The following is a 207,011-nucleotide window of genomic DNA, read 5'->3' as shown; positions in this document are numbered from 1 at the left end:
TTGAACCCCTAACTCCTTCCACTTCAACAATGGTTTGTGTAACTCTACCCTCAAGTCTCCTAAATTTTGAAGTTTAAAATTGAATAAATTAAAAAGGTAGAACAATTGATGCTCAATATCCATGCTACCCTTTGGTAAAATGTGCATACTCTTTATTCCAAGCTAATATTCCTTTACTTGTGAACAATCCATCATAGGGAACCCATGTTATCTAAGTAATTGGAATATGTGATATAGTAGGATGAAAAAGAAACTTGCTCTCTCATATGAAGAACTTAGGATTTATTTTACAAAATAAAAATTCAGATAGCATGCTCCACAATGATAGGCAATTTCCTACCAAAGCCATATCTAGTGATAGAACTTTAAACTTCCAAATTTATGCTATTTACTCTTGAATTGAGTTTTGTTAAATCTTGTTGACCCTTGTTGAGAAAGTTATCATGTCCCTAAGATCAAGATCACGTACATGCCACATATATAAGCTATTCCTACACTGGGAATAAGCCAAAACATGCCTTCATCCACCAAAAATACTCTACTCCTACACTAGGAGTAGACAAAAAAAATTGTGTCTTAGAATAAATACTCCATATTCTACAATATTATGATCTCTCTTAAATATTTTGTCTAAGAGACATGGGCTATGCAAAAATATGAAAAAAAAATGTGGACACATGAAGGTCCAAAAATAAAAAATGATGAGCACATGAAGGCTCATATATAAAAAAAGAGAGAAGAACAAAAAGAGATAGCCATATTCTCAAAATAAAAGTTAGAGAGAAAGATCATTCATTTCAAAGGAGTAAGGTATAGGTTTATCATTTGATTTATCCACGCGCATGCACTTCTTGATCTAAGGGTGTGACATCTTTTCTCCTTGGATCTGAGCTTTGACTTAGCAAAATATGGAGAGTAAGTATGCCTTCATATCTTTCCCTACCCAAAGATCCATATAAGCTTTTTAAAAGTAGGAAAGAAGGAAGGCAACACTATGATATGCCTTGGTAAGGAACTAAACATAACTTTGAGTGATCCGAGAGAATCATTTGAGGAGCTAAGCTATGTTTACATTTTCAAAATCAAATGAAAAAACCCAAGTTTCTGAACTGATTGATGCAAAAGGGAATTTGAATCCAAGCATTTCCATTATTCAATCACCCAAGATAATGTTCATAGGTTCAGGTGAAGCCTGGAATAACTTGTATGCAGGTTTCATATCAAGGAGATGACCCATCTTAGTCTTTAAAGCTTTTCTCAAGGACGAGCAAAGAGCTAAGTATGGGGGAGCTTATTGGCGGTCCTTAACTCATATTTCTAACCGCCAACTCTCATATAAAATCTGCATAAACAAACACCAAACTTAGTAATAGGGCGTATAACTAACGAATTCCACGAGTTTTGGTAATTCACCATTCTTTGCAAGACTTATACATAAATATGGTGGAATTATAAAAAAAAGGCGCATTCTGAAAAGCATAAATGCAGAATCCACGCAAAGGAACAAGGAGAAGGTCTAAGTATCCTACCAATCTGGACCAACCACTGACATAGGAGAGGTCCTGGCTGACTCAAGAGCCCGCCACGCGAAGACAGTGGCGAGGGGAGCCCATAGGGGGCCAGCCGCACCCATGGTGCGCCCCACCTTCTCAGCCCTCCTTCGTATTCCATACATGGGAAGGTCGGTTCAATGGGTTTTCCATGTATATCTCTCCTACACCGACCTATTTGGACTATAAAAGAAGAGGAGAACATCCCCCATCATCATCAACATCAAGGAAGAAGAGCTACCAGATATTGAGCAACACTCCAAAGGGCTTAGGCCCTATCTAGCTATGTAGAAGTAGATGGGAGAGATGTGAGATGCAAAGTAGAGAGCGACTGTAGCTGCAGGAGTCTTCTACTCGGTCTACTATGTACACCAAAGGGTAGAAGGAGTGCTGGGTATGTCGGCTCCCTACAATTTATACCTCTGTTGATGCAAAAAACACACACTGGCCTGGGAGATCTGCTTAGCTCCAGTGCAGGTCCAAAGGTTGATGAGATGCGGGCGTGCCAGTCAGTTTGATCCTGCAACTTACAAGATATGTAAATAGTAGATCAAATAGCCGATCGGCAGACAAGCCGATGGAGTAGTTCCAGCCGATGCCTATACCAGCCGATAGCGATAGGGTTCTGAGCTATCGGCTTTATATCCAATGTAGAGTCTGACACTTGACTTAAATAATGATATAAAGGCAATTGGCTGATGATAATATAGTATAACAATAATATAATCCAGTATAAACCAATCGGCTTGCAATGATATGATAGAATAAACACTGATCCGAAGGTTAAAGCATACATCGGCTGGAGGTCCGATATCATAAAATCCGCAAGATTAGATAAACAGTGAAACCTTTGTTGCGATCGGCTAAGTCCAACTTATATGTATATGCAATCCTTATAAGCCGATGCAATGTCCAGATAACTTATCGGCTAGCACCCCGATAAAACATTAGCATGAACCTATCGGCTTAACAAGATTTATATTATCAACAACAATCTAGTAGGTCGAACCTAACCGATGCAGCACGAGATTGTATATGATAATCTAATACTCGATGAGCCGATAGATCTGTCTAATGTGATGGATATAACAAATCTTATAACAGCATTGTGATTGTAAAGATATATCAGCTAAGGCAGAAGATCGGACCTAACCGAGACAGTCCCAACTAAACCGATGCGTCTCTAAACACAATGCAACTAGAGATAGAATTGAGATATCAGGTAGGCAAATATATCAACCAAACCAGAGCGATCCAAGAGATCGAAGCGATGCAGCCTTGAACAACACCAACGTAGCGGATAGATTCACCAGGGCCGGCGGAACGTAGGACTTACCCCTTCGCCGGAGATCGAACTGAACTGATGTAGCCTCGCGTCAGGTGCCAAGTTCTGTCAGATGATAAGTAAAAACCTCGGTAAAGAGGGTGGCGATGCGCTGAGAGTACTTGTATTGATCGATAGATTGATAGATTACAATGACCCCGGGTGTACATATTTATACCCATAGGGAGATACTAGTCCTTGTCGGACAAGAAAGAAACTAAAGATAAAAGGAAAAGATAAAGTCCTTATAGGACACTAAATACACTTTCCTAAAGATAAAAGGAAACTAACAAACTATTCCTAATTAATAGATAACTTGACATGCCGCATTCTCTTTGAACATGGTCTCTTCTGGATAAGCTTCCTTTAGTAGATCAATTTCCTTAACCGAATATAGCAAGAATCCGACAACTGACAACTTGATAACTCTCATCGGCTAATCTCAGGACTTCGAAGCTGATGCTGACTCTAAGCCGATGATTACTCCAGGCTTACCAAATTTCACTGTTAACAACCTCTACGAGCACTTGTACTTTGATGGGTTCTCCTGTTAAGTAAGTGTTCATGGTTCTTATGGTATTATGTCTTTTGATTAGCAAAGCTATGTTTTTGTTTGTTTGCGTGTTCATCATTCGTTCTTGTAACGGATGTTCTAGCATAGGATTACGATCGTGTCTGACTCCACGATCAACGTTAGAATAGTAATCACTAGCATAGATATGGTGTCTAGGCTAGAGTTACCTTCGTTTTCTTCACTTCCCTACGGTAGGGGGGTAGGCGGCAGGTAGTGACAGCCCTGTCCATCCCTAGCACTCCCCCATGTACAGGTTGGAAGTAGAGCTATAAGCCAGACATCTACCTGGTGGACCAGGTGCAGGCCGGTGCCCGAAGTAAGTAAGCAGAAGTAGAGTTTATCTGTCCTTAGACCTCTAAAACCATAGAAATCCATCTTTACCCTAGCCTTTTCTACCCTTGTGTTATCCTTGCACGGATTATCTAGAATAATACCTCCATTACCTGTGGAAAATATGATACCCTGAATGCTTCCGGTTGAAGTGCTACGACAGTAATTTCGTACGCTTGTGGATTATTTATGTTTGCGTTAATAAATACCAACACTACGTCAAAATCTTGTTGGGCGGTCGACTGGTTCTCGGGAACATCAACAAGCGAAGGTTCAACCCCATTACTAACTAAGTCAAGCCTGTTGATTATTTAGCGTCGAACTCGGTGCTAAAGTGGGCATACTTTACCAAGCATGGAGAATTTAAAAAATTTACTTGGAGCTCCTTTCATCCTTATGGCAAGCCATTGATTATGCAATTGAAGATCTATCGGGCAATTTAACTATTCGGATTTCCAGCTAACTGATTCAATAACCGGTTGAACCGGTCGGATCACTAGTCAGGTTGGTATGCTACAAGTCAACTTGCTCCGAAATGCTCAAGATGGAGTTGCTCAATGGATACAAGGCGCTCGGGGACTAGCTATGGAGGGTATAACCCCCGGTATCCACAGCAAGGCACATGGGCCGGCCCACCAGGAATGGCCCAATCCAGTACCTGAAGACCCATGGCGCACGGCAGCGCTCGGAGGTGCTCGGCGTGCACCGCAAGTCTACCAGAAGGCAATTAGCAAATAGATAGGGATCTGATCTCATAAGCTAGATATTGAATCCATTGATTGACGCTTATCATTGTAAACCGACTAGATTAGATCTTAACCAATTTGTAAACCCTATCTCCCAGCTATCTAAGGAGGCGCTCGGCGTGCACTGCAAGTTTATCAGAAGTCAATTAGCAGATAGATAGGGATCCGATCTGATAAGCTAGATATTGAATCCCTTGATTGATGCTTATCATTGTAAACCAACTAGATTAGATCTTATCCGATTTGTAAACCCTATCTCCCGGCTATATAAGGAGGATGGGGTACCCCCTCAAAACCCGATAACTACACCTCATCTCATATCAATATACAATCCACCAGAACATAGGGCGTAAGGCATTAAGTTGCCTTGAAGGCCCGAATCTGTCTAAAGCTTCATGTCCCTCCTCTTCGAGTTCATCACCTAGTTCTGATCACGCGTGTCCCTCCATGTAGTTAATCTACCATCATGGTTATCCCCCTCAATGTACTGCCGACCATATTTAGTCAACACTAGTCATGGTGGAATGAACTATAGGAGCCTTATAGATTACTCTAACCTGCCCTTAACAACTAAGGTGGAATTAAAACTCCACGGTCTCGTAACACAGTAACACATGAGCCAAATTCAAATAAGCCGACTGTAACCTAATTTAAGGTGACTAAATAAAAGGGCTACCATGCCAAAAAAATTATAGTTCTTGGACGTGCAAAGCTGACGAGCCTGTCAACGTCGATTCTTTGTCCTAATCTGCTGTAGTATGTTGTTGCTCTCCAGGGTAGATCTGTGTAGATTTCTCAATATCGTCATCGGTGACATCGTCAGTCTCATTACCCTCTTTGCTCTTACCCCACAGCATGGTGTAAAGACTTCCGACCAACAAAATTCCACCCAAGATGCTGCCAATAAAGGAAGAGCGGAAAAGGAAACTTTTGTTTATTTCAACGTGTTCTTAGAATATTGCACCATTGATCAGTATATATATGATTTAATTTACCTGCCGAGGTGAACAATCTCTCCAAGAAAGAAGGATGAGCAAAATATTGTGAACACGAAGCAGAGTGGCGTCCAGGAGGCGAAGAACATGGGGCCTCTCATCTCTAGGCACCACGTTTGCAGGTAGTAGGACACTCCCGTCACCATAACACCCTAAAGCAAACCACCAATCGTCTAATAGTCAGATGCGTGTGCAGAAGACCATGTCAACAGTGAATACATTGGATCACTGAAAATTTTATGTGCAGAACTTACCGAGTATAGGATGGCGAGCAAGCTGATGTCAAATCTTAGCTTCCATCTGGAGAAGTCGCGCTCTGCGACCACCGCGACGACAAACGACTGCACCGTGCTGAACAGGCACTGAGTCACAGTCACAACCATTTTATCTTGATATTCCTTTTGCACCGCTGCCTGCACAGTCAACAGACAAGGAGTAGAGACCCCGATTCGTCAGTAATTGCAGCTATGGATTGATGCAGACAAGCATGCAAGAACAGCTCTTTTTTTGTAAATAACTAAACATGCATGCGAACCTGAAAAATGATCCACAAAGACCAGCACATGTTGGCAACCACCATAAGGAATGTCCATTTGATCCACACACCCCTCGGAACTACTGTTTTCGAGCCTGCGTCAGAGGCGAAGGCACGGTGATGGTTGATAGGGCTTATGGACGGGCCAGCGAAGAAGGCGATGGTAAAGACTCCAGCCAAGCAGAGTGCCACGCTAGTGACCTTGGCTATGCCTGAAGAGCTCCTCAGCTTCACATACTCCGTCCTGGCAAGCAACATTTCAATCCTGGTATTATTATTATGGGTTAATTGGATCCATGCCATTTACCCATTTGAAAATATGCCATTACAATTTATGAAATTGGAACCATACCATTATGATTTTATAAGATTTGATATGTGCCACTCCATACCTCTTCGAAGCAATATCAAAATTTTACCAAAATACCCCCTTCTTCTTCCTTCTTCCTCCCCCTCCATCTCTGTCCATCGTCATGCTCGTGAAGAGCGTCATGTCCTTGGCCTTCACGACCGCCTGCTACGTGTACTCGGCCATCGTCTTGCCAGCGGCCACCGCGGTGTCCTGGCCTTCTCCTTCACCATCTTGGCGTACTCCGTCAGTACTACTCCAAACATTCAGTACTGTTCCTGGCCTGCTCCTATTGCTATTTGATGCTGATTTTCTCCAGCCACCACGAAGTTCCGCTGGTGCTGAGTGTGATTTCCTTCCCCCACACCGTCGCCTGCTTCACGTACTTGCTGGCCGTCTGGCCAGTGCTGAGCGTGACGTTCTTGGTCTTCTCCGCCGTCGTCCCGTGCCACCATGGAGCCCGCCGGTGCGTATGCAGCAGTCCCCATGGCGCCATGCGCCGCGCCAGGACTCTTCCCCCGGGCAACGCCGGTGGCATTTGACTTGTCCGATGAGGGGAAGGAAGAAGGGGGTATTTTGGTCAAGAAAATTTTGATATTGCTTTAAAAGGGTATGCAGTGGCAGATATCATATTCCTATAAAATCATAATGGCATGGTTAAAATTTCACGAATTGTAATGACATATTTTCAAACGGGCAAATTTGTAATGGCATGGATCCAATTAACCCTATTATATACTACTCCATCCATTCAAATTATAAGGTGGTCTGGTTTTTCAAGATATGTTGCTTTTATTATGTGTTTGATATAGTGTTTATCTAAATATGTATATCAAAATTTATGTGTTTAGAAAAGTCAAAATATCTTATAATTAATATTTTCACAACTAATTTGAATCTATTTATGGTACATTCTCAAGTTAGGCTTTAGTGATGTCTTATATAAGAGGTGGTGGACTATGATATCGATGATGATAAACCTCAAAAGCGCCGCCAAGAAGAAGGTGATGGCTGGGAGTGAGCTGTCTACTGCAGATGCCACCGTTGCAGAGGTGAACTTGAGGCTTATATGGTATAGATTTACCCCAAGCGTAATCCTGAAAAGAAATTTCCGCAGGTAAATCAGGGACTAATTAAACTCTTGACATGGCATGAGTATACAATCGATTCTTATTTTTCGTTTTGTACCAATAAATTAGAGTTTGTAAAGATAAGCGCATACCCGATTAAAGCACAGAAGAAGAGCTTTATGAGCACCCCAAGTGTCATGACGGGTCGTGCATTTTTCCTACAAATATAATCAAACGGATCTGTATTTCTCAGCTAATCAAACAATATAGCAAACTAAGCACCATCCCACCCTAGTAAAAGTGTGGTCAAAGGGCTCCCACCTTGGTCAAACCCGTCTGCTAACTCACCCCATATCCACCTATTTAATGTCCTCGTCTCGTACGAACCGTACAATAATAGGACGACCACCATGCAGTAACGCCGCAACTTACGAGTAGTAACAGCAATAAAATATAGTTAAACTATAGTCACGACATATCTAGTTTTGTAGAGCTCTTTTTTTAAAAGCATTATGGTGTAAATAGTTCAAAAATATAATATGTGGTGTGAGAGATATCATTGTTGATGTGAATTCTAAATATATCACTTGCACTTAGCTTTGCTAGTTCAAGGTGGATGGTAGTTCTTGGACCTGTGTTCGGTAGTTGCCACATGTTATTGCAGTAATACTACACGCTATGTTACTGCATAAAATATAGTTGTTATGGTACACTTGTAGTAACGTCACGATGGAATGGTGGAATGGTAGTAATGCACAACAAAAAGTAATAACAATATTGGTTTAGATTGGGTTTGGATGGGGCTAAAATTTTTCAATCCCTGTCACATCGGATGTTTGGACACTATTTAGAAGTATTAAACATAGACTAATGATAAAGCCTATTCCATAACCCTGGACTAATTTGCGAGATGAATCTATTGAGCCTAATTAATCCATGATTAGTGTATGTGATGCTACAGAAAACATTCTCTAATTATGTATTAATTAGGCTTAAAAAATTTGTCTCGCATATTAGCTCTCATTTATGCAATTATTTTTGTAAATAGTCTATGTTTAATATTTTAAATTAGTGTCCAAATATCCGATGTGACAGGGACTAAAGTTTAGTCCCTGAATCCAAACACCCTTTTAGTATTACTACTTATGGAGAGATAAATTTCAAAAGACCAATCTTTGAGAAGCAATATCTCTTAGATGATATACTACTTGTTTAAATTGTTTGCACCATCAAACTAGAAAAGGTGCTTACCAAAAGTAGATCTATCATGACTATATTTTAATTATATTTTAGCGTGCATTGTTACGACACGTAAGACACAATGTTACTGCACATTGACTGTCGCGTTACTGCACCGTTCCTATGAGATAAAAGCTGAGAAGAGATGGGTGGCAGGGGATGTCAGCACGATGGAATTGTAGTAAAGTCACGATGGAATTGCAGTAAAACCAACCTAATACTAGATGTGACGTATCCTAGTACTACGAATCTAGACATACATTTGTCCAGATTTGTCCAGATTCGTTCCAAAGATAAGGACATGCATGTGACGTCGGCTTCGTCAGAGCAAGAAATAAACATATGGCCCTGTTTAGATCCTACCCTAAAATTTTATACCCTGTCACATCGAGCGTTTAAACATCTGCATGAAGTATTAAATATGGGCTAAAAAATAACTAATTGCACATATTGCGACTACTTTGCGAGACGAATCTTTTAAACCTAATTGCTATTTGACAATGTGATGCTACAGTAAACATGTGCTAATGACGGATTAATTAGGCTTACTAAATTCGTCTCGCAGTTTACTGACAGATGTTGTAATTAGTTTATTAGTGCCGAAATACCCCATGTAACACCTTATATAATACCTGATATAGCATGCAAAAACTTTACACTCCTCGATCGAAACACCCCAAGATAGCAGGACATATTGATAGATTAAAAATGCAGTAGACAACTAGACATGCACTCTATATGCAGGTTGACCAGGGAGGTGCTCCTGTGCTGCAGTGCCACAGCCAGACTTCAATTCGGTGTCAGGTTGTGTGATGTGGCAGGTGTACTAGGAGGGACTCAAGTGTACCAACCAAACCATCAAAGGCAGCACCTATATAGAAGCGAAACGGGATAGGTACATCTTACAACGATTAGGAACATAATAGACCATACTCATCATGATGCAATGCATACACGTGTCACACAAATGAGTAAGGTGTATATTAGCCTTGGTTCATATTATCCAGCTCCTATATATAGAGAGAGATGGGTTGTTACATACCTTTGTAGAAGAGCTGTAAGCAACAAGATGAGGGAGCCAACTGCCTGGCGATAGAAGATGAAGATGTAGGTGTTCATCCCGTGGTTGAAAGCAGCCTTGGATATCACAAACATACCAGTGTAGATCAGTTGGACGACGATGGCGATAAAATAAGGCTTTATACTTGCTTTCACCATCTCGATCCAGCAATAGCAAGGCGTGCGTGGTGTTTGTACGAGGGTGTTGTCTTCAGTGTGCGAGAGCGTCCGTTTAGTTTTCTCCATCAACATATCACTACTTCTATATATTTATATAAAAAAGAAGAGGCAGGCACCAGGCAGTTTGCCGTCCTTGGACCTTGGCCGGCTTGACCTTGACACGGAAGCAAGGCATGTGAGCTCAATCATGTGCTCACGAGATGTAAACAGCAGCGGAGTGACGGCACGCCAAGTGTAAACGCAAGTGCACACCAAAATCCACACGATCTGCTTTTTTTAAGTCTCCACAGATAGGAGACCCACTTCGACAGTGTTTATTCCACGCTAAAAATAAAAGTTCGACGAAATTGGAAATAATATAACGGTAAAGTTGAAAGTTTATGTGCGTAGGAAAATTTAATGTGACGAAAAAGTTAAAAGTTTGAAGAAAAAAGTTGGAAACTAAGGGTGTGTTTAATTCACGCTAAAATTAAAAGTTCGATTAAAATTAAAACGATATGACGAAAAAGTTAAAAATTTGTGTATAGGAAAGTTTAGATGTGATGAAAAAATTAGAAGTTTTAAAGAAAAAAAATGTTTGGAACTGAACCTGACCTAAACAAGCCCTTCGAGTCTACATCGGCGGCGTCCAGCTCGAGAGGACCGTGCCGTGCCGACCGTGCCGCGCAGATGCCTGTCCAGGGACCCACTTTGACCATACCATGCCGGACACGAGAACGCACGCACCAAAACACGTCATTCTTCAAAAGGCACCAAGCAAAAGCAGTCATACATGCACGAACAAAAGAAATACTCGGTGAGAGCATCCACAATGTGAGACACTTCGAGTGTTCTCAATAGAGAAACTTGGCTCGCACTGGAGAGTACCCCTGTATGGACTCCTCAAAATCTGAAGCAACCCGGTGAGGGTCTACATCCCACAGTGGGTGTCCTGGACCAAGGTAGCCCAGTACAAAAATTCCACCCATACCCCTCATCAGTCCACTAGCCCAGCAACCTCTTCCTCTCCTCTTTCTCGCATTTTCTCGTCTCCTCCGCCCACCGTCTCCTCCTCTTCCGATCTCCCCCTCTCTCTCTCGGTCGAACGAGGCGCGGTGGCGAACGGCGAGCGCCGCGCGAGGTGGCTGACGGCGACGGGCGCACGGGGTGGCCGACGGCGACGGTCGCGCGGGGTGGCTGACGGCGATGGGCGCGCGAAGTGGCCGACGACGTCAATTGCCAAATCCCCTTCCCTCCGCAGCGGGGTCGTCGTCGTCACGTCGAGGGTCGTCGCCGTCGAGGGCCGTCGCCATCGAGGGTCGCCGTCGGAGTGGCGATGGGGTGGCCCAGATCCGGCCTGGGCTTGCCGGATCTGGCCTCGGGCAGCGACGGCGGCGGCTTGCCGGCGAGGTCAGCGCCCGGTCGCCCTCCTCCCGCTCCCCTCTCTCCCTCCAGCCATCGCCGTCGCCGACCCCAGACTCTACCGCCCCGTGCCGCCTCACGGGTCGCCTCGCCGACGACTCCGCCGCCCCCGGCACCCCCGCCCAGCGCCGCCTCGCGGATCGCCTCGCCGACGACTGGCTCGCCCTCCTCCTCTTCAAGGCCGCCGAGCTCCTCCCCACCGTCGCGATGGCGGCCGGTGGAGCGGATCGACGAGCAGGCGGCGCTGTGGGAGAGAGGCGAGTGTAGGAGGGGGATTTGGAGGAGCGGCGAGGAGACGGGAGTCTGCAGTGGGTCTCCTCCCAGGGGCGAGGGTCGTGTCTCTGCGAAAAGCGGTCTCTCTTTGCAAAGAGCCGCGTTCCTCTGCTTGGCGCCGTATTACGACTCACGCTGAAAAGGGGATGGGAGGCAAACGGCCGTTTGCGACGGCACGGGTCGAGGGAACCATTGTGGATGGCCTGAACCCTTCAAAAAATACTCTATGCACGCTTCAAAACACGTCATTCTTCAAAAGGGACCAAGCAAAAGCAGTCATACATGCACGAACAAAAGAAATACTCGACGAGCAAAAAGGGCGCAGCAGCCAGAAAAGGATCATCCATTCGAGCATGCGTCACCTTCAGAGATCAAACCATTCGCCGGCTGCTTAATCATGCAGCAAAACCACTCAATTACTCACTCCATTTGCCACACATTTTTTCTCCTCCTCTTCCTACAAGTGCGATCTTTCCTACTAGTGCGATCTGCTTGGATGGCGTAGTATCTACAGAATTTTATGATAGAATCTATGTGATTTTAAAAAATATTATTTTAGTAGATCATATTATCAGTAGAAGTTAGGGGTTTATCCCATCTCACTTTTTTTAAGTTCTTTTCTGTTTATTTCATTTTTTGGCTGTGTGCCTATGGGCAGAGGCCGGAGTAACACATTTCCATTATAAAAAAAACTAGTGTGATCTGCGTCTCACGCCATGTTCGTTCCATCGATCGATTTGGGTCTCAATTATTCAATCCTTTTGCCGCAGCAAAAGTAAGAATAATTCAGACACAGAAAATTCGAATTAATTAAGACTACCATCTGAAAAAAAAAGAAAGAATGTTACTAAACCAGTTCGTTGGATCCAACGATCAGTCGATACCTTTGTCTAGCTTTTATCGGACAATTCGATCGATCCAGAGACTTTTCCTATCTAGTAATATACGTAACTACTCCCTCCGTCCCAAAATAAGTACAGTTTTACACTATTTATCTCCAATGTTTAACCATTCATTTTATTTGAAAAAATGTTATGATTACTGTTTTTATAGTTATTACATGATAAAATATGAACAGCTTCGGCAAGATTTCTCTTCTCAACTCGGATTCGAACCAGTCGGTAGGAGATGCTATCTCTGCCCCGTTCGGTCTCTCGGACTCGGCAGAGATCTACTCCAAGACTCTCTCGTCTGAGTTGGCTTCAAACCACTCGGACGGGGATTCGTCGACTTCTTCTTCGCAACCAGATCAAGACGGAGCAGTCTACCATCAATCTTGATGCGGCTACCGGATGATCTCGCTGCCGTTTTCACTTCAAGGGCGCCTTCTCCCCGTAGGTCCAGATCTAACCCGGTTTTGACCTCGGTCCGATCTGGCTCCAGGGAAGTCGGCGTAATTCTCCAACAACTCGGATCCGTTTCCACGGAAGAATTAGAAGATTACCTCAGCTCTCCCAGCGTCGACTCCTGTCATCCGACTGAGATTATCGACTACGGTGACTTCGACTACGACTACGACTTCAACAACTTTGACGACTTCGACGATCTTGATGAAGACTTCGACGACAACTATGAGGACGACTACACTCCACTCTTTTTGAGCGTTTTCATGGCTGACAACGAGACCGAGGAACAGCACCTCGCTCACGAAGCTAATGAATAGTGGACACGACAAGATGCCGAACGACTCAGATTGGAGCAGGAATGACAAAACACAGGAGCAAGCAAGACTGCTGCGTGAGCAGCAGGAGCATGACCGACTGACTCGGGAAGTTGAGGAGCAAAGACAACGTGCCTTAGCATCTGGGCGCCGAGCACGGGAATTGATTGGCCAGCAAGACATTGATGGCACACAAGTTTTCCGCACCCCGCAACAGAATGCGGTCGCTGCGATTACACTTTTGGATACCCTTCTAACAGCGGCACCGCCGGACAACGTCGCCAACATACTTAATCAGACGAAGACAATGATCGTTGCAATGGTTCCAGTCAGCTCGGGGAGCATCCGCACGCCTATAGACAGTCGGGTTCCACCTCTCCGATCTCAAGATTATCATCAGCCAAGTCTCAGCATAGCAGGCTCGAGATCACATCACGAGGGCAGGGATCATCGGGAGCGTTCTGTTCACTCACCCGCCAACAGGCATCGCATCGAGAGCGCCGTGCTGAGCAGCCTCATTCACCCCGCCGCCGGCAACCTGTCGACCTACGTGATACCCTCAATCGCCGCCGTGCAGAAAGAGACTCGATCTGTATATATCCTATGCGAACCTCAAGGACCACGTAAGTCTTGTCGTCTATAAAGATCTCCCAAACCTGTGAGCCAAGGCCCTGGAGATATGCAACCTGCGGATTTTCCAATATGGGTAGTTCGACCCATCGAAAAACAGCGGTTTGCCAACACCATGCTCCATGTCGCCTCCATGGACTTGGAACGGTTGAAAATAAAAAAATTAAAATTTAAAATTAAATAAAATAATTAAGTAGAGTAAAATAATGAAGAAGAAAATAGAAATAAAAATTAATAACTAATGCTATGAAATATATATAAAAATAAAATATATGAATCACTTAAATAAAAAAGAATTAATTAAAGATAGAAGAAAACATAAGGGGAAAATAATAAAATGGAAAAAGTCTACATAATAGAGAAAAGTAAGCAAAAGAACATCACATAGATACTACTTAAATGACCTAAAATATACCATATAACCTCACCAACATACTATGTGAATAATGAAAGACACGTTATGGAAAATTCTGCTTATACTACATTAACATCTCAAAATACATCCTAGACCATCTTATAGATAGTGTGAATAAACAAAAATATATCATGAACATCACATAAATAAACAAACAATGGAAAAAAAAGGTCTTACAAGAGGGAACTCACCTCAATATCAATCGAAAAGTGTCTATGACCTGTTTTTCACCCATATTCAATCTGAAATTCCCTTGACTCTTATCTGGAAAAGCAAATGCACACTCAAGTTGAAAGTGTTTCTTTGGTTACTTTTATTGGACAGATTAAACACTAAAGAGTTGCTGCAACAAAAACATTTCAATACCCAAGGTGGAGCTTCTTGTGTTACATGCAACAACTCAATCACAGAAGACTCTCTTCATCTCTTCTTTGCTTGCCCCTTTGCCTAGCAATGTTGGCATATCCTCGGTATAAATTGGGATCTAAACCTGAATTTCATGACCATTATCATTGCAACGTATAGGAACTTCCCTCATCCCTTTTTTATGGAAGTTTTGGCAATATGTTGCTGGCATCTCTGGAGTAGACGAAATGACTTAGATCTTCAACAGTATTCAAGCAAACTTTGGCAAATGGAAGGCTGATTTCAAGGATGAGTTTACTCTGCATATGCATAGAGTAAAGGAGACAGAAAAACCTTTAATAATGGATTAACAGCATATCTTAATTAGCTTGCCTTTTAGGCCGTCTTTTTCTTCTTTCTTTCTTTCCCTCCTGTTCCCTCCTGTTGTACCCCCTTGTATATTGGTGCTTTTAATAAAATGTGCAGTAGGAGCTTCTCCTACTGTTTTAACCCTCAAACAATGGAAAAAAAGGAAAGAATAAGAGGAAAATAAAAAGAAAACAAAAGAATAAGAAAAAAAATAAATTTTAAAAAAAGAGAGACACGGAAGGAGCGCGTATGTTCATGTATGTGCCGGCCAGGAAATCACATGTGAGACGAAACGAGGCAGAAGTCACCGATAAAACATGCGTTGAGAGCTGGGACTAATATAAAACTATAAAACTGCTCGACACGCTGCCCGCCCACTGCATGTGGTCTCATGTGTATCTACTAGACATTGGCATTTTTTATTCAGTTATTTAATTATGTGCATGATATATTATTTTGAACTTAAGTATTCACGTATATCGACAAATATTAACCCTGGCAGAAGGGGCAGGCGAGTTTTGCTATAGTCCTATAGTGTCCGGATGGTCATTTTGCGAAAAAAAGCTGTAACAACCTAAAAATTTAATTAGTAGTTAAACGTGTCATATGTTGTGTTTCTGATAAAATTATAGGAATTTCAAAAACTTTCTTGAAAAAAAAATTTCTTCAGATGATTCTTATGTTTAAAATGGCTAGAAATTTAAACCTTTTGCTAGACTTTTGTTTGGGATGATGTCAAACTTTAGCTACCATTATAGGGAAAGCATTTTTTTTCCAGAAAACAAAATAACCCTATAACCTTGGTGGCGAAATCTAAGTTGCTGGGTTAAGGAAGTCTCATTCAATTTTTCAGAGTGCTTTGACGCTAATAAAATTCATCAACACAACTAAAGACCTACTCACCAATATTTTTCCTTGCACGAATGGAACGAGAATATAAGAGACTAAGCCAACTCAATACCAAATAATTCACGAAGATCCACCTTTCTTTTTCTCCCTTTTAGCTTTTAAGCCAAGTTGAAACCTTTTTTATTTAACTATAATGAATGACCAATCGGTAATTTTGTAACTCATATTTCGCTTATTTGATAATCTACCCGATCACGCATAGCTTTTGGCTAGTAGATTGAGTAACTAGTGATTGTATGCTTGTGTACCTGGTTGTAGTGTAGTCCAATTTATTGGCTTAAATGATTTTCTTTGTTTGGCTAATTGGTACATGTTAAATGAACATAGATACTCTATAACAAATCTAAGCAACATAAAATTCCATGAAGGTCCTCATGTCAATTAGACAACCTAAGATGACTACTGTAAAGGTTTCATCATTTTATCACCCTTTTTACTACCTCAAATATACCAGTCAAGTATTGTCACAGTGATTAATTAGAAACCTAATCAGGAAAATGAAGCAACTCCTAAATGTGCTTAAAAATTGATCAGAAGAATATAGGTTTTATAATTTATTCAAATACTAGATTATTTATCATGAGTTAATATAATTTTTCTAAAATTTTTACACTTAGTTTTGACCTCATTGAAATTCAATTTAGTTCTCAGCATACCCCTTTTCACCTTTTTGCCAGAATTAAAATATTTCGAATTTTTGAGTGAAACTTTGAAAAATGGAAACTAGGTAACTCAAGCTATACACATACCAGATCACCCTTTTTTGGAATTCTTGTAGCTAGGTCAAACTAGTTAACCAAGGAGAGAGAGAAAATTCTTGAAAATTCACTAATTTCATTGTGTACCTATGTTTCTAACCTTGCTTTATCTGTCCTACGGGCCCAGTTCGACTTGGCCCCACATGTCACTGACCTGGGCCCGCTCCATATCTCCTAGACCACCTCTTGGGCGTGCAACCACACCTCAGGAACTTAAGACAGCAAGAAAAACCCTTCATCTTCCTACTCCTCCCTTTCCATTGCCAGCCACTTTACGTTCTTCCTTAGGTTGACCTCCCTCCCCACTTTCTCCCCCAAAATCTTCTTCAAACATCCAAAACCAAACCCTGCATGTCACACCTTTGGATCCCTGGGGCTCTAGGTTTTCCATCCATCCAAATATCTTGCACATGCATGGCCATTTGAGGGAGATCGGGAAGGAGGAACAGCAAGGAACTGCAGGCTACGAGGTTGCAGCAGTTGGATGACACGTTTCTTTTCTGTGTTGGTAAGTTCTTTCCACATCCATGGCTCCCTACTTGAGTTCCTATAATGCTGACAATCCCTTCTTTCTCCCCCTCCCTATGGGTCACCGATTCAAATCTTGAGAGCAAAGAGCAGCTACAATTCATATATCTCCACACCGGCAACAATAACCCATGTTTCCTTTGAGTTCCTCTGTTTTGGTGAGTTCTCATGTCTCTACCTCCTGTAGATTTATGTTCTTAGCTTTAGGATCAAGTACTCACGGTGCTTTTGTCCTGCAAGTAGCGCAAGGTGAGTTTTGTATTGTTCTTCCTTGTACTACTTGATCGTGCTCTTTCTATATTGATAGTTTGATACCCTTCTCCGGTAAACCCGTGTACCAGGCATTGCAACCTCACCAAATGTAGGATATAAATGAGCTCACACCTATCCTTCTCCAGCCATCAGTGGATCATGGTGATTTGCATTAGTGATCCGAGTCGTTGTTGAGTTTGTCGTCCCTAAGAAAATTAGGGCCAGCCTGCTGCACCTCATCCTTTGGTGAGATTTTTCAGCACCTCAGCAATTTGTTTTCTCTCACACAAAAGGACCTCACAAAGCTTGCTTTGCCACTGAACTCCGCCACCAATAGCTAGTAGTTGCAAAATTCTAGGAACACTGTTCTTGGTGCTTTAGGTAGATTGTTAATTAGCAAGAAGCATGGGGATATTCAGAGGAGGATGGAACTAAAGTCACTTGGTAATATCTGAGAAAGAGATAACTGGAGTTACAATGTAATTACACTAAATTCATGTGCCAATAATTACTGAACTAAATCAATTATCCCACCACATAGCTTATGCACCTATATCATTTCTTTCAATTGTAAGCTATGAAATCAAATTTCTGCTAAGGGGCAGCCAGTAGCAGTTCCATTTGTCACATTAAGTCAACGCGCATAGTTACTTCATTTTTCCAAGTCTAAAATGGGTGATTCAAATTGTATTAGAACCAGTGAATTTGGCTCCTTGGTGTGATATAAGTTTTATTCATGTAAGGTTGCTAAAATATCAGTATATGGTTGGGTCTGTTTGTTTTATTTTCAAAAGTTGCCATTTTAGTGTATATGGCTGTTTAGTTGTGTATCTCCTAAGCTAGGGCAGCAAATGTAGTTTTTATGTCAACTTGTATGCTGCCCACTGTATTTATCTATCAATTTATAGAGCATGTTGCATATGCATGTTTATTTGAATCTTATTTGCATATTTGTCTTTTATCGGTAGCTTCAGAAGTTTCGGAGTACGTGGAGCAAGAACCTGAGATTGAGTGTGATTATCTGCAGCAACAAGGCGAGCACCTAAGCATCTAGCACCCATGTTTTACTTAAATTCCTTTGGTTGCGAATCTATTTTATATATATATGTGTGTGTGTGTGTGTGTATGCATTTGCTTAGTTAATAGTTTTGGGTGACATGGTATATAATTAATTGGTGCATTTACCTTAGTTATATATAGCTGCCATATACCTATTACTCTCCTGGTTGGGAATAGTTGGGATGTTTTATTCATTATGCTTAGTTTTGCTTAGTGGGGATACAACTATATGGCTAGACAATTTTGTTAATTATGGGATATGGACAACTTGGTTAATGGGCTAAAACTGGAGCACTTACATTAAATAATTGTTGATGAAATATGATTGACTTGGACGGGTGGTAGGGCGATGATGGGAGGTATGTTTCCCCTGATGCAGTAGCTCCGTCTGGGTCGTTAAGGACTGAACATTTTGACGTCTATTCAAGCACCCTACATACTTACCACATGCCGTATCATGGGACCGGCTTGTTTGATTACTAGACCTACTGTGATCATTTACGCCCATCGGAGAAACGTGAGGATTTGGGATCCGCGGAGTGCCTGGTTGGCCGAGGTATGGCAGGGTGTATCTCCCGCGTGGTGAGCCCGCCTTAGTCACATCACACGTACGTGACTGAGTCGTCGGGGGCCCCGGTGTGGTTTATATGGTTGGGGTGGGGCTAGGAAAGGACATGTGATGAGCTTGAATCACTTGTAGGTCGCATCTGTGTGGTGGGCGGCATTTGATCCTTGTTCATCTCGTGTGGATACAGTTGTACACATCTGATCAGAGTATAATCTATTCGAATAGTCGTGTCCACGGTTATGGACAATGCTTGATGTGTGCCTCAGTTATGTTAGCATCAAACTTGGGTTATTTTGGTGGATTTATGTTTGATTGTGATGTTGGCAGGTTGTGCCATGATGATATAGACTTTGGTAGTTCCATGGTGGATGCTGTGAGCGCTGTTTGGGCTCATTTACTTGTACCTTTCAGATTAATTTGCTTGCTGTCCAGAATTTTATAATGTTGCTAATCAATTTATTGTGTTATCTCTTCCACTTATATCTGCTCAATAAAATTGGCTTTATGCAAATATATATATATATATATATATATATTGGGTAAGACTCGCGAGTACAATTTTGTACTTAACCCGGCTTCGCTGCTTTCAGGTGAGGACTCCGACGTAGAATTGTGCTTCCTGTGTGGTCACTGTTCTGCCGGCGGCGGCGAGGGCAGTGAATGATCTTCTGCTATCTTCAGCTTGGCTCTTGCCTGGTTGGTTTGCCCTTGTGGGGTTGTGGCACCATCGTCTTTTGTTTTGTACTTTTGGCTTTTGTTTGAATCTTCCGCTACTACTTGTGTGCTGTTAGATGGGACGACCCTATTCTGTACCAGATAATTGCTATACTTGACCCCTCTTTATGCACTTGTGATGATCTTCCAATTGCTTGCAATGAAAGTGTGAGGCTAGTCACATTCCTGGGGACTAGCTGAGCACGAGTAACGCGTTTTAATCGCTTGAGATAATTGGGGATAGCGCTTTGGATCGAGGCACTCGGCTATGCCTTGTTTTCTGGTCGCCGCCTTCGTGTGGTTGACGGGCATATGACGGAGTAGCCTGGCAAGCTATCTTATGGTTATCTCTTGTGATCATTACTCGGCATTCCGGTTATTATAGCAGAAGGTGTCAACCGTGATCATGGACACATTGAGGACGAGTGGCTATTTATGCGTGTATGGATCCTACTCCTCCAATAGTATGTGGTGGCCGCGTTGGACACTGGATAGTATAATACTCGGGGTGTCCACAAAAGCCCTGCACTTCACACGTAATTCGGCCACAGTCCCCCACGAACAGTACCCCTGAGGTGTTATTTTGCGTTTCGGCCCTTCGTAATGACGTATATTTCATGGGAAGAAGAGAAAAATCACGAATTAGGTTCACGCTGTAAAACAAGAAAATCGATGGGCTTTTTCGTTAGTACTCCCTCTGCCCCTAATATAAGGGATTTTGATATTTCGCTTGCACTATTTGACCATTCATCTTATTCAAAAAAATTGGAATTATTATTTATTTTATTTGTGACTTACTTTATTATCCAAAGTACTTTAAGCATAACTTTTCGTTTTTTATATTTGCACAAATTTTTTTGAATAAGACGAGTGGTCAAACAGTGCAAGCAAAATATCAAAATTCCTTATATTGGAGGACGGAGGTAGTATAAGTAGAAGCATACTTCATGCGTTATCGTGGGTATCACCAATGAATTTTAGTGCATTATATGGTATGCTGATGTAGACAAATAAATGCAGGTTAGTGAATGACGTAACTTGCTGATGTGATACCCCCTCGTTTGATCCCTTGAGGGGATATCCCTCATTGTTTACATGTCACTCAAATGGTTATGAAAAAATTGAAAAAATTTGAGAATATGTATTAACATGTAATATATCACTCCACAAACATGCAAGTTCAAATCCAACTTCTACAACTCAACAAGAAAAACAATTTGACTATGAATATACATTAACTAGCTGCGGATTAATTTGTTTTTCCGTTACGAGAATTTGAACTCGCATGTTTGCAGAGTGTTATATCGCATGTTAATATATCTTCTTATTTTTTTAAATTTTTTCATAACCATTTAAGCGACATGCAAACAACGAAGGGACATCTCCTCGAGAGATCAAAATAGTTTCCATAACTTTATGATACCATAATTACATGTGCTAGTGAGTTGCTGTTTTGGATGACTTGCATGTCGAACTAAACTTCTAGTGTGGTTTGAGATTATAAGAGAAATAGATCGATATATTAATAGATATAGACAGATAATGCTTAAAATGACTTTTATTTACATATAAGCTTTCTTAATGTAAGACACAAGTACACCATGATTATAAGTGCTCAAACATTTATATATAGTCCAGCCTATTCTTTAGTCATGCCCCGCCGCGTGAATTATTGTGTATAGTAGGATAGTACGGAAGTGGATTTTGATCCCTCGAGGGGATGTGCTCTCGTTATTTGCATGTCACTTAAATTGTTATGAAAAAAATTAAAAAAAAAGATGTATTTATATGTGATATATCATTCCGTAAACATGTAAGTTCAAATTCAACTTCTATATCTCGGAACGAAAAAAACAAATTTGACTATGAATATACATTAACTAATTGTGGTTTAATTTGTTTTTTTGTTACGAGATATAGAAGTTGAATTTAAATTTACATGTTCTTCTCAAATTTTTCTAAATTTTATTATAAATATTTAGGTGACATGTAAATAACGAGGGCATATGATCTCGTCGAGTGATTAAATTAGTTTTCCGGATAGTAGTTTTGCTTTTTCATCCGTAATTAATACCTCATCTTCTCTCTTTTTTTAGATAATACCTCATCTTCTCTTATGATGTGTAGTTCAGCTAAGTGGCAGGGGCGCGCCTTTCCACTCGCTGAGGCACTCCAGCAGTGGATGGATGTGCTTGTGCTGGTTCATGGCGATCACCACCTTGTCCACCTCCTCCCCGGGAGACCGCGTCTTCTCGCCGGTCAGGTACTCGGCGCCGAGCTCCTTGCGCACGAACCTGTACAGCGGGTACGAGCGGCAGTCGGAGATCCTGTTCGGGGCCGTGCCGCTCTCCACAGCGGCGCGTGCGGCCTCCACCTCGTCGGGGAGCACCGCGCGGAGCTGCTGCTCGAACTCAGCCACCTTGGCCAGGAGGATGTCACCGTTATTGGCCAGCGCATGCTCCATGAGCACCGCGCGGAGCTTCTGCATGAGTGGCAAGCTGGATCTGCATGGGTCTTCTGCGTACGTGAACACCGCCACGCGGTCGATAGCAGCGCCGAGCAGCGCTAGCAGATGGTCGTCGTCGTCCATGGCCAGGGTCAGGGATTTCTTGGCGACATTCGTCACGCACTTGTTAACAGCGGCCTGGATGCTCTCCTCGAGTTGGCGCAGGTCGACGGCCTGGCACAGTGCGATGAGGAAAGTAGAGGACATGAGCTTCAGGATGGTGACGGCCTCTGCGGTCATCCTGGAGGAGATGAGGCCGAGAGAGTTGACGCTCTGGTTGTGCTGCTCCGCGGTCTGCACATGGTTGGTCACCGGGTTGGCGAGGAACTGGAGCTCAGAGCAGTAGGACGCCATGGCGACCTCGGCGCCATTGAAACCGTAGTCCAAGCTCGGGTTGCGCCCGCCGGACAGGTTGGAGGGAAGGCCGTTGCTGTAGAAGCTACTGACGAGCTCGGAGAACTGCGAGAACATGAGCCTGCCGATGGCAGCGATGGCGAGACGAGTGTTGTCCATGGACACCCCGACGGGAGTGCCCTGGAAGTTGCCGCCGTGGAGCGCCTTGCGGCGGGCGACGTCGATGACCGGGTTGTCGTTGACGGAGTTGATCTCCCGCTCGATGGACTTGGTGGCGAAGCGGATGACCTCGACCTGCGGGCCGAGCCACTGCGGCGCCGTGCGGATGGCGTACCTGTCCTGCTTCAGCTTCGTCAGCCGGTCAAGCTCGCCCTGGCCCTGCTCCTTGTCCTTGGCAAGCTTCTTCATGTAGGAGCTGCCTTCCAGTATGTGCTCCATGATGGCCGCAGCTTCGATCTGTCCAGGGTGGTGCTTCAGCGCGTGGATGAGGTGGTCGGTGTACTCCGGATTGCCGGCCATTACCTCGCAGTACACCGCCGAGAGGACCTCGGCAAGGACGGCGAGGACGTTGGCCTCGAAGAGCACGATCGCCGCGAGGCCGGAGCCCACGGCCGTGCCGTTGACGATGGCGAGCCCTTCCTTGGGCTGCAACGCGAAGAACCCGTGCTCGATGCCGGCCATCCTGAATGCCTCGGCGGCGTCCACCTTGGTGCCGTCCGGGGCCACCGCCGCGGAGTTGTGGCGGCCGGTGATTAGGCCGGCGATGTAGGACAGCGGGACCAGGTCGCCGGACGCGGTGATGGTGCCCCGGAGCGGCAGGCACGGCGTAACGTTGGCGTTGAGCAGCTTGGCGATGGCCTCGAGGATCTCGAAGCGGATGCCCGAGTAGCCCTGGGTGAGGGTGTTGATGCGCACGAGCATGGCTGCGCGCGTGACCTCCGTCGGCAGCGTGTAGCCGTCGCTGCGGCTGGCTCCAAAGACGCCGGCGTTGAGGTATCTTTAATGAAGTATTTGATTTTCATTCAGACCCACCCACCCAATGAACGAATTAATTACTAGCATTATATATAGCATGTGACAGTGAGCAATTAGTAGTATAAAATAAAATACTCAAGTATACTAGTAGTGTACAGCTAATTAAAGTCGTACCGGATCAGCTCTTTCTGGAGCGCGGCGAATTCCTTGGTGCGGCGGTGGGCGGCACCCCCGAAGCCGGTGGTGACGCCGTACGTGTCGGTGCCATTCATGGTGCTTTCGAAAACCCACTCGCGGCTAGCCTCCAGGCGGGGTCGTGCGGATTCGTCCAGCACCACCTGCACCCGGGCGGCCTCGCCGGCGACGGCTGCCACCTTGGCGACGCTGAGCATGGCGCCGTCGATCTTCACCAGCGGCGCGCGGTACTCAACCACCATCCTCTTCACCTCCTCGAGGTGGCTCCCCGCAACACCCTCTGCCGCCTTGCCCCAGTACAAGGGGTCGCTGCCGCGCGGCCCTGAGCCGTTGACACCGGTCTCACACTCCATTGCTCGCAGCGGCACGTACAGGTCGCCGAGTACGTACGTATACAGCTAACAGAGGGTCTTTGCGCGCGGTGGATCTTGTTGGAATCAGGACTCAGTGGGGGGTGCTTAAATAAGGGCTTTGCTAACTGTCTCTCTTTTTAATTACCCATTTTTTAGAGTGATCACGCTAGGTCATTTTTTTCTACCGATTGATGTGTGCCCATGTGTGCTACTTTCTACCGGGCTAGCTAGTTTTGGGCTTTTGGCCCAATTGAAATTTAAGATTTTTTATTTTCGAATTTGTTTTAATTTTGTTTTGAAATTTATATCTGCATAAAGTTTCTATATAAAAAGTTTACGTGTCAAAAGTTTATATATAAAAATTTTGTATGTATAAAGTTTAAATTTGAGTTTAAAGTTTGTGGGTACAGATGTTAGTAATTTGAATATAATTTTATTTGAATGCCAAGCTTAAAAATTTGGGTAAAAATCTATTGAATTGAAGATGTTGCTATAAAATAAAAAATTTATGTGCACCCTAGTTAGACGGTAATTATGTGGTAATGCTTTAATTACGGAACGGCACATTATTTTTTTTTCCGACACCAAAACGTATGAATTAATGCAGTAGATCGTATGCTAATAATTATACCCTAAGTACATGCGAATTAAGTGACGACATGCATGGCTGCATATATGCTATGCTGGTTCTTCCAGAATCCAGTCACAAGTTACGTGCATGCAGACAAAGTAATTTTTATAGTTTGAGCATGTTCGTGGCCCGCGAACATTCGCATATCAGCCTTCCCCTCAATATATATGGTGCCTATGGTATAATTCCAAGCGGGCTGGGGAGACAACCATGCATGCATATGGCATATCCTCTAGTAGGGTCCGAGAAGGCCACGACCTCTTCGATGTGGCAAAGGCATCTTCAACAGCAATTGATGTGGAGGCCAATTGAGGTGATTCCATGCATATGGTGAGCTGATTTGTCGTTTTGTTTTGCTTGTTAATGATTTGAGTGATCTAATAAGTAGATCAAAAGACTTGGGATTATTTTTCCTGTGATCTTGTAGGGACAACGGGAGCGTGCAGCTCCTTTCTGGGAGTGTTTTACTGCTAGATATATCTCAAGGAATTTGTTTTTTTATTCTGATATGTTGCAACCATAGTTGAGAGGGTTTCTGTTTGCAATCATACATTTTGATGAATAAGTTGAAAGTGTGATCCGTGAAAAAAAACTGCTTTCTTTACTATTTCAATTTGATTTTCAAATATTGTCATTGTAATTAATTGATTTTTTCTTTTTGGGAAAACGGTAAAAACGCAAAGCGCTCATATATACTGCTGCATACTCATCCCTATAAATACACGCACGAACACTCTACCCTATAAACATCTCCGAGAGAATGAAACATGATATCTTGAGATTGACGCGCCTTGATATTTATGGTTACATGGGCTTCTAGTAAACTAAAAGAATAATTAGTTATGAATGCAAGCACGTGCCATCTTAAAATTATTTTGGAAAATAAGGTGTAAGTATTTTCCGTTCAATTAAGCACTTGTTTTTATTACAGAAAAATTGGCATGGTCTATGGAAAGTGGATGTTTAGCATGGCCATAATCAACAACACCGAATAATACATTATAAATATATATGTTTTATTTGGCAGCTGTGCGGCACGGTAGTAAACACAACACAACTTTATCATAATTAATTATCTAGGATTTTTGCACTTACATTTAGTTATTGGACAACAGATTACGAACAAATTAAAATATAATCACCTATTAAACAAAGGAATCATAGCAAAGTATTTACGTACCTCCAATTTAATTTTGAAACGGCGTAGAGACAAAATCAACCATATATTTGATGAATAGCCTGGTCAACAATAATTGTAGGTTGCAGCTCTGGTGGATGGAGAAAACCCACCAGGAATTAGTCAGGATAGAAGGATACAGATCCCTTTTTTTTGAATTAATCAACCGGGGGATTCCCCACCTGAATTATATTGAAAAGAGGAAGAGGGTTTACATCATGAAGTATTACAGAATTAGCTAGAGTGAATAGAGGAAGAAAGAAGACTTTTCCATTTAGTCACAACCGACGACCTATCTTCTCTACGAAGACGCTCAGCCCACAAAGTAGCGTCCTCAATACATTTAGCCACTAACCTCGTCCGGGAGGTAGGGAGACCCCGAAAAATGGCATCATGCCTATGGTTCCAAAGCCCCCAAAAACAAAATAAGAAAAAAACTTGGAAGTGCTTGACAGGCAAATGGCAGGGAGCAGTGAGGTCAGCGAGATCTTGAACACTCGAAACAACAGATATACGCAAAGTGTTGAGTTGTGATCCAAATTCATTTGCACTTAATAAAGGCCAGCTTCTGCCGTAGCGGATCGTCATCTCTTTTAGGGTTCCACCATATATATACCTCTTGTAAGCCGTCGTGCGGCGATGTAACCTCACCCCAGATATAGTGAAGATATTTTGCTGGCTGGCGCCCGTGGTTTTTTCTCTCCTGTTTTGGGAGGGTTTTTCCACGTTAAATCTCGTGTCTTCTGTTATTGATCTATTATTCTTTATCGTTTGTTCGCTTATCGTTTCCTAACACAAAGCTCTCCAGAATTCCTGAGCGAATTGGCATTGAAGAAAGAGATGTGTCACCGTTTCGTCAGCACAATTGCAGACAATGCACCCAGCTGTTGGAACAATGTTCTTCTTGTGCAAATTAGCCTTGGTAGGAAGCCGATCTTTAGCTAGTAGCCAAGCGAAGAATTGAACTCTTGGAGGAGCTCGATTGTCCCAGATGAAGCTCTAGTTCTTGCACAGTGGCAGGCCCAATTGAGAAGAAGAATAGATGTTCTTCGTGCGAAGGATCCCAGGAGCATCACGCGGTGTACGTAAATCAGTAGAGTTACCGAGGCAGAAGTTTTGTAGCATCTCTCGCAATTGTGATAATTGAGTTTCAGCAGAGGAGGATAGCCTGGGAGCGAACTGATCTTCTATTGGCTTCGAGAGGAACACCGCAACCGCTGCTTCCCCATTGAGAGCATGAGAGAATAGGGGAGCAAATCGATCTTTGAAAGAGCTCGAATCACACCAATAGTCATGTCAGAACGAAGTGTGCATGCCATCCCCAACTTGAACGCGCGTCAGGCGCTGAAGAATCGGTAGGAGAGTGGATAAGGAGTCCCAGTGAGGACCCAGTTGATTGTCACAGAAGAGGACGGAGCCGGAGTGTTCTTGCCAAATCCATCGTCCACAAGAGGAGTCTATCGAGTGAAGATGATGAAGTCTTTTCACAAGCAAAGCACAGTTTTGATCATGCATGTTTTTAATCCCTAGACCTCCCACTGTTATAAAACCGGCTCCGAAATCACATCGGAAACCAAACGCGGAAGAAACACCATAGGAGATCCAAACATGATGACGACATCGAGGCACGATATTTGATAATGGAGTTCAGCCGAAGCTACATCTCCGGGGCACTGATTACGGGCGCTCCTCCCCGATCCAGCATATTACAACGTATCAGAGTTACAATGACTCACGGCCGGTTGCCGCCGGCAGCCGCTCCCTCTCGCTATGCTAAGTCGCCATGTGGTTACAACAGGCACGCCTCTCTATTTATGAGAGAACCTAGGATAGAGTCCGACTCATACTCTAGTCCTACACCTAGTACAACTCCAAGTCCTAAACTGTAACCGACTGCGTACACATATTCGACACAAACTCTAATAAACTCCACCTTGGCGAATATGCCACGCCAACCCGAATTTTTTACTTGCTCGAACCTCCGTGCACCAAGACTTGAGTTGATCCTTTTTCGCTGCTCACATCGAGCTACCCCGACAAGCCTCCACCAGGCTCACTGTTAAACAAGAGACTCCGCTATCCCTGTAATTTCTTTCTCCTGACTCCACCTGCAACAGTACTCCACCTTCTCTCATATCACCACAGTCGTCTTGCCAAGCGAAATTGGATTCCTTCCTAGCTGTCACGTCATAGGCTTCCCAAAGACTATGTTCACCTTCATCTTCCGTCTTAAATTTGACTTGATTTAATCCATGGCCAGATAACAAATGTCATCACCAAAATAGATAAATCAAACTCACCAGACATGAAGAGAACCCTTTCTTCCTTGTCGTCTTAAGAACCAAGCTAATAAATCCAACATCCACGCTTTCCCGCATCCGTAGACTGAATTCCGGATAGATTAAGAAAATCACCGTTGCTTTGAATCATCTGAAGAAATTACCACCACAGCGCTTGCTCTTCCTCTTCAGTGACGCAGATTCCATATATCCCCATCATGCAAACCCCACAGATCCTGGATATACCCTGTACTGCCAAACAGACCGTTGACACCCTCAACGATTTTCCCCCGCTGTTTCATGGGAAACCATCTTGCCCATCCACGACTGCCACTGCCGTGTCCACGAGTTAACACAATAGCTTGCAATTCTACATGCACGATCCTTCTCGCATATAACTTATCTCACCAGACTACTGCACAAGTATGTGCTAACATGTTTGTCCTTCGATACATGTACCAGGCCAACACCATCACCATGTATGGACACATGCATTAGCCATCAAACATCACGTGCGCATAGTCTAGTCTTCATCAAGTTCCAATGCACTAATCACCTTGCATGCTTGCTTGGTCCCACGTGTAAGCTGCCTTGACTCAACCACCACAGCGGCCGCGGCTTACCTGTTCCATTGCTGTGTTCCTATCCGTGTTCCGTACCACGTGGAGGCTATCGGTTTGTTGATTGTTTCTATGTGGCCCCACCATAAACGGAGATTATTCTCTCCATCCGTCACCTGATGACGCAGTTAGCGATTACTCCTAATTAGCGTGGCCCTCCAAGAAAACAAAGGCGCCAAATAAAAATTAAGTCGGCAAACATCAGTCAGTTTTTTAGAAATAGATTAAGGTTTACATATGGCACAGTATTATCGAATCACAATCATTTTCTTCGTAACAGCAATGGCCTCTCCATCTAATCTTTCAGGGTCAGCCAAGGTCACAGATTCACCGCATGAGCAAGTGACAACCATGTTGACGGAACCAGCTGCCTCTGCTGCAACGTCTATACTGCATCACTCAGGGGCAAGCTTCGATCTTCACTTCTTTACCATAGCAAACAATAGTTGCCAGCAGCTAGGGAGTTCCACATTTGGTACTGGCCATTGAATTACACTAATGGGTTGTTTGGTTGCCTGATCCAAATCCCCTGCTCGTTCGGAACAGCACAAGTTCACAGGAGCCAGTGCCGTGTCCATTCTTTGTGAGCGACTAGGAGCAGCGGTCGCCGGCGAAGCACAACAGACGACGAGCAGCAAGCGCCAGCGAAGCGACGGCCAGATCCGACTCGTGCAGAGTGAAAAGTACTACTAGTAGTACTCGTTTTTTTTAAGTCAGTAGTGACGGCGTCATATTCTGCAGTGGGCTAACCGAACACACCACCAAAACCCAAACAAACCGATGGCCTCCACGTGGTACGGAACACGGATGGGGACACAACAACGGAACAGTGAAGCCGCGGCCACAGGCCATAGGCAAAACTAGTCCACCGCGGAACAGGAGATCGGTCAAACAGAATCAGATCGATCGATCCCCTTCTGCTTCCTTCTGCTCATGCTCCTACCGCAGCAAGAGACCGCCGCTTACAGCATCGCTCTCCACGCCTGCTGCGACCGTCTCTGTCTCGGATCTGCACAAGCACCAGGAGCCCGCACGCCTCACCAGCTTCCTCAACGCCGCCACCGAAGACGCCGCCTCGGTTTCCGACATCGCTGCCCGTCCTGAAGCGCTTCGTCGCCTCCTGAGCCCCGCCGGTGAGGGCGCCGCCGCCGCCGCCGTGGGCTTCCCGCCGGTGAGGATGCCAACGCCCACGGAAGCCTTCTCCCCGACACAGGAGTGTCGCCGCCGCCCCTTCGCCGATACCTGCCGCCTCCTCGCCGGAGCCGGCCCGCGTCGAACTCACCAGCACCTGCACGACGACTACACCAAGCCGTGCTTCTACCGCTCGTAGTTCGTCGCCCAAAACCCCCGCCGCCCAAGAAATCGGGTCCGATCTCTTCATTGCTTTGGTTGGTTTGATTCGATCGCAATCTCTACAATCCCGTGGATTCCTTTTGCTGATTTACAGGGACAAGTTAAGCCCGATTCTATTTCCAAATCGAATTCTCCTCCGGTCCCCTTTCATGTCCGACGTGGTATCCTTCTCGATCTCTTCTTGTCGTGTGTATTGAAGCCGAACCTATGCTCGACTCCTTTTCTACCACGGCCTCTCCGAGTCGAGTCCTGCATGAAACTGCTACTACCAGCACTGCTTCTATCTCCGCCGCTGGCTCGGCCTCGACGCAAAACCGCGCACACCGCCACGACCCTGACCTCCAAGCTTCACATACCCCTAGCAACGTCCTGGTTCCAGAGCAATCCATTGCATGTACGCTGCTAAGTAGCAATCCTCCATGCAGTACTTGTCGTTAACACCTCCAAAACAGCCTGTTGGATCCACCCGCTCCGACTTCTGATTGAACGCCATCAATCTAGTCGTGAGCCGAAGCCGACAAGTCGCATGTCGTCTTCCCAGCCACCGAATGACCCGAGCGCTACGTCTAGCCATCTCCCTGTCGAACGCAGCTCATTGAAAGGCTCAGGCCACCCCGCCCAGAGTGTTCGATCCACCGACCGAGAACGCCGATCGCCTCCAGCTTCAATCAACCCGAGCATGGGGCCCCACGTCTCCTTGTTGAGAGTAGCTCACCGGAAAGTCCGGGCCACCCGCCCGAAGTGTTCGACCCACCGATTGGATCGCCAATCGCTTCCGCCGCCATCAACCCGAGCACCACGTCTAGTCATCTCCCTGTTGAAAGCAGCCATCGAACGGTTCAGACCGCCGCCTGAAGTGTTCGATCCACCGATCAAATTCCGTTGATCACCGCCGTGCTCCACCTTGCGTCCATGTCCGTCCCTGGACACCCTGTGTAGTCGTCGCGGCGTGGAGCACCTCCCTCGTACCTCTACCATGGATCTCCCGCAGGCTCTGATACCACTTGTTAGAAAACCGGCCCCGAAATCACATTGGAAACCAAATGCGGAAGAAACGCCATAGGAGATCCAAACATGATGACGACACCGAGGCACGATATTTGATAACGGAGTTCAGCCGAAGCCTACATCTCCGGGGCACTGATTACGGGCGCTTCTCCCCAATCCAGCATATTACAACGTATTAGAGTTACAACGACTCACGGCCGGTTGCCGCCGGCAGCCGCTCCCTCTCGCTATGCTAAGTCGCCATGCGGTTACAACAGGCACGCCTCTCTATTTATGAGAGAACCTAGGATAGAGTCCGACTTATACTCTAGGCCTACACCTAGTACAACTCTACTAAGTCCTAAACTGTAACCGAGTGCGTACTCATATTCGACACAAAATTTAACACCCACTTCTCTGGCAGTGCACCTTATCGCAAGCGACAAGGCAGCGATACAGATCCCATTAGGCATACACGGTGTGGTGGTGCCATGGCCAATTGTGTTGATTTTCTCTGCCCACGTTAATGTTAGAGCTGAAGTTTAGATTGGCAATTTTCTAGATAAGAAGCACCCAAGAATACACTGCAAACACGTTTTTGTCGCAGCAGCTTGCGACCAGAGTATACATGCATGCACTACGATTCATCTTATTTAATTCAGACTAGCGTGGGACGCGCGCTGCACCGGTGGAGACAGAATGGAGTGTTAGTGATTACGTTTGGCAGTTTTAGCTTGATATAATTAGCAAAAGAAATTCGATCAGTTTATCTGACATAAGTGGCAGGTTTCTGTTTTTTGGTTGCAAGAAATATAATGTTGTCATGAAATCTTAAGGCAGGAATTGGAATTGGTTGGCATAGTATGTAGTGTTTTTTTAAAAAAATCATATTAATCCTTTCAAAAGTTTTTTAAGCTAATATTTAATAAATCATGCGCTAATGTGTGCGGAACCCCTCCTCCCAAACACACCCTTAAAAGTTAAATTTCGGAGTACATCACGGCTAGAGAAGGTACAGAAAGGACTGCATAAATAGAAGGTATTGTCATCGTTCATCTGATAATTATACTTGCATAAATGTACACACTCCATTGACAGAGAGAAAGTAGTGGATAAAATAGTTCATCTGATAATTAATAGATGTATATGTACAAAGTTAAGAACTACAATGAGATATTCTTGTCTTCCAAAAGTACACTTGAACTCTTGAGTTGTAAATGATCTCTATCCTGACCTATTAGACTGAAATATAAACCACGAAGGAAGTCTATAGCTAGAGTTACACAAAACAATGTGAATATGATATGGTATTGTGTTATTAAATAAGCCATGAATTTAGCTATCATCATAATCACTATATGGCAAAATATAAGAAAAACAGTCGCAGCGAACAATTAAGATATATGTACATTGAGCACATTTCTAAAAAAACAGTGACACTGGATATTTCCCATCCATCATCTCTGCCGACCATGTCAAAAGAATAAACGATCAACATGCGCCGCCTCTAAATTTTATCAGCAACATTAGAAGTAGCCATGTACGTTTAATCCTTGTGAACTAAAAACATCTTACACACAATGTTTTCTAAAAATATAAGAAAGCAAAGTAAAAATAACATAGATTTAAGAACATATTTAGTATAATTTTCTAAATCTAGACTGCACATGAGATATTAGAGAGTTAAGTTGGACAATATTAATCACATAATATTAATGCTTTCCTTGAAAACTCAAATCAGAAAGCTCTGAATCACAAGGACAATATATTCATGAATCACAGGGAACAGCGGCAGACAAATGCGATTGCACTTGAGGGGAAGGATTGGTACGAACCTAACAGTAATAGAGGTGATGATTACACATTGACAAGAGAAGATGGTGGGAGACTGCGGGGAGAGGGAGCACCGTCATCTGCAGGAAGCAATCAGAAGGTCAGTTCGGCCACCTCGTTCTCAAGCTGTACAATAAAATGGAATCAGCAAATGGCATATACTTTGTTAACATATTATCTACGGAAATAAGGGTTTTTTTTTTGCAAAAATACCATCCGCACAAGCTCCTAGCGGAGGTGACGCGTCGACTCCTGCCGCTATCTATGCCAGCGCCAAACGCAGGAGGCGCTATTTTCAGCTGGTTTGAAGGATTCTAATTTGCATCAAAAGATTTAATTATTCAACTGCGAGTATAAAGAAAACTAATTCTCAAGAAAGAACCCATATTCAAGGAACCTTACCATGCAATTTACCTTCAATTTAACATCAGTTGACTGCAAAAATTGACAATATATATTAGATGAGCAACCGATCAACACAATGATTAGCAGCGAGCCTGTTTAGATCCCATCCTAGAATTTTACACCCTGTCACATCGAACGTTTAAACACCTGCATAAAGTATTAAATATAGGCTTAAAAAACTAACTGCACAGATTGCGACTACTTTGCGAGACAAATTTTTTAAGCCTAATTACTCCATGATTTGACAATGTGGTGCTATAGTAAACATGTGCTAATGACGGGTTAATTAGGCTTAATAAATTCGTCTTATGGTTTACTGGCGGATTTTGTAATTAGTTTTCTTATTAGTGCCCCAACTCCCCGTGCGATACCCTATATAATATCCGATGTGACACGTCAAAACTTTACACCCCTAGATCTAAGCACCCCCTATGATGGCAAAACTCTGCATTGCTTGTGGAGGCTCTGATGATGTATACAGGGGGAGCCCCAAATCGCGCCAATATGATCTGGCACCTGAATAGCGACTCAAGCAGCTCTGGTCTACTTGTGATCTCATGATCATCAACATCGATCTGCTCTCGGTCTCCCGTTACTGATCGAGATAAGATCGGTAGAAGGGCTTTGAAATATATCGGACGTTGTCGGAGGGTAAACTCCTCAAGCGGGGGACTGTGGGGGCCCCTCTTTTGGTTCGGACCGGGGACACGGGTGAAGGTTTGAGAGATGAAGGGAAGGTGATGCAGAGGGGGTCGGGCCCCTCGGGAGCAATGGGGACACAAACGGTCTATACAAGTTTGGGCCACTATGGAAGCGTAATACCCTACTCCTGTGTGTGGTTGGATCTGGTGAGGAAATAAAAGCGCTTTCCGCCCTCCGTCCCCCTTTTCCCCCACGCATGGACATCTTTTTATATGTTAAGGGGTTACCAATAATATTCTTTATAGGTAATTAATGTGTATCTTGTCCTCTCGACGTGTGAAGCCATGCGCGCCTTACCGTGACATGGGCCCCATCCCATCATGCCGAATGACGTGGGCGTCCGCCCATGTCATTCCTCCTTAAATGTCGATGATTTCTGGCCGTCCGGCTCCACCACAGGGTAGGGATCTCTCGAACGGACTGGCGTGGAGAAAATGTTGGTCCGAGTCCAAGGGAGAGGCAAAAAAACCCCTCATTAATGGCGACGGGACGGGGCAGACGCAAGCCATGTCCCCTGCTAGCAGCAGGCACGTGCGCATAGTGCCCTGTCCTATGCCTATCCGTCGTCACATCGGTCATTCCCGCTGCAAGCGACCTGTTAGTGTGCATGCTCGCCACATTAAATGTGGCGTGCCGCAGCAGACAGGACCTCATTAAACGCGGTAGTTGGGCGCTGGGAATGCAAGCCCATGGCACACACGTGAATCAGAGCGAGGAGGGGCTCAGGACGGGCCGACCCTTGGCTCGGGAGGCAGCCACCGCTCCAACCCCGGGCCCGACCCCCCTCGGGGGCGCCACGTGGGTTTGGGGCGGCCTTCTCCCTCTGTACGGGGTACCCCCGGGCCCATATCACCGACGGACGTAGATTAGGTTTGCTTTAAAAGTGGCCCACAATTTTACATAGATTAGATTTTCTTTAAAAGTGTCCCACAATTTGATTTTGTCATCTACGGTGGTGATAATACAATCTAGCAAATCAACGACCAGATTTTTTTTGATTAATGGGAGAACTCGTATAAACTGCCCGATTAGTATAGGTACTTTTCCTTTTCCAGAAAGGGTACCCTCGTAATTTATATATCCTATATAGTTAGAACCAAAAGGTTGACATGCATAGGGCCACATACTTACTTAATGTAGTTATATTATAATAAATCTAAATATCCATTAGAACCATACATGTCACCTAGATAAATTATAGACACATTAGATTTTTCTCATGTTTGGTATATAACAATTTATGTGTCATATACAATCAAAATTTTAAATCACCAACTATCAAGCTTAAAATATTATCTTTTTATATATTATAATTTCTTTTCTTAAAGCTTTTTTTACGTATTTCTAAATTTTTCCGCTGCAACGCGCGGGGTAATCGCTACACCCCTGGTTTGACTTTTTACTTAATCAAACTTTGTTAAATTTGACTAGGTTTATAGATAATTTAGCAATAATCAAATCAGTTTTATTAAATTTAATATGGATATATATTGATAATGTGTTTGTTTTACGTTAAAAATACTAAAGTTTGCAAGGAAAAAAAGTAAAACGACTTGTAATAAGGAGTAGTAGTATTTATTCATCTTCTTCCCCGCACCGCACCTCGGCTCTACCTACCTCTCCCGATTCCCCAATCTGCGGTGTGGTGTGGTGCGGTGCGAGCCGGACGCAGGCGTCGCCTCGCCTCGTCGCGCGCGCGGCTGTAGAGAGAGAAGCCTCGTAGACACCCTAGCCTCCTCCACCGGCCTTGCCCTCCTCGCGCGCACGGCCTCCTCCACCGGCCTTGGCCTCCTCGCGCGGACGGCGGGCGGGGCGTGCAGGTTTGGGGGAGTAGCGACGGTGACGCGCCCGACCTCCGTCCACCTGCCTCCATATCGGTTCGGTTCGATTCACCACCTAACTGTTGTGTTGCTTTGATTTTGAAAAGATGGATGTGCTATGTGGTATGCCCTAGACTATTTTTAAAAAGAAGTACTTATTATGTGGCAGAATGAGGATTCTGTATTTCTGAAAATGGACCAAATCAGCCTCTAACTGGTTCTCTTGAACAAATGCCATATATATGCCGATCGATGCTTGTTATACATGGACATGTCAGTATTAATTTACCTCAATTGTTTAACTATAATTAGGTCTTGTGTTTTGATGTTGGGTCCGAGTATGCCTTTTGATAGTCCCAACTCAAAGTGTACAATTCTGTTTCATGGACTCTAACTCAATACTCGTTTTTAAGGCAGTGGGTAAGCTAAGAAAGTCAGTTGCCTTTTTTTTCCCTTGTCATTGTGCAGGGCTGCAGCATGTATGAGGAAGACAACATTCAGGGAGAATTGTTACTCGTTCAGGCAGAACTTGATGACATCCAAGGTCACCGCTAATCATGCATATTCTGCAATATGTGCTATCCCTTTGATTCATAAACGTTCCTCGGATGAGATCAAGTGATTAACCCTTCTGTGTAATACATAAATGGGAGGCAGGGGTTTCTAGCTCACCATATCTAAGTGCAGTTGAATTAAATTATAGCAAGTACAACAATTTTCGGGGGTTAGATTGGCATCTCCTGCTCCGTTTTTCTCATTGATGAATATTTTATCACTGTCTATATTACATCACAAATACTAATTGTTATAAATCCATAGGTACTTTCATACAAATAATACAAAACCACATCCCTCTTTAGTCTTTAATTTTTGCCGGGATTCATAATATTTTTGCCGGGACTATTTAGTCTTTAATTTACATGAAGTCTAATTATCACCTTACACTATGATGAAACAAATCAACTATGCCTATATAAATATGCTGCTAATGTCATTATGTATCTTCACTTGCATTAATTTACATGAAGTCTAATTATCACCTTACACTATGATGAAACAAAGCAACTATGCCTATATAAATAGGCTGCTAATGTCATTATGTATCTTCACTTGCATTATGATCAGCAGTGGCCACCTTTTCCTTTGTGGTGCTAGTGCTCTGTTATTTCCTCATATTACAAATTATCCTTTTGTTTTGCTCACTTAAATTCATGTTTCTCAGGGCAAATTAGTGCACTGATTGATCGTCAAGAGGAGCTGTATGAGCGTGAATCACAGCTGAAAGCTATGCTCGAAGTATCTAAAGCATCCAACAACACAATTAATAATACCCCTTCAGTTGGTCCAAAAGATTGGTCTGGGAGCTTCTTATGGGACTCTCGGGCTGATGATGTTCGTTTTAATGTATTTGGGATTTCTTCATACCGGCAGAATCAAAGAGAGGTAAGGTTAGTAGAAGTTATCTATATTTTTATGTTGGACACTGCTTAAACAACTAAGAAGAGTAGAAGTTATCCTTTTTTTATGTTGGACACTGCTTACAACTACGAAATAAAATACAAAGTGAGATTCATATAATCATTTCATTTAGCGAAGAAACCATATATTTGGTGTGCTTCAGACATACATGGGCTGCTATATGTATTCTATTATTTATCATTAACTTGTGTGTTGCTCAAAAAGAAATAATCTTTTAGAATTATGTTACTATCCCCACATTCTTTCCCTTTTGTTCTCTTGGTACTGTTGAGCCTAGCCCTAGATGTACATACCACAACTTGCTATACTGCTTACAGTTTCTTTATTTTGCATCCTTTTAAGCATATTGCAACCTTCCAGATAATCAATGCCATCATGAGTGGAAGAGATGTACTGGTCATAATGGCTGCTGGTGGAGGGAAGAGCCTCTGCTATCAACTACCTGCTGTACTTCATGATGGAATTACATTGGTTGTTAGTCCTTTGCTTTCCCTTATCCAGGACCAGGTATTTAAGCTTTCAAGATCGTAGTTTTCACTGCATTTTCCAAGTCATCAAGTAGACAAAAGGACACCCATGGACATCACGTATGAGAGAGATAGGATAATATCTGTGTTGTCAAAGTTTTATCTGTCTGGCCTCTAGTGATCCCCCGCGTGTTATACTCACTGTCTCTGCCTATAATCTCTTCTAGAAGAAAAGAAGAGGAAAACAGCCAGAGCTCTGCCTATTCAATCAAGAAGAATATAAAGAAGCATATACATTTGCAGTCACAATTTGAAAACTAAAGCAATAACTAAGTCAAAACAACTAGAACTAATTCATTCCTCGCTATTTCCATTGGCTAATGACTATAATCTCCATTTTGAGGTTCATATCCAGTTCTCTGGTGCCCTCGTTCCCTAAAGTAGCCCACATGTCCATGTTGTCATCACCCCTCATGGGCTCATCGCAACATGCATAGCCTGCATCATCCTCGTGGCCTAGTACATTCTACATTGCTTCCAGCTGGCTGTCGTCATCAACACAGACTCCAGATCCAGCTATTCAAGCGCTATTAGACTTGTTCCCCTATCTCTATGCTGTGATTTTCTGCTTTCTTCTGTTCTCTTCTTCTCACTTCTACTCTCTACTATGTTTCTCTCTGGTTCTCTTCTAACTCTTTGCTCTCTGCTCAGCCTTTCTTTAAGTCTCTTGTCTTCTCCAGGCAATGCCTGTACACCTGCCTAGTCTGCTTGCTGACATGGTGTTGTCTAGGCCACCATGACTACCATGAGAATTTATTTTATCTTGTATATGATCATTACCATTATTTGATTTGTTCAATTCTAGGTCATGGGACTAGCAGCTTTAGGTATACAAGCATACATGCTGGCTTCAACTACCAATAAGGAAGTCGAGAAGTTCGTCTACAAGGCGCTTGATAAAGGTGAAGGAGAACTGAAGATATTGTATGTGACACCTGAAAAGATATCCAAAAGTAAAAGGTTCATGTCTAAGCTTGAGAAATGCCACCATGCAGGGCGTCTTTCTCTCATTGCAATAGATGTGAGTTTTTTACCACACAATAAAGCATGTTTACTCTGATTAAGGTTGGATGATGTGCTTGTACATGCTTTTGCTTACTCTGTCTCTCTTAAGAATATTGTTTTGCTTTGAGTGTGTTTTACTATTTAAATACTAACCCATCCCTCTTGGACTAGAAAAAATGATTTGCAAAAAAAACGAAGAAGACTTGTTGCCATTGTCTACTACTCGTGCTAATCACTTGTACAAAATGAGCAGTTATGATGAATTGGTTTATTCACTGTTCACATTTTATAAGTTATTCATATTGGTTTTTAGTTTTTATTATGTTTCTCATCATATAATGATCTTATCAAGTGTGAGCATAGCTAGTTGACATATGTTTTAAGCAGTTAAGCACATGTGTATCTAGAGTCTGCGATTACCAATTTATCATTGTAATTAAGTGTTATCATGCAGGAGGCACACTGCTGTAGTCAATGGGGCCATGATTTTCGCCCAGACTACAAGAATCTTGGCATTTTAAAGGTCCAGTTTCCCAGTGTTCCTATGATAGCTTTAACTGTGAGTTGCGAAAATAATATCCATTTTTTACTATAATTAAATTTTAACTGTAATGTGAAATAAGGCCTGCTTCTTTTTTTGCAGGCAACTGCGACAAGTAAAGTGCAAATTGATTTGATAGAGATGCTTCATATCCCTAGATGTGTCAAGTTTGTCAGCACAATTAACAGGCCCAACCTTTTCTATAAAGTATGCCTTTTCTCAATTTCAAATCGAGGAAAATCCATCCATACCACAGATTTTGCCAAATTCAGAGAATACCACAAAATTTGGGAAGTGCCAATTAATACCACAACTTTTGCCAACACTTCCTATCTGTACACTGAGCTAGAGAAATGTCACTTTGCCCTTCTTCCTCACCTAACCTTCAATTTTCTATCCTTTGCCTGAGTTTGAGTTGCTGCTGCCAGCTTGAGCAGCCACTGTTAGGAGCGAGTAGATTCACCCCAGTAGTCAGTAGACTTTTTCTTAAATATAAGAAAGTGCAATGCAGAAGAATGAAGATGTGAAGAGAACATTTCACTAGTCTTGTATAGTTGTATTTGCCTTTAACATTCTTTTGCTATTCAGGTATTTGAGAAATCACCAGTTGGAAAGGTCGTCATTGATGAGATTGCAAACTTTATAAGTGAATCGTACCCGAATAATGAATCTGGGATTGTTTACTGCTTTTCTAGGAAGGAATGTGAACAGGTTAGTATAGTCACTGATGAATGCTTCAAGTTTCTTTTATTTGCTGACATGTGATTTGGTTGGATAATCCACTATCTGTAACTTTTGAATTTCTATTCAATTCTGGTTTGTGTTTTACAGTCTTTCACATGCTACACTATCTGTCAGTTCATATATATTCGATTTGCTAGATGCTAAATTTAACATAGGGTAGCTGCGGTAAAGATTGGAGCAATAAGAGATTGGTAATGGGTCAAGGCCCATGGGTTCTTTCACAACCATACCTGCCCTCATATTTTTAGGTCAAAAATGTATAAAATTTCAGCCCACCCCATTTTAGACCAGGCCCTCAAATTTTGTAGGCTAAATAGTTGGGCCCATTACCACCCCTAGACACTGGTGCATGATAACATTGCATTTTGTTTTTGATAAAATTATATGCTATTGTTGTTTTATGAAACGCCCATCTAAAGATGCAGCAAGGTTACAGTTTTGAACAAATAGTTGCTGTTTCGTGAAATTTACTCTTTATATAGTTAAAAATGGGCAGTGGTTGAAAGCCATGTCTTGGACTTCTCTACTTTACTGACTGCACATTGTCAACTTTAGTTCTCTCAATGCAAACATAAAGCTAACATGAACTACATTCTGAAAATAAGAATTGACAAGTAACATCTTCCATTTATGGGAATAAATGTTTGCAAAGTATGATTTCATTGGTTGCATCTTCCATTTACTAAATATTATGGCTTACCATTTTCAGTTACCATCTGAATTTATAATTGTTAGAGATTCTTTTGATATGCACTATGCCTAACACATGATTGCTGCATCTATATCTATACTATATCCTAATGCTGTGTTTCATGGTTAGTCTTCAAGGACTTTCTTGTATTCTAAAATGGCCATCCGCTGACCAACAGTATCTCTCACACTGCTTCATCAACTATTTTATAATTCTGTGCTTTTACTGACAAACAGGTCGCAAAAGAATTGTCTGAAAGGGGTATTTTAGCAGATTATTATCATGCAGATATGGATGTTATTTCTCGTGAGAAAGTTCATATGCGGTATGCTCAGAATTTTTTTTATCCTTGTTTGTTACTTTGAGATGAACTTTATTTGGTCTTGTACATTTATAAGCAACATATGTAGTACATACTGATCAACAAGGTTGAATTGTCTCTCTCTGAACATGCTCACTTTTGAATAATCACATGCATATAACTGCAAAGTATGGAATTTATATGTAATAGGAGAGTTCCTCTTCAACTTCATACAGGTTTCTCTCTGAACGAATAAATTAAACATTTTTAAACTGTATAAATTCTTCATTTGCTATGTATGTTTGTGCGTGAAAGCTTTAGCTACCAATATTATTCTTATAATGTTTAATAATTCTAATATTAAAATCACAGTAACCAGAATGAACCGGTGGTTTAACAGAGCAAAAAGAAAGCGGAACGTAGCTCAGCTCGGTTCAAGATGCTAAATAGTTCAGGTAAAAGAAAAACAGCATAAATGGAATGTTGTATATGACCCGTGCAACCGTGCTAGTTGGAGCAAACTTGCTGTCTTTTGTGGACAGGCTAACTCTCCTACCACCTCTTTTCCTTGGCTATACTTGCACCAGAGGAATTAAAAAGAATGAATGTGCAGTTTCTCAAAATGTCTACTTTTAATTACTATTGTCCAACTGCTCAACCCCTTATTGGATTACAGCTGCCTGATCTATGAGTAGCATGTTTCTGATTTAGTTGAAAATACAAATCTGTGTTGTTAATCACCTTTAAATGTTTTTGGACCTTGTAAGTATGATGCAATGATGCATTCAACAGTAGTTTTGTACATTGAAATTTCTATGACTGTAATTCTGTATCGCCATTGTAATTTGATGTTGAGCTCTTATGGTTGCCGACAATTTTGTGAACCGTTTCTTTCAACAGCTGGAGCAAAAGCAAATTGCAGGTCATTGTTGGAACAGTATGCATCCACCCCCCCCCCCCCCCTCGTCTATGCCCCCCTCTCCTCTCTCTCTCTCTCTCTCTATCTCTATCTCTAACATTCAAGTTTTGTATTAATTTATGTAGGTGGCATTTGGAATGGGAATCAACAAGCCAGATGGTGCGTTAAGTTTTGGTCTTTCATCATAATGATGACATATGATGTGTTCAAGATGTAGATGTGCACTTATCTAATCTAATTATATGGTACCAGCAGGATTAAACAGATGGGGATTAGCCCGTCATTGATCGCAGGTCATGGGAAACAGTCGAAACCCTGTAGATGTTATTACAGGTAGTAAAAATATTAGGAAACTTAAATGTTTGGTAAAACATGAAGAACTGTGTTTCAAGGCGGCCAAAATTTCCAACTATTTAGTAAATTGCCCCATAAGTCTCTAAATTTGCAAGGTGCAAGTTGGTCCATTATCTTAGAAGCTGGAAACGTTCTAACTTGTATGAATGATTCAAATAGATTCAGAGCTGGTGCTTAACCAGCGTCAGGAAGATAACCTGGCGTGTCAGCTACTGGAGAAGGGATGTAGATTTAGACTGGGAGAGAACATAGGGGAGAGAGATTAGACTAATTGATTTTCATTGCTTAATAATAATAGACACAATTCCTTCCTTATATAGATGGAATTTAACTTGACCCCTAAGTAAGGACTCGATCTAATCTTATCTCTAACTAGACCTCAATCTAACTTATCCCTATCCGAAGTACACGTGGTCGGCCTGTCGACCCGATGATCATGACACTAGAGACACCTCACCACAGTTTTTAGGGAAACCCTCCCTATAATTCATTTGAAATATATTCTTTGTCGCATATCAGAGTGATGAGACAGGCTGCTGTTCTTTCTGACTATGAGGTTACAGGGAAGATATGAGAAAGAGTAGTTGGGGAGAGAATGGGAGAAAGAAGAAATGTCATATTTGTTTCCACGCGCCACTTCACATAAGTGTCTAAGGCCACATGGATGCCTTGTCAAACCAACTTTTGATCTATTTGAACCAATATGTGTTCATGGACTAGTTTTCAGTTTATTTGCATATTTGAATCCACTTGCAAACTTTTCGAAGTACTGTATGATATCATCTTTCACTCGTTCTTTCTCTTATATCCTCTCACAAATCTGACTTACTGGAACTAGTTAGATTTGTGCTATGGCATAGTTCATAATTATTTGGACAATCCATATACTATATGTTCCCATGCTCCTTCGTTGTCCTAGAATATTTCAGCATAGGCTTCTCAAATAAATTGCATGTCTTTTGTATACTGTGACTACAATTAGTTTTTGAATTACCGATAAGTAGCAGTTACAGACTGGTGATATCGAACAAATTGGACTATTATGTTTGCAATTACATATCTAAGAAATAAATTAAATCTCATTTTGTTTCTGTAGTCAGGTTTGTGATTCACCACAGCCTTAGTAAATCTATGGAAACATACTACCAGGTACATCTAATTATTTAACCAACTTTCTTCTTTTCTCTGACTGCGTGGTCCATTTTAAATAGATCTTATTGATTTTAGGAAAGTGGAAGGGCAGGGAGAGATGGACTACCTTCAGAATGTATTCTGTATTATCGACCTGGTGATGTTCCACGCCAAGTAAGACTAAAGATGTCTTCCTTTTTCTCTTGGTGTGGCTTCTTGCTTCCTCTTATCGATATGCTGTTTTTTCAATGAGCAGAGTTCAATGGTCTTCTATGAAAACTGTGGCCTGCAAAATCTTTATGACATAGTACGATATTGTCAGGTAAATTCCCAGTGCTCCGCCAAAATGAATAATATTTGATTTTCTTAATTCTTTATACCCTCAACATAGATTTTGTTAGTCTCAGTTCCGCCCCTTTTCTACTCATAACTGTACAACAAAGTCATTTATGTATAATCTCACACTGCTGTTTAAGTGATCAATCCAACTGAACTTCCTGCCTGGAATTTTGTACAACACTCCAAAAATAACTTCCACTGAAAATGTACAGGAGCATAGGGATCAATATACCTTTCCACAGAAAATGGACATCATAACTTGCTGTCGGATCTCTCTCTCTAGGAATAAAACATGCAATAGGTCCTGAGATAACATAGGACAAAAGTTGTTCATACAACGAAAAGTAATATTGTAAAGTTTTATTGCAATATACTTATACTAGAGTCCTACTCGGAACTGTGTGAACAGACTTAGGCCTATATAACAAGTAATAAAGATTAGGAAATAGTTTGAAGCTCATTAACTTACATGACCTGAGCATGCTATATTTGCCATAATTAGCTTTTTTCTGAACATCCAACATGGTTATCTGTAGTTTATTCACATTTATTTCTGATCGTAAGCTCGCCTGTTTATAGTCTAAGAGGAGCTGTCGTCGTGGTGCTTTCTTCCGGCATTTTGGAGAGGCTGCACAAGATTGCAATGGTGTTCTCTCATTACTTTCTGAGTACATGACTAAACTTCTGGATTTATCATACTTAAACAGTTTCTTCTTGTAGGAATGTGTGACAACTGCACTTCTAGTCTTGAGCTCAAGGAGATAGACGCTACCCGTATGATGATTTTACATCAGCTTGAAAATTTTACTGTTGCACTGAATTACATACTTGATACTTGCATGTTCTTTAGTTTATATTTTTACAAAATGGTATTTTTGGGAGACATATTTCTTGGAAAGATTTTGTGTATGTATATTTATACTTCGATTGTTTCTATGACTTATTGTACAGACCATACTAAAATTATCGTTTCGCTTCTACATGATATCCAACTTAATGACCAAAGAGCTACATTGTTGCAGCTGGTTGATAAGTTCAAGGCAAAGTGGAAAGATTTAGGTGAACTTCCTCCAACCAAACACCCTTTTTTGTGTGATTCAAGTTGATGATTCATTTAATTTATACCATTTGCCTGCATAAATATTGAATGACCCAGAAAACAGTTCTGATATTACTACTGATCATGGATAAGCAGGTTGTTCAAATGAGTCCATTGATCTTAAGAAAGAAGGCATTGAACAGTTGGTAGTTCAACTTATACTCGATCGGGTTTTGGTATGTGTGACTGCAAATACTGCCATGCGAATTCACAAGTTTATTAATGGTGATTAATGTCCATTATGAATCTCACATTCAGGTTTATAATTCACCTAGTACTGCTACTATTGAAACATTTATTTGGAGTACTTCACTTGTAACATTAAATGTATGTTTATATAACTACTGCAAGTTCTATAAGAACTACTTCAACCATGGACAAGGGCTGAGCACCACACACTCCAGACCCAGCCCAAAATCCAAGACCATGGTGTAATACCAGATCTGGTTTAGTTGTATATTTATTGGTTTGTTTTATTTTTATTTTTTTCTGTATCTTATAATGGTTTTATATTCCCCCCATTTGTAAATGTAGCTGTGTAAGACAGCAGAATAAGAACCAGGTTCCAGTGGTTGCTATACTCCTGGCTACTAGCTGGGATTTCATAAACTTGCATAAACCAACTGGTTTTGGGAAACCCTGTAGATTTGAAATGAGCATTTTGCTTTGATAATGGCAATGTGGAAAATAGTGCTACCTTTTTTCTGGTTAACTACACGACACATTCTCTATAATTACCATGCTGCATTGTCTTGTGGTCAAAATAATTATATTTTGCCACTAATGTTTTGAGAAAAAAAATCAATAAACGTTTTGAAGCAAAGGTGTTTGTGCTTGTATTGTGGCCATCCCCAATCTTTGTTTTCCAAAAATGAAGCTTTTGCTTTTATAATCTTATATATCAATAAAAAGCAGTAGCAAGATCATAACATTATGAAACTATTTTAACAAAAAGTCTAATAATATGGTCTTCACATTTTCATAGCTTTAGCTGCTTTCTTTGTTTGCCTCAAAGACCTTGATTTGATTTGCAATGATTACTGAAGAACTGTTTATCCCTCTTAGAAAGAAGAATTTCAGCATACAGCATATGCAACCAATGCATATGTTGCCTTGGGACCACTGTGGAAGCCAGCACTACAAGGTAAATGTTTCTTTCTCGTGAACTTTCCATCTTATTTTACGAGCGATGGATGAACATCTTATGTGTAAAGTTCAACGCTTGAACACACCACTATCTTTGTTATTGCTAGATGGATTGTGACCGTACACTAATTAAAATTCTGGCCCTTGACCTGCCTTAAACTTTGAGGTTTTTCTTGATGTGGTCATGTGTTCATGTTTGGATAATTTAGGAAATTGTGGAACGTATGTGAATATGTTTTTTTCGTATATATGCAGGGAACAGACCGGTCAAGCTTAGCGTTGCCTTTCACTCTCAGGATAAAGGTAGTGGATCCAAACGGACTAAGCGCAACCAGATGAGTAATTTGGAAGCTAAGCTTGATGACCTGCGGAGAGAGCTCTCTTCCAGTAATGGAGGCGTATTCCCACATGCTGTTCTTTCTGCCCAGCAAATTTCCCTCCTGAACCGCCAAAAACCAACCACTGTTGCTGAGGTGAGGTTTGGTTCAAATATTCTCTTATCCTACTTAGTGCTATCCTAAGTGTATATATGGACCGTCTCTAATTAATATGTACATTTTATCTGTGGCCTGCAGCTTGAAAAGCTTATAGGAAAGGTTAAGACAGGTAAGTACGGGAGCGCGATCATTGAGCTCATGCTGTTACATGTCGATTCAGAAGTAGCCGGAGGAAAGGCCTGTGCATCGAAGAGGCAAAAGAAAGATAAGAAGGATGTTATTTGTGTTGAGAGTAGCGAGGAGGAGGATGTTTAAGCATTATCATAGTTTTTCTTTTGAAGGCTAACGAGGCAAATTTATTGTTGAACCTTGAGTGAATCTTGAGTTGTGTTGGGATTTAAATGAGTTCTGAAATATATGTAGTTGAGGAATTACAGTGTCAAGCTAAGGCAAATATGGAATATCTAGGGAATGTTTTGGTTTATTGTCATTTTCAACTTTATCAGACTTGGTATTTTTTAGAAAAAGCAATAAACCATCGTCCGCTAATTAGCTATCATATCACAATTTGATAATTACATAAGTTAACTTATAAAAAACTATACCAAAATTTGACAATCCTTCAAATCGAACACATTCTAACATTGGCCGTTTTTAGTTCCATGCCCAAAATTTTTTTAATGTATATGGACACACATTTAAAGTATTAAAAGTAATCTAATAACAAAACAAATTATATAATCCTACTGTAAACTGCGAGGTGAATTTATTAAGTCTAATTAATTAATCATTAGTAAATGTTTACTGTAGCACCATATTGTCAAATCATGGCGTAATTAGGCTCAAAATATTTGTCTCGTAATTTACATGCAAACTGTGCAATTGGTTTTTTTTTCCGTCCATATTTAATGCTCCATGCATATGTCCAAACATTTGATATGACATTTTTAGCCAAAAATTTTTAGAATCTAAACACACCCGTTACTAAAATTTTGTAGCATTATCATATTTTGGTAAGGTTGACTTTTTTTTTCTTTCAAACCCTATTTGGGAGAGCTTGAAACTAGTACAACTCTCAGAATCTCTGGCTCAGAATTCTTCCCGAAATAGGGCCTGACTGATGTTATAGACCGGAGAGGTCAGAAAGGCAGCATGTTGGAAATCAAAGATGATACAATATCCCAACACGTTGGAATGAAACTTGGGAAATAAAAATGGAAATTCAACAAAACTTGAAGGCAATTTGGCATGGTAATGAGTGGTGGCGGCAGTAGAGAAGTGCTATTGCCAATTAGTAGTACTCCAGTAGCAATGAGGAGAAACTAATTAACTAATAATAATGGCAGCAAAAATCATCCATTCTCCAGTCCATTGTGAGGAGAAAATTAGTGAGAGAAGACGATTGTTGATTCACATTCACCATCCACCGGTGCGGAGCTGAGAGAGAAGAGGAGAGAGGGAGCAGGAGCAGGAGCAGGAGCTGCTCAGTGGGAGCGGGCGGCGTAGCGCTCGACATTTTGGTCGTTGAGGTTGATGCCGACCATGGCGTCCCCGAGGCCAGCGCTGACGTCGGCGAGGATCTCCGGATCGCTGTAGTGGGTGACGGCCTGCACGATGGCGCGGGCGCGGCGCGCGGGGTCGCCGCTCTTGAAGATGCCCGAGCCGACGAAGACGCCGTCGCAGCCGAGCTGCATCATGAGGGCGGCGTCGGCGGGGGTGGCGACGCCGCCGGCCGCGAACTGCACGACGGGGAGGCGGCCCAGCTGCTTGGTCTGCATGACCAGGTCGTAGGGCGCGACGATGCGCTTGGCGTAGGAGAAGACCTCGTCGTCGTCCATGTTGCGGAGCGCGCGGATTTCGCCCATCACGGAGCGCACGTGGCGGACGGCCTCGACGACGTTGCCCGTGCCGGCCTCGCCCTTGGTGCGGATCATGGCGGCGCCCTCGCGGATGCGGCGGAGGGCCTCGCCGAGGTCGCGGCAGCCGCAGACGAAGGGGACGCGGAAGTTGTGCTTGTTGATGTGGTGGGCGTCGTCGGCGGGGGTGAGCACCTCGCTCTCGTCCACGTAGTCCACGCCGATGGCCTCCAGGATCTGGGCCTCCACGAAGTGGCCTATGCGGGCCTTGGCCATGACCGGGATGGTGACGGCGCGCTTGATGTCGCGGATGAGCGCCGGGTCGGACATGCGCGCGACGCCGCCCTGGGCGCGGATGTCGGCGGGGACGCGCTCCAGCGCCATGACCGCGCAGGCGCCGGCCTCCTCGGCGAGGCGTGCCTGCTCGGGGGTGACCACGTCCATGATGACGCCGCCGCGCAGCATCTGGGCAAGGCCCACCTTGACGGAGAAGGTGGCGGCGGGGGGCTTGCAGGAGACCTTGCCGCCGCCGTAGAGGGCCACGACGCCGTCGTCAGAGGACGCCATCCTGTGGATCTTGCCCTGGACTGAGGTGGAGTGGAATAGTAGTGGATTGGTGGGATTTTTTGGCGATTTGGGATGGAATGTGATACTGATATGGTTGCGGTGGCCGTGCTCCTGGCCCCAAATGAAAACGTTAAGGTTTATCTTTCCCACGGACTTTCCCCATATTTCACTCAAATTTACTGTTTAAATTTTCAAAAACCGTCCCGAAATCTACTTTTATCCTGTATTGAAACCTCAAATTTATCTGGTTTTTGGTTGAAAGTTTCTTATCGAGTTAAAAATTTTCTAGTTTGAGCTGAATTTTTTTTCCGCACAAGTAGAAAGGGGGTGTATTTTTTTTTCCGCACATGTAGAAAGGGGGTGTTTAGATCTAAAGGTGTAAAGTAGAGTGTCGCATGGGGTGTTCGTGCACTAATAAAAAAATTAATTACAGTATCCGTCAAGTCGAATTTATTAAGCCTAATTAATCCATCATTAGCACATGTTTACTGTAACACCACATTATCAATTAATGGAGCAATTAGCCTTAAAAGATTCATCTCGCAAAGTAGTCGCAATATGTGCAATTAGTTATTTTTTTTAGCCTATATTTAATACTTCATGCAAGTGTTTAAACATTTGATGCGACAAGCTATAAAATTTTGGGTGGAACCTTAAGTTTCTATTTTGAATCATTTGTTTTTTACAATTCTTAGTTGAAAGTTTTCATATTTTTCGAATAAAATTTTTACCAGAGTTTAAAGTTACTAGGATTTTAAAAACAAGGGGTGTATGCACGGTATACTACCATAATCCGACTTCTTATCGTATCAGATATGGGAACACGGCTGCAGGTAGCAAAAACCCCAAATAGAGACATCTGCGTGATCACGGCCCTGACTCCTGCCTGGCGCACCTGCGCACGATAGCAAACCGCCCACACAGCACGTTTATTTCTGGTAAAACTTAACGAAAGCCTCAACTTTGTAAAGGTTAGTGGCACAGTTTAGGGGTAAAACCCAAATTATTGACCAATTTAAGCTAAGCACGACTTGTCTGCAAATTTTATGGCCGGAGGATTATTGGGCACGAATTCTATAGGTAAAATTTTGCATCAAAACAGGACTTCTCCCAGTCCCAAGATCATTATAATACTCTATTTTAATATAGGCTTTGCTGACAGAGTAGATTGTACACAAGCCAGATGGTATTCTTTATCTTCTTGTTTTTTCAGGGCGAGCCCTGCTCGGCTCCGTTCTTTTCTCCAACAAAAGTTGGATGAAATTAGATATTCATAGTACGCTTTTCAAAGTGCTAAACGGTACGTTTCGTACGAAAACTTTCTATATGAAAATTACTCTAAAATATCATATAAATATATTTTTCAAGTTTATAATAATTAAAACTCGATTAATCATATATTAATACCACATCGTTTTGCGTAAAACACGTATTCTTTATCTTCATCTTCATCTATATGAGTTTCAAAGGGTTCCCAGGTGTAACTTTATTTCCTACCTACTCTTTTGAGTCTGAAATCCAAATAAGTCACATACTCCCTCAATAAGTCAGGGCCGTTTCATACTACAAGTCATTTAACCTTTTACTTAGTCAAATTTCGTTAAATTTGATCACGTTTATAGAAAAATATACTAATATTTTTTAATATAAATAAATATATTTAATTTTAAATTTTAAAAACTAATTTGGTATTGTAGATGTTGCTAATTTTTTCTATAAACTTAGTAAAACCTATATTTACCTAAGAAAAAAGCCAAACGACTTATAATATGAAACGGAGGGAGTAGTATATAGCGAAATGAGTCACATAGTATATAGCGAGATAATCATGTGCATTGTCTCACTTATGATATATAGCAGGCAGGGAGCAAAGCAGTTAATATCATCCTAAATCTGATTTTTTTTTTCAGCTCGATTGAGCTGAAGCCTAATCCATGACCCCTCGTCATCAGCTAGCATTAGACCCCTACATATATAGTAAGACCGAAGGGGATCTTAATTATGAATCATGCATGTAATGTTGCACGTTGGAGCATGCATGTATATGCTCCATCATGAGATACTGAGATTGAGACGAATGGAAGGTCAGTCCCATTGGATAGTCCTGTGGAAGGTCCAGTCGGAGGGGTTGACGGTGGATTGGCCGCTGGAGGAGACGAGATCATAGGGTGAGTCCTCCCCAAACTCTGTCGGCATCGCCTTCCAGTGCAGGCATGGATCCCACTCTGCCTCCTTGAGGATCCTCAGGATCTCTTCCACAACAATCTTGCTCCCTTCTTCAGACAGATGAAGCCCATCCCTGCACCCACCCACATTCACAAACAAACCACCAATTGATCCAAATAGATATGATACTGATCAGGAAATGGATGAATTATCAATCAGCAGCACTCACGTGAAGCAGGCCGTCGCCCAGTCGTCCCGTTTCTGCATAGCATTCCAAAGATCAACCACCTTCAGGTCCATCTCTTTGCATAGAGATACACAGGCTTCGGAGTATAGGCGGCAAGTTTCGTTTGTCCGCACTATCTCACTCAGGACAGTGCTGCATGGATTATATGCACAACATTTGAATCATACTAGTACTTTCCATTCAAATATCAACCAACAGATCCTAGCCAAGAAATTAAGATTATCCCTAATTTGCACCTGGTTGATTTTCGGAGCGTCTCCTCGTTAAGTGGTGGGCAGCTGAGGAAGATGACACGGGTCTTCTCAGACAAGCTCTGAACATAAAGGCAACAGTCAAGCAAGTTCACAAACGGTACAAGCAATTTGCATTCTGTACCTTCAGGTGGTCTGCGATCTTTCTCATGTTGTCTATGTACTCCTCTAGTGGCACATGAGGTCCAAGGCCGGATGAATGGGCAGCAACCGAATCATTGCCACCAAAGTAAACTATTACCAAAGAAGGTTGCACGGGCGAATCCTAAGACAAAAACGGAGTTTACAAAGTAAGTAAAACAGTCAGCTAAATTTGAACCTGCAAATCGTAATGAATAACATCATAGTAAATAAAATGTATTAATTCTGGACAATGATTCTCAAGACTATCTAGAAATTTGATGCTGAAAGTACTCCAGAAAATTGTTCTCTGGCACATTTGAAGAGTAACATAAATCATACAACAACTGAGCCACTAAATGATAGCCAACCTGCCTATTCCAAGCACGGAAACATAGAGCCAGATTTGTTCTTGTTAGATGAACAATGAACAAAAGAAGGGGATATCACTAAGATAAGAATCATCAGATTAGAAGGGAGGACCTAAGCAAGCATGTTAGTCAGGAAGTACAACCACAGTCAGTACCAACTACCCCCAACCAAGTTAAATCATCCACTCCACTTGATCTGGTCCTAGGGACAAGAGAAAAATGCCCATACGTACCTTGGGAAAAATTTTGTCAATGACTTGAAGGGCGCGCCTTGAGTTCCAACCAATATACCCTCTGAGAAGGATATCAGCCTGAATGAGTTGAGCATTAGTGAAATGTATAGTATAGTATAGTAGGAGACCGATTAATACACACATTATGCTGAAAATGGCACAAGCAAAACAGAGGGTATTTGTGGGTGGGTCGACCTGGGAACAGGACACTGATTCAAGCCAAAATGAACATGATAGATGCAACTACTCATAGATGCTCGGAAAATCCTGGCCTACAATAAGTCAACAGACAAGGAAGCATTTTTATCTTGAAAGACGTATGAGTTGTTTAAGACCGCCAATGGCCATAGAAAGGAAGTTTCGCTGAGCCCTATGTTTTGAGGCACTTGTAACCCTAGGTTTAGCAGTTTGTTTAAAGAACATCTCCCTCCCACTCCCAAGCAAGGGCAGACTGAAATCAGTTGCCCCGGAGTATATACCTTTAGATATAGCATACTTCCTCGTTCCTATCAAACTAACTCGAAGCCTTACAAGAAAACAAGACAAAGCATCTCTTGTATTAAAAAAAAAAGACTAGATTTACATTGGCCTAGGCATGAGGAATCAAGATGCGAGAAGAAAACGAATCTCCTATGGCAGATGGGTAGGAATTGAACAATCTAATATGAAAAATTTGGAGGACCAAAATAGTTAGTTGATGTGGTAGGGAGGGATGGGAGAGCAGAGAGAGACCTTGCGAGCGTAGATGTCTGCAAGGGCAGCGCCCCATCCGCCATTGCTGAAGCTGAACTGGACGATGGAGGAACCGAAGAGCACGAAGAGCGGCCGGCCTGGTGCCGGCGCAAAACCAAGCATCCTTCTTCCTATTCGAGATTGGATTGGAGAGTGGAGAGGGTGGTTCTTGATTTGTTCGATGGGAGCAGACAGAGAGCAGCAGCAGGTGGACCTCAACTGCACGCACGGCTGGATTAATGGAGAACAAGAGCTGTGCACAACAAAAAGAAAAAAAAAAGTGGCTTGTGCGATCTGTTTATTTAACCGGAGCTGGAGTAGTATACTCCGCGATCAATTGAATCGACCACGGTCTGCAGTGTACCATGGCTAAAGAATTTAAGGAGCAGAAAATGGCAGATACAACAGTACTGGTAGTAGTAGTGGTATTCCTACAACTACAATAGCAGCACACAGACCTCGGCACGGCAGGATGCTGAAATTTCTAGGTGGATTGGAGTTATTGCAGCGACATTAATAGTTGGATCCGGATCCTTTGCAATCTGAGCACTGTTTCTACAGTTTCACTCTCACTCTAGGAAAACAAATGTTTTAAATAGCGGGCTAAAACATTTAGCGATTAGCTTCTCAAACAGCTATAGCGGGCTAAATGGAGCTATAGCGGCTAAATTGTACATGAGAGCAAATAGCTAGAACCCTTCCCAAACAGCTATAGCGGGAGATAGCGGCAGCTATAGCGGGAGATTTAAAACCCTGAGTAAAACGTATTAGGCTTAACCCGCTGCATACCTTATATTCCCTCCGTCCCATAATATAAGGGATTTTGAGTTTTCGCTTGTATTGTTTGACCACTCGTCTTATTCAAAAAAAAATTTAGAATTATTATTTATTTTTTTGTGATTTACTTTATTATCCAAAGTACTTTAAGCACAACTTTTCGTTTTTTATATTTGCACAAATTTTTTTAATAAGACGAGTGGTCAAACAATCTAAACAAAAACTTAAAATCCCTTATATTATGGGACGGAGGGAGGACGGATTTGCTAAATATCATTCAACGGAAATTTAGACATTAAATTTTACAGATTTTAGATCGTTAGGTCCGTGCCAAAATTCGTGCACTATATTCTTCAACTCCAACGAGCTTATCCTTTTCTCCTACCCTAACGTCTATAATGCCCTAACTCCAATGAAGGACATATGGATTAGGATTTAGGGTTAAGGTTGGGTAGCAGGGGAGGTTGGGGAAGAGGGAAAAGAGGGGTCTCCCAAGGACATAGAGGGATGATTATGGGCGACGGAGGACCAACAATGGACGGTGGACATGGACGACCGATGAGGCATTGGCGGTGGTGTTAGAGCCACAAGGTCGGCAGTGGACAGCGCGTCGGTGTTGTTGGCGGGGGCTAATGATATGAGTGGTTAGGAGGTGACAACCTGTGATGACGGTTCTAGTGGTGAGTTGGAGATGGGGAAGACGACGGGGAGTGGGAACCACACAATCACTAGCTTAAGGAGGAGGTGAGGGGGGAGGAGGCCGGTTGGAGGGGCCTCTGGCGCTATTCATGCCTTTGGATAGCTGGTAAAGTGGTGAGGCAGCCGGGCTAAGAAATGGAGGGTTCTACAAAGTGGATCAATGCTGGTGCGAACTGTTGTTCAGATGGCGACGGGTTGATCTGGCATGAGGGAGGCACAACGCCGACACGAGATAGCGGCGGTGCAGCTGCGTCCTTCCAACAAGAGGTAGGTAGGGCACGTTGGAGGTGGCAATGAGATAGGGAGGTACTGATTTTGTGTTGCTTGTCGGGCCATCAACGCCGTCCTTAGGAATCCATATCTGCTAATGCTCACCTCCTTCCCTGTCGACACCATTTGGATCTGACTGTGGAGGTTCGGGCACTCTGTTGCCAACCACCTTCCACCAATGCAGCCCTAGCCACCGATGTCACCGTTGTGCTCATGAAGATTGCTGCTACCAGCTAAAGATAAGATCGGATTGCCTGCATATTTGGTGTTGAGGCCATCAACACCACCAACATCTTGGAGGTCCCATGGGGGTGCGGCATCCATGATGGTTATGTCCTCATCGGATTGGCTTCAATGGATAGGGTGGCAATATCTAGATGAATGATTGTTTACAGCTCACTTACTCTCCGATATTATCATCTAAATTGGTTTGGCGTCAGTCGTCAATGAAGGTATGTGAGAAATTTGGCCAGCACAATGATCAACCATGGATTTATTTCCTTTTCAGCAAGAGTAAGCCGTTAGGAAGAAACAATTTTTGTGAAGATTCTCACAAATCATTGATGGAAATTGTCTTTTTTCAAGTAGTTTTGTTGTCCTTAATCAAGCTGTGTTTTGTAATTCGCGATCATTCGTCATGTAATCTCACAGCAATAATTGTTATAGCTACTTCACGGAATGGATTTTATTATTAAAAAATATAATACATGGGAATTGAAGTAAAGGATGGAATGAATTTTATTACAGCTTCTGTGATAGTTTTGATGGAGATTAGAAGTCATGGAACCATGATCCATGAGTGCATGACTATGACCCATCATCATTCAGTTGGATGTAGGCATGCTGCCTCATCTACTCGAGTTTGGCTAAGGACCACCAGTCAGCCTCCGTTTCTTCAACCACGCCAGTCGACCATCACGGCATCACTACTACGAGGCCATTGCCATTCAATTCCAAACATATGAGTAGTTGCAGCTGCAGATTTGCAGGCTTGAGTTCTCAAAAAAGAAGAAGAAGAAGAAGATTTGCAGGCTTGCAGCGTGGCAATCACATTTAGGGTGTATTTAGTTCTCACCAAAATTAGAAGTTTGGTTAAAATTGAAACAATGTGACGAAAATGTTGAAAGTTTATGTGTATACGACAGTTTTGATGCGATGGAAAAGTTGGAAGTTTGAAGAAAAAGTTTGGACCTTACTACTACATCCATCCGAATAAATGCCCCCATGCAGAGCAAGCAGGTGGCAGTTGTTCTCTAGTGTTTGTATAGTGCTAGAGCAAGTTTAATTTATCTTTAAGTAATTATTATATTAGAGTATGTGAAAGTAGAGGATAAATATATTGGAACTAGATAAAGTAGAGAACAGTTGCATTGCGATTTGATAAAAGAGATAGTATTTTTTTTGTTGGTATGTATAGGATGTGTGAAAAATAACTTAGCAGAAATTCATGTATCTCAAAGAGATAGTATGAAAATTCATGCATTTCATGAATTTGGGACGGAGGTTGTATGAAATATTTTGTAAAATTCATGTATTTCAAAGGAGGTTGGATGAAATAACTTCGAAGAAATGTACAATTACAAGAGACCAAGGAATAAAGCTATGATGTACAACTTTATAGAAAATTTCCTTGGTAGTATAGTTCATCTCATAGAAATTTTTTATAGAAAACGTTATATTACAATGGCTTTACTCCTAAGGCCTTAAAAAAATTTGTGTACATAATTTATGAACAGTGCTATATGTACTTTAAAAAGTTCATACAAATAAAGTTTTCAACCATTTAATTTAATTAGTAGGGATTTATATAAAATAAAGACCGAATGACAGGTGCTACATCAACCTTTGTAGAAACATTTATAGGAAAAGGTTTTGTGTATAACTTTTCCCAACATGTAAAATCATTCTAAAAGTTTTTCCTTCAACCTAATGAGGCCTAATCATTTTGTAGGTGAAGCCCAAGCCCAACGTGCGACGGGCCTGTTTGGGAGGCCTACGATCCAATCTCGGAGCATTCCCAGGCGACCGAGCCGGCGGCGACGGCGGCGGCGGCGGCGTCGGTGTCGTCTTGCCCCCAGACGCCCAACACCTCGACTGCTCCAGGGCGCGTCGTCCTCAACGACGGCGCCTTTGCACTTCTTCTCCACCTTCCTCCTCCAGGTCCGTCTTGTTTCTGCCTTTACTGGTCATCCTCTCAGATCAAGATTCGTCCTTAGCTAAGTATTGAAATTTCGCCTTAATTTGGTGTGCGATTATTTCCGCCTAAGATTAGATTAGATTGTGACATGACTTGTGCCTTCCACTCCTGTCATCCTCTTAGATTAGATTGATTTAGTATTTTCGTTCATAATTCGGGATAGTTTCCTCGATCTGTAAATATTTTAATTGATTTGTCTGCAATGTTGTGAAAATCTTGCTGAATGCATGGAATCTTCATGCAAAATACTAAGATATTGATGTGGCAACTTGCCATCCCTAGACCAACTAGTCGACTAGCCGGCCACCTTTGTGAACAATGGTTGGTAATACGATTTAACTGTCTTCTATTATTGGGGACAAATAAAATACCTTTCTTCTCTAGCTATGGGTTTTCCTGAACTTGAGTATCTAGTAGTCTACGCATCTTACACCACCAACACCGCTCTAGAGTGTTTCATGATATACAGCAATAAGCTCTACGGTTTCCGCTTTTGTATCACTTGACAGATGCTGCTTGGTAATGTTGGGGAAATCTGAAAGTAGGCTGCTGTGATTTGCATGAGACTGTCCTGATTTGCAGAAGCCCGGAATTGACAAGTAACTTTAGCACTGCTTTAGTGAGGTACAGAATTCATACCTCCCAGAATGGAGGTTGTTGATTCAGAAAATGGTAGTCAAAATGCAGTAGAGTGTCAAGCTCAAATACTTGCACATTACTGCCTTTCTGGTACGAGGTTTGATAAGATCGTCCAGAAAATGTTGTTTCTCTGCATCCATAAACGCCAGCCAGGTCACTTCTGGAGGCTCATACTGGCCGTTGCCGACGTTTTATATAAAGAAGGTGTCTCATTTTAAGGAGTAAAAGGTACCAAACCTTACCGTGCCCAGTTAATCAAAGAAAACTGAGTGAAAACCAAACCTAAAACAACACATCAATAACTAACCTAACCTAAGCTACCACGATGGAGCCCAACATGAGGCATCAGCACCGAGCTTGCCATAGAGACGACACAGTAGCTCACACGTGTTATCGTTGCCAAGCTTGCCACCCAAGCGACGCAACAGCTCCGACTTCACTGCGATGTTACCCGAACGCCAAAATGAACAAACCGATTCGACACCCACGAAGGACATCAGCCCAAGCTACCAAGGAGCCACTTCTACACACACAGCTAGCACCAACAACCCTATATAGAGATTGCAGTGCGCCATTGTTCTACTCGGCAATAACCAAAAATGATGGTCACCTGCCGCAGAGCAAGACACAAAACCAACGACGAAGGCCTCGTCAAACTCTCTAGGCCTATAGAGCTTCGGAGCCGTTGCAGGAGTCCACCAATGGTCACCGTTGCACGCGGAAGGTTCTTGGTGCTAGGAGGGCTCAACGCCATAATAACGCCTCCAAGAAGCGGAATGGCACCTAATGGTGTCGTCGTCGTCAAGATGGCCCATGGCCTAGCAAGGCTTTCGCCAACGATTCCCAATCAAAGCCCCAAACAACCATCATACACAATGAAACGACCGTCACCGGACCACCGCGCCAACCCTTCAACGTCCAAGCCCAATCCACCACCCCGCAGCTCAACCTGGCTCGCACCGCCATCCCCACGACCAAAACTGAAGCACTTGGGCCATAGAAGGGGATGAGCCCTGTGGAGAAGAGGATGCTTGGCCGGCAATAGAGAACAAACTCTCCACCTTCTAACCGCTTCCTTGCTTGCTGCCATAAGCCGCTGAGGTCACCACGGGCGGCCGACCACCACCGCTTTCGACCCGTGTCGCCGTTCGCGGCCGCCCGGCTGACCATGCATGACCCTCGTCGGCCTTCTCGCGTAGGTCACTGCTGGCCTCCTTGCACCGTGGGCCACAGCCTCACGCCGCGTCAGTTGTGCCTCGCCAGCAATGGCCATGCATCGCTCCAGCTAGATCCATGTGCCGCCGGCCGCTGCCTTGCACACCACCATCCGCCACCTCACACGCCGTCAGTTGCGTGGCCTCCAACACCTGCCGACGAGCCGTTGTTGTCGCCGGCTCTGACCAGATCTGGCAGGAGACACCAGATCCGGCCACGCGCCACCGGTCGCTAGAGCCCGCTCCCAAAGTGCCACCGGCTCTCCCTCTTTGCCTCCCGGTGCTGCGGCGGCTGTCCCCGAGGCCATGGGATCAGGCCTCAGACCTCCGGGGGGAGAGGGAAGGCCCCGCTGCCGCTGTCCTTGCAGTTGCATGGTTTTCTGGCGGCTTGCTCAGGCGGCAGTGAGGTGGAGAAGGGAGGAGGTGGTGGGTGGCAGCAGGGGAGGGAGACATCGCCCATGTCGCCCAATCCTAGAGCGACGCAGGGGCGCAAATGGATGGTCTCTCCTCTGTGCTCTTCTTCCCAGGTTAAATGTTCTTTTCCTGCTTTGTGCAGTATGAAAATCGGAACAGTTTTCCTCAAAAAGAAAAGGAGAAAATTTGAACATATTTTGGTATGACATCATATTACAGTATTTTTCTGTTGCAAGTGTTCATGTACCAGCTTGTTTCAGCGTGATTTTTCTTGTCAATTGCTAAACAATTATTTCTTGGATACTGACAGCATATCTCAATAATTCAGTTGCTGGGGAGTACCACATGCATCAGATGCCGTGTTGGCACATTGTAAGGTATATTCAATGCCTGTTCCTAACATTTACCAATTCATTAGTGACTACTTTGGTATTATGGCTAGTACGTGATTACTATTTGTGTTGGACATAATACTACAAGTTAGAAGATAATAGATATCCATCACTTGTTTCTTGGAAGGTTTTTCTAAGAAAATCTAGAAACTAGGGCTGCTTAATATAGGGGTCGTGTGGAGGCTCAAGCTGGGTCAAGCCTGGCCCGAGAGGCATGGCGAGGCTGGCCTGGTATTTTTTGGATTGAGCTGTCGGTGAACAGGTTTACAGTAACTTAAAGTACTAAGCTGGATCTAGTACTAAATAGACTATACAGGGGTGGGTCCAGCCAGAGAAGATAGGGAGTACTGGATAGGTGTTAGAAAGGAGGAGATAGCGGCGACATATTTCTAAAATTTGGTGACTGAGATACTTTAAGGCGGATTCATCTTTCTCTAATTCTCAACAAACATTCAATTCATGAGGCATGCCAACATATACATTTTCATTAATTGAAAAAGGGGGAACAAGTTGGTCATGGCAAGAGCTAATTACAACCTGAATGCCCTGTATGCACTATCTTTGGTAAACAAGCCCAAAAAAATCAAAAAGGAGAAAAAAATGTGTGGCAAGAGTCAAGTAGTAGCACATGGTAGAAATCACCGTTGATTCTTTCCGTACATCGGACCAAAGCCAATTACCCTTCTTGTAATAGGCTCCTCTCCGTGGGGGCAGTTTTGAATCCCATGTTGTTAACACTGCGGAAGATCTTTGGGTGGTGGAATCAGAGTCTCACTAGGTCTCTTTCCATTATCCACCACAAAGGCCATCTTGAGTCCCCATGATGTGTGCACCTCGAAATGACAATGCATAAACCAAACACCTGCAATATAACAGCTCAATCAATGTGTCTGGAAACAGAAGGGGTTATTTATCTTAAAAAAACATAGGTTTTAAAATCAATACCTGGGTTGTCTGACCTAAATCTGATTGCCGTCCAACCACCAGTAGGAACTCCAATGGTGTTCCTCTCGATGGGGTCGATGAGGTTGAATGTAGAAGGGGAGGTCCTGGGGTTGTAGTTCCCGACCCCTTTCCCAACCACAAAAAAATTAAAGCCATGTAAATGGATTGGGTGGCTTTCTGGTGATATGATTCCCGTATCCTGGAGTACAACCTGCACTGAAGCATTGTATGGCAGCCTGTAAACCCTGGTTCCATTCATGGTTTGAAGGTTTTTGGGACCACTTCCTGTATAGTTGAACTTGTGCAGTGGGGTTGCTGGGAAGTCTTCTGTGAACACTCCTGGAATGTTGTAATAGTGGGCTTGAAGAATTGGGGTTGATGGCATGATGAACGTCACGTTGTTGATTGTGCCCACCACCCTTGTCCCATTGATGCAGCTTGGACATGGATTGACACCTACGCCAACGGTAAGGAGAAGGGAGTTGTCTACTGTCTGTGGCACATTGGCTGGGTACTCCTTGGAATTGAGACTACGGAGTGAATCAGTAAATTTTGATACGATATGGGTGGCATTTTGTGGTGGTGGCTTGACGAGAGTGAGGGATGCCATGCTTGACGAGACTGTGTTGGCGTAGTGCAAAGTAGCGGTGCCTGTTTTGTTGTCAACCTGCACGGGCGCATCCATGAAGGGGGAGACTGAGAGAAGGTAACGGCCAGCGCCTTGGTTAGCTCTAACAAGGACGTTGGTGGTCTGGCCTGGAGTGATGAGCAGGGTATCGGTCTTAAATGGCTTGGTATAGACTGCATCAACCTCAACCACAGTTAATTCGTGCCCAGCAACCTTGAAAAACAGGTCATCATTCAGTGCAGCGTTGATGATCCGGAGCATGTATGTTTTGCCATTTTCGACGCTGAGCTTGAACCCATCTGTGCATTGTATTGCAAGCATACATCAGGAAATCGTTAGGTCTTTGGCTCAGTTGTAGGACTAGCACATAGTTAGCCATAACATGCACTGTCTGTCTCGTGTTCATGTAGAGTAAGAGTATTACCTTGTGAAGAAGCACACTCAGACAGCGGACCAGGATGACCATTGATGGTGTGTGAATCAGAAATATTGGGTCCCACTCCTAGCTGCATGGCCTGGTTAATTACAGTTTCTGTGTCCTCTTTCCACCATTCTCCTGCATGCAGCACATGATAAATTAAGTGCTGGATGCATCAAGATGTAGAGAAGCAGCTATATATATGTGTGTGTATATATATACCTAACACGATAACAGCCTCCTTGTGAGGTGCAGGGAAGGGGTAGGGCACGCCAAGCTTTGGAAGGATGACGATAGCACCATGGACGGTAGCCCTTAGCCAATTGATGTGAGCATGCCAGAGGAGTGTGCCTCGTTGCCCTGTTATAGTGAAATTATAGAGAAAGCTGCTTCCTGGCTGTATTGGGCACTGTGTTATGTAAGCTGGCCCATCGTACCACCCTGTCCGGATCTGCCTTACCCCGTGCCTGATTAGTATGACATGCTTGTTTATCAAGTTATACACCAAGTGTATTTTTGTTGCATAAATGGGAACAATAACTAGCACATTTCTGTTTTCTGTTCAACAGAGAGGATCTAATGCAAGCTATACATACTTTTTACCTTTTATCTAACACAGCATGATATTCTCCTTTTCTTTTTGGGTACTTACAGAGAGCAAAGGAGCCTTGAGGTGGTGATTCAAATTGTGGTGCAAATTACACGTGGAGTTGAAGCATATGCATGGAGTTGCCATGGGCTAGCTAGCTAAGCTGCTTACCAGTGGATGGTAACATTGTGAGCTACATGATTGACGACCTTGACTAGGACATTATCGCCTTCTCTTGCATACAGGGTTGGCCCCGGGAACTTGCCATTGACAGTGAGGATAGGCTTGGTTGAGCAAAGCCGTGTCATGTTCCGCATGACCACCTGCACAAGACACAGAAAAGACAGACAAAACCGTGGTAATAAACCATCTTGCCATTTCTGCTGCAACCTGTATATGTATGTGACAATTGCGATGCATGCTTGCAGTTATCATGCGGCAAAGTTTGATGACGATATATCCTCACATTGAACTTGTAATGCCGGGTGATGGCGTGGGCGCTGAGAGCCTGAAGCAGGAAGCAGGCGGCCAAGAGGAGCAGGGTGAGCCGGCGTGACTCCGGCAGGACGGCCATGTTTGCTGCGTGACCAGCGGCAGGGGAAGGAGAACTAAGAGCTGGTGAGAGTGCAGTGCAGTGCATGGAAATACGGAGGTAACGAATGCTTATAATGGCGCACTGGCTAGATAGGAGGGAATGGGCGGTGTTGGGTTTTTAGCTGCCATGTCGTTTTAAAATTTTGTTGGGGAAGCCTTGCTTAACAAGGCTAGGAACCTTCTGATTCATTTACTTTCACGACCATTCGCCTAAATTTTACCAGCCCAATCCCAGCTGCTGCTGCTTCTGTACATGCCTGATAGTGCATTCCTTCAGTACCACATAAAGCTACCTACCCGATTACTCCACTATGCTGCCGCACCCAGTTTCTGGCTGTTCATACTTGGTGAAACCTTCACTTAATTAGCTATACATACACTCTTGTTTGATGCATACTCGTACAAATTAATATTCTTGCTGCGTTCATATATATATATGTCCGTCCTTTTCTATAGGTTGGCTGGCACTGGCAGGCTGATTCTAATAGAATTTGCAGAAATATATATGCACTTACAACCGACATCCATCTGGGGTTTGGTTCCGAGTGCTTGTCCTCGATCACTTAACAAAACAACCACTTGCCCAAGCGATCACTTAACAAAACAGCTACTTGCCCATGCAGTTGCCTTATATCAGTTTATCTATCAATAATCCGGCATGTTCCTCCCATCAGACTGAAGAGTACTCCATGTTCCGTCTACTAGTCATGTAGACATTCTCCATCGTGTCCCTGTCTGTCAGTCATATGTACAATTGCAGCAACCACACCTATAAAACGCTTGGCCTACACAATAGGAACTATAATGATTACAAGTTCCTAGTACAACTGTACAAGGGTCCACAAAATAGCATCTAAATTACATTTTCCCTTAAAGATAGTATCCTAGTCAAATATTTACATATAACGAATATGACAAATGAGCTAACCGATCCTAAATGGTTAGTGGCAATTGCAAAATCTTATACCAGTGCATGTCTATGCGTTGGCTTGCTCATAGCCCACAGTATAAATATGCGTCGGTTTATCATAAATATTTGGCTTTTATGACAACATTCGCTGAAACATTTAAAATTGCTTGCTCATAGCCCACAGTATAAATATCCGTCGTTTTATCATAAATATTTGGATTTTATGACAACATTCGCTCAAACATTTAAAATTTCAACCTAATAATTTCTCAAATGCTTAGTTTTGAAATATAAGAAACAGTGGTAGCTCAACATTCAGCTGAATATTAGATTTTATAAACTTATTCTACTACTATAAAATTGATGCTCAAAAACTTAAAAAGTTTGGTCGAATCTTATCCCAAATGCTAGATATTTATGACTTGAGAGAGTAAAAATAAAGACTCGATGGTATTTTCAGTTGCATGTTTTATTTACCCTTTTATTTAACACAAATCCTCAATAGGATCTACATAGTGTGATCTATCTAATTAACAGTCAGATCATTCTAATTAATATAGTAAACATAGATCTAGCTATTTCTTAGAGTGCTCACCTGTACAGTTTTGTTATTAGATGTTGGCGTTTGGAAGAGCTTGTGCACACGATTAATAGTGGGGACTTAATTGGAATGGGACTTTAGATAATATAATTAATTTTGACCTTTGCTTAAGAAAAAAGTTGTAACTAATTATTATAGAAGTTGCATGGCAAACGATTGCGAATTATAAAATTACAACTTAAGTAAAAATAAAAAACTACTTAGAGTACCATCTTAAAATAAAGATTATTTCCATATAGAGTGGTGAGAATATGCATAACCATTGTTTTTTCCCAATACCTTGCAAGTTATATTGTCTTCCGCAAATCGAAAACGGAATCACTGAAATCAACTGTAGATCATTTTGTCCATTGAATTTCTCACACATCATCACCGGTGACTAACGTCAAACCAAAATAGAAGATAACATCGAAGGGTAATTGAGCAGTGAATCAATCATTCGCCAAGATCTTACCACCGTCATAGCCATTGAAGCTAATCCAACACAAAGGACACCCACCAGCAATAGAACCTCCAATGCGACGCCTCTAAAATGGTCATGCCATCTATGATATCATCATTGCTATTCCGTACAATTTGAACTAGGTTTTTACCCAGAGTCTTTCACCCAAAGAGTCTACCCCTAAACACGATGAGAGGAAGGGAGCGTCAGTGACATCGCCTCAAGGAATGTGTGGTGCTCACAGGCATCACCGGTGTGGGTGCTCCCAGCATTTAGGGCCTCAGTTGTATATCCACGACGATCTAAACTTTGACCTCCTCAGCGTTATTAATCATCTCATCCTTTTCAGTTTTTCTCCTCGCAGAAATGGGCAATACTTTAGTTAATTCAATCTCTTGGACGATGTAATGAGTTGGGTACTTGGGTGTCTGGAGGGAGTTCAATCACGATGGTGTAAGTGGTGCGTGCGCTTCAGCCACCTGAATATTGATGGGACCTTTTTCATTTTTCTTGAACCATTTAGAGTAACAATTGGACCATATCACCATAAGCATTAGTTAGATGCGCTGATCAAAGTCCGTCAGATTCATCATGCATTGGATTAGATTAGATTAGATGGTATATTGCCATTGCAACCTTTCCCTTTGCATGTAGTTGAGGGGTGCCTGTCTAAGGTAGCTAAGGAGGAGAATAAGATCGATGTTGATGCAGCCAGCTTCGCACAAGCATATATTTGCAAGACAATTCGGATTGATTCAAAGCCAAGCTAGCTAAGCTAACCCATGTCCACCTGGCTTGGCTAAAATGGCTTCTACAATATGCACCAAGAAATTAAGCCAACACCACCCATCTCTATCTCCATTTGCCTTTTATTACACATTCGCTAATCAGTGTTCAATGTGTTTTCTTAATAATAGATATTAAACCTGTCCTTAATTTGCTTCAACAAAATCTATAACCACTATAATGTAGAGGCCGAAATGACATCCAATATACTCCTTAGAAAATGTACTACTTCAGATGGCGGCGGTCCGCGCTAACACATGGACATCACATTGTGTGCTTCTTCAGCATTGGCATGTGGGTTTGCACGCAACTAATTCGTATCATGCACACTTCGGAGAGACCCCATCAGGATGCACGCATGCCGATTTATCCTAGGTTTGACAGGCTAGTTAGGACATCATCCAATATTGCAGGGACTAGTGATGACAAAGAATAGTGGGTTGGAAAGGTAAAATATAATATAGGATAAAAGAAAAGGTAAAACTAGAATGATTCTTGATATATTCATTTTGGCTCAATTGAATTACCCATGATCTTTATAAAGGGGTTGATCTTGTGTAAACAAAACCTTTTCATATTATATTAGGTTTAGAGATGTATTAGAACTCGAGAAAATCCTAGACCTTAAGAAAAGGAATATGAAAAAGAACAAATTATACATAGACAGTTGGACTCATAGTCTGTTGATAAGACTATCGACATATAGGTCAATATTTGATCAGACCGACTATCCTAACACCTCCAATCAGCTTTTTGCGTGAAGGCTCTTATCCCTATCTAAATTTAGCCTAAATTGGGTCCAATACCAAATTTAACTGTCAACATCTTACATTGTTTTCATAGTGCATAACATAGATAGATGACCTTGTTAGGTAAACTATAGTGGCAGTACCGCTTGGTACGACTTGTTTGGGACATGTGTAGGCGACATTGTTCATGCATACATACATACATGTGTAAAGGATTTTGCATACTTATAAAAGATTTCTTTTTTGGCTTCAATTTTTTTAGAACGGCTCCAAATAGGGCCCGCTAGGTCTAATTGTTTGGTAGCAACTAAGACTCAAACACACAATAGAGGAACGAATCTGAATAAGTTGCAGGCGCTATTGTGACTTGCAACTTAGGCAGTAGCAGTTCTCATCAAGGGATGCAAATCGGATTGTCCAGACAAACGAGTTGCATTGTTCTTTGTTCCATAGCAAAAACACTGTAGCATGGAACATTGATCATACTGTTACTGTAGCGCTAGATATGAACCGTTAATCATGGAAATGGATGGCTGAAATTATATGCAGTCCTTAAGTTGCAATTACAATTGTAAGTTTGTACCTGCAAACGATCTCAATCCTAGAAGAACATACAGTTTTGTGGATGTATCGCCCGTTCCGTCGTGGCGCCTAGCGGGAAAACTCTCTTAAAAACCCTAATTGTGAAATCTGTTTCCTTGCTTGTTGTCTACTGTCCGTGCCATCTCAGATCTCAAATCCCCAATCTATCGTCAAGTTCAATCCCGAATCCAAATCCTTCCCAAGTCAAATCCCTCCGCAAAAGTCTATTTTGCCTCCCTCGGGTTCGATGGGCCGAATCCCTCTCGGCCCATCTCCCCCTCCCTCCCCGGCTCTCTCTCTCTCTCTCCCTCTCCCCCGCTCTGCCCGCGCGCTGCGCACGCGTGCGTGTGAGCCGCGCCGAGCCGAGCGCCCCCGCCCTCGTTGCCACCTCCCGCCGACGCCGCCCAAATCGCCGCGCCGCCCGTTGCTTCCCGCGCGCGCGCGCGCCGTGGTGGCCGACCGCCTGGTCGTCGCCGCCGTCAGCCTCTGCCGCGCCTGCCCCGCGTCTGCCGCCGAGTCGCCGCTCCACTCCAAAATCAGTCCGCCCTCATCGCCGTTGTCATCGACTCGGCCCCGCCACTCCCCGCGCGTGCCTCCAAGGGACGGAGGCAGAGCCCTCCGCCCCCTCTGCCGCGTCGCCTTCTCTCCCTCTTCCTTTTCCCGAAGTGGCAAGGAGGCAAGCCCCCTTTCCCCTCCTCCTTTTCCCCTTTTCTCTCCCCGCCGGCGTCATCCTCCCCCCACCTCTGCACCGCTTGACCGCTCGCGCCACCCGCCTCATCTCCTTGACCGCCCCAAGGTCGGTTTCCAAACCGACATGGCCATCCTATAAACCCAGGCGCCCTCCCTTCCTTTTCCCCTCCCAAATCTTCCCCGTTTTCGCCCGCGCCATTGCCGTCCCTCTCGCCGACCGCCGCCATCGCGTGTGCTGGAGGAGCCGGCACGAGCAAGGACGTGGAAGGGGACTCCGGGCGCGCCCTCTTCTTCCTCTTCCCTGGCCCGAGGCCGGAGAGATCACTCCCGTGCCGTCGGCCTCTCGTCACAGCGCCCCACCTCGTCGCGGTAGTGTCGCCCTCCGTTCTCCCTCCTCGTTCCATATCCCTCCCTTAGTTTTCGGTAGTAGCATGCATAGCCTCCCCGTAGCTAGCCGCCGCCGCCCCGACTGCTGCCGTCGCTCGCCGTGTGCTCGCCGCCGTCGCCGCCCGAGCTCAGAAGCACCTCTCGTCGCCGGCCTCCCTCGATGCGATTCCTCCTAATCCGACGCTAGCAACGGATTCCCGTAGCCACGTAGATGCTCTCACCGCCGGGAATCGGCCCCTCGTGACCTCGTCGCCGTTTCCCCCTTTTCTCTCCGCCGGTATCCGCCGCCGCAATCCGCTGCCGTCGAGCATCCCCCGGCGAATCCGAGCCGTTGGCTCGTCTCCCCTCGTCCTATGCAACATCCCGGTGTGCTTGCCTTCGCCTGTATCGCCATGGTTCACTCCGCCGCTCGCCGCTGTCATCCGCCGTCCGTTCCGGCCGGCGTCGTCGTCTACCTCCCGCCGGTCCGCGTGGCTGCCACGTAGGCGCCACGTCGGCGCCACCTCGGCCGCGACCGGATCGGCTGACCCGGCCAGCCGCTCCCTCCGTTTCCCTCCCCATGCGCGCGGTCCACCGCGAGTCGTGAGGCTGCGCGTGGGCCCGCCGCACCGCGTCCTCCGCGAACCACGCGCATGCGCCGCGCCTCCCTCCCCAAACCCTAGCACGCCCCGCGTGCACCTCGCTCACGGTGAGCCGAGTCGCTGACAAGTGGGTCCCACCCAGGACCACGCGGGATGGACCCGGCCCACCGGCTCTCTCTCTCCTCCTCCGCCCGCGCGCGCCTTGGGCCGCCCTCTTGGGCCGGCCGGACCATTAAGCTCGGCCGAGCCGCCCCTTTCTCTCGGGCCGCGCCCTAGCCGCCCGAGGGAAGTCTAATTTCCCTCCCTCCTTCTTTTCTTTTCTTTCCTTTTTTAAAAAGGGTTTAAATAAATCCTTTTTCCTTTAGACCAAAAATCCAATAATCTTAGAAATTCAATATCTTCCCAACCGTAAGTCCGTTTGACTCCGTTCAACTTCCAAAATTCCTCAAATCTCGAGATCTATCTAAAGGCACGTTTAAAGGTCAATAATAGGGCTTTATTTTCGCCGTTTGTTGAGTTGTCCTGTTTCGCGTGTAGTTTCGAAGCCCGAAGACCCGCAGTGCGAGGATTTCGAGGATCAAGCTCAAGATCTCGAGCAAGGCAAGCCACCTTTGAACATCTTGAGCCTATATTTGAACTTAGTTATGTTGCTTGAAAAATATTATGCATTGATAGGGTTGCACTTAATCTGCTTGTCCCGTCTGCAAGGCAGTTTGGCGGACCTACCTTGTTAATTGTTATATCATGTTCCCTTGTAACCATCTAGTTGCGCTTCGGTAATCGTGCACTCTGTACGAGCATCGACGGTCGCCTTCAAACTTAAAATCTGAGAAACATCTTGGATAAAACTTGGGTTTTCCAAAAGATTTGGAAAATCCGACACCTGGGTCGGTGCTTGCGAACTAAATGAATTTCCAAAATCGCGGACCGGGGAACGTACCGGGTGTACGGTTTCCCGCTCTTGCACTTAAGGACCGTTTCCTTGGAATTTCATCCGAACATAAGACAAGTACGACCATATGGGTGGAATGGGACACCCCTAGCTGAGTAACTAGCTAAACGGGGGAGCCATGATGCCAAGAGACATGTGGATTCAACGGGGTGGTGTCGGGGAGAACCCCCGGGTTTCCTGGCACAGTATGGTCTGGGACCTAATCTGGTGTTGGTCTGGGACCCCTCTCGTTGGCATATGGTGAACCTGTGTCGGCTTTCGAAATGCCTTGTCATGAAAGCCTTAAGGTCTCTAGTCATGGCCGTTCTGCACGGGCTGGATGATCCGGGTTAGTAATGTCGTGTGGGTAAAGTGTACCCCCTCTGCAGAGGTTATTAAACTATTCGAACAGCCGTGCCCATGGTCATGGGCGGATGGGCGGTGATTCCTAGCGTAGTTTTGTTTGACTACTGCCTTGTGAAATTTGTTGTTGAGGAATGGGTTTGATGTTTGGAAAATCTACGGCTGATGGGATCAGCCAGGCCCGGGTGGCCGTTTGAAAGCTGTTGGCCGGGTGCCAATCTTGTTCAATTCAAAAGACTGATACATTGCACATACTCCGACCGGACGAGACGCACTGTCTCATCCATGTCGTTTGAGAAGCACTCACTTAGTTGTTTCAGAAAAGAGTTCAAATAAAATCAATTGCAAAAACAACAGCCTTTCCTTGAAGCCTGCATTAAACACTTATTTCCCGTACTCACCCTTGCTCTATATAAATAATCCCCCCCTCTCAGTTGCTGAAGAAGATGAAGCAGATCCCGCTGACGAGTTTTTCCAGGAGCAAGCCGGCTACGATGAGTTTTAGGGTTTCGGCTTAGTTCCCAAGTCGCGCCTGTGATGTGTGGTCCAAGTCTTGGCTTCCGCTTCCCTTTTGTAATGCAGTTGTGAGCTCGGGATCTGTCCGCAGCCCAACATGACTGTACTCCTACTCTATAATAAAGAGACCTCTGTTGCTGTGATATTCTGTCTTCCTGTGATACCAGCACTGTTTCCTGGGACTGGTATCGATTAACAGGTTAATTTGGAGCGTCACGGGCTAGTTCCTCTCGGGACTAGTTCGGGGCGTGACAGTGGATGGTCCATGAAACACCAACTGCTAGCTAAGGTGATGCAACATAAATTTTCCACACTTCCAAAGGGAGTGTTTTAGAGGAGAGGATTGGAGAAGAAACTTAAAACGAGCTGAACCATTAGTGTACGATTAATTGAGTATTAATTATTTCAAACTTGAAAATGGATTAATATGATTTTTTAAAGCAACTTTCATATACATGGAAAGGGGAACAAGGAGAAAAAAAGGAGAAGAGGAGAAAGCGGCAGCGACAAGAAGGAGGCGGGGTAGAAGAGGAGTCTACCGACGACCAGATTTGGGAGCACCGTTGTTGGAGTCGCCGCAGATCCAAGCCGATTTGCACTATAGCCGAGTTTGTCGTGTGAGGTCTCCGCCGCTCCATTCACCTAGGGCTTGCTCGCTACCACCGAGGTCTTCGCGTCTATTGTGAGGCGCCTTGTCCAGGTTGTTAGCCGCACACTTTCACTTTGTCTTCGGGGTCGCTGACCTGAGGTGCCGGCTGGTGGTGGAGGGAGAGTGGTGCTTGAGGCGTCAGCCGACGGTGGAGGGAGGGAGAGTGGCGCCGGCCGGTGGTGAGGGCTAGCAGCGAGGGAGAGGGGAATGGAGTGAATGAGATGGGAAGGGGTAACTTTATTTTTGTTACTGTTTTTGAGGTGTTTGGTGTAAATATTGTAGTTCCCTACAAATTATCAAAACATAAGGACTAAAATAGAAAATGATAAGAGCTGACATGCAAAATCGAAGTCACAGCTTGAGCTACTTTGCATTGTGGGAGAGGGGGTGTGGTCTCAGTCTATGTGGCACATTCTCTCATCTAGAGACATGGTGTGTCCCGCATTGTGAATGGCCTTAGTATCATTGTTGTTGGTAGGTGCTGATAAAAGTATGAGCAACAAGAATTGTGCAGTAGCATTTCTCCTTGTCAGATGATCGGAGCCATCCATACTGACATACTCCAATTGTCGGTTCATCACCGTCACTTTGTGCAACCCACTGTTTGTTTAACAATGGCTTGTTAACATTGTTGAGTCATGGGGAAAAATGTGAGAAGCATATATCAGGTATCATGTGAGAGGCATTTAGGGCGTGTTTGGTTGCTGCCCTCGTCTGAGCGCTATCACTCAGGTAGGTCGATCTAGCCGCAGGTGACCGGAATCGAACGCCTGAGATCGACGCCTGAGTCAGGCGTGATTCCCAGGGTAGCATCCAAACACGCCCTTAATTTCGTGCACAAGTGTGTGTATACAAGCGGGAGATACCTAGAATATAATGTGACATTACCTAGTTTATGAATCTAGATATGAGCATGTCAGAATCACAGTAACACTAGCAATATTTTAGGTTGGGACGGAGGTAATTAATACTAGTACTTTTCTTTTCCTTGTAGATGCTTTGCTTTCAGATTTTGTTCAATTGATAATTGGAGGCACCATTGCCTGGCTATGGGCAATTACCAATTTACTGGTAATGCAAGCATATGTACACTACGATACGAGTACGACGAGTGGCTAAATGATGAAGCTCAACGGTACGTACGGTAGACAGCAACGCACATTAATTAGGTTAATGTACTACTACATCCATTCTAAAAATATAGCTAGCTAGTATATGATGTGTCATATTTTATATTAGATAGCTATATTTTAGGATAGAGAAAGTACTAGCTAGTATATTCATCCAAAATCCTACCTACAGTATTTATTGGGTTATTCTCTGTCCAGTGTATAAGTAGAAGTGATTAGTATATATGGTATGGATGGATAGGGTGATGAAGGAGAGGAATCGAAGTTGGGCATGCGTGCGTGGAGATCCATGATGCAGTGCACCCCCGTAGTTTGTTAGTAATAATTAATTATGATGGCAAGTGCATGGCATGGAAGGGGCCGGTCCATTGATAATTCGACATGATCCAGCTAATAATCTGCATGCTACACCCACACATATGACATGATATGATGCATCAATTTCACCTACTAGTGCTAAAACCACACACAGCTCGATCGATAGATGAGATCAAAGGGGTAAGATGGGTTGTACTAACTAGTAGTAATATACGTAAGTGAGCGAGCGAGCGAGCGAGTATACGTTGGAAATCAAAAGTTGTAAAAGTAAAAGCAAAGCTAACACTGCAATCCAAAACAAAGAAGAAAGAAAAAAAATGGTGGTACAGTTATAGGAATGCGGAGCTAAGCTAGCTAAACAAGCATGGGGTCCAGTGAAGTCCAAGGAGGCAGAGGGTGGGGAAAGAAGAGAAGGATTCAGAGAAGGGAAAAAAGCAAAAGAGAAAGGGAAAAAGGGAAAAGAAGAAGCAGCAGCAGCTCAAGACTCAACTCAAGTAGAAGAAGAAGAATAGGGAGAGAGAGAGACCATCGATCGATCTGTCTCTTTTGCCTGCTCTGCTCCTCTTGTTTTCTTTTGCCTTGTTTGCCTCCTCTGCAACGAACGCAGACCTAGCAGCATGCATATTCAGTCAAGAGTTTAATTGCAACAAGAAGAAGAAGAAGAAGAAGAAGAAGAAGAAATCTACTACTAGTCCAGTTGCAGTTGCAGAGGCATATTGTGGTTGGATAATGGAGGATGAGACGGTGTCGGTGTGCGGGCTCCACCCGGGCGTGGCGGTGACGGGGTTCTGCCCGGCCTGCCTCCGCGACCGCCTCGCCGGCCTCCATCCGCCATCCGACCTCCGCCGCTGCAAGTCCTTCTCCTACTACGCCCGCTCCTCATCCTACATGGAGCCGCACCCGCAGCAGGATGCTCTAGTCCTCCCCGATGCTGCTGATGCTCCAACCAACACCAAGCCCGCCTTGGGCTCCCTGGGCAAGCGCTGGCAGGAATGGCGTCGCAAGTCCAAGCTCAAGCACCACCACCCGCCCCCCGCCACCGCCACCGACCCCGCGCTGCTGGCCCGCCGCTCCTGCGACGCTTTCTCCACCCGCACCATGCTGGACGAGCCCCGCGCGTCCTACCATCCCACGCTCTTCGTTCCACGCTCCGACGACCAGATCCCCGTGGAGGAGGAGGAGCGAGCTTACGTGCCCGGCGGCTCCGCCCAGACAAGGGACTACTACCTCGACTCCTCCAGCTCCAGCAGGAGGCGCCGGAGCGTCGACCGCAAGTCCTCCTCCGACGCCGGCGACCAAATCCCCAGGATGGTGGCCGCGGCTGCCAATGCCAGGGTTTCACCGGCCACAGAGCTGTACCACCAGCCCCACACGTTCCACTATCACCAGCCAAGCTTCGAGCCGCCGCCATTATTGGCCCGGGAACGACAAGAGGCAAAGAGCAAGCCTAAGAACAAGGGGATCAAGGGGTGGAGCATCTGGGGCCTCCTGCACAAGAAGAGCAGCACCACCAACAGTGTGGGTGCCACTGCCAGTGCGTTCGCCGGCGAGGCACGGGCGGCGCCACCGGAGCTCCGGGCAAGGGGTTACGACGGCCAGATGCTCCGGTGCAACAGCAGCGTCAGCGCAAGAAGCTCATTCAGTGGAATTGGAAGCTCATTTAATGGCGGCAGGTTGGGGATGAGGAGGGCAGATGAAGTTTTGCTTGAGAGGAATTTCAGCGCCAGGTACTCTTCGTCTTCCTCCTGCAGGTATCAGTTTCACAAGGATGATTACTCCAACTCCATTGCCAACAATTCTGGAGCTGGAGCTGGAAGCAGGCCTCCTCGTTCCTCCACCTTGCCGAGGACCTCACTTGGACTCTACTACTACTGAACTCAATTTTATTATTATTACCCTTAGCCGCCCTAAATCTCATCAATCAAAAATTATTAGTGTGCATAGCATAGCAGCTTATATATACTTGTTGCAGTTTTACAACTCAACTGGTGATTGCCTCCACCACGTACGGGTGCATTATACCTTACTTAATTTACACTAGTACACCCTTTTGTTTATTAATCTCCTCCAACCACGACATATGCATGTTTCTTCTTTCATCCATTCAGTCCCAGACTCAAGCCTGTCTCATAATCTCATATGCTTCAAATCAGCCATGTGTTGGATTGAAAAGAAAAACGCTTTTCCCTTCATCAGTTTGTAAGGCTCCTTTTCTTTCATATACTGATATACAACTATGCAATGAAGCTCATGGTTTAGTGCCATTTTTCATGATTTGTGCAGTGAAGACTGAAGAGGCAACAGAAGAAACATAATTCATGGCTTCCAGGAAATATAAATACTCTCTATATTTCACAGTATAAAAGCTATTGCTCACGCTTTTCAAATTATTTTATGGTTTTCCGGAAAATTTGCTTGATCCCTCAGACCTCAGTTCAGTGCAAGTGAACGGTGTTCATTCACCGCAAAGCAAAATAAGCAGTGAATGCCAGTAAACCAACATTTTACGATGTAGACAACAGAGAACCAACCAGGCCATATTCCAATCGGAAAAGAAAAAAAAAAGTCTCAACCGAGCTCAATTCTGCAGCTCATCTTTCATCATTCCACAAATTGAGAGGTTCTCCACAAAAAAAAAGGCACTACACCAATTCTGTCAGGGGTCATGCAAAGGCCCGCTAAGATTTATTACTCAACAGCGTTCTCACAATTGAGCATTCAAGTTTCTTCCTTGTTCCCCAATTCTCAGGGAGGATGTTAACCGTTGCTTCTTGTGTAAGAGAAGATTAAGAAAAAAAAATGTACGCATCCTCTTTTTCCACGATGGCAAAAACCATGTGTTATAATCTTCAACTACCAGGTTTCCTCACAAACAGCTTCTGGACCTGTTCAAGTAAAAACAAGGGGGAAAACAATGATATTAATAATGCGTACATCCCTGCACTTTTATCCAACAATATAGATTCAGATATCAGCTTTACCTGCTCCAGTGTCAAGAACATTATCACATTCCATGATCCCAGTCTAGCAAAGTTTGGGAGGAAGCCTTTGTAAAATGCCAGAGGTCCCTGCAGACAAAAACCCTCTATTAGCTACATGCTCAAAATGCATACAACAGTTGGCTGAAACGTAAACTGCGTTTTCCAGCTGCTAAGTCATTACAATTATAAGATTTGCACAGCACAGTTCAAAATGTGTGTTTGCACTTTGCAACACTGAAAGCTATACTGTGCACAAAGATGTCATTTACTCGAGCTGAATTGTGACAGGGTACATAAGACGATCATTCTCCTTGCTCAGCCAGTAACATAACAGTAACGGAGAAATATTTCCTGGACAATCACTCTCCTTGCTCTTCTACTCCTCCCCCCCTGTACCCCTTCTTCCTGTATCTTCCCCCATTCTCTCCTCTGATCCCCCCATAAATCCATATTTACTGTATCCCAACAACAAAATACTTGTGCTATCTGTAATATGGCAGAGAAGGTTTGCAATGGAACAGGGTGCATCTCTAGATTAAGCCTCACATGCAAAATTGTCAAGATCAATGGTAAAGGTGCTAGGAAGGAAATAAAAGACGATTCCAGCAATTCCTGCCGCTGGTTGGCTGCCCATGAAGATGGGCACTTACACAAGAAGTCCATGTCGCTACCAAGATGCACTTTAACATGATTGAACGAGATAACTTGTGCTGACCTGCCTTATAGAAATTCGGCCTAAGAACGTCCTGGTAGAAAAACTAGCTAAAACCACTAGGTAGCTGTCACTGTCATAGTGATAACCATAAAGAAGTCAGATTCCAACAAACAAGCTGGATCTGTAACCAGCGAATCATCTAAGTGTTCGTGTTCATTGCATTCTATTCTATGCGCTCAGCCAATATGAAATCAGGGTATGTTCATTGCATTCTATTCTATGCTTTCAGCCAATATGAAATCAGGGTAGCATATTCTATTGTATGAGACCTGGTAAACATCTACAAATATGTAAGAATGATAACACAAGATCTATTTACTAGTAACTCAAACAGGGTAAGGGAGTAGAGCATACATCATTCTTCAGCGTCTTCACGAAACAATCAATAGTACTTGTGTAGGCCGAGTCACCCATCATTCTTGACTTGACCTGTGAGAATGTGTTTCTTATCAGTCCAGGTACTAATATAGTAATATTCAGTTACCAAGAAATATACAGTAGTATACAATACATCCTTGATAATAACCACAAGAAATTAGGAATCTCCATTGCCGTACAAAGAATGCAACAGAATCTCCATACATGTGTAACAAGAGTCATATATGTCAACAAACAAGGGAACAGGCATGTGAGGAGCTCAGACACGCTATGTGTTAACAATGAAAGGCATAAATCGCGGAAGCATGCAATTCCCAAAGCCCGGACTATGAAAATAGCTAATGAGGCAATACTGTGGATTACACATCCTAAATATGTGAGGTGTACACTATACTAAATTTTCCTAGTTGGGACTTGGAATAGTGTGCCACACTGTTATATTCCACGATTTACAATAGAAACTTTGTTAGCAATATTCCTGATGATAGGGGCATTGACAGGGTACCAAAGAAGACTAATATCACCAATGTTTCATCAGGAGCAGATATACATAAGAAACTATTAAAGGAAAAGTATGTTTACAGTTAGTTGTGTAATAGAAAATTGCTAAAAATTCACAAACTGCAGTAGGGAGGCGACGAGGCGTACACAAGAAAATGGTTACTGAGCATAAAGGTCATCTCACCACATCCACTGGAGAACCAACACAGACAGCGAAGAAGCCCGCGCCCAGACCCGATAAGAGGTGAGTGACCACATCATCTTTGAACCCAGGAAGCTTCAAAATAGTCTGCAAGGCGAGGATAACAGTGTCATCTTTCCTGTGACGCGTGCGAACTGTGAAATTGATGGTACAGTCACTGCGAGAAACAAGGACGGAACCTGCTTGACTTGATCATAGCTGGCCAACTCGGCAGCATTGATGATGGCATTGCGCGCAACATTGGGTCCAATGCCAGTCCACAAAGCAGCAAACCCTTCCTGAGGATAATATAATAAAGATGTGAAGCAAGCAATGATGTGTTGGTATGGAACAGGCAAGCGCATGCGAAGAAAGAAGCAGAAGGTCAACCTGCCTAACAATCTTGGCATAGGCATCCATGGCCCCAGCATATCGGCGCGGGGCGCCGGGCGCCAGCTTGCCCTCCGCCTGAAGCCTAACCTTGACAAGGTCAGTGGGGTTGGCGATACTGATCGCAATGGCACCTGAGATGAGAAGAAGCAGCATATAACGGAGTGAGTACTAGTTGGGAATGGGAAGCAAAGCAGAGTTGGTAGAGTACCAGTGGTGAAGCCGGCAGCGATCTTCTTGGTGAGAGGCACATCCCCGACATGGTCTTTGCCAACGTAGAAGGATTTCACCTGCGTTGCGATTGCGAAGCGTGGGGTTGAATAATAGCGACAGGATGAAAAGGAAATGAGGGGAAGGAGGGGGGAGTACGGTACGGACGGGCTCGTAGAGGCCGATGCGGAGGCCGCCGTAGATGCACTGGCGGTGGAGTCCCGGGACGATGCCCTTCCAGAGAGCGGCGGCGCCTTCCTCGCGCGCGATGGTGGCGGCGGTGCCGAGGAGGCCGCGGTACTTGGGGACGGCATCGGCGGCCACGTTCTTCTGCAGCTGAAGCCTCACCTTGGCCGTATCCAGGGGGATCGTGCACACCTGCGGATCGGAACCAAATCATCGATCCGTCAGCTGGTTCCTTCTCGATCTACCTATAATAATGCTCTCTCTAGGAGGAGGAGAGGAGAAATCGGAGAAATCGAAGGGGATTGATTGGATACCTCAGCGAAGCATGCAGCGATGGCGCTTGCGGTGAAGCGGCCGGCGAAGGAGATGTCGGGCTTCGACCCGTGCTCCGGCATACCGGCGGCGGCGTTTGCGTTTGCGCCTGCGCTTGCGCTTGCTAGTGGGAAACCACGATTCGCGGACCCAACTCAACAACTCCCTACACCTTTATTTATTGTTTTTTTTGCTTTCGGTCGGTGTTTTGATTTTTCTGCACATACAAAAATGAGCAGGTTAATTATCTTCTTCTGCTAGTTTGGACATCTTTTTTTGCTTTGTTCCATGACTCGGATGCACATCACTAGACTAGTGGTAATGCAAATGACTCGGATTCGACTCATATACCTTCCCTCTACTAGTGTATATATAACATGTTAGCCTGATTTTCATTTCGTAAGGGATACGATGCTCTAGTCTTGATGTACAATAGGAATATCAATTAGGAATACGATGCGATACCTAACTACTATTAATACCAAATGCCTAACTAGTAGCAACTAGTAAGTAGTACCAAATGGGTATGCCTAACTAGAACCAAATGATGGGTGCTCGCATCTTTTATTAGAGTAAATTTCGCTATATTTTAATAAAATTTAAGACAGATTATTGTAAAACTAAAAATATATTAGCCATAAATTTATCACAAAATTACATGTTTAATACCATTAATCACAAAGCCTAAATAATTATAACCCCATAATATGTAATCAGTGATAACTTTATTATTAAATCTATAATTTTGTGATACTTAAGTTTTAAACCTCTTTTCTTAATAAACTTAGTGTTAAATCTTGAATCTATAATTTTCCAATGATAATTTGATAAAAGTATTTCTTTTGTCAAATTTACTATTTCCCCCCTTAGTTTTGGTGCCGAGCCTCCGCTACGCTTGGGCCGTTGGGCCTATACATGGAGACGGGCCCATATGCCTGGATGAGGCCCAACACACAAGGCCTGACCAGGCCTGGCCGTCATCTTCTTCTTCTCCGATCTCCTCCTCCTCCTGCGTGGCTGCGTCTCGCCTGGGACAAGAAGAAGAAGAAGAAGAATCGGAGGAAGAAGGGGGCAAGCTAGGATGCTGCGGAAGGGAGAGGCGCCGGGGCACCAAACCCCACCCCACCTGCACAAGGACGACGGCGACGACGACGACGACGCACCGTCCGGCTTCGTCAAGCTCATCAGCGCCGAGGGCTTCGAGTTCGTCGTCGACAAGAAGGCCGCCATGGTCTCCAACACGCTCCGCAACATGCTCACCTCCCCCGGTTCGTCTCCTTCCCCATCTATCGATCCGATTCGCTTTGCTTTCTCAAACCCTAGATTGCCTTGAATTATCCACCAAATCCAAATCCAACACAGGCGGCTTCTCCGAGACGCGCGAGGGCGAGGTTAGGTTCCCCGAGATCAGCACCCCCATCCTCGAGAAGATCTGCCAGTACTTCTACTGGTCGCTCCACTACTCCAGGTAAATCTCTCCACCTTTTCCACATGACATCCTCATTCAGTCCTCACACCACCCCTAATCCCATACTAGTCCTAACTTTTATGCAGTTGGATCTAGTTTGGATTAATCCTACCCTTCCAATGTCTATGGGCAGTACTATGCCAACAAAACCTTGTTTATGCTTGATACTCATTAATATCCATGGTTAGAGGCAGACAAGTCAACACAATAAATGATCGGATTGGTTACCATTCATGCAGCGAACAATTATACACATTCACCTATTGAATTTGATTTACTGTATACACGAGATTTATTGGACTGAATTTCGAGGATGTTGAAAGATTAAGTCTGCATTTCATCCACTTTTATTTCTCCAGTTTCAAGTATAAGTTTATTGATTCAATATATTTGATATTGTTTGAATTTCACCTAATCTATGTTCCACTACATTTAATTTATGATACTAATTTTTTTTCAACATCTATAGGTTCAAATGTTGATAAATTTCATGCTATTCTTTCCCTTAACTAATGTTTATACTTGATATAAGGGAATAAAAGTAAATGATCAAATTATATCCTTTTGAAAAGTATGATCCCCCGGAATTCTATGATGGGATGCTAATTTAGCATCTAATTACTTCCTTGTAGGTATGCTGTCAAAAGTTTTTATTGCCCCTCAGTGCTAAGTGATGACAACCTCCTATGCGGCTAATAGTCATATTAGCCATTGGATTATGTAGGATAAATGTTGTAAAATAACTTGGGAGCACCTTCAAAAAAAATCCATCCAGTTATCTTGTTTTTCAACTGCTCTAATCCTGCCTTCCTCTAAGACCCATCGGACTATGCATTAAGATATCCTGCTTTGAAAAGGGAAGCATAAACCTTTAGCATCAGCAGCTGCATCAATACTTTAGTCCCTTCAAAATTTATAATGATACATCTCATTTCAAAATCTAGAACTAAGCCTTGGTAGAGATAGTTGCCTGTGATATTTTGGACCAGGAACCTTCAACTACTATAAGATATATAAGCATATTGCACTCTCACGTTTGGTTGTTTGGAATTTATGAAACATGCAAATGTTACTTCAGAATACAATAAATAACTTACATACAGTACATTATTTTTAGCCTGTGTGCAGTGTATAAGGTTATCAAACATTTTAAAATTGTGGAAGGCATTATACACCTTTCAAATAATGGTGCACCAAAAGGTTGTTGTCTTCTTTAGGTAGTTTTATGGTTTCATGGTAGGGATTTAGCTTTGGTGTATCTCTCAATCCTGCACTACCCAATTAGTCAACTGGTTTTGTGATCGACTTTGTGGTTCATGTATTTTGTGGAGGCCTTTGTGATCCAAAACTATTAAAACTTGGGGCAGTTTCCTTAACTCATATATGCTTCTGAAATAACTCAAATAGCACATATGCATATCAAGTAGAATGCGATCTTGAGTGTTTTCTAGCTTATACTCTCCAGTCCAGATTTTAGATTTATGTTTTGGCATTGCCAAATTTTGGTGGAGATGGAGGTGTCTTGTAGGTTTCGATCTGAGTGTTTGGTATGCTACCAAAATGAGTCTTACATTTTTTTTTGTAGGGTAGAACAGAGAACCTAACCAGTCGTTTATTACTCTGATTCTGTCATATTTCTCTATCGATAGTCTAGATGTGTCTTGTATATTTTACTCAGGGTAACAAATGTTGTTTTAATATTTTACTTCATTCAAATTTAAGGCGCTCATGTTTAACGTCAACTGAAGTGACTCGGTTGTTGTTTTGTTTGGTTGGTTGATAGTGGGAAGGAGACATCTGAGTTTCAAATTGAACCGGAGATAACTCTGGAGCTGATGATGGCTGCAAACTATCTGGACACCTGATGAGATGAGGTGGAAGTGTTTTAGCAGGTTTTTTTTTGTTGTTGATAAGGAAGCAATCCCTTGGTTTGCATCCCCATTTGAGTGATGTAAACATTAGAGGATTGTAACTGTTGTGTTGTGTTGTAATATGATTATGTGGGTGCTTATGGAGGTATCCCTGAGACTTTGGATGGCAAAGGCCTTTTGTGTGCACAAATGGGTTTGTTACATTACAGGAATGGACATTCAAGTTGGGGGCCGGCTTGGTATGTTTTTTTTTTTCTATGGTTGGGCGAGATGGTGGAGGCGGCAGCGTGCAGTGGCAGAGGAGATTAGAGTAATACGGAGAGAGCGTGGGGACTAATACAGACTGTTGAAATGTGAGGGGCAGATTTTTATTTATATTCCTAGCAAGCAAAGCTGATAATAAAGCGATTAGTTGATATGAGAAAGAGATAGTATAGCGTAGCAGCAACTATAATATACTATATAATAATAATAATAATAATAATAATAATAATAATAATAATAATAATAATAATAATAATAATGGGTAAAACATGGATCGAGATTTGGATGGACCTACAGTATATATCACCTATGGGCCATGTGCGAGCATCAGTGTTCAGATCGCACAGAGTACACTTGATAGACTTTTAAAAAGAAAATATACAGACACGGGGGCACTGGCTGGCAGGGGGGAGTATTGTCTTGTGTTCATTTGATTGTATATTGTACTAGTGCTACTACTACGTGGAGAGCAGAGCACTAGCAGAGTGTGAGAAAGATAAACAAGGAAGGCAGATGTGGACGGAGGGGGGAGGGAGGGAGAGGGGCAAGTGTGATTGATGCACAAACAAACAGCTCAAGTTGAGGCCAGGTGGACGTGCAGCCACGCAAGACAAGACAAGCAAAGCAAAGCACGAGAGGAGAGGAGAGGAGAGGAGAGGAGCGAGGGCGAGGAGGACACGACGCACCGCACGGATCATTCATTCATTCTCTCCTCCTCCGTTCCTGACTCCACCACTCACATTCATTCCCTTCTCCTCTCCTCCCTCCCTCCCCCGCCCCTCTGCTCCCCTCGCCGGCGAGCCCAATGGCGGCGTCCGCCCTCGACTCCGCCTGGGAGGTACGCTACCCCCCAACCCAACCCAACCCTTTCTTCTACTTTTCGATTTGCTCTTCTCATCATAGATTAGATTATATACGATATGATACATGGATAGATAGATCTCTCATCTCCTCCTGTCAACAATGCGCGCAGGGCCTCACCGGCAGCTTCACCGAGTTCCAGCTCGCCACCGTCGTCACCTTCCTCCTCCACGAGACCGTCTTCTTCCTCTCCGGCCTCCCCTCCCTCCTCTTCGAGCGCTTCGGCCTCTTCGCCAAGTACAAGATCCAGGTCCCCTTCCCCTCTTTCTCCCATCCATTCTTTCCTATCTCGTCTCCTACTACACCCCACCCCAACATAGCATCTCCAGTACCTACGGTTTTTTTTTTCTTTTTGCACAATTATTATTATGGAGGACCTACCAACCAGATCAAACCCACTGGAATTGTCTCTTTTTTTTTTTTACAAAATCACCCCCAACCAACATGGAAAGGTGGATCACGGAACCAAAAATAATTTATGATTTCTTTTCCAGTTGTATGAGTGTCTTAATTCCACTTCAGGGAGCCTTCTGGTTTCTGCTATGCCAACGCCACGCTGATCAATATGCCTCGCAACAAGTCAAACTCACTGTGCGCAGAAAACGAAATTAAGTATCACCTTTGTGTGTGTGTGTGTGTGTGTGTGTGTGTGTGTGTCTTAGCATCTCCAAAAAAAAAGTCAAAAGGCCCCTTGAACGCTTCAGTGACTATGGGATGGGATGGTTTTAACTGTTGCTTAATTTCACTCTAGTTCCAAACTACCAAAAACCTCGTATGTGAAATGCTTCGGCAATAAATGTTTTGAGGATTAAGCTCTACAGCTTTGTCAGGATAAACAGATGACTTTGTTTGCACTGATCAGAGTGGAATACTACTTTTCTGAAATATTTTTTTTAATAAACGAACATAGTGAAATATTTGAAATGCAGTATTGAATCTATCTGGCAAAACTAGATCTTTGTTGTGTTCCTTATGCGTATTCCCCCAAAAAAAGATCTATGTTGTGTAGGCTAGGTACCATATTATTACTTGAACTATCACCCATCATTTATAGGAAACTCTTCTTGCACTTTTAAGTACCATATAAATGCCCTACCTATTAGGCTACTACATATCTTGAAAATTCTCATTCACAGGGAAAGTAATTACCGAGAACATTGTCGATAAATATCCTTGCTCGAAGATATATGATGTTGACTTGTATACTCTGCACCTTAGTTTTATATTTTCTCTGAACAAGAAGTCAAAAATTGTGAAAACAAGTTGCTTCCGGATACCACCAAGTCATCAAGAAATACTCAACCTCCGTGTGCATGTTTCAAGGCAGATCTGTTTGCTGTCGCTAAATGCTTCTAGGTTGTACTTTGTTTCACCACAAATCAGTTTTAAAGTAAAGCATGCTTGTGATTGCTCTTGTTCCCAGTTTACCGTGCTCGACTTACAAGTCATATCAGTACGATTTGAGCTGTTGGTGCCATGCCACTTTGTTGATCCCAAAATCAAATTAAGAACAATATGAGAAGTCTCTCCTGTCCATTTATGGTTCTCCTGATGAAACTAACATGCATTGCCTTTTTTTTAATTAAAAAAAAAGAGAGTATGCTCTTGTTCTGTCCCTACTTTCTATTTCACTCATTGCTCCCCTCTGTGCCTTTTCTTTTTGGGGGCCTTCTGTGACAACAGTTAAACTGTTGAACACTGTGAAACTCAGCAGAGATTTATACTTGCTTGCTGCCATATCTGGTCTCATAAAAAAAATTGTGTGGATCTTTGCAGAAGAAGAGCAATACCCCTTCTTACCAGAATAGATGTGTGCTGCGTCTCATTCTGTACCATGTCTGTGTGAACTTGCCTGTAATGGTTTTATCCTACCCTGCCTTCAAATTCATGGGCCTGAGGAGCTCTCTTCCTCTGCCACACTGGTATTCAAGTTTCAATCTTTAAACCAGGGTAGCACTTCATTTATTGCAATGTTTAACATTCCACCTATGTTGATGCAGGACGGTTATTGTTTCTCAAGTTCTTTTTTACTTTGTACTCGAGGATTTTATATTTTATTGGGGACATAGGGCACTGCACACCAAATGGCTATACAAGCATGTTCACAGCGTTCACCATGAGTACGTAATGCTACATCTTGGCCTCATACTTTTACATTTTGTTATTGTTCCAGTTCTTTTAAATAACAATTTCCTGGGCAGATATGCTACACCCTTTGGCTTGACTTCAGAATATGCCCACCCTGCTGAAATTTTGTTCCTTGGGTTCGCCACAATTGTTGGTCCGGCCCTCACTGGTCCGCACTTGTTCACTCTATGGCTGTGGATGGTGTTGAGGGTATTGGAGACAGTTGAAGCTCACAGTGGATACCATTTCCCATGGAGCCCATCAAATTTCTTGCCACTGTATGGAGGGTAAGTAATCTAGATATTGTAAGTGTGATATAAAATGGTATGGGGACTCTATTGGTGTCCTGAATGCCGTCTTTTCCTATGACCAGCTCCGACTTTCATGACTATCATCACCGTGTGCTCTACACCAAATCAGGAAACTACGCCTCTACTTTTGTTTACATGGACTGGTGAGAAATCATTGACTTTGCTATGTGTAATCATGCATGTTTACCTGACTCTTTACATGAGGAGCCTTCCTGTTTGTGATAGGCTGTTTGGTACGGACAAGGATTACCGCAATGCCAAGGCTATCGAGGAGAAAGACGGGAAGCATTTGTAAATTGTGGGGGCTACTCTCTTTCTCTTTGTCCAAATCATCGAAACAAGGGTTTGACATCTCGCAGTGGTGATAGCATTGTGTTCATGGGAGGAAATAGGTGTCCTAGCCACAGGTATCTATCTCCTGAGATGATCCTACAGTTTAGATTTTCTCTCCCCAAATTCACTATACTATCATCATGAGACCTTTGTGTTTCTGGAGGCCACCATGATGTAATTTGTCATAAGCTTAATTTGATGCGTGCTATTTTGTGGTTTGCTTGGACGGGGGTACATGCCATGACAGAATTGAACTATTCGAATCAGAAAGTTGTCAGATTAGTGAGTTAACGTTGAGATGAGGTTTACTGGTTAAAGTGCTGCGTGTTACTTTGGTGCTTTTGTTGGTTTTATCATCTTTTTCTCGTTCTTATCGATCTCGAAGTCGAAGTTTGTTTGTTTGTTTGTTTGTTTGTTTATATTTTATAACTGCTGGCTTTATGTATACTGCGTAGCCTGATGAAGGGTTAATTAATAGCAGTCAAGTTTACGTGTCAATTGGACACAGTGTTAGCATTACCCTGGCGCGTCGATCAGACCAAGGAATTGGGCGCTGTGACCGGCTTACGGCCATGCCATGCCTCTATCCGAACCGAACAACTCCCGCCTCGGCCAGGAATGGGTGTGTTTGGTTGGGCTGTGACTTTTAAAAAAGCAGCTGTCGACTGTGATTTTTTTGAAAAGTAGCTTTGAAAAGGTAGCTGTGAGGATTTTTTTGAAAATTAGCTTTGAAAAAGTAGTTGTGAGAAAGACAAAAGCTCGTTTGGTTACACAGGTGGTTTTTGAAAAGTTTCTCTCCTGACGAGTAGTCCCCACATGTCATGTACATAGCATCTTCTCCATCTTCTTCTCCATCCTCCCCCTGACGAGCATGCTGGCGGCTGACGACGACGACCTCGCACGCGCGACCGGCTAGCTCGGCTAGAGGAGGAGCGGCGGCGGCGGCTCGGCGAGGAGGTAGAGGCACACGCGGGCGGCGGCGGCGGAGGCAGTCGCGGGCGGCAAGGCTGAGGCCACCGCGCACGCGTGCTCGCCATTGCTGGAGCTCCACCATGGCCACCTCCCATGCCCGCCGATGACGACCGAACAACGACGACTTTGCACGTGTGGGCAGCTCGGCTGGAGAAGCGGCGGGGGCGGGGGACGGTGTCCGTGCAGCACGTGGCGAAGGCGTCGTCAGACAAGCTCATGCGGAAGTTCACCGACCCGGACGCGCACGCCAAGCAGATCACGCTGCCGCGCCGTAGCCTCGCGCTGGGGCGGAAGCAGTCGTCCAGCAGGGTGGCATTGGGGCTCTCCGCGAGGGATTTGGAGCTGGGAGCGGAGCTCGTGGTGCCCAAGCGGAGGCGGAGCATCGGCGGGTCCACCTAGTGGAAGGCCGGGCTGCTGCTGCCGATGACCACAGCCTCTGCCCGCAAGGGAGATCCGCCGCGAGCACCTCCCATGCCCGCCAACGACGACCGAACGACGACGACTTTGCACGCGCGGGTAGCTTGGCTGGAGAAGCGGCGGCGGCGGCGGCGGGGCGAGGAGGAGAGGCGGCGGCGGCGAGGAGGGGCGGCGGCGACGGCAACGGGGAGGAGGAGAGCCGGCGGTGGCGTGGTCTGTTTGGTGACGGCGAAGTGAGGAGGATGAGGAGCGACGCGATTGGAGAAAAAGAACGAACCGTTTTTTGGTAATGGCAGAGCTGGGTAATTTTTTTTCCCAAAAGCAGGTGAAAGCGGGGGGGGGGGAGGGGTAGAGGTGCTTTTGATTTGTAGTAGACCAAAAACTGGCTTTGGGCAAAAGTAGCTGTAGCATTTGGGCCCTTTGGTTAGCTTTTGCAAAAGTAAAAGCTGATTGAAAAGCCCAACCAAACACACCCTCAATTGCTCCGAGCCAAGCCCGGCCGCCGCCACCCTTCACGCTCACTCTGAGCCTTGCCACCACTAGGAATAAGTAGGGGTGCAAACGGGCTAGCCCGAACCCAGCTTGCGCCTCCCTCCATATTAAAATATACTTCTTTCGTCGTATAATATAGTAACTTAGTACCAGATGGAGTATTTTTAAAGCACAATAAATCTGTCCAGATTCATTGTACTATGAAATGCCCCCTTTAGTTTTAGGTTGCTTTATTAAGTAGTTACTTCTACTTACTAGCAGGGTATAAAAAATATGCGGCTATCACGGTTATCACGTATAGTAACCTTCTCCATTTTTTTCATGTTAATCGCAAGGTTGTCATGGTAACCGTACGGTTACTACGTTAACAGTTGAAACCGTGGGATGAAGGTAATCTCACCCAAAACGGTTTGAGAACCCTGCATACTAGTAGTGGAGTAGTGCAGTGGTGGTGCAAGATGAGATGTCCACCCGTCTGCCCGATGCGTGAGATGCTGTATGTGGAGGCAGGCAGCTGCTTTGATCCAGAGCAAAGCACATGAGAACAATCTTAATTTTAGTGTGCAGCAGCTTTCAGTCAGAGTACTGAGAACATGAGACAAGAGCACAAGAATCTTTGCCTGCCTGCCTGTGCCTGCCCAGCCAGCACTAATACCCAACCAACAGTGACCCCTCCTTCCCTGTGCTGTGCACATTGCACAGAGAAAATTAAAGATCCTACTACTATCTCACAGATCATTGATCATATACTGTAGTATCTATCAGGAGGGCCAGTTAACAGTTGCGCTGCCACTGCCAGCCAACCCTTTCATCTCATCTATCTATATATTCGAAATGCATGCATGTGTATCTACAGTTGCAGCTAGCCTTTGGCCCTCCCTGGACAAATTAACCTTTTGTTTTTGTGAATTTAACCTGTCCTTTTCGTTTTCTTGATCAGTGCTGCCATGCTGCCTGCAAGCATGGAGCAAAACAGATTTACAGTGCAATACTGTGATGAGTCGCTATTATACAGTCAGATCAGATCGATGACAGACTATGCCAATTTATGAAATACCAACTTATATTATCTGTGACAATGAAAGCAAATAATGTGCACTGCCATTAAGTACAACCGAAGAAATCCAACAATGTGAATCAACCGATCACTAGAGATTATCTAGCTATGCTCAGTAAATTAAAGAAATAAGATATCGGAACGCGGATGTGGAAAAGCGGTGAGAAAACAAGACAAAATGAATCAGGCTAAGCAAGCAACAAGACAAACGCATCTCACAAGCATCAACTTTTTATGGCTCTAGCGACTACTCGCTAGTAGTCGACTAAATAGTGGAGTTAACTATAATCAGGTGGAGGCCAGAGTGTAGGACAGTGAGAAGAAAACATACCAGCTGCTAGCTAGATGTCATGCTAATTAACACACTACCAAATCGATCTACAATTCTGATTCCGTGTGGTTCTGATCTTGTCCATCTCAAGAACGCCACTTCTTGCTTTAATTTAACTATTTAGGTGCCTTGTTCAAATGAAGAACTCATGTCGCGATGTGTAATCGATTTGGCGTCCCTTCCTGCAGCCAACAATATATAGTGCTGCTACCTGCTAGCTAGCATCTGGGGCATGACTTGCTAGATATCTAGACGGATTAAATGTGTAAATGTTCAGATTGATAGATAGGAGTAGTAGTGTAGATTGAGAGGTCAACTGCAACATGAAAAATAATTAGCTAAATTAATCCACGCAGCTAGCTAGCTACTCCCTCCATCCCATTTTAAGTGCAACTATAAGTTTCCGTGCCCAACTTTAATCGCTCGTCTTATTTAATTTTTTTTATAATTAGTATTTTTATTGCTATGAGATGATAAAACATGAATAATACTTTATATGTGACTTATGTTTTTAAATTTTTTTAAAAATTTTTTAAATAAGACGGATAGTCAAAAAGTCGTGCATGGAAAATCATGTCTGCACTTAAAATAGAACGGAGGGAGTAGCTTGAACCATCACTCAAATTAATTAAAGGCAGATTTACCCCTCGAGTAATTAAACTCCAACAAGACTCATAGAAACATTCATACAAAAACATTTATATGTATTACATGAACTTAGGGTTTATTAAGTACTAACTTTCTCTGATTCATATTATAAAATGTTTTAAGTTTTAAATAGTTTCATGTATGGACCCATGTATGTGTTTTATATTTGTCTAAATTCATATGGATATTAGTAAATCTAAACGATGGATGAAAAGGCCAAAACATCCCGTTGTCGTTTGGGTATTTAACTGAGAAAAAAATTTCACGAATAATTTTGAACTTCACTCACCGAATAGCTGACGTGCACCTAAATCCATTGGTATTGTATAGAGAACTCTTTTAAGTCCTCGAGAGATGTCCCTTCAATATTTGTTCAAAAATACCATCCAAAAAAGTTATTAATTTTTCTTAAAAAAATGACAACGTTCATACAATATACATATATACCACTCTGAAAAATTTAACTCTAAACTCAACTTACATTGAGAAACACACACAAAAAAGACGACAAATCTAACGTATAAACAGTACCGACACTGTGTGTAGATTGAATTTGAACTTTGGTGGAAACAGATGTCACACTATACTCTACAATTGTCAAATTTTATCAAAATTTTTCATAACCATTTATATTAGAGAAAACGATACACACAAAACATTCTCTCAAGTGATTAAAATCCTCTTTTTGGCGACATGTACCTCTCATTAGCTCATCGATGATGCTGTATAATCGGGTGGGAGCACCTCGGATGCCTTTGCCTATTGAACTGTCAACAACATCTAGCTATCAGTGTTTATTCTCTTTCAGTGGACTCTTCTTCGAACTGAATTATTACCTGAAAAGATTTTAGAAGAAAAACTATTACCGGCATTTCAATGAAAACATGTACATATATGCATATGCAAGAGAATCAATTTAGAATTCCAGATTCGATGGAGACACACTACCACCTCGATAGATTAGGATGACTAGCTAGCTAGCTAGGATTGCCTTGAATGAATTGCAGAGACACATCAATGACCAGTTAGTTAAGATCGACCAACAAATATATAATTTAAAAACATGATTTTGCCGGACAACGCATTCTCCAATTATATATATGCTCCTGGATTTTACATTTTGTCCAATAAAAAAACATCTTAATTACACCACTGGTGTGAGAGAAAATTAATTTGCTTCCCTCTATACATATATAATAGCAAATTAAATAATGAATTAAGCTACATATTTTTTCCTCTGAAATTAATAAACCCAAGAAGGAAACGAATGAATAAATTAAAGAGGAGCTAGCAGGCCACATGTGCACAGTGCAGTAACCAATATATACCTAAAGAACAAAACCTGATCGAGGAGAAGACATGTCATCCAATCATACACTGTACGCGCACACACACATGAGACATATATACACCGATCTGATCTGATCCAATCCTTGCTTAATTCTTCTCCGGCTGGCCGGCCTCTCCTATAGCTTAGCTTAGCTTGCGAGACTTCGTTCCACTAGTCTTCTCCTAATTTCTTCCTCCTGCAAATATGCGTAGTCTTCTGTCATCGTCGACCGTCAAGTGTGTCTCTCGCTGCACACGGAGATGCATGCACCTCTTGATTGATTGCTCGGTCGACTGATTGCTTCTTACACACCGCAACTCGCTCTAATTAGTTGGTTTAGCCTGTTTGGATTTGTAGTATTAGAATCGTCACATCCAATATGTACTAGATTTATTTATTTTGAGACGAGCTAGAGCCGCTTGATTATTGTCGATCGGTACTAGCTAGTGCTACTTAGTAAGCCGGCTAGTGGAGTACTCAATCTCTGCTACTACTCGGCTAGCAGCTGGCTGCTGCTGCAGCAGTAGAACATCAAGAGAGGAGGTTAATTAGCTAGTACGTAGTACCTTGGCTGCTTTAATGAACTCGATCGATCCACAGCTAGCTAGCATAGCAGAGCAGCAGTAATGGAGGAGCAAAGAGGCGAGGAGGAGTGGGTGATGTGGGGATCGGCAGGGAGAAGACGAATCATCAGGCAATCGGCGTCGTGGGAGGAGCAGGCGTTCGCGCGCGATGCGGCGGCCAACGCCAACCTCGGCGGCTGCGTGTGGCCGCCGCGCTTCTACACGTGCAGCTTCTGCCAGCGCGAGTTCCGGTCGGCGCAGGCGCTCGGCGGCCACATGAACGTGCACCGCCGCGACCGGGCTCGTCTCCGACAGAGGCAGACCTCCTCCTCCTCCTCCCCCAGCCACCAAGAAGAAGAAGCTGAAGCACCCCAAGATCAGCAAGCTGGCCCTTACTACACCTCTTTCTCTAAACCTAGCACCACCTCCACCGATAATACTACTTGCAGTAACGACATACTACTGCTAGCAAGAGATCAAGAAACCATCAAGAAGAGGGTACCGAGACAGCAAGTACAAGTAGTTGCAGATCAGGACGAGGACGAACCGGCCGGGAGAAGGTACAAGAGGAGGAGGCTTGGTTTGGTGGATCAGCTGCCGTCGTCATGTGAAGGAGGAGATCATCATCATCAGGTACTGATCATCACACCAACAACAGCCGCCGCAAGCCCTAGCTCTATAATTGCTTCTGCTTCTGCCCTTGTGGTTGGGGATCAGCAGCATCAACAAGCAGGATCAGTACTAGATCTAGAGCTTAGGCTTGGGACTAGTACTCCTCCTAAAGCTGTTGTGCACGCTTAATTAATCTGCATGAAATTGATTGACAAGTACCCCAGTGTGGATCACTCTAGTCTCTCCGTATATATATATAGGTCTTGTTAGCTGGCTTCTTCATTTAATTTCTTAGTTTTTCTTCCCCTTGTGACTTCTCTTGGATCAATTCGTTTCTTAATTAGTTTGCAAGGCCCAGCATGCTTACATCTCTCTCTCTCTCCCTCCTTCCAAATGCGTGCAGTGCATATAAATATATGTATGCCAGTGTTGTAGAAGAATTAAGCTTGATATTAGTGTATTGATTACATTCTCTTCTGAAGAATTGTATCCAGTCGATTCGATCATATCGGTATTAGGATTTTGTATTGTATTGTATGTGTTTGTATACAACTTCTATGGTCAAATTTGATCGATCTCTTTTTACCATGCATTTTAATTTCTTCCTAGTATTATTTATATTGTTCCCGTTCCCTCCATATATACTTAAAAGCTGATCTGCAGTTCTGAACCTTAGCTCAATGTGTCGATTACTATCAGTTCAGGCTAGACTAGAAATTTTACATGATTAATTAGGAGTATCAATTACCTAGATTCAAGCAATATGATTGATCATATCCAGCCCTATTCCTACACCGTGAAAGTTGAAATTCTAAATTAGATCCTTAAAATAATTATATATATATATATATATATATATATATATATATATATATATATATATATATATATATATATATATATATAAAGGTTATAGGACAATCTGTTATGTCCAACTGTGTGCATCTTTATTAATCTTACATATTAGTATAGCTTAACAAAGACTAGCTAGAAGCTGATCGACAGTACGTATAGCTAGCTAGCTAGCTAGTGAGGACGACGAACTGACGAAGTGATCATATCTGTTCTTTGTCTTTTGCGTGCACTTCCGATCCTAATTAAAAGCGCGCATCCATGCATCGTTCAAAGTTGGGGCACTGCATATTGCCGATGACATTCTGATTCCTCTTGTATATAGAGTATATTATACGGATTAAGATTTTTTTTTTGAAAAGAAGGCAAAAGTTTTGCCTCGTGTATATACTGATAGAGCAGGGGCAAAAGATAGGTACATGGCTTCTAAATAGGTAGGAACCCACAAAAAGAGAGTCTTAGGTAATTTTTCCCGAAACAGTGAACCCCCTAAGGTAGACAACCCCCGCTTTTGCCTATGCAGCTGCCACTCTTTTATTTTGGCGAAGATTATGACATGTGGGGTGGCGACATGTTGAAAGATACTGACATTGCACTCGCACCAAATTTCCCAAGCGATGAAGGTCAGAAGAGGCTTGAGCATCTTCACCGGGTTATGAGGTGTATGCAGGAGGTGGTATACCACTCCTCCACTGAGGCATAGTCATCCCAAGATTGTTAGTTCAAATTCAAGTCTGTCCACCACTGAATCACTACCCAGATTCGGCAGGAGAGTCTATAACGTGCAAAGAGGTGCAATGCCATTTCCTGTGTGGTGTAGTAGAGGGGCATATTTGCTGATTTGTCCAACTTTTTTTAGCCTGTCTGCTGTCTAGACTCTGCTTTGTATGACCAGCCATGTGAAGAACTTGCACTTCGGCGATGCCCATCATTTCCATATTGTCTCATTGAAAGTTGACCTTGCCGCCCCCAGGAATAGGAGCTGGTAAGCTGATTTTGCCTTGTATTCCCTGTTTGTGGTGAGTTTCCAGACGATGTTGTCGCGTTGTTGCCCTAGCTAGCAGGAGAGCATTGCATATCAAGGTCCAAAGCTCGACGTATCAGCGAAGATGCTCTCTCGTCGTGATATGGTACAATTGGATGTCTCTCTGACCCACTTGTTGGAGAGGAGGGCCTCACAGACAGATCTATTCTTGCTTATGGAGGCTGTGTAGATTGCCGGCGCAATCAATGCGAGTGCTCTAGAAGCCTGTTGTCTTCCCATCGCCTATGGTTATGGTGGTCGCTACGCTACCGCGAACAGCTCTCTGTCCAAGTGATCACCTGACACTAGGGTGCCAGCCCAAGGTCTTATTCGAACCACAGATATCAATCTGAGGGCTCCTAGCCCTCCTAGCTCATTCGGCTTGCATACTTTTTTCCAATTAACTTTGCATTTTTCTCCCAAGATATCATCCCCTCCTGCCCACAGAAATTAATTTGCGTCTTGTTTTGTCTATAGCGTTCAGGATCCCCTTCAAAAGCTTCAGGACCGTCATGTGGTAGATGGGTTATGCAAAGAGGACTGACTTTATAAGAGCCGTTCTTCCAGCCACCATCATCATCTTTCCTTGCCATACCACATTAAGATTATACATATGTACATATTTTCATACGAAAAATATACACATTTTAGTTAGAAATTCTGTAATCAACAAATGATTTTCTTGTGTGTGTGTGTCTTTGCTTGCCTGCATGGCTGCAGAGAGAGAGAGAGAGAGAGAGAACTGAGGAGAGGGGGCAACTGTAAGGTAGGAACAACAACAAACTGGCCTTGCATGCTGGCATTGCTCTTAATTTGGGCATTTGGCTCTAGCTACAGAGGATGATCGATGAATTCCAAAAGTTCAGAGGATGCATGCGTTTGCATATGGTGTTTCTCTCGATTTGCATAGTAATATACGGCCAGCAGTACGTACTAGCTAGGATAGATGTGTACTACTTATATATATATGATATATATATGTCCCATTAGTAATCCACACATGGTTTGCATTTGCTGGATCGATGGGTGCTGTCCTCCATTGGAATAATTCAAATCAAGACGCCCTGCTAGGGCCTCCTGCTGCCTCAATGCATGGATTATTCGATCTCCCATGAACTGGCACTGCATGCATGCCCTACAGCTAGCTAGCTAGCTCCAAGACTCCTGACTGCTGCTAATTTATTGGCCTGCACATTGCTACTCCGGCCGTATTTAGTTGTTTTAGCAAAAAATAAAAACTTTTGACGTATACGGACACGCATTTGAAGTATTAAATGTAGACTAATAACAAAATAAATTACATATTTCGCCTATAAACTGCGAGACGAATATATTAAGCCTAGTTAATTCATCATTAGCAAATGTTTACTGTAGCACCACCTTGTTCATGGCGTAATTAGGCTCAAAAGATTCGTCTCGCAATTTACATGTAAACTGTGCAATTGGTTTTTTATCCACATTTAAGGCTCCATGCATGTGTCCAAACATTTGATGTGACGGAAAAGTTGGAGGTTTGAAGAAAACTAAACACAGCCTCCCTCCATACTATTATAAGTGTAGCCATAAGTTTTCGTGTCCAACGTTAACGTTTGACCGTCTATCTTATTTGAAAAATTTATAAAAAAATTTGAGAAGCTAAGTCACACATAAAGTACTATTCATATTTTATCATCTAATAAAAATAAAAATACTAATCATAAAAATATTTCAAATATGACATATGGTCAAAGTTGGGCACTAAAATCCATAATTACGCTTATTATGGGACGGAGAGAGTACTACATAACACCACATAGAGACTGGCATCATAGGTACCGGCTCACTTAAAACCAGTACCTATGAGACATTTTCTATCCCCCTTCCCTCCCAAGTGGCGCCTCAAATAAAACTGCCACCTATAACACCTTATTATTACCGGTTAATTTATTAAAACATGGCACCTATATGTGAGTCATCAGTACCAATTCTCTAAAAACCGATGCTAGAAGCTAAGTCATCTGTACTGGTTTTCTTAAAAAAACCGACACCTATGGATAAGTCGAGTCAACTGGATGAGCGCGTAGAGGATGCCATTGATGAAAATATCTACGAACCTCTCTTTTACTATTCGATTGGCTCCTCTCCAACTCATGTTCTCCCTCCCCCTCTCTTGCCACCTCTGCTTCCTGTGGACTTGCCGCTCAAGCCGCCTCTGCTTCCGCCTCCTCTTTGCTGCTCTCCCCTACTCAAACGACAAGGATTAATTGGAATCGAAGACATCAACCCTTTTTGGCCAACACAGCCATCTATCCCCTCTCCATCGGATCCCGCCAATGCCACCAACGAGCTTTCTCCACCAGATCTGCACCAATGCCACCAACGTGCTTCTCCACCGAATCCCCGTTGTGCCCTTCCACATCCGCCAATGACTCTTCTTCTCTCTGTTTGGCGGATCTAGTTGCGGCTCGAGCCTATGAGGCCCACACTGGCGTGGGGAAAGGTGCGGTCGGCGATTAGCTTCGATCAGTCGCCTCGCCTCCTCCTTGGGAGCTCACTACCTTCCAGATCCTGCCACCACAAGGTTGGCATCAGCTAGATCCGGCCACCACCGTCTCAGTGGTGGCAAGATCCATCTAGGGTAGGGTGGGGTAGGGGGAGGGGGCCACAATGGCAGCAAATCGACGCATTGGCGAGAAAAGGCGATCGACGACGCACTTTACCACGGCAAGTGGCGGTGGATGTGTTCGTTGTTGTCCTTCCATATTTGTGTTCTTGGATGCTAACATGTGCATGTTTGATTCTATAATTTTGTTCTTTGATGTTCTTAGAAACCTTTCAATTCAAGATTATGTGAAAGCTATCCTTTGATCTTCTTCACTTGCACAAATCTTGAAACAAATCTAGCGGTTCAAAATTATGTGAAAGTTACATACAAGTTATATTGTACTTACATGCAAGTTACAGTGTAATTACGCATGCAATTAAGTTATAGTGTAATTACACTATGATTATATTATAATTACATATGTTAAATTTTTAGGAGAAAATTTATCAACAAATATTTTGTAGATAATGAAATAAAATTATATCGTGGCCTTTGTTCAAAAGAGTTACAGCCAATTATTATAATCTAGCACTATGTAAGAAAATTGCAAATGAAATTGTGCATGGGCACGCGATAAAAGTAAAGGAGCTGCAAGCTTCCATGGATTGATGGATATGGGCCCTTGGCCGGCTTTTGTGGATCGTCGGATCGCATCCATCGGGAGGTGGAGCAGTAGCCACGTATATACACATACATACGCGCCACAAAATATATACAACGACGATAGTTATTAATCGGATGGATTATTTCCTGAGCGTGTTTAGTGTGTGTGGTTCATGAGGCACCTCCAATCTCATCCACACCAACGACGTGCGTACGGACAGCTTAATTGGTTCATCCATCCGATCCATCCCAATCGGCCGCATCTAGCTGGCAAGCTAGCAGCCAATCACTACCAGACTTTGCATTCAGCCTATAGGAGCAAAACCGTCAGGAAAATTGGTTTTACCGTCAGAAAAAATATTCCTGTAGGTGCCCCGTCAGAAATTGCCGACAGAAAAATTACCATGGAAAAATTCAATTGTTCTGTCGGTTTCCCGACAGAATAATAATTTCTGACGGCCTTTTCCTGTGGGTGGAACACAGAAAAAAACTGAGACGCCGGGTTTGAGAGAACATAGTTCTGACGAGTGCACCGTTAGAAAAATTGGCTTTCCAAGGCAAAAAAAAAAAAGAAGAGAGAATGCTATGCACATGCACTTCAGATTAATACACAAGTAAATTGATTTGGATATTGCACTCATGATTAGATCCATACATAATTATTTACATCAATCAAATATTCATAGTACAATTGTGCATAGATACATCAACTTCAGTGAGATATACATATCAAAGTTTCAACTTTGTGTCAATCTTGTTTACAAACACTAAGAAAATAGCCACCCAGTGGTAAAGGAAGTGCAAGTCTCCATCTATGTTACAATTTATAAAGATACACTTATAAAGATTCATATTTTATCTTTCAAGATAAAATTATCCACCAAACATTGTACGAAAATTCTGATTGATCAACACCTTTCAATCAGCTGCAAGCAAAAAGGCAACAGGTGTTGAATGATGTGCAACAAAAATAATAACTTGCAAGATATGCACTAAGATGTGGCACTTAATCTGTACCTAAGACTTCGTTGAAATTTGGCGTTCTTCTGTAGTTTTGGAATGGACTCTGCAAGATGGACAAATTGAATATGCAAATCAGCTATACAAAGAATCAGTTTAGGTCATGCACATTGGTTAGTTATATTTAGCAACACATTCAGGCAGATCACTTTACTGTAACTGATGAAGCTTTGTCTCATGACATTTAAATATAAAACAGGGAAGTTTTTTTGAGTAGCAAGGGACTCTAATGTGGGATAGGTCTTCACAAAATGGCTTGAGAGAGGAAAATTAGATGGTCCTGATATAAGTTGAAACAAGAAACAAATTATTTAGATGTAAAATGGACATTATACACTAGACTAATCCAAGAAAATTAAGTTTCTATTATGGACTAAGTTACATAATGTAGACTAATATGGGAATCAACTTTTCTTGCTTAATATCCGGGAATCAGGGCTGTCTCAGGGCTCTGAAAAAAAAGAGTAAGGTGAATAAAATATCATTCTACTTATACTTTTAATTGATTAACTAATTCAAAAAAGGGCACCTAAAGTCATCAGAACATCTCTGTATTTCGTAATTGGCACCTAAAGGTAATTGGCAACAATATTAGTAGACAGATGGTTTGCTACCCGAAGCAAAATAATATATTGCAAGTCAATTACCGGTCTTGAAGTCTAATTGTCTAGACTATCCAGATCAAGACAAATATCCAGATCAACTATACGGTGATCATTTACTCCAAATCAAGACAAATATCCAGATCTACTCTTGGTAATCACGTACTACAAATCCTTGCAAAATAATCCGGAGAGCAAACCAACCAGCTGTTGGACGAGGAGGCTTGCTGGGGACAGACTGCCGTAGATCCGCTCGCCTCGAGGCTAGACCTGGCGCCGCCGGAGACGGGAGCCACCGGATCTGGAACACCCAGCCTCGGGATGGCTGGATCCGTGACCATCGAGAATGGGGCATATGGATCTGAAGACCCTGAACTTGGGTTGGCTGGCACCGCCGGGGAAGAGATGGCTCATCGATGGCACAAGGCGGCGGCGTGGTCTCCATTCGTCAAAGCACCGGCGCCGGCGCTGGATCTACTCGCGAGTGGCGATGAGGACTGCAGAAGGAGGAGAGGGGTGGTGGCGGCGGCTTGAGGGATTGGGACGCGAGGGATGAAAAACTAGGTTTTCTTGTGTGGGCTGCTGGACTTCTATACGATGGATTTAGGCCCACCTATCAGTGGTAATTTTCTATGAGTCCTAGCACAACCGACAGAACTATAGCGATGTTCTGTGGGTTGGCTGCAAAACGCACAGAAAATATCACGGCCCACAGGATAGCTCTAAAGTCTGGTAGTGAATATAGTATAGCTACTTGGGCTTACAGAATTTGCGTCTAAGGGTGTGTTTAGTTCCAAAGTTTTTTTCCAAACTTCCAACTTTCCATCACATCAAACCTTTCATATACACACAACTTTTCAGTCACATCGTCTCCAATTTCAACCAAATTCTAAACTTTTGTTGGAAGTAAACACAGCATTGGTGATCAATTTAACTAGTACTCGTAATAAATCAATGAAGGGAATATGCAGGCACGGTCTGGAAGAGTCGGGCACACACTCGATCGCTTGGACACTAGCAAAGCTGCAATCGTTCGCCTTGCATTGCCAGTAGCTATAAATCTCGCTCCATCAGCAAGCCAGCTCTCATCAACCGGGTGTCCCTGATCGAGCTGAGCTGAGCTGAGCTAGCTTAATTGCACAATTTAATTTCTTCTTGCACCTAGCTCATTCGTCGATCACTCACTCAGTTAGTACCTAGCTAGCAAGCAAGATCGGTAACGCAGCTAGCTAGTTAGTACAACTGCAAGAAGCTAATTAAAATACTATCTTGTGCATACATACATACATACATACCCACCAGCTGATCGATGGCAGCGACATCGACGACGATGGCTTCTGCTTTCTCCTCCACTGTCGGAGCCCCGGTACGTACGCTAGCTCGTCTCCTGCTGTTAGCTAGCTAGCCTCTAATAATATTCCTACACGACAAGGTTAATTTCCTACGTATGCACAGTAGTATCTGTCAAAATCGGCCGATATAAATTAGTACTCGTAGGAGACTGGCAAATGAAAACGAGGCTGGCAAATGGATGAGAGATACCTGTTGCTGCTATATAATTCTGTAGGAGTCTGAATATTTTGCAATTAAGCAAGTTATATAACTCTCCCGCCAATTTTACCATTTATTTTGTCGCGCCAACTTTACAATTTAAAAATTTGTATTTGTTGAGAAAATAACAATTTTGTTAAATTCATATAATAAAGTTTTAGGTATTGTCAGAAAGATAGAAAAGCATATCATGATTTGAAGCAAGCAACAAGAAATTTAAAGATAGAAAGGAAAAACTAGAGGAGACCCGTTAACGTTGCAATGAGAGATCTGTAGTAAGAAACAGAGGAGTGTCCTGTTGAAAGTTTAAAAGCATGCAGAAGCTGACATGTTGTGGCTTGGCAGGGAAGCGGGTTGGTGGTGAAGAATTGGCTGAGGACGGCGGGGTACAGCCACCATGGAGGCAGGTCCAGGTGCAGGTGCAGGAAGATCATGGCGATGGCGGGCGGCAGCAGCAAGGAGGTTGACGAGGAGAAGCAGACAGAGCAGGATCGGTGGAAGGGACTCGCGTACGACATCTCCGACGACCAGCAGGACAGCACCAGGGGGAAGGGCCTCGTCGACTCCCTGTTCCAGGCTCCCATGGGTGATGGCACCCACGAGGCACGAGTACCTCAGCCAGGGTCTCAGAACGTACGTAATTAAGCACATTCAATAATGCTTGAAATATAATGCTGCGTTGCATGCACATTTTGATTAATTAATTAATTAATTGCTGCAGGTACAACCTGGACAACACCATATGGACACATCTCCAAGAACTTGATGAAGCTGCCCAACATCCTGGGCATCTGGGGAGGCAAGGGCCAGGGCAAGTCGTTCCAGTGTGAGCTCGTCTTCGCCAAGATGGGGATCAAGTGAGAGTAGGAAGTACAACTGCATTGCATGCTGCGTGTGTTGTAATAGTAGTACAACTGCATGCATGCAGCCCCATCATGATGAGCGCCGGAGAGCCCGCGAAGCTGATCCGGCAGCGGTACCGCGAGGCGGCGGACATGATCAACAAGGGGAAGATGTGCGTGCTGTTCATCAACGACCTGGACGCGGGGCGGCACGACGCAGTACACGGTGAACAACCAGATGGTGAACGCGACGCTGATGAACATCGCGGACAACCCCACCAACGTGCAGCTCCCAGGGATGTACAACCCCCGTGTCCCCATCATCGTCACCGGCAACGACTTCTCCACGCTGTACGCGCCGCTCATCCGCGACGGGCGCATGGACAAGTTCTACTGGGCTCCCACCCGCGAGGACCGCATTGGCGTGTGCAGGGGCATCTTCCGCAGCGACAAGGTCCCCGACGAGGACATCATCAAGATGGTGGACGCGTTCCCATCGACTTCTTCGGGGCGCTGCGGGCGCGGGTGTACGGCGACGAGGTGCGGCGGTGGGTGGCGGAGATCGGGGTGGAGAACATCGGCAGGAGGCTGGTGAACTCCGCCGGATCGAGTTGGAGCAGCCCAAGATGACGATCGACAAGCTGATGGAGTACGGGCCGGCACATGCTGGTGAGGGAGCAGGAGAACGTCAAGAGGGTGCGGCTCGCCGATAAGTACCTCAGCGAGGCGGCGCTCGGAGACGCCAACCACGACTCCGGCGAGTTCTATGGCAAGGCCGCGCAGCAGTCGCCCGTCCCCGTGCCGGCGGGATGCACCGACCAACGCGCCGCCAACTACGACCCTACCGCCAGGAGCGACGACGGCAGCTGCGTCTACAACTGAACTCAATCCATCACCAATTCACCACCAGCTTCTTAATTTTGCACTTGTATGTATATATATATATATATATATATATATATATATATATATATATATATATATATGGACACCTATTTCCTACTACCGGAGTAGTTACTCCCTCCTCTTAATGAGTCAGGTTATGATCCAATAACCGGTCCTTAGCTTGGTTATTTTATTTAAATAATTAACTAAATTGTTTATTTGTTGAAATTATTTATTATTCGTTAGTTGCATGCAAACGAACTTAGTTAGTTGACATTAACATGCTAGCAAAAGAAACATGCAAGCGATATACTAATTTTAGTTAGTTGATGTTAGTTGATGGTGATATCTTCTGCTCGTTTTTAATTAGCTAGTTTAAGTAGTATGTATTCAAAAAGGTTTGTATCCCACGAAAATACCGAACGGCACCTAAACTCTGAATTAGTGAGCTGGATAAGGTGGAAGTAGTTACTCCCGGTAGTAGCATATAATTTTCATATATATATATATATATATATATATATATATATATATATATATATATATATATATATATATATATATATATATATGAACACCATCGATATGCTTCCTTGTACTTCGCACCCTATATAGCCTGTACCCTTAACAAAGAGGAACGTTTAATTTGTCACTACTGCACCCAAATTAACTAGTATTATTTAAATTAATCGTATGAGAATTTTTAAAGTATAGTACATACTAAAATTTTACGCTACAAATTTTAATACCTCGAAGTATGTGATATATGGTGAAATTACACTTGTCATATACTAATACATTATTAGTATTTGCACATAATCCAATCGTTTGTCACATAGTTCATTAATTATCCACCAGTGTACTAGCAGTACTGTGTGCATATGCAACGATACGTACGATCTCTGGATACTGTGGATGTGCCATCATATCGCTGATTGATATATACACATGCTGACTATATATGGGGATATCCCCCAGTTCTTTACATGTCATTCAAATGATTATAAAAAAATTGAAAAAAATTGAGAAGGTCTATTAACATGTGATATAACACTCCACAAATATACAAGTTCAAGTTCAAGTTCAACTTCTACAAATTGTAACGAAAAATACAAATTAAACCACAGCTAGTTAATGTATATTCAGAGTCAAATTTGTTTTTTTCGTTGCGAGATGTCGAAGTTGAATTTTTATTTGCATGTTTATAGAGTAATATATCACATGTTAATATATCTTCTCAATTTTTTTCATAACCACTTGAGTGACATGCAAACAACGAGGGAATATTTCCTCGAGGGATCCAAATCCACTTCCCTATATATGGATGTATTCTCAACTTGCGGGTTGCATTTGTTACTACAGATGCATGCTATATCAAAGTTCCTGTGCTATTCATCATGTTGCACGATAACAATTAGCGTATCACTGTAATGATGCACAAGTTGGGGAATGTTATCCAATTCCAATATGTGCGCTAGTACTTGCCTAGTGAGATGACTGTTATTTTCCAATGTACTGGAGACTCGACCTTACAAGTGTCGTTACCAATCACTTGCCTCCATCTCAAACGTCTTAGTAGGGACAAGCTAGCTAGGAGAAATTTCACATGACTTGCATAAAAGATTACTACTGACATGACATGAGCAAACAATTAATTTTCAAAAGTTACGAAAAGCAATATAGAGGCTTAGGAGGAACGAAAGCTATGAACCACAAATAAATTCATCTTAAGGCACTGCTGCAGATTTAGCTGCCTCCGATTGATGCTTCACCAAAAAACAATATCAGCAGCAGTGCAAAATTAGAATTTTTGTATTTTTGTGGTAACGGAACCCATCAAAGGGGAAAAAACGTACAATGCTTATGTTGTATGTTAAGAGAAGTTTGTGTGGTGCCAAATGACAGTCCTAGCCTGATGGTTATCGAGAAAGCAGAATATGTGCAGGTAGCAGAGCAAAATATTTGTGGTAGTCCAACTAGAATACAATTTGCATGCCATGCCTCATCCAAGAAGCCGGGCAACGAGAGGCAGCAAAAGGCTTTTCTGTGGTGATGCAAAATGAAGAGGTTATGTAGTAGCTGAGCTGATGAAGCAACTGGTCGCTAGCTGCCGGCCGGGAGACGAATGTGAGGCAAGGAAAGAAAAGAAAAAACAGAGAGAAAGAGTTGATCAGAAATGGGTGAATTCTGTGGTGAGGAAAGGTCAAGGAACTGAAGCCAAGAGATCCTTCCAACCTACACTAATACAATATACTCCTAACTCGCTCACAGACTCCGATCCAGGTCCAAGTCATGCTATGCTGTGGATCGGCCGGCCGAGATTGCGCCACGTGTGCAGAACCCAATCTTCAGCGTGTGGCCTGTGGAGGATCTGGAAGCTGATCCACAGGGAGGAGTGTGTGCCTCTCACAGCCTCCAACTTCCATGGCGACGTCCAATTCTATTGTATTATTTAAGGCCTACCGCAGCTCGGCCTCTACACTTTGAGCAGCAGCGGCCGGCCATCATCAGTGATCCTCTACAATCATCGACTTTCAGCAAATTAAGATGGCTGCTGCCTTCTCCTCCACCGTTGGAGCTCCGGTACACATACATACGCAGCTAGCTAGCTAGCTTGATAAGTACATGTTTTTGCTGCAAATTAAATGAGGAGGATATGTAATAGTACTTACTTGCGAGATTAATGGATGTGCAGGCGTCCACTCCGACCAACTTCCTGGGGAAGAAGCTGAAGAAGCAGGTGACATCGGCGGTGAACTACCATGGCAAGAGCTCCAACATCAACAGGTTCAAGGTGATGGCCAAGGAGCTGGACGAGGGCAAGCAGACCGACCAGGACAGGTGGAAGGGTCTCGCCTACGACATCTCCGATGACCAGCAGGACATCACCAGGGGGAAGGGTTTCGTCGACTCCCTTTTCCAGGCTCCCACGGGTGATGGCACCCACGAGGCCGTCCTCAGCTCCTACGAGTACCTCAGCCAGGGTCTCAGAACGTACGTACTAAATCTAATTTGTACACCACACCAATCGATTTTATTCATCATATTCATATATATGCTGAATTGAATCGAATTGACTGACTGGATATATGCATACATACCTCCAGGTACGACTTCGACAACACCATGGGAGGCTTCTACATCGCCCCTGCTTTCATGGACAAGCTCGTCGTCCACATCTCCAAGAACTTCATGACCCTCCCCAACATCAAGGTCCCACTCATCCTGGGTATCTGGGGAGGCAAGGGTCAGGGAAAATCCTTCCAGTGTGAGCTCGTCTTCGCCAAGATGGGGATCAAGTTAGTATGAACTTTCGAATTAATTAGTAGTATGTATGTACTTGCTTGCTGCTAATTGACTTACAACGTACGTACGTACTTACAGCCCCATCATGATGAGCGCCGGAGAGCTGGAGAGCGGCAACGCCGGAGAGCCGGCGAAGCTGATCAGGCAGCGGTACCGTGAGGCGGCAGACATCATCAAGAAGGGGAAGATGTGCTGCCTCTTCATCAACGATCTGGACGCGGGTGCAGGTCGCATGGGAGGCACCACCCAGTACACGGTGAACAACCAGATGGTGAACGCCACCCTGATGAACATCGCCGACAACCCAACCAACGTGCAGCTCCCCGGGATGTACAACAAGGAGGACAACCCCCGTGTCCCCATCATCGTCACCGGCAACGACTTCTCCACGCTGTACGCGCCGCTCATCCGTGACGGGCGTATGGAGAAGTTCTACTGGGCTCCCACCCGCGACGACCGTGTCGGCGTCTGCAAGGGTATCTTCCGCACCGACAACGTCCCCGACGAGGACATCGTCAAGATCGTCGACAGCTTCCCAGGCCAATCCATCGGTACATCCATCTGCAACCAAAAATGCTATCAATGACCAAATTAATTAAAATTAAAGGAAACTGAAACTGAATGATCGAATTGCTGCATGCAGATTTCTTCGGCGCTCTTCGTGCCCGTGTTTACGACGACGAGGTGCGCAAGTGGGTGTCGGACACGGGTGTGGAGAACATTGGCAAGAGGCTGGTGAACTCGAGGGAGGGCCCACCGGAGTTCGAGCAGCCCAAGATGACGATCGAAAAGCTCATGGAGTACGGATACATGCTTGTGAAGGAGCAGGAGAACGTCAAGCGTGTGCAGCTGGCTGAGCAGTACTTGAGCGAGGCTGCTCTTGGTGACGCTAACTCCGACGCCATGAAGACTGGTTCCTTCTACGGTTAGATCCAACACCCTCCCACTACTTTACACCATCATCATATATGATATATCTCTCTCCATCACTATATATATATATATATATATATATATATATATATATTATGAAAGAAACAAAAATAGCTTCCTCTAAATTAATTATGACCAGCTAACCAGCTAAAACGCACAAATTAAGATTTGTTATACATGTTATTCTATCTATAGCGCAGGGGCGGAGCCACGTGTCGAGCAGCTTAATTAGGCTTGAGCTCCACACGTGGCAAGAAAATTATAAGGGCCGGAAAAGCATAAATTTCTTGTTACAATTTGTTATACTAAATGATTGAGCCCTATGCATGACAAAATTCTACCTCCGCCCCTGTCTATAGGTTCTGCGCCATCCAGCTGAATAAAAGATCTCTAGCTATTCGCATCCCATCGATGCATCGTAGGCGGCCTGCATAGGAGGAGGAGGTGATTTAACCCCTTAACTCTTCACTATTCCATTTTGTAATTCCTGTATATTCAGTCCTTCAGCATACATGCATGTATGAAGACATATCCGGTGAAAACAATCTATGTGTTAGGAACCAATGAAAATCATACAAAAAAGTTTTGTAAATTCATGAAAATACTACTAGAGATATATAGCGCAGATATGAAATATATTCTTACCAAATTTCAAGTTCAAACTCAACTTTATTTGTGAGAATTTTTGTTTCTCTTAAATGAAGTTAAGTTTGGACTTAAATTTGGTAACAATGTATTTCATATCTACACCTCTCTCTAGTAATTTTTTCATGAATTTATAAAATTTTTAGATATAATTTTCACTAGTTTCCAACACTAAGCTCGTTTTCAAAGGATATTTCCCTTATATATATATATATATATATATATATATATATATATATATATATATATATATATATATATATATATATATATATATTATATTCTACTATATCTTGTCTGCATTTTCTCAAACATATAATACTATACTCCTATGTTATGTACTATATAGATCGATAGGTTGCTGATTAAAGTTAGTACTTGGATAATTTGGATCAGGGCAAGGAGCACAGCAAGCAGGTAACCTGCCTGTGCCGGAAGGTTGCACCGACCCTGTTGCCAAGAACTTCGACCCAACGGCAAGGAGCGACGACGGCAGCTGCCTTTACACCTTTTAAGCAGGCCGGCTTGACGCTTGCTATTAATTATTTCTCCTTTTTATGTTTTCTCTTTGTTCTGTGTATCAGATCACGCCCAAGCCATAGCTGGGCATGACAAGTTTTTGTTAATAATAATATAATATAAAGATATGGGCTATACTATACATGAGTATATTTCATTTGGGTATCATTTGTCAATTTCTGTGTCCATCCAGTGTTTTCTTAGAACAATACTGTAAGACGGTTTACTGTCAGCCAAAATGCTAAATTAAGCAATGGGAACAATACGGTTTGCACTCCTAATTTATTCGGCAAGTCTTTTGCTGCTTTTCGTTTCAAAAAAAAAAAACTTGGGAGAGTGGAATGCTAATTCACATGTGACATTCATGGAACAAAATTGAGAGAGAGAGAGAGAGAGAGTACCGATGAATGTAATCAAACAGGTAGGAAGAAGGCAGGGGTGCGAGGGTTGATGAGTGATGACGCACCTTCCTTGTGAAGCACTGTGACGAACACACAAGGGGAATAGCAAGCATTAGCAGCACCAGCATGAAAGAAAGAAAGGGGAATCGGTGGAAGAGGTGACGCTGAGGAGGAGGAGGAGGAGGAGGAGGAGGTGGCTCAGCGCCATCGCCTAATCGCCATCGCAATCGCGGTTGAAGATGGGATCGCCCTTTGAGGCATTTGGACGAACACAGATCAAGCATGCATCACCATCGGTGAAGCAAGCAGCAGCACGAAAGAAAGAGATCGGTGGACGCTGGCTGAGGGTGGGTGGCGAGCGGAAGCAGCAGCAGCAGCAGGGCCATCGCCATCGGAGTTGAGGAGGATCGGATGGAGTCGGCGGCGAATCGCAGCGATGGATGGATATCATCATATCGTGAGGTGAGGGGAGGAGAGGAGGGGACTCCGTAGTGGAGTGGTATCCGATAGATTCTGGGCCAGGTCCATTAAGCCCACTATCCCAGCTCCACGTTTCTGGGCCGGCCAACGTAAATGCACATAGGCCCCTGGCCTATATTTAAGTGGCCCATATTTCTGTGATCGTGGCCCATACATCCACATGTTTCAATCACGTGAGAGTATGTACACTTAGACTCCCTTAAATATATATGTCCAATATAATTCGTATCCCTCGGTTACAGTATCAGATATCCTAAACCCTCAACTATTAAAACAGGTGTAAAATAACTCGCTTGGTAGTTTTGAGTTGATTTTCGCTGACGTGGCATGTTAGCCTAGTCCAATCGTTGAGCCAACATGTGCAGACCCACATAACATCCCCCTCCCTCTCTGGCTCTCTCCCCTTTCCTTCTTCCTCCTCTCTCTTTCTCCCTTATCTCTCTCTTTCCCATTACATTCCCCCTCTCCAAGATATTTAACTATTTGTCACTCTTATAAGTGGCAATTAAGGATTTGCCACTAGATCCACATGTCATAAATATACGAGGGCCACACGTCATAGATTGTAAGTGACAAATCCTTAATCGCCACATCTTAAAAGTGGCAATAAGTAAAATACCCCCCTTCTCCATAGTAGCAGCATCGGCTGGTGGCTAGCTCCCAGCAAAGCGAAGCGGAACCGGGTGCAGCGACCCACGACTTGGACGGTCGAGACGTCGCCGCTAATCACTTTAACTCCTACCACGGTAGCCTCGACAAAGCCGTCGGCCTCTACTTTGCGACCGTCATGAAGGAGCCTGTTGGCCCATCCATCTCGACCCACTGACAGTGGTCTGCGGCTTGGAGTAATATAACCGCGTCCTCCTTCACGATGCCACTCTCTACCCGTGTATATGCGGACTAGGTGAGGGCCATCACGTCCCAACCCCCTCGAGCTCCTCCGCCGCCATCACCTTGCTATCGCCCCTCCACCTTCTCCTCAACCTTTCTGTAAGCCTCCGTGAGGTCAAGCCGCCATCCTCCTTGGCTCTGTTGTGCTAGCTGCCAACAACTGCCCCCGGTTTCCGCTTCGCCCCAATGGGAACTTGCCGCCAGCCACCATCGTTGTGGAGAGCAGGAACAGAAGGGGAGAGAGGGGGGATGAGGAAGGGAAGGAGAAATAGTATGATATGTGGGTCCCTACTTACTTCCTCAATGGTTGGCCTAGGTCAACCGGCTACGTCAGTGAAAACCATCCTCAAAATTATTGAGGGGGTTATTTTGCACCAGTTTTAATAATTGAGTGCTTAAGATATATGGTATTATGATTGAGAGATACAAATTAGATTGGACGGTGTAAATTTGAGAGAGACAAAGTAGACTTGTTCCTCAATCATGAGGAGCCGGCCTGGGCTGTCTCTCTAATCAACATACGGCTACTACTATAAGGGGATGTGTTTAGTTCCACACTAAAATTAAATGTTTGAAGAGATTGAAACGATGTAATAGAAAAATTAGAAGTTTGTGTACGTAAGAAAGTTCGATGTAACGAAAAAGTTAAAAATTTAAAGAAAAAGGTTGGAATTCAGGGTCTAAGAGAAGCTTTGCACTTCACTGTACAGACTGAACTTGTCTCTGCTACTGTCAGATTATTCAATGGCGTTGTACGTACCCTATGAATACTACTCTACAAATTAATGCCGCGCGTTCTTCAATTAATCTCCAATAATCCGCACGATGATGAAAAAATAATTTAGCGTAACTAACTGAGCAAGTCAGTTCTCCTACTTCCTTTTCAATATACTTGAAAAAATACTCGTGCGTTACAATGGATGAGTGCTATTTTAATCTTATCATTGTTATACGGTTTAGCTAGGATGAAATTTACTGTAGGAATTCACTTGGATTTTTATTTTAGAAAATCTTGAGCTGCAATTAGGAGCCCGACTTTCATCTCAAGTTAGCACGCAAGTTTTTTTAAAGAGATTTCTTATACGACTCCTTTTGTATTTTTAAAAACAAACAAACATAAAATCCAACTCAAATACGGATATGTATTTCTAAAAACGAACGTACTTAAAAACCAATCAAACATAGATGACATATTAAAATACCGACAAAAATATTTTCAATTTTTATAATAGTATAGATATAGATATAGATAACGTCATTAAATTCTAACATGATGTTTAATCATTCATCCTATTAAAAATATATAAATATTATTTATTTTGTTATAACATATTTTATTATTAAGAAAAATAATAATTTATACTTTAATATATTTATATTAATTTTTTAAATAAGATAGATAATCAAATTAACATATTAAAAAACAACGGTGTCATATAAAACCAAGATAGTATATATACTACTATATCGATATATACCACTAGTTGGTGTATGTTTAGAGAGACTACTGATGATGCCTTACAATTAGCTAAAGGTACTTTCTTAAGTAAATTAATAAATAGAGTATCTAATTAAGTGTCATCGTGTCATTACAGTGGTCATGTGCATGGGGTACAACTGGCCGGCCGTGTGATGGATGCATCCATGGATGGATATAGTACCCAGTACTCTGTACGTGTGTGTCTATATATATATATATATATATATATATATATATATATATATATATATATATATATATATATATATATATATATATATATATATGTATGTATATATATGTATACCGTTGTTGACTTTTTAAAATATATTTGACTATTTATCTTATTAAAAAAATTATATGATTATCATTTATATTTTATTATGGCGTGGTTATTATTTATATTTTATTGTGACGTGGTTTATCATCAAATGATATTTAAGCATAACTTAATTTTTTTATATTGACACAAGAATTTTGAATAAGATGAATGTTTAAATATTTGTGAAAAAATTAACGTTTTTATATATTAGGAAACGGAGATAGTACTAGCTATGTATATGTATGTTTGTACTGTATGTGTCTGGGGCGTTAGTACATACGCATATACGTATGAGTACGAATGATCGAATTGAATGCACACAGTGTTGCCATGGACCACTCCAACATAACTCCTCCTCATGCATGCAAGTATATACTACTACTAATATATTTATACATGTAACAGTACGTAGTATATATATGTTGCATCTTTCGTTAGGTAGAAATTTAATTAAATTCATGCATTCACATCCAAATTGATTAAGGCACCCATCCGTGCATGCACAGCACACATCTACAAATCAACCGGCCGCGACCGACTGAATATTATATGGGCGCTATAGCCGCCCAGCCACAAATGTGTAGATGCATGCATGTTGGCTCATACATCCATCGATCATGCGTTTGCTCCCTTTGCAATCTTTCACAGTATGGATGGACAGATATAACTGTATGTCCTAATGTAGAACATGACAATATATACTCTATTTAACAGAGAAAAGAGTCCACAGTACTGTTCATCGCCCGTAATATATATTTTCAACCCTCATATATATATATATATATATATATATATATATATATATATATATATATATATAGGAGCGTATCCTATGCACACAGGCCCTCACGTGTACACACCGTGTACACCAACTAAAAATTATCACAAAAAATTTAGTCTTAAAGTCACTTTTTTTAAGTTCGATTAATTACATAGAAAAATATAACAACATTCGTAACATCAAATCAATTCTATTAAGATCCACTATCGAATATATTTATTTGGCTTTTAGAATATTATAATGTTTTTCCTATAAGTTAAACTTAGTTAAACCTAAAAAGAAGTTAAGTTGAGGATAAAACTAAAGCACCTCACCTTATATTGTGAAATAGAGGGGGGTTATATTGGCGGATCAGAATTAAAAAAAACACACTGTTTGGCTTGGGAGAAAAATCTAGCATGACGGAAAAATTAATATCTCTACTATAATTACTATTAAAAAAATTGAAGATGTTTTTGTCGGTATTTTGGTACGTCATCCGTGTATGAGTCAATTTTTAAGTGCATTCACTTTTGAAAATACATATCCGCATTTGAGTGGGGTCTTAAGTTCGTTCGCTTTTGGAAATACATGAGTCATATAAGAAATCTCTTTAAAAAAACTCGCATGCTAACTTAAAATGATCGGACTCTTTTTTGCAGCTCATGATTTTTGAGAAAAATATATATCCAAGCGAATTCTCAAAGTGAATTTTGTATAACAATAATAAGATTAAAATAGCATTCACCCGGGAAACTATTTTTATCCCTCGAGGGGATGTCCGCTCGTTGTTTGCATGTCAATCAAATGGTTATGAAAAAAATGTGAAGATGTATTAACATGTGATATATCACTCCAAAAACATGTAAGTTCAAATTCAACTTCCACATCTCGCAACGAAAAAAAATTGCTGCGAGATGTGAAAGTTGAATTTGAACTTGCATGTTTGTGGAGTGATATATCACATGTTAATACATCTTCACATTTTTTTAAAAAAAATTCATAACTATTTGATTGACATGTAAACAACGAGGGAACATCTCTTGAGGGATTAAAATCCACTCTCCCTTCAACCATTGCAGTGCGCGGGTATTTTTTTCTAGTATTAATTGTTAAAAACAAAAAAAAAACTCCGCTAGATAATTATTAGGTACGAGTTTGGGCATATAACATTTGCATGCATGAACAGGTGAGGCGTGCATGTGCATGTGCACGTCGATCTGGATTGGATCTAGCTAGCTAGCTCTTGCGGCCGGTTTTAATTTTAAGGCAACGTATGCACGCACGGACGCATGCATGCCTTGTATAATTCCTCACGCACGCACGTACGTACGCTCGCTCACGGCTCACTCCATCTTGTGTGCGTCGATCGTCTCCATATATATCGATATATCATCATCGATCATGCCGCCCGCCTTTGCCTTCGCCTTGCTTGCTGCGTCTCCTTCACAACCATTATATTGCATGGTGGCTATATACATTCTAGCTTGTTGATCATTAATTAATTAGATATAGCTAGGTAGGTATATAATCCATGGGAGGGAGGGAGCATCTCGATCGCATATGCAGCTGCTAGCTAGGTAGAATTAATTCATGAAGAAGAGACGGTGAACGGCGGGCGGTAGATCGATCAAGCATGGATGATGACGACGATACTAGTTTCAATAATTCTCTTGATCTCTACTGCGATGAGGACCCTTTCGACTCTACGCCCCCCCCGCCGCCGCCACCGCCGGAGCAGCAGCAACAAGCTGGGACGACGACGCCAGATGATATTGATGATGAGGTGATGGAGTACTACAAGGCGAAGCAGAGGTGTTACGCTCTTCAGATCAGAGATTACTGCTGCTACCTGCAACGCCATCATCTTCTTCTTCAGCAGCAGCAGCATGGTGTGGCGGCCGCCAGGCTCAAAGCCGTACGTTACATCATCTATGTATGTACAGATTCTCGACTTGTATCGACCGATCATTCTCTCTATTAATTAACTAGCTATATATTCTTCCATGATCTGTACATTCTGATAGATAGTGATATCTCGACACTAAGAGATAGATTATTGATGTGCAAAATAAATAATTATTGTTGTTAGCTCTTGTGTTGTGTAAATTTTTAATTTGTAATCGAAAGATTGATATATGATGATGAATGATCAGGCAATGGGAAGGCTGGGACTGGAGGCCGCGACGGCGTTCAACGCAGCCAACTATCTGGATCGCTTCCTCTCCATCAATTGCCATTTGGTTGGTAAATCTATCGATCAAATCGGAGTACTCAGTTAGTAGTAGTGGTACGTCTCCTCTAGCTAGTAACTGAGTATGCATTGCCAATTAATATTGGCAGAAGTGGGAGGAGTGGATGGTGGAAGTGGTGAGCGTGGCGTGCCTGTCCCTCGCCTGCAAGCTCGACGAAGTCACCATCCCCTCGCTCCACGACCTTCAGGTACTATACGTATATTTTCATTTCATTTAATTTTCGGTGCATTCATATTCATACCATATCTATGCATTCATATCATATATTCATACATATCGATCGATACGAAGTGAACTGAAGGATGGATGCATGTGTTGTGTGGTGGACAGATGGAGGAGGCGATGGGGCACTCGTTCCGGGCGTCCACCATCCGGGACATGGAGCTCACGCTGCTCAAGGCTCTCCGCTGGCGCCTCGCCTGCGTCACCCCTTTCTCCTTCCTCCCCGTTACTACTACTACAACTACTAGGGCCCTCCTCCTCCGCTCCCTCTTTGATCCCTCCTTTCTCCGCTTTGATGCCTCGCTGCTTGCTGCCTCTGCTCTTACTTTATCCTCTACTACACCACAACACCCCAATCATCTCCTCCTCAACCGCCTCATTCATCCTTTCTCCCAAACGGTACGTACCTTAATTAATTTCTTACCCTATATATACTTCAACAATATTCTACCCATTTGTTACTATTATTTTTGCGTTCGTGATTCATCATTCACTGCCCAAGTCGCCATCTGCAAATGCTGGACTACTCTGTTTACATATTCACATCCGACCGTAATGCTCTGTTACAATATTGTGAACAGGACACTAGCTACTCTGTTTATTTGCATATTCTCTTTTTATGATGCAAATCTAGGGTAAGGTTGCTTTATATGTTGCATGGGACAATGATTCTAAACAAACTCTCCAATATGTATACAACAAAGTTTTTCTTCTCTCTCTCTATTCTCTACTACTTTAAACACTCAGTTGTTCTCCTCCCTCCCTATAGCATGTGGCGCCTGTAAAAAACCGAACCGGTCCACCCATCCCCCTCCCATACCACGCACAGCGCCGATAAAAAACCAAACCAACACACCCCTTCCACCCTATTACTCTAGATCATGTTACAATATACGGGCATAGTACTAGTGTCTAGGAAAAGAAATTTTACGACCCTTGAAAAAGTACCTTGAGGTATCTAAATTTTAAACTAAAACTTTTGGTAACTCGAGATATTTAATATCTGGAGGTACCAAATTAATTTTATACTAGAAAATATGATATCTTTCTGTACATTTTCAATGATGGTAAAATTACCCGTCTGGAAAACATATAGAGTTAACTGATGGTGTTAATTAAACTAACTGCAGGACCATGAGGTGAAGGAATGCTTCAACATGATGAAAGCACTTCACTTGGATATGTCCAAAAATCCTGGCAGGTCTAGTGACCATCCGTGCTGGAGTCCGATTTCAGTAGTAATTCCCTTCCACACTGACGGTACAGTTAACAGATCAGCAATAAGCCGATGTCTATTTGGCAGCGGCAGATTAAAGCCAGATCAATTTGACGATGATACATACTAATACAGAGGAAGATAAGGATAGTGGAGTATGCACATGTATTCAGGAGACGAAATGAACTCACAAGTCACAATGAAAGTGAACTAGCCACTGAAAGCATTAACTTGGGATAAGGAGATTAACATTATTCGTTTACTGTAGCTAATCAGACAAATTGATGTACGTATTTTGTGTATTTTATATTCGTTCTGTAATATCGGTCCTCGCTAAAAAGCACGCCCATGTATTTGTGTTGTGCGTGCTGCTCAATTATTTCAAGTTTAAACAGTCTGTGTGCAGCATATTTCAAATATAAAATTGTAATACTGTTGAGCATAATGTATATCAACAAGAAGAAGCGATATATGTGACTGGTCTGGTTAAAATGTATCTTCAGGCTTTGGTGTGAATATGTAGAGAAAAATCATATCAGTGACTCAGTGATCGAGCTAGACGACTAGGACTCCTTTTCTGATTTGGAAAGCAACTGAACAGAGCATACATGCATGCTTTGCTTTCTGATGAATTACATATGCATATGAAAGATCATAGACCCCAGCGGCATTCACAGGATAGAGATCGTGAAAAAAAAGCAGAGAACAAAAGCAAAAGAGAAGGAGATTGCAACTGGGGCTACGGCTACGACTTGTCAAATTCTTTTCCTTATCCAAATGACGATCGAGGACGAGGAGATATATAAATACTCTAGTAGCATGCGGTTGATGATGCATTTGCGCAGCACAAGTACAAAGCGAGAAACCTCAGCGCAAAGCAAGGAATAGATCCTGACGTAGTACCTGCTGAGAGATGGATCGCAATCCCCAAAGGAAAAAGAAGAAAGTGAAATTAAAGTTGGTACTTAGTAGTAATTTGCAGCCTTTGGAGTTTGCTGCGCTGCTCTGCTCGCACTGATTTGGTTGCCAGGCATCCGATTAGCTGATTGCACTGCACATAGGTGAAAAACTGAAAATTAATGTGCAATAAGATGTGAAGAGCAGGTCAGGTCAGTAAGCTAATTAACTGAAGCCAAGTGTGAAGTTGAGTTACAGCAGCCTAGCACAGTCATCAGGTAGCCTATAGTGGTGCCTAAATTGCTGATTGAGCATGTAGACATTGCTAGTGGTAGTACGAACAAGTCGACAGAATTATGGCAGCAACGTGTTGTGGCTTATGGAACACATGAAACTGAAATAGATAGTAGTATGTTTATTCGCTTCAGATGGATGTCCCAGGTGTTAGTTACAGGAAAGGAAGTAAGCTAACAAGTCAGTTAGCTTCAGTAGCTAGGGAGGCTAGCTCCCTCTGCATAATTTTTATAGTCAGTGTTGACAGGTTATATATATGTTGGCTGCGCTGGTTGGCTGGCCTCCCCCCAAAGACTAGTGATCATCAGTTGCATCAAGCGACTAAGCTAGCTATATATTGGCAGTTAATTGAGTTGATGGCCACTCCTCTGCTGCTCGTCGTCAATGCCATCCTCATCATGGCAATCACAGCTTGTACGTACATGGCAGTTAAACAAGCAGAAATGCATGATCCGTTTGAATTGGTAGCTAATTAATTATGAGGGATGAAGTTGCAGGTGGAGGAGGAGGAGGGAATGGCGGCATCCAGCTGATCATGGTGAACAACTGCGGCGAGTCGGTGTGGCCGGGGCTGCTGGGCACCGCGGGGCACCCGACGCCGCAGTCGGGTGGCTTCCACCTGGGCGCCGGCGAGGAGGCGGCGTTGGAGGTGCCGGCGGGGTGGTCGGGGCGCGTGTGGCCGCGGCGGGGCTGCAGCTTCGACTCCCGCGGGCGCGGCAGCTGCGCGACGGGCGACTGCGGCGGCGTGCTGCGGTGCAACGGCGCGGCGGGGGCGACTCCCGCGACGGTGGTGGAGATGACGCTGGGGACGTCGGCGTCGGCGATGCACTTCTACGACGTGAGCCTGGTGGACGGGTTCAACGCGCCGGTGTCGATGGCGGCGGTGGGGGGAGGCGTGGGGTGCGGGACGGCGGCGTGCGGGGCGGACGTGAACGTGTGCTGCCCGTCGGCGCTGGAGGTGCGGGACAGGGAAGGGAGGGTGGCGGGTTGCCGGAGCGCCTGCAGGGCCATGGGCGGCGACCGCTACTGCTGCACGGGGGACTACGCCTCGCCGTCGGCGTGCCGCCCCACCATCTTCTCCCACCTTTTCAAGGCCATCTGCCCTCGTGCGTACAGCTACGCCTACGACGACGCCACCAGCCTCAACCGTTGTCACGCCAAGCGCTACCTCATCACCTTCTGCCCACCCCAACCATCCTAACTACTCATTCACTAATGTACTCGTATTCTGGATGTATCTTCTTCTTCCATCAATTAATCATACTACCTATGCCTATCTATATATCAATGCAAATCCTACCTACTCCATCTTTATTACTCTCAACTGCCCGGCCGGTATACCAGCAGATATATACTCCAAGCTAGTACCAGGTAGCTACTATAGTACAGTACGTAGTATCACAGCAAAAAAAGGATGGCACTAAAAGTGCCCGAAATTCTAGAACCAACACCGACAATTTAACAGATGTGGTTATAGTACAATCGTGATTTAATTACACTGTAAGTTGCATGTAACAACTTGTATGTGACTTTCAAAAATTACATAACATGCTATTTCGGTGAAACGAAGGTTGTGGGAACAAATCCTCTCACATGTGCGCGCGCCGTGACGTTTTTCCTTCTTCATGACTTGCACGAATCTTGAAAGAAATCTAATGGTTCAAAATTATATGAAAGTTACGTATAAGTTACATTGTAGGTACATACAAGTTACAGTGTCATTTTTTTTGAGAAAAATTTGTCGACAAATATATAGCAAAATTGTAAGTATATATATGTACCGGTTCTTTAGTAAAACTGGTACCTATGGCATTGCTGCTTAAGTGCCGGTTTTTTAGAAAAATCAGCACATATAATATGTATATATTTTCCCTATGACATCTTCTTAGGTTTGAATTACCCTCCTCAATTCAAAAAAACAGACATTATTCACCCTCAACTTTTCATACCGGACGAATTACCCCCTAGTTGATTTCGGAGCGGTTTGATCCTACATGGCGTCCATGTGGCAATCCAATCAATATAAGAAAAATAAAAAATTGTGGGACCCACTTGTCAGTTCCACCTCTTCTCTCAGTCACCATATGTGGGCCCTACCCTTTTATATTTTTTATGCTGATTGGACTATCACGTGTGCGTCACGTACAACAAAAACCGCTCCTGAGTCCGTCGGTGGGTAATTCATCCGGTATGAAAAGTTGAAGGTGAAGAATATCTGGTTTTTAATTGAGGGGGTAATTTATACTGTCGCAATAGTTTCAAGGGGGTAAATTGGAATTGTTCCTAAAATTAAAACGCTTGTGTGCTATAGTTGTGATAAACTTATTGTGATTGTATAACATCACCGGACTGACGAATCGCAGTTACAGCATGCATGATACTCCCTCCATTCCAAAATATAAGGCACAACCACCCTTAACCCAAAGATCAATAAATAATTATTATCATCTTGTAGTTTTTTTAGAATCATCCTAATAAATATAATACATGCATCCAATAAGATTAGATAACATGAGAGTGGAGGATTTAAAAAAGTAATAATTTAATAGAGAAGATGCCATAGTTAATTGCATGCTTGTATGCATGTCTTAGATTATGGAATATCTAATAAAAGTGGTTGTGCCTTATATTATGGAACGGAGGGAGTAAAATGAAGGAAAGCCAGCGGCTAGCTAGCTTAGGTAGTAGTTTGTCGATTGTAATTAACCCAAGTAGTAGAGCGACGGGGTGAGAAGAGCCAGCAGGCGCCTCCTCTGTGCATGCAGCAGCGATTGGACACCTGAATCGATCAATGAATTGAATGAATCAACTCAATACTTGCTTATGAGAAATTATACAGATATATGTTTGTCCAAAACAAGCTAGCTGATCGATCAGTAGATGATGTATTGAACAATGCAAGCTAGGTAAAAATTAATAAGACTATATAAGGACCACGAGCGGCGAGTAGGATTTGGAGGCGGGCTAGGACATGCCTGCCATGGACGTAGTGGATGAGCATGAAGAAGTTGCGGTTCACCATCTACATATATACGTGCGTGTGTGTCTGCATTTTTTAGGAAACCCAAGAATATTTTAAGGTCCACGAGTAACTGCATTTTCTGGATATCTCATGGAATATGACATCTCTGCACTAAGGGCATAGTGGTTCAACACTGGCCCAATAGATTGATGCATGACAAAGTTGGGAGGGGTATGTTGCTCTAGATCATGACATGCACGGATATATGACATTAGATGTGCAAGATGACCCTCATGCAGCTGGGTACCCCGTGGTGAAGTTAAGCATCCTACAACATCAACTACGTCTATTGCTTGAGAACCTAAAAGCTGTGAACTTATACCAGAACTTAAGCCATATGTCATCATATGCTCCCGAGATTCCAACTGAGCAGTTCCTATACCATTGTTATCCAATTGGTTCATGTTAAGGAACTCATTCGTTGTTTTTTGATAGAACTGATTGCTCTCTTTAGCATCGTCCGGAACATACGGAGGAAGGTCAAAATCTTCCTCTCCAAGTAGTAGTTGTGTGAAAGTTGGTCCCTCTCTAGTATGAGTAGGAACTTGTGTTTGCATTGCCAAGTTGTTGGTATCTCTATTTGTGTTAGCATGTGCAATCACCTTCTGATTACTTGAATTATAACCCTGAAAGAAGGAATACGATTAATACATGAATATTATTGACTAGTTAAATGTTTGTGTTTGCTACGGATAAAATGAAAAAAATATTAAAATATTTTTCTAAAATAAATAAATCATATTTACCATGAAATATGTTACCCACATTTTCCCTATAGGAGAGAAAATGTGACCCACATTCTCCTATAGGAAAAATGTGACCCACATTTCCCCTATAGGAAAATGTGGCTACCCACATTAATTTTATATGTGGCTATCCATTTAGATATAGTTGTTGTGTAATATTAAGAAGTTAAAGGGGTAATATTTAAAGATTGCTATTGGAGTAGGTGGGGCGACAGATTCAATGCCACCACCATTGGATTGTTTTTAGAGAGTATAGATAAAATTCTACCAATAATATGTACATCAACCAAACTACTAGAGAAGGAACCACGAACAATATGCATGCTAGTGGTTCTTCATTAAGAAAAAGAAAATGTTAGGACATCCGATCCATGTGTTACCTCTCTATGATATTCTTGCTAAGTGTCCAATACTGAATAAAAGGTACAAACATTCCTTTGAAAAATTTTCTTAAGTTCATTTTTAAAGATAATATAAATGATTTATATCTCCAGCTTTTGTCATAAGGCACAAATCCAATAGGTTTGTTGAATAAAAGGGGAAAAATAGACATAAGGTGATGAGACAAATCTCCCAACTTCCTATTATTTTCTAGTGTTAATAGAGACACATAGATTCTTACATTCTAGGATGTTTGTACGTCAGCATAATAATAGAAATTTGTTTCAAAGAACTCTAGCATATAACCTAATTGGATTTAAACCTATAATCCTTAGGGCATCCTAGTGATGGTTCAAACTAGCAGATGAGGTGGGTCTCATCGTATATATGGCCTTAGTTGAGTATGCATACTAGATGCTCCCTTCATCCAAAAGTCTAAGGCATATTTATTTTGTCACCAAGACCAAGGACGAATTAACTCATCCACCATATAACAAAACCAAGGTACTATATGCATGCATACAAGCAATGAGTATTAAGATGACTTATTGAGTTTCAGTCAACAATTTAATTTAGCACATCGAGACTACAAATATTCTCATCTCATTTGGAAAAAACTAGAAAATAAAATATGCCTTGAACTAAGTCGTGCTTAGAACCATACTCTCTAGCCTACTTTTTAATTGCATATAAGGGTTTCATCGGGGTTTCAGCCGATGAGTTATCTACAAGGATTATAATGATATACAAGGGTTTCATCGGGGTTTCTCTCTAGCCTACGTTGCATCGGCTTATAAGGATTATATACAAGTTAGATTTAGCCGATCGGAACAAAAGTTTCACTATTTATCTAATCGTTTGGATTTAATGACATCGGACCTACAGCGATGTATGCTTTAACCTTCGGATCAACGCTTATTCTATCATATCATTATTAGCCGATTGGTTTCTAGTAAAATATATTATTGTTATATTATATTATCATTAGCTGATTGTCTTTATATTATTATTTACTCAAGTATCAGTCTCTACATTGGACATATATAGCTGATTGCTCAAAACTCTATCAACATTAGCTGGTACCGACATCGGTTAGCATTGCTACATCGGCTTGTCAGTTGATCGGCTCTTTGACTTTTAATTTATATATCTTGTAAGTTGCAAGATCAAATTAATTAACACTCCATTAAGAAGCTTTAAATATTATTTTCCTCTATAAATTACTTAAACTAAATATGTTCTTCTAAATTACTTATCTGAACTTTGATCCGATTACACCGTTGTATTTATTACAATTATATATTAACAAGAAGATCTCACATGATTATATATATTAACTAATTAACCGTTAAAATTAGGTGATTAATGCGTGAGAGTGAAATGTTTCGATACGGTGTTGGAAAAAAAAGTTTAGATGCATATTTTGCTGTGCTTTCCATATCTTTCAAATTGTAGCAAATTATTTTGACTGCCAAATTAAGGAGCAGGACGGTACATGTGTCTACACAGACAGGGCATGCATATCAGGATGGGCAGATCGAAACAACAGTGGCCCATCTCTCAGAGAGCAGCCCAGCTAAGTCAGGCAAACAAAGCAAAAAAAGCGTAGTTACATATAGAAAAGAAAAGAAACAAGATGGAGTTGGGCCGGGCCCAGTACATAATTGAAGGCCCAGCCCAGAAGCAGCTAAAGAAAAGGAAGGGGAAAAGAAAAAAAAATAGTGGCGCAGGGAGAGGTAGAGCTAGTCGTGGAAGGTGGAGGAGATGAGCAAGGAGACGCAGCGGCGCATGATGTACAGACGCGCGCGCTGCTCCCTCACCCTCCCCGATACCGACCGCCTCAGCCCTCCTCTTCTCCGGCCTCTTCCTCCCGCCACCTCCTCCTCCTCGATCTCCTCCTTCACCACCTGCATCGACGACGACCTCGTCTTGATCTGCACCAGCTGCTTATTAGTATTAGGCTGCATCATCTTCCACCCCTCGCCATCCATCATCTCCGATCGATAACTACTCTCAACTTCTTCCATCGATCCCTCTTCTCTTCGGAGGATAAAGCAAAAGCTAGCTAGCGGCGAATGAATCGAGTAGCTAGCTTTTTGCTTAAACCATGGCCAGTTTGGGTATTTATAGTGAGATACCCAAGCCAGCAGCTTAATTAATTCGTTACCCCATGCATGGCCATGATGAGGATCGCGATAGGAGTAATTAACCAGTTTAATTTGCTTGCCACGCGTACGTGTGTGTCTCCAAAATAGGGGTCAGCATGGTGCCGGGTCCCTTAATTTTGTTGCATTCATTTGCTCAACATATTAGTACTTGCACCGTTTCATATTATATATAAGACTCTAGTATTAGGCAACATATCCTATGCACATAGGCCCTCACGTGTACACACGTGCACACCAACTAAAAAATATCACCAAAAAATCTAGAAAAAATCATATACATACTTTCAATTGTACTACACCTAGGGTTAAAATCTTAACGTCAAATTCATTATATTTTAGCCGTAACAAAAAAAACAAAAAATCTGACAGTTTTAAGGTTGCAATTTTGTCAGAATTTTATCTTTTTTGTTATTCTCTATGTAGAATGAATTTGAAATTGCGACTTTGCACGTAGATGTAATACTATTGAAAGTACATGTATGAATTTTCCTAGAATTTTTTGTGATAATTTTTAGTTGGTGTACACGGTGTGTACACGCGAGGGCCTGTGTGCATAGGATACGCTCCCCTAGTATTATCCACATTCATATATATGTTAATAAATCTATACATATATGTGTGCCTAGATTCATTAACATCTATATAAATATGTGTAATGCTAGAAAATCTTATAACCTAAACGGAGGTAGTATTAAACTAGCACAAACTATGTCCTAAAATATAAGAAGTTTTAGACTTATGTATAGGTATTAAAAAAATATATGAGATTAAATGAAGGATGGTTGTGATTGATTATGAAAAGAAAGTAGGTAAGAATTTGAATGGTGTAAGGTTGTGATTAATTGAGAAGATAATGTAGGTGAAAAAGTTATTATGATATTTTGAGACGGATGGAGTAGTAATTAGCCGAGCATCTTGCTACCCAGTGTAGTACTACAATGCAGTTAAGTGCTATAGAGAATCTACTTAATTGATACAGTAGTGTTAGATCCACGGATGCATATGCTTGATTGCTTGCTTCGATTGATCGACCTCTCTCTCTCTCTATATAGCCAGATAATTAACTGATGATGACTTTCTTTATACTCCAACGTACGAATCATCGATCATGCTGCTTGTCCAAAGTGATCTTATTAGATCCCTCTCGTGTTGGATCGAACATCATAATAACGTTGTATTCTTAAAAAATAATAGCTAGAAACTTTGGTAATCATGCTATCATAATTAATATATCTCTCGCTTGTAAAACAAATAACTGCTACCTCCGTTTTAAAATGTAGCAATTTTTAGCTATAAATCTAAACACACAGATATAACAATTTTTAGCTATAAATCTGAACACCTAAAAATTGCTATATTTTGGGACGAATATAGTATTAACTAATATCTGCAAGCTTTAAGTTTTGTATCGTAGTACTTCTTGGTTGGGTACTTGGGTGCCATTGATCCTGAAGTGACCTGCAGCTCCTTAAAGTTCGACTACATAACAAACTTCAAGATAATTTACTGCGAGAATATACAATTAATGATCTGTAGCACGTTATTATGCTACATAAAATTAAATTAGTTTAGAATCTTGTATAGCCTATATATGCATAGCACGGGTTTAGAGTCTTGATCAACAAAGTCAGCTTCATTAACTATAGAAATTCTTGCATCTTTTGGATATGTTAAAGATTGTTACTTGCAAAATGGATCTAATCCACGACTGATTTTAAAGATGGAGTGATAAGGATTTCTACACCGGTCGTAACAGAATTAAGATCTCTCTTTTTTTTCATATGGAGAAAAAAGGAATTGTATTCGGTTCTAGCCCAGAAAAATTAAAGCCAAATTAAGCAAAGGCAACCAGCCAAGGATGCTCATCTTCTGATCCCTATAAAAAGAAAAGCAATCGAATTAATTATTCTATATTTTTGGTGCTGTGTAAGAGATGCATGCCTTGTTGTGGGATAAGGTGTCCAACGCCTGTACTGAGCTGCTAGATATGCATGCTGCATTGCCCAGGAGATGCTCGGAAGTGGAACATCCCTCTGCTTTGCGTTATTGCGGGTGGAACTTGGGCAATTTGGCTAATTAGAAACGATTATTGGGTTTCAACAATAAGCAGTGCTTGTGCCGGATGTGCTACTGTTGCCTTGTACAACTATTTCTTTCTTGCAATAATAGTGAAAAATTTTAGCGCCAACGAAGCTAGCTTAATTTGGGCGAATTTGGAAGCTGTAAGAGTCTCGCTGCTTGCAAGAATCCGCGAGTCGCGAGGGGAAGGAGATGGATGAATCACAAGCCGATGGCGAGGAAGTCCAGTGTCCTGGCTGAGTAGGGGTAGGGCTTTGTGTCTTTCTGATTCCCTATTCTTCAAGGTAATCCACGGTAATTAACTACCTTGTCCTCTAAAAATTAATTATTTTATCATAATTTTATAATCGTGATTTAAACTAATCCAGCTATCAAAAAGTCAGAAGCATCAAATGGTACACCCTAGGAGCTAGCTGACATGAACCTAGGGAGTAGGAGCAGTACCATGGATCCAAAAGGTTCATTGAACTGGAATCATATATATGCATGCATCTCACTGCATTCGTTTTGTCATTTTGGTTATTCATGTACTAGTATGGAAAGAAATTTAAATGAGTGGAGGTTGATGAGACACCAAATACTCTAGCTATGTTTATATTTGTGTACGATTTTTGAATCCTTTGAAATACTTATATCTAGAAACAGATAGAGTAAAATTTGAATTATTATTATATCTAAGTCTTGATGAAATTATGATATTACGAAAACTATATCTTTAAAACAAATTTAGATACTCATATGATTCTTGTGAATATAACCTGAATATACTCCTATTCAAAAAGATAGAACGTTCAAAAAAAAATTAAAATTTGACTTGGAACATGTCATGTTCTTCATCAAAACCAAAACCAAAACCAAACCAAACGTAACAAGCCAATATCAACTCAACTCATTTGTCCAATTAAATAGTTAGTTTGAATTACTTGAATATAGACACGATTTTAAATTTAGACAATGGAAATGTTTTATATATTGTAGACACCATTAACATTGCATAGTTTTGTATGATTTAAATTAGAGTAAATTTCACAAAACTACAGGTATTTTGACCAAATTATCACAAAACTACAGATTTAAGGAGTTGTATCACAAAACTACACATTTAGCACCAAATTTATCACAAAACTGCAGATTTTATGTTAAGTATCACAAAAATGCATATTTAATATTGAACTTATCACAAAACTATAACTTTTGGAGTTTAAATCCCTAGCACCATTGTGATGGTGGAGCTATAAACATTATTACTTTGTGATTAAATTAGTTCTAAACCTGTAGTTTTATGATAATTTAGTTACTAAACGTGTAGTTTTGTGACACTTCATCTTAAATGTGTAGTTTTGTGATAAATTTGGTGTTAAATGTGTAGTTTTGTGATACAACTCCTTAAATCTGTAGTTTTGTGATAGTTTGGTCATAGTATCTGTAGTTTTGTGAAATTTACTCTTTAAATTATATTGCTCCACTACGGTACTGGTAATTAATTAGAATTGTTTCTACAGTTTATCCATGTGAAGAAAAAAATTAAAACAGACAATATCTTATACCTTAGTCCAACATATTTTATGGTATAATTTCTTAGTATAAGTGCCATATCTAATGTTGTCTTTATAGTAAAGGGTATATTTTATAGAGCTCCTACTCTAGGGTGGAGTGGAGGTGAGGAGTAGCAGAAATGCCACTCCACTTTCTTAGTGTAATTTTTAGGAGCGGAGCGACAACTCTTATATATTATTCGGAATCTCAAAAGTGTTTGGTACATGTCTAATTTTATGGGATTATTTTGCCTCCCAATCGAGACGTATAAGCAGATAGGGGATCTAAAAAATTAATTAACAGCTAGTAATAGACAGGTGAAAATTTGCTTAACAGTGATAGAGACATGTTGATAATCAAAAAAAAAGTAGGCAGATATGTATACATAATTAATATGTTTATGTTTAATTACAAACTCTGCATGATGTTAATCAGCTAGCATGCAGATTTTTTCAATGACACAGAGCCGAAAGTTTCGCACCGCATGTTGTATTGTGCTAATTAACACATGATTAAGGAATTTGATGACTCATTTGACTATACATTGCATTGTTTAGTCTCTCCACATGCATGCATGTTATCATGCATTAGCATGTGGGTTTTGTTGGGGGTGATGTGACGACCATGTGACTATCTGTTAATAGTATAAGGACAAATGCAGAAAAAGGCGCTTAGATACTGCAAACTAAAGCATATATAGCAAAAATCAGGGTTCTGACACCATGAATGTTTACGAGGAAAAAAAACTTGCTTAAACTACTTCTGCTGATAGAACATTGATGATACGAAGTTGAACGTTTATTTGATCATGTTAGGTACACACTGCTGGAGAATCGCTTTTTAGTTCTGGTTAGGAACCCTCTATAGTCCCGGTTTCCCAACCAGGACTACAAATCCGGGACTAAAAATATCTATTTTTAGTCCCGGTTGAAATAACCGAGACTAAAAATAGATCTTTAGTCCCGGTTCGTAATACCAACCAGGACTAAAGATATAGTATCTTTAGTCCCGGTTGGTATTACCAACCGGTACAAAAGTTATTTTTTTTCTTTTTTTCTTTTCTAGCGCCAAATATCACATATTTGTGTTCACACGTCACTCATCACATATTGTTCACACATCTCAACATCCCAAATCATCCACAGCAATAACCTAATATTCTCAAACATCCCAAAATCATCCACACATCTCAACATCCCAAATCATCCACAGCAACAACCCAATATCTCAAACATCCCAAATCATCCACAACAACAAATCACAGATCATTCACACATCATTCTCAAATCACGGATCAAATCAACAAACAATTATTCAAATTATTCACACAACGAAAAGGAAAAAAGAAAAAAAATCCATGGAGCTGTCGCTGCGCGGCCTTCCACGCTGGGCCGCCGTCATTCCGGCACGGGCTGGCCGCCGTCGCTCCGGCACGGGCCCGGCCGCCGCTGCTCCAGCACGGGCCCGGCCGCCGCCGCCCCTCCCTGGCACGGCCTAGCCGCGGCCGCCGCCGCCCCTCCTTGGCACGGGCTCGGCCGCGGCCGCCCCTGCTCGGCACAGCCCGGCCGCGGCCGCCGCCGCCGCCCCCACCCAGCATGGGCCCGGCTGCCGCCGCCCCTCCCCGGCACGGGCCCAGCCGCCACCTCGGCTGCTTCTCCCGCAAATCTGAGGAAGAGAAGAGAGGAAAACTTCATCAGATGTGGAAGAGGAAGGGGAGAGGAAGAGATGAGAATGAAATAGGAAGGTGAGGAAGAGATAAGGGAGAGATAAAGAGTGGAGGGGAGGGAGAGATAAGGGTGAGGACCGAGGACTCTGCGCGTGGAGAGAATGATGGAAGAGAGATACGTGGGAAACTGATTTGTAGTCCCAGTTGGTATAAACAACCGGGACTAAAAATCTGATCTTTAGTCCCGGTTGTTTATACCAACCGGGATTAAAAATATTAGGAGACCTGCCACGTCGTGCCAATGAAAAAACCGGGACAAAAGATGATCTTTAATCCCGGTTGGTAACACTAACCGGGACTAAAGATCATTGCACTTTTAAATCGGGACTAAAAATGCTTTTTAGTCCCGGTTTTTTAAGCAACCGGGACTATTGTTGTTTTTGGCAACCGACGAAAGATGGTTTCTCTAGTAGTGACAGTACGTTCTGGCAGAGAAGTGATTTTATTTGATCATGCAAGGGAGGTGACAAAAGTGATCAACCGTTTTCTTGTCCACTTCCCAACACCAAAACTCTTGCATCATATGCATAACCACCATTACACATACAGAATATTACTCCCTCCGTCCCTAAATATTTGACGCCGTTGACTTTTTTAAACATGTTAGATTGTTCGTCTTATTCAAAAACTTTTGTAAAATATATAAAGCTATATGTATATATAAAAGTATATTTAACAATGAATCAAATGATAGGAAAAGAATTAATAATTACTTAATTTTTTAATAAGACGAACGGTCATACATGTTTAAAAAAAGTTAACGGCGTCAAATATTTAAGGATGGAAGGAGTATTAACATATTTTATATTTTAAAATTCCGAAACCCTACTCATGTAGACTCGGTGAAAACAATTGAATACTTTATGTTTATAAAAATGCAAAGATATTATCAATAGTTCAGCATGGCGCTGCTCAGCGGTTCTCTGAATTATCAAAATTTCGTAACATCAATAAATCTGTCTTACCAAAATTGGGGGTTATTGACTTTGATGCATAAATAAATTAACCTAGCCTACCAAATTTTGGCATTTCCCATATTTGATAAGGTTGAGAAGTGTAAGTTGTGTTTAGTTTGTTACTTTTGTTAAGTTTTTGGGAGAGAGAGATTCTAAAATTACCAAACTTTGGTAGTGGAAACAAGTTTTGGTAATTGGTAATGTTAGATTGTTACGTTCCCAAACGTCGGTAAAGTTAAAACTTGGTTGGGTTAATTTTAGCAATAAAATGAACAACCTTTTGATATGAACAATACGGTATTAATGTTAACAAACTTGAGGTACTTTTGATGGTAGTGACAGACCAAATAATAACAAGGAAAAAACCTTAACACTTAGAAACTCGACCAAAAAGATAGTTATCAAGCACATTGTAAATTCGAATATCTTTTTGGAATAAGTCCACTTTGACTCCCACCTTCAATCTAATTCATATCCCTAAATCGTAATACCGGATATCTTAAACTCTCAACTATTGAAACAGTATAACGTGACTCTTTATGCAGTTTTAGAAGGCTGTTTTGTTGACGGCGCTTTGATTCAGTCTAACTAGCTAACTCATCATGTGGACCCACATATCAGTGTCACATTTTTCTTCTTCCTTCCCCTTTCTTCTCTCATTCTTTCTCCCCTCTCCTTTCTGCTACGACAACAGCGGCGGTGTGAAGAGGTCAATCGGCCTAGATAACAGAGTGGGCAGCAAAGAAGCTGGTGCTCAGACGACAGCCATGGTTGACCATCCTCGCCTCCTCACTTGTAGATCTCGGCAAGGGAAACAAGGCGGTGATGAGTGCAGCAAGCCGTGCGATGTCGTGCCTATGGCATCACCGTGGTAGTAGAAAGTAAGAAAGAAGTGGGGAGAAAGAATGAGAGAAAAAGGGGAAGGATGAAGAAAATGTGACACTGACACGTGGGTCCCACCTGATGAGTCAGCCAGTTAGACTGGGTCAAAAGCGCCACATCAGCGAAACAGCCCTCTAAAACCACTTAGGGAGCCAAATTATATCGGTTTCAATAGCTGGGGGCTTAAGATATATGATGTTGCGGTTTAGGGATATAAAATAGATTGGAACTATATATAAGGGAGTTAAAGTGGACTTATTCTTATCTTTTATCATGCATCAGTTTTCCAAAGGTTGGGCCATAAGCTCTTGGCCCAGCCCAGTTCCAAAGAAAAGTAATGCAGAAAAAGTTTGATTGACTCCCTCAAGTATACGTTGAATCTCATTCATATCCCTCAACCGCAAAACCGGGTGTATCAAACCCTCTCCAACTATTAAAACTGTTTAAAATGACTCCTTTGGCAGTTTTTAAGGCGGTTTAAGCTGACGTGGCAGCGCAGTCATCATAAAAAAAATACTCCATCCGTTCCAGAATATAAGAAGTTTTAGAGTTGGGCGCGGTTATTAAGAAAATAGGTTGAAGTGAGTGGTGGAGGGTTGTGATTGGATGAGTAGTGGAGGTATGTGGGAAAAGTGAATGGTGGAGGATTGTGATTGATTAAGGGCTAAAAGTTATTATATTTTAGGGAGGAAGGAGTAAATAATAGGGTGTGGGGCCCATCTGTCATCCCCTATATCTCCATTTCTTTCTCTGCCATCTCCGTAGCTCCCGTATCGATCTTTTTCAGTATTTACGTTGGCCACCAGCATCAGGAAGATGCCTCGGGGTCCATGTGCACCTGCTGCTAGCTGCTTGCATGTCCCATCGCCGCCGGCCGCTCGAGTTCGAATGCATGCCGTCGAAGACAAGGTTCAGCATCAGCCCCCTTGACCCTTGCTTGTACAAGGCCAGGATCGATGGATCACCGGCCATACTCCGGCGAGCTTTGGCTATGCCGGACGATCGAGCTCCTGACATTGACATACTCCATCCGTCCTGTACATATATATCTACGCGATCCAATATCCGCATGCATCAAGCTAGAGATGATCACTGATGCTTATGAGCACGAGGAAGACCGACATGACAGGCAAGGACTGCTTGCTGCAGATGCCACTGGACACGGACCCATAATCCTCGAAGACGCATGAAGAGAGGAGTACGTACGCTCACTAGTTCTAGCCGAGCAGAGAGCATCCGCCATACTGGCGGCATCACCGAACCGCTGAATCGCGCACTACTACAGAATTCGGTTTGCAGCCAAAATCGAACTTTGCATGTTGACGGGCAGCCCACCTACACCCAAAGATTTTGCGAAAATCGGACTTTTGCATACGGCCAGCGCAACCACATGTAAAAATACGATTTTGCGCATGCAAGCGCTTAAGCCGACCTCATGCGACAACAAAAAATCGTGAAAAATATTCCAAAAAGAAAAAACCTAGCCCCGCCACTCCCCACTCCTTCGCCAGCGGCGGCTCCACGCTTGCCAGCCGTCTGAGGTTGAGGCCACCACCACCGAGGTCGTCGTAGCCGCCACCACCAAAGTCGTCGTAGCCATTGCCCTTGCCTGCCGCCACCGAGGTCGCCGCAGCCACTGCCGCTACTCCCGCCGTCAGCCACCGCCACCGCCGCCACTCTCGTTATCGCCTGTGCCAGATCCGCCCCGCCACCACCGGATCCACGTGTGTAGGGGCGGAGCAGTAGCCGGATCCACGCGGGAGGGAGAGGGGGTGCCAGATACGTCAGTGCCACGCCTCCTGCCCGGTGGTGGAGGAGCCTCTTGCCCACTGCAGCAACTCCTGGCCGTAGCCGCTCCCGGCTGCCTCCTTGTTGTCGTCGACAGCCACCCGAGGTCGTCGAGCTGGCCACCGCCTGCTCCCGGCCGCTCGGAGGAGAGGAGAGAAGAGAAAGAAAGAAGGAAGGAGGAGGTGAAAATAGTATCAAGAGAGGAGAGGAGAGGAAGAGAGAGAGGATAGGAGGTGGAAAAAAATTTGAAGTTGCTAAGAGGGAAAAGAAAGAGGAGCGGAGAAAAAAATCTTTGGAGGAGAGGGGATAGTTTCACATGCGGACCACTTAAGAGGCCCGCATATGAAAATAGGCTCATTGCAATCGGTTCCTTAAGAGGCTCACATGCAAAAATAGATTTTTACATGTGGGCGTCTTAAGGAACCGCACGCTAAAATGAAGGTCAATTATTGCAGACGCGACCAATTACAATCCGACTGCAACCTATTGGGGTCCTCGTGTAGAAAATCGTTTCCGTAGTAGTGGAGAATCCAATGGAGAACTTGTCTCTAGGTGTAGGGAAGTGGCCGACCGCTCGTGAGTGTGGGGAATATGAGAATATAATATCGATGCTACCGGAGAGAGGGACACCTTAGCTTGTTCGATGTCATCCAGCTCCCTCGAGTTCCTCCCCCGCCCCCATCCCCTGATGCCGCCCGCTGTTGCGAAGACCAAAGAAGATTGATACGGGGAGAGAGGGGTAGAGGAAGAAGGGAAGAGAGAGGGGATGACATGTGGGCCCCACTTTATATTTTTACTTGATGTGATGACCTGGCTGCCACGTGGATGTCACATCAGTGAAAACCGCTCTGGAAATAGCCAAGGGAGGCGTTTTAAACGATATCAATAGTTAGAGGAGTCAATAAAGCTGGTTTTACGATTGAGGGAGACGAATCAGATCTGGCCTATATTAAGAGACTTTTTCGAACAAATGCTACAATGAGCCTAAACAATCCTGGTGAAAATAGCCATCCAGGAGAGAGGAATGCCAAAACGCCCATCCGGAAGTCGTCGACCATTGTCGTAGTCGTTGTGTATGCAGCTATGGTCGCCCGCGTCAGCCAGGCCACCCGAGCCGCATCGCCCATCCACCCATGCCACATCGCTTCACCCTGCGCCGCCCATCAGCCACACCTCCGGCACCGCCGCGACACCTGAAACAACGAGTGTGGCGGGTTCTATCTTTCTTTCCTTTTCTATTTGGTGAGAAGATAAGGTCAATTCGCTTTCTTTTAGCTATATACTCTATCCGTTTTAGGTTATAAGACGTTTTGACTTTGGTACTGCTTTAAGTTTGACCAAATTTGTAGAAAAAAAGTACTAACATTTTCAACTCAAGACAAATTTATTATGAAAATATATTCAATTATTGATTTGATGAAACTAATTTAGTATTATAAATATTACTATATTTATAAACTTAGTCAAACTTAAAAGAAGTTAAAACGTCTTATAACCTGAAATGGAGGGAGTATGTCTCATGTGATTCTTTCTATGCAGAGGAATATATGGGTAGCTACACTTAAATCGAACAAACATCTGCTTAAAATCACTGCAAATATATAGCTCTTCAAAAAATTGATAGAAATATATGGGTAGTTGGAAAATATATTATATAGTATATTACTCCTTCTATTTTTAAATATTCGACGCCGTTAACTTTTTTAAACATGTTTGACCATTTGTCTTATTAAAAAATTTAAGTAATTATTAATTCTTTTTCTATTATTTAATTTATTGTTAAATATACTTTCATCTATACATATAGTTTTATATATTTCATAAAAGTTTTTAAATAAGACGAACGGTCAAATATATGTCGAAGGAGTAGCAAATAGCTAGGGACGTTCGATCTTATCCAGTTCAGTCACTCCTCTTTTGAAAAAAAAAAATCAGAGAGAAGAAGAAATCTGTGAAAAATCTCCGACCACCGGACATCGGGGGCATGGCCGCCTCCGCCCTTCTCTCGCCTGTGCGGCCTCTCGCCGGAACCACACGTGAGTCTCCCTCCCCCTCTCGCTCCTAGCCGACTCGGGGAGGAATGCATCGATCACTGGGTGTGGCGCCGGCGCCGGCGCCGCCGCCGTGGGCTGGGGCTTGTGGTAGTCGAGGTTGCGTAGGGTCCGGGGAGATATGGGGCAGCACGGGGAGGCGGCGGGTCTGTAGGGAGGCGCGGGGGTACTGGAGTTGGCGGGCGGCATAGGCGGGAGCAGCTGCCTTCTTCTGATTTCTGAACAAGTAGCTAGAGATCAAACTAGATCCATCCATCCGGCGAGCCAGCCAACGCATGCATATGTATGATAACTTGGTCTTTGATCTAGTAATATCCATGTTGTCTAATTAGCTATCCACTACTCCATATTTAACCAACTGACAATGGAATTAGCTTGTAGTACAAGATGATGCATGGGAAGAACAGAAGAATTCAGTGAGCGAGCTAATTGTTATATCTACCGGACTACCCCTATATACTCGTCTTTGCTACCTTATTGGCCAATTGTGTCTAGCAGTATGCACACACATGCACGTTGCTGATTAATTTGGTTTATTACTTTGTGAAGCAACACTGACAATCCGTCAGTTGCAATAGATGCCTGTAAACATTAATTGGGACGTTGCTGACCTGCTTATATATATGTAGGAAATTGTAGTTGATGATCTATCTAGTGCCATATAATTTCACTGTGTTTAAACAACTTTGTGTGTTCTTTCATCATTATGCCTCATCTTTTTTGTTCTCCTCCGCTACCCTCTCTGTTTGTGTATTCCTGCATTCCTTGCATCAACAGACTGGAGTTCTCCCACCTCTTTATTTTTCTTGGTTTTTCATTTATAGTTTCCTTCGGTGTTCCCTACCAAAACAAGAGAAGGATCCCAACGATGCGGGTCTACTGAGCTGCTGATGAAGGTTAGTCTAATGGTAACTGGAGATTGGCAAATTGTAGGAGCGGTCAAATGTTTTATTTTACAGTTTTTTTATTCTTGAGTGAAATTTCTTATACCCAGGCTCAGATCTTGAGGTGGTTATAAACTTTTGATGTATCTTACATGAGGGACTACTATTTCAATTCTTTTTTTTAATAAGTAGAAGTATTTATGTCCTTTCTAGGCTGTACATTGCACACCACATTTACTTTCAAGGTACAATAGTGTGTCTAAGTTTTGAGCTTTCACACACTGCGAATGGCTGTGCATAATGCCTGCAAAATGTGCTGCAGAAGTTCATAATGAGTCATCACAGAACTCAGTTTAGCAAAATGTACATAGGCTACATGGAATATTATGGCGCAAATTTCCCAATCCATGTATCTCGTACTTAAGTAAAGGACTAAGTCTAAGCAATTCATTGTGGGATTAGGAGATTGCAGATTGGGCTTTATTTTAATGGAAGACAAACTTGTGTTTTTTTTCTGAGTAAAACTATAGAACTGATTGATATGAGTGCATTTTGTGCTTTATTTGATTTTAAGAAGAGGAAGTCAATGACTTGGGAGTCAACGTGGCACTATCCATGCTAAAATTTTACAAAAGTAAGTTCATTCTTACTGTTTTCATCTTGTATTTATGTGCAGCAATCATTGGCCTTGCGCCCTTGCCTTTTGATATCAACTATATCTCTATAGCTTGCTCTCCTTTATGTGAACAGGAGAAATATCGCCCTTACTACCCTCAAGCTGCCGTTATGTGCCAACTTGCAGCCAGTACTCTATGCAAGCATACAAAAAATACGGCGTTGCAAAGGGTACAATCTTGACAGCTTGGCGTCTATGCCATTGTAATCCTCTTGGTATGTAGGTTTTTCGTTGGTTCATAGTTCTTTTGATTTCTTTGACAGTCGCAGTCTGCACCTGCATCATATCATATCTATTAAATTTCTTTTCCAACAAACAGGTGGTCATGGTTATGATCCCCCAAGGTGGTTTGGTGAGGAAGAGTTACCAAAGCAATGATGGCCTGGTAATTACTAGAGAACGTGCATGCATGCCCTATGGTCATTTTGCATACAATTCTGTGTGATATGAGACAGTGTAGTTCCAGGATCTTTTAAGCAAATGCCACATAGAAAAGATGACAAAAATGCTGCCACAGTGTTATATCTACACTATGTTTTCTAAGAGAATTTTTTTATAATCATCAAATTCCATCCCTATTCAACTTGCGTGTCAGCGGCTTTATATTTGTTTGCTTTCTACCTATTTTCTGCACATTAGCATCAACACTCACTAGACTCAACACCCAACTGGCCTGTTGCTTTCTAAACCCTGTAAACAACCTGCCAGTGAAATAGTCATACACTAATTGATGTCACATGTTGACCTATTCTTTATCCCCTTCCTCTTTGTTTCTTCTTTAATTTTCAGGTGTTAGATTATATATTCGCAAGGATTCCATTGCATATTGTTTACCGATGCAACTGTCGCAAGCAAGGGTGTTCAGGAGTTCTACTGCACCTGACAAGGGGAACTTATTTGTTTACAGTAGTATCGACTCATGCCATGTTGAGAAGGTGATCAGATGTTCAGAATTTCTATGAGGAGGATTGTTATGATAACTGGTAAATGACTTTCTACTATGAACTTGGAAACCACGTCCTTAGTAACAATTGTGCTGGTTTATCAGTACCGCTGAGGAATTGTATTCCCAGGAATCCTGTTGTATTAGCACAAGAATAGTATAGAATTTTCATCTGATAGGCTAGGAGCAGTGATGCCTTGTGGTACTGATGCCTTGGCTCTTCCATTCCTCAATGTTTCTTTGATCCTTAACAATCTGCAAATCTTGGTTTTGGAGCCACTTCTTCCCTCGTCCTATCAAAAGAAACAATGATCATTAGATATAATTTGATGGGAGAACAGAGGACTCTATTGCATTGATACAAGGCAGCAGCCAAAACTACACCAGTCTTATCTGATTGAATGATGTAGCTGAGGACCATGTAACATAGTGAATGATGCAGCCTGTGACCTGGGTATTGTATATGCTCATAATGCAAAGGCAATTTGCAAATTCAATCCATGCTGTTTGACAGATAAATATGTGCAGATGTCAAATCTTTGTAAAAAGGGCAGGTGCAAGGCAACTTAACAACTTCACCCTGAACTATGTTACTGTACTCAGTCAATTCTTCAAGTTGAAAGGACTCAACACATAATGTCTGTAGACTGCAGTCTGTAGAGGCAAAATCCAGGCAAGTGCAGAATAGAACCATAATATGCAGCAACACTATTCCAGTATTATTCATTTTTCTAATTTGCATTTTCTTGTGGTGCTCTTGGTAAGGCCGAAGAAGACGGAAAAGGATGGAGGCATCAATTCCTTCAACCCATTCATACCCAACAATTTTCCTGGTGATTGATAGCATGGTGGTGTTTTAATTTTGCTGAGAACAGGGTTTGATGTTTTCCATGCTTGGCTTGGATACATCACCCACCTTCTCCTCCTTTTTGGCATATTATACAGCTGATGGCTCTTACAAGGAAAAATAAACAGGCCATGTTGCAACTGGAGCAATCAAAGTACTAGAAGTACGTGTAAGTATTACTCTAGGTGTCCATGCTCTACATGTTGACAATACTAACACGTTTATAATTAAAGAAACTTGCCTGGCTGTTAAAATGCAAATCACTGTAGCATTCTGTGCACACAAGAAGAGTGATGCACTTTTCATGTCCAAAGATAAGTCTACTAACTTGCATTTTTTATGCAGAAAAAGAAGAAAAGAAAGAAACCAAACAGTCATCCGGAGGAAGTGTCTTGTGATTGGCGCACCCATGCGGAGTGAGCAAAGAGGATTCGTCCCATCCATCCCTGCAGCAGCCACTGCCCGTCCTCTCCCAGCAGAAAGTCCTTGTGGTGGTACTTGTTCACCTCGTCCCTGATTGTATCAACGATATCTGGTCTCAGTTTCAGCTGCTGCATGCCTGCACGGTGGTTCCTGGCCTGCCACTGTTTGTACTTCTCAGGGCGCTCCACCAGGTCTGCACCCTCACAGGCGATGGCGTTGAGGGCGTAAGGCCCCAGAAGGTTCTGCTCCAGCGCCAGCCGCAGCCCACTATCCCTTGGGGTGGTCGCGTCCAGTATGTCAAACAGAGCCGAGTAATACAAGAGCACTGCACGGAAGCGTGACAGGAAGGAGGCACCATAGCTATCATTGGTGATGCCTTGGATGAACACGTCTGGCTGCATCTTGCTGATGTTACGGAGGGCAACATCCCTGGGGTTTGGCCCGTCGCTGAAGACGCTCTCGTCCATCAGAGCACTGAAACTCAAGAGGTCATTCACCACAAGCACCTCATCAGGCTCGATGTGCAGGTCCTCGGCACCAACTGTCTCCCACTTTGCTGCTGCAACAGCTTGGAATCTGAATGGCACACGAAACTCATTGGCACAGCTGCTCAGGCAATGCCCTGCCTCCTCAATACGCTGAAATGGACGAAACGCCGGCTGGAGGATGTCAACGATGGTGATCCTCACCTCCGGCGGCCCGTCTTCCCTGCTTCCCAGCCGGCGGAGCAGGTCTGGCCAGTGCAGCCCACAGCGCGGGCCGTAATCAACTATGTGCAGCCTCTTCTTCCCTTGCACAGCTTGCATGATTGTCATGGCAGCAAACATGAGTGCCACCTTCGTGAAGCAGCAGGCTGCCATGTAGAGCTTGTACACCTTGAGGTACTCGACCAACGACATGCGCATCTGATTCTGATACAGATGCTTCCCTTTGCCAGCTAGCCGTGCCTCAAGCCCCTTGGCGAAGTAGTGAGCCACTCGCTGCATGGCGTCGCCTGTTGCCAAAGCGTGCTGCTTGATCTTCTTCAGCAGCTCGCCTGCAGATTGCTGGTTGTCTGTCGCCGTGGCCTGTGCACACTGGATCAGCAGCAACCGTAAGTCCACCACCTTGCTACTACTGCCTTTCTTGTCCTTCTTGTTGATCTTCTTCTCTGCCTCATTGTCCATGTCGATACGCAGCTTCTCCATGTCTTTGATGCATGTCTCGTGTGCGTGCAGCATCAGTTCGGCCAGCAACTCGCGAGCACCAGCCTCCTGTGTCCCTGCAATCGTCAAGGCAGCTAATTTACTGCTCCTCCCCAGTTCCTCCTCCAGCTGCTGCTCGTCCCTGTCATGGTTTTTCTTCTTTCGTCCCCTACAATGACCATCACTTGATACTTGATCCACCGTCTCCAGCGTTCTGAAGCTGTTGTTTCTGGGCAACAACTTGCTGGCCTCTCCCATGCCCTTCGAGAACGCCCTAACCACTTCACTGCCCGGCAACATATTGTTGGCCTCCTCTGTGCTGCCCCTGTTGACACACTGCAAGTTGGTGATAGCAGCAGAAGAACCCATCTCATCCTCCATGAGCATACGAGAGACGTAGGAGAGAAGTTGGTTGTCCAATGATGAGGGATCTGTGCCATCACTGTTGGAGAGGGGTGTTGCGGGGAGGTCAAAGAAGACAGGTGGTGGGGATGGTGCTTCGTTCTCCTTGAGGAGGGCCTCCCAAAAGAAATCCTCTGGGTTGGCCATGCTGATAATCATTCAATGGTGGTAGCCTTTGCTCTTGCTCGCCATATCATGAGACAGCAGCAAATACCCTGTCTATAACTCCAACCTAGTGTGTGATGATTCCAATAACCTAGTACAAACAGGACATGGAAATGAAGATGACTCCAAGATTGCTTTGAGAATGCAGACAAGGTAATAATATACGTCCTTTGTTTTTATTTTTCTTTACCTGTTCAACATGACTATCCTTGGAAAACATTAATTTTAGAACATGAAAAAAAATACTTGTTACTCCGTATCAACACACTGTTAAATATATATGTTTTTTCTGCATGGGAATACAAAGTTATTATATGTATATTTTTTTGAAGGGGATATATCCGCCATTGTAGAGGGAATGCTGACAGGGAGAACTGGACTAGTCATGTGCTACCCATGTTGAGTGGGCAAAGAGGATGCGGCCCTTCCAGCCCTGAAGAAGCCACTATTGATCCTCCTCAATGACAAAATCTGTGGTAGTGGTTCTTGACCATCATAACTTTCTCCCTGTTCAAGGGCAGCTGCCTCAACCCGAATTAAATTTGAAAATATATTGTTTCATTTATTTTTCCCCAAAAATATCCGAGATGCAATATTTTTTTGGCACAAATATACCGTCGATATCACTGAACCGTCGCGCAAAAATGACGAGGGCATGACGACGTGGACGGTCTCGCACGGTGTCATGAGGTGATGGAGCAAGACCGCTTTGTGTCACGCGGATGGCCAAACAGCGAGACCGACATTCAAATTGATTAATTTGTTTACAATAGTATCGACTCATGCCATGTTGAGAAGGTGATCAGATGTTCAGAATTTCTACTAGGAGGATTGTTGTGATAACTGGTAATTGACTTTCTACTATGAACTTGGAAACCATGTCTTTACTAACAATTGTGCTGGTTTATCAGTACCGCTGAGGAATTGTATACCCTGGAATCCTGTTGTATTAGCACAATAATAGTATAGAATTTTAATCTGATAGGCTAGGAGCACTGGTACCTTGTGGTACTGATGGCTTGGCCCTTCCATTCCTCAATGTTTCTTTGATCCTTAACAATCTGCAAATCTTGGTTTTGGAGCCACTTCTTCCCTTGTCCTATCTAAAGAAGCAATGATCATTAAATATAATTTGATGGAGAACAGAGGACTCTATTGCATTGATACAAGGAAGCAGCCAAAACTACACCAGTCTTATCTGATTGAATGATGTAGCTGAGGACCATGTAACATAGTGAATGATGTAGCCTGTGACCTGGGTATTGTATATTCTCATAATGCAAAGGCAATTTGCAAATTCAATCCATGCTGTTTGACAGATAAATATGTGCAGATGTCAAATCATTGTAAAAAGGGCAGGTGCAAGGAAACTTAACAACTTCACCCTGAACTATGTTACTGTTCTCAGTCAATTCTTCAAGTTGAAAGGACTCAACACATAATGTCTGTAGACTGCAGTCTGTAGAGGCAAAATCCAGGCAAGTGCAGAATACAACCATAATATGCAGCAGCACTATTCCAGTATTATTCATTTTTCTAATTTGCATTTTCTTGTGATGCTCTTGGTAAGGCCGAAGAGGACGGAAAAGGATGGAGGCATCAATTCCTTCAACCCATTCATACCCAACAATTTTCCTGGTGATTGATAGCATGGTGGTGTTTTAGTTTTGCTGAGAACAGGGTTTGATGTTTTCCATGCTTGGCTTGGATTCATTACCCACCTTCTCCTCCTTGTTGGCGTATTATACGGCTGATGGCTGTTACAAGGAAAATAAACAGGCCATGTTGCAACTGGAGCAATCAAAGTACTTCTAGTACTGGTAAGTATTACTCTAGGTGTCCTTGCTCTACATGTTGACAATACTAGCACGTTCATAATTAAAGAAACTTGCCAGGCTGCTAAAATGCAAATCGCTGTAACATTCTGTGCACACGATGCACTTTTCATGTCCAAAGATAAGTCTACTAACTTGCATTTTTTATGCAGAAAAAGAAGAAAAGAAAAAAAAACCAGTCATCCGGAGGAATTGTCTTGTTGTTGTGGCACCCATGCGGAGTGAGCAAAGAGGACTCGCCCCATCCATCCCTGCAGCAGCCACTGCCCGTCCTCTCCCAGCAGAAAGTCCTTGTGGTGGTACTTGTTCACCTCTTCCCTGATTGTATCAACGATATCTGGTCTCAGTTTCAGCTGCTGCATGCCTGCACGGTGGTTCCTGGCCTGCCACTGTCTGTACTTCTCAGGGCGCTCCACCAGGTCTGCACCCTCACAGGCGATGGCGTTGAGGGCATAAGGCCCCAGAACGTTCTGCTCCAGCGCCAGCCGCAGCCCACTCTCCCTTGGGGTGGTGGCGTCCAGCATGTCAAACAGAGCCGAGTAATACAAGAGCGCTCCACGAAAGCGTGACAGGAAGGAGGCACCATAGCTACCATTGATGATGCCTTGGATGAACACGTCTGGCTGCATCTTGCTGATGTTACGGAGGGCAACATCCCTGGGGTTTGGCCCATCGCAGAAGACACTCTCGTCCATCAGAGCACTGAAACTCCAGAGGTCATTCACCACAAGCACCTCATCAGGCTCGATGTGCAGGTCCTCGGCACCAACCGTCTCCCACTTTGCTGCTACAACAGCTTGGAATCTGAATGGCACGCGGAACTCATTGGCACAGCTGCTCAGGCAATGCCCTGCCGCCTCAATACGCTGAAATGGACGAAACCCAGGCTGGGGGATGTCAACGATGGTGATCCTCACCTCTGGCGGCCCGTCTTCCCTGCTCCCCAGCCGGCGGAACAGGTCTGGCCAGTGCAGCCCACAGCGTATGCCATAATCAACTATGTGCAGCCTCTTCTTCCCTTGCACAGCTTGCATGATTGTCATGGCAGCAAACATGAGCGCCACCTTCTTGAAGCAGCAGGCTGCCATGTAGAGCTTGTACACCTTGAGGTACTCCACCAACGACATGCGCACATGATTCTGATACAGATGCTTCCCGCTGCCAGCTAGCCGTGCCTCAAGCCCCTTGGCGAAGTAGTGAGCCACTCGCTGCATGGCGTCGCCTGTCGCCAAAGCGTGCTGCTTGATCTTCTTCAGCAGCTCGCCTGCAGATTGCTGGTTGTCTGTCGCCATGGCCTGTGCACACTGGATCAGCAGCATCCGTAAGTCCACCACCTTGCTACTACTGCCTTTCTTGCCCTTCTTTTTGATGGTCTTATCTGCCTCATTGTCCATGTCGATGCGCAGCTTCTCCATGTCTTTGATGCATGTCTCGTGCGAGTGCAGCATCAGTTCGTCCAGCAACTCGCGAGCACCAGCCTCCTCCGTCCCTGCATTCGTCATGGCAGCTAATTTACTGCTCCTCCCCAGTTCCTCCTCCAGCTGCTGCTCATCCCTGTCATGGTTTTTCTTCTTTCCTCCCCTACAATGACCATGACTTGATACTTGATCCACCGTCTCCAGCATTCTGAAGCTGTTGTTTCTAGGCAGCAACTTGCTGGCCTCTTCCATGCCCTTCAAGAACGCCCTAACCACTTCACTGCCCGGCAACATATTGTTGGCCTCCTCTGTGCTGCCCCCGTTGACACACTGCAAGTTGGTGACAGCAGCAGAAGAACCCATCTCATCCTCCATGAGCATACGAGAGACGTAGGAGAGAAGTTGGTTGTCCAACAATGACGAGGGATCTGTACTGCCATCACTGTTGGCGAGGGGTGTTGGGGGGAGTTCAAAGAAGACAGGTGATGGGGATGGTGCTTCGTTCTCCTTGAGGAGGGCCTCCCAAAAGAAATCCTCTGGGTTGGCCATGCTGATAATCATTCAATGGTGGTAGCCTTTGCTCTTGCTCGTCATATCATGAGGCAGGAGCAAATACCCTGTCCATAACTCCAACCTAATGTGTGATGATTCCAATAACCTAGTACAAATAGGACATGGAAATGGAGATTACTCCAAGGTTGCTTTGAGAATGCAGACAAGGTAATAATATACGTCCTTCGTTTTTATTTTTCTTTACCTGTTCAACATGACTATCCTTGGAAACATTAATTTTAGAACATGAAAAAAAAAATACTTGTTACCCCGTATCAACACACAGTTAAATATATATGTTTTTTTTTTTGCATGGGAATACAAAGTTATTATATGTATTTTTTTTGAAGGGGATATATCCGCCATTGTAGAGGGAATGCTGACAGCGAGAACTGGACTAGTCATGTGCAACCCATGTTGAGTGGGCAAAGAGGATGCGGCTCTTCCAGCCCTGAAGAAGCCACTATTGATCCTCCTCAATGACAAAATCCTTGTGGTAGTGTTTCTTAACCATCATAATTTCCTCCCTGTTCTAGGGCAGCTGCCTCAAGCCAAATTAAATTTGAAAATATACTGTTCCATTTAATTTTTCCCCAAAAATATCTGAGATGCAATAATTTTTTGGCACAAATATACCGTCGATATCACTGAATCGTCGTGCAAAAATGACGAGGGCATGACGACGTGGACAGTCTCGCACGGTGTCATGTGGCGACGGAGCAAGACTGCTCTGTATCACGTGGATGGATGGCCAAACAGCGAGACCGACATTCTAATTGATTAATTAGTTGATTAGTGATTAATTAATTATTAATCACTTATTATTGTTAATTAATCGCTAATCGGATAATTAATCTATTTCCAAAACGTTGTTGCTGTTTTGCCGTGCGAGACCGCTCGGTCTCACACCCGCGCCATGTGAGCCCGAGCAGTCTTGCGCCGTCGCTGTTCAAGACCATCCGTGTTGTCACATTTTCATCATTTTCGCACAACGGTTCAGCGATATCGACATTATATTTGTGCCAAAAAAATTGTATCCTGAGTATTTCTGAGAAAAAAGAATAGACAATATATTTTTCAAAATTAATTCGCCTAAAGCCTGCCTGTTGGTTCCTGACTTGCCACTGCTTGTATGCCCACCCGGTCCTTCCCTCCTTCACAGGCAATTGCGTTCATGGGCATCCCATCCAAAGATGTCCTGCTCCAGCACCAACCGCAGTTGGCTCTCGGGTGCGTGACAAGAAAGGTGATGCCTTGGGAGCCATTTACAATGCCTTGGACAAACACGTCCAGCTGCATATCTTGCTTATGGCTGTGTTTAGTTTCTGAAATTGAAGAGAAGTTTGGGGAAAGTTGGTAGTTTGGAAAAAAAGTTAGAAGTTTATATGAGTAGGAAAGTTTTGGATGTGATGGAAAGTTGGGAGTTTGGGGAAAGTTTGGTGTGATCTAAACATGGCCTATGTTAGTATTGTGTCGAGGACGATTTCCCAGGGCACTCCTGCTGTCTGTGACAACGTACACTCACGTCCATTAAGATCCTGAAATTGAAAAGGTCATTGACCGTGAGTACCTCATCAGGGAAGGCTGTCTCCATGTTGAGGTCCTCCTCCTCTATGGCCATTTTATTTATTTATAGGATTAACTGGAGTAGTAAACCAGGTAGTGGTCAGTGGTCACCATGACCAAGGAGGAGCAAAAATGTGATACAAGAAACATACAATAGGGTTTACTCAACCATGGTCCACATCGATCATAGACGTGGTTGTACTTATTATGTATTAATACCTATGCATATCTGAAAATTGGTATAAATAATTGGTAAGAGGCTAAGAGCTAGTGTTGGGCAACCCAAGTGGACAAGGCGTAGAGCACGCGGCCCTTCCACCTGTGCAGCAACCAGCGTTGATCCTCGTCCACCACGAAGTCCTTGTGGTACTTGTCCCTCACCTTGTCCAGCACCAGCCTCACAACCTGCGGATTCAGCGGCAGCTGCCTCAGCCCCGCGCGCTGGTTCCTCGCCTGCCACTGCTTGTACATCTCCGGCCGCTCCACCCGCTCCGCGCCCTCGCAGGCGATCACGTTCAGAGCCGCCCGCCCGAAGATGTCCCGCTCCACCAGCATCCGCTCGTGGCTCTCCCGCCCCACCGTCGCGTCCAGCAGGTCGAACTGCGCCGCGTAGTAGTAGAGAGCCTCCCGGAAGCGTGTCAGGAAGTAGGTCGCGCCGTAGGCTCCGTTCATGATGCCATGGATGAACACGTCGGGGCGCATCCTGCGGATGTTCCCCAGCACCTCGTCCCTGGGGCTCCTGCTGCTGTCCTCCTGCAGGCTCTCGTCCATCACGTTCCTGAAATGGCACAGGCTGATCACCACCACCACCTCGTCTTCCTCCGCCTCGCCCAGCTCCTCCAGCCGCACGCTCTCCTTCTTCGTCGCCGCGATGCCGTGGAACTTGAACGGCACGCCGAGCTCGTCGGCGTACCTGCTCAGCCGCCGCCCGGTCTCCTCGATGTGTTGGTCAGGGCGGAATCCCGGCTGAGGTAGGTCAATGCCGGTGATCCTCACCTCCGGTGGGCCGCCTCTCCGTGCCGCGAGCTCGCGCAGCAACCCAGGCCACTGGAACCCGTAGCTGAGGCCGTAGTCGACGATATGCAGCTTGCGCCTCCCGGTGACGGCGTCGTAGATGGTCTTGTTGGAGAAGACGAAGGCCACCTTCTTGCAGCAGCAGGCTTCCATGTACAGCCGGTACGCCTTGAGGAAGTCGACCACGGAGGTGCGCTGCGACATGAGCGACTGGTACACCTGGCTCCCCGTGCCGGCGAGCCGGGCCTCCAGCCCTTGCGCGAAGCAGTGCGCCAGCCTCTGTCCGGCGTCTCCCCACGCCGACGAGTGCTGCTTGATCTGCCTCAGCAGCTCGTGCGCGCTCCGGCGGTCGTCCGTGGCCACCGCCTGCGCGCAGTGGAGCAGCAGGTTGTGCAGGTCCACTGGCTCGGTGTGGATCACAGTGCGTCTCCCCCGCGCCTTCTTGCTGCTGCTGCTCTTGGACTTGAGGCTCAGCTGCTTCACCCCCTTCATGCAAATCTCGTGCTCCTGGAGCATCATTTCGTCGAACATCTGGCGTGCACCTTCCTCCTCCAGCTCCGGCTCGGGCGCCATCAGTTTGGTGGCCCTGCCAGTGCCAGCTTCCAAGTCGTCGTCCCTGCAGTTGACTTTCTTGCTGTTGATTGCACCATGAGCATGAGCTGCAGCTGCTCCCCCGACCCCCCCGAGCATTCCATGTCCGTCGACGACTACCTCACCCTGAACCTGCAACTGCAAGGTAGTAGAAGAGTCGGTCGAGAGGAGGAGGGTGTTGGTGGGCAGGAACTTGTTGGCTTCCTCCATGCCCTTGAGGAACGCCATGTTGACCATGTCGAGGCCGCCGGAGTACTGGTGGTCAACGCTGTGGACCGCAGCAGTGGGGAAAGTCTTGGCGGTGGCCGCCTCGTCATCGAAGAAGGGGCGGCTGGGCGGGGCATCGGAGGAGGAGGACGACGACGAGGCGCCGGCGGCGGAGGAGGGGGAGGAGGCGAGGATCTGGGCGAATGGCTGCTGGGCGCGGAGGAGGGCGGGGTGGTCGGGGTACTGGTAGAAGAAGTGGTCGTGGACGTCGTCCTCCATGAGGAGGCGGGAGATGTAGGGGAGGACCATGTCGTTGTCGAACTCCTCCTCCGCTGCCGGCCATCGGAATCGGAGGGACTCCTCCGCCTCCGGCGTGGTAGCCATTGCCTACCAGTTCCTTCCACTATCACTAGCTATTAATCAAGTGCAATTAAATTGAAGGATTAAGGATGATGGGAAGGATCCGGGAAGGAGGGCGGCGGCATGGCATGGCATGGAACGGAATGGATCGAGCAGAGCAGCTACCCTCTAGCTGCCTGCCTGTGTCGCAGGTTTGGTTTGGTTTTCTTTTCAAGACCAAATTAAAAGCAACTACAATACCAGTATGAATCTAAGCTTTATTTTAAATTCACCACTATCATGGTGCACCTAGGACTAATTTACTGAAATACTTATTTATGCAACCACTGTACTACAACTAGTTTTATTCAAGCCAATGACAAAATGGACGAAGTTGCACCAACCCAATATACTTCTATATATTATACTACTGGTACTAGTATGCCAAATCGTTTGCTGCTATTGACCGTCCCAAGCAATCGGGAAACTTAATCAACTTGTTCCCTCTTATTGAAAACAACTTCTTCTCCATAAGCAACTCAACAAATTATATCCTGCTCCTATTTAGGACTAGTATATTAACTGCTACTATCTAGTTATTACTGAATTACTCCTACGGTCCTACTACCCAAACCTCCAGAAGTCATGGCTAAAATATACAAGCAGATGCTTCAAGGACATAGCAAAAGACATACTCCTAGTCACCTAACGAAAAAGGACAGATCAAACTCCATCAGTCTGTAATTATCAAACCATATCAGCACATGGAATGATGAACCAAACTAGCAGTATTTCAGACCTGCTATTCCAGTAAACAAAGGAACACTACCGAGAAATATGTAGTACTACAAGAATTTGTAAGGAAAGCTGGTAAACTTTGAAGCCTAATGTTCAGTGTGCCGTGTGCCGGTGTGCGTTGAAAACTCAAAGTTCATCTTAAAATACTAAGCACTCCTAACAGATGAAGCCATGGACCAACAGTTGACTATCTGTCATACAACAGATTTGAAGATTTCTAACTAGTGGACCTTTCTCAGGTATAATCAAGATTTATATAACATCCTGAACTTCGTCGAAGTTCACCTTCCATATAATTTATTGTTGCAAGGTAAGGAGCCATTTTTTTTATTTGGAATCATCAATGTCAATTTCACATGATACTCCTACTCCCTCCGTACTCGTAAAGGAAGTCGTTTAGGACAGCGACACGGTCTCCAAAACACAACTTTGACTTCTTTTTCTATAAAAATATTGATTGAAAAGTGATATATGTATATTTATGAAGGTATTTTTCAAGATAAATCTATTCATATAATTTTTTATATTTTCAAACTCAACAACTTGAGAGTTATTTATGATTTATATTCCTAAGGTTTGACTTAAACATTGTCCTAAACGACTTCCTTTATGAGTATGGAGGGAGTATGTCACAGATCAAGTCCCAGCTGTCATCAACTCTCCACAAAAATGGCAGAAAAATAACACTCGTTGAATCTGGTGAACAACCCCCCCTCCTCCTCCCTTTTGATGTACTTGTCTGACTGAAATACAAGGATATCCAGCAAGAACTGCCTGCGGAAGTGAATCCTGTGGGAGACAGGGGGGAATGTATGACATGTTTTATTTTGCGGACAGCAGACATATACTTTGAATACCCCACGCACTATTTATTTTTGTTAATATGCACTGCTAACTGTTATCTGATTTGAAATCCCAACAATCAGAATTGAAACTGAACTTTTTGGAAGAACAGATTTCACAACTTTTTGAGTGCATCCACACAAACATATACCAAAAAAAGAAAATCTAATGTAGCTCTAACCGTGCATCTAATTTACAGTGCAAATAAAACAGTCTATCATGTACTATAACTAGACTAGATCTCAATGTGTAAACAATTCATCAAGCAGAAGAAGGTAATTGAAGTGAGCTAAAAGAGGGGGGGATTTGTGATCATGGATGATGAGCAACCCATGTGGACATGGCGTACAGTATCCGTCCCTTCCATCCCTGCAGCAGCCAATTGTGATCCACGTCGATGACGAAGTCTTTGTGATAGAGGCTTTTCACCTTGCCCCTCACAAGCTCAACCACCTCAGCCTCCAATGGCAGCTGCCTCAGCCCGGCGCGATGGTTGCGCACCTGCCACTGCTTGTACGTCTCCGGCCGATCAACTCTGTCTGCGCCCTCGCAGGCGATGACGTTGAGGGCGCATCGCCCCAACATGTCCCGCTCGATGAGCAGCCGATCGTCGTTGTCGCGCGGGATGGTGGCGTCCAGCATGTCGAAGTGCGCCGAGTAGAAGAAGAGAGCCTCCCTGAAGCGCGTCACGAAGAAGGGCGCACCGTACGCGCCGTTGACGACGCACTGGACGAACACGTGAGGCCTCATGTCGCGGATGTTGTCGAGCACCACGTCTCTGGGGCTCGGGCTGTCCACGGCCACGCTCTCGTCTTGCAGGGTGTTCAATCCATGGAGGCAGTTCACGACGAGCACCTCCTCTTCTTCTTCTTCTGGGTCGAGATGGAGGTCCTCGCGGCGGACCGTCTCCCACTTTGCGGCAATGGCGCGGAACTTGAATGGCACGCCGAACTGGCGCGCGCAGATGCTCAGCCGGCGGCCTGTCTCCTCGATCTGGTCGGCTGGCCGGAACCCAGGCTGCGGGACGTCGATGCCGGTCATCCTCACCTCCGGCGGTCCGCCTTCCCTGGCTCCCAGCAAAAAGAACAAAGCTGGCCACTGGAATCCGTAGCTGAGGCCGTAGTCGACGATGTGCAGCTTGCGCCTCCCGGCGACGGCGTTGTAGATGGTCTTGTTCGAGAAGATGACGCTCACTTTCTTGATGCAGCAGGCCGCCGTGAACAGCTTGTACGCCTTGAGGAAGTCCACCGTCGACGTGCGCTTCGCGACGAGCGACTGGTACATCTGGCTCCCCGTTCCGGCGAGACGCGCCTCTAGCCCCTCAGCGAAGCAGCACGCCATCCTCTGCGTCGCGTCCCCTCTCGCCGACGAGTTCTGCTTGATCTGCTTCAGCAGCTCGGTGGCGCTCCGCCAGTCGCCCGTCGCCACAGCCTGCGCGCAGTGGATGAGCAGGGTGTGTAGGTCGACCACCGCCGTCTTCGCGCGTGACGCTCTTCGGCCGTTCTTGTCGGCCTGGCTCTGGCTGCCCATGGCGACGCGCAGCTCATCTATCCCCTTAATGATCATCTGGTACCCATTGAGAATTATTTCGTCGAATATCTCGTCGGCGGCGGCGGCGTCGTCATGTTCTGGCGCCATCAGCTTGCTGCTCCTGCTGGTCTCCGTCTCCAGGTCGTCCTCCTCGGCGTGCCTGTTCTTCCGGCCCCTGCCGCCGCCGCTTGGTCCGAACGTGAAGGTGGGTTGAATATCCAGCACCGGCTCTGCCTTGAAGCCAGAGAAGAGGGTGTTGTTTGTGGGCAGGAACTTGGTGGCCTCCTCCCTGCCCTTGAGGAACGCCATGTTGAGCATCTCCATGTCGTCCGGCGCGCTCTGGGTGTCGGCGTCGTGGTCGGGCATGGCGAGCGTGTCGGGGACGGAGGTGGAGTTGGTCGTATTGTTGTTGATGGTGGTGTCGTCGGAGGAAGAAGATGTGGCAGGGGCATGGAGGATTTGGGCGTAAGACTGCTGGGCTTGGAGGAGGGCGGGGTGGTCGGGGAACTGGTAGAAGAACTTGTCGTCGATGTCGTCCTCCATGAGGATGCGTGAGATGAAGGGGAGGAGGAGGTCGTCATTGACATTGTTGGGGTCGTCATCGTGGTGCGGCGTCGGGGGCAGGTCCAGGAAGAGCGACGGGGAGAATGGCTGCTCGATGGCGACGACGAGTTCCTCCGGCTTCGGCGCGGCAGCCATGGCCTCCCGATGCCTCCACTCTCTCCAGGTACTTTGGATGGAGGTGAAGAGAGTGGAGGCGATGATGGGTGTCTGTGTGTTGCGTGGAGGGGACGAGGGAGACACCAATCACATGAGACATGGATGGATGGATGGATCATGAAAGGCAGGCAGGCAGGTTCCAGGAAGACGACAGCATCAAGACGCAGCTCCTCAACTCTTGCTTTAATTTACACAATATATAATCGATCTCTAAAGCTCTTGTCTCGTGAAATTCATCCAACTTGTACACTTTTTAAGTTTATTTCAAGATTTTAAGTTTCACAATCGATAGATTTTTGGAGAATTGCCCATGTCTCTGGTGGTGTTTGACAATGCCTGACTTCACTAGGCGGTTCATCGTCGAATGGTTACAGGGTGTGGATTTTGGATGTCATCCTCAATGAGAAGGCAGGAGATGTTGGGGAGGGCCATGTCATCATGCATGGAACGCCAGCATGGTCAGGCCGGCCATAGGAGGGAGGGAGGGACTCCGGCCTTCGGCGTCGCACCCACAAATTCCTTCCGTTCCACTATCAGTCTACTTTTTGAGAATTACACATCCATCCTGGAGTGATTCGCTATCGATGGGTACATCGCCTACTACTGAAAGCACAAAGTCGTTAATTTCTGAAAAATTCGTTTCCATGAGAAGTCAAATCTAGGGCCTAAATTACTATTGAGGCTCTTATAACCACTAGGCTACAGGCCCTTACGCCCACTATCAGTGTACTTCACTGCACTTTAATGGGAAGGATCAAGGATATGAAGGTTCTAGGGCAAATCAAGCAGCAAGTGGGTACGATTATTACACGACACTCAATCTAACCAGATATTTTTATTTTTTTCCTATAAATGTTTAGACGACATGCAAATAATAGGTGTGATTATACCTAGGTGTAGAAAATCCATGTCTGTTTCTCTCTCGCTTATGTCTCGCTACTCAAGCTGACCATAATAAGTGCTCCACTCTTGTAAAAACGGAATCGGCTATACTTCTGTCGATAGAAAATACGACCCCAAATCTTGCATATTTTGGACCACTGGATATGCTTCGCGATTTGTGCTCCAGTTGCATCTTCTCCAACTCCGGCGACCTCTTCTTTTACGGCGCCGGCGACAACCCAAACTCCGGCAGAGGGTCGACGAATTAGGGTCTCGGGGTGGGGGTGGGAGGGGTGGGAGGAAGAGGGGGGAGTTCACAGGCTTTAGAGGGATGGCCGTGGGAGGCGGCAGACTGGCGGTGGGCGGCGCCGCCGCCGCCGAAACCGTGGGGTCGGGAGCGGGCGGTGGGCCGGTGTAAGTGGCGGGGGCAAGCGGAAAGAGTGTTAGGAGGAGGCGGCCGGTGGTGGCGCCCCGTTGCCGGCAACGGGGAAGACGGCGGCACGGGACAGCTCGCCGCCGCTGAAACCGCGGGGTCGGGAGCGGGCGGGGGGCCGGTGTAAGTGGCGGGGGCAAGCGGAAAGAGTGTTAGGTGGAGGCGGCCGGTGGTGGCGCCCCGTTGCCGGCAACGGGGAAGACGGCGGCACGGGACAGCTCGCCGCCGCTGAAACTGCGGGGTCGGGAGCGGGCGGTGGGCCGGTGTAAGTGGCGGGGGCAAGCGGAAAGAGTGTTAGGTGGAGGCGGCCGGTGGTAGCGCCCCGCCGCCGGCAACGGGGAAGATGGCGGCACGGGACAGCTTGCTGCCACCGGAGAGGAGAGGGAGGGGGAAGGGGAGAGGGAGGGGGTTAGCCTGGGGGGGCTTGTCAGCGCCGTTAACACCTTTTGACCAGCCGGCGAGGCTAGGTGGGACGACGGCGGCGGTGCAGGAGGTGCGCGGTGCTGAGAGGAGGGGAGCTCTCGAGGCTCGAGTGACTTGTGCCGTTGTGCGGCGGCAGAGAGAAAAAAGAAAAACTGGTTAGGGTTTTGTGGACTTCGCACGAATCTTAAATCAATCCAATGATCTGAAATTTGCAAGATACTAGGAGGAGTTTTCTGTCAAATGAGGAGGAGTAGACAGTCCCTTTCCTTTTCAATATCAAAACAACAATATGAAGCTAAAGCTTGACCACCGACCAGGGACCACCATCATGCACCTAGGACTAGTTAATTGAAATATTTCAGAAGATTTATGTTGGCATGTACGCGTCGTATGCAAGCACTAGGCCAAATGCTCCTATTAGTTTATTGAAGCCAAAGACCAAATGGATGAGGCCAGGTACACCAACCCAAGATATGCCAAATTGTTTTGCTGCCACTGACCATCCCAACGAAAAGAAAACCCGATCAACTTGTTCTTTGTTACTAGAAGAGAATTAACCGTCGCAGGGAAAAGTAAACCCATTCAACTTGACGGTCAATGGCAGCAAAACAATATGGCCGCTACATCTCGCTCCTATTTAGTAGTAGTATATTAAGAGCATATCCATCTGCCTCTCCAATTGACTCTTCAAGTTAAATTTTACCTATTCTAAAAAAAAACATATTCCAACAGCCTCTCCAACTCATTGGTCAAGCTATTTGGCTGGCCAAACCCTCCTCCTTGCTGGCTAAATTTGGCCAGTCTATTTGGCTGGCCAATGGTGGGCCCCACACTACCAATCTCCTCCACCTCCTCTCTCTCTTGCATCTGTCTCTTTTCCACCCAATCTCGACGCCGGCACACTGCTACGAGAGGCAGCGAGCTCGAGCATGGCAACTAGGCGATGAGGCATGGGGAGGAGCATTGCTACAGGAGGTGAAGACGGCGCCCGCCCCGCCGCTCGCCGTAGCCCGCTGTAGCCGTCGGTGTTAACGACTAAATTTGGTAATATCAGCATCGGAGATGAAGATGGGGTCGAAGTGGAATCGAAGATAAGGGTTGTTGCGGAAACAGAGTAAGAATCGGCTGGAGTCCGGATCGGCTACGATTGGGATCGGCTAGGTTTGAGTCGGGTTGAGTTAAGTGATACAGCTGATTCCGATAATATGACTTGTGTACGACATCGGGTTCGAATTGATGTGCTTCAAGATGATTGCCATACATGGATAGAGTCCTGGGAAGGCAGTTGTATCTATTAATTAGGATATTTATGTAAATTCCTTAGAGATAAATGTGGGCAAAAGTCTGTCGCAAAGACTTATGGTATCTTAGAGTTTGTTAGGGATAAGAGTCGTGTCCAATATGGACATATCTTATAATTCTCGGGTATAAATAGACCCCGAGCCCTATGTAAAAAAAAGGACACACATGTTCAATACAATTTCGGCGCATCGCCCACCCTTTATGCTTTATTTCGACGAGTTCTTGCTTTCGGGTTGAGCTGCATCGGTTTCGATCTTCAACAAGAGGTAAAACTTGTTATGGCGGTTTGTGTTCTCGAGATTAGTGCTTCCATCCTTATGATACTCTAATCTTGTTTATGTAATCTGTCAATTTATCATATATCTTGCATAATTCTTGACAATATCGTCATCTAACCTACAATCGGCTAACATCTGTTACCAGAAGGCAGCCGATTAGGTTAAATAACGACGTTGGCTTAGATTATATGAGATATCCACCACTCTATGAAACATCCAGCGGCTTGATTGTCTAGATATTGTTCTTCTTTTCATACTTAATGCTGTATCAGTTGAGTTTGATCTATTAAGTCGTGCTTAGAATTTCAATCTCTAGCCTGTCTACTGGTTGCCGATTAGGGTAGTATTGGAGTTTCAGCCGATCTTATCTGATCTAACTGCTTTTATCCTATATGATCGATTGACATGTTAGATCTGCCCTTTATGTTAAGATCTTGTTGCATTTAAGTATATTAGGCTTATGTTTGGTATATTCTATTTGCTTTAATATCTTAACACGAAGCGGTATCGGAGTATTAGCCGATACATGCTAGATCTACTTGATCGGCTATGCTATGAATATATATATAATCTCATTATTAATATGTATTTCGATCTAAGTGATTTATACTGTCTCGGCAAGGTGACCGATCTATCCCAATCACTTGACTCAAGTATATATCGATATAAGGATTATATATTATTGATATCTACAGCCGATCGAATAGATTTAGTTTTGATTTGTTTACTTAACACTTGCCGATCGATTTACATATGACATTGGCTCAAAGATAAATGATGTGTCATCGGCATTTAGCTGATCGGCTATCATTTATGGATTTGATCACGGTTTCTTTGTCTTTGTTTCTTGTTGATTGTAGGATCAAATCAACTGGCACGCTCATACATCTGAAGGCGAGTTTTGAACCTGCACTGGAGTTAAGCAGATCTCCCAGGCCTCGTGTTTTCTGTCAACAGTCGGCCACCGCCTACCCCGCCGCTCGCTGCAGCCCGCCGACCTCCGCTCGTCGTAGCCGTCGTCCCGCCGCCCATTGAGATGCCGCCCATCGCCCTGCCGCCTCACCTCCACCCGTCGCCCCACCTCCGCCCGCCTTGCCGCTTGTTGTAGTCCATCGCCCCACCGCTCGCTGCAGCCCGTCGCCTCGCACGCCCGCCGTCGCTGCATCAAAGAAGAGGGTGTGGGGGAGGAGGCAGTAGTATGAGCGGGAAAAATAGGGAGGAAATGGAGGAAGAAGGTTAATAGATACTAACATATGGGTCCCATTTGTCATAGAATTGTAATGGAGAGGGTAGATAGAGAGGCTGTTGAAGCGAGCAACGACTTTGACTCGCTAAATCAAATGGATAGCTGTAACATCCTCAAATTTTAAAACTAAAAATTTGACTGCATCATGCTAGCTTTTGATTAAATTTGTTTGGTTTAAAAATCTATTTGATTTAAAACTTGTTCAAGTATTAGAGTCCTACTAATTTATCCTAATTATTCCCTTTATTCTAAGCCCTAGTGAATTTGAGCAAATTCTCTCAAATTCAAACCATAGATTATTTCTTTAGCTTACTCTATTATTAGTGGAGTTTTGCTATACTCTAAACCCTAGTGAAACCCTCCCAAACTCCTAGTTTGAATTCAAATCTTTTCTAGGAAAATATTCAAAAATTATGAAATTCACTGTTCATTGCACAAAAGGTGTTCGGTAGAATTCCTAGCCCAACTAGAGCAGCCCAATCCCTTCCAATCTTGCACAAAGATTGGATTTGGTCCTAGGGGACCACATCCCACTCAAAAACCGTGGTTTAGTTGGCCTTCTCCTCCCCTTCGCGCACGCTCTCTAGCAGCCGACTTTGCCGCGCGCCGTGTCGCCGCGCGTCGGCTTTGAGGCCGCCCGCGCGTGGCCGACCGCCTTGGCGCGCCGTCACCCGTCCGACGCTCTCAGCCCACCGCCGCCGCACCGATCTTGATGGCGACAAAGCCAGGACGACGACCGCCGCACGAAATCGCCGCTCGACGCCGTGCGCTCCCGTCCAAGCCGCCGCCGAGTGCGATTTCGCTTCTACCCGGGGTGAATCGCGCCAATTCTTGCCGCACGGTTGGATTGGAGATAGACGGTGGTATCCCCTCTCACAATTCAAACCATTCACCCCCGAGCCGGCCGTTTTCACCCTCGCCGCCGCCGCGCGTCATGCCCGAATTGGCGCCAACACGTCGCTAGCCGATTCCAACCGCGGTCAAGTCAATCCTTCGCCGGTAAGTATTCGAACGTGACCTCCTGCCACTCAAATCGATCTTACCCGCCCTCTCTCAACCTCTGCCACCTTTGCCTCATCCAAATCCCGAGCTCATCCATGGCGATGACGGTGCCCAAGCTCATCCGCTCCTCCTAGCCCTATAAATAGGACCCCAATCCCTTCCCTGTCCATCATCGATCATCAACAACCATAGCCCCACAACCCCGAAGCTCTGCTTCACCAATCCATCTCATCAACCATCCTCGCCCGTCGGTCGAACACATTGTGCGCGATCGACTCCACCCCTCTCCATCCATCTTCCGCCCTAAATAACCCTTAGAACACCTATATCCTACCATGTTCTAGCATAATAAGCCCTAACCAAAGCCCTGCATCAAGTTTTACCTCGCCGCACCAAGCAGAAACCGCCGCCCCCGCGTTGCTCTGTTCTTCCCCGCCGCGAAGTTTTTCCGGCCACAATCCGTTGTTTCAACTGATCTCGGTGAGTTTTTTGTTTCAACCATCTACATACTACCTAGAGTCCATTTTTGCAATCGGTTTGCACTATCTTGACACCCTCTGAGCTGCCGACATGAGCACGGCCGCCGCCTATGGAGGCGCTCGTCGGCAACTATGCTCCGTGCCTTGCCAAAGGTTGGCAAGCTGCCGGAATCCCTCTAGACACCTCGTAGATGCTCTAGAACCCCTCCCCTAGTGTTAACGACCAAATTTCGTAAATTCTATCATTATTGGCATCGGAGATGAAGATCAGATCGAAGTGGAATCCAAGATGAAGATCGTTGCGGAAACAAAGTAAGAATCGGCTGCAGTCCAAATCGGCTAAGGTCAGGTCGACAAAGTTCGAGTCGGACGGGGCTAGCCGATACAGCCGATTAGCCGATATTGCCGATTCCGATAATATGACTCGGTGTACGTCATCGGGTTCAAGTTGATGTGCTTCAAGATGATTTGCCACGCATGGATAGAGTCCTGGGAAGGCAATTGTATCTTTTAATTAGGATATTCTATGTAATTTCTTTAGAGATATGTTTGGGCAAAAGTCTGCCGTAAAGACTTATGGTATCTTAGAGTTTGTTAGAGATAATAGTAGTGTCCGTTATGGGCGTATCTTGTAATTCTCGGGTATAAATAGACCCAAGCCCTATGTAAAAAAAGGAACACATCCAATACAATCTCGGCGCATCGCCACCCTTTATGCTTTACTTTTATTTCGACGAGTTCGTGCTCTCGGGTTGAGCTGCATCGATTTCGATCTTCAACAAGAGGTAAAACTTGTCATGATGACTTATGTTCTCAAGATTAGTGCTTCCATCTTTATGACACTCTAATCTTGTCTATATAATTCGTCGAGTTATCATATATCTCAATAATCTTTGATAATATCTTCATCTAACCTATAATCGGCTAACATCTGTTAATGGAAGGCAGCCGATTAGGTTAGACAATGATGTTAACTTAGATTATGTGATATATCTACCACTCTATGAAACTTCCAGCAGCTTGATTGTCTAGATATTGTTTTTCTTTTCATACTTAATGCTGCATCAGTTGAGTTTGATCTATTAAGTCGTGCTTAGAATTGCAATCTCTAGCCTGCTTTCTGGTTGCTGATTAGGGTAGTATCGGAGTTTCAGCCGATCTTATCTGATTTAACTACTTTTATTCTATATGTTTGATTGACATGTTAAATCTGCCCTTTATGTTAAGATCTTATCGCATCTAAGTATATTAAGCTTATGTTTAGTATATTCTACTTGCTTTAAAATCTTAGTATAGAGTAGTATCGGAGTATTAGCCGATACATGCTAGATCTACCTGATCGGCTATGTTATGAATGTATATAATCCTACTATTAATATATATTTCGATCTAAGTGATTTATACTGTCTCGGCAAGGCGACCGATCTATCTCAATCATTTGATTTAAGTATATATCGATATAAGGATTATATATCATTAGTATCTACAGCCGATCGAGTAGATTTAGTTCTGGTTTGCTTATTGATATTTGCCGATCGATGTACACATGACATCGGCTTGAAATAAATGATATGTCATCGGCACCTAGCCAATCGGCTATCATTTATAGGATTAATTGCGGTTTCTTTGTTCTATTTCTTGTTGATTGCAGGATCAAATCAACTGGCACGCTCATACATCCGAAGGCGAGCTTTGGACCTGCACTGGAGTTAAGCAGATCTCCCAGGCCTCGTGTTTTCTGTCAACACGCATTTGGCACGCCCGGTGGGACCAATTAGGAGTCAGAAATCAATCTTCCTCATGGCCGAGAAGTTGCCACCGTCGCCATCCTCGGCTAGCCCAGGTACTGTTAAAGAGAAAATCCAAAGACTAGGTTTGAGTGAAGTTAATGAAGAGAATATTGTGGCTGTTGATCCGGAAAAGCTTACACCTGACCAGAAGAAGGATTTCGAAGCAATGATGCAACAAGCACGAGAACAGTTCTTTAGGTCATTCACACAGACTCGCAAGGGAACATTTATTCAAAAGTACAAGGTAAAGGTGGTTCCCGATGAGCCTGAGACTAGTACCTCTAAGGAGGAAGAAGGAAAAAGAGTTTTAGATGGCTCGGCTCAAGAGAATCAGGGTGACGGCTCTCAGGAGGTACATGCAGTTCAATGTGATGGTGCTCATGAGCCACAAGGAGGAAATCTTAATCAGAATAGTGAGATAGCACAAGATTTCTTCAACAATTTCCAGGATCGGGTGGACTACGCTGTAGACAATGCTCTGATCAATCAATCTGGAGTATTAGTCAACACCTTGTCCAACATGATGAAGACGATAGCCGATGGATCAATAGCCGAGCATCAAGCTGCAGGCCTGGTCTACTTGCAGGGAGGTGTTTTCCCAAATTATCGATCTCTGATCACTGATGTTCAGCCACCTGCTCAAGCAGTTCTTCCGAGTGCACCATCGGCTCAGCCGATGGCACCGCCATTGACTTCTTTGCCTGCTCAATCAGCGTTGACACCAGGCCAGCCGATTAATCCTCGGCTATTGATGAGGGAGCAGCCATAGCATAGCGGGCAGACGGTAAATCGGCCAGCACAGGATCAGGTGGCTGCTATGTTTCTACCCCCCCCCAATCTACTGTCAATTTGATTCAGCAGACTCCGCCAAGGCAACAGGTTGTGCAGCCGATTCAACAGACTCCACCAAGGCAGCAGGTTGTGCAACCAGTTCAGCCAACACCTCCAGGACAACAAACTATACAGCCGATTCCGCAGCAAGCTTTGATGAATCAATCGGCTGGGCAATCGGCTGGGCACGCCCTGAATCAGATTATTCCAGAACATTTGGTTCACCATATATAGCCAGATGGCACAGCGATACCTCAGATTATGCCGGAGCATTTGGCGCAAAGTATGCCGGAGCATTTGGTGCAAAGTATTCAGCCACATTACCAGAATTGCCAAGGGGGCAATATAAATTATCAATATCAGCCTCCTTCCCCTCAAGTTCAGTATCAGCAAGGAGGGCTAATCCAACCCCAGTTTGCTTCTCAATATAATCAATTTGAACCAATACAGCAACAGTCGCAAGGAGCAGGTCAACAACGACCATGGGCCGATGTAATTGCCGATGTGATGAGAGAACAATTTTGGCTTAAGCCGAGAGATACTGGAAAATTGTATCGGCAACCTTACCCTGAGTGGTTTGAGAAAGTCCCTCTTCCCAACTGATTTAAAATCCCAGATTTCTCCAAATTTTCGGGACAGGATGGTGTGTCAACTTATGAACACATTAGCCGATTTTTAGCTCAGTGCGGCGAAGCATCGGCTGTAGACGCTCTCAGAGTCAGATTATTCCGGTTATCCTTGTCTGGATTGGCTTTTACATGGTTTTCTTCTTTGCCGTATGGATCAGTCAATAGTTGGGCTGATTTGGAGAAGCAGTTTCATAGCTATTTCTATAGTGGAGTTCATGAGATGAAGCTATCCGACTTGACGGCAATTAAGCAAAGGCATGATGAACCTGTTCATGAGTATATTCAGAGGTTCAGGGAGATGAGGAACAAGTGCTTTAGCTTAAGTTTGACTGATGCCCAGTTAGCCGATTTGGCTTTTCAAGGAATGATTCCTCCGATTAGGGAGAAATTCTCGTCTGAAGATTTTGATAGCCTGTCGCATCTCGTGCAGAAGGTAACATTGCATGAACAGAGGTTTGCAGAGGCCAGGAGAAGCTCTAAGAGGGTTAATCATGTCTGCCCTTACATGTATGGATCGGATGATGACGACGATGACTCCGAAATAGCTGCAGCCGAATGGGTAAGGAGTAAAAAGGTTATACCTTGTCAGTGGGTAAAGAATTCTGGAAAAGAGGAGAAATATGATTTTGATATTACCAAAGCTGACAAGATTTTTGATCTGCTGCTCCGGGAGAAGCAAATTCAACTCCCCGCTGGTCATGTGATTCCATCGGCTGAGGAACTAGGCAAAAGGAGGTATTGCAAATGGCATAATTCTGGATCTCATTCTACTAATGATTGCAAGGTCTTTAGACAGCAGATTCAAGTAGCCATTGAAGGAGGGAAGATTAAGTTTGATGATTCCAAAAAGCCGATGAAGGTTGATGGTAATCCTTTCCCCGTAAACATGGTGCATACCGTCGGTCGGACAGCCGATGTGGGACGAGCGAGAGGTTTTCGCATGAATTCGGCTAAAATTATAAATAAGTATCAGAGGAAACACGACAAACAACAAGAGAGGAATTATGAAGAAGATAATGATGGTTTTGATCCTCATTGGAATTGTGAGTTCTTTCGGTTCTGCTGGAACGAAGGTATGAGGCTACCATCTATTGAAGACTGTCCTGGATGCAGTGATTTTACAGAGAGTTCAAGCCGATCATACAATAGAGGCAATCGGCTGAAGCAGGCGAGAATTCCCGTTCATCAAAGGTTGGGCCCGGTAAATCAAAATGATTGCTTGAGGGAAGACGAGAACGCAAAGACTCAGTGGTGTCCTTCTGGTATTGCTACAAAGAATCAGAAAAGAAGGGTTCAAAGGTTGAGGAGCAGGGAGCGCTTTCAGGAGGTTGAGCAAGAAATTGGTCATCGGCTGAGAAAAGCAAAGCCAAGGAAGGAGTGGCGTGTTAAGAATCAAGTTCTTGGAGCCGATGATATTGCAGCCGACAAAGCAAAGAGGTTGGCAAAAGGGAAAAGTATTGTAACGGCGCCAATTAACATGGTCTTTACTTTGCCAGCCGAATTCAGGATTGACCAGGCCGATGTTGACGAACTGGAAGAGGAATCGGCTAAGTTGGTTCTATCACCAGAACAAGCAGTCTTTGAAAAGCCTGAGGGGATAGAAAATCGGCATCTTAAACCATTGTATATAAATGGCTATGTCAATGGGAAGCCGATGTTTAAGATGATGGTCGATGGTGGGGCTGCGGTAAATTTGATGCCTTATACTACGTTCAGAAAGTTAGGTAGAACTACTGAGGATCTCATCAAGACAAACATGGTGCTTAAAGACTTTGGTGGCAACCCATCGGAAACAAAGGGTGTTCTGAATGTAGAATTGACAGTCGGTAGTAAAACTATCCCTACCACATTTTTTGTCATCGATGGGAAAGGTTCTTACAGCTTGTTGCTTGGAAGGGATTGGATTCATGCCAATTGTTGTATTCCTTCGACCATGCACCAATGCTTGATTCAATGGCAAGGCGACAAGGTTGAGATTGTGCCAGCTGACAGGTCAGTTAATGTTGCCAGTGCCGATCTAGCTCTTTGGGAGATGGATGGCCTTGATTGTTTATCGGGAAGATTTGGGTTGGAGATTTTCTAAAAGTGTCCGATTCTGATATACAGCCGATTGAAGATGAAGAACCCAAGCTATTATTTTGAGGGCATCATGGAGGGTTCAAGCGTCTACGCCAAGGACACGGTAGATGATCTCGATGACAAGCAAGGTCAGGGTTTTATGTCGGCTAATGATTTAGAAGAAGTGGATATAGGTCCGAGTGATCGACCAAGGCCGACATTCATTAGTAAGAATTTGTCTTCAGAATTTAGAACCAAGCTGATCGAGCTTTTGAAAGAGTTTAGAGATTGCTTTGCTTGGGAGTATTATGAGATGCCAGGACTCAGTCGATCGATCGTCGAGCATCGATTACCTTTAAGACCAGGGATTAGACCACACCAGCAGCCTCCAAGGAGATGCAAAGCCGATATGCTTGAACCTGTCAAGGCTGAAATCAAACGTTTGTATGATGCTGGTTTTATTCGTCCTTGCCGATATGCTGAATGGGTTTCTAGTATAGTTCCTGTTATCAAGAAAAATGGTACGGTGAAGGTCTGCATTGATTTCAGGGATTTCAATAAAGCTACCCCGAAGGATGAATATCCGATGCCAGTGGCCGATCAGTTGGTTGATGCTGCTTCAGGACATAAGATACTAAGTTTTATGGATGGGAACGCGGGGTATAATCAAATCTTTATGGCCGAACAAGATATCCATAAGACGGCCTTCAGATGTCCTGGTGCAATCGGCTTGTTCGAATGGGTTGTAATGACTTTCGGCTTAAAGAGCGCTGGAGCTACGTACCAGAGGGCTATGAATTATATATATCATGATCTGATCGGATGGTTGGTTGAGGTCTATATTGATGATGTGGTTGTTAAATCCAGAGAAATAGAGGACCACATAGCCGACTTGAGAAAAGTTTTCGAGAGGACTAGGAAGTATGGTCTGAAGATGAATCCGACAAAGTGTGCTTTTGGTGTATCGGCTGGCCAGTTCTTGGGATTTCTTGTTCATGAGAGGGGGATTGAAATACCTCAGAGGAGTATCAATGCGATCAAAAAGATTAAGCCTCCGAGAAACAAGATAGAGTTGCAGGAGATGATCGGCAAAATTAATTTTATTCGAAGGTTTATTTCTAATTTGTCTGGAAAACTGGAACCTTTTACATCATTGTTAAGATTGAGAGCCGATCAGCAATTCACTTGGGGGGCAGAACAACAGAAAGCTTTAGATAATATTAAAGAATATTTAAGTTCTCCTCCAGTATTGGTTCCTCCACAAAAAAGGATTCCTTTCCGGTTATATTTGTCGGCCGGTGATAAGTCAATCGGCTCAGTCTTGATTCAGGAGCTTGAAGGAAAAGAGCGGGTTGTGTTTTATTTAAGCCGTCGGCTCTTGGATGCAGAAACAAGGTATTCTCCTGTGGAGAAATTGTGTTTGTGTTTATATTTCTCTTGCACTAAGTTGAGGCATTACTTGTTGTCCAATGAATGCACTGCGGTGTGTAAAGCCGATGTGATTAAGTACATATTATCGGCTCCGATTTTAAAAGGGAGAGTTGGCAAGTGGATATTTTCTTTAACGGAGTTTGATCTTCGGCATGAATCACCAAAGGCGATTAAGGGACAGGCTGTAGCCGATTTTATTGTGGGTCATCGTGATGGTTCAATCGGGTTGGTTGACATTATGCCTTGGGTATTATTCTTTGATGGATCTGTATGCAGTCATGGTTATGGTATCGGTTTGGTTATAATTGCGCCTTGGGGGGCAAGTTTTGAATTTGCCTATGCTATTAAACACCATATGACTAATAATCAGGCTGAGTATGAGGCAGTTTTAAAAGGGTTACAGTTGCTTCAGGAAGTTGCAGCCGATGCTATTGAAATCATGGGTGATTCGTTGTTGGTGATTAGTCAATTGGCAGGAGAGTATGAATGCAAGGATGATACATTGATGGTTTATTACGAAAAGTGCCGAACGTTGATAAGTGAATTTCGGCTGGTGACTCTGAGGCACATATCTCGAGAACAGAATGTAGAGGCTAATGATTTGGCTCAAGGAGCGTCGGGATATAAGCCAATGACAAAAGATATCGAGATACAGATTGCTACAATTACAGCCGATGATTGGAGATATGATGTGTTTCAGTATTTACAGAATCCATCTCAATCGGCTTCGCGGAAATTGCGTTATAAGGCTTTGAAATATACTTTATTGGATGATGACCTCTATTATCGGACGATTGATGGGGTGTTGCTTAAATGTTTGAGTGCCGATCAGGCAAAAGTTGCAATCGGCGAAGTTCATGAAGGGATATGTGGTACACATCAGTCGGCTCATAAAATGAAGTGGTTGCTCCGACGTGCTGGATATTTTTGGCCGACAATGCTGGAGGATTGTTTTAGATATTATAAAGGTTGTCAAGATTGTCAGAAATTTGGAGCGATCCAAAGGGCGCCGGCATCGGCTATGAATCCTATTATTCAACCGTGGCCTTTTAGAGGTTGGGGAATTGATATGATCGGTATGATTAATCCTCCCTCGGGTAAAGGACATAAGTTTATATTGGTGACAACCGATTATTTTACCAAGTGGGTAGAGGCGATTCCTTTAAAGAAAGTTGATTTTGGGGATGCTATACAGTTTGTTCAAGAGCATATAATCTATCGATTTGGTATTCCTCAAACTATTACGACTGATCAAGGTTCAATTTTCGTATCTAATGAGTTTGTTCAATTTGCCGATAGCATGGGAATTAAATTGTTGAATTCTTCACCATATTATGCGCAAGCTAATGGGCAGGCCGAGGCATCTAATAAGAGTTTGATCAAGTTGATTAAGAGGAAGATTTCTGATTATCCTCGGCAATGGCATACTTGGCTGGCTGAAGCATTGTGGGTTTATCGGATGGCTTGTCATGGATCGATACAGGTTCCTCCTTATAAACTTGTTTATGGTCATGAGGCTGTTTTACCATGGGAAGTTCGAATCGGCTCGAGGAGAACAGAGTTGCAAGATACTTTAACAGCCGATGAGTATTATAACCTTATGGCCGATGAAAGGGAGGATCTGGTTCAATCACGGCTACGAGCCCTTGCAAAGGTTACTGGGGATAAGGAGGGAGTTGCCCGGCATTATAATAAGAAGGTAGTACCCAAGGACTTTTCGGAAGGTGAACTTGTATGGAAGTTGATTCTGCCGATTGGGACTCGGGATAGCAAATTTGGCAAGTGGTTGCCGAATTGGGAAAGACCGTTCCAAATTCATAAGGTAGTGTATAAGGGAGCATACATGTTGCAAGGACTCGATGGAGAAGTTTATGGCCGAGCTCTAAATGGAAAATACTTGAAGAAATATTATCCCAGTGTTTGGATTAATGCATGATCGGCTAGTGTTGCCGATACATCATAGCCGATGTGTTTGCATCGCCTTGAGATGGCCGATATTGTTATATCGCCCTTAGTTGCTTTTCACTATTGTAATCGGTTGTGGTTTGCCGATGTACAACTGGCCGATATTGTTATATCGCCCTTAGTTGCTTTTTACTATTGTAATCAGTTGTGGTTTGCCGATGTGCAAATGGCCGATATTGTTATATCGCCCTTAGTCGTTTCTATAATTTTGTCAATGTTTTCAACGTTGAAAAATTAGGGGGGCACATACATAGAGAATTGCAAAGAAAATTGCAAATTTTTGCAAAAGAAAAGTGCAAATTTTTGAACAAGCCGGCACAAGGATGGTACAGGGATTGTATAAACAGCAAAGTAATTAGGGTGTCTTAGCCGATTACAACAGTTTTTTAGACTATTACATGGAAATCACTGAGACAAGTATCGCTGGATAGCTGATATAGCCCTTTGCCTAATTTGATCTATTTCTTCGATAGCTCGGGCGTCTTAAGCATCGGTTCCAGGAATGACTTTCAAGGATTTAGTCATCTCAGCAACGTTCTTGATAGCTGATTTTAGCCTTGCCTTCTGTTCTTCGACAGCTTGCTCTAGATCCAGCTCAGGATTGCATTCTTGAAGTTGTGCCAAGAGTTCAATCTTGCGAGCTTCAAGCCGATCAATATTATATTTGATCGGGCCTTCAGATAACTGATCAAGCTTGGCTTTTTCTTCATGAACAAGCTGCCGATTGGTTTGGATTGTAGCCTCGATGTCCTTGCGCTCCTGGCGATCGGCTAACCTCTGCCTGGCTTTCTCCAGTTTGAATTGATGCTGCTCGAGGTAGACAGCTGGGGTAAGAGCATCGGCTAATTTGTCCGGAAGAAAGGCTTGGATATCTGCAAATCTTGCCCGGATCGAGCCACAGTTGGTCACCAGGTTATCTAGTGATGCTCCTAGCCGATGGGAGATGTCTTCGAGTGTTTTCTTCACATCGTCAGACAGGAGAGCTGTTGCTTTACTTGTGGTGTCTTCTTCTGTTTCATCGTGGTAATCTTTGATGTCAAAGGAGAACAGATCGGCTAAGACCTGCAAGAGACAATATCATGGATGATTAAGGATCAAGATATGATTGGCCGATCTCAAATTTATGTTAATAAAACTTACTGGAATATTAGATGCAGCTAATTGTTCCTCCTCTTCAACATGATGACTGCCTGCAGCCGATGGAGTGCGGCTGCCTGATTCTGCCTGCACAAGAGGGGAAGAAGGAGGAGGAGGCTACCAAAAGGATAAATGTTAGACATAATCAGCCCAAGTCAGTTAATGAGATGATAGAAGTATCTTACTGGTGGGGCTGGTTTAGGGGCTGGAGTAACCGATTTCTTCCTCACAGCAATTTTCTTTCTCTATATTTATTAAAATTGTGAGGAATCGGCTATAAAGTAAATGACTGCAAAAGTGGACAAAGAAAGTTGTTTACCTTTGCCAATTGAGCTGGAGCAGAAGGGAATGGGGGAGCTTGCTTAGGTGAAGCCGATGGTGTTCTTTCAGTATCGCTTATTTAGGCTGCAGCTTGGTCGATGCCTTCCCCGATTTCTTCTTCATCCAGAGCTTGTTCGATGGATGAATCTAGGGCGGGTAGATCGTCAGATGGCTTAGCTTTCTTTGTCTTCGCCTTCTTCTTCGGAGCCGGGGCTGAAGTATCTGCAGCCGATGATCTGGTTCTCCGCTTCTTGTCGGCATCGGCTGGTTCTCTGATGAGTCCTCGGAGAAGTGCTGAAGTCTTGGGGGCATTGAAGCCGATGGTAGAAGGAGATGGCCCACCTCTATTTGGAATTAGACCTGGAGCATACTTAATGACCTTGCCGCTATTGCTCTGGCGAGGAGGAGAAGATTCTGTTGTCTGCAAAACAGAAGAAAAGTTAGTCAAGATTCAAATCGGCTGAATGACTATTCAAGCAAGATTGAAGAAATGAAGATTAACCTGAGGGATAGCATCAGGGAATAAGTCTGTCATGTACATGGAAGCCGATTGATGGAACAGATGCAGCTTCCACTCGCCCCACCATCTGTCAAATACCCTGCTCCTGAATCTTGCTAACTTTATGTTTTCAATGCTGCCTAATGGGGGTCCAGGGATGTTCAGTAGCCGATCCATCATCAAGGTTGAAGAGATATCGCCTCTGCATTGGATTTTGCCGGCAAAGTACAGGCCGATTGGCAATTGACCCATTCCAAGTTGTCTGGCCGATGACATCGGATGATAAAACTAGTAGGAGACTTGGATATTTCTCCCTTGATGGATGCCGACTGGGAGGATACATGAGCTGATGGCAGTAGTAAAGATTTCTCTGGATTGCTGAAACTTTTCATGATTAATATCTTCGAACCTGAAATCGGCTGGCAGTTCGAAATCCATTGAGTCAGCATAGAAAAACCAAACTCGGATATCTTTTTGGAATCCGTCATAAAAACTGAAGAACTAGTCCTTCAGAAGTTCAGCCGATAACTTTGCTCCTGCATCGGCTGGTGTAGATGCATATTCTCCGTATGACATACATCTGCGATGGGTGCGTTCTTCTCCATCATCTTCCACAATCGGCTCCAAACTTGGAAATTCAGCTTTTGTCACAGATGGCCGATTGACAACTTTCATGACTACCAGGTTCAGCCAGGATTGCAAGAGCCACCATGGTCCACCTGTTCCAACCACTGAGCCGATAATTATCTTGGCTGATGCGTTGTTTAACATCTGGTATAGATAGCCGAGAAGGATTTTGCCTAAGGGAAATTGTTTCTTCGTCACTAGGGCCTCGGCTAAGAATTGCCAGTTGGTTGTAGGACCGCAGCTTGATCCGCAGAAAAGGAATTTTTCCAACCACATCAGCAGAAAAGCTACGTGTTCTTTAGGAGTGACTGGCCCTTTGCCCATATATGCTGTGATATATCCTGACCAACCCCCAATGCTCTTAGTTTTGAACTCAAAAGTATTCTTGGTGTTTAGATTCATGGGGTTAGCTGATGAGGTTACATCTAGGCCAGTGAGCATGGTAATATCCAGCAGTGTTGGGGTCATCGGCCCTTGGTTGAAAAGAAAGGCATTGAGAGTGTTGGACCAGAAGTAAGTTGCAGTTGCCAGCAGGGGTTCATCTTTGGCCGAATTTGCTATTGTGAGGGCTAGGGCTTGACTGATTCCAATCTCATCCCAATGGGTTTGTTTGCTAGCCGATATCCGCTTATACCATACAGGCCAGCTTTTCTCCAGAGAAGGCCAGGATTTGAAGGTGTTTTTCCAATGGCTTGTGTTTGGATTGGCCGACCTAAAAGGGGTTCTGTTGGTTTCGGCTATGATAAGCTCAGTGGGGTCTAGATCGCCGATTGGACCGAAAAAGTATTGTTGGTCATGCAACAGATTGGGAACCGCAACAAGATTGGAAAGATGCTACAAGAATAGAGAAGAAGAAAACAAGATAAGGTGAGCGAAAACCGATCTGATGAATGGAAAAGGGGATCTAGCTGATGGGGACTTACCTCAGCATATTCGGCTGATGATACGGCGGTCGGATTGGTGGAGGTCGACATCGTCGCGGGTGAAGATCTGGCCGGGAGTGGAATCGCCTAGAAATCGCCCTGCGCGTCGAGGCGGTCGCTGGAGAGAGAGAGGACGGGATCTGTTTAAACGGTGAAGACGGAAATCACGGCGTGAACACTTTTTGGAGCAACTGTTAGTATTTAAAGCAAAGCGATAACGATCGGGAAAACAGCAAGTGCGAGTTTCTCTCAGAGTCGGTATATGGCAAATCCGAAACATTATCCAATATTCCGGACTTGGGGGGCATGTGTTAACGACCAAATTTCGTAAATTCTATCATTATTGGCATCGGAGATGAAAATCAGATCGAAGTGGAATCCAAGATGAAGATCATTGCGGAAACAAAGTAAGAATCGGCTGCAGTCCAAATCGGCTAAGGTCAGGTCGACAGAGTTCGAGTCGGACGGGGCTAGCCGATACAGCCGATTAGCCGATATAGCCGATTCCGATAATATGACTCGGTGTACGTCATCGGGTTCAAGTTGATGTGCTTCAAGATGATTTGCCACGCATGGATAGAGTCCTGGGAAGGCAATTGTATCTATTAATTAGGATATTCTATGTAATTTCTTTAGAGATATGTTTGGGCAAAAGTCTGCCGTAAAGACTTATAGTATCTTAGAGTTTGTTAGAGATAATAGTAGTGTCCATTATGGGCGTATCTTGTAATTCTCGGGTATAAATAGACCCGAGCCCTATGTAAAAAAAGGAACACATCCAATACAATCTCGGCGCATCGCCACCCTTTATGCTTTACTTTTATTTCGACGAGTTCGTGCTCTCGGGTTGAGCTGCATCGATTTTGATCTTCAACAAGAGGTAAAACTTGTCATGACGAATTATGTTCTCAAGATTAGTGCTTCCATCTTTATGACACTCTAATCTTGTCTATATAATTCGTCGAGTTATCATATATCTCACATAATCTTTGATAATATCTTCATCTAACCTATAATCGGCTAACATCTGTTAATGGAAGGCAGCTGATTTGGTTAGACAATGATGTTAACTTAGATTATGTGATATATCTACCACTCTATGAAACTTCCAGCGGCTTGATTGTTTAGATATTGTTTTTCTTTTCATACTTAATGCTGCATCAGTTGAGTTTGATCTATTAAGTCGTGCTTAGAATTGCAATCTCTAGTCTGCTTTCTGGTTGCTGATTAGGGTAGTATCGGAGTTTCAGCCGATCTTATCTGATTTAACTACTTTTATTCTATATGTTTGATTGACATGTTAAATCTGTCCTTTATGTTAAGATCTTGTCGCATCTAAGTATATTAAGCTTATGTTTAGTATATTCTACTTGCTTTAAAATCTTAGTATAGAGTAGTATCGGAGTATTAGCCGATACATGCTAGATCTACCTGATCGGCTATGTTATGAATGTATATAATCCTACTATTAATATATATTTCGATCTAAGTGATTTATACTGTCTCGGCAAGGCGACCGATCTATCCCAATCATTTGATTTAAGTATATATCGATATAAGGATTATATATCATTAGTATCTACAGCCGATCGATTAGATTTAGTTCTGGTTTGCTTATTAATATTTGCCGATCGATGTACACATGACATCGGCTTGAAATAAATGATATGTCATCGGCACCTAGCCGATCGGCTATCATTTATAGGATTAATTGCGGTTTCTTTGTTCTATTTCTTGTTGATTGCAGGATCAAATCAACTGGCACGCTCATACATCCGAAGGCGAGCTTTGGACCTGCACTGGAGTTAAGCAGATCTCCCAGGCCTCGTGTTTTCTGTCAACACCTAGCCATGTCTATCTCTTATCACCTTGATCGCCATCTCGGCCTAACCGTGCCTTCGCCGCCCTAGCCGCTAGACCGTCCACGCATCAAATTAACTCCTCCGCCGCCACTCGCCGTCGCCGGAGATCCCTAGCTCCCTCCCCTCCTCGGCCGCAACCACTTTCTCCCTCTAACGCCGCCACAATCCTAAACCCTAGCGCGCCCGACCCGATTTGGGGAACGGCCGAAGGTAGAAGAAGAGAAGAGAAAGAGAGACTGACAGGTGGGACCCGCACACAGTGCCATTTCACATTTATTTGATTTTCAAACTTTAGAAGCCCATATCTTTTAAAATATAGATCCAATCCCAGTGAAACTTGGACCAATATTCTTCTAAAATCATTCTCTATCTTTTAAGCCCCTTTTTGCTATTTTTTGCATTTTATTTTATTTTCTCTATTTTTCATATTTTTGGATTTTATTTGAATTCCTTTTGAATTTGAATTTTATATGTCTAACCCTAGGTCTTGAGGATTCCTCTGACACTTTAGATAATATCAATCAATCTCAGGACATCGAGCAAGGCAAGTTACCATATACCTGTTGATCATTTAAGCCTATATTTTACAAATTATTTATTTATAGCATTCTATTCAATATTCTATTTTCTATGCATAAATTAATCATAGAAACCCAGATAATTTAGTATTGCTTATTTTGCTTACAATCTGGTTAAAATACCCTATACTTAGATTGGGACAATACGTAAGATTTGGATGATTTCCGGGTGGCTAGTATTGTCTCAATCGATATAAGTTTTACCAGGTACTTATGTCGAACGAACAAGTACGACCGCAGTTTCTAGAATGGGGACAGACCTAGTTATTAGGTTAATTGGCAATATGGCACCTCTGTATAGTGGTTCTTATTTTTAAGTCCTCGCACAGGAGGCAACTATAGCCGCGAAGGGCAACTTTAACTATTACCATGTACAGGTAAATGGTTTATGATACTCGAGTATAAATTATATGGTATATTTCTAAACCCTGATCGAGATGACGTGGTGTCATACGATCAGTTCCCCTTAAATACCTCGGGAACGCCAGAACTCCTCTTGCTGCTGTTAACATTACGTTCAGAGCATATGAGGATATAAGTTCGTGGAACAGGTGCCATAATTGTCAATGACTTAATACTGGGCCATGACTAAAGCCGATAATTATCAGCAAGTCGTGGACTGCGGGTAAAGCGTACATCTACTGCAGTAAAATATCTTTGAAACTATTCGAATAGCCATACTCATGGAGTTGAGTACTGGGACTCATATGGTACCCTGGTTAGAAATCTAAAGGTTATATGTTTTATAAATTCTGCTTTTCCAGATTGTCTAATACTGCTTTTTGCAAAGAACCCTATAATATGTCAATGCATAACATATTTCCGTGATAACTTGCTGAGTATTGTGAATACTCATCCTTGCTCTTATAACCTCCTTTTTCAGATCTAGGTCAAGAGGAGGACCCTTATGACTATTACTACGAAGACCCCGATAACTTAGAAAATCCTTAAAGGTTATACCTCACTAGTCAGAATGTATAGAAACTTCCGCTGTGTACTAATTAGATGGGTGAATACCTATTATTGTAAAACCCTTAGTATTGTAAGACTTTAACGTATGCAATGAAAAACCAGTTATATTGTATGTATCGATTTTTACTGATCCAGGGATTGATACATTAATCTCAGTCGGATCCAAGTTGTTAGTTTTGGGACCCGACAGGATAGCTAGCTGGCTATATGGATGTTCGGAGAGTCTATTTTAGAAAGGTTGTTGGAGATTCTCTAACTGCTATCTTGTTACTGAATTACTCCTACCTAACATGTCAGAAAGATGAATGAAATGCACATCCCTTTCTACAGAATATAAGGGGGTGTTTAGATTCAGGGGTGTAAAGTTTTGGCGTGTCACATCGTATATTATATAGGATGTCGCATGGGGTGTTCGGGCACTAATAAAAAAATTAATTACAGAATCCGTCAGTAAACTGCGAGACGAATTTATTAAGCCCAATTAATCCGTCATTAGCAAATATTTACTGTAGCACAACATTGTCAAATCATAGAGTAATTAGGCTTAAAAGATTCGTCTCGCAAATTAGTCGCAATCTGTGCAATTAGTTATTTTTTTAGCCTATATATATTTAATACTTCATGCAGGTGTTCAAACATTCGATGTGACAGGGTGTAAAATTTTTGGGTGGGATCTAAACACCCCCTAACTCTACTAGCTTAAAATTGATATTGTACCTAACTTCTCCAACAAATTGCTAATCTTTTCACAAACTTCTATCTGAAACACAGCTATACAAGCTTGTTTAGTGTTGCAGCGTGAAATTACTAGACCAAATACCTGTTTAGTAAAATTAGCCCCAGTATATATAAGAAAAAAAACAGTTCTATTCTTCTGAAATGCAAAAGACAGATAAAACTGCACCTACTACATCAGTCTGTAATTATCAAACTATCTCAGCACATGGAATGCATGATAAACCAAACTAGCAGTATTTCAAACCTGCAAGTAATCAAAGAAAACACAACCCAGGAATATGTAAAGTACTAGAATTTGTAAGGAAACACGTATAGAAATTTGCAGGGAACCTTTGGCCCAATGTTCCTCAAAGGTTATGTTAAAATACTTAATTAACCGTGCCCAGGTAATGCATAACACCCCGGTGTGAGTTAGCTGTGTTAATGGCTAATGAATGTCGGGGCGTTACAATTTTTTAAAACCATGATGTAGAATGTAATGATATAGATGAGTATGTGTGTACTTAAGTTGTAAATTGACTTTCTAGTCAAAGTAGAGCACCAACTCGCAAGCCAACCACTACACTATTAGAATTATATATTATGGAATTGCTAAATTTCATTCCACATAAAACCTATACTTCCAAATAATGCAGATTATAGTGTGTTGGATGTGCTTCACGATTCGTGCTCTAGCTATTCTCCTTTAGCTCCGACGACATCATCTTCTCTGGCACCAATAGCACCCCAAACTTTGATATGGACCTATGGATTAGGATCTCGGGATGGGATTAGGTTGGGAGAGGGTGGGGGAGTGGGAAGAGAGGGAAGTTTACCGATTTTAGATGGATGGCTATGAAAGGAAACCACCCGACTGTGGGATAGCCCAACAGTGGGCGGTGAGGCTGCTGCAGTTCCGCCAAAGCCACAGGGTCGAAAGCGGGTGGTGGCCCGGTGTTGGCGGCAGGGGCAAAGCAGAATGACTGGTTAGGAGGTGGTGGCTGGTGGTGGTAGATCTAGCATAAAGGGAGCCAGCATGGGGCCAGCCTGCCACCGATGGCTTGAGGAAAGGGTAGGAGAGGGAGGGGGAGGTCGAGGAGGCCGCCTGGGGGAGAAGGCCTTGCCAACGGTGTTGACGCCTTCCAATAGTCGGCAAGGCTAGGCAGCGGTACGCTGTGGCGATAGTGGCGGAGGTGGCGCGGATCAGGCACTGGTGAGTAATAGGGGTATGAGGAGTCAGGAGAAGAGAAGGAGGAAAGAAGAAGGAGGTGTAGGGTTGTGTGTTGGCCAGGACGATTCAAAATTTGTGATACTTCTAGAGGACTTTCTATTAAATAATGTGTAGGCAGTCTTGATATATTATGTCTGGTTTACTCACGTTTGTTCAACCAACTACGAACAAGACGTGAGAATTGAGATCATGGGTCGAGAAAAAGTATGGACAATTCTTCTTCTATAATTTATATATCCTGTTATTTTTCTAATTTAGGGAGGTAGCATAATAAAATGTTTAATATTACTTATTTAGGACTTCCTAACCCCTTTTATAAAAATAATCCTGATTATTATTATTATTTTCCATTTACATGGCCGGTTAGTTGCTACGGAGTAGCAAAGTTCAGGTGTCACTGGTACAGAAAACCACATTGGTGCCGGTTGGGAAACCACATAGGTACCGGTTTCCCAACCGACACCCCCAAAGTGGCACCAATGAGGAGAAATGATAGGTGCCGGTGTGTAGAACCGGCACCTATAAGGTCCAACGAATCAAAAAAAAACCATATTGTAACTAGTTTAGTGGACTTTTTCTCAGGTACCATCAAGATTTAATATGCTCTCCTAGTTCAAAAAAAAAACCATCAAGATTTAATAACATCCTGTCAAAAGAAAAGATCTATCTATTATATTGCAAACTAAGCAGCCATTTTTATTTTGGAATCATCAATGTCAATTTCACATAAATAGGAGTATATCACAGAGCAGGTCCCAGTGATCAACTCTCAACAATATTTACAGAAAATTAACATGTCTTCAATCTGGTAACCTCTTTTTGATGTACTTGTCTGACTCAAATACAAGGATATCCAGCAAGAACTGCCTGTCAAAATCTTACTTGTCTGTTTGCTGACAATCAACTTGATATTATATCATGTAGGAAATATATATACTTGTATTTTTTGACAGGATTTTGACAGGCAGTTCTTGCTGGATATCCTTGTATTTGAGTCAGACAAGTACATCAAAAAGAGGTTACCAGATTGAAGACATGTTAATTTTCTGTAAATATTGTTGAGAGTTGATCACTGGGACCTGCTCTGTGATATACTCCTATTTATGTGAAATTGACATTGATGATTCCAAGGATTATAAAAATCCTGACTATATATACTTGACTCAAATACTTGATATTATAATCCTGCTTGATATATGTACTTGTCTGACTCAATTTATTTATGCTGGAAATATATATATATATATATATATATATATATATATATATATATATATATATATATATATATATATATATATATATATATATATATATATATATCAAAATCTTATGTAGCTAGCTCTACATTGCAAATGAAGATATAATATCATGTAGGAGTATATATCTAGTTCTCAATTTGTAAGTAATTGAAGCAGATAATTAAATGTTGAACTAAAAGAGGGATTTGTGATCACGATCAGCTACCCATGTGGACATGGCGTACAGTATCCGCCCCTTCCATCCCTGCAGCAGCCAATTGTGATCGACGTCGATGACGAAGTCTTTGTGATAGAGTTTTTTGACCTTGTCTCTCACAAGCTCAACCACCTGAGGCTGCAATGGCAGCTGCGTGAGGCCGGCCCGGTGGTTGCGCACCAGCCACTGCTTGTACGTCTCCGGGCGATCCACCCTGTCTGCGCCTTCGCAGGCGATGACGTTGAGGGCCCAGCGCCCCAATATGTCCCGCTCGATGAGCAGCCGCTCGTCGTTGTCGCGCGGGATGGTGGCGTCCAGCATGTCGAACTGCGACGAGTAGAAGAAGAGCGTCTCCCTGAAGCGCGTCAGGAAGAAGGGCGCGCCGTACGCGCCATTGACGACGCACTGGACGAACACGTGAGGCCTCATGTCGCGGATGTTGTTGAGCACCATGTCTCTGGGGCTCGGGCTGTCCACGACCACGCTCTCGTCCTGCAGGGCGTTCAAGAAGTGGAGGCAGTTCACCACGAGCACCTCTTCTTCTTCTTCTTCTTCTTCTTCTCGGTCGAGGTGGAGGTCCTCGCGGCGGACCGTCTCCCACTTTGCAGCAATGGCTTGGAACCTGAATGGCACGCCGAATTGGCGCGCGCAGTTGCTCAGCCGCCGGCCTGTCTCCTCGATCTGGTCGGCTGGCCGGAACCCCGGCTGCGGGAAGTCGATGCCCGTAATCCTCACCTCCGGCGGCCCGCCTTCCCTCTCCGACAGACACTTGAACAGACCTGGCCACTGGAATCCGTAGCTGAGGCCGTAGTCCACGATGTGCAGCTTGCGCTTCCCCGCCACGGCGTCCAGGATGGTCTTGTTGGAGAAGATGAAGCTCACCTTCTTGATGCAGCAGGCCGCCGCGAACAGCTTGTACGCCTTGAGGAAGTCCACCGTCGACGTGCACTTCGCAACGAGCGACTTGTACACCTGGCTCCCCGTGCCGGCGAGCCGCGCCTCCAGCCCCTCGGCGAAGCAGCACGCCAGCCTCTGCGTCGCGTCCCCTCTCGCCGACGAGTTCTGCTTGATCTGCTTCAGCAGCTCGGTGGCGCTCCGCCGGTCGCTCGTCGCCACCGCCTGCGCGCAGTGGATGAGCAGGGTGTGTAGGTCGACCACCGCCGCCTTTGCGCGCGCCGCCCTCCGGCCGGCCCCGCCGCCGTTCCGGGCCTTCTTCTCGGCCTCGCTGTCCATGGCGACGCGCAGCTCCTCCATCCCTTTCATGATCACCTCGTACCCGTTGAACATTATTTCGTCGAACATCTCGCTGGCGGCCGCGGTGTCCTCTTGCGGTGGCACCATCAGCTTGCTGCTCCTGCCGGTCTCCGCCTCCAGGTCGTCCTCCTCGCCGTGCCTGTTCTTCCGGCCCCTGCCGCTGCCGCCGCTTCGTCCGAACATTAACGTGGGCTCATCCACCGCCGGCTCCGTCTTGAGCAGCGAGGCGCCGTCGAAGCCGGCGAAGAGGGTGTTGTTGGTGGGCACCAACTTGTTGGCCTCCTCCCTGCCCTTGAGGAACGCCATGTTGAGCATCTCCATGTTGTCGGCGGCGGAGAACAGAAGTTTCAGGTCTTTGTCGTCTTCCGGCGCGCTCCTGGTGTCGCCGACGTCGGCGTCGTGGTTGTCGGAGACGGGGCGGGGCGGGGATTGGAGCAGCTGAGAGAGCTCGACGGGGTCGTAGGGCCAGGAGGCATTGGCGGCGGCGGCGGAGTTGGTTGTGTTGTTGGTGGTGGCGGAGGCGGAGTCGTCGGAGGAGTTGGTGGTGGTGTCGTCGGATGGGGCGTCGAGGATTTGGGCGTAGGGCTGCTGGGCGTGGAGGAGAGCAGGGTGGTCGGGAAACTGGTAGAAAAACTTGTCGTCGATGTCGTCCTCCATGAGCATGCGAGAGATGAAGGGGAGGATGAGATCGTCATCGTTAGGGTCGTCGCCGTGCGGCGTCGGGGGCAGGTCGAGGAAGAGCGACGGAGAGAAGGGCTCGAGGTCGACGAGTTCCTCCAGCTGCGGCGCGGCGGCGGCCATGGCCGGGCTGTGGATTCTTGCGATCCGATAATAGTGGATGTTAGTGTGGAGGGAGACAATGGAGACATGGAGGAGTTAATGGAGACAGGTTCAAGGAAGGCGGCGGCGGGGAGGAAGACGCGACGCAACTCAACTCGACCTCGTCTTGTTTATTGGTCGTCGCCCCCACCCAAAGTCGTTTGCGCGCCAATGCCTTTGATTACGATGGAATATACAAATAAATAAATATATACTGATTATTTCCCAAACAAAGTGATTTTTTAATTTAAAAATACAGAGTGATCGATCATATATTAAATGAAGAATAACTAGCTGGGTGGTCCGCGCAATTGCGCGGCTAACACCCATACAAAATTATCTATGTTTTACATATGATTTTACTTAAAATTTGTTAAATAACTATCTCGTTATGTTAGAACATTGAAAAACCGACTTTATCACCCCGGTGCTTTTAATAGTCATGCTAATCACTACGCCTTATTTCTTTATCATCGCTTTATTTACTTGCTCGATCTACCAATGCTTTCATTCATCCTCCCTGGAACCTCTACAAATTTGACCTTGTGGTTTTAGAGTTCATTGTATTGTTGGGTTTCATTTTTATAATTTTTTAGAAGTCTCACCAAACGCCGGTACTATACTTCTCTATGGCTCGCCTGCTGCCTCCCATTTTTATTATCGTTGAGATTTGAAAATCGAACATGATAATAATTGAGGGGGTTTTCTTTTTACTTTCTAGAAATCCCTCCAATCATCGAGATCGTGCTGCTTAACGACCTGCTCGTCGTCCCTCCTTTTAATTATCATTCAGATTCTATTTAAGGTTTTGTTTATAGTTTTTAGATGTCCCATCTACCTACACCACTCTAATTTTTTATGGGTCTATTGTTTCTCTCATCTTTATTATAATTTGTTATTGTTGTGTTCTGTATGGACTATTTTTTTCAAAAATAAATATTTCTCATTGTGATATTTCTTTCATTTATAAATTGTAATCCTACTTGGACTCTTATAATTATTTTTTATTTACTTTACCACCCTTGGCATGCCCTCCTGTGGCAACTGCCTCCTATCTCATTTATTTGCACACGCTCACCTGCCCATTGCTTCTCTTCTTTGTCATCTCACTACACCGGTAAGATCTATATCATTGATAGGATTTTTTTATAATTTTTTTAAAATTCCTGCAAGCCGTCGTTGAATGCCGCCTTATTTGCCGTCCCTTGGTAATATGTTTGTTTTCTTTTGATTAAATGTGGTATTTTTTTAGCCCTGCAAATGTGAATTAATTCTTAGATAGAATATGGTCGAGAATTGATGATCGAACATTACAGGCTGCCAAATTCTGACCTTGATCTTGATGTCTTGATAATTTCTATACCTCATATGTAATATTTGATATTTATAGTATTCTTTAACCATAAAATTATCTCCAAATGCAAGAAAAATTAGGAATATATTTTTATCTTTCAATCTACAACCAACAAAACAATTTAACTTCTTAACAAAATTTTGATCATATTAAACTTGCCTTTCAATGACATCGTGTGCGTGCGCGTGGGCGCGTGGCTGACTAAATCACGCGCTGCTGTGCAAGGAAAGGAGGCATTGGTTGGCTGAGTGAGTTTGATTGTTGGCTGACAGGTCTCTTTTTTGGTTGTATGCGGTAAGTGCCATGGAAACAGATTGATTTTCCTTTTTTTTTTTGTAAGTTTCTCCATGGACAAAAGAAACGTTGTCAACCCTCTGTCCGGTTGGGCCATCACAGTCCGAACAAAATTTTTATTTTGCTGTATAGTATTTTTTTTTACATAGATTGAGTAGGATTTGTCATGTAATCTTTCTTACTTATACTATTCCGATCAATTTCAACGGTTAAACTATAAGTCTGTCATGATCTAGCGATATAGATTTTTTTTCTTTTTCTTCGATTAATGTGGGAATTTTTAGCCTCCACAGCGAACGTGGTGCCTTCTTTTCGAGCTGTCTTAATAATATAATAGATTTTAGAAATATTTTTTATCCGTCTTCTTATCAGTTACTAATGGCACAAGAGTTAGTATGCAATAAAATAATACTGTGTTGTAATTATAAGATTTGCCAAAATCTACTATAGGTGCTTTGTAGTATTCTTTTTTGATAAAATAAAATAATGACTTCAATTGGACTCCTCACACCATGTTTTGTATGATGACTTATCACTGACCCACACCCACTCTCTTTTTTATTTTTTTTTCATTTTGGTCTTTTTCCTATATATCGTGAGATTTGGAATCATATCGTTTGGACACTGGTCTTGTTTTTTTGAGAAGAATATCGCCAGGTGTACACGCATCGAATTCAGGTTCATTGAAATGAGACACAAAGTTTATTTTCTTTTCCTTGAATCGCAAGACAGTCATATACAGATGATGTGCTACCAGTAGACTTTTGTATCGGCAAGCACACGCACGTGCGTTTGACTTATGACTTTTTAGCATCTCAAGGCTATTATACCCCTACTAAGCTTCACAATCTATGGCCTGTTTAATCCTCTGGCAAAATTTTTTAATCTTGTTACATCGAATGTTTAGACATATGTATGTAGTATTAAATATATGAAAAAGAAAATAATTACATAGATTGCGTATAAATTGCGAGACGAATCTTCTAAGCCTAATTGCTCCATGATCTGACAATGTTGTGCTACAGTAAACATTTGTTAATAATGGATTAATCAGGCTTAATAAATTCGTCTCGCAGTTTACAAGTGGAATCTGTAATTTGTTTCGTTATTAGCCTACGTTTAATACTTTAAATGTGTGTCCGTATATTCGATGTGACACGTTAAAACTTTTCACCCCTGAATCTAAACACAGCTTATAAAGATAATTTGATAATTTAGAGAGTACTCCTTCCGTCCCATAAAAAACTAACCTATTACTAAATGTGACATATTTTAGATATATCCGAATTTGTTGTACTGTAATGTCATATTTATTTAGTATTAGGTTTTTTTTTAACGGTGGGAGTAGTTGCCTTGCTAGATGGTCTTTTACTATGCAGGTGACACCCGTAAAATTAGTTTCATCCGTAAACTGTTGTCACCACTTTTTAAGTAGCTATAAGTGGTGGATGGACATGCAGTAGTATTAGTAATCAAGCATTGGAATGAATTGATTAATTGATGAATACGTAAGTAACACTACTGGAAAAAAAAAACAGTTTTATAGGCGGCTAAAACGTATTTTTCAGGCGTCCATAACTTCTGTCCGCAACCAAACGCCTACGAAAATCAATAATTTTTGCGGGCGGCTGAATCCACCCACCTGCGAAAATATTTTCAGCGTAAAAAAAATTTAGCCGCCCTCCCCTCCGGCCACCGCCACCACGAGCTATGCCACCATGAGGGTTTTGGGAGGGGAGAGGGAGGGGAGGGGAGTTGCGCCGCCACGAGCTCACCGCGCCAGCCCGCTACCGCCGTGGAGGGGAGGGGAGGGGAGGGGGGGAGGGGGGAGGGAAGTCACCGTCAGGATCTGGGAGTGGGAGCGTCGCCGACGACCTCCGGCCTCGGCCACTGCATGCAGCCGCCGTCGCCACCCTCCCCCATGACGCTTCTGGATCCGGGATAGGAGGGCCGACAGCCGGATCTGGGAGGTAGGAGCGCTGCCGCCGACCTCCCTCCTCTGTTTTCCACCTCGCGTCGCCGGCCACTGGCCTCCCCCTCCCCCCTTTGGCTGGATCTGGGAGGGAGGGGAGGCGAGCCGCGCCGAGGGTGCGCTGCCCCCGAGCGTCGCCTCGCCGTTGCTGCCACCGACCCCGCGCCTCGCCATCGCGGATCCTACTGCCCCCGCCGCCGAACGCCCGTCACTGAGTGAGAAGAGAGGTGAGGGCTGGTTGATGGAGAGAGGTGAGAGAGAAGAGAGGCCGGTTGAGGGAGAGGAGAGGTGAGGACTTAGAAAAAATCTAAGTGATGAGTGGTCCATTTATATTCCACGCCTATTTTCGTAGACGGACGTAAGAGGTCCGTCTTCAAAAATAAATAGTATTTTTACAAGCGGACCGCTTAAGTGGTCGGACAGCGAGTTTCACCTCAGTTTACATTTTTGTAGGCGGTTATTTGGGTCCGAGAGCCATATCCACCTGCGAAAATAAAAACCCTCACGTCTGGAAAATGCTTTTTCTAAGTAGAGTAAGCTACCTAGGCAGCTTGTCCGTTATGTTAACGATGACTAATTAAGTTACTACGCTAAACCTTCGTATTCGATCATGCAGTAACTAACTTTGGCTGTGTTTAGTTGGATCAAAGTTTAAATTTTGGTTAAAATTAGAGATGATATGACTGAAAAGTTATATGTGTACGATAGGTTGATGTGATGGAAAAGAACTGAAGTTTAAATCTAAACACAGCCTTTATGGCAAAATATTAAAATGCAGTCACTAGCTACGTCCACCAGTACGTCCGGGCGGTCAGTGCTTAGAAGGCTGCCTTTTCTTTCTTTACTACTTTCTTTGCTACCATGTTGGGATTGAGTTGGGCCGGGTCTCCAAACTGCATGTGATAAGGTATGGCGTTATTGGGCCTTCATGAGCTTTCTTAATAGACCAGAACTTCCGGGAATCCTAGAGGAATAAGTTCACTTTGTGACCCTCAAAAGTGATCGAAATCTAATCCGTGACCCTAAACCACGAAACCGGATATCTCGACCCTCAAACTTTTAAAACCGGTGCAATTTGACTTCCTTGGCGGTTTTGAAGGACGGTTTTACTGACGTGGCGCCTACGTGGCGGTATTGACCAGGTCTCTTTTAAACATGGCATGTAGGTGACGTTTAGAATTAAAAAATATGTGTGGGACCCATTTGTCATTGACACATGAAAGAAATTGTAGGACCCACGCGTCCCTTCTCTCTCTCCCCCTCCAGTTCCTTCTCCCTCCTCACCGCTCCCCCCTCTCTCTCTCCCGCGGCGGGCGGCGAGGGCCGGAGCGGCGGCGGGTGGCCGCCCGTCCATCGGCTCCACCTTCACCGCCGCCGTGTGGTCATTGTCACCGTCGCCGCCGTCGTGCCGCATTCGCTTCCGGCCGACGGAGACGCCGAAGAGCTTCGTGCCGGGGCAGGAAGGCATGAGGTTGAGGATGGCGCGGAGGAGGCGTTGGCGGTGTCGAGCTGCTGCGTGGAGCCGTACTTGGACTGTTGGGCATGAGGAGGAGTATGTTGTTGCAGAGCTTCCTCATCTGGCTGAGCTCCCGTGCGAGCTGCGCGTTCTCCCGCATGCCACCGGACGCGACGCCGCCGGAGCCGGAGCCGGATGGCGCCTGCGGCAGCATGAGCGGGGGCTTAGGGGAAGAGCTGGAGGATATGACCTGCTCCTCGCCGGACAGCACCGAGGAGCCATCCCGCGTCATCATCGGCAGCGCCATCGGGATCGCGGCCGCGACCGTGACCGCCCCCGTTGTCGTCGTCGCTGGCACTGGCGGCGTGCCTCTTCACCTTCCATCCGACAATGTCGGCCTCAGCCCCATCACACTCCGCCGCCGCCGCCGCCGCCTCCTGCTCGATCCGCTCATCCGGGTAACCGGCCTTGTCACCCCTGGATCTGTTCCGCGGTGGATTGGGTGCCAGCTAGCTTGCCCGAGCTCTAGATGCGTCGCCGCGCTGGGAACATAATGTTGAGATTATAGGCATATAATGATTTAATCTATTCCATAAATAAATCATGACATTACGGATGAAAACTAGCATGAACGCATCATTAGATCTACACATGTAAACTACACAGTATAACATGAACAGATCAAATATGCGCAACATATTGAACACGTACCGAGTTGACGGAAAGACCGGCTGCTTGGTCGAAACTTTTCGCAGGCGTCTACGAAGGCACGAAACACGCGAGCGAAGAGGAAGACGAGCCGTCGCGAACGAACAGGGAGCAGTCGCGCGAAGCGCTTCCCAAAAACCTTATTGCCGCCTTCTCCCGGTGCAGGACGTCGAAGGCAGAGGTTCCGGAGACCTGCTCTCCCGATCGCCGGTGCACGCCAGCGAGCGAGATGGAGTAGTCTATGAGCGACGGCGCAGTACAGAGTAGGAGGCAAACCCTAGATTGATTTCGCGTGTGTTGCGTGAAGACGGCGGGTCGATTTATATAGAGAAGGGTCGCTTGATCAGGGCGCCCGCACGATCTCTACTGCGCGTAACCGAACCGGATAAGTCGCGCGTAACTTATCCGGACTCCATGCCGTTTGCACGCACCGGATTTTTCGGAACGTTTCCAAAACAAAAACGAATCCGAATTTGCAGCAAAACAAAACTGCAAAAGGAGGCTGCATCTGCGCAAGGGTGAGGAGCCAATTTTTCGGACCATTCGACGCGTACGTCGTGCACGCGCGCCACCGGCCCGGCCCGGCGAGGCGAGCGAGCGCGCGCGTGTGTTTCCCCTCTTCTCTCCACCACACATGCTTCAAATGTCTAGGAGGGCATCCTCCCTTTTAAGGAGGTCCCCCTCTCCTAGAATAAGCAAGGTGGTACTAAACTCCACATGCATGCCATCCCATGAGGTGGGCTTTTGTGATTTTCCAAAGAATTAATCTTCGAGTGGGCTAAGGCCCATTCATTAATTCCAACACATAATCGTAGTCACCGCCGCCTGGAGCACATCGTTCGCTAGCGCAACCTCCTTGTCCTCCAGCTGCTGCGCTGCCGTCGAGTGTCGCGAGCGGTTGCGTGGAAGCAGGGATTTTGGGCTTCCATGGCAGATTTGGGTCTGTGAAAGCACATCCTGCCGCTGCCGCCGCCACCGGCCCCGGTCCCCATGCTCGCGGCTCGCCGAAGGGAAGAGGAAGAGAGAGAGGGGAGGATGATTTATGTGGGTCCCACATGTCAGCAGGTCCCACCCATACTTTTGGTGAATGACAAATGGGTCCCACACATATTTTTTATTTCTAATGGCACCTAAGCGCCACGTCAACGCCACGTGGAAAAAAGACCGAGTCAATACTGCCACGTAGGCACCACGTCAGCGAAACCGCTCTCTAAAACCACTGAGGGAGTTAAATTGCACTGGTTTTAAGAGTTGGAGGGTCAAAGATATCTGGTTTTGTGGTTTAGGGTCACGGATTAGATTTCGATCACTTTTGAGGGTCACCAAGTGAACTTATTCCAATCCTAGATGGGGTGGAAAGGCCCGGATATGAAGCCCGCCTTTGTTTGGAGTAAGTCTATTTTACTTCCTTTATCTCTTGCTCATGATTACATTGTCTCTCTTGGCTGCAAAACTCTCCTTGATCTTCAAAAGCCGGTGTTAACCGACTCCTTCCATGATTTGGGAAGCGGTTTCTACTAACGTAGCAGGTTGAGCACGCTTGACTCGCTAAGTTAGTAGGTGGGACACACATGCCCAACCCCCTCTCTCCTCTCTTCCCCTTCTCTCTCTTCCTCTCTCCTCTCTTTTCCATCTCTCTCTAGTAGCTTGACTATCAGTCTTTCACCTCCGAGGACCTCTGCATGAAGGTGTCAAGGACTCGGGGTTGGCCGTGTAGTAGGCGATGTACCCTGAAATGGTAGCATGCGTGGCGGCCTCCTGGTCGACCTCCGAGTAAAAACAATGTTTCATTACATACTAAAACGTTTCATTTCATTTTATAAAATGTTGTAGAGAAATGCAATATTCAGAAAATACTGACTGCAGTACCAACAACCACTGTATAGAACATTAAGTTCCAACGAGTGAAACATCACAAAGAAATCATACGAGACACACAATATTTTCCATAAAAATCAATATATAAGTTTTTTAAAATAAATAAAATAAATATTTTTTTTGTATGTAATAATTAATACTCAATTAATCATGTATAAATAGTTTGTTAGTTTCGCATGGCACTTAAAAATCCTAGCCCAACAACCCTCCCGGACTAGGGGTGTGTTCGATTCAGCAATTGAGTGTGGATTTTGGAGGCACGTGACACGAGACCAACAATTAGTATATAATAAGTGGAGCATTAATTATTACAAGCTTAAAAAAATTATTGATTTTTAAAGAATATGTAAAATTTGTATATAGAAATATATCGTTTAGCAGTTCGAAAAATATGCTAATGAAAAGCGTGAAATTATCGTTCATAGAACTCACCATGCGGTAAAATCGGTTTAGGTATAACTCAACCTTATAGTATATCGCAAGTAGAGTAGTAGTACATGTCAACACATACACCCGCAATCATGGAATCATGGAAGAAACTAGACTACAAATATGTTTGGGGAAACAATTTTAATCACTTTGATGTACACCAAACCATTTATTGCATATCAACTGAATGGTTATAAACAGTTTTTTAAAAAGCAACAAGATAGATTCATGTGTAATATGTATTTCAACAAACATGTATCTTCAAATTCGAGTTCTACAAGTTATAAAAAAAAATCAAACTTTAATTGGTATACGTATATTTACAGATAAATTTATTATATTTTTACAACTTATAATTATTAAGTATTAACCAATATAAATTTTAAAAATGGAATTATTTGATTTTTTTTTGAAGAAATATTTATATATAAAGTTTTTATACGAAACACATTTAGGCTGTGTTCTTTTGTTTTGGAGGGGTTGGGAACCCCTCCCCTCCGCATGGAAAACGGAGCGATAGATTAACACGTGATTAATTAAGTATTAGCTATAAAAAACTTAAAAAATGGATTAATATGATTTTTTAAAACAACTCTCCTATTATAAACTTTTTTGTAAAATGTGTACTGTTTTAACAGTTTAAAAAGCGTGCACGCGGAAAACAAAGGAGATGGGTTGGGAACCCATGGGAAAGAACACAACCTTAGTTGTTTGAGAAATATGATAATGAAAACCGAGGAAATTAAAATGCTTGGAGTTGTTAAAAAATGGAACTAGCTAGTAATCTGTCGACAGTTTTTGAGGCTCAAAACTTTCAAATTTTTAACCATATGATTTGTCATCAACAGTTTTGAAATGGGTACACACAAGTACAAACCACTAATCTTAGCATCCAAGTTGATTGAACGGTAAGAAATTGGTCAACATGTATAATGGAAAAATAATTCAAAAGTAAAACACATGCTCTTGAAAAAAATTACAAATACTAATTTTATACAAATGTAACTACCCTGTAACTATCATGTAACTACTATATAACTATGGTATAAGTACTATGTAACTAGTATATAACTAGCGTGTAACTACTATGTAACTAGAGTGTAAATGCTATATAAGTAGATTAGGAAACATGAAGTTGTGCTGGCTTAGTGGTTTGAATGCTGCCATATGTATGAGCAAGGCCAAGGATCGATTCCTGTCCACGACACATTATATGCTGTTTTTTTATCTTGTTGCACGCACGAATCTTGAAGCGGATCTAAGGGCTGAAAATTTGACAGTCACAAGTTTTCTAGCAATTCCGTTAAAAAATAAAGTCGCTCTCTCATTCTCATCACGGTAGGTGGCTTCGAATTTAATTGGCGGTAGTAGAATTATACAAGGCGCGATGGAGGCGTATAGAAGAGATCGAGGTTGGCCAACAACACCAACAAGAAACGAAACGCGTTTCTTCATTTGGTTAATTTTGCGCGTTCCTTCCTTCCTTCCTCAACACGTAGTAGGCGGTAAGCAAGCCATCCGTCATGCAAGTTGTTGTTGGCTGATTCTGATTGGGTGCACCGCACACAAGTAAAAAGGAGTAATCTGAACCCTCGCGCCGGCCTTTTCTTCTTCTTCTTCTTCTTCTTTCCTCTGACATGGAGTAATACACCTACTTGTTTCTTCTCCTTGCTTACCAAACCAATACTACTACAATATATTCCAACTTGTAGTACTGGAGTAGTAGAAATTAAACGCGGTGGCTGCTGATTCTTTCTTCTTCTCCTCTCTCGCCGGCAAGCAAACTCCAATTCATTCATCAACCGCCGTCTCTTCCATTCTCAACTCCAATCCTCATTCCATTTCCATATTCCGTCTGTCTGTCTCCAAGTCCCATGAAGCCGTCTCCCGCCGCCAACCTGGACGTCCGCGTGGAGAGGCCTAGGCCACCGCCGGTGCACCCTCACCGGCCGGGAAGTCTCAGGGCGCGCCCCTACTACCGCCGATGGACGCCCTGGATCGTCGCCGCCATCGCCCTCTCCTGCGTCGTCGTCTTCCTCGTCTCCATGTATGTCAACGATTGCCCCCGCCGCAACTCCGGGGACTGCGCCGCCGGCTTCCTCGGCCGCTTCGCCTTCCAGCCGCTCAAGGAGAATCCCCTCCTCGGCCCTTCCTCCGCCACGTACGTCGATCGCCTTCAATCCCTCCGCCCCCTTTCTTTCTTTCTTTCTTGCTTAATTTTTAGATAATGATCTTTCTTGCTTAATAAACGACGTATAGCTGCTTAATGTTAATGTACCGAGCTACGTACACCATCCATTCTTTACTTTCTAGAGTAGATACAATCACCAATTACAGATGCAGAGCAAACTCTTATCTACTCCAACCAAGATTTTATTTTTCTTCTGCTTTTCATATCTGCCTGCTAATTTCAATACATCCACTTCATTTGGTTGGTTGGCTGGTTGCAATTAGGAACCTGACTCCAAACATGGTAGTAGTATTCTGTTATGCATCTCATTATCTAAATAATTTGTTTGTAAGGGTCAACCAATGCTTCAATTGGCTATAGACAACGAACAATGGATAAAAAATGAGCCATTTCTCAACTCTGCTCATCCATTCTCTCGTCAGTTACCAATGCAATGCATTGCATTTAAGAAAGCCTTCTGTTTATGTACTCCACTTCAATAGGGTTGGTCTCAACGTACTTCATGTCTACTGTGCAATGCAATGAAGAGTCTGCAACTGTTCTTTCAATTCCTTTTTTTATTTGCACCATGAACAACCTACTGTCTTTTGTTTACAAAACATTCATTACATTTCTGTAATTACTTCATCCATAAAGGTTAGCAACTACTCTAGGTGAGATTTGTAACATACGTTTTTATTTCTTTAACTAGAGAGTTAAGCTCCTTGCAACTTGACTTTGGGTGATATCACAATATGAAACTGACAGCTCAAAAATAAAAATTTGCTTTATTAAAAGAACATAAAAAATATGCAAGCTGCCAACTGGTTTCCCAGTTCAAATGTAGGATTGTCTAAACGAAACCATTAATTAGACTTGGTTTGGTTTTTCTTTGATTACTACTGTATTGATTCAGTCTATTCTTTGTACTCATGGTGGCAGTTGGAGAGTTGTTGAACCCCGAAGAAAGATTGAAAACTTCTTCTTTTCAAATCTCTGATTGCTCATCTTACTGCACGGTGGATATTTTACGATAATATTTTGGATTTGCAAAGTCAACTATTGGAATTGGAAGTACCTTGTTCGGTGAACATGATCCGTGGCTCCATTTTTATTATTATTAAGCTGGAAAGGGTTACCACTTCAAACTTAGAGTTTTGTCTTGTTTAGATTAAGGATTGTAGTCCCCGCAAAAAAAAAAAGATTAAGGATTGTAGGACGAGCCGGTACTTTTATTTTTGTTGGTAAGAAGCAGATGTTTGCTTAGAGGTACAATGAACTGAGTCAGTGTTATTTTTCCAACACAAAACTTGAGGGAAAAAAAGGGAGATGGGGGCAAAAGGAGCTAAGACAATAGTACTATTTTACTATGCATATTGAATTCAAGATGATAAAAATGCTTTCATCTTACTACCAGGTTACTGAAGATGGGAGCTCTAGATGTAACTAAGGTTGTCCATGGTCACCAAGGATGGCGTCTAATTACATGCATCTGGCTTCATGCTGGAGTTGTTCATTTGCTCATCAATATGCTATGCCTTCTATTTATCGGCATTCGACTTGAACAAGAGTTTGGGTTTGGTAAGTTAACTTTGCATATTTCATCTGAACTTTACGTCCCAGACAAGCCAACTATTCAGCCATGACCTTGCTTGGATAATGGCTAATTAGCCTCTTTTGTACAATTTGTTATAAATGTAATTCTATTTGATGGATGCACACTAATACATTGTATATAAATCCTCAGACATTTAATGAGTAAGACGACTTCCTGTTCATGTAAGGATTGGGAGTATAATATCATACCTTTTACTGTCTTGCTTGCATTGGTAGAATACAAGAGGAGTCGATGCCTTGAACTGTAATAGGAATGTAGGTACAATACATGTTAATTATGTGCAATAACTTCTGTGAATATGAATCAATGTTCATTGAAGTAATGGTGTAGTGGTAAAATGAATACGGAATATGTAGTTTCACAGCTTAGACAACTTACTGAAGTCTGATTTTCTCTATGTTATGCAGTGAGGATTGGTCTGGTTTATCTCATCTCTGGTCTTGGTGGGAGCTTGATGTCTGCCCTCTTCATCCGATCAAGTATCTCTGTTGGTGCCTCTGGTGCTTTGTTTGGATTGATTGGGTCCATGCTTTCTGAACTCATAACGAATTGGTCGCTCTATGCAAACAAGGTCTGTTTTTTGATTGTAGAAACAACTACTGCTACATCACCAATTCATTAGCTTTTCTTTCCATTCTAAATTCCTATTGAATTATATTGTGTGATTTTTTTCTCATTTGTCAGGTGGCAGCACTACTAACACTAGTGTTTGTAATTGTGGTGAATTTGGCTCTTGGGATACTTCCCAGGGTAGATAACTTTGCGCACATTGGGGGCCTTATATCCGGGTTCCTTCTTGGATTTGTTATGTTTATTCGTCCACAGTTTGCATGGATTAATCAGAGAAGAGTAGCACCTGGACAACAACCTGCTCCTGTGAAACGCAAGCACAAGACATACCAATATATACTGTGGTTAGCTGCTGCCATTATGCTAATTGTCGGGTTAGTCCACTGACCTTCCTCTTTGGGCTCTAATGAATAGTGGCAATGTATTTTACCCATGTTTCCTCCCTTGATGAAATCTCCCAATTTTGAACTTGACAGATTTACAGTGGCTATAGTTCTGCTTCTCCGAGGATATAATGCAAACGACCACTGCTCTTGGTGTCACTATCTCAGCTGTGTTCCTACGAAAAGATGGAAATGCAACTCATCACCAACATATTGCACGGTAAGACAGTTCAAATATCATTATTTGTTTACCTTTTTAAGTGATAGTGCCATCAGCAAAGAATGAATAGAAACAAGCTAAAGAAATTTGAAGTATAATGTAGACAAGAAATGTGTTGTTCTTGCTGAGTAATAGACTATTGCTCCTGCATAATACTACAGTTTTTGGTATCTAATCGAAGCTCAACTAAATTGTTGGAATCTGAATTGTTGAAATCTGAAGCATTTAATTGTATCGAAATTGCTTTGGCTAGATTCTGAAAATGGCTATGAAGGACATATCTCTTGACAGTTCATGGTATGACCAAATTGTTCCCCTTTGCAGGTAATGCAACAAGCGAATACATTAAACTTGACATGTGAAGGCACAAACGTACACCGGAGCTACCTTATAGCGGATGCCACGCAAGATAAGATCAACCAACTCTGCAACCAACTTTGCAGTTAGCAGAATCTTGGTTCCCTCCCTGAGTTGATCTGCTTGTAAAAATACTACTACTAGTAGTATATACATTTTTCATTCTTCGTGTACATGAATACATCATGTTTGACAGACAGAGAATAGAAAAGAATTTGCTGTACATATGAAGAAAAGAATACTACACCGATTGAATCTATGCAGAGTGCCATTTATATAATCTTCTTCTTTGTGGGTTCTGAATTGTCCTGAAGTATAAGTGATGTTCCTTCTCTGTAGACTGTAGGAGAAGTTGCTTTATTCGCTGGGAAGACCGAAGGAGACCATCAAATATATTATAAGAAAGAGATTTTTTTATATAAAAAATATAGAAACTGTCGAGGCACCAAACTGCATATCCAAGAACCACACGCTCGCGACATAAACACAGAGAGGAGTATAGATGAGAAGTACTCCCTTCGTCCCAAATTATAGGGCGCCCCTTTTTAAGTAAAATTAAACTCGGAAGTTTTTAACTAATAATCATACTAACTATATCTATATTAAGTATTATGCATGTTATATCACTAGATTCATATTTTGAAGTACTTTCATGTGATGCTAATTTCATATTTGTTAGGATCATTGAATATAATAAAATACTGATCAAAGCATGCTATTAAGGGCGTATAAAAAATATATGCCTTATAATTTGGGATAGATGAAGTAGCTTTAATAATTTGCTAGTTTGTGAAGCAAAGTCCATTTGTTTCAAGTAGGCTTGGTGGGCCTCGATTGATAAGGCCCATAACAGGCAGGCCACCATCTGTCGTCTCCTCCTCTTCCCACGTCGCGTGTCTCGCCTGCCCTACCTGTCTCCGCTCCTCCTCCGGCACCGGCGGCGGCGGCGGCGGCGGCGGCGCTGCCTAGCAAGTAGAATACCAAGATACGGTTCGTGTTTCCCCTAAACTCCGAGCCCTAATTTCTCATTGCCCAGCGCCGCCAATCCCTTTTCAGTTTTCAGTAAAGAAATCTTGCGCTGATTCATCTGCGTATCTCACAATCTCAATCTGGACGAAAGATTTCGCCATCTGTGCCTTTGATAAATGATAATCGTGGTCAGTGGCTATGTACTGTATTGTGCAGGCACAGAAGAGCGATGAGGAGCCGCAGCCCCAGCAAGAGGAGAAGGCATGGCAGCAGGGGAAGAAGCCCTCCAAGCTCACGACATGGCTGTGCCAAGGATAAGGAAGGTGCTGCTGTAAGCCTCTTCGTCAGCAACCTTCCGCGAAGCTGCAGGTATACAATACAATACAATACCAATTTCTGCATCATTTCACTTGCTCCTGGTTGTTCACTTGGGTTCTCTTCCAGACCTGAGGATGTCCAAGTTCCATTTCAAAAGTTTGGTCCTGTTCGGGATGTTTATCTGCCAAAAGACTACAACACTGGGTAAGAAATTGGTTTATCCTTCTCATTTGATACTATGGAGTATATGGTTAGATGTTAACACATGTTGAGCCAGCCACGGCTCAAAGACTCTGAGAAGCTTTAAATCTTCTCTCGCTGGTGTGCCTTTAATAGCGAAGAATCTACAACTGTAATCTTCTTTTGAGATGTCTAACTTCTGTCATGTCTGGACAAACCCCCACAAAGACCCCACTTTCCTTTCACTCTACTTTTTTTGTAAAAAATATAGCACCCTGTAGTCTGTACTACTGTACTCTGTACAGCATACATTGGTGTTAATATTGTACGTACTAGTTATGTGGCTTCTTCTGGCAAAATTATTGTTCTGGCATGATTACCCGGGTTGTGTTGTGTTGAAGTAACTACAAGCACTAGACTTGTTGAAGATCTCTTTCACAGTCCTAACTGTTCACTTGTTTGGTGTCTTGGTGAGGTAGAGTATTGTGCAAATAAAGTTGTTCTTTGGAGAGGAGGTTTGGTTTGTTCACAAATTTATTTCCCGAAGAGGATTGGATTTTACTGGTGTCTTCCATGAGAAGATTTATTGAAGAGAAGTTGATTTCAAGTACTTTCATGATTTTCTGAAACATTTGAGGAATTTCAAGTGACCATTTTATGAAGATGCTACTAGAAGAACTTGGTCTCCTAGCTGCTTTTTTTTTGAAGCATGCTGCATGTTTTGATGAAAATGTTAGTTATTGGCTATGCTTCATGAGGAATCATGGAACGTTCACTGAATCATGGAACTTTGGTGGTAACTAGTTGAGCACATACCATGAATATGCACCCTCTTCTCTGTTGAACGTAAATATATATAGTATTACTTATCCAACATTTTATAACACCATATATGTAGGGAGCCAAGAGGATTTGCATTTGTGGAGTTTGCTCACTCTTCTGATGCTTCTAAAGCGCGATATCACATGAACCGTAAGATGCTTTCTGGACGTGAGATCAGTGTTGCTTTTGCTGTGCAGACACGGAAAAGGCCCGAGGAAATGCGAAGAATAATTGGAGCCAGGTATACTGTACCCAGTACTGTTTTTTTTAGAACACGCAGGAGATCTGCGTATCATTTCATTAAGATAGAGAAGAAAAGGTGTACGGTATTAGAGGAAGACTCCGACACCTGCCCTCCAAGGGTACAACAGAACACCACACCCCCAAAGGTTTTGAAAATCCTTTCATTTGAGATGACCCTCGTGGCTGCTCTACAGGCATAATTCCCCACAGAGAAAGGAAGAGTGCCGAACAAACTCTCCAGGACAGCCTAAAGGACATGATGAGAAGCGGAAGCGCAGATCCTATACTCCCAAATATAAGGATCGGCAGTATGCTGACATTGGTCGTGATGAGTAAGTTCTGCTTGTGCGCTGCCTGCTACACGTCACATGCAATATTTTTATATATATTGTTTTGTTTGGGTTAAATACTTATTCATCACTCCATAAGTCACAAATCCTATTCACCAGTCCACCAGTCAGTCACTCAGTCACAGCTCAAAATCACAAGACATCGAGAGTTTGTACATCTTAGTTACTCCTTCCGTTCCAAAATATAGCTACCTTTAGCATTCAATTTTGTCCCAAAATATAGCTACCTCTCGACCTATTCTCTCATCTCAACCAATCACAGCCATCTCTCATTTAATTTCTCCACCTACTTCCTCATCCCAACCAATCACAACAATCTTCATTTATTTTCTCCACCTACTTCCTCATCTCAAACAATCACAACCATCCTTTATTTAAATTTTACCGCAACCTTAGTCCCTCCAAAAAAAGTCCAAAGGTAGTTCTATATTTTGGGACAGAGGGAGTACTATATAACATGTCTATAACATAAGTCTTGTGTGCACAGTAGCTGATTCCTCACACACAATGGCAGATTGTTTCAGATGGAAATCCAGGACATATGCGAACTTAATATATTTTTAACCAATGGTGTACTTATGAATTCCAGGACCCTATCTTAAACTGTCTGTGCATTCATGCAACCTAAATTTAGCCCTGTTCTATTGCAGTAGCCCATTTTATCATCTGTCAAAATATATCAACATGGTTTGTACATAAATAATTCCTTCACTGCCGATAGGACTACATGTCATATTAGGTGCAGGCTCATTCCAAGCGAGAATGTACTATACTGTCAGTGATATATCAATACTGTAGCCTTTTGTACAGTTTATTATCTCTTGGACCAGTGTAAAATCACTGGTGTTAGTATATTCTTTTTTTTTTTGGTGAGAAAAAAATGTCTTCAATTGTTGATCTCCCCAGAGTTGAGGTAAGTAGTTGCATATGATTCCTTTTTTTTCTTGAAATAGTGTGCTGCGTGCATGCTGGTTGTTGACTTGTTACTGGTAACAGATGGTAGCATGTGCGCGTGTTTAGTTTAGAACTACTGGCATGCTGGTCACGTTTCGAATGTTCACTTGTTGTACATGCGTAAATAATAACAACAACATTTCATGAATACAATCCGTGATTATAACATTGTATATTGTGCTGACAGGACGCCGCCTGCACCTGATAGTGAGCGACCCTGGGCTCTGTGCAGGTCACCCAGGCCATCCCCTCCAGGTGAGCGGCCACTAATCCAGTGTATGGGTTTCCTCATCTTTGAATATTGACAAGTTGCTATGTTTCCTTCAGGGCAATCTCATTCTCGCTCATACTCACGTTCCCATTCTCTTCATCTCCATGACCATGCTAGAACACGGTATGCCAGTGTATCTTCATGATATTCCGTGCAGTACCTTTGTCCTTAACGATCTTATTCACACTGTAGGTCATGCTCTCCTGCCCCAGGAAGGCAAGATGACCAGTATGCTTCCCCGCAGAGGAAGGAGCACCAAACAAAATCATCAGGACAGACAAAAGGACATGATGATATGCGCAGATCCTATACTCCTGAATATAATGAATGCCAGGATGCTGACAATGGTTTTGATGAGTAAGTTCTTCTCCTTCACTGCTTCTACGTTTGTCTGGTGTAATCTTGTTATATAACTTAAGTACTGTTGTATTTGGATCCCACACCGATTTATCTTTTTAGGCCCTTCTTTTTCATGTTAACTACCCACAGCTCAAAATAACGATACGTCGAGGATTCTTACTCCATCTTAGTTGGTGTATACCATGTGGTTACTGGGCACATCATAAGTTTTGTGTGTGCAATAACTGATAGCCTGTACATTATGGCAGATAGTTTGTGATGGAACCCTGGGGCGCGGGCATCTGCAAACTCAATATTTCCCTGGTCAAAACTGTATTTATGTGGTCCAGTTCATAGTTTGGTTAGAGTTTCTTTTCTATCTTATTCTATCCTTGATGTCTGGTGTTGGCCTCATCTATTTTAGTTTCTTGAATTTTTTATCTCCCTAGAGTTAAGTCGTAATATGTTGTATATATAGAATTCCTTTTCCTTTTTTGAACAATGTGATAAGTTCTTGCTCGTTTGTATGCCTAAATGATATTATGTTTGAGGTTGGTAAGCTTGTTACTGGTTACAGATTGGTATCATGCATGATTATTGATATGCTGGTCATGAGTCCGATGTCAGTTTGTTGTACGTGTGTAATAGACTAATAGTAACATTTCACATTGTGTGTTGACAGGACACCTCCGGCACCTGATGGTGAGCGATCCTCTGTGCTGGGCAGGTCACCCCGGCCATCCCCTCCAGGTGAGCTGTCACCAGTTAGGACTAACGGATTTCCTATCTTTGAATATTGATAAGTTTCCTGCAGGACAGTCTCATTGTCATTCACACTCACGTTCCCGCTCTCCTGAACTCCGTGGCCATGCTAGATCACGGTATACTAGTGGATCTTCATGATGTGCTGCAGAATGAACATTTTTCCTTAACAATCTTATTCACATTGTAGGTCATGCTCTCCTGCCACAGGAAGGCAAGATAACCAGTCTACTTCCCCACAGAGAAGGGAGAAGCACCAAACAAAATCATCAGGACAGGCTAAAGAACATGATGAGAAGCGCAGATCCTATACTCCTGAATATAATGATCGCCGGGATGCTGACAATGGTTATGATCAGTAAGTTCTGTTCCTGTACTGCTACATGTGTCTGGTGTAATCTCGTTACATATAATTTGAAGTTGAGTCATAGTATGTTGCATATAGAGTCCCTTTTATTTTCCGAATGATGTGATGCGTCCTTGCTCATTTGTATGCCTAAATGATATTCTGTTTGAGGTTGGTTATTAACTTGTTAGTTGTTACTGGTAACAGACGGTGCCACATTCATCTGTGTTTGAATTAAGAGCGATTTTACGGTCCTTGAGGAGGTACCATGAAGTACCATTTTTTCTATTGTAAATTTGATACCTCATGGTACCTAGGTACTATGAGGTACCAGGAGGTACCAAAATTTACACTAAAATTTACACTAAAATTTTGGTACCTCATGGTACCTCCTCAAGGACTGTAGAATTGCTCTTGAATTAATGATATGCTGGTCATGTCTCAGATGTCCGTTTGTTGTTGATGTGTAATAGTAACATTGCATGTTGTGTTGACAGGACGCCGCCGGCACCTGATGGTGAGCGATCCTGGGCACTGGGCAGGTCACCCCAGCCATCCCCTCCAGGTGCGCAGTCAGGACCTGTGGATGGGTTTCCTCATCTTTCAATATTGACAAGTTGCTATGTTTCCTGTAGGACGGTCTCATTTTCATTCACACTCGCGTTCCCGCTCTCCTGAACTCCGTGGCCGTGCTAGATCTCGGTATGCCAGTGGATCTTCATAATGTGCTGCGTAGTGCACATTTTTCCTTAATGACCTTATTCACCCTGTAGGTCATGCTCTCCTGCCCCCGGAAGGCAAGGAGATGACCAGTATGCTTCCCCACAGAGAAAGGAGGAGCAGCAAACAAAATCATCACGACAGACTAAAGAACATGATGAGGAGCGAAGATCCTGCACTCCTGAATATAGCGATCGCCGTGATGCTTTCATCGGTCATGATGAGTAAGTTCTGCTCCTACATGTATCTGGTGTAATCATGTTATAATAACTTGAGAAGTAATGCTGTATTTGTTGGATTCCAAACCCGTCCATGTTTAGTTAATGTATACCATGTGTAGAGCATAAGTTGTGTTTGGCCAGTAAGTCATAGGCTGTATTTGATGGTAGATAGTGTGATGGAATCTTGGGCATACGTAAACTTCATAGTATTATTTTCCCCGGCAAACAGAGTGGCTTGGTTATATAACTTGAAGCCTATTTGTGTGGCGTTTGGCTCCCTCCATTGTAGTGTCAGTCAAAATGGACCAAGCATATCAAGAATCAAGCTAATGCAGTTTTTTTGAAGCATTATGCAGGGAATAAAAGAATCCTTTTGATTGGTGATAGGATGCATGTCACGTACTGAGAGTGATACTAGTATATCATAAGGTGTCTTGTTTGTATGGGTAAATGGGAAATTATTTTGATTCCTCGAGGGGATATGCCCTCGTTTGCTTAAAAACCATCTAAATGGTTATGAAAAATTCTGGAAAAAATTAACAACACTCATACAACATATTTATACAACTCCACCAAATCTTAAGTCCAAACTCAACTCACACATTGAGATATATAAAAAAAAAGATAAATTAAGCGTATGAATAGTAGTGTACTGTTCATATCTAAATTTGTCTTTTTTTTTCTCAATGTGTAGGTCGAATTTGAACTTGATTTTCGGTGGACTGGTAGATATCACTATACGTTATCAATTATTTTAAGAATTTTTCATGGCTATTTGCATCAAATTTGAAAGAAAAAGTATACGAGGGGACATCCCCTCGAAGGATTAGAATCCACTCCCATGTGTAAATGATGTTTGAGGTTTTCTTTGTTTGGGGTAGTAGCATGATGAATGATGCGAGGATAGTAAGGGTGTTGTTGAGATAGGTGGTCATGTTTGGAATGTGTGGTTTGGACCAATGTGAGTACGTGGTAAATTAACACGTTACTACACTTATTGTTATGTTTGGGTATGGTGACAGGACACCGCCGTCAGCCGAATGGGGGAGTAAACTGGGCACTGTGCAGGTTATCTCCAACACCGCCGCCAGCAGCAACTAGACTCTTCTGTTTATAGCTAGACTAGATTGAAGGTGCGCTCAATATTTATGTCTCATCTCTTGTACATGTTGCGTGCATTTGGATTGATTATTCACACATAGAGTATACATAGCAGCAAAATGAGGGATGGTCGACGATGAACGTTTCTTGTTTGTTTCATAGTACTCCGTATGATATTATGGTGTAGAATCATGAAAGTGGAGTGCTATGGGCTTTGGATAGTTAACGGGGCTTATCGTTGTGGGGTGTACGGTGACTCCATCTGTCCGGAGTAAACTAACACTGTAGAGGTGAGGTGGAGTGAATACCAGTAAGAAGAGTAAATTTTAATTAGCGCTAACTTTTATTATCATTGTTTTGTTTTGGATCCCTCTTTAAGAAATTAAATTTTATTACTACTTTGATCGGGTAAATTTATCTTTATTGATTAACAAGTGATTCAAAGTGAAACATCAATAATAAAATATGGTTAGGTGAAATTTTCTCAAAAAAGATTAAATTTAATGGATGGGGTGGTTGGTTGGGAGGGGTGTGAGACTGTCACGGTCACAGACAAATCTAGGCGGTGATTTCTTTGCTTGAGGATCTCTATCACTCGTTCAGCTGCTTGGCACCACAGCAGCAGAGAAGGCGTACGCGAATGCGACGCGGTGAAGAGAGAGAGATATGGCGACGTGGGAAACGTGGTTGAGTCGGAAACTGCACGCACCGGACGACGTCGGCGGTCAAAAAGCAGTCACTCACTCATTCATCTGGGTCAACACGCCTCATGCTCACGGGTCACGGCTCTCATCAATCTGGATAAAAGCTAGTACTCCGTTCCTCCTAATATAAATTTGTTAATCCTTCTCTCTTCTAATATACTACCTCCGATTATAATATAAGGGATTTTAACTTTTCTCTTTACTGTTTGACCATTCGTTTAATTAAAAAAGTTTGAAATTATTATTTATTTTATTTGTGACTTATTTTATTATCTAAAGTACTTTAAGCACAACTTTTCTTTTTTATATTTGCAAAAAAATTTTGAATAAGATGAGTGGTTAAACAGTGTAAGCAAAAAGTCAAAATTCCTTATATTATGGGACGGAGGGAGTAATTGTAACTAGATAGTATAACTTAGTACTACCTCTGTTCCAAAATAAACGTATCCGTGAATATCTGACTCCAATATTTGATCATCCGTCTTATTTAAAAAATATGTTTTTTAAAAAAAATAGTCCCACATAAAGTACATTCATGTTTTATCATCTAATAACAATAAAAAAATACTAATCATAAAAAATTTAACGAATAATCAAACGTTAGATATGACCAATACAAAACTACATTTATTTTGAGACAGAGGGAGTATTACACACTGGAACAACTATTGTCGCTTCGCCGTATTATATGAGAATCATATTTCGTATTAGGTTTATTTTTTAAAGGGTGAAAGTATTCCCTTCATTTCAAATTGATCTGCATATAGTTTTTTTTAGGTTATTCCTAAATAATCTACATATTTATGTTCATTTATTAAGTCTATTCGTTATTTGTGCATTGGAGTAAATGGATATTGATGCATGCATCCATGCACACAAGTATTTATAACCCGCATACAATATCTTGATTTGCTATTGGCTAGGAAATATTGGAGGTGGTGCATGCATCAAGTTTGTTGCTAGAGTAAATATAGTATGAGAGAGTTATTAGCTTTTATTGGTTTTAGTGTACCTATGAAATATGTAGATCAATTTAGAATAGAGGGAGTATAACACTAGGGTGGTGTTTGGATGGGAGTGACTTGTTTTAGTCCATCTAAAAAAATTTAGCCCCTCCCATAGGAACTTTTGCTTTTGTGAGAGGCATCCCAAACAACCCTAGATAGCCACTTGTAGTACTTCTACTACCGTACTCTCCTCGTTATAATATTGCAATTAGTAGTAGAGTATTAATCAAAGTACAGATACGTGTACTGTAATACTCCCTGCAGTGCACGCACGGCACAGGTTCCTGTTTCTCCGCCCTAGCTTTCCCTGCCTTGTAACGGTCCCTTCCTCCAACCACCCAATAATCATCCTTTTCTTCTTCCTTTCTTTTCATCAAAGCAACCTCCTCGAGATGCGCACTCGCTCACCCACCCCCACACAATACCACCCCTTTTCAACTACAGATCCTCTCAAATTATTTTCAGACCATTTGAATCATGCAACAAAATTATGTCCATTCCTTTACAGCAAACGATATTTTTCAACCAATCTTTCTTATGTTTTCATGGAAGACAAACATTTGGTTTTAAGCTTTTATGTTGAAAACCCTCTATTTTTTTAGATGTGCCATCTCAAACATACCTTTGGCTGCTAGTTCCTCTCCTTGAGAAAATGCTCTATAAAGAACTAATCTTTCCGGCCATTAATTAATTGCACTCTCTTTCTTCACTTTGAGAGGATAGAAAAGAAAAGGACCCATGAGGCATGCAAAATGGGATAGACCATTATAACATGATTAAGTATTAATTATTTTAAACTTAAAAAATGGATTAATATGTATTTTAGCAACTTTCTATATAATATTTTTAAGAAAAAAAATACCGTTTAATAGTTTGGAAAGCGCGCGTAGTGGAAAATGAAGGACTTTTTCCTCTTTTATCTTGTGTAAGGGTGTTCATAGTGCTTTGACGTGCTGTTCAGTCAATCCTCAACACGTCGTGGCTAGCTAGGTGTTGGGTGTGACCAAACGATGTCTACGGAGCCTAGGGTGCGCACACATTCTTTTGATACATCGAGGCAAAACGACGTGTTGGGGGGGGGGGGGCACGATCGCGTTGTGGAGGTCATGGCCTCAAGTAAGAGGACGCGGCGGATATGGTGCCTGCCTTGTTGTCATCCCCCGCTTTAAGCCGCCGAGCTGTGCCGCCGCTCGTTGTCATCGCCTGCTCCAAGCCACGGGGCCTCCTCGACCCCTCAGTAACCTCGGTGGTGGCCTCCATGACCTGTCTGGATTGAGGCGCTGTCGAGGAGAGGGTAGAGGCCGCACTGTCGCTTGTCGTTGTTGCCCTGAACTGCTGGTGCCGGTTCATTGTACTTATTTTACAGGTACAACTTATTGTACGTATTTATTGTGCTAAAAAAAAGTCAATCTATGCAAAATATGATGCATAACCTAGTAAATCAGATTTGTTATGCTAGGTTATGTTCTATTCTTATCTAGAGTTTTTTTTACGGATAGCGTACTCATCTAATCTACCAAAACGTGCATTTGGACTTGGCTGGAATGAGATTCAATCATTTTGGAGTTGACAATCCCAATGAAAGCTGAACTTGTGCCTTGAAAATACAAAGCAACTCGGTTTTCCGATGAAACTACAAAAGTTGAAAAGAAATATATCTGAATATGAAATATACCTGTAACAGCAAGCAATCAGTAACGGACTAACGGCTAGCTGGGAACCCGGTGCGTTCAACACCTGTCTCAGAGACTGCATCTCACCAAACCGCCATTAATTTACACTAATCACTCCTACTACTCCTCTACTCTCTATCAGGAGGTCAATAGGAGAGAAGAGGAGCGTCGTCGAGTTTGAAATCTCAACTCGCAAACCCCCACTACTTTTTCTTCGTCTATTATATCCTCCTCCTTTCCCAACACAACACAAGGTGAAGCTACTCCTAGGCGAGAGAATCTGAGAGAGATGAGATGAGAAACCTTCACCCACCAATGATGAAGATGCTCCTCGCCGCCCTCCTCGTCGTCGCCGCCGCCTCCTTCAGGGCGGCCGATGCGGCGCTCCCGTCGATGGCGGTGGGCGTCAACTACGGCGCCAACGCCGACAACCTCCCTCCGCCCAAGGACGTGGCGGCCTTCCTCGCCGCGCACACCACCATCGACCGCGTGAAGCTGTTCGACGCCAACCCGGCCTTCATCTCCGCCTTCGCCAACACACCCATCTCCCTCGCCGTCTCCCTCCCCAACTCCGACCTCCCTTCCCTCGCCGACAAGCAGACCGGCCTCGACACCGCCCGCGCCTGGGTCCGCGCCAACCTCTCCCCCTACGTCCCCGCCACCAACGTCACCCTCCTCCTCGCCGGCAACGAGATCCTCCTCTCCCCTGACCCCAACCTCGTCCTCTCCCTCCTCCCCGCCATGCGCCGCCTCGCCCAGGCCCTCCGCCTCGAGGGCCTCACCGGAGTCCGCGTCACCACCCCGCACTACCTCGGCATCCTCGCCCCCTCCGACGGCATCCCATCCAACGCCCGCTTCCGCCCGGGCTACGACACCAAGCTCTTCCCTCCCATGCTCCAGTTCCACCGCGACACGGGCTCCCCCTTCATGGTCAACCCCTACCCCTACTTCAGCTACAACAATCAGACGCTGGACTACGCCCTCTTCCGCCCCAACCGCGGCGTCTACGACCCCAACACCAAGCTCAACTACACCTCCATGTTCGACGCCCAGATGGACGCCATCTACACCGCCATGAAGCGCCTCGGCTACGGCGACGTCGACATCGCCGTCGGGGAGGCCGGGTGGCCCACGCAGGCGGACCCAGGGCAGGTGGGCGTCGGTGTGGAGGAGGCCAGGGACTTCAACGAGGGGATGCTCCGCGTCGTCAGCAGCGGCAAGGGCACCCCGCTCATGCCCAACCGCAAGTTCGAGACCTACATCTTCTCCCTCTTCGACGAGAACCAGAAGCCCGGACCCATCGCCGAGAAGCACTTCGGCATCCTCAACCCGGATTTCACCCCCATCTACGACCTCGGCCTCCTCCGCCAATCCTCCGATGTAAGTAATTTTTCATTCCCCATCTTCATTTCTTTTCTTTTCATTTGGTTGGTTTTAGCTAGCTAGTGTAATTAATTACCCTGAGATAGATGCAGATTAATAGAAAAAAAACATTGGTGGTACTTATTTTCAGTACATATATGCCTGTCATTGGGAGATTGATTAGCCTGCATCTTATGCCAAAGATTGCATTATTTAATCACCGGGGATTATTCATTTCTTCTTCAGGGGAGAAAGAAATGAAAGAATAATTAGTACTAACAGATAGATTCGCATAGCTGTAGCAAACCAATTTTTAGTATTTAACTCATGTCAGGACGTTGATAGGGCAATCGATATGTACGCGCACGCTTTGCTGATCTAAGCTGGTCCTCGCTTCCGTGCGACCGTGACCATGCGGATATTGGTGGTACTAGCTAAGTTAGGTTGTTCACACCGCATTGTCAAAGGTGTAGCCATGGGGTTATGGCCCAACCTGACCTCTCTGGAAAGACCTGTTTCCGGTTCAACTTTTGCTCCTTATCGCATCGATGATCTGTTTGCCCAGGCTGCTTTTCTCGATGAATCCAGGGGCGGTAGCCCGCCCATGTGGTGAAGCCTTGGACACGTCTGCATTTTTTATACATGCTATTGGGACAGCCGCAGGCCTCTGATTAAGATCTAGATGCACATGCTTCTATCGATGGCTGGGCATTTCTCAACTTTTACATAGTACTATTCACTACTCACCTACCATGTCATCGAATAATTACAACTTCTGTTTAGTAAACTAACAGGTTCAATTGTGCTCTGTTCTTTCTGAATGCTACACTGACTTATGGGTTTAGTTAGTACATTTTTCTTTTAGGATTTTGTGATGGACCAAATAACCAAGAGAATGGTAGGAGTACAATATAGTAAATATGATGACTTACACTAATTTACTATCCACATAGAGATACTAGTGCTTTTGAGATACATAGGACAACCTAGTGCATAGTACTGCATCAGCTTTTGCTGAAAGCATCAAGTCTTGTTCTGTGGGCTGTGTAGCTTAGCTTCTGCCTTCTATTGCTGAATACAGACTGTTTGGTATCCCTTCTTTGTAGTTTGCTGGATTTTAAGAAACTAATGTGGTCTGGTGCTTCTACGAAGCTACCTTGAAGCAAAAAGGGAATTAACATGCCCTCTGCCTTTCGTTTCATGCTCAATTAAAAACAAACTCAAAAGGTAGGACAGTCAGTCCACACTGGCAACATATAAGGTGCCATTGCACTTGGAGCTTGCTGGTTGGAGCAGTGTGCGAGTGTCGTTTCCAACTTTGCTTCATCTGGTGTCACCTCTATCTATCCATCCCATGATATCCACGTGTCCATGTGTTTGTTATTTTTGATCATTTGAGCCTTGCTATTTCTCTGTTCTACTTGAGCTATACTGTGTGTCCGTATGGATCAGCTTCGCTGACCGAAGTTTGATGCAGCCAATAATGCTAGTTAGCCTTTGGTGATGCTTAGTGAAAGTAGTGGACTATGGAGAATATGGGGGCTATCTAACTGGATCAATTTAGCGAGCCAAGAATCTTAGGCAAACAATCATCGATTTGGACGAGGAAACAAACCCTGTCTTGGATGGTGCCAATGCAGAATGCAGAAAACATGTATTTGCTGTCAAGTGTATCAGTAGCATACTAACATGTACACACAACAATTTAGTCTCAGTCTATTGCAGGCAAACTAATTTTGTTGAAGAGTATGTTCTAAACTGGATTTACAATGCTGTTTACCCTAGTCCACAGTTTTGTGGAGTTACTGTTTTCCTGTTTAGGCACTGTGGTGCTTGAATTCTTTTCCTTTATCACCTTACTTATTTGATGAAACCAATGCTTTCCTACGTTGCAGTCTGGAGCTCCAAACCCTTCGCCGAATCCATCACCTAACCCTAGTCCGAAACCCGCTCCTTCTGGTGGAGGGAAGTGGTGTGTCCCCAAGGCTGGTGCGAGTGATACTGACTTGCAGAACAACATTAACTATGCCTGTGGCTATGTGGACTGTAAGCCGATACAAAGTGGTGGCGCATGCTTTGATCCGAACAACGTGCAGTCCCATGCTGCATTTGTGATGAATGCCTTCTACCAGGCCAACGGGCGGCACGACTACGATTGCGACTTCAAGGGCACCGGCGTGGTCACCTCCAATGACCCTAGTAAGTTGAAACAACTGTTTCTCGTTCATGTTCTGCACCTAGCAGCATTACACATTACTAGACTGTCAAATACACTTATTCAGAAAGAAAGACCTGCTATATGTATAAGTATGTTTTTGAACATGGTAGTAGTTGATCATTTGAACTGAAACCGATACATGCTTGTTCGGCAGGCTACGGGAGCTGCAAATACGTCTCCTGACGGGACGCAGCAAGCCATGGCAGTGCAGGTGCAGCGGCACCAACCTCGAGTCTACCTCCAGGCTTAAGTCACGGAAGCGCTGGAGGGTTGCTAATACTGCCTGGCTTGCGCCTAATTTTTCTCTGCTCTTGTCTGACAGCAGCCATGCTTCTTTCTTAGAAGAGCTATACTAGTTTATCATATTCATTACTCTCGTAGCACAGGGGAATGAACCTATTAAAATTGTGTATCCGTTATCAGTCAATTCTTGCTCATGTTTGGCTATACCGCAGTTTTCTCATTGTGTAGTGAAATCATTTGTGCTTAACTTATCATTCCATTCTTCAATTCTATGTAGAAATATAAAATGAAACAACAAAAGAATTAGAGCCTCCCAGTTTTGCTGTCCTTTTGTTTCCATGTTTGAAAGAAAGGGGTCGTACAGTTTGCTAGTCTTTTGCATTTGTTCATTTCTGTTATTTTTATTTTTACATCTGTGGCAGTCAAAACTTCTCCCGAACTGAACCGAAGCCTTGTTATGTTTTCATCTCAGCGTTTACTCTACAGCTCAAGCTCTTCTTTCACTGTATAGCTAGCATCGATCTACAGGTTCAGAAATACTAGAACTTGGGATGTACCGCCGTGCCGGTACAAAATCAACACTGAAATTGATAGCT

The 207,011-nt window shown here is 43.7% G+C and overlaps 22 protein-coding genes, 2 long non-coding RNA genes and 4 pseudogenes across 36 annotated transcripts; 15 read left to right on the top strand and 13 right to left on the bottom strand.

The window, feature by feature from the left end:
- Nucleotides 1-4,768: 4,768 nt before the first annotated feature.
- On the bottom strand, nt 4,769-10,023 carry LOC127755062 (WAT1-related protein At5g64700-like). 2 transcript variants are annotated; one of them, XM_052280697.1, is made up of 7 exons: nt 9,755-10,023; nt 7,626-7,691; nt 7,384-7,500; nt 6,055-6,298; nt 5,774-5,932; nt 5,520-5,671; nt 4,769-5,421 (listed from the first exon to the last, which is right to left on the bottom strand). In XM_052280697.1, exons 1-7 carry the CDS (start codon nt 10,021-10,023, stop codon nt 5,268-5,270), a joined length of 1,161 nt encoding a protein of 386 aa, XP_052136657.1. In that variant the 3' UTR covers nt 4,769-5,267. The 2 variants fall into 2 exon arrangements, with proteins under 2 accessions (XP_052136657.1, XP_052136658.1); XM_052280698.1 differs by having other exon boundaries at nt 6,055-6,319; nt 9,755-9,995.
- An 11,937-nt stretch (nt 10,024-21,960) lies between these two features.
- LOC127754932 (phenylalanine ammonia-lyase-like) lies at nt 21,961-24,215 on the bottom strand. Its single transcript, XM_052280541.1, has 2 exons — nt 23,842-24,215; nt 21,961-23,689 (listed from the first exon to the last, which is right to left on the bottom strand). Exons 1-2 carry the CDS (start codon nt 24,213-24,215, stop codon nt 21,961-21,963), a joined length of 2,103 nt encoding a protein of 700 aa, XP_052136501.1.
- An 11,572-nt stretch (nt 24,216-35,787) lies between these two features.
- LOC127755594 (ATP-dependent DNA helicase Q-like 2) lies at nt 35,788-47,178 on the top strand. 7 transcript variants are annotated; one of them, XM_052281276.1, is made up of 21 exons: nt 35,789-36,079; nt 36,491-36,566; nt 37,245-37,465; nt 37,862-38,008; nt 38,834-39,049; nt 39,488-39,592; nt 39,677-39,781; nt 40,163-40,285; nt 41,246-41,334; nt 42,211-42,247; nt 42,355-42,388; nt 43,680-43,732; nt 43,811-43,888; nt 43,971-44,036; nt 44,633-44,699; nt 44,774-44,827; nt 45,005-45,112; nt 45,249-45,328; nt 46,218-46,296; nt 46,554-46,771; nt 46,874-47,178. In XM_052281276.1, exons 2-21 carry the CDS (start codon nt 36,500-36,502, stop codon nt 47,048-47,050), a joined length of 2,124 nt encoding a protein of 707 aa, XP_052137236.1. In that variant the 5' UTR covers nt 35,789-36,079; nt 36,491-36,499; the 3' UTR covers nt 47,051-47,178. The 7 variants fall into 7 exon arrangements, 6 of the variants coding, with proteins under 6 accessions (XP_052137239.1, XP_052137240.1, XP_052137236.1 ...); XR_008013049.1 differs by lacking the exon at nt 46,874-47,178 and having other exon boundaries at nt 35,788-36,079; nt 45,249-45,410; nt 46,554-46,569; XM_052281274.1 differs by having other exon boundaries at nt 44,774-45,112.
- Nucleotides 47,179-48,085: 907 nt separating this feature from the next.
- On the bottom strand, nt 48,086-49,238 carry LOC127755595 (probable pyridoxal 5'-phosphate synthase subunit PDX1.1). Its single transcript, XM_052281281.1, has one exon. The coding sequence runs from the start codon at nt 49,156-49,158 to the stop codon at nt 48,220-48,222; it is 939 nt and encodes a 312-aa protein (XP_052137241.1). The 5' UTR covers nt 49,159-49,238; the 3' UTR covers nt 48,086-48,219.
- Nucleotides 49,239-50,920: 1,682 nt separating this feature from the next.
- LOC127753664 (GDSL esterase/lipase WDL1) lies at nt 50,921-53,703 on the bottom strand. Its single transcript, XM_052279078.1, has 6 exons — nt 53,279-53,703; nt 52,547-52,624; nt 51,947-52,087; nt 51,808-51,884; nt 51,554-51,703; nt 50,921-51,457 (listed from the first exon to the last, which is right to left on the bottom strand). The coding sequence occupies exons 1-6, from the start codon at nt 53,399-53,401 to the stop codon at nt 51,244-51,246; spliced, it is 783 nt and encodes a 260-aa protein (XP_052135038.1). The 5' UTR covers nt 53,402-53,703; the 3' UTR covers nt 50,921-51,243.
- A 3,276-nt stretch (nt 53,704-56,979) lies between these two features.
- LOC127754915 (uncharacterized) lies at nt 56,980-63,487 on the top strand. The gene is made up of 4 exons (XR_008012917.1): nt 56,980-57,184; nt 59,799-59,865; nt 62,526-62,818; nt 62,889-63,487. It is a non-coding gene; the product is annotated as an uncharacterized LOC127754915 (long non-coding RNA).
- LOC127754914 (laccase-22) lies at nt 59,875-63,100 on the bottom strand. The gene is made up of 6 exons (XM_052280521.1): nt 62,927-63,100; nt 62,632-62,783; nt 62,094-62,338; nt 61,878-62,009; nt 60,826-61,752; nt 59,875-60,742 (listed from the first exon to the last, which is right to left on the bottom strand). The coding sequence occupies exons 1-6, from the start codon at nt 63,098-63,100 to the stop codon at nt 60,612-60,614; spliced, it is 1,761 nt and encodes a 586-aa protein (XP_052136481.1). The 3' UTR covers nt 59,875-60,611.
- A 9,362-nt stretch (nt 63,488-72,849) lies between the features above and the next one.
- Nucleotides 72,850-75,017, top strand: LOC127754431 (protein OCTOPUS-like). The gene has a single exon (XM_052279956.1). The coding sequence runs from the start codon at nt 73,419-73,421 to the stop codon at nt 74,562-74,564; it is 1,146 nt and encodes a 381-aa protein (XP_052135916.1). The 5' UTR covers nt 72,850-73,418; the 3' UTR covers nt 74,565-75,017.
- A 223-nt stretch (nt 75,018-75,240) lies between these two features.
- Nucleotides 75,241-78,879, bottom strand: LOC127754432 (mitochondrial uncoupling protein 1). Its single transcript, XM_052279957.1, has 9 exons — nt 78,546-78,879; nt 78,214-78,423; nt 78,047-78,125; nt 77,836-77,969; nt 77,646-77,744; nt 77,449-77,553; nt 76,740-76,814; nt 75,671-75,757; nt 75,241-75,574 (listed from the first exon to the last, which is right to left on the bottom strand). The coding sequence occupies exons 1-9, from the start codon at nt 78,624-78,626 to the stop codon at nt 75,539-75,541; spliced, it is 906 nt and encodes a 301-aa protein (XP_052135917.1). The 5' UTR covers nt 78,627-78,879; the 3' UTR covers nt 75,241-75,538.
- A 649-nt stretch (nt 78,880-79,528) lies between these two features.
- LOC127754433 (uncharacterized) lies at nt 79,529-82,108 on the top strand. The gene is made up of 3 exons (XM_052279958.1): nt 79,529-79,811; nt 79,906-80,011; nt 81,795-82,108. The coding sequence occupies exons 1-3, from the start codon at nt 79,625-79,627 to the stop codon at nt 81,874-81,876; spliced, it is 375 nt and encodes a 124-aa protein (XP_052135918.1). The 5' UTR covers nt 79,529-79,624; the 3' UTR covers nt 81,877-82,108.
- Nucleotides 82,109-82,711: 603 nt separating this feature from the next.
- LOC127755528 (very-long-chain aldehyde decarbonylase GL1-11) lies at nt 82,712-86,095 on the top strand. Its single transcript, XM_052281206.1, has 7 exons — nt 82,712-82,984; nt 83,120-83,257; nt 84,784-84,929; nt 85,008-85,127; nt 85,209-85,421; nt 85,508-85,588; nt 85,671-86,095. The coding sequence occupies exons 1-7, from the start codon at nt 82,952-82,954 to the stop codon at nt 85,738-85,740; spliced, it is 801 nt and encodes a 266-aa protein (XP_052137166.1). The 5' UTR covers nt 82,712-82,951; the 3' UTR covers nt 85,741-86,095.
- A 748-nt stretch (nt 86,096-86,843) lies between these two features.
- On the top strand, nt 86,844-87,621 carry LOC127755892 (uncharacterized; annotated as a pseudogene).
- Nucleotides 87,622-91,080: 3,459 nt separating this feature from the next.
- LOC127754058 (probable transcriptional regulator RABBIT EARS) lies at nt 91,081-92,845 on the top strand. Its single transcript, XM_052279520.1, has one exon. It carries the CDS (start codon nt 91,652-91,654, stop codon nt 92,387-92,389), a length of 738 nt encoding a protein of 245 aa, XP_052135480.1. The 5' UTR covers nt 91,081-91,651; the 3' UTR covers nt 92,390-92,845.
- A 5,120-nt stretch (nt 92,846-97,965) lies between these two features.
- LOC127754301 (uncharacterized) lies at nt 97,966-104,946 on the bottom strand. The gene is made up of 3 exons (XR_008012801.1): nt 104,836-104,946; nt 98,281-98,329; nt 97,966-98,189 (listed from the first exon to the last, which is right to left on the bottom strand). It is a non-coding gene; the product is annotated as an uncharacterized LOC127754301 (long non-coding RNA).
- On the top strand, nt 100,747-102,160 carry LOC127754300 (ribulose bisphosphate carboxylase/oxygenase activase, chloroplastic-like; annotated as a pseudogene).
- Nucleotides 104,592-107,708, top strand: LOC127754299 (ribulose bisphosphate carboxylase/oxygenase activase, chloroplastic). Of its 3 annotated transcripts, XR_008012800.1 has the most exons (7): nt 104,592-104,746; nt 104,859-105,157; nt 105,271-105,462; nt 105,548-106,020; nt 106,113-106,394; nt 106,762-106,846; nt 107,444-107,708. XR_008012800.1 is itself a non-coding variant. In XM_052279779.1 (6 exons), exons 1-6 carry the CDS (start codon nt 104,711-104,713, stop codon nt 107,560-107,562), a joined length of 1,401 nt encoding a protein of 466 aa, XP_052135739.1. In that variant the 5' UTR covers nt 104,592-104,710; the 3' UTR covers nt 107,563-107,708. The 3 variants fall into 3 exon arrangements, 2 of the variants coding, with proteins under 2 accessions (XP_052135739.1, XP_052135740.1); XM_052279779.1 differs by lacking the exon at nt 106,762-106,846; XM_052279780.1 differs by lacking the exon at nt 107,444-107,708 and having other exon boundaries at nt 106,762-106,847.
- Nucleotides 107,709-113,536: 5,828 nt separating this feature from the next.
- Nucleotides 113,537-115,955, top strand: LOC127753633 (putative cyclin-D7-1). The gene is made up of 5 exons (XM_052279043.1): nt 113,537-113,836; nt 114,057-114,143; nt 114,244-114,342; nt 114,486-114,776; nt 115,508-115,955. The coding sequence occupies exons 1-5, from the start codon at nt 113,537-113,539 to the stop codon at nt 115,721-115,723; spliced, it is 993 nt and encodes a 330-aa protein (XP_052135003.1). The 3' UTR covers nt 115,724-115,955.
- Nucleotides 115,956-117,074: 1,119 nt separating this feature from the next.
- LOC127755098 (thaumatin-like protein) lies at nt 117,075-118,374 on the top strand. Its single transcript, XM_052280735.1, has 2 exons — nt 117,075-117,198; nt 117,282-118,374. Exons 1-2 carry the CDS (start codon nt 117,141-117,143, stop codon nt 117,983-117,985), a joined length of 762 nt encoding a protein of 253 aa, XP_052136695.1. The 5' UTR covers nt 117,075-117,140; the 3' UTR covers nt 117,986-118,374.
- Nucleotides 118,375-119,799: 1,425 nt separating this feature from the next.
- Nucleotides 119,800-122,960, bottom strand: LOC127755891 (uncharacterized; annotated as a pseudogene).
- An 11,002-nt stretch (nt 122,961-133,962) lies between these two features.
- LOC127755369 (UPF0161 protein At3g09310-like) lies at nt 133,963-137,295 on the top strand (annotated as a pseudogene).
- A 354-nt stretch (nt 137,296-137,649) lies between these two features.
- On the bottom strand, nt 137,650-139,625 carry LOC127755890 (scarecrow-like protein 34). Its single transcript, XM_052281502.1, has one exon. The coding sequence runs from the start codon at nt 139,623-139,625 to the stop codon at nt 137,844-137,846; it is 1,782 nt and encodes a 593-aa protein (XP_052137462.1). The 3' UTR covers nt 137,650-137,843.
- Nucleotides 139,626-141,625: 2,000 nt separating this feature from the next.
- On the bottom strand, nt 141,626-143,445 carry LOC127755889 (scarecrow-like protein 9). The gene has a single exon (XM_052281501.1). It carries the CDS (start codon nt 143,443-143,445, stop codon nt 141,658-141,660), a length of 1,788 nt encoding a protein of 595 aa, XP_052137461.1. The 3' UTR covers nt 141,626-141,657.
- Nucleotides 143,446-145,066: 1,621 nt separating this feature from the next.
- On the bottom strand, nt 145,067-147,478 carry LOC127755367 (scarecrow-like protein 14). The gene has a single exon (XM_052281024.1). It carries the CDS (start codon nt 147,208-147,210, stop codon nt 145,282-145,284), a length of 1,929 nt encoding a protein of 642 aa, XP_052136984.1. The 5' UTR covers nt 147,211-147,478; the 3' UTR covers nt 145,067-145,281.
- A 1,382-nt stretch (nt 147,479-148,860) lies between these two features.
- LOC127754170 (scarecrow-like protein 9) lies at nt 148,861-151,133 on the bottom strand. Its single transcript, XM_052279645.1, has one exon. It carries the CDS (start codon nt 151,033-151,035, stop codon nt 149,119-149,121), a length of 1,917 nt encoding a protein of 638 aa, XP_052135605.1. The 5' UTR covers nt 151,036-151,133; the 3' UTR covers nt 148,861-149,118.
- A 24,929-nt stretch (nt 151,134-176,062) lies between these two features.
- LOC127754008 (scarecrow-like protein 34) lies at nt 176,063-178,436 on the bottom strand. The gene has a single exon (XM_052279464.1). The coding sequence runs from the start codon at nt 178,183-178,185 to the stop codon at nt 176,107-176,109; it is 2,079 nt and encodes a 692-aa protein (XP_052135424.1). The 5' UTR covers nt 178,186-178,436; the 3' UTR covers nt 176,063-176,106.
- A 9,431-nt stretch (nt 178,437-187,867) lies between these two features.
- On the top strand, nt 187,868-191,898 carry LOC127753878 (RHOMBOID-like protein 2). Its single transcript, XM_052279328.1, has 6 exons — nt 187,868-188,455; nt 189,882-190,045; nt 190,490-190,653; nt 190,767-191,026; nt 191,129-191,255; nt 191,580-191,898. Exons 1-6 carry the CDS (start codon nt 188,169-188,171, stop codon nt 191,700-191,702), a joined length of 1,125 nt encoding a protein of 374 aa, XP_052135288.1. The 5' UTR covers nt 187,868-188,168; the 3' UTR covers nt 191,703-191,898.
- A 546-nt stretch (nt 191,899-192,444) lies between these two features.
- LOC127755314 (serine/arginine-rich SC35-like splicing factor SCL30A) lies at nt 192,445-199,636 on the top strand. Of its 4 annotated transcripts, XM_052280968.1 has the most exons (15): nt 192,445-192,602; nt 192,798-192,950; nt 193,026-193,103; nt 193,978-194,142; nt 194,339-194,476; nt 195,636-195,703; nt 195,776-195,842; nt 195,912-196,076; nt 196,741-196,808; nt 196,873-196,939; nt 197,011-197,178; nt 197,664-197,731; nt 197,802-197,868; nt 197,940-198,110; nt 199,130-199,629. In XM_052280968.1, exons 2-15 carry the CDS (start codon nt 192,811-192,813, stop codon nt 199,206-199,208), a joined length of 1,509 nt encoding a protein of 502 aa, XP_052136928.1. In that variant the 5' UTR covers nt 192,445-192,602; nt 192,798-192,810; the 3' UTR covers nt 199,209-199,629. The 4 variants fall into 4 exon arrangements, with proteins under 4 accessions (XP_052136928.1, XP_052136929.1, XP_052136931.1 ...); XM_052280969.1 differs by lacking the exon at nt 196,873-196,939 and having other exon boundaries at nt 199,130-199,633; XM_052280970.1 differs by lacking the exons at nt 192,445-192,602; nt 192,798-192,950; nt 193,026-193,103 and adding an exon at nt 193,119-193,875 and having other exon boundaries at nt 199,130-199,630.
- Nucleotides 199,637-202,744: 3,108 nt separating this feature from the next.
- LOC127754878 (glucan endo-1,3-beta-glucosidase-like) lies at nt 202,745-206,669 on the top strand. Its single transcript, XM_052280477.1, has 3 exons — nt 202,745-203,972; nt 205,850-206,153; nt 206,327-206,669. The coding sequence occupies exons 1-3, from the start codon at nt 202,887-202,889 to the stop codon at nt 206,353-206,355; spliced, it is 1,419 nt and encodes a 472-aa protein (XP_052136437.1). The 5' UTR covers nt 202,745-202,886; the 3' UTR covers nt 206,356-206,669.
- The last annotated feature ends 342 nt before the right edge of the window (nt 206,670-207,011 follow it).

The sequence above is a fragment of the Oryza glaberrima genome, chromosome 11, assembly GCF_000147395.1.
Source record: "Oryza glaberrima chromosome 11, OglaRS2, whole genome shotgun sequence".
NCBI classification, from domain to species: domain Eukaryota; kingdom Viridiplantae; phylum Streptophyta; class Magnoliopsida; order Poales; family Poaceae; genus Oryza; species Oryza glaberrima.
This window is presented reverse-complemented; position numbering and strand designations above follow the sequence as displayed.

Bases quoted from the DNA above. Each gene is read 5' to 3' on its own strand.
- LOC127754299 (XM_052279779.1), top strand. From the start codon at position 104,711: ATGGCTGCTGCCTTCTCCTCCACCGTTGGAGCTCCG. The intron at 105,463-105,547 runs GTTAGTATGAAC...ACGTACTTACAG, and splicing joins TTCGCCAAGATGGGGATCAA to CCCCATCATGATGAGCGCCG. The intron at 106,021-106,112 runs GTACATCCATCT...TGCTGCATGCAG, and splicing joins CTTCCCAGGCCAATCCATCG to ATTTCTTCGGCGCTCTTCGT.
- LOC127755098 (XM_052280735.1), top strand. From the start codon at position 117,141: ATGGCCACTCCTCTGCTGCTCGTCGTCAATGCCATCCTCATCATGGCA. The intron at 117,199-117,281 runs GTACGTACATGG...ATGAAGTTGCAG, and splicing joins CATCATGGCAATCACAGCTT to GTGGAGGAGGAGGAGGGAAT.
- LOC127754914 (XM_052280521.1), bottom strand. From the start codon at position 63,100: ATGCACTGCACTGCACTCTCACCAGCTCTTAGTTCTCCTTCCCCTGCC. The intron at 62,339-62,631 runs GTAAGCAGCTTA...CATACTAATCAG, and splicing joins CACAATGTTACCATCCACTG to GCACGGGGTAAGGCAGATCC. The intron at 62,010-62,093 runs GTATATATATAC...TGCTGCATGCAG, and splicing joins GGAGGCTGTTATCGTGTTAG to GAGAATGGTGGAAAGAGGAC.
- LOC127753633 (XM_052279043.1), top strand. From the start codon at position 113,537: ATGGATGATGACGACGATACTAGTTTCAATAATTCTCTTGATCTCTAC. The intron at 113,837-114,056 runs GTATGTACAGAT...ATGAATGATCAG, and splicing joins CCGTACGTTACATCATCTAT to GCAATGGGAAGGCTGGGACT. The intron at 114,777-115,507 runs GTACGTACCTTA...AACTAACTGCAG, and splicing joins TTCATCCTTTCTCCCAAACG to GACCATGAGGTGAAGGAATG.
- LOC127755367 (XM_052281024.1), bottom strand. From the start codon at position 147,210: ATGGCTACCACGCCGGAGGCGGAGGAGTCCCTCCGATTCCGATGGCCG.
- LOC127753878 (XM_052279328.1), top strand. From the start codon at position 188,169: ATGAAGCCGTCTCCCGCCGCCAACCTGGACGTCCGCGTGGAGAGGCCT. The intron at 190,046-190,489 runs GTAAGTTAACTT...TATGTTATGCAG, and splicing joins TGAACAAGAGTTTGGGTTTG to TGAGGATTGGTCTGGTTTAT. The intron at 190,654-190,766 runs GTCTGTTTTTTG...CTCATTTGTCAG, and splicing joins GGTCGCTCTATGCAAACAAG to GTGGCAGCACTACTAACACT.
- LOC127755594 (XM_052281274.1), top strand. From the start codon at position 36,500: ATGTATGAGGAAGACAACATTCAGGGAGAATTGTTACTCGTTCAGGCA. The intron at 39,782-40,162 runs GTATGCCTTTTC...TTTGCTATTCAG, and splicing joins GGCCCAACCTTTTCTATAAA to GTATTTGAGAAATCACCAGT. The intron at 43,889-43,970 runs GTAAGACTAAAG...TTCAATGAGCAG, and splicing joins CTGGTGATGTTCCACGCCAA to AGTTCAATGGTCTTCTATGA.
- LOC127754878 (XM_052280477.1), top strand. From the start codon at position 202,887: ATGAGAAACCTTCACCCACCAATGATGAAGATGCTCCTCGCCGCCCTC. The intron at 203,973-205,849 runs GTAAGTAATTTT...CCTACGTTGCAG, and splicing joins TCCTCCGCCAATCCTCCGAT to TCTGGAGCTCCAAACCCTTC. The intron at 206,154-206,326 runs GTAAGTTGAAAC...CTTGTTCGGCAG, and splicing joins GGTCACCTCCAATGACCCTA to GCTACGGGAGCTGCAAATAC.
- LOC127755528 (XM_052281206.1), top strand. From the start codon at position 82,952: ATGGCGGCGTCCGCCCTCGACTCCGCCTGGGAG. The intron at 82,985-83,119 runs GTACGCTACCCC...CAATGCGCGCAG, and splicing joins CCCTCGACTCCGCCTGGGAG to GGCCTCACCGGCAGCTTCAC. The intron at 85,589-85,670 runs GTGAGAAATCAT...TGTTTGTGATAG, and splicing joins ACTTTTGTTTACATGGACTG to GCTGTTTGGTACGGACAAGG.
- LOC127754433 (XM_052279958.1), top strand. From the start codon at position 79,625: ATGCTGCGGAAGGGAGAGGCGCCGGGGCACCAAACCCCACCCCACCTG. The intron at 79,812-79,905 runs GTTCGTCTCCTT...AATCCAACACAG, and splicing joins CAACATGCTCACCTCCCCCG to GCGGCTTCTCCGAGACGCGC. The intron at 80,012-81,794 runs GTAAATCTCTCC...GTTGGTTGATAG, and splicing joins TGGTCGCTCCACTACTCCAG to TGGGAAGGAGACATCTGAGT.
- LOC127755889 (XM_052281501.1), bottom strand. From the start codon at position 143,445: ATGGCCAACCCAGAGGATTTCTTTTGGGAGGCCCTCCTCAAGGAGAAC.
- LOC127754932 (XM_052280541.1), bottom strand. From the start codon at position 24,215: ATGGAGTGTGAGACCGGTGTCAACGGCTCAGGGCCGCGCGGCAGCGAC. The intron at 23,690-23,841 runs GTACGACTTTAA...ACTTCATTAAAG, and splicing joins CTCCAGAAAGAGCTGATCCG to ATACCTCAACGCCGGCGTCT.
- LOC127755314 (XM_052280968.1), top strand. From the start codon at position 192,811: ATGAGGAGCCGCAGCCCCAGCAAGAGGAGAAGGCATGGCAGCAGGGGA. The intron at 195,704-195,775 runs GTGAGCGGCCAC...TGTTTCCTTCAG, and splicing joins ACCCAGGCCATCCCCTCCAG to GGCAATCTCATTCTCGCTCA. The intron at 196,077-196,740 runs GTAAGTTCTTCT...GTGTGTTGACAG, and splicing joins GCTGACAATGGTTTTGATGA to GACACCTCCGGCACCTGATG.
- LOC127755890 (XM_052281502.1), bottom strand. From the start codon at position 139,625: ATGGCCAACCCAGAGGATTTCTTTTGGGAGGCCCTCCTCAAGGAGAAC.
- LOC127754431 (XM_052279956.1), top strand. From the start codon at position 73,419: ATGGAGGATGAGACGGTGTCGGTGTGCGGGCTCCACCCGGGCGTGGCG.
- LOC127753664 (XM_052279078.1), bottom strand. From the start codon at position 53,401: ATGCTTGGTTTTGCGCCGGCACCAGGCCGGCCGCTCTTCGTGCTCTTC. The intron at 51,885-51,946 runs GTACAGAATGCA...CTTTATGTTCAG, and splicing joins AGATCGCAGACCACCTGAAG to AGCTTGTCTGAGAAGACCCG. The intron at 51,704-51,807 runs GTGCAAATTAGG...TAATCCATGCAG, and splicing joins ACGCTCCGAAAATCAACCAG to CACTGTCCTGAGTGAGATAG.
- LOC127754008 (XM_052279464.1), bottom strand. From the start codon at position 178,185: ATGGCCGCCGCCGCGCCGCAGCTGGAGGAACTCGTCGACCTCGAGCCC.
- LOC127755595 (XM_052281281.1), bottom strand. From the start codon at position 49,158: ATGGCGTCCTCTGACGACGGCGTCGTGGCCCTCTACGGCGGCGGCAAG.
- LOC127754058 (XM_052279520.1), top strand. From the start codon at position 91,652: ATGGAGGAGCAAAGAGGCGAGGAGGAGTGGGTGATGTGGGGATCGGCA.
- LOC127754432 (XM_052279957.1), bottom strand. From the start codon at position 78,626: ATGCCGGAGCACGGGTCGAAGCCCGACATCTCCTTCGCCGGCCGCTTC. The intron at 78,424-78,545 runs GTATCCAATCAA...TCCGATCCGCAG, and splicing joins TCGCTGCATGCTTCGCTGAG to GTGTGCACGATCCCCCTGGA. The intron at 75,758-76,739 runs GTATGCTCTACT...TTTTGTCTGCAG, and splicing joins TGAAGACGCTGAAGAATGAT to GGACCTCTGGCATTTTACAA.
- LOC127754170 (XM_052279645.1), bottom strand. From the start codon at position 151,035: ATGGCTGCCGCGCCGAAGCCGGAGGAACTCGTCGTCGCCATCGAGCAG.
- LOC127755062 (XM_052280697.1), bottom strand. From the start codon at position 10,023: ATGTTGATGGAGAAAACTAAACGGACGCTCTCGCACACTGAAGACAAC. The intron at 5,672-5,773 runs GTAAGTTCTGCA...GGTTTGCTTTAG, and splicing joins TGCTCGCCATCCTATACTCG to GGTGTTATGGTGACGGGAGT. The intron at 5,422-5,519 runs GTAAATTAAATC...CTTTATTGGCAG, and splicing joins GAGATTGTTCACCTCGGCAG to CATCTTGGGTGGAATTTTGT.